The sequence below is a fragment of the Hippocampus comes genome, unplaced genomic scaffold (genome assembly GCF_001891065.2).
Source record: "Hippocampus comes isolate QL1 unplaced genomic scaffold, H_comes_QL1_v1.1 scaffold112, whole genome shotgun sequence".
NCBI classification, from domain to species: domain Eukaryota; kingdom Metazoa; phylum Chordata; class Actinopteri; order Syngnathiformes; family Syngnathidae; genus Hippocampus; species Hippocampus comes.
In genome coordinates this window covers 1,130,610-1,367,840 of record NW_017805841.1, presented here as the reverse complement: position 1 = coordinate 1,367,840, position 237,231 = coordinate 1,130,610, and the positions used below count along the sequence as shown (strand labels likewise).

Below are 237,231 nucleotides of genomic sequence, written 5' to 3'. Positions count from 1 at the left end.
TGTGTGTGTGTGTGTGTGTGTCTGTGCGTGTGTGTAAAAGAATGAAAGTCGTTTGTTATAAAATTGAAATTATTATCTCTTTTGTATCCATAATTACTTTTTAACCATGCAAAAGTGTACTTCATCTGAATGTTTGATTATTCAATAGATTTTGAAAATAGGGTACTCAAATATTAAAATATTCAACAGCTGCCCTGGGATTAACATGAAAAAGATTGCTTCTCAAAATTACACTGTTGTTCCTCAAATGAAGTCGTTGATTATCAAAGAAAAAAAAAAGTAATTTCGAGCCGTGTACAGTATATATTTTCTCTCCTCTAGATTTAGATTCAGTGATATCGATCTCAGACAGGTTTACGAATTAGTTTCCCATCTGAGTGTAATTTAAGACAATTTACTGGAAGAGCATTGTTATTAAGAAAGTAATTCTTTTTGTTGGTTGTTTAGTTTTCCAGTACTGCGGTGTCATTTCATTCAACAGCTTAAAGCACGCTCGGGGACGACAGAATCACGTTCGCTACACGCTTGCCTCATGAGCAATATGGTGCATTCAGTGTGCTTTAAGTTTCGTTGGGAACTTGTAAAAGCGAAGCGCCGTTCTGCACATTCGTAGTTTTTAATTTGATTATGACGCTTTAAAGATCGAGAGAATCCCAAATCAAAATCATGATTAAAATTTCTATTTATCGTCCAGCCCTAATGATCGGTACATGTTTCAGGACAGCATTCGCACCTTGTCAAATTCAACTGACTTCATTAAGGCGAGACTTCACTGCCGACGAATAAAGATTAAAAAAAATAATAATAAAATAAATAAATAAAATAAAATAAAAAAAGAGACTTCACTGCCGAACTGTCCCGTAAGGAACTCGTCTTCGTCCATTTAGTCATGATGGATCCTTTCTGACCAAGGGACATGTCACGGCATGGTCTGTTTCAACTTTTAAGTTGCTTGTCCAGACCACAAAAGACACTTTTTATTAAAACAAAAAAAAAATCATCTCATCGGGTTTCTTTGTCTGTTTTCTTTTAAAAAAATACGGCTGTGCAGTAATTACAAACACTGTATTTTTTAGTTTTTTGGGGGGGGGTTTTTGGACAAAATTTCACGGTCATCATAGGGGATTTTGCCAAATTGCCAATTAGCACACCCAATCCGCACTTGTGGGTATGCACCACACGTACGTCTCAAAATACGAATATCTGGCCATTTTCAAACGATGCGCTACTCATCAGAGCCTAAAGGTGTTATCTAATGATAATCTGTGCTACCGTTACTGCACTGCTTAGCTTTTGGCTTTGACATGATCATGCTCCCGTGTAGTACGACTGTCACTTGAAAACTGTGGATATTTGCTCAGCTTAGCTGCCAAGTCATAGGTGGAGACAGGGTGGGGCTGGTATTTTGTAAATTAACTGTTGTGCCGCGATCCGGCAAAATTCCGAATTCCACGCTCACAGACAACATTTTCGGGAATGCAAAGTTCGCAGAAGAAAAAAAAAAAATCCTGCTGGTTTCTTTTCACGTTTGATGGGTAGGTAGGCACCCTTGAGACCGAACTATTTGTGTAGCAGCAATTACAAAGTAAATTCTTCAGAACAGTGTATGACATAACAATCCTGCTATTACCACAACTGATTAAAATAACACAATACAATACACACCAAACAACGTTGACAATTTTCCAATTTCCAGTTAACCGTGGGCCACCTTCTTCCTCTGGTGCCCTTATGCAGCCTTTCTCCCCTCTTCCCGTTTTTGCACTGTGGTTTCGCCTCGTCCCGTCACCCCACGTTTATCTCAATGTCTTTCTATTTTTCCCCTTCATCGATTTGTCTGGCAGCGTTGCTAAGAGACAACAGCAGTCCGTCATAGAGCAGTGAAGGATAGAGTGGATGGTGCAGAAGCTTCTGAGACTTTTTGCTTCTTCTCTTACTAGGGTCACTAAACAAATATTAAACAAACTGAAAGGTCAGAAAGTGTGTGCGCTCGAGGAAAGAAAGTGGCATCAAAATCATGCAGTGTGCACGTTCCTGTGTCACGCCAAAGAATGACTGCACAGTCCTACACAATTTTTCCTGTGTGCTCTCTTTGTTCTGAAAGTCAATGGGGTGATTGTGCAGCTAAGAAGATTCAAACAGTGTCTTTTTTTTCATATCATGGGCAAAAATGACTACTTGGTCAAACATAAACATTGTTTTAGTCTTTTCTTCTCATATTTTAATGAATACGGACAAGTTACAATGCTTATACTAACGTACAACAATATTGTTCACATGGCACACTGCTAAGTTCAAGGTTTGATGATGGCAACAGTTTGGAGTTTGGAAAAAATGATTCAGAATTTCAAATTGAAATTGACAAACTGACCAGCATTACAGAATGGGTACTACTACTACTACTACTACTACTACTTCTCCTACATGTGCAATGCTAGTTTCAGGTTGAGCAAAACTGATGTCCATCGTGTGAAAATTCTTCATTTTGTATTACGGAAGATTGAATTATATGAACAAAATCCATGTTCATGGATTGTTTTTTTATATGTTGAATTCATCAGCAAATAACAGGCTGACTGTCTTTCATGATGTCACACAATTTTTTTTTTCCAGAATTTCCAATTGTCCTCCATTTAGTCCACTTTGTCATGTATAAAAAAAACCATCATAGTTTCCAAATGATGTCCTTGATGTTGTCAACAGACCTTGCTAAACCCTGCAGTGGTCTGCAGGACAGGGGGACCTCTGCTAATAAGTCACACAACTAATTGGTCACTAATAGGATTCTTACCTTTAAACCATATGTAAACACACACACACACACACACACACACACACACACACACACGCACGCACACACACACACACACACACACACACACACAGCTCATTAGACCATTGAACATTCTTGGAATCCTGAGAACAGATTTGAAATGTAAATCCCTTCTGTTAAAAGTTCTGCTCAGTCCGCTTTTGCTAAACCAAGCCGCGAACAGCCATCACACATCTCACAACACACTAACACTCACGTCTGTGGAAATTGTAAGTTGAAGTTGGGAGTTCACAGGCGAAAGGATTGTTGTGGGCCTCATTCAGGATGACAATGAACTGGCCTACAGGGATGAGGTGAAAAACCCCGGTGGATCGGTTAATAACGTTAACAATCGGATCTAAAATGTGGACATGATAGAGGAGATGATTATTGTTTTTCGTAAATCTTGGCCCAATCGTGCACCATTCTTCATCGGTGACACTGCAGGAGCCTGATGACCAGCTGCAGCTTTGTCTGGTGTGACGCCTGCAAGACATCCGGGCCATTAGGCATTTGCGCTGCTTGATCAGATCCCAGTGCATCTCCTCTGAACCGATCCACCCCTCCTCCTGTTTTCCATGTGGACCTCTGGCACGAGGGTCTGCAGCAGCTGCAGCAGGAAGTCCAGATTCAGAGACCATTTCTTTCCCCTGGACGTAAGACGATTGAACAACCGCATACAACAATAATATATCATCTATTGACTGTAACAGTAATTTAAAGATCACAATGGAAAAGTACATTTGAGACCTATTTACCTAACTGGAAATATAGATATTAAAGTTGAACAGAGTTGTTTTGATCTTATGGTTGATATTCCAAATCACTCTGCAGCAATATGCCTTGAAAATTAGACTCAACTTTTTCTTTTCAAAATCAATCATTGATGTGAAAAATTGATGTGTGTACGCTAAAAGCATAAATCAAATGCAGCGGAATCTTTAAAGTATCAAGCCCCCAGGGATTGCAAAAGTCATTGTACAACAGATGTTCATGCTTTGCTCTTCACAATGGTTGACGTTAATTTTTTTACCAACACATATGTGCGGAAGCCATAAAATGAGAATGCCCTACCCATTACGCCTTTGTTTTATTGTTTATATATTTTACCGTTAGTGGTTAATATATGTACAATTGTGTAACAGCCTCTAATGAAATTTAAAGAACGAACAGCTGCAGAGTCAACATTTATTTTCAATCCTGTCTAATGAACTCATCTAGAAAACGTCTCCTCAACTAATTTAATATCTGGGCAGCACACCGTTTGAATAAAGTTGCAGAGGCAAAACGAGAGTAGATTGTCGTTTTTTTTTTTTTTTCTTCCTCAGAGAAAACTGGAGGTTGTTTGTTGTGAAGGAAAAGGCAAAATGGTTGCTGTGGTGACTGTGGGAGGCTGGCAGCAGCAGCTGATCGAAGGCATGCAGCATGGATGATGTCGAGCTAACTAGTTGGCTGCAAGACAGAGTGCAGGTTGGCGAAAATGTTCAGATGAAAAGTGATCCAGAACAACAGAACTTTTACAAAGTGACGTCACACTTTTGATCTCCGGCGAGTAGGATAATTAGCGCAACTCACACGCATCAAGCACACACCTGCTTGTCTCTCTTCGTGTCCCGCGTGGTGTGTGTTGTTGCGCGACACACACACACACACACACACACACACACACACACACACACACACACACACACGTATCCTATTGATCCTTCTTTGGCAGCTTTTATCCCTCGACAATTTAGGCATCGAAATTTAGCACCAACATTTTAGAAATCTGAACAATTGAAAGAGAGCCAAAATGTCAGTCCCGGTTCCACTATATTTTCATTGTCCAACCTGATCAATGCTGTCAGAATCTGGGATGCTCTCCTGGCCCATGCTTAGTAGTGCACCCGATTTAGCCAGTAACTGCTAGATGCACCTGACTTCAAATCAGAGGCGAGATTGGCAAAATTCATCACAATAACTCAAATGGATTTTGGACCCAAGCCGGTCCAGTGGTTAGCGCGTCGACCTCACAGTGCAGAGGTACCGGGTTCAATTCCAGCACCGGGCTCCCTGTGTGGAGTTTGCATGTTCTACCCGGGCCTGCATGGGTTTTCTCCGGGTACTCTGGTTTCCTCCCATATTCCAAAAACATGCATGTCAGGCTGATTGAACACTCTAAATTGTCCCTAAGGCATAGGGGGGAGCGGGGATGTTTGTCCGTCTCTGTGTGTGCCCTGCGATTGGCTGGCAACCGGTTCGGGTTGCCCCCGCCTACTGCCCGAAGACGGCTGCGATAGGCTCCAGCACCCCTGTGACCCTTGTGAGGATAAGCGGATCAGAAAATGGATGGATGGATTTTGAACCCATCCCTCATTCAAATGCATGTCACAATTTTGGTTCAAGGTCTTGTCATTCAAGTGCGTGTGCGTGTGTGGTAGGGGTTGCACAACTAAGGTTTTTGTAGTTCACGCTAATGTGACAAAAGTCAGGTCAGGTCGTGAATGAGGAAGAACTTCTCTCCCAAAAGCGTCTACCTGCAGTGCTCCATCTCTTATGCTGTCACTAATTAACATTGCACAGCACCAATTGGATGTGGTTATAGTGGAATGGAGGGATCCCTCCAGCTGTGGTCCCTTCTCAAGATTTCTTGTTGTTTTTACCCTGAAATTGGCTTTGGAGTGAGGGTAAGTGTTTGAGAGAATGAATAAACGAATGGGGGGGTTTGAATTATACCTTTCTTGGTCAGGGTGGTGTAGCTCAGGAGGTGTCGCCGATCTTTGTCACCTATGAGCCTGTGAAGCCCTCTTCGACTCTTTAGTGAGTAATGGCTATACAAATAAACGAGAATTGTTGAGCCATCAGCCTTGAAATGGCACCACCTCGCTTTCAAGCAGTTGATGTCCCGCTGCTGTTTCTGTGGCAGCTTGACAGTTTCAGTCAATTTTTTGCACAGTGTATCTGAAGGAGTCTCGGTACATCACTCATAAGCAAGGAGAGAAATGTTTGTGTGACTGATTTTCACGCTTCCCTCGACATGATCTTCTCCTTAATCCCAGGCATAAAGCATAATCCCCTGGATGTGTTCCTCAAATTTAAAGAGAGAGACTTAATTTTCCTTGCGGAAAGAGTCAACTTCGACTTATCCGTCTTGCAGAAATCTTCCTCTGAATGAAATACCACAGTGCACTCAAGGGAGCAAAGACACACTGCCTTCTCCCCTTTCCAGAATGGGGGTTGATCTTAAGCCTTCATCACAAACCTCCTCGCCTAACCGAGAAAAACTTCTCGGTTTATTGAATCTATTTCAAACATCGCACAGAACCCAACAACAGAATATCGCTTGAGAATGTGTCGTAATGTGTTAAATCATGGGTGTACTAGTCATATTTGGAGTCTTTTGTTTACAGATGGGCCCTCCCTGTAATTCTGGTGTTAATTTTAGATTTTATCAGCTAAATTATTGTGAATTATTGCTGAGGCGAAAAACAAAAATCTGCAATGTTTTGACAGCGTTCCAGCTTGGCAAAGAAAGAGGAAAAAAAACGCCTTTCGTGGTTTAGGTGTCAGATATGAGATGATCAAATCTAACCTTGTGACAATATTCCGACATCAAGGAGAGTGTACTCCTTACATTTTGATTCCGGGAAGTTAAAAAATAGATATTATGTTTATATAATATAATTGGACTTTTTAATGAACAGATTACGAACACACATTACTAGCTTTCGGTTTACAGTACGTACTTTAGTCCCATTGACGGGATTGGCTTTGTTTTAATGAGAGGCTAATGACTTATCATTTTTTTAGCTGCTCTACAGTGTAGGCACTCAAGACTTACACCAGACACAACAGAAATGAAAATATCTTCCATGCACAATGTAGCCAGTAGGCCCGTATTATTGCCTCACTCTGTATAAGTTTTTTTTTCAATAGGCGATGACCACACGACGATTGCAAAGGCTTTCGTTTACGGTCCCCGTAGCACCAAACATGGCCGCCACAGCCTGCACTGCGCAACTGTTCTCAAGCCTTATTGCAAAAATGAATTTTCTCCTTCTTTGTCATACTCGTTAAAGCCTTTGTTACGTGTATCTATTAGAGGTATAACAAAAAAAACCTCATTGCCGTAGCAACAGTCACAAAGTCACATATATTCACATACTAAGCCAACATTTAATGTTGTTTACAAACTGTTCAAGTCATTTATACTGGTAACAAACACTTTATATGGCTGTCCTTTTAAGCGATTTGAGCTGAGAAAATGTGATATTTAGAAGATAAATCCTATGCTTTGGTAAAGTATGTTTGGATGGATAGTCTGTGTGTCAGTGAGCAGCTGACATTGGCCCTCAGCATCAAAGACCCTCCTCCCTTCTTTCCCCTCAGTATTCCTCTCACCTCGACATCAGAGTAATCGGGAGAAAGGGGCAGAGAGAGGAAAATGTCTAAACACAGCACAAGCACGGCTTGCAGGAGGAGCAGGAGAGAAAGTTTTGGCTTCATTCATCCAAGAACACCGAAAGAAGGCAGACGCGTACTGTGTCAGTCCTGATTTGGACCTTTGTGACAAAGATGCGGTGCTGGAGATCCAAATATAAAACACGACACATCTATCAGTAAGCCACTTCTGAGGCTGATTTTACATAAGTGTCCCCAAACCTACCAAATCAAATATGTCATACAATGTAATTGAGGTCAAATACAATCTGTGTTGTTCAAATTAAAGAAATAAATAAATAATCAGAGTGAATACAAACAATCGATTCTTTGTTAAATTTATTAGCCGTTGCGATGGGTCGTGAGGTCCACTGAGACCGAAGCCATGACTGTGGTCCATGAACGTGGCATTAAACAGCTGTCATAAGCCAAAGAAAAAGCTAACCCCCCCAACACACACACACACACACACACACACACACACACACACACACACACACACACACACACAGATAATATTCCATTGATGCACTGAACTGTGGTCTGAAATTTGCTGACATAATTCAAAGCCTCATGCATGAACATATTTCAACAGTTATAATTGTGACAACACAGCTAATTTATAATTAAACGGATGTATTTTGGCATTCTGCTTCAACGCCTTTTAAGCACTTTTGTTTTCTAAAAGCCTTACTTAAGACTTCATTCTTTCAAGATGTAAGAGAGTACCAAGACCTTGAGAGCTTGATGGGCCTTTCGCGTCTGATTTTGGATACTAAACTGTGATTGGTCGATCATTGAAAGAGAGCGAAAGGAGGATCAACAAAAAGTCTTATTGGTCTATTTTTTTTTTTTTAACTCAGTCAGTCCTGGGGGGATGCACTGCTGTCTTTTCAATCGTATTTTTGTTACATGCCATTTTGGTCATCTCCCTGGTGCTTGACTGTCACATAATATCACAAAATTGGATTTGACTCTCCTGCAAGCGAAATGCACCCTCTGTCATGGTAGCACTGTGAAAAGGTCAGTTGGAAAGGGAGCGTGACCTCCAATTAGATTGCAAGCTTTGCCCAGGTTACGCATCGCTCACCGAAGTGCAAAATGGAGAAAGAATTCCAGCTCAGGAGATAAAAAGGTGTGATGAGAGGGAGATGAACTCGATCTGTGGATTTGAATAAAAAAGTGAGGTGAGAGATGCTGAGGTCTTTAAAGTGTGCATGCAAGAGAATTGAGTTGCAAAGAACCCTCATGGGAATGGGAACAGTTTGGTTCAAATAAAATAAGTGAGACTTGCAGGAATGTAACTTATAAAGAGTTTTTTTGCCATGCCCTTTCAAATATTTTTTGGTCCAATATCCACATCTTCAGTGCAGATTCTAATTTTGCTATGACGACTACACATGAAGAGCTCTGCATGGTACACTTTATTTATTTTGAAATCATGACGCTGCCTATACCTTCATTTATCTGAATGAAGCTGTTTCACTTGCGGGTAAAAAGCAATCTTGGATATGGAATAGCATATTGGTTCTAGCTAGGACCAGTCAAATCTCTTGAAGGATTCGGTTTTTTTACACTGGCCTGGGCAGTACAGTTGACTGGAGGTTGGCGTGACTTCTTTCTCACAACAGGCTTTGGGTATGAATGTGTGTTTGCAGTCCTCAATAAAGTAGCAATATTTCAACAACTTAGAATCTTGTCATATCGATGACCGCGTGGCATCTCGTGAAGTGATAACTGACTGGGGAAAGCGCATCAATTGTATTCATGCTGTGAAATCTTTCAAACTGAAGTGGACTGTGACAAATAGACATAAAAAAAAAAATACCGTATTTTCCACACTATAAGGCGCTTCGGAGTATAAGGTGCACCTTCAATGAAGGGCCTATTTTAAAATAGTTTTCATATATAGGGCGCACGGCATTATGAGCCTATAGAAGCTATAATAGTGGCTGAGGTTGCGGATTATAAGGCGCACCGTCAGTTTTTGAGAAAATGGAATTTTAGTTGTGCCTTATAATACGGAAACTACGGTATCTTAAAAAATGTGCTATCTTAGAGAAGCATCGACTCATGGTCAGTGGATTTTGAAAATTTTATTAGTAAAGCACTGAAAATAGAACAGTTGTTTTGTAACATTTAACATTCCTAATACTGCAAGAAGTGGCCAAGTATCACGTTTTAATTGGGGGGGGGGGCATGGGGGGGTTGTTGTTTTTGTTTTGTTTTTGGTGCCCAGAACTATTTTAAATCAAGGTATGTTCAAGATTAAGATTTCAGCTGAATCCCTTGAAAATCAACTGGTAGACATTTGTCTGTTGAATATCCGTTGTCGTTTGCATCTAACAGACTGCACATGGCGAGAACAAGGAAGCAGATAGCTGAAACCCAGAGACGTAATGGTTTTTCAGTGACACCTTTTATCTCCGTGTCAGGTGGAAATATTGTAAGTGCTCTTTAAAAGCTCTTATCAGTTTACTCGGAGGGAAATCACCACATTTTTCTTCTTCAGATGTTTCTGTGGTCAATTATGTAATACTGAGAAATGTAGGCTGGGGAAAATAGACAGGAATCAAAGGACAAATGTTAAGCGCATGCACACACTCAGGCGCACACACATTCATTTCCACAAAGTATTTCAAGGCCGGTGCACACAAATAGACACACATAGCTGATTGGCATTCCACCAACGGAGGGATGTGTGATGGGTTTAATTAGACACAGGGGAACTGTGTGAGGGATGAGATGCATAGGCTGTGCCCCCCACAACGCCCCCTCCACCACCACCATCACCACTTTATCTCTCCCTGTCCCCCGTCCATCTGTTTGACTTTCCATCACAATGAAAAAAAAAATGTTTTGAACTAAGGAGAGGCAGTCAAACAAATTCCCTTCATTTATAAAATAGATTTTTTTTAAATCCAATTCATTTTTAGAACAGTGAAAAAAAGGAAGCATGTTTTGTAACAGGAAAAAAATAGACATCGCATTAGAATGACATGTTGGTACTCACTTTTTTGTTTTCCACCCAAGTGTTAATTGCTTCTGCCCTCTGTTGTCTGCTGCCAAGTAGTTCACCCCATTCTGTTTCACCGGCATCAAGGCATAAATAATCCACAATCATTTCAACACAATTGTAAATATCACGAATACCATCCATCCATCCATTCATCCATTTTCTGATTCGCTTATCTTCCACAAGGGTCACGGGGCACCCCGTCTACTGCCCAAAGACATCTGGGATAGGCGCCTGCACGCCCGCGACTCTCGTGTTGATAAAGTAGTTCAGATAGTTGATGGATGGATGGATCTATGAAAAATGTTTAGCAGGGTTGACAGCTAAACAAATGCAGCAGGCCGACTGGTTGATATGATTGTGTGTTGTCAGGGTAGCAGTCGTAGAGACACGTATTGACAACATGGAAATGCAAGTACACAAGGCATCTACTCTACATTTGATTGTTCTCATGATGGAATCAGATGTTTCTGTGGTCAATTATGTAATACTGAGAAATGTAGGCTGGGGAAAATAGACAGGAATCAAAGGACAAATGTTAAGCGCATGCACACACTCAGGCGCACACACATTCATTTCCACAAAGTATTTCAAGGCCGGTGCACACAAATAGACACACATAGCTGATTGGCATTCCACCAACGGAGGGATGTGTGATGGGTTTAATTAGACACAGGGGAACTGTGTGAGGGATGAGATGCATAGGCTGTGCCCCCCACAACGCCCCCTCCACCACCACCATCACCACTTTATCTCTCCCTGTCCCCCGTCCATCTGTTTGACTTTCCATCACAATGAAAAAAAAAATGTTTTGAACTAAGGAGAGGCAGTCAAACAAATTCCCTTCATTTATAAAATAGATTTTTTTTAAATCCAATTCATTTTTAGAACAGTGAAAAAAAGGAAGCATGTTTTGTAACAGGAAAAAAATAGACATCGCATTAGAATGACATGTTGGTACTCACTTTTTTGTTTTCCACCCAAGTGTTAATTGCTTCTGCCCTCTGTTGTCTGCTGCCAAGTAGTTCACCCCATTCTGTTTCACCGGCATCAAGGCATAAATAATCCACAATCATTTCAACACAATTGTAAATATCACGAATACCATCCATCCATCCATTCATCCATTTTCTGATTCGCTTATCTTCCACAAGGGTCACGGGGCACCCCGTCTACTGCCCAAAGACATCTGGGATAGGCGCCTGCACGCCCGCGACTCTCGTGTTGATAAAGTAGTTCAGATAGTTGATGGATGGATGGATCTATGAAAAATGTTTAGCAGGGTTGACAGCTAAACAAATGCAGCAGGCCGACTGGTTGATATGATTGTGTGTTGTCAGGGTAGCAGTCGTAGAGACACGTATTGACAACATGGAAATGCAAGTACACAAGGCATCTACTCTACATTTGATTGTTCTCATGATGGAAATGATGCACAATTGGTGGAAAAACAAAATGCAAAATGAAATTAGTGTGGGACAATTAAAAAACACTTTGCAGTAATTTTGTGCCATTGGCGCGATACAACTTAATTACATGAAAGCGAAAATCAGAACAATCTCACCGGAGGGTACCGATATTTGGTTTCCAAGGTTACAGCCTAGTTTAAACGCAGAGCCGAGACAGTTTTGATTTGTCATCAAATCAAATGGAATGCTTTCACCCAGAATTTTTTTCCTGATCTCGATGCAGTTCATATGATTGAAGTGTCTCCTGTTGATGTGCGCCACGGTTTTGCCCACTGAAAACAGAAGCAAAGTCTGCGGTGTTTTTCCTCAAAGCCACTGGAGCAAAAACAAAAGGTGATTCATTCATCAAATTGATCTGGAACCTGCAGTTCTGTTTTCATAAAGGAGCGTTGCCAATTTCCTTATATTCAAGGCTGTAAACCCAGTGACAGAAGTCCATGTGAAACCCACGGTGTCAAACATTTTCTATTCTGTGGCTACGAAAGGTGGAATAGCTGTTGGGAAATGTAATGACAAAGCGAAAAGAGAAAGGCTGAAGTCTGGTCTTGTAGCGCGATGCCAATGATTGATATCGAATGAGATTGAGGAGACAATAGAAGGGGAACGGAGCAAAAAAATGATTAACGGTGTGAGAGTGAAAACAATAAAAATGACGGGAGAAGGAAATGGGTCGACGATGTAGTGGTAGGGACCTGTTTGAAAATCAGTAACACTTCTGCGACCGAAAAAAAGCATCCACTTCAAGAACAAACATCGATAAAGACTTAAAGGATTGAGCGATGGTGATCATTCGAAGTGTAATCATTTTTGTGCATGAAGAAAGAAAGAAAATGGATGGGTATTACAGTCAGTTTGCCTTGTTGGCCCTGACCACCCACAATTGCCAAAAAGACAAGACAAAAACTCCGCCAGAGTTGATCATTTGATACTAACTGAACTGTGATCTGCCTTGGGTTTTCTCTGACTATATGATCTGTTTTATTTCTCCTCACAATATGGGTGAATTCTGAATTGGACTACGGGAGCCTTCCACTTCAGCGGTTAAACTATAAGAAGACCCAAGATGAGCTCAGTTATTTCCAATTGAAGCACAAATAATTATAAAGTCAGCTGATGAGATCTGAAAGAAATACAGGTCGCTCCACATGTAAAAAAAAAAAAAAAAAAAGACAGCTTTTTGGTTCTGCTTCTATACATCTGTGGCATTTTTAAATGGTGGAGCACCAACCACTTACTGTAAGAAGACTCCAGGAAAATATAGTGCGGCACTTTTTCTGCAATGGCAGTGTTAGGGCACAGATAATAGAAATTCATGAGAAAACTTTGCAATTTAATTAAAACTGTTCAGTAAACTCAGTATTGGAAGGTGACCAGATGTACTCAAATTATTATTATAAGGCCATAATTCTGGTCAAATTAATCAACATTTTAGAGACAAAATAGCCATCAAAACCTTTGTTGAAAGTCATAATCTCCTTGCAGTGTTTAATTAAAATGCATCCAGTCTTACCGATCTGCAATATAGCATTTGGCCAATAGTGGTGATAGTAGTTTACAAACTGGGATTTATTTCAAACCAAGTCCAATGTAATTACCTTATATTCCCTGAAAGATTTTGGGCCTACTAAGAATTAAAAAAGGCTGTGATTAAGTGAGCCAGATTTGCATTCAAAATCAGGTCAGCAACAGTGTGCAAAATGCTTGTATTCAGGACGCGTGTAGCCTTCATTTGTACCGAAGGTTAGGGAGAGGAGATGCATCGTCTATCGTCAGTCGGTGCTTCTGTGAAGGTCAAGTTAATGTCTGTTGTGTAAAATCTCAATTTCTGTCTCGTTGCATTTCAGCAAGCAGTTAAATACTGTGGAGCTGTGGCGAGGTTTCAGATAAGGTCATTGCGATTCCAAACATGGATGCACCTTTTTTTTTATATGAGAATATACTGAGAGCAAGTTCTTTTTAACAATAAACGTTTGTTGAACTGATCCTTGGTGGTAAAATGTTAAAATCAGTGTGAAGCGACCCTGTGATATATCCTGTGAAAAGCTGATATGTTCCCATCAACGTAATTACTTGACCTGTATGAATCTGCGTGGAGGGAATTAAGGGGAATTTTCATTAGCAAAATGAGGAAATAAAAATGTGTGTCGCCTCATTTAGAAGCAGAAAGCATTTTTCTGTCAGGGCAGTCCTACGTTTTATGCCTAATGCAATCCGGCGTCTAAATTGACATCGTTATAAAAACATTTTCTGCACTGCATTGTTTTTCGGAACACTTTAACATTCAAACGTGCTGTAGGAGAATATTACTTTTTGTATACTTTATGAATATTACTAGGATGTAAGAAGTCCGGATGTGCTTTTGACTTTTACCTTCATTGACTAATTGAGATGAACAAGAAATTAATTTTCTTTAAAAAGGGTTAGGGAAGATGAGTGATGGTAAGTGACTGATGTCATCATTATACAAGCCAGTTTCCTCAAGGTTCAAATTGGCGTGTTTGGCTTTTTCTTTGACTGTTATTAGCTCACTAGCTCACCCTCACATAACGCTTTCATTTAACAGTAAAGTTTAGACTGTTTTTGTTTTTTTTAAACAGTGAATATCTTTACAGTTAAGAATGTAAAAATGTTTTTTTAATTGCCTATTCAGTATTATGATGTCTTTTTTTTTCTTTTTGCCTTTATTATTTCTGATGGAAATGTGTTTCCAAATCAGATTAAACTAGAGGTCTATGTGCATCCTGGAACAGATTGTGGAAAACTTTCGGGGCTCCACTGTACTACTTTGCATATTGTAGCCAATATGTGCAATTTAGCTTGTGGGTCCAAATGAGAGCACTCAACGTGAGACTGAACAAGATTTTCGACTGACATTTGTAGCACTGGATAAGAGCCATTGTTACATAAATGGAATACAGAGAGGTAATTAGTGAGTCCTCATTACTAGCTGTAGACATGAGATGGCATCATAAAAATAATGTATACTGTGCTATAGGAAATGGAGTAGGTATAGAGAAAAACAATGTCCTTGAAGCTAAATTACAGATTCCAGCGGAAAGCTTCTGTTAAAGCTACAATATACTGAAACCAAATAAGCTAAATGTACTCAACTGAAGAAAAAAAAAAAAACACACACAAAGTTCATGTTCACCCACCGCGAGCTGCTTCAGAGATGTATAAATGTATAAGACCGAGAAGCATGGAAAACGTGCGATGTGTGCTTTGCGTCTTTCTATGACGCATGCAACGCATAGTAATGAGTTGCAGCCACTGTGCAGAAAGGTGCATTGGTTTAGTGAAAACCTGGCATAATACACATCACAGCCATATACTGCGTGGGATTTTACAGGACACCGCGGAGATAGATTGAAAATATAAAAGAGATGCTTTCAGTAACAGCACCGCTAGCCTACACTTTTCTGTGTTGGTTTTGCCGCTGCCCTGCAAATGAATAATAAATGTACTTGCAACCAGATCTTTCCTTAATAAATCGAAAGTGGTTGAGGCAAGTTTCATGCTCAACTTCATCGTGTCCCAGGGCGTCGACGATAAAGGAGAGGAACACTAACAAGCCACTACACAAAATGTGTAACTTGTAGAAAAAAAACGACATCATTGATGTGCAAATGTAAAAACATTCCACCTCTGTTCAAATTTCTGCTCATTTGTTTTTATAGGTGTTGATCTGTCTGTCTGTTACCAGGATTATGTCAGTTTCCACTGAACTAGTTTTATGGGCATCGAGACAAGTCTTGCTGTAGGTAGAGCACATGGGCAGCCGCAGTCTGGACCATCGTCACTTTTTTCCCCCCCTCTCACACATTCGGTGTTTATGTGAATGAGCAGATGGTTGCACAATTGCCCAAACAGATGATGCGGTTCCACAAGTCCACATTCGAAAATGACTTTAATGAAATGAGGCGGTTCAACCGGTTCACATTATAAAATGATTTTAATGGTTTAACCCTGTGTCAATGCGGCCATGGTATGGAAGTCAAATGGCTTGTCCTCCTCACAACCTAGTCTTTGAGTCGAAACAAATGAATGGAATTCAACGTACAGAGAACTGCTACAAACTTAAGTTACACTAAATGGTGGTCAATGAGCTTAATGGCAATCACTGACTTTCTACCCCTTTGCCTGTTTCACTTTCACTTTTCAGGTTGTCAAGGGAACAGCAAGCTTGTCTTCTATCAGATGTGGATGGATTCCAAAACACTAAAAGGCTTGGAAATGGAATGAACAATTTTAACTTCACTTGAAATCTGTGCGCTGTGCCTTTGAGGTCCAGGTTGGACACAATCGTGTTTTCCATCAAAACACCCACCACTCGCTTGGTGAGCGGCAGTCTTTAAAGGGCATCTACTGAATGAAATGCAGCTAACAGTGTGGATAAAGGTACCACCGCAGTGTTGCTGCTTTTAGATGGTAGCTTAGCAGATAAGCATCAACAGACATCACTGTGAGTGTTGCCCTCTCAGTCACACACTCACACAATTAAAAATTAAGGCAATTGGCAGATAGTGTGCTAACTCTAGCTGGTATATTAGCTCAAAGGCACAACGTGGCACATATACACGTGGACTGTCTGTGGGCAGCAGGACAGATGCTGCCCGCACCCTCCCTCCTATTGTCATCTCAAAGCCAGCTGGAGAGAAGATGAGATTTGGGATTGATGGGTTCGGCCGTCTTTTTTTTTTTTTTTCCCCCTTTCCCCATCGCACCCTTTCCGCATCACTCCACCCGACCTGGCCTGTCATACCGCAGCCAAGTCCCTGCTTGAAATATCATCATAGGGATTGCCTTTCGTAAAAATACCACACAATCTTCAAAGATTTGAGCCTTTAAGAAGTTGTTTCTTGATTCTGTCATCAGAACAGCAATTATATCACATTATGTCAAAATGGTGTTCACAGCACAACCAAGAACCTTTATGACTGAAGACCTGTAGCAGAAGCACCTCAAATGACAATTCCCCAAGCAGAAATGCTTGCACGTAGCTTTGAAAGAAAAGAGTAAATGAGGAAGATAGGCATAGATACTGAGTACAATGAAAGCAGAGCAGGAGTAATTTTTTTTTTAAAAAAAGGACAAGGGGCAAGACCACACCAAGGAAATATTTGTCTAAAATGGCCTGAGATGTGACGGAATACCCTTCAGGCCGGACATTCTCCTTTCTACTGCCCCTCCTCCTGCGTTCATCCCTCCCTCTCTCCGCTGCGCTCAACTACTCAAATAGAGCGCAAGCTTTCCTGAGCTCTGACTACAGTGCAACGAAAGACACTGAGAAAGAGAGAGCAGAGTGCTCGGGCCGAGCTTGATCACTTACACAGATGGTAGAGAGGAGAAGGACGACGACCTGCTGCATCTGCGCTCGCTCATCGCTGGACACCCATTGAAGGCAAGAAAGAGGGAAAGAAATGAGAGGGATGGACATAAAGGCAACAGAGGACCTGAGGGGGAAGTCGGGATATCGATGAGGATACAAAAGCTGATGTAGCGCGTGTTTTGATTGCAAAGAAAGGACTTCCGAATATCTCAGACTGCTACTGCGTGTAATTCAACGGCAACTTCAGTGTGGGAGTCAAGCACATATTTGTGGAGGGAAAAAAAGAGCTGACAGAAAGAGCGAGAGAGAGAGAGAGACAGAGAGAGAGAGCAAGCGTCGGAAGATCGCCAAGTGCACAGCCTGTGTGGGACAAACAGACTGTGACACATTGCCTCGTGTGTATTTACTTAAATGATAGTGTGTGTGACCTCGTAGTCCACCGTGCTAACCGGGAGTTTGGCCCATTCACGCTCGCCGGGCCTTGGTGGCTGGTCCTCGCAGGAAGCACAGGAAGAGGAGGGCTGGGTACAGTGGCAGGCCCAGCAGTGGGGGCATGGCCATGGGGGGGCCGCATCTCTTCCTCCACCTTGCACCGGGACAGGAACTGGGGGTTTTGGGGTGGGGCTCCTTTCAGAGGTGCACCAAGACTCCCGGAGCTGAGGCCTTGGCTGAGCAGAGCAGCACCTGGTGTCGGGGGCTCGGGTAGTCATAAGGAAGGGAGCGCAGCGGAGAAAGCAAGACGGGGAAGATGTTCTCCAAGAGTCTGGCTCGTACTCGGCTCGCTGGTTCTGGTCTTTCTCACCTCGCTCTTCTTCTCCGTCTCGCTCCGGAGCGGCGTTGGCTTCAACTACCTGGAGCCGCCGGGGTGGGAGGTTTCTCGGCGGGTGAAACTGGTGCCCAGCTATGCGGGCTCACACAAGCAGAACCCCCGTGACTCTCAGCAACAGAAAACGTGCGCCTGCTCTCGCTGTGTTGGAGACCCCGGTGTCTCGGACTGGTTCGATGAGAACTATGATCCAGATATCTCACCTGTTTGGACCAGAGACAACATCGAGCTGCCCTCTGATGTCTACTACTGGTGGGTGGTAAGTAACAACCCCCTTTTACAATAGAATCTTCGAAGTTTAAAACCCCACAGGCCGTATAATAATAATAATAAAACTGCTGTCATGGATGACACCACACAAAAGAGCAGCATTAATTTCACACCGGAGTTTTGCTTTTTCGAGGCTTTTGGTCCAGACAACTGTCAATGATGCAAGGAGAATGTTTCATGATAGATAACCAGACTCAGAAGTGGAACTTATATGAGACACACATTTTTTTCTTGGCTGTAGAGAATATTATGGTACATTTATTCTTAACCCATTTAAAAATTGAATGTCAGCATCCCGTAGAGATGCATTCAAATCATGAATTGACCCGTGACATTTGTAATCTTGCACACTCAAGTTTAAAAGCAGACGCAGAAAGCAGTGTTTTTATGATTATATGACCCTCTCTTTGTTGCTGTGACTATTCAATATCTATTTCCCAAAAACACAAGATAAGCGATGCACTGTAAACTTTGCAGTCAGAATATATTTGAATGCAAGAAACCACCAGAATGAAAGAAAAACACAATCTGACAGTTTCTACTTTACCAAATGTTTTCCCATATACAGTATGTGTATATTTTACAGAGGGAAAATTTAAAAAATTTAAACATAGGCGTCTTAAACACTAATCCCAAATCTATTTCCTCCTCTGTTTTCCACTGCTTTGAGTACATCTTTCCATGTTTCTCACATGTTAAGATTCTGGAAGAGCAAAAGGACTTCAGAACAAAAATACAGTGGGCCTACATCCTTTGACAACGTTCAAATTATCGGTCTGAACCTTGGTTTTAAATCTACTTATGAAGGGTTCATGTAGGAGCATGTGCGGCTTCAAGCCGGAAGTCTCCCTCCAGCACGTACGGCATAATATTGCAAACCCGGACTAACAGCTGCCAAGTCATTAGGTCACGTTGCAACAGGGAGATGATGAACGAGGAAGGAGCAGAGTCGAGAAGAAGTAAAGGGGGAAAATTGCATTAGGGGTGGATGGGAGGGTGGGGGGGGGGTCGCTCCTGCAGACGTGAGACAAATCGGAGGATTCACTGACGTAGCCTATAATCCTTGAATGCGCGATGACCTGTTTTGGAACCTGCTACGCAATGTTTGTATGACCCACCCTCTTTCTCGTCATCAGTGGTGATGTTAAGTGCCGTTACTGGTTTGCTTTTGGCAGATTTCTACTTCCTTTTTTTTTTTTTTGCTCCCAGTGCACTTTGCTTAGAAGAACGCTGAGCTAGAGCTGGTTTTAGTCGGCTTTTTGTGAACCAAGACTTGGATTTGACTATTCTTTGACTGAGGTTGTGCATTCGAGACTCATCTTTTTGTAATGCTTGGCCAAAAGGAGCACAGAGGAAAGGTGTAGATGTGCCATGTGATCGGCCGGAGACCACTCTTGGGTGAACCTGGCCTCTTGCCAAATTCAGCTTCGGGCACGTAACTCTTCACCTTTGACCCTAATGAGGGGCATAGAATATGGGAAACGTGGTTTTGAAAGTTGACCGAACTTAAGTTCTGCCACCTGTCTTGTGTCCTGTTAAATGATTTGTCAGTATAAGCTTGAGTGTGAACTATTGCTGGTGGATCCTGCAATAGTATTTAATGCATAATGTGTGTCTCTTGACTGGCCGCCCTGAAAAATAAAATAAAACACCCATGCGTTAGAAGTGGCTGCCAGTATCTTGTACTTTAGTAGTCATCTTACAGGGAGATTAAGGGTCCCAGAACAACAGAGGCGCAATGTGGCAAGCTGGATTTGGCATCTCACGGGGGGCATCGGAGACAGAAAAGCCAAAGGATGGAGGGATGAAGAAAGCTTGGGAAGAAGAAACGACGACAAAGCAATGCACCAGCTGGAGAGTGAGAGAGGTAATGGGGGAGTAAAAGATAGATTTAGTGCTGTGTGATTGGCACTGATGAGCCGCGTGCCGTTCGGGTGTCCCAGAGAGACTAAGGAAGACGAGAGAAGGAGGAGAAACAAAGAGGGAGCAGGGGAAATTAAAGAGAAGGAATTAGACATGACGGCACGCAGGCTGCTGGCGAAGATGTGTGGATAGAAATATAAAGCAAGACGTGTGTCAGGAGAAGGAAATCTAGGCTGACTGCGACTGAGAGTGTGTGAAAACGATGACAAGGCAGGACTTTTGTTTAGTTGCTTGAATTTACTCCAGACGTATGAATGAATATTTGCCCCTGTGGTATGCTGATGTTGATGCTACGGAGAGACTCCAGGTTTGATGCTTTCAGCTCCATCCATTCGTAAAATCTAAAGTCAAGCTATGCCATCATCTTCCTGCTGCAACAAGCTCTTTCTTTTATGGAGTCGCCGAGGAGCAGTGTGAGAATCATGGCGGGAGAAAGCCGCAGCAGACAAGCGTCTGACGGTGTGGCCTACCTAACTGACGACCGCAGTACGTGAGGACGCATGATGTTGTGTCCGATACGGTAGTCTGCGCCACAGGGCCCCTCGAGCGACACGATCGCTGATTCTATTCCCCCTCTACGGCTTAGACTTCAGCTATAATTCTATTTTTTGTCACCTGCGATAAATCTGCCCTTGTCAGGTGGATGAGCAGGAGTGCAGGACTTTGTGGACTTGTGTGACCCGAAACCATGAGTGCACGGAACAATTTTGGACTTGTTCTCAAAGGAGCATCTCATGCAGGGGCATGCGGGGTTGATGCCCGGCGCAATCAGCCGCTTTCGATGCCCCCCAAATTTTTGGGTGGGGTCAACGGTGGGAGGAGATGTGGGTGGCATTAGTTTTGTGTAACTATTTTCACTCTTGCGGCGAGTAGGGAGAGTCAGGTGGAGTCGTGTATAGTTAACCGAGAGTGCATTCGAACCAGTAGCGATGGAGAAATCAAAACAATTAACCCATGAGGATTGCTTTCGGGGAAGAAAATATTCCACCATGACAAGGGATATGGAGTTGCTGAAAGCAGCAGGAAGCTTTCGTCCGCCCAAAAGTAAGCATCCATCAAAAGAGGCTCCGTGTGCACGAATATCGTCACCCTCATGCAAAAGCGACACCGCAGCGAAGAGGCCAGCGCAATTTATCTAACCCTTGTCAATCCAAAATTAATAACAACTATAGCCATGGAATACTTAATTTTACAATACAAAACAGAACTGATGCAATCCCCTAATTTCTAATTTATAATCTATAATTTCTGATGCTACATAGCAGTATCAAATATATATTTTTTTTAATCACTGCCCTTTCACACATTTCTTGAAAATACAAAAGGACTGAGATGGTTTATTTTTGACAAGATTGTTCCACAAATTGAGTCAAACATAACTCCAAAAAATGAATTAGTCCTTTCAATCCCTGTTCCCTGCACACTCAATCTCTGTTGCCTCCACATCAATACTCCTGCAACTAAAAATCATATACTGTATTTAGCTTTGCAGTAATTTAAAGACAATCTGTTTGTGTTTCTGTTTTATACTGTAAATTCATCCATCTAGCCAATATAGAATAGACACGCTCACACACGTGCGTGCGCATGTGTTCACACGCTCGCAAAAATGACCACATTTCCATTATGTTGTCACATTCCACTGCAGGGCCTCCTAACCATATTTTCCTCTCCCTGTAGATGTTGCAGCCCCAGTTTAAACCCCACAGCATCCAGCAGGTGCTCCTTCGGTTGTTCCAGGTATCTGATTAAACTTATCATTATTACTTTGCTACTTTTAAATAAGCAAAGCGTAAACTCTAAAGTGGCCTCATGGGATTATTTTTTTTCCACGTTTTAATTTTTGTGGGGTACTTTGCTTATCTACGTTCGAATTATTATTTTTATTATTATTTTATCAACTGCTCCTAGAGGTGGAGTCCTACTTCACTCCCTCTGATATGTCATCATGACAGGTTATCCCTGGACGATCTCCATATGGCTCATGGGATCCCGGACGATGCCTTCGGTGCGCTGTAGTGGGGAACTCTGGCAACCTGCGCGGGGCTGGATATGGAGCGACCATAGATGGACACAACTACATCATGAGGTGAGAGGTGTGAATAGTGTGGATATGTGAGACCATACAAACATAAAAGTGCGGAAGCAGATGGCTGAAGGATATCGTCACTCAGCCCAGCATGTGTCATTCAAGTTACATCATGGGTAAAAGGAGGTAAAGCAAGCAGATGTGCAAATAATGAAATATTTAATCTTAGCGTTCTGTATGTTCCCGCTGGTTGGCGCCAGGTCACCGGCTTCTTGGGAGATCAAGAATCTTAAGAAGTTGAATATTATCACTTGTATTTGTCCCACACGCATGCCGAGTAAATCCTTTGGTTTCAATCTCGTCCCTCTGTTGTGCTGTGCCAAATGCAAATCCCTGAAATAAAACGTCACGTTTGTAGTCAGATGGTTTCATGATCGGGAATCAATTCCCACAAATAATATATAATATATCCCTCGCTGCCCCTCATCGTGGTGTGGAAGAATTTATGATTGTTGCTAGCACAGGGGTCGTGTGAGGTCTATCTCCGCCAACTAATTCCTGTTTACACTTATTAAGTTACACATTTTGGAATGGGTAGGTGAAGGATAGCACTCGCGTCGATTTTGATTTTGTAAAGAATATTGTTTCATTTCATTCTGTCATTTCCATGAAGGATCCCAGGAAGAAGAGTCGTCACTAGGGCGAAAACTAATTGGGATCCCATTTTAAACAAACAGTAAACTGACATTTCCATTGTCTGTAAAATTAAATGGTGTGTGACACCAATGTCACAAACGAGCGTGATGTGGCTTGTCGCCTGTCTTCTGACAATGACTTGCTTCCTCAATGCCAAACATTATTTTTACCCGAAATAATCCAAAAGCTAAAAAATGGATTGATGCGAGAGACCTATGCTCTCTCTGTACTCGTTAGGGGACGCAAATATTCAAGTTGCCACTGGCAACAGACATGTTTAGAATTGTTCAGCTGAGGTTGGCACGTCTGCACTCTGCAGTACTAGCAACTCCCATTTTTTTTTGTGGTGTCTCAATGCGAAAGAAGTAGAAAAATATATCAGCATTGCATTCCAAGTAGACATGTGTGGGCAGCTTCCCTCGTAGCATGTTCCACGTTCTCATTTCTGCAGTTCGACTCTAATTTGTATTTAAAATGAGCTTTGGCACACCACTACTGCCGCCCACCTTCTGCCTGTCTGGACAAACTGCTTTATTCACTGTGGCTAGAGACTTTCTTGAGTATATAAAGTCAACTCACCGGTATGTATCTGCAATGCATTGTCTTCATTTAACATACGAGTAAGATGGTCATTACTGATTCGGGTCACTGTCTCAAGATCAGTGCATCAGTGTTCCATTATGGCCTTCATCATTATTCAATATATTTTACAGTCATTGGACTTAGCCGTAGTCTGACTATGACAAATTGATTTTGTACAGGGAAGAACAAGAGAGCGCGTCTGTATTATAGCGAGGTTCATCATCTGAGTGTGCAAATCACATTTAAGGAGGACATATTCTTTGCTTGGCAAAAATTGTACTTTTAGTGGCGATCTGAAGAGGAGTGTGTCACTGATCGTCAATTTTTTAAACCACAAAAGACAGCGGCCATTGCTTTTCCTTCACTTCCATCTGCAAAACTGGAAGGGAACATTAGTGACTGCTCTTTTTTGAAATTTGTCAACTAGCCTCAGCAGGTTATTGTCATTTTTACTTTTATATTAACAGCAAAACAATTTAACTTGACCATTTTTCGCATAATCAATTGCTGAATACATTATTTATATGCCAGAATTTCAAAGCTAATAGTGGAAAACAATCAACAGTAGCCTCTGTGGCCTTGGTCCAAGTCTACCATCTGAGGAAGCCATAAAGAATCACTCCGAGAGGCTGCGGCCCCATGTGTCTTTTTAGTACGGTATTTAATATTGAACAGCACGTCATGTTTCTAAATGAGCAAAACAGGTGGCGCCATTCTTTCCTAGCCATCACAGTGCGAAGATCTCTCATATTGCTCCCCTCTCGCACTGTTAGGATCAACTTGGCCCCCACAGTGGGCTACGAGGAAGATGCCGGTAGCCAAACCACTCACCACTTCATGTATCCAGAGAGCGCCAAGAACCTGGCGGCCAACGTCAGCTTTGTCCTGGTTCCTTTTAAAACACTGGATCTCGTTTGGATCACCAGCGCGCTGTCTACCGGCCAGATCCGATTGTAAGCGCACGATTGACGATTGTTGCGGGAGTATCCGTCAATGTCAATCAATCCAACAGATAGAATGGTAATTCAAAACGTCTCTCCTCTAGCACCTACGCTCCGGTGAAGCAATTTCTCCGTGTGGATAAAGACAAGGTGAGTTGTAATATATACAGTAGGTGTTGGCTCACGTATTCCAACAACACACACACTCATGCAGACACCGACTGCTTTCCTACAATTATGTCCCTTTTGTTGATGAGGGATTAGTTAGGCTAGAAACCATCTCTTTGTTTTAACTAATCTTCCGCTCGTTCTTTAATCCATGAAAATAGATAAAGTCCGCATAATCCCTTCCATGTGGAGACTTTATGTGGACTCTTCGTCTGAGCACCAACACAGTTTTACAGCCTGTTTTGGAGTGCAACCAAAACTATGGATTTGTAAGATTTCCTGAGAGCAGCCTAAAGCCTTATTTGCTGGCACTGAATGTTACCTGTAGATTAGACAAGTGGAATTTCTCATCAAATCATTAATCTTGAAAATACATTTTAAAGTATGGAAATCCTCAGGGAGTGTTTAACCAAATTCTTAAATGTTCAGTCATACAATCCAAGTAAACGTCGTCTTCTTCCCATGTGGGTATGCTGACTTCATTCTTTCCAGCAATTCCATATGTTTTCTTTTCATTGTCTATGTCCAGGTCCAAATCTTCAACCCGGCATTCTTTAAATACATTCACGATCACTGGACCAGGCATCATGGCCGCTACCCATCCACAGGCATGCTAGTGCTCTTCTTCGCCCTACACGTCTGCGATGAGGTCAGTGAAGTACAATCATTTCATCAACAGCATTGTTCTCATATTCAGAATGCCGCATGTGCTTCCAATGCCGGCTTTTCCAGGTGAATGTATTTGGCTTTGGGGCGGACGGCCGTGGAAACTGGCACCACTACTGGGAGCAGAACCGTTATGCTGGAGAGTTCCGAAAGACGGGGGTCCACGATGCAGACTTCGAAGCTCAGATCATTCAACGACTGGCTGAGGCTGGAAAAATCACCGTTTATCCTGGCAAATAAGTCACTAGCCAGCCAAGCTAAGGGAAACGGGTTCAGCCAGAGATGGTGTGTTAAACCTTTTTCAGCCAACGGCGAAGTCCTTCTAAAGGGGTTGCGAAAAGGTCACTGATGTGTAACACCATATCAGATTCAAGCCCTCTAGCTAGTAACTAAATGTTTGGATGTGGACCACCGCTCAAGATATCAATCTGAGTGAGGCTCTGCTCAGACCGTGATGGGGAGAGTCAAGCCTCCGGGTTTCACCTCTTGTGATCAGCGCTGAGACTGAAAGACACAGGCTGCATTTTGGAATCGCAAACTTCAACTCGAGAGTGAAAAACAAAGCTGTCAAAGAAACAATGACACTGAGTGGCCCTGAGATTGGCACTGAAAGAGCTCAAAAGGGATTCATCACATGCTGTCTTGCTCTCTAATCCGACACCATTTCTATAGATACGGATTGCCTTGAGCAGAAAACGGCGCCATCAAACTACTCCTGTGGACTATTATTCTCTAGACAGTGTTTCCAATAGCAACAAAACGACTGAGCTGTGGATGTTGACCAACACGCAATGCAACACTGAAGGTGTGCAGACAGACAGGCAGACAGTAATGACTCACCACACATTATGTGCCAGCGACTGACGCACACAGTGAGATTTTCCATTTTAGAGGCATTACCTAGTTTGGAAAGGAAAACACTTCACTTCTTTACAAGAATGACGACCGTGTTATATTAAAGTTTTTGTTCAAATGAATAGGTTACATTCGGTGATTACTTGGAGTTGAGAGAAAGATTCTCCTGGAATCCTGTTTCAGTGAAAGTTCCAAGAGGACATTGTTTTGACTGCGTGTTTGGACGCTTGCACGCTGGTCTCGGATCAGACTTTTAATAATCCCCATGTGGTGTGTCACGGTCTAATTTAAGAGCCGAAGCACGACAAAGCCAGCGGGGCACAGCATCATTTGGTCCGAGTTTGTGGTGTTTCGCAAGTTCTTAAGGCTCTCGGCAAACTGTGCTGCATTTCATCTTTTAAAGGACTGCAAACAGTCCAAACTGACTTTTGCATCCCGGTGGATTTAGCTCATTCTTGATTAGTGGCCATTTGATGGATGGAAGACCATCGGAAACCACTTGGATGTGAAATCGTTGAACATGTTAGTTTCATCTTCTGCTAGTCCTGCCTGGTACCTGCCAATTAAACCTTCAGCTGTCTCTTCAAGAGGAGTACAGTGTCACCACACGCCTTAGCTATCACCATTTACCTGCAATTCCCGTTTCGTTTTTTTTTTCTTTCTTCATATTCTCTTTGGCACAATGTTTGATTTCCATTGTTTCATTTTGACTGCATTCTGTGGTTTCTAACTGTTGCTGCGCTCTCCAGTGATGTTACTTTATCGCTCGCTGGGTGATCCTTGAAACATTTTTATTTGGTCAAAACAAGTATCCCATTTAAGGGTGCATTTGGGGAAATGCTTCATTTTTGTCGAGGAGCTACATAAAAAGGATTAATCGTACTCCCATAACAGCCTGTTAAATTAATAAACCGAATCCAAAGAATGTTTTCTACCAAATTGAAGTTACCAGCCCATAGCATTCAAATGATTATGATGATTTTGGCTTGAGATTTGGAGTTGGAATACAGACAAAGGCATAAGAATGATATTAATCACATACCTGCTGACTGGCGAGCAGTTTAGGGTGTATCCCACCTCTCCCCCAAAGTCAGCTGGGATTCTAGTGAGGATAAGCGGTACAGAAAATGAATGGATACACAGCAGGCACTTTATTAGGAACACTATCACAACCAAGTGCAAAACAATACAGAAGCTCCATTCAAATTCTGACTCCATGACGTGAGTCAGAAAGAGCTTCCAACAACCACAATAGAAACATATTGTAGAATTAAAGCAGCTTTCATATCAGAACTCATTAAATGGTCTCCCGAACGTCATGACTGGTGAGTGTAAATATTCAACACATTACGGACATTAGCCGCATTTCAACAAAGAACAAAGAAACCATGATGAACATCATGCCTAAAAAAGAAAGTAACGCTGGCCAACAAAAGATGATTACCATGAAGCAGTTAAATGTTAACAGGTACACAGGCTAAAATAACTCAATAACTCAGCAAGTCCATCTTAATTTGATTGTTTTTCAGTCAGCCTATACCAGTTACCAGGTGGACCTTAAAAGCTGCTTTTGTCGCGCTTTTCTGTTGCCATGACAAGGTTCTACTTTAGGCTGCCGAAAGCACCTGCAAGGACAGGATTTAAATCATTCGAGGCTAGAGCCGATGAGAAAAGACCATTTCCATGTGATTTGGCAGATTAAAAAAAAAAAAGATATTTTTCTACAGGAGAAAACAACACATCAGAAGACTTAAGGAAAAATACTTCATACGCCTTTTCAGATAAAAATGAATAATACTAATTTCAATAAAAGAATATAGCTCATGTTACTGAGGTTGAGGCTCCATCTGTAACACAAGCACATTTTAAAGGTCGGTAGAAGCTACAAAATGTATCATTCAAGTTTAACTTCCAGCATGTCCATGTTGACTCACAATTCAACTTTATTTTTCAAGGAGGGGGGGTCTCATAGACAGGGTTTGAGACACGGCCTGCTTTACTTTTCAATCCAGCCCAGCCATCGTTTGCATATTTGATATCATTAAGAGTTTCAGGGGGTCATTAAAATCGGCATATTCCTTCATTTGTTTTTAGTTTTGTATTCATTCTTCTAATTAAATAATTGGTTAGCATATTTACAATATTCTAAACAATAACATTTCAAAGATAGTAAAACTTTACATTATTCGATTTTTTTTAACATCCATTACTTGCATAATTTACTACAATTAAATTATAAATAATGTCATTTTAAAATGAGAATTAATAATCTCATATTGTGTACACACAATGTACATTTTTTAACCTAATCTGCAAATGGTCTTGATTAAAAGTCAAATGTGCCCCTCGCATACAAAAGTTTGCCCATCCATTTTAGGCTGCCCCTACCTGGTGATGAAAAGAATTCCTCCTTCTGTGCTAATATCAGCCTTATTTACATATCAATGTCTTTTATTTTTGGATGCTTCAATCCTGTCTTTGATCAATTCTTATCATCTCTCTTTGCACACGACAGCTCTTAAAAGGAGATTTTAGTTTGTTTTGCAGAGACAAGAGTGGCTGAATAAGGACATACAGTACAGTAGTTGCGACTCCTTGCCCACACGCAACATTCAAGCTTCAGTGGATTGGCTGCCACTGCCGGACATATCAACCCTCGAGCCACTCGCTCACGACAACCATCTGCTAAGCTTTGCATCTTTTTGCTTTGCACTGACTGACACACACCTGCTGTAGGTCTGCTGGCTGCGAGCTGTGCCTTCTGCGCTGTACACACTACAGTACATACACAAACATATTCCGCCTTCCTGTGGTACATGCTTTCACCCTTGCCGTCTTCCTTTTTTATAAAGATGGCCACAGGTTGCAGTAGGTGATGTGTGTGATTCATTGCTAATTTTTGAATAAATTGCTCGCATTTACCGTCTGTCAAGAACCATACTTTGGTATTGCATCTTATACTGTAGTTGTCCAGTACTCACTCAATAAACAAGAAGACATATTCAAAGATGAGTTATACAGTATCTCTAGTCATAAATTGGTTCCTGGTTCCAATTTTTCTTGGTAGTATCCTTATATATACAATGAGGATGTCAAAAGTCAACACTCCCCTCCTATGTACTATGTCAAAAATGAGAGCAAAACTAAGCAAGGGAAAAAATATATACCGGTAATAAAATTGAAAGCCTAAATATATTTAGTTGCCAAACTATTTTTGAATTACACATGATTCATTTTCACAACTGTCATCTTTTGGGTATCTATAAGGCACAAACTTGGTTGTATTTGATCATTCTTTTACTGGAAAGGTGCTCCATATAAATCGCATGCATGTATGCGATGGCATCCCTTGGGCTCAGTCATTCCCACAGGTTTTTTTATTTTAATGAGGTCTCAACTCTGGCAAAACGAGCCCATTAAGTCATAAAAGGCTTCATACTTGCTCTTATTCTGTGAAGAAAATCAGAGATTGTTTTCATAGGTATTTTGGGCTTCCAGCACGCCCGACATTTTAAACAAATTTCATCTTGTATGTAGGTTGAGAGGGCCTCTGCCTTGATACATGTAAATGTGGTAAAGCTCTTAATAACTCACATTTTAATTTTGTCCTTTAATTAATTTAGTTAATTTAATTAAGAGCCACTTTAATTAATATGACTAGCTATTCGAATCACCCACCCTCCCGAAAAAGTAATTTCAAAACATAACTTTAAAAGAGATTGTTTTAATCTTAACACTGATAATTCCCACCAACACGATTGTAATGGTTTGGGTCCAATACAATTTTTTTTTTCAAACTGAATCATTGAGGCATTTTTCATATTATCTTCTATATTTTCCATTTTTATTGTCATTGACTCAGCACACATTTTTCCAGGGATGGCAATTTTTATATCCACTGTATGACACTGTGTTATTAATATTAATATTCATCATTTGTTTCCCATGATGCAACTTCTAGCTTCGAAGATTATTTATGTGTCTCAAGCACCAGACTAACATTTCTATGACATTGTTGCTCTTTGTATGGAATTGATTTTCTTTGTTTCCCATGATGAAAAAGGTCGGGACAGGCTGTTACGAGCAAAAACAGCCAACTATTATTATGATAATCATGATTGTGATTATTATTATTATTATTGTTGTTGTTGCTTTTAAAATATGGCAACAAGTAGATAGGACATCTAATGTAGGGCTCTGTGGAAGTCTGAGCAAGACTATGTTTTGACTAACTAGTTTTGTTATTTCACTTTGGTGATTATGTTAAGGTTAGAACAAAACACACGAGTTGTTTGAGTAAAAATGGACAGTTCCGATACAGTATGTCCTCGTGTATTATTGGGTTTTTCAAAAACAAAACAAAACACGTTTCAAGCTTATGTTTGCATTCGCTTTGGCTGCAACCGAATCATTCAGTGTACTGTATTGCGGGCAATGTTAAAGAGGTGTCTCATTCATGACTGACAGAAGAAATAAAGAAGTAGAAAATGTTAGCTCAATCTAAATCGATCCTAACGTTCCATCCAGTCGTGGGATTGTGTCATCATCGGCTCGTGACGGATTGGCGTTCATGTGACATCTTTCATCAGCCTGTGTTTATATTTCGTCCCTTGTGTACAGTATTTACAGCGGCAGAACACTCAGTCTTGTACTTGTTGTCATTCCACTTTGTATCTTAGGTTGTAAAAATAAACGCTTGAAATGATATGTGTTGTGTTTTGTATATCAACAACACCTCGTCACTTTATCATTGAGCAATTTCAAATGAGATTTATATTCAGTGAGAATTATCTGTTTCAAATTGAATCAAGTCACCTAAAATAGTTGTAACTCGGTTTTACTCACACAGAGAAGGACGACTTGTAATGGTGGCATTGTGGTACTTCAATTTAAGGAAGTCAACCTCCTCAATTCACCTACATGAGGGTAGTGCTAAGCGTTACTGAGCCAATTAGCTAAACAGCGCTAACAGGCGATACGCACAAATTGACGGTAAGTAGTTTACATACCAGCGAACTTGTGGTCACGAATGCACCATAGCGATAATAATTTATAAAATACGAAAACGTTTCATTCCCGGTTTTTAATTCTTTGACTTCGTAAATGCAGTCACTGCTGTTACTGAATATTTTTGTTCACTTGAATTGTCACCGTTAGCCTACTTCGGGAAAAATAACAATATAGCCATTCAAAATAAATCAGGATGTTGAAGCTTTTATATACTTGTTGTGATATTAAAATTTACACTAATAATTCCAAAACTATTTGTACAAGTGGAGGAAATAAGAACAGGGCACAACAGTTTGACCCTGAAAGATTTGAGTTTTAAAATTTAAAAGAAGATGAAAATGATAAATAACCAACTGTGCTTTATTGGACTGACGTTCATGTGTGGAAGAGTAGTTTACAGACAGTGAAAGTCAGAGCATTGGGGGCCAATCAAAATCACCTATGCAGGATGCAAATGAACACCTCATGTTACCTACGTGTGACTGGACTTCATACACTAGTTCACTACTTGTTAAAGTATTGCTTATTGTGAATTCAGTTTTGAGTTATCCGCCATCATACAGCGCTTAGTCTGCGCTCGTTAGGTCAAAACAGCAAAAAAAAAAAAGGTAAAACAGCTCATCTTCCAAAAAACTAGTCACTTCTATCTCAGAGTACCACTTACATCCCATAGGTCAGATTTTCACTTCCCTTCAACAATTTAACCAAAATGCAGATGCTGAGGATTGCGTGCAGAGTCTCATACACTGTATCACTGAGCTAAATACAGTACTGACATAAAGACACTATACGTACAGTATATAAGGGATGAAAATGAACTGTGTTGGTAAATTCACTTAGGATCAAAGTGTGCTTTTCTAGCATTGTTTACTAAAACTAATCTCCCGTGGCTGAACAAAGCTTTGCACATTTGTTTTAAAAGTATGTGTAATTCTTTTTAGTGGATTTGATGTAATTGTAAATTTTCTTCATCTGTAGGAGAGAAATTGTTCCCCAATAAAATTATGCTCAGTAATCCACATCTCATTTCAAGTGTGATCAATCAAAACTGAAATTGGCCATTATGTGAAAGTTCAGTGCAGACCCACTTGACTTGATCAACATAAAATTGATTTGTGAAAAAACAAAGAAAAGTTACACGCCTAGCAAGAGGGAACAATTTATTCCAATCTCATAATGTCTCTTCCATGGAACAGCTTTGATGATACAACAAATTAAACATTGTGTATTGAGGTGAAAAAAGAAATGAAGTAGAACATACTGAATGGAGAACATAATCATTTACACAGGACAGACAAATATATTAATTTACTAGCTCAGACCGTTAGAATCTGTAACATGATGGCTTCTTAATTTTACAAGCAATGATGCAGCAACAGTTTATCCAAACAGCTCTGGTTCACATGTGATGGACGGTAGACCCATGCACCCCCGAGTCTAGACAGGGGACACAGTTCAACGGTTGGTCAATTTGGAGTGGGAATTAGCCCTGATCATATCAGGAAGGCAAAGTGCTTTTGGTTGTTTTTCAACATCTGTAAGAGTACATCGAGATGAGCAGGACAGGAGCAGTACAGACTCACTAGAAGTTAATGCTCCAAACAGTGAAGTCAAGTGCAAAACTGTCACTATTCTGCATGACCCAGAGACAAACTCCGGGATCCTAAATTACCATTCATGTCCTCTGTAAGCAAGCAAGCAAATTAAATCACAGGCCTTCTCTACTGCCTGTTATGTCCCGTCAGTGTAAATTGTGAGATGTCATGAATTTATTTCAAATTAGTGTAATTTCCACAGAGATACATTTTGAGTGAGGTTTAGGTGAACAAACCCACTCTCAATAGTGGTCACAGGCCAGCAAAGTAAGAGCGAGAAACCAAAAAAGGTGCTGCTCCGTTCTGGATCAGCCTGACAGGAGCAGATTAGATGATGCTCCCATCTTCCACCCTATTTAGAGCGTGACACTTCACTGGCTCCTCTTCCTGACTCCGAGCCCACATCTTAATTCTCCCCCAGCTTGAGAGTTGCAAACTGCTTGGCCATCTGTAGCGCCTCCTGGAGACACTCTGTGTTGCGACCAGCGGCCTGTGCAGACATGTCCTTGCCGCCTCCTTTGCCGTCCATCAGGGGGCACAACTTCTGGACCCACTCGTTAGCCTTCAGTCCACGGTTGGCTTTCTCCTGCGGGGTCAACACAGGTTCCCATTAGCATCAGCAATGCTGAGTTGGAATTCACAATGCATGACCAAAATACATTAAACATGCGCCTGCGTATGTGTGTGAGACAGATGAAAAGGAAGGAAAGCTGTGAAACGGCATTAATGACACACACCTGAGGGACTTCACACAAGCAGATGACCTTGCCGGCATCGGGGTCCACAGCGAAGAGCATGGCGGCGGTCTGAGGGGAGCTGGCCTTCAGCACCTTCAGGCACTCGTTGAGGGCCTGAGAGAACGGGAGGGGTGAGTGGGGATTAAAAAAAAAAAATCTGCTCATCGACATAGCTGACATCTCAAGGTCACAACTAATGAGCTGATTTCATCCCATGATGAAAACAATGAGATACGAAAGAGAATATACTAAATTTTTAAATAGTTTGGACTTTCTTCCTGGGTGACAATTTCTTTTAGCTTCACAAAATCTCAGTCTCAAGACTTTCATTAAGAAATGAAATTGACCTTGGCTGAAGCCCCGGTTTCCATGGCCATGACCAGCAGTGCTTGATTGGGGCTGCTCTCGATCACCTCCTTGGTCTTCTCCAGGACTCTCTTCTGGATGTCCGCCTTGTAGGAGCGGTCCAGGTCATCCATGGTCTTCTTCAGGGCCTTCAGGGTGTCCCTCATCTCATCCTTCCGCCACTGGGAGATCACTGCGGTGCCGATGGACTGCGCACAAGGCGACACAGTCAATCAAGTTGTAGTTCACAGAGATCTTACCAACTCAAGGAAGTGGCCATCGCACCCCCCTCCCCCCAACAATAGAGCTTTCATATAGTCAAGGTGCCACTTCAATGTACTTCCAGCATCACAATGAAGGAAATTTAGACAATAAGAAGGCAAAACATGTTACATGATGCATGAACATACCTCTGACATATCGGCAATCTCTTTCTGTATGTCTTTGTTGGGAACTGTTTGCTGCTTTACTTTGTCTGCCAGGGCGGTCAGAGCTTGGTTGAGCGTGTCTGCTTTCCTCTGAGCCTGGCGAGCAACATGAGCAAAAGCAACTGTATTTGTAAAATGATAAGACGTGACTGGTTTATTGCTACTAGTGTTGAAATATTTGTCAGTTTAGTCTGTGTAGAGCAAGCACACAATGCACCCCAATTTCAGTGAGTAAGCAGGGACGTAAGCGCCCTTAGTGTGCTGGTAGGGCCATAAACTCAATGAAGGGTCAGTCACTTGATTTGTTTTATCTCACCATATAAATTTTGGCTAGTCTGTCGTGTGTAACCAGCTAAAAGCCATCATATGTTGCCTTACAAAATCGATGTTCAGCAGCAAAAACTGAGGGGATAGATGGGGAAGGGAGAAATCCATCTATAATTAAATGCACATCCACCTGAGCCATCACAGACTGCTGAGAAGACAGAATGTGTCCTTTGCACACACATCCAAAACAGACATCATTAAGTTTCAATGGTCAATAAGGTTGTCCTTTTAATGCACTTACAAAGCCCTGCGTGTGCTATGGCGCGAAAGGTGGGCCTTGGTTCAAGTCCATTTTTGGGGGTATGTTGTGGCCTCATGTATTTTGTGCCATCACTATATTTCATTTCATTTTATTGAGTTTTATCTTCACAGTTGTCGTGATCCTTCTCAGTTTCTGCTCCGAGCGCAGCCACGTCTACTTTTGTGTAATTTTAATTTACTCCTTAGTTTTGTAAAACTGTACTCTGAAATGCAATCTTGCGATTACGATGTGGCTTCTCAATGGCTATTTCCTAAGAATAAATTTGCTTGGTTTGCCTTCTATGAAATTGGTTTTGCATCTTAATGACCATGGGAAACCGCGTCGGCCAGTTGAAAATCCCAGCTCTACAGCAAAAGCAATTTTAATTCAGTCAGGATGTCAGCAGAAAGCAAATCCCATCGATAAGCTGACTATAAACAACCATGACGAGTAATCGCTGAATATTTAGCCCACTCGTGTGTGCAAGTCCCGACCTTCTGGGCCTCGTTTCCTGTCACGGCAACAATCCGACGGATGCCCTTAGCGATGGCCTCCTCTGAGACAATAACAAAGGGCGCAGCATGAGCTGAGTTCTGCAGATGCCTTTAGATAAAAAAATGGAAAAGGACAGTTGTTAGCAAGGTGCAGAAGGAGGACAAAGAGGAAAAGAGTAAGAAGTTAAGTATTCTGAAGTGACTTGTGTTAGTCACATAATTGTTCATGCTTTGTGGCTTACCCACGACACAAGACAATGAAAACACTCACGTTCCACCACAAAACTCAATGGAGGTGAGGGAACCAGCAGCACTGTTGGGGTCGTCCAGCAGGTCCTGAACGGGGATGCCGATGGACACAACCCTCACAGGGTCAGGGTATGTCTCATCGAACACAGCGCGCAGACCCTGAATGGCCTTGGCTTCTGCTAGGGAGGCCTCCATGGCGTACACAGGCTGAAGCAAAGTACAGAGGAGAGTCAGAATAAAATACAAAACTTGTACTTCTATTTTGCCTTTAGAGCCACTGACTAGCATCACTGACCTTGGCATCCCTTATCATAGCACAGGCGATCTCCTCAGTCCGACGGACCTCCCCTGTGCTCAGGGCACCTTTAGCAGTGAAGTCAAAGCGAAGTCTGTCCGACGCCACCAAAGAGCCCCTCTGGTCTGCCTCGCCCAAAACTCCCCTGAGAGCAAAGTTGAGTATGTGTGTAGCAGTGTGGTTGCTCATGATGGGCCTACGGCGGGCCTAGAGATAGAAAAAGAGTAAAAGAGATGGTCAGGAGCATCTGGTATCTTTCCTGTGCATGACTTTTCAATCACTGATGAGCTCACCTCATCCACATGTAAGGTGACACGGTCTCCAACCTTCAATGTTCCATAAATGGTGCCCACATGTAGAACATAACCTCCTCTAACTTGCGTGTTCTTCACTGAGAACTCCATTCGCTACAAAACACAGACCCTGGTCACATTTTTGTCCACTGGAAATTCATTCCAACACAAAGCATGACATTGTATTAACATTTCTGTCAACATTATTAAAAGAGAGCTAAGTGGTAAGGGATCAAAGACAAGGAAAATTATGAGTGACAAAAATTAACATTGATGTCTGACAGCATGTAAACCTAAACTTTCCAATGAACACATAAGCATTATACTACACTTACATCCTCGGAGTTATCATCCTCTCGAAGCAGGTAGCCTTCGTCAAACGTCTGTCCACCCTGCTCAGCGTAGAAGGAGGTCTGATCCAGCAGAACACCACATTTCTGACCCGTGGTCACTTCGTCGCAGAAGTCGCGGTCGCGCCGCAGGGCCAACACCGTGGCAGAGGTCTGTTGGAACTCTGACCACATCAACAGAATGAAGGCAAGGGCTTAAAAGAGCACAAAATTGTGGTTTGCGTTTTGCATTTTACTGGTTTAATACCATAGATGCCATTTTCATTCGAGGTGTATTTGTATTTGGGAGAATCATCTGTGGGGGGGATATTCTTGTTCCTCAGCTCTTCAATGGCATAGATGTCCAACATGATGTGGTCCACGTCTCCTGCACCCTTACCCTGGGACTTCAACTACACACACAGCCACATAAAAAGTTTTATTCCGCCATCCGACCAAAAAAAAAAAAAAAAAAAACTCTCTAAAATTGTTATAATGGAAGGGCAAATGTGCATAAATCTCACATACCGAAACTGGTTCAACTAATCTTATCAATATTGCATGGGTAGCACTTACTCGTCTGAAGTTGCCAAAACACATGAATGTAAGAATGTCGCTCCTCAAGGGCAATCGGTTTGTAATACATGTATATTAGATGCGTGAGAAGCAAGCCCAATGCATATTAATTTTTAACTTCTACTGTCTCGCCGAGTTCAACTTCTTAGTTGAGGTTGGAATGAGGTTGATCACTGAGGATGAATTTGCTTTTAAAGTCACATCGGCATGAATGGGTATACACAGCCAGAGCATCAGTGAAATTGCTCGGAAGACCTCAACTTTGACCTATTTAGTGAATTTCGTCCACTGGGATGCTGCACCCAACTTACAATCATCACTGTGTTGTACCCAAAATTGTGGTGCACAAGCCAAAAGGTACAGTCAGAGGGCTCGCTCCTTCATTTCCCTCACCTGTGCAGCCTTCTTCTCCTCCTCAAAGGAAGCCAAGTCCACCACCATGCCTTTCTCCTCCGCGATGAGGGAGGTCAAGTCCAGAGGGAAGCCATAAGTGTCATACAAGAGCCATGCGGTGTCACCTGGATGCAGATGGAGAAATGTGCTGTTCAACATTCTCCGTGAGCACAAACACACGCAGCTGTATGAAGTCATACAAATGGAGATGCTTTTCGTCTTTCTCACCTGGGAGCGTTTTACTGTCTCCCATACTCATGATCTTCCTATCAAGGATGCGTCGCCCCCTGGTGAGAGTTTTGAGGAACTGCGCCTCCTCTTCATTTATAATGTCCTTCACAATTTCTGGGTCTTTCTTCAATTCGGGAAATGCGTCGCCCTGAATCATAGACAAAAGGTTGCAGAGAACAGTGCACAAGAAGAAGCGGAAAGATAAATGTGGCATGGGGTAAATAGATAAAAGAGAATAATATCCCCAATCTGGCACAAAGAAGAAGAAAGCAGTTTTTGTTGAGCCGTATTATGCACTCACTTCCCACTGCCTGAAAGAGGATTCTGTCTGACTGGGTGGAGCTGAAAAGCATCCCCAATCTATGGATCAAATTCGGACTATCTACATTTGTATCATTTTGTCATTTGAGAGCTTGGAAGAAGAGGCAATTAGGCCATCTTTACAGAATGTTTTGTGTTAGCTACTTGGGAAAAACTTGTCGTCTCACCCGAATGCACACACATCTATCTACTATACAACTGTGTTGAGGCAGGAAACAAAAGCCTCACCAGGGAATTGACCACCACGTCCACAAGAGAAGCAAAAAAGCCTTTCTGAGCGCCCAACTTTTCATGGGAATAGCGCACGGCGCGACGCAAGATTCGCCGCAAAACATACCTGAATGGAAGAGAAAACACAAATGACATCTTTAGCACACCATGCATCCCGTCAATTAAGTTTCAAGACTTCAAGTGTAACGCACACCCATAAATTCGTACCCTCTTCCCGTGTTGTCAGGCCGCCCACCATCCGAAAGGGCGATGGTGATGGTGCGAGCGTGATCAGCCAGCACACGGTAGGCCATGTCAACACCATCAACATCCTCGGCCCCTACTTTACCAGTGTATGGCCGAGCACCAGTGCCCTGAAACAAACACAATATTATGTTTTTCAGCCCATGAACCTGGATGTTGTTTTTTTTTTTTTTTAATCAACTCTGGAGAATATATTAAGTATCTTCACCCAAGAGTTGAATTTGTTGTATGAATGTTATGATGATGAGAATGTAAGAAATAACTGTGAGCATCTGGGCAACGGTTTTGGCTAGAGCTGATCGATTTTTGAAAAATAATCTAATTGCAGTTTTTTCCTTTCACTATTGTGGTTGCTATTTAATATTTGAATATGTTTTCATGATTGTCTTCCCGTATATTTTTTAACAAACACAAGCAATGAATTCATCTTTACTACGATCAACAATGTCAGATTAATCAAGAGATAAATGTTTTGGTTAGATATGTTAGTCTGACTCAAAAATAAAGGCAAATTAAACATTAATTAATATGAAAGACGACTTTATTCAACCACCTCATTAAGAGCTGTGAACTTACTTTGTCTTTTAAGCGTTTTCTATCACACCTTCATACGTAAAACATAAGTCAGCAAGTCGTACGTCAGATTACAACATAATGCAAATCTTGGGCTTTCTCATGTCAAATTTTCGGGTTTCATGAAACAGTATGGAAACATGTGGACCACGCTTCTAAAGCACTGAACATATCTATACTATATATAGATATTTCCATCCTCCCTGAAAAAATGCGCATCATCATAGGAAAGGAACACCATGCTGGACTTTGCGTACCTTCTGAATAGCTTCAAAATATGGGATGAAGAGGTCAGTGTCATAGTTGGACATCTTGTTCTGCAGCACAGACACCAAGCGCTCCAGACCCATTCCTGTGTCGATGCTCTTCTTTGGTAGCGGTTTCAGCACCGTCTCAGACTCCCTGAGAGGAACAACAAGAAACTCCCAGATGTGCCTCTGAGTCAAAGTTGCAACTCAAGTTGCTCTCACTCGGTTTGCACACTACCTGTTGAATTGGATGAACACAAGGTTCCAGACTTCCAGGACGTTGGGGTCATCCATGTTCACCAGGTGGGAGGCATCTCGCCCTCCAATGCGGTCGTAGTGGATCTCACTGCAAGGACCACAGGGGCCAGTATCTCCCATCTCCCAGAAGTTGTCCTTCATGCTGCCTGGCAAGATGCGCGATTCCTCCATGCTGACGGTGAGAGATTACCTCATGAGTGATTTTATTTCTCCAGTCAGTGCTATTCATTTGCTACAACACAAAGAAAATAGATGTGTTGCTGTCTTACGCACTCCCTGTGAATACAAAACAATTCAATCCATCTTTATTCATATAGCACTTTCACAACATATACTTTTACAGAACATTTAATGTGAAATAACAAAAATAATACAACAGAACACATACCATAAAACATGGACAATAATAGAATTATAACAACAGTTCCTGCATACGGCTTGTTTTTTTTAATCAGTTATAGATGAAAGAGGAGAGACTGAAAGTCTCCTTTTCACCCGTGGATCAGAGACGTCATGATCACAGCGTGCATGATGTCACACACGTCTACAACAAGCTAAGTCTGAAAGTGAACGAGAAACGGCGGTGTCCACTGACCAATACAGAGATTGATTCAATTCTCCTGTCCCATTTAGATCCACTTCAACTTGGTTAAAAATACACCACCACGCTTCAACAGTCCACAACGTATAACAACAAACCCCATAAGACAAAACAAATGACAAAAACAACAAGAAAGCAGAACTCTTGCAGACAACTGCCAACCACGGCACCGTAATTTATGTGTTACAGATTTTAATACCATGTTTGAATCGACTCTGCCGGAATGCTAAAATACATCACTCACCCAAGAGACATCCAGATTTCTTTGCACTCCAAGTCGGCCTCCAGGCCTGCGTCATCATTGCCACCGAAATAGGTGACATAGAGGCGGTCAATGGAAATGCCAAACTCCTCGGTCAGGAGCTCCAGGGCCATCTTACAAGCCAGATGCTGCAGCACGCAGTGGTAGGGAAACAAAAAGACCAGGTGAAATGACAAAAAAAATAAAAATAAAATAGACGCATTTAAATTTCGTGTTTCTCCAGAAATGAATTGCCAGCAAGCTGTGAAAGGCAATAAAGATTCATTCAGTGAAAATGCGAACAATGGCGCAAGGTTTTTGCCGCCGAGCTAACTCAAGGACAAGGTCCTGCTGTGTTACGACTGCTATTGTCATTGAATATTTAATGCCAAAGTGGTTGCCTCACATATTGACAGCATCCTACCTTAAAGTAGTCGCCAAAAGACCAGGATCCCAACATCTCGAAGAATGTGTGGTGGTAAACGTCTTTACCCACATCGTCCAGGTCGTTGTGTTTTCCTCCTGCACGGATACACTTTTGGGTGTTGGCTGCGCGACGTAGCCTTGCCATGGGGTGGGATGGATCAATAGTGTTGAGGAAGATGGGCTTGAACTAATAGAAAGAGAGAAATGTTTAAGGCCGTCAATGAAAACATCTTTTGGCAGAGTGAGGTACATGTGGCCGAGACATGGGCAGTTCACCTGGTTCATGCCCGCATTGGCGAACAGCAGCGTGGGGTCATCCAGCGGGATGGTGGATGAAGAGTGCACGTACTGGTGCTCATAGCGATTGAAGAAGTCTATAAACTTCTGGCGGATTTGAGCGGCACTCAAAGAAGAATCCATTCCGAATCTTCTTTCTAGAACAAAGAAGAATTGATCCTGATGACAACATGAAAATAGTTTTCTAGATAGCATTTGATATCATTTTTCCTCACAGCAGTGATTACTTAAACCCCTTTGATTAATCATTAAAAATGTTAAGACAGAACATTAATTGAACTCCTTTTCCATGAAATATTTAAAGATTCCCGCCGGCCGTCAAGTAGGTGTGTGTTCAGGCAAGCCTCTTGCAATGCTTTCTTTCTGCTTATTTCAGGCCTACAAATTAGCCTTGGGCACTTTTTGACAATTGGTTGCTCTGGAATCTAGTAAAGCAGATGAGGCCTAGATGCCGCAGCACTCTGCTCTCTAATTTCATATAATTAACATCAAAGGAAACGTCAAAAATAATAAAATACCCTTCTTCTGGCCTGAACATACCCATAAGGGCGACAAAGAATGTTTTTCAAGGGAAAGCATTATTAAGACTAAAATAAGACTAGCCTCAACAGTTGCAGTAAGAAATAAACGGCATGTCCCCACAACTACTAAATGGAACGTTAAGAACCATAACCACGTAAGATTTGCAGTGATCAGTGTGCTCTTTGTTAAAACTTTTAAGTTAAAAGCCATTACGAGTAATGTCCCTGGGATGTTATTTATTCATACGCTGGGGCGCAAAGGAAAGCAAGCAACTGAAGCCTGGAGATCTCTTGGGCCCGCGGGGGAAAAGGGGCCCGCTCCTGACAACTAAACCACGCCAAGGCTGACAACCACTGCATGAGTAAATTCACAGTTAATGGGAGGGAAACTACTGCGTCGGGGAACAACAGGGCAATCATAAGCAAAGTGCAGCAAAATGCTCATAGTGATGATGCAGTCTGAAGTGTGCACCTTAATGCTTAGTAAGTACCGCCAGTACGTTTTGAAACACAGTAAGGTAAGAGATTAACAGTGTTGCTCTTGTTTCGGATTTAAGTATCTCGGCGGGAATGTGTAGTACGGAAACGTAACACAAATCGGCAGTTGGATGGCTCACAACGCCAAGTGCTCGTGCGAACCGGTGTACCGCACTGGAAGCCGCTCAGCAGCTGGCTGCTCCTACTGCTGGACAGCGGCACCAACTTCACAATCTCACGTCAGCCAGCTAATTGTTAGCTACGCCGGCTAGCTCACTGCAGTCCACCGCCGATATTTCACAAAACTTCAATTCGGCGGACCTCGCGAGTTCAGACTGCATGTTTATGATTTCAAAAGCCGCAAGGGCATACGTTGGTACTCACAGAAGCAGCTAATGTCGCAGAATGCCTTGTTTATCGGATCCCAAACACACCACCGTGTGAGTGCCCACGCTGCTGGTCCAGAATGCAGTGGAACTACTGGAACACGCCCGAACTGAACGCCGATTGGCCCACGCGCTCCACGTGTCATCAAATCTCGATTCTCATTGGTGAGATTGACATTCAATCTTAGCCGTCTACCATTCCACTGAAACCAAAATCTTGTTCGGCTGATGCAACTGAAAACTCAAATGAGTGAATGCTGAAAGTACGTTGTTAGTTATGGTGTATATGTATATAAAATACATGTAGAAAATTAATTGGAAGACTAATGTTTGACTTTAAATCACAGAATGTGAAACATCACAACAGCATCAAGTTTCATTAATTAGACACATTCGCTTAGAGTCCGAACTTTGTATTCTGTTGCATCACTTTTTAATGTAGACTAGTACTGCAACTTCAATAGGAGAGAACTACAATTTAATACCATGAATGTCACTTATATTTCATCCAATGGGTTTTCTCATAATTCATTGCTGTGTCTATGTTCAAGACTGGTTGAATTGTTTGTCGTATTTAGTAATAAGTATGCCTCAAATTAGTAATGCTTCGGAGATGTGTTAATTGTGCACAAATGTGAAATGGGGTGTGGGTAATTAATTGATTCAGCGTCATTTTGACATTTCAAATATTGGATAAGTTACTTGTTCATAAAATCTGTTGTACATAATTGATCAACAGATTTGTTTAAACATAGCCTTCTGAGGCTAATTGTGCAAGACCTCCTGAAATTCTGTTCCACAATAGCTGTTCCCGATTTCTGAAAAGTGAGAGCTGGCCTGGAGAAAAATTACAAAATTACAACGATCAAACTCAGTAAACTAAGTCCATATGTTGGAAGGTTAGCAGTAACAGGTCGGTCCGGTTTTACATTAGATTTGGGTGACAACACAAACATCTCTGTTCATATGATGAAATATTTTGAGGGAGTTATTAAAAACTGGATCACCATACAGATTTAACCCACCTCTCGGTGAAGTCTCCTGCCCTTTGAGATTGATGCCACCTGCAGAACATTCATCCTTATGCATTTCACCCAAGCAAAGAGCATTGTAGAGGTGATGCTACCTACTACTTTCAAAGCAGGGATGTCGGCAGATTGCTCTCGCCGGTGCCTTCCGCACAGAAAGAGGGACTTTAACAGACAGTGTGAACAAACACAAATGCAGCATTTTTATTTTTCATTGTGGGTAACAACTCAGCCTCAATGGAGGCCTGCACTCTGCTGCTCGAATCAAAATGAAATGACATTCATCCATGTATTCATTTTTTTTCATGCCTCTTAAGCTGGAGTCTTTGGGTGAGAGGCAGTCTGGACTGGTTGCCAATTGCAGGGCACATTCAAACAAACAAAAACAAAATCTTCATTGAATTTTACATGCATGTTTTTGTAACCGAAGAGGAGACCAGTGTACTGGAAGAAAATCCACACAAGCACAGAAAAACAAGCAAATGCCAAAGAAGATGCCTTCAGCCGAGTCAAATCTCAGAATTATGAGGCAAACACGTTAACCACTAGGCTTACCATGTTGTGCTCGCCTGCTATTGGAGTTCAAATCAACATGAAGTGATTACAAGAGAGAATAGAGTACTTGAAAAGAAACATAATTCCTATACCTGCTATATATCTTATCAAATTTGGTTTTGGTATTAAAAGCAAGTATAATAATTTTGTAGAAGGTCCAATGTCCTCGTAAGGTACCATTTCATCTCCCCCAAAATGTTGCGAATTAACTTTATGTTCACTGAATTGAGTGTTAAGTCGAACAGCAAAATATGTGAGCTTGCTGACAGGGTGGACTTTTTTGGGGCTAATGTTGGCAATTATGAGCACATGGTGGACATTTAGTAAACATGATTCATTGGTAACCTGTTTATCAAGTATATTTCTAATCATATATATTTATCTATTAATTACATCAATTGATAACCTACTATGACAGAGTGGCCATGTTAAGATTCACAACATGCAACTCCACTCATAATCTGAACAAAAATTACAAAGCATTCCGATAAGTGTCAAGATTTATTCTGCGATTGTACACTGTTTCAGACTCACTTGAAGAAAGACGAAATGGTGGTCACAATGTGAATGAAAACATGAGAAGGTTTCTTTAAGGGACAGTTACCCCTTGATGACAGCTGCACAGACACATGCAAAATTTTATCCAAATTTATTTATTCAAATTGATAGTAGGACTTCAGAGTTTCATTATACAAATTCATATACATGATGACTGTGATTTTGAGGAGGAGACAAAGGCATTTTAGAGTGATATTGGCCCATAAAACGATAAACTTCAGTCAACTCTCCGATGGCGGGGGCGCCGCCCTTCGCACTGCCTTCGCCAGAGCTTGTTGGATGACTGGATATATCTTATAGCACCCCTCTATGCAGGTGCGTACTCCAGCAGAGAGACTCTCTTCAGTCATTTCTCCATCAGACTGCAGCCCAGAAACCTGGTTCAAGCTAGGGAGGAACGCCAGAGTCAATCTTCCCTGATTGTCGCTACTGTCTGAGCCATTTCCGTTTTCCTCCGCGTATGTCGGGTCGACCACATAAGAGGCCCCATCCTGGCGGATTGCGCAGCCAAGCACCAGGTCGTACATTTCGATTCCCGCATCAGCTAGTGCGAGCGATGCGCAGGTGACAGCGTGCGCTAGAACTGAGCCGCTGTTTTCAAGAACCATCACATTGACCTCTATCTGAGAGCGGGGGTATTTGTGGAGGCACAAGGCGGGCTGCAGACTTTCGTGCAGCATCAAGGAGAAGTCCTTGTCCTGACTCCCTTGAATCCAGGAACCTCTCTCCGGGCAAGAGAATGGAGCAAACCGCATATCTGTTGTCAACCTGGTTACACAAAAAACAAGTTTTTGATGTGTCACTTTGCTCTATCATTTCAATAATCAATTATAATAATCTCAGAAGTAAAATAATTGTCAAGATGTTTCTGTACATCATAAAGATATTTATTAATTACCATAAAAGTGCATTGTTGTTGACAACCACAAAATATTCCATTAGGCATTTGCCAAATTTTATGAGGAGCGTATATTTATCCATTCCTGTGCAAAGAACATCCATGGAGCTGAAACTTGGACCTCAGACATCAGAACTGTGAGGCAGACATGACAACCCGCGATTCTAAAGTGCTGCGAGTATTGTTGTCAACCTGGTTACACAAAAAACAAGTTTTTGATGTGTCACTTTGCTCTATCATTTCAATAATCAATTATAATAATCTCAGAAGTAAAATAATTGTCAAGATGTTTCTGTACATCATAAAGATATTTATTAATTACCATAAAAGTGCATTGTTGTTGACAACCACAAAATATTCCATTAGGCATTTGCCAAATTTTATGAGGAGCGTATATTTATCCATTCCTGTGCAAAGAACATCCATGGAGCTGAAACTTGGACCTCAGACATCAGAACTGTGAGGCAGACATGACAACCCGCGATTCTAAAGTGCTGCGATTATTTTCATCATAAAAGTTGTTCAATGAACAATGATTTGTTTAACAATGATTTTGTTTAACAATGATTGTTAAACAAAACAATCATGTTTAAATGATAAGAAAGTAATCGCAAATGAAAAAGCTTGAATTGAATCTAAGAGGAAAGCATAACTGAATCAAATTTGACATCTCACGTAGGGCCTACAATGACAAACAAGCATTTTGAACATACCCCCCCCTAGAAATGACAGCACCCAAAACCTTTTACAAGGACTAAAGGACAACAATGACTCCCGTTAAAGAAAACTATTATCGCGATAAATTAAATTCAAATGTATTGAAGTGAGCCAACAGAAATCAACCTGGTTACAAATTTTTGTTTTTTGGGTTGATTGTTTTTTAACCACAATGATTTCATGAGCGACAGATCGTCGTCGGGGTTAAAAAATGTTTTAAACTACAGAAAATGAAAATAATTACCTCCCACACTTCATATCGGTGTCATCTTTACGTTCCGTTTCTCTGGGACCGTACACGCAGCACATCAACTTGGTGTCTCCAGCCTCCATGTACGCGGAGCCCTTCGCCTGGCTCACGAGCCCACACCTGACAAAAACAGGCCGGACGTCCACCTGGTCCCGCTGCCGACCGTCTGCTCGGGGGCCATGTGAGGAGAAGACTGCCGCCGGCTTGCACGCGAACAATAACGGACTTTGGGAGACCTCTGGGCCGCGAACTCTTCTGGTGTCAACAGGCATGGTGGTACGGATGCAGTCGGTTTAAAGTCCACCACATATAAATGTCCTCCTGGAACACAAAAAACAGATATCTGGTTCCGGCAAGTGACGCTATTTCTCTAAAATCATTATGTTGAAACGGAAACGCACAAATTCAACTTACGTTACTTTGTATTGTCACGTATACTAGATACTTTTTGCACTTAGTATTGTATTATTGCAGCTTGTTTAAAAATACACATGGGCGAAATTGTGTATGTCACGTGTGCTGTGTTTAAACTCCAACTTTGATCAACTTTCGTCAACTCAGGCTGACGAAATCCTCATCAAGATTTGTCAACTGATGAAGCCTTCTTTGATGAGAGGCGAAATATCTTCGAAGACAACCAGAACAGTCCAGTTGTGATGGGTTCAGCGCCCTGAGAATGTATTGACCTGAATGAATGATAATATCCAGGCTTTATAACAATCGGGGGTTACGAGGTCATTACTTCACCATCGTTGGTCTGAAAAAGGGTGATAGCGTTTTTTTTTTTTTGCTTCATACACAAGGGGTGAGCATGAGAGGGGGGGCCTTAAAAAGTGTGACCTGCTCCAGTACTTTGCTTTGATGATTTGTCAAAGGCAAATTAGTCAAATACCTGCAGTGACGTCCTGTGTGACACGAAGTGATCCTCACTGATTGGCTGGGTGAGAATGTTTTTGTTTTTTTTTAATCTTTTTAATAATCTCTTAGGCGCCAGTTTTGCACAACTGATCAAGTGTGGCAAATCGCCAATTTCGTCTTTGGTTAAGTGAAGACTCTAATTGCTCTTTGATATGAATACTGTAGTTGTTTTCTCTTGTGCGCTGCTGCGATATGCTGGTCTTGTCCATGGTCCGCCCCGCTTCTTGCCCAATCAACTGGGATAGGCTCAGCTCAAGCCACTTAAAAATACGCACGCGCAAAACTTGACTTGCCTGCAGGGAGCGGAGACACCAGGAAGACCGCTCACAACTAGCCGTTACCTAGCGACCATCGACATGGACTTGATGCCGGAGAGTATTAGACTGCAGATCTTCAAGATTGGACTCGTGGACGCTTTCATCTCCCCTCCAAAGACTGTCGTTCAAGAATCCACGGCCCCGCAGCTGCAGGAGATGGAACTTCGTTCTGATAACAGCGACATGGATGAAGGCGCCCAGCCGCTGCCGGAGCTCCAAACCCCTCCCGGCCAAGGGATCTTGGACAGCGACACAAGGCGACTCATCAGCCGCTTCCTCAGTGACTTTACCGGGCTGTCCACTGCTGCTTGGATCCAAAGCAAAGCCCAGTCTACAATGAAGAGGGTCGTGATGAGACTGGTGGACAAGCACAGAATCTTATTCAATAGTAAGCTGAAATGCTTTCTTTACTGTTCTTCGATTCACTTTTTACGAACGCGTTGCTCTTTGATGTTCTTTGATCCGATTCAACCGTTAGGCTACCAATATGTCTTTTTTTAAACAGTTTTTGCTTGCCTATTCAATCTAAAAAAGTAGAATATTGTTCTTTTACTGCATACACGAATATGAGTTGTTACCATTAATATAAAATCTGAATTAATTTGTATTTTATAACACCTGACATTCTAAACGGACAATCTACAAAAAGTAGACTACCACATTGATATATTTAAAGAGCTGATGTGTGAAATAAAATAGGGTTTATAAATACTGGAGGTAATCAAATAAATAGGATTCTGAATATGTGTGTTTTACAATTTGAATTTCCTTTTGTCTTCAAGACAGCATCAACGAACTGTCACTGGACGAAATAGGGCTCGACATTGTCAGCCAGGTGCCCCAAACGGAATTCGCCAATGGGAACATTAACTGGGGTCGCATCGCCAGCCTGTTGGCCTTCTGTGCCGTGCTGTCTCAAGCCTTGAAGGAAAATCAGCAGGAGAGCTGCGTGGAACTGGTGGCCCAGGAGGTCTCGACCTACTTGCTGTCACACCAGCGCACCTGGCTAGTGCAGCACAACGGTTGGGTGAGTAACATGCCAAAAGTGCCCCATTTGATTTCTGAAGTGCACACACTCATCAACTCATCGTCCTATTCTATCTTTTTGTCTGATAACAGCGACATGGATGAAGGCGCCCAGCCGCTGCCGGAGCTCCAAACCCCTCCCGGCCAAGGGATCTTGGACAGCGACACAAGGCGACTCATCAGCCGCTTCCTCAGTGACTTTACCGGGCTGTCCACTGCTGCTTGGATCCAAAGCAAAGCCCAGTCTACAATGAAGAGGGTCGTGATGAGACTGGTGGACAAGCACAGAATCTTATTCAATAGTAAGCTGAAATGCTTTCTTTACTGTTCTTCGATTCACTTTTTACGAACGCGTTGCTCTTTGATGTTCTTTGATCCGATTCAACCGTTAGGCTACCAATATGTCTTTTTTTAAACAGTTTTTTCTTGCCTATTCAATCTAAAAAAGTAGAATATTGTTCTTTTACTGCATACACGAATATGAGTTGTTACCATTAATATAAAATCTGAATTAATTTGTATTTTATAACACCTGACATTCTAAACGGACAATCTACAAAAAGTAGACTACCACATTGATATATTTAAAGAGCTGATGTTTGAAATAAAATAGGGTTTATAAATACTGGAGGGAATCAAATAAATAGGATTCTGAATATGTGTGTTTTACAATTTGAATTTCCTTTTGTCTTCAAGACAGCATCAACGAACTGTCACTGGACGAAATAGGGCTCGACATGTCCTTCGTCAGCCAGGTGGCCAGAACGGAATTCGCCAATGGGAACATTAACTGGGGTCGCATCGCCAGCCTGTTGGCCTTCTGTGCCGTGCTGTCTCAAGCCTTGAAAGAAAATCAGCAGGAGAGGTGCGTGGAACTGGTGGCCCAGGAGGTCTCGACCTACTTGCTGTCACACCAGCGCACCTGGCTAGTGCAGCACAACGGTTGGGTGAGTAACATGCCAAAAGTGCCCCATTTGATTTCTGAAGTGCACACACTCATCAACTCATCGTCCTATTCTATCTTTTTGCTCATCAGGATGGATTTGCAGAATTCTTCAAGGAAGATGACCTGGAGTCTTCAGTGAGGAATGTCCTCTTAGGCTTTGTCGGTTTGGTCAGCATCACTGCAGCGCTACGCTGTCTGATTAGATGAACACCGTGGACATTTGAGATGCGACGTTTCACTCTTGTTTACTTGGTCAAGCACACATTTCGGTTTGTTATGACTTTATTAAGTGCACTTTTTTTTCTCAGTAAAATGTAAAAATGTTAAAAAATGACTGAGAAACATCTTGTTCATGCTTCTGTTTTTTATTTAAATAGGCTAAGGTTCCATTACGTATTTATTGTTCAGTCCAATTTATTGCTTCTGTATGAGTATCATTTCTTTAGTGTCAAATAATTAGCTTCAAGTCAGCATATTCAAAAATGACTCGTTTTGGTGGAGAAAATCTTAAGATTGAGTGCGTCCACTGATTCACTGTTTATTCCGAAATGTGTTTTTAAAAATTGTTTTAAATTTTTTTAAAACCCCATTTTTTAATGTTCAAACACATTTGTACTTAAACAAACTTGAGATGTCATTTGCCTTTTGTTTTTGATTCACTAAATATTTTCTAAACATATATGAAACATGCAACTTGAAATTTTTACTACTGTATTTTTGTACCCTTATTATTTTTGTAAAATAAACCATTTACTTGAAATGACCTTGCTTTGTGTTATACATTTTTACATCGTTTGTGTTCGCTTCTGTACTTCGTTGCTTGACCCCATACTTGCTACTGTTGACCAGAGGTGGTGGATCCAGGAGGACACATGACCATTTTTTGCTCTCCTTTGATGTGTCTCTTTGTATTTGGGAGATTATTCAAACGGATTCAATTGTTGACTCTATAGCGCCCTCCTCTCCTGCGGTCGCCATGATTACTGTATTTGTGCCGTTAGTTCGCCTGCATCACTCAGTGATGATCACTGCTGATTTTGGGGACGTTTTCAACGCACTTGCGATTGGCTAACTAGCCACCATGCTAATTAATTATAATTGTTCTCTATAGTGTGCTAATCAGGACCCAGTTGTAGGGTAGAGCGTGATAATATGCGAATTGGGTGTAAATTCTTCTCATCTCTTTACGTGGACCATCGTTTTTTAATAATTTTACCTGTTGGTGGGAATCCAAAGAACTGAATTTGGGTAAACTGATGTCATAATTTGACTGAGGATAGACCGATTGTCGGCACCAATATTTCAATGTTAAGCATATCGGCATGGCCCTTTAAAAATGTGCCTCGGGTAATTCCCTTCACTTACTGTGTTTGCTTGAACTTAGTAAGTGAAACATTCAGTCATACTGACATTTTGTAAAAACTTCTTTTGTAGGGAGATCTTTTTTTTTTAAGTTTTCAATGTACATTCTGAGACTGCTGTGCCTGGGAGCTCCCTGCACTTTTTGTAGGAGTTTTAAAACAAATATATCTATTGTCTAAAAAAAACACACAACAACAACAACTTTAACATGTTGCAAATCTGATAAGCTGATGAATAAACATGCTTAGATGCACTTAAATCAGGGGTCTCAAACTCAGGTCCTGGAGGGCCGCTGTCCTGCATGTTTTCCAAGTCTCCCTGTTGCAACACACCTGATTCAAATGAACAGGTTCAATGTCAGGCTTCTGCAGAGCTTGCTGATGATCTGATCATTTGAATCAGCTGTGTTGCAACAGGGAGACTTGGAAAACATGCAGGACAGCGGCCCTCCAGGACCTGAGTTTGAGACCCCTGACTTAAATGAAGTGTTGGCATTTACCCTTTTTAAAATTTCAACCTAAATATTTTCCTTTTACCATGAACAAATATCGGCTCCAAATAATCCAAAGAAATAACTCCAAAACTACTAAATTGGACCAGGGTGGCATGTATGGCCGCCAATAGTACGGTATTTTTTCATTTTAAATCACCCTTGGACTCATTAGTCATTTTGATCCATATGTGTAAACTTGATATTTTAATAAGAAAACACTTTTTATCTTCGAAAGTATGACAAAAAAATGTAAATACAGTATTGAGCTGCTGTCATAAAAAAAAAAAAAACAAATTTAAAGGAGAAAACAATGGGATAAGACGTTGACGTTTTGAACACCTCACCCAAATGTATATTATACTGTATATTTACAATACTCAATCCCTTTTACTCTGTGGACTTCCCATGACTAAGTTGGAAAACTCATCCATTTATATGCCTGCCAAGGACAACAATGCACTTCCTATCCGTGTGTGTGTGTGTGTGTGTGTGTGTGTGTGTGTGTGGGTGTGTGTGTGTGTGTGTGTGTTTCAACAGAATGATGAGTAATTACACATGTCATTACACAGTAATTACACAAGTCTATTGACTCTTTATTTATGTATTACTGGCACTCTTTAGGTGATTTAATGGGAGAGAGAGAGAGAGAGAGAGAGAGAGTATGTGTGTGTCACTTCCTCACCAGAGTGCGACTCTGTTAGCACGTTAATGTGATCAATAAGCTGAGGTCAGTAAAAGTGCATTCTTGTTTCACTGACACATGACTGTGTCACGATTCCAAAGTAGGGTTTAGGGACAGTTCCAGTGAAGTTACTGTCAATGTGAATCTTTGTTTGGAAAGCAAGCAAACCTGCAGTGTTGGGAAAGATGAGAAAAATTGTTATCGATGTTAGCTACTATTACTGTACTTGATTTTTCAGGAAAGTTGTAAACACACTCACACACACACACACACACACACACACACACACACACACACACACACACACACACACACACACACTAGAGTGTGTCTCCTTTATGATTGGTTGGTGGTCATTGTCCCAGAAGCAGGCCTTCATGTTGCTAATGCATGACTTACTGGATCATTTGTGATTTTTTTTTTTTTTTTAAGGAAATACTATGTTAAAATTAGATTTTGTTTTAATGTTTACACTGACATTTACATTTAATTTGTCAACTAATCCTTTAGATGCTTTTTGTGGGATGATTGAGTGAAGTTCGAATATTTTTTGGTGGTACACTTTGTGTCTCATTAGAAGATATTTGAAGAAATAAATCTAATTTATAATAATCTGAATTATTAACGTGCATAAAGACTGAGGGATGCATGGGCATGGAATTGGGCATAGGCTATGATACTGCATCTCACTGACAGCAATGTGTCAAATAATTTGCTTACCTCAGTTAGTTACATGAGAATCCAGTCTCGTTATGATTGATGCATTACTCTTGCCCACCACTGCAAACTGCGCCTACAATAATGAATATACAGTATTATTCAATTAATATGTTACTGACAATGCCAGGCAAACATGCACATCATTATCTTTTAAAGGCAAACTATTTAATATATCTCTCACAGTAGATTGTGCAGTGAACCGTACCTAATGTTGTAGCTCGCCTGCGTGTGTGTGTGTGTGTGTGTGTGTGTGTGTGTGTGTGTGTGTGTGTGTGTGTGTGTGTGCGTGCATACGTGTGTGTAAACAGGCGTTTCCATTGACATTTCCAGCAAAGGTGGGATGCAATCTACTGCACATTCAGTATGAAATATATGAGTTGCCGGGCGTAACAGACTGTGAAGGGTGTTGGTTTTCAGTCTAGGAATTTCACAATCTATTTCTGGTCCATGAGTAAAGATTTGAGTGGGAGATTTTAGATGTTGGCTTGTTTTTGTTTTTTACCTGACCTACCCAAACAAGGAATAAAGTTAATATCAAACAGTCAAAGTCATTGGTTTCATTTAATTTTTCCCCAAACCACACATCCGACTGCTGGAAAACACTGTTTTTCCTCTTCCACAAAGAGGCGGAGTCATGTCAAGTTTGAGATGAACAATCAAGAATGTAGTAAAAAGAAACGGAAATCCGGAGGTTAGATTATTACACTATTGTATCACAGAATAAAATTCATACGAAGGGAACTAACCCCGACCAATTCTCGAATCACCATTTGTGAACCGAATTACTTGTGAATTTTTTTCTGTAAAACATAAACAGTTCCCTAAAAAGTGTCTATCTGCCCACTATTTCTGTAACACCCAAACGAAAGAGCCATGTTAGCGAAGGGGTAACTGGCTTCCATCACACTGCGAACAGCAAGGTGGTGAACTCCTCAAGGTGTTGAATAGAAAGGTTCGGAGCACTATTGCCAGTAGAGGAATGTAAGAGCTGATCAGCTGCTACCAGCTAACTGCTCAACATGAGGTAGACAAAGTGCCCAACTCAACATGATTTTGTTTGGGAAATAGGCGCCATCCACCCCAACACATCCATCCGTAAAATGAGATTGAAATCATATCTGAATGTTTTTGGTACGTAGTTTGAGGTACATGTCTACATATTTAGGTCTGAAAATTGCAATTGACAGTGAGAATAGTGAGGGATCCCTGTATTGTGAGCCTGATGGTAGTGCATGCAGGCACTAGTGACGAATGGGTTCCGGATGATTCAAACATCATGAAACACTCTGTCAGTAACTTTCATGAATATAGCACAGTAGCGAGAAATCTGCACTACACTGACAGTCTTGAGTTATGGACCGACTGTTGATCATTTGTGATATGTCATCAAGCTGCCTTATCTTACAGAGAGGAAAATACATTTTGGTCTGGCAGTGGGATGAAGGCGGTAATGAGGAGGTCTGCGCTCTCTCTCCTTTGTTGCTGACATGTGGTATGCACTAAATACAGTTTGCTATGCGCTCCATAAGGCAATGAAAAAAGTTGTTTTGTGTTTCATGAGTTCAAAATACAAATGAGTCAGATACATGAAGGATATTTGCAATGAAATGATGACCCAAAAGTTTAAAGTTAAAAAGAAAATAAACTCATTGCAATGCAACACTTTTGACTCATTCCAGAGTAAATATTGAGAAATTCTTCCGAGAAGTGGTCCGACAGGCCCAGTGATCATAGATATCAGAGTTATAGGTCAAAGTGAAGCTGAAAAGTGTCAACATTAATTATTGATATGGATACTACATGCAAACATTGACACAACAAAGAGACCTGTACATAGATTTTTTCCTCAAAGTATAAATTACTTATTAAATATGTACTGTATGCATATTACTGAATAAAACGTCATAAATGAAAAAAATGTGAGTTGAGGGATTTAATTGATGACATGCATAGTATTATAATAATAATAATAATAATAATAATAATAATAATAATGATTAAAAAAACTCACAAAAAATACTTTGCCACAGAGAGATGGTCAGTATTCTGTTTAAACAGCAGACGTGATATTGGAAACAATTGACATCTCGATTCATTCAAGTGCAACGTGACTATTGTGACCACTAACCCCATAAAGACTGAAGAAGCTTTTCCGAGAAAACCACTTTTCAAAGTGGAAATTCAACATCTGTCGCCTCCACCTTTTCAAAAAAATAAGCATTAAATAAGACCACCCTTGAAAAGCGTGTGTCGACCAAGAGCCCAGTGTGTGTCCAGGAACAGGCCAGCAAGAGATGGTCAGTGCAAATACATGAGAACGTGCAGATACCAGAAGAGGAGTCGTTTTGGGAAGTGATGTTGGAGGTCATTCAGGGGGGGATTAGGGTGGAGTGTTCTTCAGGGGTGAGTGTCACACAGTGGGAGGGTTGGCCTTGGGCTGTATAAATACAAGACAGAGATGCTCACTGAGACAAGTGTGTGAAGATTCTTCAAGACACAGACTCTTGATAGGAAAACCTAAGATGCCGCATTACAGGGGTGAGTCTATCTATCTATCTATCTATCTATCTATCTATCTATCTATCTATCTATCTATCTATCTATCTATCTATCTATCTATCTATCTATCTATCTATCTATCTATCGCTCTTTACATCTGTCGTGATGTAAAGTAATCCGAGCTTTGTATGTCGTTAGGTGAGATTTTGGATGTGGACCTGAGATGTCGTGACAACAACTTGGCTCACCACACCGGGGAGATCGATCGTGAGCGCTTGATTGTGCGAAGGGGTCAGCCCTTCGTCATCTCAGTGCCGTGGTCAGAGTCTGCGCTCCATGAAAACTCCCTGGCTTTGGTCCTGCACCTTGGTGAGTAAAGTTGCGGTCCTGAACTCAATTGACTGGTGGGTTTGAAGTTCAGCCATTTGTAGAGGTCATGGCCATTAGCTGTAATGCGACTATTTAAAGAGGAATTTAAAAAAAAGAGTGAATCATAGCTTGTTATATCAGATCAATAACTCTGATGTTCGCTATCACAATACTGTATTCAAATAGTCGCGAAGCATAAAATGTATCCCGCTGACAACGATGTCTGAAGTGGGATCTTGGTGGATGCTTTGGTTTCACGGTCAGTCATGCCAATAGAAAATCCATTTCATTACTGTGACAACAGTGTTAGAGTTTAGATGAGGCACTTCTGATGTATTTACATTATTTCTCATTTGTTGTTCGTTCAGGCAAGCGAGATGAGGTGGTGATCAGGGTTGAGAAGGGCGGACACAACAAAGATGGTTGGTGGTTTAAGCAGGAGGGAAGACATGGAGAAGTGCTGCTGACTCTCCACAGCCCAGCGGACGCCATCATCGGCCATTACCGCCTGGACGTGTTGATGACATCACCCAGTGGACATGTGCTTGAGAAGAAAGAGAACATTAACTTCCATCTGCTTTACAACCCATGGTGCAAAGGTAAAAAAAATATATATATACATACATATACACACACACACACACACACACACACACACACACACACACACACACACACACACACACACACTGGCAGTGTACCTGGCTGAAAATGCTTATTTTGCTCTTGATAAATCTCATGAGGATATTTTGATATTTTGTCCATGTGTGCCGTAGATGATGCTGTGTACATTCCCGATGAGAAGCTCGTTCAGGAATATATCATGAATGAGAATGGGATCATTTATGTTGGCACCTCGGACTACATCCATAGCCGCCATTGGCACTTTGGACAGGTACGTGCATATGTGTGAATTGTCGCAGTTGTGTAACAGCACAGGCTGTCAGCGTCATTATAAATTGTGCTTGTCGGATAGAGTAAGCTCCTCGAGTGAGGGTGTCAGAATGTAACCAGACCACACAAACAAAAGTGTCACCCTTTTGCAGTTTGATGGGAAAGCTATTAATCTGTCATGTCAATTATTCTCTCCTATTTGCATCTTTTTTTGGTCACAGTTCGAAGATAATGTGATGGACATCTGTTTTGAAATCCTGGACAACTCCAATGATGCCTTGAGAAACTCAGAGAAGGACTTGAAACAAAGGTGGGACCCGGTCTACGTTGGCAGGATCATCTCTGCCATGGTGAGGACAACATCAACGACACACTTTTCTCTTGATGTCCCTGCAACTAAAGTCATATGGGATAGTCTCCAGCTCACCCATTATTCAATATTAGGAGAGTGCAGACTTTGATATTCTGTACACGTGTCCAGGTAAACTCCAACGGTGATCGGGGCGTGTTGGTGGGCCGCTGGCAGGAGCCGTACAGTGATGGAGTCTCGCCTTCCAAATGGACCAGCAGTGTTCCGATCCTCCAAAAGTGGAGCAATGGCAGAGCCAGGCCGGTCAAATACGGCCAGTGTTGGGTCTATGCTGCTGTGGCCTGCACGGGTGAGCCTGTGAAACATCTCCAAAAAATTGGCTTGCAAAGAATTGAGAGCTGGAACTAGTGCCTTAGTCACAGAGCGTTATGATTACCGGTATTTGGCTTTCGGGGGAAATCTTAGGATGAACCTAAAATGTACAAAGTTCTATTACTTTTACAGGTCAACGTAGTTTGATTGCATTAACGATTAATAAACGATTACATTTCTAAGGAAGCCCACTTCTTGGCCCTACTGTGACACTTCCTTTTGTATCTCTGTGGAAAGTGCTTTGAGAACATCCTGTTTAAAACCTGAGTTTGTTGTGTGTTCTCGACAGTACTGCGTTGCCTGGGAATCCCAACACGTCACATTACCAACTTTGCTTCAGCTCATGACACTGATGGAAACCTTTCTGTGGACTTCCTGTTCAATGAAAAAATGGAGAGTCTTGATTCAAGAGGAAGGTCCGACAGCAGCTGGTAGGAAAGCAATCACAAGTTCACTTCAACAGATCGAGTCTTCCATCATGGCATTATTCGTCATGCACATTTCTTTCGACCTGCCGTGTTAGGAACTTCCACTGTTGGGTGGAGTCTTGGATGAAGAGACAGGATCTTCCACAGGGAAATGATGGCTGGCAGGTTTTGGACCCAACTCCTCAAGAATTAAGTGATGGTACAAATCTTTTTCATCTTGTCAACTTTGTTTGATTCAGGAGATTTTGACATCCAAACTGAAAATAAAATTATAAGACATTTTACTTCTCAGGGGAGTTCTGCTGTGGTCCATGTCCCGTGACAGCCATCAAGGAGGGCAATCTGGGTGTCAAGTATGATGCTCCGTTTATATTTGCTGAGGTGAACGCTGACATCATACACTGGATTGTCCGAAGAGATGGCCAACGTCAGAAGGTCAGCATATATTTATCCTTATCTATCTGTGAAAGTCTTTTATGGATTTTATTTAAAACAAATGATGATGCTTAATGTTCCAGATCAGAGTGTCTCAGGACAGTATTGGCGTAAACATAAGCACCAAAAGTGTTTTCAGCAACAGCAGAGAAGATGTCACTTCACATTACAAATATCCGGAAGGTTAGTGAACATTGTTGTCGCAGTTGCCTCGAAAAATTAATGGAGTTACCTTACTGATCACTTGATTTTAAAATGAACTAGATTAGAATGAATTACTGTACTTTTTTAGTTACATTTAACAAATGCCAACAACCCGCTTAACACAAAATCGACAACCGGTTCTGCCAGTATTTCATTGTAAGTGAATTTTTAACAGGGATGTTTGAGAATATATCTGTGATTTTTTTTCAATTACAAATAATTTTTTTTTAACTTTTTTGATTTAACAGAAATAAAAATTTTTATTTATAAAATGAGTCTATGGATTTCACTCACAGGCTGCATGTTTTTATTTTTAAAAAATCACTTACCCTAATTATTTTTTTAAAGGAAGTCCGTTTTGGCCTGACATATTAAACTGGCAAAGCTTAATGTTTATAATGTATATATGTATATAGTATATGGAGGTTAAGGATAGATTTCATGGGGCTAATCCAGAGCACTGTCAATAACAAAAATACTGCATACCGCAGAGAACAGGATTTCACCTCTGGGAAATGAACACAATTATCAAAGGCAAATTCACATCTTCTTCTTTTCCTCAGGCTCCAAGAAAGAGAGAGAGGTGTACGAGAAGGCGGGACGTCGAGGCAGAGAGCCGTCCACTGACAGGACAAAACCAGGCAAAATGCAGATGACCATCAAACATGCCAAACCTGTATTCGGATCAGACTTTGACGTCATTGTTGAGGTATGAGGAGCTTAGACAGTGATAAATGAATATTCCAGTGACACACTAGCAGCACTGTGCAAAAAAAGCCTCCAGTCACTTTGACATGACATCACAGTAAATATAGGCCTCATTAATGTCATGAATTGGGGTTCAATTGGAAATTGATGTGTAAAGTTAGTCATGCAGTCTTAGGAATGGTTCCACGGTCCATTTCACTCCATTCTGTGCTATAATTAGGTATCTGATTCAAATGTGTTTAGTATATTAGGGGAAGTCGCTGCCATTATTTCAAATGGTGACGAAGTCTAACGATAACCTATGTTGCTTGCACAGCACTGTCGATAACATAAATTTAGGGTTAGTGTTGTTTCTCATGAAACCATAGCAACATAATCATACATCCAAATGGACCGGTTCAATTTGCAGTTGAAGAATGACGGAGGAGTCCAAGCTGAAGCTCGTCTGACCATGCTGGCCAAGGCAGTAACATACAACTGTTTAAACCGAGGAGAGTTTGAGAGACAAACCAAGAATGTCTCTGTGCCACCCCACAAAGGTTGGTAATTTAAAAAACATGCAAGTGGTACCTTGACTTGCATGCGTGTCGAGAGGGGACGTTGCAGAGTAGGCAAAATCTTTACAATGTACCATCACTTTAATGTGTGTGTTCAGTTCACAAGGAGGTGCTGCGCGTGCGGTACGCTGACTATGCCAAGTGTGTCTCTGAGCACCATGTGGTCAAGGTGATGGCGCTCCTGGAGACCCAGGGAGAGAATGAACCGGATATGGCCGTGGCCAAAATCCCACTCAGCTTGCCTGAGTTGCTTGTAGAGGTGCGTGAAGGCTAACAGCATGCACGTTGGCCAGGTGTGACTTTCTCTCTCTTACAAATTGCGGATCCCTTAGGATCAGTACTGGTCTGTGCACGGTTGGTTGTGGACGTCTGGTTTAGAGACTGAAGAAACGTATCCATCAAAGCATCACACGACTTTGTTCAATTGTTGTTATGCAGGTTCCTAGTAAGGCAGTTGTACATCAAGCGGTGACAGGCTCCATCTCCTTTACCAACCCTCTACCGGTGCCACTGAGGCGGGGAGTTTTCACCGTGGAAGGGGCAGGCTTGGTGTCCCCGACTGAGGTCAAGATGAAGTGAGTACAGACTTGGAAAAAATACGAACCCGTGACTTCATTACCTTAGCACCTTTCCAAACATCTAAAATTTTATTTTATCTTCTTCTCTTTCAGCGGTGAAATTGGCCCAGGTCAGAAAGTGTGCGTCAAGCTCACCTTTACCCCCGCGCGGGCTGGCATGAGGAAACTGCTGGTGGACTTTGACTCAGACCATCTCCAAGACGTGAAGGGAGCCGCTACACTGATTGTTGGCCAATATTTCTAGCCACTGGTTTCGCTGTAAAACATTGTGACAGTTATATTTTCTGCTAAGTATCTGAAGTAGAAGCATCACCAAAAAAGGTTTTATGCTCCTACTTCGTTTGCCTTATAAAGGCATCTAATTTCGTCCATGACCTGTATTGCAAAATTTAAAAGACGCACAAATGACCACTGGTAAAATAATCAAAATTCTCCAAGCTGCAGCAGCATTATGTATCACAAATCAAATCAAATGTATTTTTGTATGCTTGGTTGAACTGATTCATGCGCACTATTCCATGATGATGAGTGTGCAAAGCTAAAATGCATGATTTACTCAGGATTCTTTTAATAAAGATTGTTTCTTGCACTGATTACATTGAGTGTTTTATATTTTGACTCTTACTGAGACATCAGAGAGGTTAATGTATTTTGCAAAGCATTTCAAGGAGACATGCACCCATCCATTTTTGTTGCGCTTGTACTCAAAGTGAATTTTAATTATACATCCTGAATGATGCCAGAGAGAATTTTCAAATGCTGTTTTGCCATTCTCTAACCTCTTTAATTAAGACCTCGTGTCTCTCAAGTGCATAAACAGTCAAGAGGTCTTCAAGGCCTGAAGCGTTGCAATTTTGTATCTTTTTTTTCATCCTGTTAATGTAAATGGAGAGAATCCTTAATTTATTTTTTAATTTACTCCACTGCTAATCACACACAAAAACTAAGGTGGACCTTAAGCACAGGTGGCAAACTCCGGTCCTTGAGTACCACTATCCTGCACGTTTAAGATATTTTCCTCCTCCAGCCAACCTGATTCAAATGATCATCTTATCAGCAAGCGCTACAGGAGCCTGATAGCGAGGGTAAAATCCCAAAGTAGAAGCACTTGAGGCCCACAGGTTAGCAAGCGTAAACACTTGAGTCGTCCCGAGTGCTGACATTTGTGTCATCCATGTGGCAAATGCCTCATTACAAAGTGAAGACGTGCTTTTGGATGCTTGAGTGAAGGGAACATTTTCAACTTTGCACCAGCCAGCCGCTCAAGACTATCATCTTTTAAATTCATTCAGGCTCATTTAGTCAATATAAGAACAAATAGGAAGGGTTGGTTTATGCGACACCTTCTTCAAGTGCTGTTTATTGTCCCATCTTTAGAAATTGATATAAAAACAACTGTTGTGTGGTTGATGGTGAAAGGATGCCATCCATGGAAATCATGCTTCTTTTTTTTTCACACCTTCAACATGACTTTTATGACGCCCACCACTTGTCATTTAATTTCGGAGTGATTTATTGTTTTAACTTAAAAGTGGTTACCTAATTTTAAATGAGTACGCTTCTTGATTTTTAAAAATATTTATTATATAAAATATATGATACATTACTGTACTATGTAATTGAGTTGCCTTGATATTTTATATTATTCGTACAATGTATGGTTGCTTTCGTTTCTCTTTCTGTACAGTATTTTTATAGTTCTGCGATAACCACGTGATCTCGGTTGTGTAGCACGTCTGACGTCTTACGTTATTTGTATTGCGTCTGATGTAATTTCCTTTTAGTCACGGCGCGAGCTTCGCATTTGTGTTACCCTACTACTGGAATAATTCAGAAGGGAACCGGCCATGTTATTATTCGTATTCCATTTGTTTGCCAATATCAAGGGAGTTGATGGTGAAGTACCTTAGAATTCAGCTTGAAGAACTTCCAACGACTACAATAGTCGGGACAGTACGGTAGCAAGCGTCGCAGCCTGAGCTCCCTTGAAACTTCGAACAAATCCACTTATACTAAACATCCTATCGACTTTTGCATGGACTATGCGCATACGCAGGACTCTCAATCCGCAGGGGGGGGGGGGGTCTTGGAATTATGAATTTGTCTGTATAAACAATCTATTATTATAAATAGTTTAATGAGGTAATACTTACATTTTGCATCATAAATCTGTGTCTGTGCTTTAAAAAAATTCCGACTTCCGCCCTGAGCTGAACCTGAGACTTCTGAGCATATGTATTAGAAATATATACATGAACTGAGCATATGTATTAGAAATATATACATGAACGGAGTACATTTCATTTCCTTTAATTATTATAGTATCTGTACACTAAGTATAGTGGCTACACACTCAAGAACGATTAGTGTTACTTAAAACACTGCCTGTACAGCTAAACCAGATTGTAGTTGAATTAAACTTGTAACAGTGATCAAAATTCTAAGGTTTAGGAATTTAAAACTATTTTTCAAACCGAACAAGACTATTAAAGTTCCACTGCATTACCATGGGTCAGTCTTTGAGTCAAGTTCCCTTTTTTAAAAAATACATATTTTGCATTGACATTTTAGGTCCACTGTGCACGGACTCGAATGACCTAATTTAAAGCTTCATAATACTTCTGCATGTTTAGTACGTTTCTTCCATATTTAGGGAATTGTTTTATTTTATTCGTGGGACATGTTTGTGGGCATTATTTATTCAGAATCATCTTTATTGGCCAAGTATGTAAAACACACAAGGATTTTGATTTAACTCCAGCACATTGTCTGAGACCAAATAGGGGCTTTCATGTAGCTGTTTTCTGTGGGGCGCATTAGTTGTATCCCAGCAGTTTTAAACATTCTCCACTAGAGGGAGACAGACGTCCGCCTTTGGTAAAGATGGTTTCGTCTGCACCGTGCAACTGTCACCTCATTGTGAAGTCGTTCGAGGCCGACTTTTGAGAAATATGATCTTACATTTTGTTTTACTATGCGACCACATCAAACACGCTGTTCTGGCAATGACTAAGATATTGAAAGGAGTTTATCGGTAATTGTCTTGTATGTCAGGATGGCCGAGCGGTCTAAGGCGCTGCGTTCAGGTCGCAGTCTCCACTGGAGGCGTGGGTTCGAATCCCACTTCTGACAGATTTTTTTTTTTTTTACTCGGTTGACGCGAATTTTTGGATTCCAAAAATCATTATTACATTGGCTTCAAACGCGTTGAGGTCTGAACTGGGAATATTCGAGTGGGACCAGGTATTCCGATTTCCTATCTTCTTCGAATGCAGCATCTACCCCGTGGTTGGCCAATTTCGAAAGGGCTGCACGTCTTAACATTGACACGGGAGGAAGTGAATAGGAATTCATGTTAAGAAATATTTTTGGGGGCGTAAATAACAAATAATATTATATAATGTGTTAATACATTATTGCTTATACTTTCATTATATGTGTTTCAAATAGTGGGGAAAAGTTGAAAATGAAAAGTACATGTATTTCAGTGCGTGCCAAATAAACTAAATTTAAGAAATCACTTTTTGAAAGACAAAGAGATCAAATATCATTTGCTTTGGAAATATATTTGTTTGAGTAAAACATGAGCAGCAGCAATAAAGAAGTACAGTCGGAGGAATAAATGATGTTAAAAGTGAAAAATATATTTGTGCAAAGTAAGTCTCTGATACGATAATTAGATGAGTGGTTTAAAACCATACGCCACTAGGATGTTAGCTACAGACCAAGGCCAAAGAGAAAATCATGGAGGTGTGTACTGCACCTTTATGGATCAAACTTGAATAGGTTCATCATTAGTCTTGTGCCAGCCAACCCCATCTACAAACTTTCAGGGAATCAGTTAGGCCATGTGTGCCTTAGAAAAGTGTCTTAACACTCGCATGACCAAGAGGTGATGCTCTGTTTCCTTTTGGCCTGCCCTCCTCCCACTTTTCAAACATTAACAGGTGGAGAGGCCTCGGTGAATCATATGGGAGGAGTCATAGGGAATTAGCAGCCAGCGGCAAACAGCAGGAGGATGGCACTCTATATGCAACTGTGTGTGTGAGAGACAGACAGACAATATTTGAACCTGTAAGTTTCATTGAATACCCTGATTTTTTTTTTTTTGTCTGTGTATTTGTCTTTTAGCTTGTTGGGCTTCTTTTTAATTTTTCCAGTGGAGACTTCTCTTTCCATTTTTTATTGTTTTGTTTTTTTAAATTGATTTAGCCGAATATGACAGACTTCCCTTCCAAGGTTACCACAGAGACCGGGTCCCCCAACTCCCAGAACACTCAGCAGGGGGGCAACAGCCTCAGAGGGCTGGCATCTAATGTGACCACTAGCATGGACATGTCTTTCATCAGGAGCATCCCATCTATCCTCATGATGGCTCAAATAGTGAGTGATTCGGATGGTTCACATCATCCTTTGTTTTCCCATTTGAGGTGGTAAAAAAATTGGAATCGTGGGTTTAAATTACAAAGTATGTGTGACAAACAGCAACATTTGAGGGTCCTCTTTGGTTCTTGTCAATTTGTGGTACTCGAGGCTTATCAAGAATAAATAACACCACTCACTACTTACATCAATGTTCGATTGTAAGTTTTCAAATGAGTTTGATCAATTAAAAGGGATGATGCTTATGTTTATGTTTGGATTGCATATATCAGCGTAGCGTATCAATGTACTGCACAGTGGAACCTCTCGGGTCAAAAACACTCTGTTCCTTGACACGGGAAGAGGAAATAGAATGAATCTGTATAAATGGTATATTCTTTCTCTCTTTACTCCCCAATACTGTCTTTGTTTGGGAAAGTTGTTGCCAAGAACAGTTACACAAATCCAAAGAAAAAGCAGAAAAGTCAACCCTTTGAAGCCTTCTCAACTAAGATGTCATGAGACAGGCTGATGTTTCGCGTGGCTTCACCTCTGATGGAAGTCTATCGTTTGGGATTAAGTGAAAAAAAACAGATTGAAAGTAAAACAGAGGTGCGTAAACCTATGAGATTCACAGAACTGAGCTCTGGTGAGTTATGCTGAGGTCCTGTGTGGCATAAACGTTGGACTTCTGCAGCATTCGAATTTTACAGCTCCACTGTAGATTCATTGTTTGACCGAGTTAATGGAAAAGCCACATAATGTGACAACAGCAAAAGATGATAAGATAACCGAGGAACAGTATTGATTAAGAGTGTTTTCTAATGGAATTGGAATGTGGAATCAACAAAGATAAGGAAATCCCAGCAACATAATTAAGGTGGAAAGTTTGTTCTTTTCGATTGCAGAATGCAGTGGTGGCGCATAATTACTGTGTATATTTTGCACCAAGTACCACCTAAGAAAATATGATCAAATGATCGACTTTAAAATACAGCAGCAAATTAGGCCTTAGTGACCATCAATAACTACAGATGTTTTATTACTAAAAAGAATATTTATAAGCCAATGGAACATTTTGCAGAATTTGAATACTAAAATGCTCCTGAGTTAAATAAGCACCGCACACCAAAATTGAATAAATATGATGCCTAAATAATGAAAACATACTGTACTGTACTTGTAAACAAAAAAAAATGTACTGCACATAAAAAGTAAAACATGTACAGTACTACGGATGAAAAGTGAAAAAGTTCAAAGACGCTGAATGCATAGCTACATGCTCTACATGTATGTTAGTTTTGTCAAAATGTGAATTTTATTTGTTTTGACTGATTTTTTTTTCCTTTTTTGCTTCGCACTAGACGGAGCCCATGTCCTGCTAGTGGTGGTCGTACCACATTTTAACAATCACTGGCTAGGTCAGTGTTTCGCAACCTTTGGTGACCGAAGGCATACATTTTACATTAGAAATATCTCACGGCACACCACCCACCCAACAAAAATGTCTGCTTAAATATGAAGACTTTCAACACAAAAGCAGACATCTCAATTGTTTAAATTGTTGTTTTTATTTCTGGTTTCACTTTAAAGTTGATCATTTTTAATGAGGCTATTCTAAGTGAATACAAATGAAGTAATTATGCAACATAAAGGATTTTGTGATTGTCAGACTGCGAGTAGGCGCAGCTTTATTTTTGCACAAATGGTGCTAGTTGGCCTTTGGGCTGTAACTATTCACCCCCCCACTAAAAAAAAAAAAAGAAAGATGATGTGAGCTGTTGGTGGAAGAGCATTTACATTTTCTGCCGGTCACTTAATGTCCATGGCACAAATAGATGAAAATAGATACATTACTTGTTGTAAATAAAAAATAATTTTCAGTCCAATTAAATGAAATTGAATCATTTCCTGATGATCTCTAATGAAACACAAACGTTTTGCGAATGTGATTGGGTCATTTTGGTTGCGTTATACGGTGCATGTGACTCATTGCTCAACCCGCGTTGTTTGCTTGGATTATCTCTTTATCAAACTGGACCTGGGCGTGTGGGGCCATGTTTCAAGTGTGGCTGTTCTACATTTGTCATTTGTCCATGCTTTACGAGCATCCACCTTTATGAGTTCTGGCTGAATACAAGTCGGAGTCATTTGGCCACTTTGTGGCTTTTAGAACTTTCTGTGATATGTAACCCAGCGCCCTGATGAAGCGCATGACCATTTACACGCTTGCAGCATAAATCATTAACTTGTCCTGGTGTTTTATGAGCTCATATGTGGAACTAAATACCCTCAGATGCAAAATGGACTACACTTGAACATTGTAAATGTAGTGTAATACGGAACATTCTGCCTTTCATTTAGATCAGTGTTTCCCAACCAGGGGTGGGTGGAAACTTTAATAACTGACTTACCAGATCAATAACCTGTGGCACAGCTGCGCCCAAAATCGGCCCAAAAAATAGCTACGAGTCAACTCAAGTGTTTTATGAAAGCTCAGATGACCGAAGAAATGAATGGAAAGAAAGTAAAACTGCAACAGCAGGTCTGAATGTGAATCATGTTCAGTGTTTTGTTCCTTATATTTTAAATTTAAATGCTTGTTTAAAGGGGACTTATTCAAAGGGGCTCCATTTTTGGGTGGTAAACGTTCTAAGCCTATATTCTGCAAAACAAAGGCAGGTTTATGGATGTATGTTTTTTTATTTGTATTACTTATCTATTTTCAAGGCAATTTGTTTATGTTTGGGTTAAAGAGACGACAACATGTAAGAATTAAATGCTCAAATTAAGGAAAGAAAATAACATTGATTTTGATTTAGTAATAAGCTGTGTTACGTTTTACTTTTGGAGAATCATCAACACGTATGAGTTGGGGGGAACTCATGGAATGACAAAAAGGTTTGAGGGTACACAAGCCCAAAAATGTTGGGAACCACTGATTTAGACAATAGTACTCCATTTTGCTTGAGACAGATTAATGTTCTATCCTGGCCACACATGAAAGAAAAAAAGATATAACTGGGCCGATTTGCTCACTTTGTCTTCATGTGTGCTACTGGGAGAGTACGTAATAGGTTGATTTGCGGTTGTCTGCTCTCTTGAATGACCCCTCTCAATTTTAATGGGCATTTAGTAATATATTAAAAAAAAAAAAAACATGCTTGCATGACATTTTCTTGGCAAACGGCCTGTTGAGTCATGTGTTCTGCAATAACCCTTTAAGGGGCAGCGGTTACTACAGTGGACAGCTTATCGTGTTATCAGGTTAGAGGATGCATGAAAGGGTTTATTTCTAGAGATATATCGGAGAAGTAGTTCATGCATGCTGATTTTTTGACACTACTGTATATACAATTCCAAATAATGACAAAATCTCATGTCATTTGTGTTTTGCTAAAAATAGACACTTGGGACCACATACAAGACAATGTTATGATAGGTTGTTGCATCACCTGATGTCTTGTGTGTGCTTTATCTGTGTAGCTTTTGGGGCTGCTCCACTGGACGCTGATCGCCAGCTCGCATTACATGTGGGCGCCGGCCAATGGCTGGGTGCTGTTTGTGGCCATCACCTTCTGGCTTCTCACCAGCATCCTCTTCATCATGATCCTCTTCGGTGCCCAAAGGAGACTCACTGGTGTACCGTGGCCACTGACGGTACGTAGGAGGCAATGGGTGGAGAGAAACAAGCAGTTAAAATTAGGAAAGCTGCCACAAACTACACATGGTGAAAAAGAATGGGTTAATTCCAACAGTTTGTCATCATTGAGTTCATATAGCACCTACATAATTCAGCACGAGCTGTTTTAAAATAATCTGCCTTTAAAAAAAGAAAAATCTGTTATAGAGAGGCCGACCCGGTGGTCCAGTGGTTAGCACGTCGACCTCACAATGCAGAGCTACTCCCTATGTGGAGTTTGCATGTTCTCCCCGGGCCTGCGTGGGTTTTCTCCGGGTACTCTGATTTCCTCTCACATTCCAAAAACATGCATGGCAGGCTGATTGAACGCTATAAATTGTCCCTAGGTGTGAGGGTGAGCGTGGATGTTTATTTGTCTCAGTGTGCCCTGCGATTGGCTAGCAACCGGTTCAGGGTGTCCACCACCTACTGCCCGAAGACGGCTGGGATAGGCTCCAGCACCCCCGGCAACCCTTGTGAGGATAAGCGGATCGGAAAATGGATGGATGGGTGTTTTAGAGAATACTTGTCAATACAATATGAACAATACTAACAGTGCAACAACGATGAATATTATATTAACAAGGAAGACATTTATTTTAATACCTCTGTGACTATGTCAATTAAAAGGCAACATCATTATCATTGGCAGGACAGAACATTTTATTATTTTGAGTCTTGTATTGCAACTCATAAAATTCAATATGTGATGTGATTTTTAAAAAATGGTGACCAGAAGATTTTGAAAATGTTACAATATGTTTTGCGACGGTTCTTTCACTAGGTAATGGTGTACCATGGAGTAGCCACGTTCCTCTATCTGACCGCCTTCCTGGCCAACGCCGCATCTGTTCAGCCCTTCTACTACAGCTACTTCTTTGGACATATGGCTGCTGCTGCTGTGAGTGTATTGTGACACCGGACACCTTTCACACTCAATACGCAATGATAGAAGGAATTCGGATGAATGCTCGGTCAAAGGTATTAAGATACATCATCAAAGTCTGCTTTCAGTTCATTTACAAAACAAAAAATGCGGGAGCTTGACCAATATGCATTTCTAAAATCTTAACATCTACTTCAAACAAATAGGATTAAGTTGAACGAAAAATCTGATATTTGTTTTGGTGAAATGGGAATGTCTTGATGGCACCTTATTGACTCGCTGGTGTTTTATTGCTTTCAATTGCTCCAGGTTTAAACTGTCACCACCATAAACCCTTTGCTAGATGGACAGATTGGGTTTTAGCTAACATGTTTAACATTCTCAACCACCAACAAGTAGCCTATAAAGTTTATCACTGTAAAATAAAACGAAAACTACTCACCCTTTTGAAACCTGACGAAGATGTTTGTAAAGTGCTAGTGTTATGTTGTGTACATAAGTACATTTGTTTTGTTGACCGGTACCACAGAAGAGATTATGCAACATCTATAATGTAACACTTTTCTTATTATTTAGCATGCTAAACACACCTGGAATTCGAAAAAAAAAAATCGAGAGAAAAGAGATGAGGAACAGGTGTGTTTTTTATACAAAATGGTTACTTGCTCCTCAAATATAGTCAAGGTGTGTCAATACAAACTATGTGCTGTTGTTTAGCTTGAAGCTAAAGTCCACAATGCTTCTCTTACACACACACCCAGCCTTGGCCTCTGTATTCTAACAAAGTGTTATCACTGGCATGTGTCCAGTTAAAGGCCCATTCGTGTGAAGTTTAATCTTACGACCCGATACAACAAAGGCGTGAACACAAAATTGAGCCTGACAACCTTTTTCTAAGTGGTCATAAGAGCTAAGGTTACTTCAGTGTCACTTCGGGTTGATGTCCTTCAGCCATCTTGTTTCTCTGCCTGTCCAGTTCTTTGGCGCAGTGGTGACGGTGACGTACGGCATCAGTGCTTTCTTCTCCTATTTGGACTGGAAAGGAGACGGAGGAAATGCTGCCACCAGCACAGTGCCCACCTAGGAGTTGAAGAAAAGCCTCTCAAAGACTGTTTTATTTATGCTAGGTCTTGTTTGTCTCTTAAGCAATCAACAAGGGGTTGTGTGATTACTGTTGTTGCCCAACGGACAGAGATTACACTCCACTGGATGACACTTATTACGTATTGTCTATTCACAATGTTTGTAAATCCCGCTTTATTTTGAATTTCTTTGACATAGGCCAAAAGCAATTTCGTTACATGCCCAGGTTTCCTGCCAGCATCTTTTCTATCCTGACCCCCTTGTTTCCATCAGTTGCTTTTTATTCTTGTATTCTTATTTCAATCCTTCCATTGCTAAAACCTGTCCTGCCTTCCTTCTCCCAAGACACTTTTTTTTCAGACATCCTTACACCCTTCCTTTAGTTGCTTCAAGCTGTTTTTCTGACTTCCTCCCTTAACTTTTCTTGCTCCCAATTCCTTTACCTTATACCAAACCCTTTCTTCCCCTGCTTAAATCTAACACGCTGCCTTCCATCGGTACCTGTCCAATGCTGCTTCAGAATTCACTTTTTTCCTGACTCAAAATATTTGCTCGTCACAGTACGAGTTCGACTGGTGAGCACCTCCACCTCACAGTGCAGAGGTGCTGGGTTCCATCCCGGCTACAACCTTTCTGTGTGGAGTTTGCATGTTTAAATATTTAAGAGAGTCGAGCAATCCTTTGGTGAACACAGCTCAATTATGCGAACACAGCTCAATTATGCACATGTTCAATAAAAACACATTAATTAAAGCAACGGGAGATATGAGGCTTTCTGTTCTTTATTAGAAAATGTGTCACAAGCATTTCATCATAGACAAGTGTACTATACAAATCTCTATTTACAGTTAATCACTTTCACAGGCACAACATTCAATCCTAACAATATTGTAAAAATGTGAGTTTTTATATTGTCACCAACTCAAAACATGTAATGCAAACTTTATACTTTTTTTTGTTTTTGCTTATGATCAGTCTGTGCATGTCTCATATTTACTAAACAATCTTAAGGATTATTACCAACAGTAATATTTATGAAAACCCTCCTGATATTGTTTATAAATAAAAATGAGTGCAATGTCTCTGTGTCATGCATTTTCCATTTTAGAATAGGACTGCAGGAACATATAAGCAATTAGCTTTTAGGGTTGTTTTGCACACAACTATACTTTTCAGGCATCGACCTGCGGTAGCGCACTGGTTCATGAGATAGCACCTTGGCCAGAACAGAAAGGCGGGCTCGAGCTGGGATGCGTCTTTCAATCTGTGTGGGGTTTCCATGTTCTCCCTGTGCTTTTGTGGGTTCCCTGACAACTTCCTCCCAAGGTGCAAGAACGTGCATGTAAGGTTCACGCAAGACTACATTGTCCATAGGTGTGAGTGGTTGTCTGCTTCTGTGTCAGACTTGAGGTTTATGGGTGATCACAAGCTAACAATGCGTTTGAGGCTCAATGAACACTACGGCATACGTACATGCTCTTATCGTGTGTGTATGTGTGCATGTGTCACTTCAGCTGATTGGATCCAGAGTGGCTAGAGGCTGCAGGGGTTAAAGGCGTGACTACAAGTCCTTGGCTCAGGTCCAGACTGCGTCCCTCCTTTTCCTAGAAAATATTAAATGCATTAAAATATGCCATAATAGCTGATAAAGGCATTCTTTAAGCATATCAGTTGGCGTACTCACCACTTTGTACTGCAGAACCATCTCCTTGAAGGCCACAAAGTCAATAAAGGACAGCAGGATGTCAACAATGTCACCTGACACCTCATCTTTGTGCTTCCTAGATGGAAGGGAGAGAGAGGGGCATGATGGGAATCTGTCTTAAATGCCGTCCTGTGGCCAGTTGTGTTTCAAGAATTGCTTACACAACAATAGATTATTAAACATTGAGTACATTGAGTGAATCCATGTCTAGCCGGAGTCAACTAGACACATATTTGTGGAAAGTAGTAATTGGTGTAAGCATGTTGAAATGATACAGCTCAACTGAGGAACTAAAATCTTTGTCAGGGTGGAGCTAAATTTAGCCTGGTTTTTAGCGGAAGTTATGGAGAGACTTCACCACATGTGCATGCAACTGCGCACTTGCAGTGTTTCTTTAAAATCAAATCATCTGTAATCTATTTTGAAGGGTACTGCTGTAAATGCATTTCAAATGATATTAGAGTTTCTATTAAATAAAAATAAATGCCTACCACAGAGAAGAGTGTTGATAACAATGCTGCCAAATTTGAATGGCTAAACAAGACTGCATCATTTATAAAATAAGGCTTCAAAATTGTGAAAAATTATCCTGCGTTCAGCCACTTTGGGCATGTCCACTGAAGGTGTTGAAACCACGCCATGACTCAACCCATCCCAGAAAAATGTCACTTCATCTCAGGTCTTTCTTATGCCTACACATAAGCATGTTTGAGCCACAAAAATATATTCAGTTAAAGCCTCCGGTGGCAATTCCACCTTTTCTCTGTGCGACATGTGTCACGGCCAACAACGAGGTGCTCTAAAGCAGCCGCGCCAGTGGACTATCTGAAGAGAAGAGGCATTTTCGAAGTGGAGGCTTAGCTAGCTCAGCAACTGCCCGTCATAATTGTATAAGACAAACACTGATGTGAATGAAAACGCTCAAGTTTTCGTAAGGCTGGGGAAGGGAAGACTCAAAATCATTGTTTCCAGGTTTTTTTGGGACATTTTCAGCGATGATCATCAAACATCTATCCACCCATTTTCTAATTCGCTTATCCTCACGAGGGTCGCGGGCGTGCTGGAGCCTATCCCAGCTGTTATCGGGCAGTAGGTGGGTTACACCCTGAACTGCTTGCCAGCCAATTGCAAGGCACACAGAGTGTTAGAGGAATCTACGAACAGAAGGATACCATGTTTAAAGTTCCATTTAATTTGGGCCTGTCTAGACGTGTTGTGTATTTAGCGTCCCCAAATGTCTGTGCGCTAGGGTGTCGGCCGTCTCGGGAGGAGGCTCTTTGAATCCACATTACCGCAAGAGTGCGAACAGATAGAAGGAGGCTAGACTGAGTCAACAGTTTAGGAACGAAATGTTTTAGAACATCAAAGGACGGTCTGGGAACTGGTCGCGGCCCAGGCGACCATTTGTCATCTGCGAAGTCAGCGACTTGTTTATTCGTGGGAGACGGTGTTAAAGTATCTGTGGTTCAAAGCTTGACAAAAGCTAATCACATCGGCGACCGAGGGGCCGGACTGGGGGCGTGGTATGCAAATATCAGGGGCAGTGTCTTTCTTATATTTTGCATATGTAAACAATAAAAGACCGATGAGGAGCACGATGTACTTTGAGTGTAATCGCGTAGCAACTGCCCGCCGTTCGCTCTGAAAGATCCGCTGCCGTCGGACTGCACCAGCAACCTTCCCTGAGTCGAGTTCTTCTATTTAAATTTGTCCGGGTATAACTCTGACACATAGACATACAACCATTCGCGTTCACACTCACACCTCGGGATAATTTAGAGTGTTCCATTAACCTGCCATGCATGTTTTTGGAATGTGGGAGGAAACTGGAGTTCTCTTGAGAAAACCCACACAGGCATGGGTAGAACATGCAAACTCCACACAGGAAGGCCCTGCACCTCTGCACTGTTAGGCGGACGTGTTAACCAGTCGACCACCGTGCCGCCTCATCATCAAACATGTGTAATGTAGTTTGAAACAAAAATCGGAATTCTCTTAACATGGTCGTCAAAGAGTTTTGGGGTAAATGGACACCAAAAGTGATTTCTATGCTTACATGAGATGATCAATGAAGGTGGACATAATGAAGCCAGGGATCCTCTTCATCAGCTGGTGTTCTACATATTTCTCCAACAGCTCCACCTACACACAAACAACAAATGGAAGCACACATGAAAGCTACAGGCTGTCATGCTATTAAGTGGTATTTAAGACCAGTGGAACCCTCAGCACCGTTCAGGGTGGCACAGATATATGTAAAAACAGATTCAATGCAATTAACCTATCATGCATGTTTTGAAGATATGGGAGTTAGGGAAAACCAACACAAGAACAGGGGAAAATATGCAAACTCCACGGAGGAGGGCCAGAGTCGAAATCCAAACCCCGAACCTCAAAACTGTGAGACGGATATGCTAACCATGACTCACATATTCATTGAAAATGGGTGTGTAGCTGAGCTTGTTCTCTTCGGTGCTGTCAAACTCTTGATAGTGTTTCTCCATGAAGGTCCGCTGTAATACCTGGAAATCCTCCTCTAAAAAAAAAAACGGCATCGCAAATTTTCATTCTCACATAAAGCCTGCGCATCACGACTGAAGAGGGAGAGTGATTTGAATTGAAATTATCTCACCCATAATGATGTCTTCTATGCAGCCAATGACAGAGTCGAATGCAGTGTCTGCAGCTGAGGAACTGAATGCAGAAGGAAAGATATCGGTTCACAACACGAGAGACCAACATATGCTTCTTGGATAATCAGTGTGCTTTTCAACCAACCTGGAAATTGCAAAGGTTTCGTCCTCCATGTCAACCATGTCCACAATGTTCTCGCCGCAGCTCTGCACACCTGTGGCAGGGGAGAGGGTGTAAGGCGACGTTTGCTTTAAAATGTAAACCTCTTTAGTTCGTCAGAGCTGTGTATTATCGCACACCTTATAAGTTTAGCTCTATACTCAACGACAACGTCAGCTAGCACCCTAGCGTGGCTCCGGCTAGCTAAACACGTGAGCGAAGATATAATAAATATAAATACTGTAATCATGTTTTGGCGGATTACTATACTACGAACGTTAATTTCAAGATCAACTAAGTACATTTTCCCACTTACCTCGTCCACGAACATCCATGTTTTAATGTTAATCTGGAATCGTAAATTAGTGAAGTAGTGGTGTTACCTAGGAAACGACCACCTGGTGCTATTTGAGGTCGGGTCCGACAGACTACAGGCGAGCAAAATAAGTTCCGAGAAGATACGTCACAATGTTGCATTCGCGGATGGATCGGTAAAAGAAACTCCCTGGTTACCCGAACGCCTGCTGACTTCAGACATTTGGCTCAAAATGTTGGTCCTTCCTTGTAATGCTTTTGCAAGATTCATTGTGAGTGCTAAATGTATGGAAAATTTAAGAAGATGTGGTTGCATCTTTTAATATAACCGTTTACGAGTGTCATTAAAGCAGACGCAAAAAGGTACTCAAAAGTAATGCGTTTATCATCAGGTTTAAATAGTTTTGAGTTTTCATTGTAGATAATTAGTAATTTTTTTTGTTTATTTTTACAAAAATGCTTAGTTTTAGTTTAGGTTTATTTAAAAATATATGTATTTGTCGAATGCAAAGAAATTCTGTAATAAATAAACTTATAACTCAAACAACGGTTTGACCTTCCTTCTTCCATATGAATGTGCCGCAATAATGAAATAATTAGATTCAAAATGGATCCGCAAAGCTCATTAACAAAAACGAAAACCAAGGACTTTTTCAATATTAGTTTTATAAATGGTTAGGTCGGGTGTCGCCAATCTTATTGAAACTAAAAACGACTCATTGACGAATACAAAAGGCTCCCAGTTTTACACACACTTCTGAAATAAATTTGCTCACTGTACCTTCAATCATGATATTGATTACATGTTGAAACAGACAAAAGCTTTTTTGTATCGCGATATACTTTTTTTTTAGTAACTCGTCTGAAAAATTGCCTGTACTTTCATCTCTTTAACATCTATCTACTTTTGGAGTACTTTATGCTTCGCTCGTGGCAGGCATAATCCTCGTACCTGCAAAACCTTCACTTTCTAAGAAATCAAAAATCTTAAATTTGTGAAGCAAAACTAACGATGAACAAATGATCTAGCAGGATGTAAAGACACACAAACATCACATGAACATTTATTACAAATAGCACAATCAAGGATACAACAATTCTTTGATAAATCGCATCTTTGGGAATTCTGTGGGGGAAATTCCTCAATTCATTTTTCTCAACAATATTTCACAATTTTATCCTGAATTACATCCCCAGCCATCCAACTCATTATTTCCCTCAGCTACTCTTTTAAGGTGCTCCAAATTAGCAAACAGTAACTAGACAAGCACTTACTTGTCTCACTGACCAATTCAAGTCATCTTCAGAAATCCTCCCAGTATACTTTAGACGTTTTTTATAGACTGAGCTCATGCATATGTTGAATACATTTCGGCTGTGATTTTATTAACAATTAAAACACGTCTTTAGATAAGCCACAAAAAGAATCTTCCTCAAAAAACAAGTCAAGCCGGAGATGCTTCAAATAAAGCTGGGCAGTAAACATGGTATCCATTGTAAAGGGTCAGTCTGAAGCGGTCACGACTGCTTGTATCCAAGATGATAGAGCAAATTTGAGGAAGTTTTGTAAACAAGCAGACTTACTAAAGGAGTGCAATGATTTGTAGCAAAATGCATAAAAAAAAAGATGGTTACAAACAGATGCCACAACATCTTCTGGAGAAACACTTGGGGTATTTAACATAGCTATTAATGATTAAAATCAATAGCTGAGTTATCTGACAGCCCAGTCCAAATAATATTTATCATGTATTACTGTGATGTCACAGTGATAATGACAAAATAAGTTGTTTTTTTAAGGGGGGTGGGTTGGTTGCACTCTTCTAGAAAGTAACAATGTAGCGATGCCACATTTATGTGTCAACCTAAGCAAACTAAAGACTCACTCGGGTGGTTCGACTTAAGTTTATTATCGCTGTTATCCACATCTTTGCTGGGAGCATCTTTAGTATGTACTTGTGGTCCTTACTGACATACACCACTGCACGCAAAGGTCAATCTAAGACTTCAAAATAAAACGCAACAAGCAAGCAGAGATTGTTTCAAATCATTACAGTACCGAATTGAAGGTTGCTTACTGTATGGGCAGTAGTCTAAGTCATTCCTCTGGCGAGACTGGACATTGAACATTCATCTTTGTAAATTAAGTGAGGCCTACATGTTTTTGGTCTGTTGACATTACTGCATCAGATCGTCCCTATTTGTGAAAAGTCCACATAATGGGTCATGGTTCAGCATCAGGAAGGGACATTAACTGAGGGGCATCGGTATGACATGGAGCAAAGACAAGGAGAATGCTACCTTCGAAACACAATAAATTGCAGATTTACACCCAGTAATATAAAAGTGAAATACCTCACATTTGTCTGTACCTTAGAGTTAACACTGTATTCATGACTGAATTGATTACTACTACCCTGCTCTTTCAGAACCCAAAACAGTGGCCTCTAAACGGGCTGTATCTTCATTTGTAAAAAAAGGTCCGGTCCGCTAACGATCTTGCAGATGAGACATTTGATGTAATCTTCATTACTTTTTACACTAAAGGAGCGTTTTGACCCGCTCCTTTAGTGTATCCACACAGTTCAAGAGGATTCTAGTCTTGCTTCTGCTTGGAAGAACACGAGAGGAGGTGTCGTTAAATAAGGGTTAGCTCACGGGAATTCTGCTGTGGGTGGTTTCCAATCTGCTCATCTCCTTCGTTTCCTATCATCACCCTTCCACCAAGGCCTCTTCTGACCAGAACGTGCAGTTCTGCTACGTTCACTGCGGCACCGTCCCCCAAGCCCGCTGGGCCAGAGGGGCTTGGAGGGGGAGGTGGCAGTAGGGCTTGTGCATCTATCCTCACAGGAAGAGTGTCAGGAGACATGTGCAATGAGTCTGACGCGAGTCTGGATGTCTTGGCGACAGAGGGGACACGTTTCTAATTGTAAGGCACACTGCATACACATACCCCTGAAAAAAAGAACAAGCACAGATAACGATGGGGAAAAAGGGACATCTGCAATTATTCGATCAATGTTAGGTCAATTTTGAGGTTAGGTCAAACCTTTTTTTCCAATAGCAAATAATGGAAAGAGAATTGTACCTGTTCAGGCATTTTTTTCCTCATTATTTTCACACAAATAAAAAAGATAAATGGTAAAAATAACAAAGCCAAAGGAAAAAAAAAACTACACATTCTTTTCTACCAGCTGAACAGAGTCACGCAAGGTATGCTGTGGTCTCATGTAATGATATGCACGATGGAGGTTTGAATTCTCAAAAGTATGGTGGAGTTTAGAAAAATGCATATGCGTACCCATGTCCACAGGGCCTCAACTCTGTGTCAGCCATGATGTCGCAGCACAGTGTGCAGCAGTTGTCACGGATGCTAACTTGTTTCAGTAAAGCCAGACGCCGATGTCTAGATAAAACACAAGCACAGAAAATGCTGTTTGTGCCAACTGACGATTGCTCACACCAATACAACTGCAGCAGATTGGTGTAATGAACAACCACACTCCAAAAGGTATTTATTTATTTACATTAAAACATTTTGGGAAGGTGTGTGGTGTTCACAGATTGTGCAAAAGTGCATGGAAATGCTTTTTCACTGTCTCACTGATATCCAGGTGGCAGCATGGTTTTAAAACAAAATTCATCACTGAATAGGGATGAGAATAAATACACTCCGGGCAAAATGTTAGGGATATTTGGCTTTCAGGTAAAATTTCAGGTCGAGGCTAAAATGCATTCAAACCTTTACAGGTGAACTTGATGTGACCTTTTAAGCTTTTGAATGCACATGTGCACCTGTTAAATGTTTCAGTACGTTTTGCACAAGTTGTTGGGGAGGAGCTATGCATCAACCACTGTTGTCACCAGATGAGGTTTTGGTGATGGCGGTGTTAAAGTGTAGGCAGTCAGTACAGAACTGCCCTACACTGTGAATGGTACGGTGACAAACCCACAGTACCTGAATAACATTATTAATTCAGTGATTGTGCCCCTAGATGAACAACACGGGCCTAATATCATCTTGAGGACAACGGTGCAGCTCATCGAGGTTGCATCCTCAGGGAACGGCTCTTGGAGACTGGTGTACCTCAAATGGAATGGCCTGCACTTTCTCCAGACTTGAATCCGATTGAAAACCAGCTGAGTTGACGTGTAAAGGCTCGAAACTCTGCACCCTAGAACCACAATGATCTGAGGGCTGCCCTTCAAGAAGAGTGGGATGCCATTCCTCAGCAGTCAATAAGTCGACTTGTGAACAGCATGAGACCTCATTCTCAAGCTGTAATTGGTGCTCAAGGGCACATGATGAGTTGTTGAGACATTGACACATTTTGTTGTGGTGTACCCACCATAGTTGTACCTTTTTTTTTCATTGAATTGTTTTGAGATGAGGCATCCTTCTACTTAAATCTCCTACTTATGTGTGTGTGAACTTCTTTACATTTTCCATATATATCACCTGGAAGCCAAATATCCCAAACTTTTTGTGAGCAGTGTATATTGTGTTTGTGTTACAACCCTGTATTTCTATCATGTTTATGTTGTTACTTTGTGGGGGGAAAAAAAAAATACAGCCGGCTTCAAGTTACCTCGGTAGGATAATCTTTTCACTTGGTAGCAGCGAAGCAAAGTCGTTAAAGGTGCTGAACTTGACTGAGGGCGGGTGGCGGAAAGGTTTGGCACCAAAGTTAAATTCACACTGCTGGTATGACATGAAACTGGCTGCCGCAAAGAAGCCGGACCTGAGATTTAAGAAAACAAACAAAAGAAAAAAAACAGAGGAAATGTCACTTGTGAGAACTAAGAAAACGGGAAAAAGAAATGAAATATAAACTCACGTGGCGGAGGAGAAGACCTGTTTCTCTGGTGGCAGCTGATGCCCATTCAGATAGAAGATCATCTGCTTTTTGCTGAGGTCCAGCAGGAAGCCGATTGCATCTCCTACAAAAAGAGACCATCATCAGAGCACTATCGGGTCGAAGAAAACCTAGTCTAACTAATCTTGATGTTTTAGCAGAATGTGCGTGCCGACTTACACAACAACAAAAATCTCAAAACATGTTGTTGTCAGTCATTTCAAAATGCATACCCTCCTTCCAGCAGGGGTGAGCGTGAGGTTTACTGCGAGCATTGTACCAGATGAGCTGCCTGCAGCCATCATATGCGCACGAGTATTCATCATCGCCAATCCCGTAACCCTCCTGCAACACACGATGGCACATGTAAAAACATTTGCGGAAACAGATAGAATGAGAAAATGGTGGGATAGCCGGGAAACAGAAGGATTACATGGTTGAGGAACTTGCTGTCCTTGGTGGCCCATCCGATCTGCATCACACCTGATGTAATGACGATCACCTCATAGTACCACACACCTGAATCCACGCAAAACGTACAGCGCACACTCTCGAAGGAGGACGCATCACACCGGGCCTGTGGTCGGGGTGTGGGGGTGTGTGTGGTGGAGGGGGGAGAAAAAAAATAATGTGAGACTTGTGCCGAATTTATTTTAAGACGTGGAATTTCATAATCAATTACACATCGGATGTGGAAAGATCTCCAATTTTTGTAAAAATTATTATTTATTAGGGCACAACTGATATGGATTTTTTTTAGGCTGATGCCAAGTCAGATATGAGGCAGAATAAAATTCTGATAACCAATTAAACAGCCTTTTAAATAAACAAAAAATGTAAAGAATAATTTTTTTCGTCCATTACTGCTGACAAAAGAGATATGAATTAAAGGCAGAACATTTGACTGTTTTACAATACTACCTACAGCAGTTCTTTAATTTTGCAACAGTGGAAAAGAATCAGCAAAAAAAAGGGGGGTTCAATATCATTATCTTTGTCTTATGCCGTAATGTGTTTTAAAAAATCACAGATAGCTAGATCTCACTCTCTCTCTCTTTCAAATTAGATTTCATTTTATTTTTTCAAAAGCGCTAACACTGATTAATGAGCGAGGCCCGAACATTTAGCTGTATGAAACACCTATTGGTGGAAATTTAATTTTGTGTTTCCTTTAGCATGTATTTGGCATCTACATGATTATACACAATTGAGGCTAATTTCAGACCGGCTGACCTCTAATCCACTCGGGGAGATCTTGAGGTACTCGCTGACGTCATTGCTGTTGAGCATGGCGTTGATATGGGTGAGATTGACCTTCTCGTAAGTGAACTGACGCCCTTCTTTCAGGACTGGATGGGGAAAAGCAGCAGCATCCTCTTTAGTGAGTCACTCACACACAATCAACGGAATAGCTTGTCGAACACGCAGGCCAACTCACACAGGTTGTCTAAGCTCCACTGCGAGCAGAATCCAACCTGCCTCTTTAGATAGTTGGTGTGCTCAGCCCACAATTCCAACACAGCCAGTCTCTTGCTAATACAAGACTCGGATACTGTCAGCTTGTTCTCACCTGAGGGTGACAAAGACTTTTTTTTTTTTTTTTTTTTTTTTAAAGAACATCACTGCCTCATCAGTTTAACGAGTGAACTTACTGGTCTGAGAGAACTTCTCCAAGGCAATCAGAGCAAACAGCATGACAGTGGGGTGCGCCTCAGAGCTCTTGGGGTAAGAAACACATAAAATAAGTCGTTGTTCAATTGCATATTTCTATATTACCTCACCAAACTGCACATGAGCAATCTCAGTCACAACTTGATGTAAAGTGTGTTTTTCTCTCTTTATGGTTTTTTTAAAAACACGGCGACTTTCAAAACACTTCCATCAACTGAAAAAAATCTTTTTTTTGGTCTCAACTATGCTCACCATGCTCTCTAGAAGGTATTCGAGAGTTCCGGGGCTCAAGAGTCCAATACTGGCTGGTCCTTCGAAAGAAGGCACAAGATTAGTAAGAGGATTGGGTCAGTGTGACAAGACAAAACAAACATTCTAGGGTGTCAATTTACCAGCCAGTTTCTCAGCCAAACATCCGAGGACAGCTGTGGTGTTTCTGTGTTTGGCGGGAGTTAGAGCATCCTGTTGGGCCACGGCTGCACTCAGACTCAGCATGTCCGACAGTTTCTGGAGTGCGTCCTAAAGACAACAAGAGTTGCTTACTAAAAGATGGTGACTTGCCATAGGAAGGCCAAGTTAAATATGGCGTTTGGAAATTCTGCTTTAGTGATGTTTTGGCCCTTTTTTCATAGCAGTCATTCTGACATTGGAAACTGTACATAGTAGGCAGATATTGAGAACATGGATCGGCAAAGCCGAAAATTGGGCTTCATTTGTTTAGCTTTTCGAGAGGCAAAGTTGTAATTTTACATTGTTGTGTAAATGTATTATTCAGTTTTTTTTTGCCTCCTAAATTATTTGTAGTATTAAATGATAATTCACATTCAATTAGGACAGGGGAATGATTCTTCATGCGATAAAGGTATTGGATAATTATCCGTGTGACAAATAAGTGTATGTTATGGGAGTTTACAATAAAGCCTTTCGTGAATCTCTGGTTTCTGATTTATTAAAGAGATTGATGATGTATATTAGATGGACATAGAAATCTATTTAGAATCTTTACTAATTTAGTGAACCCAAATGTAATGGAAATTGATTTTTAAGCACTGAGCATTAATAGATTCCAGCATAGGGGTTGGGAACTCCGGTTCCTCGAGAGCCATATCCAGCCTGTTTTTCATGTCTCCCTCCTACAACACACCTGGTTCAATTGATCGTGATTGTTACAGGTCTCTATAGCCTCCTGACTACCAGGAAAAAAAAATGTTGTCCAATCACATTTATTTTGACATTCCCCAATCTATGTGAAGTAATTGGACTCCTCCAAAGAAATTTTTGAAATCCCACTACATTTTTTAAACAGGCTCAAATACACTTAAAACAACTCAAACAACACTTTAACGTGTTCATAAGAGTCTTATAATTAAAATGCCAACAGCATTTCAAGACAAAATGTGGTCGAGAAAAAGTATTACTTTTCCTCTTCCCATAAAAAGTGCTTGCACTGAGGGAAGCCATTTTCTTACTTTTTCTAAACCCTACAAATTTGGTATCATTGGAAAGCACTGAATGTCCTCTTTAGAGTAACAAAAGGAGTTAATGCGATTGGAGGCACTGGGTGGGAGATATTTAGGTTCACAAATGTCCTCCACAGAGGACAAATTTGAACTACTGGTAGTCAGGAGGATAGAGTTTGCTGATGAGCTCATCGTTTGCATTAGGTGTGGTGAAGGAGAGAGAGCGATCTAAAACGGGCAGGATATGGCTCACGAGGAACCGGAGTTCCCTCTCCCTGTTTTAGCAGCCAAACGAAGCACACCGCACCCAGTATATGAAATGTCTTCATTCGAAGGGACACGCTGTCAATGAGCTGGATGAACATAATCCCATCCAAGGGCAACAATCACAATCATACAGGCAGGCCTTGAGACAGGATAAAATGTTAGGACCAGGAATAATCCCAATCTTAATGACGCATCAATTTCTTGAATCGGCTACTTTTGTGCCACAGCATTCAGGTGTCGTATTTGTCCTTAAGACAACTAACCTAATATTAACGTGTTCCCTTCAGTAGCTCGACCAAATAACATTTGAAAAGTAAATTAACTGTGGTTGAAACAAGTTTTACTTGGAGCCAACACAAGTATTAAAATGACGGCAGCTAGAGCTATTTCCCATTAACTGTTTAAGCAGGGGCAGTATAGGGAAGCTGATCGCATCTTACAACGTCATTTCCTCAGTGAATGTATGTCTTTTTGAAATCGTAAGCAAAAGGAAACGTACCAGTTTAATTTTCCCTTTAAGGGTAAACGCTTAGAATAAATTTACGACACGTTTCACCTTAGTGGGCAAGGGGCACTCATCCAATAGCAAGGTGATGACTGCAGGGCCAAGTGGGTCGTCTAATGGTATCACTCGAATCAGAGACTGGACAACTTCTAGCCAGCCGTCATCTAAGAGAGAAGAAAGACAAGATGCAGGTTCAGCTTCTCCTCCGATGCATCTTAGTTAACGTGCTCCTAATGGTGTAGTAGATAACGGTCTGCTTTACTGAAGGTTTGCACATCCCAAAACAGGTTGTCCTCTCCTCCACTTTCCATGGGGAAAACCTACAGAGCTACCCTGTACCTATACGGCAGTCTCCACCCCTTGGGTTTTATATACTTATTTAACCGTGTAAGGCAATTGACCAGTTTCTCATTTACAATGCCGACCCAACTGCAGACAACAGAACAATGTAAAATATAAAACGCAGCACAAAAAAGTACAACTAAAGTACATAGAACAAAGTGTACTACAGTGTTCCCTGACTTTTCACCGGTGATACGTTACAAGAGCCGCGCAGTGAATTTCTGCAAAGAACAGGTCGACTTTTAAATGTTTATTCAAAGCACTTATTACATTTTATAAATGTTACATTTAAAATGCAAAATGTAGTATAAAAGGCGAGCTGCAGGCTGCATTTAATAATTAACTCGAGCGGAGCATACACTGCACCCAGCACCGGACGAGAACAGTGGAATGTTGGTCAATAACTAGGTGAAATGTTTTCTTTTGATCCATAATTGGCTTAACCAAATGATTGATTTGAGTCTGTGTGCGTGTCATTAATATTATATAGTTTGGTGTTAGTGCACAGTGCACCCTACTCATCCTATGAGTTTTGCTTTCACAAAAAAAAAATAAAATAAAATAAAAAAATTCAATAAATAAAAATAAAAAGCGGGTCACCTTTAACCTACGTTAGCGCATGACCTGCATTACCGGGAGTTGTTCTCGGTCACCAGTCTGCATTTGGAGCTTTCGATCTGAGCTGTTGCTATATATCTTTTTCTTATGATTATTCTCAATCAAAATTCGTTTCATTTGGAATTCAGCTATGGCACTGGCAAAGAATGGGAAACTGGAGCGCCAGGAGAAGCATTTTAAATCGGTACACGTACATACGATAGTTTCTGCACTGAACATGCTGCAAAAGTGTGTCCCATGCCTTCGCGTCATGTCTCTTCTAAGGTAGGCAGTGATTTCCTTTTTCATAAAGTCTTGTATCTACTTTATTTTTCTGTTTTGTTCATGTTAGGGGCCACTATGGCAGTTGCTCATCATGGCATGCGTGTGTACGTGCGTGTGCATGGGTGCACGCGTGGGTGTGCGCATGCATGTGCTGTAACGGGTCGAACGCAGGAGGTCGGTTGCTTGAATAATAGTTTTCAGTCAAAAAAGGTTGGGCATCCTTGCTCTAGGCGCTCCATCTTGGGGCACAGTGCGCCAGCCAGTACAGATATAAACAGGTCAAGCACCAGGTGCTGACTGGTTTATAACAAAGGCTGCACTTGAAAATGAATGAGGGGAGCGTGCTGTGCCTCTCCAAACACACAAACTCTCAGGGGACTGCACACGAGTCAGTGAATTTCCGAACGACCCTAATGTAAATGGTCTCGGTTTTGAAACAAATCAAATAAAAAACAAATATCCGCTTAGAAAAAAAAAAGATTTTAAAATAAATGAAAATTATGGTTGAGTGCCGTTGGCAGATGTCTGCATGCTGCTGAGTGCCACTCCCTTGCATTACTGCAGACAGAAACAATAAGTCGACAGGCTTTGAAGGAAAACAATTAACATCCTTGGTTTCAAAATAAAACTGAAGTGCATTGCCAAGTGGTCTATGAATATTGCAACACATCACGTTAGACAGGCAGTAGACCATAAGGACATGACAGTAAACCAGAGGCGTGTCGAGCCCATTTTAGGGGTGCTGAATCTGTTACAGCGTCCTGATCCCTCAGTTTTCAGCAAAGATCCCTTCGTTTTTTTCAAACTAGTAAATCGTATCTCACAATGTACATCAGTAATCATGCCCAAACATTACAAAATGAACCTACAGCCGTTGCTTTCTGTAGACACACAAGTCAATATGACATTCAATAATCAACAAAACTAGGAACCTAGGTTGAAATGTGTTCTGCTTTCACTTCTACTTTCAAATTTAGTGTCAATTTAGGGTATAAAAGGTGTCAGTGACATCTTAACTCACAAAACGTGCGTTACAAGAAAAATCTTCATTCTTTCTCTTTGTATGATTTATTGAAGACCAATAACTGTTTTTGACACATGTATGGAAAAAAAAGTCCAAATGTAGATTGTCTTACCCGTCTCTGCCATCTCGTGTAAAGTGATCATGGAATACGGTGGTTCTTGATCACTGGTGGAAACAAAAGAAAAATCAGTTTCATGAACGTGAAAGTAGTCTAGTCTAATATGTGGATTCCTAGAGGTGAACGACACGAAAATCATTTGGTTTAATTACATGGGAAAACAGTTTTCCGACAAATGCTTAAAAATGTTACCTATTTAATGGCAGAAAGACAGCAATTGCTTGTCTCTGACTGTTGCACTTGAGAATGGTCTGCAAATTCTGACTGCCACTTGTTCAAGTTATAACTTTTCTTTGAATTTTCAAACTGCGTCCATGTAAAAATGGAAAAGATAAAATCATCTCGAGGTGCAACGATTTATCGACATATCTTTAGAATTTCAGTCTCTCAACAGTAAACATTCTTAGATTTCTATGGTGCTCCATCTAAGCAGACTTTGTGATCTTTGTGTTGAGTCAAGATAAAACATTTGCAAACATCTGCCTTGCTTGTGGAGGCTCTCAGTCGTACAGGAAAGTTCCATCGTAGAAAGGGTTCTGTCAGTCGTCATCTGTACCTGTGGGGTTTTTTTTGTTGTCGTTTTTTACCCACAGGTACAGATGACGACTGACGGAACCCTTTCTACGAAACATCTGCCCTCACATTGGAAAACATAGATCAACATTTTTGCATATTTTCTGGCATGTTAAGGGCAAACCATGAACTGAATCACATTTTCTGTTTTGTCAATTTGAAGTTAGTCCTGTTTTTGATAATAAAGGGATGGAAATGAAATTGTTTTAATTTTAAAAATCAACTTGATTAAATAATTTGTAACATAATCGACAGATTAATCGATTATTAGAATAATCTGTAGTTGCAGCTCTAAACTCTAAGCATGCTTTTATGGGCCTCGTTTGTCACACTAGAACACTAAATAGTTGTAATAAAATTGGAAGCATAAAATTACAAATATAAGATTACTGGCCATATAGTGTGGCTAATGGCTTGCGGGATAAGAATAACTCCCTTTGACAAGGAAGACAACAAGTACATGAGACTGTTGTAATCTATGTTGGAACTCTCACAGTTCAAACCTGCCACAATAGCGATGATACTAATCAGTTACAACTTAACAAAATGGTGAGACCTTTATCTCCGGCGATAGCGAATCACAAGGGAAGTCAGCTACCTGTGTGCAGTGTACACACTTAGTCATATCAAAACCTTTACAAACCTTTGTGAAATCACAAATTTAGATTTATCTAGTTCAAATAAATGCATGGTGAAGATTTTTTTTCTTGGAGAAAACGCTGACCACAGATTATGCTCTCACATTATAGGCCCATTTTAGTCTACGCTTCTTCAAATGTAATGTCTTTAATTAAATATTGTCAATAAGGGCATGACACAACTTACTTACTTGTCTACAAGGGTCCTGATGACAGCCAGCGTGTCCAGCACCAGGCTATCCACGTTTTGCTTCTTCCGCCGTGGCTCGTGGGGGCCGCGCCCCCTGCGTGGGGGTCTGACCGGGTCCCTTGGGCGACTACTACGAGACTCTCCCGCTTCGACAGCTACGCCCGTACCATGGTCCACGCGCCTGGCTTGTCCTCGGGATCCTCTCGATGTCCCGTGGTGATGGTCCTCTACATCGCTATCCTCCCGACACACACAGCTATTACCCATGGTTCCAGGACCAGCAAGCACAAAGGCGAGGGTCTCCCACGGGGAAGAAAAGGTGTTTGTGGAGAAAAGGAATAGCAGAACCTGTGCAAGGCTCCTGCAGGCACAGTAACTGATCCAGGTAGCTACTATCATATCATTTGATGAGCTGGGTTATGGGGGGTTCTTGTCCCAAAGGGCAGGTTTGGGTTGGACCGAATGATCATCGTGACTCTCGGCGGGGAAGTGGAGAGATGTTTAACAACACACAACTGGGTTAGTAGACCAAGAGGGGACAGGTGATGTGATGAAGTCTTTAATCATCATAACCATCACAAGGTTCTGTACTAGAGGTCCTCCTGATTTCACCCAACTTTGGAAAGCTAAGACAGGGGAAAAAACATTAGGGCATGACCTACAAAAATGTAATACAGGTGTTGTACGCACTCAATGTCACTCTGTAAAAATCTACAGTGAAAACCACAACGCCATTTATTTTCTCCTGATTCACACAAGTCTACTCAATTTTCAACAGGGCATTAGTTCCAGTGACTCGGACAGAATAATAATTATGGAACTAAAATGCTATCGGCGTTGTTGACAAAACATCCCAAAACTGTTAGCGTGCTAGCTTGTTAGCCAACTAGTAAGCAACAGTTATAAGCAATGGCAGCTCTAAATAAAACCACGAGTCTAAAAAGTCGTAACTATATCGTCGCTTGTGACTTGAATTTCATTCACGTACACACTTACATCTCAGTCAATTTCTAAATACTGCAGCATCTGAAGAGAGCCACGCCAGAAAGTAGCCAAATAGGATTCTAGCGACAATTTAGGCTGTCGCTAACCAGCTGCTAAGACGATAGCTTGGCTCACCATGACTTTCAAACTGATCAAGTTAGGAAACACGACTTGCAATGAACTAGGCGTAGTGCATCTGCAGTCAAGGTAATATAAGAGTAGATTTACCCAACGAGCGCGTATTCCGCAACACACCTTTGTCGATGGCCAATAGCTTAATGTGTCGTGCACATTGAGAAGAGGCTACACGGAATCGCTGCCTGCAAGATCCGTGCTAAATTCCGTAGCGCAGGCAGCTAGCAGCAGACCGAAATCTCACCGTCATCAACCGGGATGCAGACGAGGATTCCGTAGCTTTCTCTATAATAAATACAAACACAACGTAAAATGACAAAACTTAAAAATTGTGAAAAATACATCCCATTTCTCTGCTCAATATCTGCAGTATTTTGTTGACTATAAAGGGAAATTATGTATTATATATTGAAAGTATTATATCCTAAATCAATATACTATGCAATATAATTAGAGAAATGTGACGGACCCTATCAGAAAGTGACGGACCAGGAGGGAACCTTAAGGCAGACCGCGGGCTGCACCGTAATGTGATTTTGAAATTCAGCAGCCCCGTCCCCCTACAATTCATAACAGATACAATGAAACGTGAGAAAACAGCAAGACTTGAATAAACATGGGGAAATGGAGAAGATCCCACCGCCCACTACATTTCGGCTGGACAGGGCTGCCGTGGCCACCAGGAATTGAACAACATGAGGAACCTGCTGCAGTGGGTGATTGGTCGGATGTACACTAACCTCCCTCAGTGACACATTCAGTGGCAGGCTACTGCGTAAAGCCAATGGAATCAAGACCCTGACCCCTTTGTTCTGGAAAACGTCATTAAAGTGTAGAACCACAAGACTCAAAAATAGCTTCTACCAACAAGCTATGAAATGCATCTGCCCCCCCAACACGCATACATTTTTTTTTTTAACCACACTCATCTTCATGGTCACATCAGTGCTGTAGCCTATTCCAACAGAGGTCAGGTCGTCATTGGGAACAGACAACCCGTCCCACTACCATTCACATAATTGAGGGGGAAATGACCCAAATCAAGACCGTGTGAAACAAACTTATGTATTTTATCACATCTCAGACTTTGATCACACACCGTATTTTTATTTTATTCCAAACATTTGTACTTGTTCACAAGCTCAATGTTTCAAGGAAATTAATAGCTATAATTAATCAACAGAATGTGATACATGTATTTGCAAGCATTGGACTCTGATCAGATCACATATAAATTTCCAGAAAGAGGTGCTGCCACATAATGTTCCCCTCACTTCTAATAGGATCAAGAATTTCACAGTGAATTAAGTATTTAGAACCACAATTATCACATCAGTATTCAGATAGTGTGTTGTAAATTGGGACAGTCATACACTCTGCTGCGGTCAAGGGTCGTGTTGAAGCAATTGTCACGGTACATCCCACTCTTGGCAAGGTGTTTGGTGAATTTCTGTGATTTTGGGTGGAATGTACAGGGTGTAGTTTCAACAGTGGGAGGATACAGGCCATAGTCACCAGAAGTATCAAGACCCTGACCCCTTTGTTCTGGAAAACGTCATTAAAGTGTAGAACCACAAGACTCAAAAATAGCTTCTACCAACAAGCTATGAAATGCATCTGCCCCCCCAACACGCATACATTTTTTTTTTTAACCACACTCATCTTCATGGTCACATCAGTGCTGTAGCCTATTCCAACAGAGGTCAGGTCGTCATTGGGAACAGACAACCCGTCCCACTACCATTCACATAATTGAGGGGGAAATGACCCAAATCAAGACCGTGTGAAACAAACTTATGTATTTTATCACATCTCAGACTTTGATCACACACCGTATTTTTATTTTATTCCAAACATTTGTACTTGTTCACAAGCTCAATGTTTCAAGGAAATTAATAGCTATAATTAATCAACAGAATGTGATACATGTATTTGCAAGCATTGGACTCTGATCAGATCACATATAAATTTCCAGAAAGAGGTGCTGCCACATAATGTTCCCCTCACTTCTAATAGGATCAAGAATTTCACAGTGAATTAAGTATTTAGAACCACAATTATCACATCAGTATTCAGATAGTGTGTTGTAAATTGGGACAGTCATACACTCTGCTGCGGTCAAGGGTCGTGTTGAAGCAATTGTCACGGTACATCCCACTCTTGGCAAGGTGTTTGGTGAATTTCTGTGATTTTGGGTGGAATGTACAGGGTGTAGTTTCAACAGTGGGAGGATACAGGCCATAGTCACCAGAAGTGGTCCTGTATAGGGGGTTCTGAGCTTTGGACCATCGCGATTGACTTGCACCTCTGAAAGATGGTGTGGCAGTGCAGGTGAAAACTGGATTTCCAAGGTTGATGCATGTTTGTGTGTTTTCTGCCTGCTCTTCAACTGGGGTTGACATCACTGAAGCGCCTGCTGAGGAAAAAAAAAAACAACTTTTGTTAAAATTTAATAATCACACACAATTTTGACAATTTGATGTAGTTCTGCTCATACCTCGCTGTTGGTAAAATTATGTCAATATGGAATACGAACCACAGAAATGTTTACTGTCACGTGAAAGAAATATCATGTTTTTATTTGGACATTGTATGTATTATTTGGCTTTAATATGCTTATTTACTTTAGCCAACAAACCACAATCCAAAAATATTTGTGAGGCTACTTGCTTTTTGCTACACCTCTTGTGTACATGGACGATTTCTTCAAGCTCTTTAGTGTTATCAATTGTCTTGTCTTTGAATATATTAAAATGTTGACACTGAGATAGCTGTATGTTCTCTTAAACGTAGCTACGTACTTCAAAAATACTTACAATACAATAATACTTAAATAATTGTAATGTTAATAATAGTAAATTAATCTAAAATGCGATTACAATATTCCGATATTTGAACAGTAGTAATCAAGTGAAACATTATTGGGGAGTTAGTCGGTTTAGTTGCTACCATAATCAACGAAAAAAAACATGGTGAACGTTACCCAAACGTACCGTCAAAGAGCGATTTGTCCAAATAAGACTTTTCTTTCTTTGGTTGTTCGCAATCTTCTTTAGTTTCCATGGCGACCATTAAACACCGGCGTTGCCTTTAGGTGGGGCAAATTGAGGGCTCGGAGATGTTTAAGATAATACAGTTGCATTAACCAAACTTTCGAATGTGTTTGTAATATTGGAAACGTTTCAGCGTTTTAATCAACATTTGTTCTTAAACGATATTTACGTCATTTTCGTCATCCCTAAGCGTCGGGGTATGACGTTTAATAAATGCGCCATTCGCAAAACTCGGACAACTAATACACGTTTCAATTTCGAACTTTTGTATTTATTCTCTACGTGACACACAAGAATATATAATACAGATTTTTCGTAGGTGCGGTTTTGTGACGTGGAAAGAAAGTCTTGTCTTGAGTATGGACAGTGAAATTCAACGAGACGGTAGAGTTTTGGATCTTACCGATGACGCTTGGAGAGAAGACAAATTGCCCTATGAAGACGTCACAATCCCGCTGGTAAATCGGCGTTTGCATTATGACACCAATGTGTTAGGCAGTGTCTGTTAAGTATCCAATTTTCCCAAACAGATATTTCATTTTTAAGCATTAGATGGGTCTTATCGGAAAAAACACCTCCAGTATTACGATACGTTGTGTTACAATAAAATGATTGCAACAATGCAGATTATCATCCATGAAGTCAGTCACAGTGCAGCAGTAAACTTGCTGTGTTAAATTGTGTCCTTTCACTGAATGTGGACCTTTACTTGATGTAACCTAATGTTACAGTCCAGCAACAGAGTACCCAAACCTGTCAGTCTGACACAGAGACAACCCATCTTTTGTCGGTTTAAAATCTTGCATCATGCATGTGTTGGGATTGTGAAAAGAACGACTAGCCCGGAGGGAGCCCACACAATCGCCAACAGTAATTTGATTAGAATAATCTCATCATGTTGTATTTGCTGCATTTCAGAGTGAACTCCCTGAGGCTGAACAGGACAATGGTGGATCCACAGAGTCCGTGAAGGAACAAGAAATGAAGTGGACAGACCTTTCCCTGCAGAGCCTTCATGAAAACACTCCAAACACTGGGAGTTGAATCACTGCTGGCATAGCACTGTAGAACACCTGCTACGTTCACAGATTTGCTTTGTTGGGCTGTTAGTCCACTATCTTGTGGCTTCATGAATATTATCCCATGATTACCTGCTGCAGGTTTCTAGCGTTCCTACTAAAGAGCAGTCCTTCAAAAACTTTGCGTCAGCACTTACATTGTCACATTCTGCTTTAATTAACTTGTTAAAAATCTGCTCTGAATCCTTTTACAATGTTTTAGACCAGCTCCATGCATTGTCACATTCTGCTTTAATTGACTTGTTCAAATCTGCATGCAATCTTTTCACAATGTTTTAGACCAGCTCCATGCAATTCAAGAGTATAGATAAGCATGTAAACAAATGTTATATGTTTATGTGTCCATGTGTCGTGTCTTTGAAATTATTAAAACCTTACACGTCCATTGCAATCGTGTTTGTATTCTGACTACTGCTCCATTGTCACTGAATCAATGCCTTGTCTGCTGCAAGCTTGCCAATGTGGTCAGTTGGTCCCCTCCCTTGGAGAACTGAAGGGTATTTGTAGGAGCCTCCAAGACGATCCCAGAGAGTAAAGTACTGTCCATAGTTATAGTTGAAATAGAGGTGATGATCCACGTGGTGGGCAGCACCATTGATAATGCTTATTAAGGGGCCGGGAATGCGGTAGTCGCCGTCGTGAATGGAGATGGTCCAGATATTAACGAAGATGAAGAGAGATAAGTAGACAACCTGTAATACCCCACATACCAAAAATATTGTATACCTTAATCGAGCCATTATGGAATGCAATACATTAAATGTGGATTATCATTGTAGATGATCACCTTGTGAAGTGGGAAGATGAAAGGGTAGACATGATAGGGTAAGCTCTGCAGGAAGCCGTCAAGTGGGTGGAAGGCGTGGCTTGCAAATGGTGTGGGGATCTTGAATAAATGATGCTGCTTATGTAAGTACTGAGGGGAGTAGAAAAGACTAGTACATATTAGGAAAATGTTGTATGGTCCGAATTACCAAGGTGGAACGTTTTGACCATACTGATTCTCTCAAGCTTTGCCAAAGTTCACTCACTTTGTAACTTCATGTAACCAAAGAACAAGTCAACAAAACCAAATGTCATATTTCGCTACATTAAATTATGCTTGTGGATTTGGTCATTGGTCCAGATCATTTCATTCTCAGGGCTTTGATTTTATTGCAGCTGGAATGCTCTGTCTTAGAAACATCTACCTTAGGTTACAACCATGGAGATTAAAACTATGCAACTAAAACAATTGTTATTCAAATTTGTTAGAATATGGATGAATATTTTTAATTTATTGACAAGTTATTCGTTTGTCCAATTATCAACCAATCATGTTACTCTTGACACCTAAAACAAAAATAATGCATTGAAGTGCTTGAACTCACCTTATAGATGCTCTTGTGATGCATGGAGCGGTGTATCCAGTAGATACACATGTCCGTGAAGAACAAGAATCCAGCAACGCTCAGGAACACCCCCGGCCAGCCTAACCAAACAAAGTACTAAAGTTTGTCTTATCTTGCATTTTAATGGTATTAGAATGATTGCACCTCTTTAGTAAAACGGCCCTCACCCCGAGAAGACTGGTTGATGTCATCAAAGAGTTTGCTGTGTCCTCTGATCTCCAAGAAGAAAATTAGCACTGTGGGAAAACTCATCCAGAAGAGGGAGGTGATTGCGAGTTGAATCTCTTGGCTTACTTGGTTCTATCATTGAATACAAATTAAAATACTGTACATAACTTTAACAAAGAAGATCTAACAGTACAAGAGTATCAAAACTGCATTTACAAAGATAATGCTCATTTTGATTGACATTTATTGGGATTGTTGTGGTGTAGAAGTGCACTTAATTGTTCTGAAATATCTTTAGAATATTTCAAAATAGCTCACAGTGAGGCGATGCAATTTTACCAAGTATATTGCGGTTTACAGTCTTTATATAGCCCAAACTGGCCTTGTAATTTAGTTATTAAAAAACAACAACAACAAAAAACAACAACTTAGGAAGCAATTCTGAATTTCTTCAGCATGCAGCAATGAGTTTCGATGTGTAGGTCCATCATGACATTCTTGCTGAAAGGATTCAATAACCCACCTCAATGAACAATGGATGTTTCATGAGCCTGTGGTCAAAGACGCAGTAGAAATTTAGTGCGCCAAAGATTATGTAAACCGTTTGGGCTCCGAGGTTGGTCAACAGGCTCAGGCTGATGAGTTGGCGCAGAGCCCCGTCCTCGGGCCATGACGCTGGGTAAACATACGGAGTCAGGAAATAACGGTCTGCAATTTTTAGCACGTGATCCATGCCACTGTCTCTCTGTGGAGAAGTAATAATACTATTATCTTGTATGACAAAGCTAATTAGATCATGCAAACATGGTTAGCATACACAGCACTTATGCACAACAATCTAGTGCAAGGTTATTTCTGAGGTTGCAGTTTGCATTGGTGGACAATTTATGAGACTTATATTCTTTAACATTTTAACTACACCGACTCAACATTTAAATCCAAAGCCTTTCGAGACAGACATGCAAACCACTAATACACAATGCTGCCCAAGTTCAATGAATGACACAAAATATTAGCAACAGCTGTTATTCAATGAAACTGGACAATCTTGTACATAAATTGCAGGGCTGAATATTTGACACCGTGGAAATCATTATAATGCAAAATAGTTTTACTTAATGCACAGGTGTGCCATTTTCAGCTTTAGATACAGACTCATAAATCCATATCAACACATTCGCTGAACTAACCTGCTTTGGGAGTGAGGCCGGTTCTGAAAAGATTCCTCAAAAACTGACAAGTCCTTCCCCACCTTTTAACACAAGCTAAACAGCTACAATTCCTATTCTAAAATAACAGCGGCTGTATGAAGTAAAATGAGCCACACACTGTTGACAGTAAATGTCATTTCATGAATATCTATTTTGCTCACGTACGAAACTTCTAGCGAGACGAGCTAGCACTCTTGTTGCTTTATTTTCCCGCAGACATGTGGCACAAGAATGTTGGAAGCATTCACAGACGAGCTGAAAGAAGATCCCAACATCCTCAGCAAATAAATACATCTGCTCAGATGCATCTTTTAATATGTCTGATCTGACTGGCTCATATCTTCATGTAAATAATGGTTTAAAAAAGTGTTTTGTCCTAAAACAACTTACTCCAATTTCTTAACATTAGACCATTTGAAATACCTATGATGGCAGACTGTACAGTATGTTCCCATTCTGGAGCTGCAGGATCCTGTTTCATGAGAACCATTTGGCCTTTCACATAGACACACACTACGACAATTGTGGTGTGGTTTCGCTGGAAGTTATGATCCTACATATGGGGTAAGCATCATTGCTACTTGCAAATGTGACTAATCAAAGAAATGACTCGATTGATTGATGCCAGGTTGTTATCAGCGACTAAACTGCCAAATTTTACGTTGGCAGTCTGTGCAGAAGTTCTCATTTTCATGCTTTCCACTTGATCACTTGAGTGCTACTTGTTCAAATGATTCAACAGGGATCTTGTATTGCCTTGTTTTTGTCGACATACCATTCACAACAACTTCCTCCTCTACGTCGCTCTGGAGATACCGCTGGGGGAGGAACTTCTTTTGTCAAAATAGCTTCATCCTTGAAAGTCATTGCTGCCCATCAGCTGCACATTTACCTGTACGTTTGGTCAATTTGTTACTATTACTTTCTGTTTATTGCTTCTTCTTTCATTTATTGGCGGATTCTGTTTATTTCAAGGGCAAACCAATATTAGAAGGGGGACTTGGATTGGCTAGGGTTGCGCACATTTCCGCCACACACAGCTTGTAGGTCTCTCTCTGTGCGTCCCGGTCCTAAATGGGTCATGGTGTGGGACTGGTCCGTGAACCGGTGGTTGGGGACTGTTGTGGGAAAGGCGGCCTCCTCTTCCCCACGTGTTCGTTGAATTTCGGATGATGAGGATGTTGGTTAACCAAATAAAGGCTGGAGGCGATGAACAGTTCCTTCGAAGGGTTTTAATTTATTTTCTGCAGTTTACAAATCGATTCGGGCTCCTGAAGGGTCCAGATTTGAATCAGGAAGCATAGAAGAAACACATTCATGAGATTATATAGAGACAATATGATAATGAGAGGCGGTTAGGTACGCCTCTCATGCAAATCCCGGAAACAAAGAAAGTAACATGACATCTGACCCGGTGTGGCTGGAAGAAGGTGGGAGTGGTGAGGTGAGACCAAACGACCACTACCCACCATTTGGTGTGATGGCAAGTTCCAGAACCCCCGCTGTGCATACATCCTGAGATAAGAGGTCTTCCCAGGGGGGCTTAACAGCGATCAGGGACCGACCCAAGGTGCGGGGGGACAACAGAAGACACTTGGGGGCCATTAATCAACCAAGGAGGAAGAAGATAAACTTTAACACCACATACGTTGTTTTAAGTGTGCAAATAAATGTTCAGGAAAGAGACTGAGATCAATAGTACTCATAGCAAAGCGCAGTCCCTCAATAGCTGCAACACAGATACTTGAGATAACAGTTCCTCTTTTGATGTTGACATGTCCTCTGGAGGGGTCATAAAAGTAGTGGGGGTGAGGGGTTACCAAAGGTGATTGTAATCACAGTAAGCAGGAAATACCTTCAACAGCATTCTACATTGTTTCTTTCAAATCCAGCTAACAGAGAGGAATCATATCTTAACAGGACCTATGCTAGATGACTGGATGTCACCCTCTAGAGGCAGCATTCCACTATGACAGACATGCAGGCAGTGCAGTAGAGGGCGGTTTGTATGATTGATCTATGTTTCTGATTTTTGTGCTTTTCACACAGATATTTGAGCTTGCATGGGTTTTCTCTGAGTATTTTGGCTGCCCCAACTGAAAAAACATACATGATAGATCCATACGGGGTGAATGTGAATGGTCGTTAACTCGTTACTTGTTGGTTGGTTCACTGATTTTGTAATAAATCTCAAATCTGCATGGCAGAGCAGGTCGAGTTTAGCTAGGGCAGTGGAACAAGCGGATCTATGTGCTATGTCGTCTCTAATTGTGACAGAGAGAGGACTATAAGGTAGGAGTTTTAAGGGAAAAAGGGGAAAAGCACGATTTTGCCTGATCAAAGAAACCAATGATGGGTATATTAAAATATACTGCATTAACTCAACTCTGAACCAAACTCAACTGTGTTTATAGAGCACTTTTAGACAACCACCGCTGTATACAAAGTGCTGTACATGGAGCAAATATCATATATACAACAATAAACAATAAACTAATAACGAAGACAGTAGAAAGCACGAAAACAGTAGAAAGCAACATCTCAAGACAACTCTTACATATTCTAAGCAGGGCGTAACTCACAATGGATAGTTCCCTTTCGGTTTCCGGATGACTGTTCTAATGCTTTTGTTTTTTGCCAAAGTTGTTCCAGTTCCTTTCACTAAAAATTTAACTGAAGCATGCACAGCGTTGTCTGGTCTTAGTCTGGAAAACATTATTTTCGTCTGGAAAACATTATTTTCGTCGCTAAGGGAGTTCAAGTCAAGGTCATACCATAAGGTTCAAGTCGAGGTCACATCATAAGTTTCAAAGCGAGGTCACATTATAAGTTTCAAAGCGAGGTCACACTATAGTCAAAGCATATCTGTCCGCAATGTGTCGTGAAGCTAATAATGCAAATAGCTAAATAATGGCTTCAAAATATATTTGCATCGAGATTAGATTATCATCCGAATGTTTTGATTGATTCAATTGATTCAATTGGGCATTGCTTGTGTTTCATATGGACTTGATGGAGAGATGTTTTTACTACCACAACCTTTTTTTCGCTTGCCTAGGTAGCTGGCAAATGCCACCAGTTTCTAATTTTAATCTCCAAACCAGTGACTCATCAAAGCATTTTAGGGCCAGGAACGTTATTATTATTTTCATTATTATATAATCAAAAACTGTCAAAATGGTCTAAAAGCATGAGCTTGTAAGATTGTGCATATTTTAGATAAGTCGATCTGCCTATTGCCAGGAAGAATGGGTGCGTCAATCTTTAACGTTTCCCCGCATGATCATGGTCACTTCACGATGAGATGACGAAGCATGATTTGACAATACTGGCAAGAAGCGAGAAGCAAATCTGTGGCGAGTGCAAAACGGAAGGAAAGTTCTCGTCACAAGGGACAAAACACTGAAAAAACATTGTCTTTCGCGTTTCATCCGAAATGAAACAATTTCAAAGACTCCATTTCAAACGCAAGTAGAAAAATAATTCAAGGAGAATCATTTAGGATTCATTTTGGATGGGGCTTGAACGTTACGCGATTGATGCTGATTTGAAGTTGTGTCTGGGAAACAATTAGTCATGCTCCTCTTGATAAATCCCTCCCTTCTGTCGACATGTGAATGATTGCGTTATTTTCACACTGCACACCGTCCTAGAAGGCAGCGCCTCTGACTAAAGCAGCCTATTGATGTTTTGCTCACGTGCCCCTTGAGGCAGCTGTGTGCAAACTTGTAAGACCAAGTGCCGTGTGCAGCTCGGTGTTACTGTGCAATAAAAACATCATGAATCGTCGTTTGAAATACCCCTAATTAGAAAATATCGTTCTTTTTAACGCGATAAACAGATCTATCAGAATCAATATACTTAACGATATTACAAATACAAATTATAATATGAGTATGATCCTGGAAAACTGAATAAACCGTATGGCCATTCTCATTCCACATCAATTAATCAGACTTCATACAGTCATTCCCTTAATTGTTGATTTATCCCCCTACCCACGCTAATAATGAGTGGTTCTCTTTACAAATTAACAAATTATAATTTGAATGACCCCCAGGGAATAAATTATGTGATTACGTAATATTGTGGTCGCCTGAGTTGAATCTGTGCTCCCACTTCTGGCTGCACGTCGTAAAAAGAAAAAAAAGAGGTCGTGCGCACAAACTCTTTGTCGTCGTTTGTCACGAAAACATTTGCACACGGCCCGGCCGCTCACTGGAATCCTATAAAAGAGCAGCTTCTTCGTTTCTTCCCACAACGACTACTCAGACGAGCACCTGCCAGCTTCTCTTCAAGGACGCAAAAAGCAATCTACCAGCATTCAGCATGGACCCTTGTGACTGCTCCAAGAGTGAGTATAAAACAGCAATTGGGGGCACATTTCTAGTTTGTGAATCGCGACTCTGACCTTGTTAAGATTTCTTTTTTTGTGTGTGTATGTGCAGCTGGAACCTGCAAATGCGCTGGATCCTGTGCTTGTACCAACTGCTCTTGCACCACTTGCAAGAAGAGTGCGTGAAATCTTAACTTGAACTACCTTGAGGAAATGCTTAGTGGTTATATTTTAATGTCTGTCTTTCAATCTGAGTCTGTTATTGCTTTTACACGTGGTATTTTATTGTAACGGATAGCAATACAAAAGTTGAGAACACTAATGGATGTGATTACGAAGTCTGATGTAATTTTTATTTTATTTTCCTGTGATTTTATTCAGGCTGCTGCCCATGCTGCCCGTCCGGATGCACCAAATGTGCGTCAGGCTGCGTGTGCAAAGAGAAGACGTGTGACACAAGCTGTTGTCAGTGAGGCGCTTCTGACATCATCGGTCCTTTGATCGAGGGATGTAACCTTCATTTGATTCACTTAATTGCACCTGCAATGTCTATGCAGTCATGTACTTTGTATATGTTGTTCATTAATGAAATAAATGTTTTCTTTAATATGAATTCAGTTGGTGTACATCCTTTTGTACTGATACCGCCCCCCCACAATAAATAAATAAAATTACCTGTAGTTCTATAAATTGCATTAGCTGGTATTTTAGTTTGTGCCAAACATGACCTTAAAAGTACTTTAACAGAAGTGCATAGGCTTGGAAATAAAGTAGTTCAGCATTTGTTGTGCAAAGTCCTAATTTTTAGTTCCCTTTGAGGCGAAACAAAGTCATCAACATTGAAGTGATTTAATTTGTTAAAGTTAATCTATCAAGGTGATCATTTAGATTGAATCATACAATATTTATATAGCGCTTTCACAACAGCTTCAGATGTAACAGTGCTTTACAGAACAGTTAACATAAAATAAAACATAATCACACATAAGACAGTCATGCAATCTTAACCACTTTTCCTGCATACACTTTGTTGTTTGAAGCAGTTATAGATGAAAGATGAGAGAATCAAAGTGTCCTTACACCAGTGGATCATAACCAGTGTGGAGTAAGAAATGATCCAATTTCCCTTAATTGATCCAAACATTTACAAACGTATCTTTGTCCATTTATGGTAGGCAAGTACAGTGGCAGAATAAAAATGAAATGCTTTTCTATGTAATGGCAGAAGATATATGAATAATTAAATGACATTTTTGCAGCTGTGGTTAAAACACCCACCTAAAACTTCTGAGGCTGGTATTCAGATGTGGGCTCTTGCACTTCTGTGTGAAGTTTGCGTGTTCTCCCTGTGCTTTTCTGGGCATTTACCCCCGCATTCCAGGAAATAAATTGTTCTCAAACCTGAATGTGAGTGTGAGCACATTTGACAATAAAGTTGTATCCAATCCAATAATTATATTTTTAGAAAGTTTAAACATTTAACTTCAAAAGTCAAACCATGAACATAAAACTCAATTTCCTTCAGGGGATTTTTAATTGTTTTTAAACGCTAGTAATTAACATGTGTCTCCACTTTTTGTGACGTTTTTGTTTAGTGTAGTTTTTTTCCCTCAGGTATGTGTACCTTGGCTCATTAAAGATTGGGAAACTGCTGTACGGGCATCTGGAATGTAATGACTTCGATCGGAAGACTGAAAATGCTTGAATTAGGCCTGAAAACGATATGTGTGTAGGGCACTTAAAATCATCCAAACTTTATTAAAATGTAGCAAATGCAACGGAAACATTCAAATATCCGGAAATTGGCTAACTCCGGAACGTTTAGAATGTAAAAACTTTGGTTCCCCATAGGAAACATTACAGTGCCGCACACCGGAAGTGAAATAATACGTTATCTTTGTGTACCTTTGCTTTTGACAAAACGCCATCGCCTTGGCGCTTAGTCAATAGCGCATGATTTGCACAAAATATTTTATTTGGAAAGTAAACCAACATGCCGAAGGTGGTCTCGAGAAGTGTTGTGTGCTCGGACACGCGAGATCGAGAGGAATACGACGACGGGGAGAAGCCCCTCCATGTCTACTACTGCCTGTGCGGCCAGATGGTGCTGGTTCTGGACTGCCAGCTGGAGAAGCTCCCCATGAGGCCCCGAGACCGCGCCCGGGTGATCGACGTCGTCAAACACGCGCACAAATTCTGCAACGTGGAAGAGGACGAGAACGCGTACATCAAGAGAGACAAGGGCATCGAGAGGCAATACCGCAAAAAGTGCGGCAAGTGCGGCCTGCTGCTCTTCTACCAGCACCAGGAGAAGAACACCCAGGCCACTTTCGTCGTGGAAGGAGCGGTGGTCAAATTTGGACAGGGGATCGGTAACACCAGCGTGTACAGTCAAAAGCAGCCCGAGGCTCCCAAAAAGGTCCGCGTGATGATGACGAAGCGAACGAAAGATATGGGCAAGTTTAGCTCCGTCACCGTGTCCACCATCGACGAAGAGGAGGAGGAGATCGAGGCCAGAGAGGTGGCCGACTCCTATGCTCAAAACGCGAAAGTGATCGAAAAGCAGCTCGAGAGGAAGGGCATGAGCAAGAGGAGGCTGCAGGAGCTGGCCGAGCTCGAGGCTAAGAGGGCCAAAATGAAAGGAACTCTCATTGACAATCAATTCAAGTAGACGAGGCTTGATAAACGACGCGAACTTTCTGAAGTCATCCTTCATACAAAAGGACTTCTGCTGGACATTTTGTTGAAAGTGTTATTTTGTAGGGCTGCACAATGTGCATTAGTGTATACTGTGCATGGGTTTTCTATGTGTTGTTTTGTACTTTGACCAAATAAACTGTTTGGTGGTGTGAAGAAAATGCATTTGGGTGATAAAATGAGTTCAAATGGCACCCACACTGATGTTTTGCAATGAGTGTTTCAACCACAAATTGAAACTACATGCCTTCACACAGGATGGGAAAGCAGGGGTTTTCCACTTGATTTAAATATGAAACTCTTGATTGTAATTATGACTTTACTCCCTTGTTAGCGTAGGTGTTGATGACTATGACTGTCATAAACCGAGGATGCCAGTAGATAAATGTTAAGCACTTGACCGGATACAGTCTTCTAATAAAAATGAAGGTGGGGTTGGGCAATTTGCAAAGTGGCTTATGTTGAAACCATCAGTGACAGTTTGTCACACTGACCCTCAAGCATTGATGTGAATTTTGGAGCGTGACAATAGATATTGAATCAGAATACTGATTCAATATCTATATTTAACTGCAGCATACATGTTAAATATGAATTCAAAATGTTGTGCAAGTACCGAAATTGATAGCTCACTGAGGTCAGGAGTGTTTTTATACAGTCAAATAAAAACAGCTTATCTGGGTATATGGACTCTTGGACATGTTACAGTGATAATAAATACCTCAAATGGAAAAACACATTTGGAGAGATTTGATTTGACGAGTACTCAATTCAATTCCGAGTTTTATGAAAGTTGAGGGACCTTTGACCTGTAGTCCCTCCAGTCAGCCACAAGGAGGCCCACTTTGATGTGTCATTCCATGAAGACCATAATAGATCAGTTTGCTTGCATGGTTGTTAAATGTTTAGTTTCACTCAAAACATTTAGATTGAATATTTAGGACTTTTTATGAGAAATCGACACATAAAAGATGATGTGGTTTAATTTTACACTTGAAGGGTCAGCAGGGATTTGAGACCCAACGACTAAATTAGTCAAAAAATGTAACCTTTTTTTTCAAAGCAGAGATACAAGCAAACTTTTCTAGATTAATTTTTGCACTGATTCCGAATCCCCCTCCGTTTTTCTGCAGCACATTAGCTTTTCATAACAACAAAAATAATAATATGACAATAATATTAGATGTAATATATGAGATGCAAGTCAAGCTTTCCACATTTCTATGGGTGCTGGAGGTTGGGTACATCCTGTATTAAGTCTCAGATGATGATGGTGGTTATTAGTTGTCTCTTGTATCTTATTCTTATCTCACACAGGTGCAAGATAGTGTTTCCCACTATCGATATTGGAAAGTAAAAACAACAAATGTTTTAAATATACAGTATTTGGCGTTTTATCCTTGCAACATGGGTAGTTTTCTAGGTCAGATATTATTTTAAGAATACTGTATAAAGTGCAAAGAGCAGCCAGTTATATCTGGTCACAGACTGGCTACGATACATGTGGCCCCCATGTCTCATCAGAAATGTGACTTATTAGAGTGTTCTTCGGACCACACTTACATTATTTGATTTGTTCGGGTACATTGAATATTTCACAACGGATTGAAAAGACCAGTGATGAAACGACACTTTAGTAAAGGTGCAAGTTTGTATTGCGATTCTTGAACGGTATGAAATAATTTGTGCTATCATTTTGATCATTGTTTCTCAAACCCTGTTGGGCGGTTCTGTGCAGTACTGTTGGAAACCAGCTGGTGGAGTGTCAAGCTTGTCTATTACGAAAGGCCAGTAAGTGCGATATCCGGTACGGGTATTCTGCCTCGTCCAATCAGCTTCGCCCACTGTAGTGCCGGCGCAAAAACATACATCACGAAAGGCTGCATAGTATTCTGCTGAATATACGAGTGATTTTTCAACAATACCTCCCGAAGAGTCCAGACTGTAATTCGTCTCAGGTAAAGAAATAGTCGTCCTCCTGCTACTATGTGCAAGAAAAAAAAGTTCATTCAGTATTTGGAACTTGAGCCATACCGTCTCCATGTGAGTTAGCATTAGCCCGCAAGCTAACAGCGATTTGCCTATGACAGTATAGCAGACCTAACTCGCTTGAAGTCGCCGACCCATCGAAGTGAGACCAAAGTATCGTCAGGGTTTGTTAGTTTCACTGTTTTACGCATACCGCCTTTGTCTTTCGACACACAAGGCAGAAATTGCTGGTCTTGATCATGTTACAATACATTCGTATTGTGCGAGCTAGTGCCAATTTAATGTGACAGCAATACGCTTGAGTTGCCAGAGTGTTGACATTTGCAAATGTCAAATTTTCCCACAATTGTTTTTAATAGGAAGTGCCAAAATTTTAACATACAGTTCCCATCATGTCCATGGTAGTTCCCTTGCGTTTGTTTACATAAATAGGATTACTCTCATCAAATACCAATTGGATTGAACGTGTTGAGGCCTTTTACCGTGATAAGTGAGCCGCATATCTCATCGAATGTCAGGACTTCAAATTGCTTAAATTATTCCTAATATTTGGTCACCTAAATGATGACGTCACACTGTATGTGTTTCCCTCCTATTGGTATCGAGCTCAGCCGAATGCATGTTTTTGTTGGCATAACATCCATCCATTTGCTTTAGCTCTTCGTCCTCTTTAGTGTTACGGGTGAGCTGGAGCCTATTCCAGATGACGTCCAATCAGCCGGGTTACCTGGACTGGTTGTCTGACAACTGCATGGCACATACAGACAAGTCCTACCATTCACAGCTATACTGTAGCGTAGACGATTGGTGAACCACGGTCAATAATACTGTGATTGTCTGGCAACCAATACAGGATGTGCCCCACCTCCTGCACCTAATCAGCAGGAATAGGCTCCAGCTACGTTACCCTAATGAGGATGAGCATGATTTAAAAAAATGGATTTATGGGCATTCCTAAAATACCAACATTGTCGTCAAACCTAGTTGTTATTTTCCATGTAGATGGTTTATAATGTCTTTTTGCATTCATTCCACTCTACAGAGGCATGGATGCCGAGGGCTTTGGGGAGCTGCTGCAGCAGGCCGAGCAGCTGGCTGCTGAAACAGAGGCTGTGTCAGAGCTGCCACATGTTGAGAGGAACCTTCAGGAGATCCAACAGGCAGGGGAGAGACTTCGGTCACGCACACTCACCCGAACATCGCAGGATGCTGCCGATGTAAAAGCGTAAGGAATTTGACTGCCTATTAACTTAAACGTAGCTACAGGTAAATTACCTTTTGACATTGTTTCATGTGATGCATTCATTCGTTTTCCCAACATATTTTTCTGCATAACTTCTTTACTTACTAAATGTTTCGGTCTAATATGATAAGTAAACATGTTAATTTTAACTTAGCTGACTGACACCACAGTCACAAATTTAACGGAGATGTCCAACAAAGTCTGTTACACCTTCTCCTAGAAATCAGGCTAAGACATAGTAATCTTGGTTGAATCCCACTATCATATTCATTCATGGGGAATTTCCTCAATCCACATTTCAGGTCGATCCTCCTCGGTTCCAGAGGTTTGGACATATTCCATATTTCTCAGCGACTGGAGAGTTTAAGTGCGGCTACTACCTTTGAGCCCTTGGAGCCAGTTAAAGACACTGACATACAGGTAGGATTCAATTAAGAGTCTGTTTCACCACTTCACATAATTAATCATTCATATGATTTACCGTATATTTTGGGCTATAAATCACAAGTTTGTAGCTGTGAAGTAAAAGTAAATGTTTTATTTTAATTCAACCCAAGTCTGCTTTCATGAAGAACTCCAGGAATTGGAGAATATTTACTGTTTAGAAGCTGAAATTCTGAGGGTTTGGACAATTTTACATTGAAAAAGGGATCTAAACGACTAATCAAAAATCCCAAATTATTTTCTATTAATCTGATTATTGATTACCGGTAGTTGCTGACTAATTCATTAATTGTTGCACCTCGAGTACCCTTACATCCGGGGTGTCCAAACTCGGTCCTCAAGGGCCTCTGTCGTGCCTGTTTTCCAATTCTCCCAGGAGCAACGCACCTGATTCAAATAATCAGGATCGTTCGAATGCTGCTTCAGAGCTGGCTGATGAGCTGATCATCTGAATCAGGTGTGTTGCAGCCGGGAGAGATGGCAAACGGGCAGGACAGTGGCCCTCCAGGCACGGAGCTGGACATGCCTGCCTTAAATGCAAACAAAAAGGTACAGAAATTGTCCCTTTGTCCATTTGGACTATTTGTGTACCTTTTCTAAGCATAAACAGTACTTATTTGTACCTGTTGTTTCACTTGTGCACTTTACAAAGCACGACACAAACATTTGTGCCTTGGAGAACAAAAATGGACCCCTTCAGTACCCACCCCTTCAAACTCGTTTCTTTTGAGATTGTACTTGAGAGACATAGCGCACCATACAATATCTGCATTGGTAAATTGGGAGTCATTTCAGATATCTGTCCGAGTGCCCATGAAAGGCAGCACGATGCCACGTGGTACCCAGACGGGAAAATCTGATAGTCCTGGTAATTACAGTCCAGTATATTGCTGTTGGAAACTCTTCTCATTGTCACAACTCCTATTATGAATGACTCAACATATTCCTACACAGACACTGAACACAACCAGTTGCTCCTCAGAGCTTGTTTCTTTATTTCGCTCCAATTACTTTTCATAAAATGGTTGTAGTCTGTTGTTTTTTTCCCCCTTCTGCTTCCCTCTTCACCTCTCAGATATCGGGAGTGAGCCAAACGCCAGGCTTCCTGTTTTGTCTCCCGCTGTTGGTCACTGTTTTGTTTATGTTCCTCTGGATGGGTTGTAACTGGGAAAGTAAATCCCTTGTGTATTTTTTACTAACTTGGCCAGTAAATATGATTCTAATTCTGATAATCCATTTGTCACAACTTCAAATGTTCGTGTCAGACTGTATTTACTTTTGTTTGTCCTTCTCAGAAACCTCTGATCCAATTTCATTCTTTTCCTACAGTGATTTTTGTTTTCCTCTCCCCAGTTCAGTCTTTCGCTCCTCTTGGCACACCGGATGTAAATTAGCCCGGGTGCTTTTGACCAGCAGATTGACTGCTAGTGCACTTAGCTTTTACCAGCATGGGGGTATATTTGTACACACACACACACACACACACACACACACACAATCAAATTGACTGGAATATTTTCCTCTTTATGTGGAGGCAAACCACGACTTCACTTTAGCAAGCAGTTTACAGGAAGATGGTTAGCAAAACCGTTACCGTCACATAACAATGTCCACTAAAGTCATTGGATGATAATTTATGAAGCATAGAAATGATGCAGGCAGGAGTGTGGTTGATAGCAGGTTGTGTACGCCCAACCAGAATTTTTTTTTTTTTTTTTTTTTACATTTTTTTTATTTGGAAACAAAAATCAGTTTTGGACAGAAAAAAAGTACAGATTGCTGATTAAGTTAAAAATTGGCGGGCCAGACTGGTCCCTATTCCCCGGGAATAGCAGGGTCGACTGCAAATATATTATTGAAAACATGTCTTTCTCGGTTCCTAGAATGCATTGCGTGCCACAATGGATTTGCCTATTTATCACACACAAAGATTCAATTCATCAAACCAATTTAGGAATCACACAGAGACAACCCAAGTAAATACAAAAATGTAGTTTCTAAATGCCAGTTTACTTTATTTAGACCCCAAAAAATCCAAACCTGTGTGTCCCTATGTGAAAAATTAATTGCCCCCTGAATTTAATAATGGACTGTGCCACTCTTGGCAGCAATAACTGAAATCAAGCATTTGTGCTAATTGGTGATGAGTCTTTCACATCGCTGTGGAGGAATTTTGGCCGACTCTTCTTTGCAGAATTTCTTCAACTTCGCCATATTGGAGGGCTTTCTAGCATGAAGGTCACATGACAGCATCTCAATTGGATTCAAATCTGGACTTTGAATGGCCACTCCAAAACCTTTACTTCTTCTTTTTCACATAGGACGTGGAGTTTTGGATTTTTTATTGGGCCTTAATAAATTCAATTGGGATTTAGAAACTGCATTTTGTATTTCATTGGGTAATCGCTGTATGTCATTAAAATTGGTTAGATGGACTGAAACCTTTGTATGCAATAAATATGCAAAGAACACAGAAATCAGGAAGGGAGCAAATACTATTTCACAGCCCGATATAAGTGCTTTAAGATGTAGATTTATGATTCTTCAATAATGCTTCCTGAATTGTTAGCAGCCTGCTTTGGCAAGAATCGCCCTCCTGCTAGTTACTGCTCATGAAATCTATGACGCCTCAAGAAGTAGCAACTACACATAATAGTTTTGTTGATATTCATGTATGAATGGCAAAAAAAAAAAAAAAATCCAGACCATCTCTTGCTTTGTCAGATGGTATGGATGGTTTAGATATACAATTCATCAAAGTACCGGTAAATGTGAACGTTGCATGTCTCTGCAGGTGTTTGTACATGCTCGACCCAGTATGTCAGGCTTGAGTGACCTCATACATACTGCTGTGGTTCCTGTGAAACACACATAAATACACCAAGAGAACTGCTGTGTAAATGGTGTTTCCGTTTGAGTGAACACAAATTAAAAAGGATGTTACTGAAGGAAGCCGTGCCATTTCAGAGTCCCAGATTACGGATTTAAAGTGTTAGCTACTTATTTGCATGTTTCTGTCAAGACTATGTTTCGATGAAAAAGTTCAGGTTCAACGGGAACATTTGATTTAGTTAATTTCTCCTTGATTGTGTTATATACAGCACAACCTCCGAAGTTGTACAGTTGGAATTCAACCCCGAATTTTAAAAAACAAAGAGAGAAAAAAAAATGTCAGTACAATTATATCATGTCTACCTCACAGTTGAAAGACTCTGGCAGGGTACAACATTACGCCTTTTTAGGGTGGTCGCCGTGTTGGGCCTAGTTGTGGTGGCCCTGCCAGAACCGGCACTGGCCCTGATTTCAAACAATACTTAACAAAATTCATAATGACATGAATTGGCCTACCAGTGGATGAAATAGTAAAATGGGTAGTCTCAGCAGCCAAAATGCACATACATATGGACGATCAAGACAGCCGCTTAGTCACTTCATAAAATAGCTATACTCTCCACTCCCTAGTATATGTGTAGCGATTTAAAACAAAAGTCATCATTATATGTGTATGCCTATTTGTGAATTAAATAATGAAGCGTGCCATGTCAGTGGCGAAAATCCGTCTTGTTAGGGTTAAATGAAGACAATAAATTGTATGTGGGTTCTTTGTCTCGTTGCGCCCTGTGATTCGGACTGGCTGATGTATTTTCTCCCTTCAAATGACATTCTTCAAATTCAGTTTTGTTTTTTGGATTACCACTCTGCGTAGTTCTCTGTGCCATCAAATCGTATACTAGCGGCAAGTAAAGACGAGAGAGGAATTAAGAAAAACGAGGAAATGTGGCACACCCGATAAATGAATAGAATAGTGAAACATAAGGCGTGGAAAGCTGAGAGCCTTGCTGGTGCGGAAAAATGGCGTCCCACCGCAATTCATTGCATCTCTGTGTCCTCATCTCACTTATCCCTGGCCCATATTTGCCCCTCACCATTTTCTTGTTTGCTGACTCGCCTTTTTTCTGTAACCTCGTTCCATTTCTTGATTTTTTTTTCTCTCTTTTTATTCCATTTGCATCCTTTCCCGTCCTGTGCCCTCACCATCTCCACCCCCACCGGCTTTTTACATACACACTCATCCTTCAGCAGTGATGGCAGCGAATCCAGTTGGCTGAGCACGGAGTGTCTGCGGCGCTCTATGAACATAGCGACACTGTGTGTGCGTGCGTGTGTGTGTGTGTGTGTGTGTGTGTGTGTGTGTGTGTGTGTGTGTGTGTGTGTGCGTGCGTGTGCGTGCGTGCTTCGTGTGTGTCAGATGCATTGCATGTGTGTATATGTGTCAGGGACGGTCGGTTACACTCGCTCCTCCACTCTTCCCGGGATTATGAATGAATGTGCATGTGTGGCACGTGCAGTTTGTGCTGGCTTGCACATACGACTACAGCTATGCCATATGCCGCTGTGGATGAGTGTGACTTCAAGTGGTGTGGAGAGTAACATGTTGGCTTTGTGTGCCCCCATGTAACTCAGAAGCCCTTCATTAACTAAACATGACCCTTAAGAGCACGATTAGCCTCATTTCGAGGCAGGATGTCGGAAGCCATCAAACAAGGGGGGGAAATCCATTACTGTAATTGCATTGAGAAAAGGGAGGAAGGAGAGGGGATGGGAAGAAAGGAAACGTAGATGGATAAAAAAGGAAGAAAATGAGTGGGATGGACGAAAGTAGGAGGCAGAGGGCTGTCAGCGACGCTTAGATGAAGTGAGGGAGTGTGAACGAGAGCAAGGATATGTGGCTGAGGGAGGGGGGAGTCAGCTGACGGTATGAACAGATACCCTGTATGAATCCATAGTTCCTTCCCATACATCCCCCCTCTGTCTGCCGTTACAATTGGTATGGCCCTCTGACAATAAAACCACCTCCAGTGAGTCTCGATGTGCCACTTGCACGCGCTTCTCTGAGGTTCATCGTCAGTGCCCTACTTTTAGGCAGGAAAGGGCTGTAGGCGCACTGCCATGCCGGCCAGACAGGGCATGGGGAAAACGCCCCAGAATGGCGGACACTGTCGCCGCCATGGCCCTTCCTGACATGGAGCGACTCAGGGATGAAGAAACCGAAGGGCGACGCTGGTCTTTCCTGTGTTGTCAAAGCCCAGAAACCCTGGCAGAGACAAAGAAAAGAAACATTTTTTTGTATTCTTCTACGTTCAAACATGTCCTGTTTTCTGCCAGGCAGCCACTGAGCATGAGTGAGTATTGCCCACACATGAATCTACGCACACACTATGAGACAGGTATCTGCTTTGTCTCTCACTCACTCACACACACACACACACACACACACACACACACACATCTCTTCTGTTTGTCTTCCTTGCTCTTTCCTTTGCAAATATTACATTATTGATCATTGACAAATGCAATATAACGTCAAGGTAATTAAAATGTCAGTGACAGAAAATGTTGGATGACAATAAAATCAACTTATGTACTTGCATATGCTATCTGCAAATGTAGGTGGATGATTATCCAACCGGAAAGTCGTGTGTGGTTTGTTCCTTGCACACTGAGGGCACTGGTCAGCTCTTTGTGTCATGGCAAGTAAGCGCAGAAAACCTCATGCTCTCACTGTCATGATGCCACACACAGGGACTGCGGTGCCCTCCCTTCTTTTAACTCTTCAATGCTGTTCTCATATCGTACTCATATCATGAATATCCTTGTAACGCATTTTGTCTTGAATTTCCCTTCAAAGTGCCAATAGGCCGCTTTTAGGTGCAGACTGTACTATCTATGAATGAAGAAGGCCTGTATGAGCTGGCGCATTGAACACGCCAATGTGTCTGTTAACAAATGTGAGAACGCACCACTTTTTGCCTACAATTAAGAAAAAGTGTTGATGTCTATCACCGATTCACAAACTTTGCGGTAAATGAAGAGAATGTCCAAAACTTCCATCTGTTGTATTTTTTTATTGATTTAAATAGCATCCAACCGCATAATGTCCTTACACACCAAAGCTTTTTTTTTTCTCCTGTGGTTGTGCTAGTAAACCTTCTGGGCTTTTATTGTCCATAGGCTGTGTCTGTTCTCCGTGGTTAGCAGGTCTCCGAGGATGCACAATCTAAGGGTGGGGCATCCGAAAAGCATACATCTTTAACCACCCTAAATAACATGTTGCCCATTTGACAATTGTCAAATATGTTTCTTCATATGTTTTCCTTCTTTTCTACAATTTGACTTGATCTATATATTGGTTTGATTTGACAGTTTGAGCCTGAACATGTGGTAGAATTGAAGCATCAGCAGTCTCTCAACTGCTCAGTCTCGGACTGACTGAGGCTGACTGGCATGTCACTCTCAGCCATCATGTACTGACCAAATCATACATGATATAAATGCCTTGTAACTGTTTGTTGGATTATTTTAAAACCAATTTCTCACGTTCCGTGCATGAAACACAAACCCTCATGGAAATTATCAGTTCTTATTGTCTTTTGTTGAACTGTTTTCAACTAGGACAATGCATTCATATCAGAGCAATGGTGCTTTTGGTCGTTGCTAAAGGCTATGTTGTCAGTATGCATTTGGCACCAAAAATGTCTTGTCGGTGGAGTCTTTGGTAGCGCGAAATGAGCTGGCGTCAAAACTACCGCACGGAAAAATGGTTCTGCTTCTTATTGCAGTTCATTTGAGGTAGGAATGCAGCAGAGATACCACTCTGTTTCTCAATGTGTCACTGCTGTTTAAGATTCTGGCCGAATGAGCAGCTCTTCTCACACTGCCTGTTTCTGTAAGAGATGTATAATTTTCTCTTTCAACAATTCCAGGAATAATAATTAGATAGCTCCCAGACAGAAAGACGATGATAAAACTAGAGTGGTTTTTAAATACTGTCTCGCCAAAGTGTATCTCATTTTTTTATCAGGACATTACATGGACAGGCTCCTTTTTTAAAGCAAGTTAAAATTGTCTCGATTCTGTTACGATTTAGCCATGGTTGGGTTCACGAAAAATTGGAAATACATAGCACACTGTCAATGAATTGTAAAAATCTCAACGATCAGTCAAAGGCATTGGGATGCAAGGACTCCATAAAATCCAACAATCAGCTGAGGTTGCTTACTTATTGGAAAACAAATTATGTTAAAAACATAATTGCATCGGAAGAACTGTTTGTAAATTATGAGTCATGAATAAAAATCTTAATTGTAAAATTAGCAATGTAAAGGTGAAGTTGCTGACCTGCATTATAAGGATTACATTTATTTTTTGACAATCCAGTCATTGACTGTAAAATTGCTTGTATTCTGAGTTTTATGAGGTAGAGGGGAGTCTGAGGAATGCACTGGCATGAGCGCGAGATACAGGACAAAGAAGCGATGTCACGAATGGTCGGAAAATTAACCAGCAGGTGGCTTTTATATGGTACACAAGAGAGGTGATGAGAGAGGAAATGGGAGGCCACGAGTGCTTATTTGCCTGTAAGCGGCCATCCTCTCTTCTTCAAGCTTCAAGAATAGCTGTCGTATCCTTCTTGGCAACCAAGATGATACAGTCTGTCATAGACTGTAGAGCAAATAGCACCCAAAATGGCATCATTATTAAATAGATAAGCTATGATGTGACAGCAGTCACATGATGGGCTCTTCCATCAGGCTTCAAGGCGTTCGGTTATAGTACATAAATTAAAAAGAAAACTACAGCTGTCCTCCGGGCATTTGAGGAGAAGGAGCAATTTATATCCCTGATGCAGACCTATTGATTTCAGTGGCTGAAAAACAGTGACAAAATAAAGGCGAAGCCAATAAAAAATCGCCCAGACGTCTGTCTTTTTTCTCTTCAGTTTGGTTCAGCCAACGTTGACACGTTTGTTAATTTGACTAGCACTTTTTTTTTTAATGATTCATTGTATTTATGTAACAAAGCAAGAGTGGGGTTCATTCGGTGTGTTACCACTGGTTACCTTTATAAGTAAAGCAGTTTGTTCTAGATGAAGAATCATAACATTTGAAACGCGGTGAATCTGAGTTCTTATATTGACCAATGACTAATAGCAAATATTTGTGTTTATGGCTTCCGAGCAAGGTCTTTGGTGAGAATGACATCCATTGTACTATAGCCGTCTGATGCAGAATATACATGAATCATTCCTTCAAATACCAGTACGCCGTGATCGGAAAGGAGTTAGCTCACTTTCAAGTGAGTCATCAGGCTGATGGTCTCATTGTGTTACGTCCAGTAATTGTGATCCGAGGCAGTCAGTACCGGGAAAATTTTCATACAATCGCTTGTCATTTCAAAATATTTTAAGTGGATGGGTAAAGTGTTTTCTGAATTTTCTGAATGCCTGTTTCCAAGATAATGTAATGTACTATAATGAGCTGAACAATGCTGCAAAAATCAATTCCACACATACGACAGAATTCTTATTAGTGAATTAATTATACACCTCCCCAAAGTTATTTCTTGTGTGCTTGGTAAAATAACATGATACTTTTCATTGGTGTGGTTTACAAGGTCCATATTAGAAAAAAAAAAACATTCAGCTTAGATTTACCTGCCAAGATGTTTTTCATAGTGAACCCCAGCCAGTGGCTCACAGTTCTGCTCACTTTCCGAGGACAAAGCACATCAGCTACCTGCCATTTTGATGCTTTCTCAAAATGGCCGCTCCATATGCTCGGCTGTGGTCACTGACTTTCTTTCCTTTCGCTTTTTCCGAGTGCTGCCTGATACGCATCTGCATGCAGCATTTGTTACATAAGGGCAACTTGCAAACGAACACTCTTGTGATTGCTAAGTTTGTCTTTAAAACACGTCAAGTTGATGCAGGTACAGGTTTCTGAGGGAGAGCCGCGGGAGAGGGAGAGATGTCTTGCAGCGGAATCCATTTTGTGAAGATGTCAAAATGGAGTCTATGCTGATTGCTGTCTCATTGCAAAATGGCGTGTGGAGAATTAGCACAGCTCGGAGTGCAAACGCTTGCCGTTTCATCTGTATGAAATGGCAACTGTAGGTTTCACTAATCCCACCACATGCTTGATAAGCAGCGACTTGTCTCCTGCAGAGTAAAATGTCTGCTAAATTTCTCCCTGTAGAAGTATTCATATATTCCCTGTACAGGCACTCACATTTTTTTGTTTTGTCTCATTATTTTGTCCAGCCATGCTAAGATGTAATTCTCCCTGTTTTTCCTTCTCTCTCCGACTCACTTGGCTTGCTTGGCCTTCTACCGCTGCCTTCCCATCTCTGCACAGGGCTTCTTGAAGAACGAGAGGGACAACGCCCTGCTGTCCGCCATCGAGGAATCTCGCCGCAGGGTCAGTGCCTGCGTTCAAGTGTTTCTGATTTCTGCTCGGGTCAAGAAAAGAGCTTGAGATATGTGACAGGCCAAAGTGGGAATTCAGATAAAGCACCTTGGAAATTAGCAGGGTTAAGTGATCTTAGATTATGAGATGTTGTCATGACAAAATAGTTTCGGAAATTAGAAATAACATCAGCTTTAATTCTGCCGTTTTATTACTGTCATGCCTGGATTGACAAATCCGTTTGTTTGTTTGTTTGTTTGTTTGTTTTTTATTGAACATCGAGTTAAACTCTGATGCGTTCTGACCACAAGAACACTCAGAAAAACACTCTTTTTCTCATGTCTGCTGGCTGTGATCGAAACGTCCTTCTGGTGCAACTCTGCAGGGAATGGTTTTCAAATGGCTTCCCTGATGAGCAGATCTAATAGGCCCAGCCTTTAATTAGTTATCGTTCCCATTATTTCCCCGTGAGAGCAGGAAAAACTTATGTGAAGGGTTGAAACAAAATGCTCTATAAATGCATAAAAGAAAGCTTGCATTACATTCCCCTACAGATGTCTACATCCCAAACCCCACTGTTAAAGAAAGTCTCTCACAGGATTTATGACAAAATCTAATGCTTACACCTGGACGGCACGTCCGTCTCACAGTCCAGAGGTTCAGGTTTCCATTCCGGCCTTCCTGTGTGGAGTTTGCATGTTCTCCCCGTGCCTGCGTGGGTTTTTTCCGGGTACTCCTGTTTCCTCCCACATTCCAAAAACATGCATGGCAGGTTAATGGAACACTCAAAATTGTCCCTCAGTGTGATTGCGAGTGTGAATGGTTATTTGTCTGTGTGCGCTGCGATTGGCAGGCAACCAGTTCAGGGTGAACCCCCCTCCCCCCCCCCCCTCCAAAAAAAAAAATGCCTGAAGACAGTAGGGATAGGCTAGAGCATGCGGTTCGGATAATGGATGGCTATAATGCTTAACGCTCCTTTCACTGCCTAGCCAATTTAAATAATCAGTTAATCAAAACCGTTTTTAAAAAAATCTGCATTTGCTATTGGTAATGTTCAACATGCCGCCAGGTTTGAAGCTCCCTTGATATGATCGTATCATATCAGTACTGTAGCTGAAAAGTGTTATCTGGTGGACAATTTACATACATGATGGAGACCTTCACACTAAATTAGCATTGAGTTCATGTGTTAACGTTTGCATGTTGGTGCAGCCTTGTGCTGAAATGTGTAAAAGAAAAGCTGAGAGATTCAGGTGGTGACCAATTTAACTCGGTAAATGGGGGCTCCAGTCCAGATTGGTATCTCCCTGGGCTGGAGATAGGAAGGATTTAATTATCTAATGTTCCCATTATCTCACCTCGCGTCTCTGTGGAGGGTTAAAATAGACGAGTCCTGATGGGCTTTCACAAGCTCTACTTGAGTCTCGAGCTAGCTTTTACTGAGCATATGCATGATGGTCTGCATGTGTAGCCAAGTTGACTTCTTGTACAGGAATATTAATGTTGCATTCAAGACTTGGCCATGTAAGATATACGCACAAATTGTACCAGGAAAATGATAAGTAATAAACACAGGTTCGTTGTTTCCTTCCATTCCAGCACGCTCATGTGTGATTTGACACATTTAACTCTATAACTAAAGTGAGGGGATGCATGTTTCAGACATTCCTCCTGGCTGAAGAGTACCATCGTGAGTCCATGCTGGTCCAGTGGGAGCAGGTGAAGCAGAGAGTGTTGCACACTCTCCTTGGAGCAGGAGAGGACGCCCTCGACTTCAGTCAAGATGTGGAGGTACAAGACTTGAACTCCAAAGCCTCAGCAGGCTTCACATTTGTAATAAAAATGAAATGTGTGTCCTTACTGCTCACATCCTGTGAAGGCAATTATTGTTGCTGTTTTGCAGAGCACAAGGCTGCTAAAACATGACAGATTGAAGTCATTGTCTTTTGTATGAAGACCCGTTTTTTTTTTTTAAACTTGTGTCTATCATGAAAAAAGAGCTTTTCCCAAAATAGAATGCCACGTCCACCTCCTACTTATAAATAATGAAGACAAAAGGAATTGTGTCTATTTTTGGTGTATTTCACACGTTTGAATACCGGTTTCTCAACGGTTTAATATAGCAGGTTCAAAAAACATCTTTTGTTTTTTGTTCTCAATACGTCATATCAGTGAGAGCATTTCTTAGCTTCACCCTAGCTTTGTTTGACCTATTTCTGACAAACTGTTTGCACCAGTATTAAGTTTAGAACCTTTTAATTTTTTTATTTACAATTTTAATTCATTGTTGTTAAGAAATTGTGTCCGGTAATCAGTCTTAACAGGAAAAAGATATGCATTACTGTACAGCAGCAGGATCATTGAACAACAGAATTACAACTGTTGCCGAAAACTTGCCAACCGGCTGAAGACTTTTCGACTTTTATCAATTAAAAACAACAGTAACACCACCAAAAGGTGTGTATAGATATATACAATACAATACATCCTGATTTATATAACGCTTTCACAACAGCTGCAGCTATAACAAAGCGCTTAACATAACAGTTAACATAAAGTAAAATAATAAACACAACACATAACAGAGTAATATATACATATATCTATATATATCTATTTTTATCTATCTATCTATCTATCTCTCTCTCTCTCTCTCTCTCTCTCTCTCTCTCTCTCTCTCTCTCTCTATATATATATATATATATATACTGTATCTATATCTATATCTATAGCTGCTATACCTTCACCCCTTGCATGCGAGAATAGCAACAGAAAATGTACATATGGCATACATCAAAAAGATTCTGTACATCTGTGGAGCGTATTCAGTTGGTTGTCACTGTTTTTGTTGTAGCCCAGCTTTGTGAGTGAAGTAACAGCACCAGGAAGGAGTGCTTTGGACAGCGTGGAGGTGGCCTACGGGCGTCAGGTGAGTCAACTTAGTGGAAATCATGGGACGACCTGGTTTTGTTAGAACAAGCAATTTCATTCTTCTTTGGGTCACAATGGCAAACTCAAATTCACATGATTCACATTTAGATTCTCGATTTCTCATTTTAAAAATTAACAAAATGATATATATGTGTGTGTGTGTGTGTGTGTGTGTGTATATATATATATATATATATATATAAAATTTAGATATTACAACCATTTTATGCAGAGTACCTCTTTTTCAATAGTCTTTGGATAAAGTGACATAATTTAAAATATAATCATATACAGTAGACCCCCCCCGTACTCATGGTTCGGCACCTGCAGATTCACCTATTAGTGAATGTTTACCCCTTTTTGAGAGCCAGCTCTCGTTTTTTTTTGTTGAACACGCTTATTGGCGGTATATCCCTACGTATTGAGATTATGTGGGCTGTTAATATCAAGAGGAATTTGTTGTATCCATTCCATCATCTACTGATTTTGTAATAAATATGTCAATCTGAATTCAAACATAATGTGGATTACATTTAAATGCACCCATGCCTGATCATTAAATAGAAATGAGGTCACAGGAAGACAGATCAAATATTATCGATTGATGAGGGAGCAGAGGAGCATTGTGGGTAAATTCTCTCTCTCCTGTTGACTATCTTTCTTTGCTATCCACTCTGACCTTCTCCTGTTCTGTTTGTTCTGCATCTCACACTATGTGCCGACACATTGCATGCAGCATCATTTGTCTAGTTTTCGTCATCTTTTTTGAAGACCTTGTCAGCATTGTAATTGTCTTCTTGTTGTTTTTTGTTGTCAACCATTTCACTCAATGGTCATAATGTTTGCCTTTAGTCTGGAAGCTGAAGATGGAATGGTAGGCTTTTTAAAAAATATTTACGGCATGATTTCAAATGTGGCAATAATTTTTTATGACTGAGCATTTTCCTGTCTGCTCGGTATGTAATCTGTTTTTATTTGTTTATTTGTAACTGTCACGTCCTGTTTTAGATCTACATTTTCAACGAGAAGATTGTGAATGGTCATATTCAGCCGAATCTGGGAGATTTATGTGCATCTGTAGCAGAAAGCTTGGACGACAAGGTAATATCATGTAACTGCAAATTAAATGTTACTCTTTGCAATTTTGGATGCAAGCATTTCTCATTAGCTGCCATCTTCCTTCTAGAATGTGTCAGACCTGTGGCTCATGGTGAAACAGATGACCGATGTTTTGCTGGTTCCTGCCAAAGATACGCTGAAGAGTCGCACTTCAATTGAGATGCAAATGGAATTTGTGCGGCAGGCGCTCGGCTTCCTAGAGAATAGGCGAGCTTCCGTATTCACTTCTCCCTCTAATTAAGAAAGTTTTAATGACGATGTCGTCGCTAAATTCAGTGTGAATATGCAGCTGGCTAAGGTTATTGTAGCTTTACTGTGGCTTGTGTCTCCTATCTTACAGTTATAAAAATTATACCATGGTGACTGTGTTCGGAAACCTTCATCAGGCCCACCTGGGAGGGGTACCGGGAACGTACCAGCTTGTACGCAGTTTTCTTAACATCAAGCTACCCGGTCCCCTGCCTGGCATGCAGGTAATTCACACTTTGAATGTGCAACATCTAGTCCTAGAATTCCTGTAACTCGTTTTGCTATGTGTGTACTGTAATCCCCCCTTCCCCCATTTGGGGACTACATTCTGGAACCCCACCGCAAATCGCCATAATAAGTGAAAATCTTCAACATAGAAATACCATATTTTAATACAGCCCTTGCCATCTTTTTATAGATTTCCTGCACATAATTTTAAGGTCTTCAGAAAGACTTTTAAAACAATAGTACACATTTACAGCACATAACGTAAATTGAGAGAGAGCACGAGCAGTGGATAACAAAAATATTGTATAAACAGCATTGAAAAATTGAGTAACGTTAAACTATAGCCGCTACTGCCTAGACAGCACACATGCAAGAAATCCTCTGTCGTGCTCACTGTCAAGTATATACGGACGGTACACACACATTGTCTCTTCGAACATTATGTGACCATATTTATAAGTTCAAAATTACCAGTGGATAAAATACCAGAGCTTGTTGTAAAAATGTACGAGCAGCCCACACCTTGCCGGTCTGTTCAGTTGAATGGCCCGGTGTGGCGCGGTCTGCATCCTATTTCCATCGCAACCTGCGTCTTAGTTGACTGCCACCATCTTTTTGTGGATTAATAAAAAGTCATACAATATAACATATTGTATGGGGACCCTCAAAACACGATCCAGGCATAGTTCATAACACCTGGAAGTCCACACAATCACGTCGCCATGTACTGCATCAGTGCATACACAGACATCTCCTTGTGCGGGGGTGAGTAGTTAACTTTTTTCCTCAAGCCACACCTAACATCCATCCACATTCTGAACTGCTCATCTGTCCTACGGCCATGCCTGGACAAATTGATACAGAACAACACACATGTTGATGCAGTTAATACACACACGCACGCACGCAAACAGAACAAACACTTCTGTTGTAGCATAAAATTGCTATTTATCGTTAAAGCACAGTTGCAGTGCAATGTGAATTTAATTATATGTAATATATTGCTGACTTTGTTGATAGTTGTCAATAAGTTAAAAAAAACTACACTTTCCGCATCCTTTTGGATTGATAAATTGTTTTTTAAAAAAAATGCTTAGTTTTCCACTGAACCCCTAGTAATATGGTTATCGCATCGTTATCGAGACATCTGGAAAAAATACAGAGACATTCAATTTTAGCCCTATCACACAGCCTAGTAGTGAGTATTAATGCAAAGGGTTACCAGTTTGATATGCACTTAAGAAATTTACTCAAATTATTTGGTGGTAAATCCTCTCCTCGTTGTTGTTTCGCCTGCTGTCGCTTCTCCATGAAGATTTGGTCATACGCAATGATGGCCTTTGACAAAGACTGGTTTTTTTTCCTGTTTTGTTCTTTTTTTAATTGTCCTCATTGCCAAAATCTACACCAATGCAAGTGTCGTTTACAAAAAAAAAGCCACAACAAGATTTGATATGCAGCTGACTGGAAAGTGGAGCTTTCTTTCTGTTTGTTGCATTGCATTAACCCTCACGTCTGCTCATACAACAGGATGGTGAGATAGAAGGCCACCCATTGTGGGCTGTGATCTACTACTGTCTACGTTGTGGAGACTTGAATGCAGCCATGCACGTAATCAATCGAGTCCAACACCAGCTGGGAGACTTCAAGACCTGGTTTCAGGAGTACGCAAACAGCCCAGACAGACGGTGAGAATTTTTTTTTTTTCATTTTTACACACACACACACACACACACGCACACACACACACAAAGACGCACACTTTTCATTGGAGTTTTACCTGTAATAGAATACTCAAGGTGTTCCATCTGTTCTTTCTTTGTCGTTTAGCCTTTCCCCAACTTCAGAGAACAAGCTTCGTCTCCACTACCGCAGAGTACTGAGGAACAGCGCCGATCCCTACAAGCGAGCTGTTTACTGCCTCATTGGGAAATGTGACGTCAGCGATAACCATGGGGAGGTGGCGGACAAGACGGAAGACTATCTATGGCTAAAGGTAAAGTATGTCTGTTTCAAATCTGGGCGGCCCGGTGATCCAGTGGTTAGCGCGTCAACCTCACAGTGCAGAGGCACCGGGTTCAATTCCAGCTCTGGCCTCCCTGTGTGGAGTTTGCATGTTCTCCCCGGGCCTGCGTGGGTTTTCTCGGGGTACTCGGGTTTCCTTCCACATTCCAAAAACATGCATGGCAGGCTGATTGAACACTCTAAATTGCCCCTAGGTGTGAGTGTGGATGGTTGTTTGTCTCTGTGTGCCCTGCGATTGGCTGGCAACCGGTTCAGGGTGTCCCTCGTCTACTGCCCGAAGACGGCTGGGATAGGCTTCAGCACCCCTCGCGACCCTTGTGAGGATAAGCAGATCGGAAAATGAATGAATGTTTCAAATCTTTTTTGGTGAAATTGTTCTCAGCGTACCCGTAAACAGAAGCTTGCTCCCAATGTAAAGACTTATAATGCACGTGTTCTTCTGTTTCTCGAGTCGCTATCTCCTCTCATCTGAATGACTGTTGCATCATTCTTTCTCCTTGCAGCTGAATCAGGTCTGTTTCGATGATGATGGCAGCAGCTCACCTCAGGACAGACTGACCTTGCCACAGCTACAGAAACAACTACTGGAGGACTATGGTACGCAGTCTTTCACAGAACTGCGGATCAACTGTGAAGCTGTATTTTTTGTAATTTTTATTTTGCACTATTGTAGAAAAAGGCAGTAAACTACGTGATTACAGAATCTATTTGCTTTTGCTTGACCTCGCTAATGACCAGATCGATATTGTGTAAAATCAAAGGTCAGTACCCAATCTAAAACTGAATCCGAATCCACAGGCTTCACAAGAAGACATGTTGGGATTCCTGCCAGGTGCCTTTTAATATGTCAAATAAAATATAAGCTTACAGTTAAAATCTGTCAAGCTTATTTGTGTTAAAATAATAATTAAGAAACAAATGTATTTGTTTATTAATTAATTAAAGCCTTTCAAATAGATTGGTAAAACATTCTTAAATAATATTGAGTTAACTTCCCAGACTCTTGCATTGTTAGTCGCTGGATGTAGCCAGCTATTTAGATCTTTTGAGCATAAATTGTATTCCATCAGTGATGATGAGAAAGACACATTTCAACCGTACTGAGCTGCTCTTAAAGTCTTTCAGCAAGTTCACAAGTGACAGACAACTTCAACTGTCAGGAAACTTTCTCATCAAACATTCCTAAACAAGTTGTCGAAAAGGAACTAACCATGTGTCTGTGACCCCCCCCCCCCTACACAAAAAAATAAATGACATCACAGTTTTCCCCCTTGGCTGTCTGCACAATGATCGTGCTGCATTCTGATAAGATTGAGGGCTGTGCTCAATAGCCATCACCCTCTCTCTCTCTCTCTCTCTCTCTCTCTCTTCGCCTCTTGCGCCCTCTCTGCTCAGCAGGAACTGCAGCTTCAAGCCCCATTCCGTTTTCCCTCGGTGCCTCGGCTCCCTCAGTTGCCTGGCACCATGTTCCCCGTTGTCCTCCATCTTGCTTAACAGCGGGACATGGAGCCCAGAGCTTTCTCTTTCGCTCCGTTTCTGCCAGAACTCACCCGCCTCGCTTGGCCTCTGCTGTCTTTCTTTCTCCGTATCCTGTGCTCTGTCCTTCTCTTCTCTCTGGTTATCCTTCATTTTCATTCAGTCATTTTGTTTCTCCACCATCCAGTCCTTCTTTTTTGACACCCTCCATTTGTACGTTTGCTCCTTCTAAAACATCCGCCTACTTTATCTTTCCTCTCTCATCCTTTTTCCCTCTCGCCCTCTCTCTCTTTTCTCTCTCTCATATGCACGGTGCTTTTTGAACCAAAGCGCTGCCAGTCTGAGATAAGCCTATGAAATGGCTGACATAGTCCACCCTGTTCTACTCCTCAAACTTGGAGGCAGCAAGAGGATTAGGCCTTATAATTAAAAAGTAAACTTGATGACTAAGTACCTGTGCATTCGAGAATGTTTTCTGAAGTCTTGTACTTACATGTTAGTTGCCATAGTCAGACTGTCAGAATATGAACTATTAGATCTCTAAAGTATAGCTCGTACTGTTTATGTGGAACAAATTAGACGTTCTTTTGTGTTTGAGTAAATTTAAAGCCTTGGCACATTTAATTGCGTTTCTATTGTTCCCAATGTTGGAGTTTGGCTGTGCAGCTAATGGGTCCATCTGCAGAGTTTGACGGAAGCAGGCTGTTTTCACCCTCATTTGCTGAGCGTGGGTGTTTCTCTGCGCTCATTACAAGTGATGTGGAACCAGCATGCTACTTACTTTATTGTAACGTATGAAAACTGAAGCCTGCGCTGCAGTTACAATACCACCATTTCTGTATCGTATTTCCTTCCTTCCACTTTGTTCTGTTACAATCAAGCATCCGCTCGTTGTTAAAGGTACCGTGTGTAGAATTTAGTGCCATCTAGTGGCGAATTAATAGAATACAATGGTTTAAGGTCGAAGTGTGGTCATTTTGAAGCACGCGCACTGTGATGCCTCAGAGAATCTAAATTAAAACGAATTATCACTTGAAATCTATCAGTCTCTATTGAATGAGTGTATGCATTACAAAAGTTTTACTTTTAGTCTAATTACTACAAGAAATCTACTTGTTCATGATATTCTAACTGATTATATTTGAATTTATTTTGGAACATGAAATATGCAAGTATTTCAAGACTATTCGGTGGTTTTAAGAATGGCAGAGGTTTGTATTTAATTTTGATGTTCTTTTCTTTCATCCAACAGGAGAATCCCATTTCTCTGCAAGCCAGCAGCCTTTCCTGTATTTCCAGGTCCTATTCCTGACCGCTCAGTTTGAGGCCGCCGTGGCATTTTTGTTTCGTGTTGAGAGACTTCGGAGTCATGCCGTACACGTGGCATTGGTGCTGTATGAGCTACGGCTGTTGCTGAAGTCCTCTGGCCAAAGCGCTCAGCTGTGTGAGTATAAGAACATACTATCGGATGAGGGAAAGACAACGTGGTTTTTCAATTGGCATCTATGTGCAGTGAGTCAAGAGCCCGGCGACCCCCCGACTGTGCGCCGCCTCAACTTTATCCGCCTGCTCATGCTCTACACTCGCAAATTTGAGTCCACGGATCCAAGGGAAGCCCTGCAGTACTTTTACTTCTTACGGTAATTTGACTCAGTTGTGGGTTTTCCCTTCAAATATTAAGAAAAAAAAAAGTAAAAAAATGTGTTCGAACACATGCAACACCTATTTGCAGAAATGAGAAGGACAGCCAGGGGGAGAACATGTTCATGCGGTGTGTCAGTGAACTTGTTATTGAGAGTCGTGAGGTAAGTTGCAATTTCCTCCAACACGTTTTTTGGTCAATTAACTACAAATAGATCACAAGGCAACCGATTGACTTGTTTGATATTGCAGTAAACGTACCCGAGCAAGCCTAAAAATGAGTTTTCATCTGCAGTACCTGTCTTGGATAATCAAAATAAATGGGAGAAATTTCATGAAAATATAAAATTAGTTCTGGTGGCATCACTGAGTTCATCAAAGTCCTCTTCAGAATCATGTTGCAGTGGGTGTGGCTTTAATTACCGTGCACCTTTAGGCAGATTGAATTGACAGCTTTGGAAAGCATTCGCAAATCATTTCCAATTACCAGACTTGTTTAGACATTCACCAAAATATGTATTCAGAGCAACATCTTAATTTGATGGGAATGTTTTGTCTTTGTCTTTTGCAGTTTGATATGTTACTCGGAAGATTGGAAAAGGACGGGAGTAGGAGAGTAAGAACATTTCCTATAATCAGAATTTTTCCTCAGCTTGAGTAACTTCAGTCCAATTGACCTTTTCAAGTGTACCAGTTTGTTTTTGGTTTTGAAAAAAGTGTGCGTGCAACTGCGTGCTATTTAATTTTATTTTGTATGATGAACCAGTGTTAATTATCTACTAAGGTACACGTAAACAGCTCAGAATTTTTTCTTGCAATTTTAAATGTCCTTAATTTGACTGTCGAACAGTTCAGATGAACATACAGAACAGGACACATGCTTCTCAATAAATATAATTAGGATCGAAATTTTCATTTATTGCAGGGGTTCAATTCAAAAAGTGAAACTTGCATTGTATAGATTCATTAAATCTTTTCCTACGTAACACTAGAATTTCTTGCAATGGTGAATTTTGGTTTTTAGTTAGCTGTAAGATCTGTGTGCAGTGAATCTGTATAGTATGAATTTCACTTTTTAAAGTGAACTGCTGAAATGAAAGAAGTTTTCCACAATATTATAATTTATTATGCATCCTTTCTGGAAGGCGACATATTTCAAAGGTCCTCAGCTACAATCAATACTCCTGGCATGAGTCACTTTCCTTGTAGCGTATCGAATCAAGATGTCCCCATTCTAACATCACCTGATTTTACTTCCGTCTTTCTCCAGCTCGGGGTCATTGATAAGTTCGCTGGAGACACCAGGGCTATCATTAGTAAAGTGGCCTTGGAAGCTGAAAACAAGGGTTTGTTTGAGGAAGCCGTCAAACTCTATGAGCTGGCCAAGGTGAGGACACCTTCGTCTTTGTCGCACTTTCTTCCAGAGCAGAGCTAATTTAAACCCTCCTATTGTTTCCTTTTGCTTGTGTTCTCTGCGTCATCACACCTTGGCCCTGGGAAGAATCCAGACAAGGTTTTGGAGCTGATGAACAGGTTGTTGAGCCCTGTCATTGCTCAGGTCAGCGCTCCTCAGTCTAATAAGGAGAGGCTAAAAAACACTGCAGTGGCCATTGCGGAAAGGTGAGAACACAGCGAAACTTATATTATGCATGATTTGAGATCCTTTCAAGTTCATAGAAAGGATTAAAGCAGATGATTTTTCTTCTCCACTTACAGGTACCGCTCGCAAGGGATAGCAGGTGACAAGTTTGTCGACAGCACTTTCTACCTGCTTCTGGATCTGATGACCTTCTTTGATGAGTACCATGCAGGGCATGTCGATCGCGCATATAATGTGAGTGCTTCGGAACTCATTGTTTTTGCCACTTATTTGCGAGGAGAAAGAAGATAATCACCGCATTTGTTATGTTGAAGTGTCATAGCTCTGATAAGGAGCGAGATGAAGTGAGCTTCATGGCCTTAATGTTATCCCTGCCTGTTAGGTGATGGAGCGTCTGAAGCTTCTGCCCCTCAGCCAGGACAGTGTGGAGGAGAGAGTGGCTGCCTTCAGGAACTTTAGCGATGAGGTGATGATGAGCTCTTGAATAAAAATAGAAACATTGTGATTCAGAGATGCGACACATATATGGTCTTCATCCTCTGTAGGTGCGTCATAACCTATCAGAGGTGCTGCTAGCCTCCATGAACATCCTGTTCACGCAGTACAAGCGTCTGAAGGGGGCGCCGGCTGGCACACAGGGACGAGCCCAGAGGACGTTGGATGACAGAGACACGGTGAGGTTGTGAGCTGTTTAGGAAGCACATCAGTAACGTTCTACCTGCAACTTCACAATGTCATTCTTTTAATATTTTGTTGACTATGAGGTACAGCTAAAAAAAAAAAAACTCATAATCTCAGAACATTGCATAAAAGCAATCCAAAATGATTTTCAAGATGGAAATTAGGCAGGAATTGGGCTGTCTGGAAGGCATTTTTCCAATTGGTTAGTGAATATGTAAAATATGATTCTCACTTTTGGCATTGAACTACTGAACTACATGAACTTTTATAATGAGATGCACTTGTATATATCTTCCAAGACTACATATTTCACATATTTTTCCCCATTTGCAACCACTTAAAATTGGTATAGTAAGTTAACTAAACGAATAATCCATATTTGAGAAATAAATCATCAATCATTCAGACATTTCCTCAAGTACCCATATGAAGTTTTTGGTATTTTTTTAATCTGCTTATCAACAGATGCAAAACAGTATTTTTTTTTATATATATATCTATATATATATATAGATAGATATATATATATATATATATATATATATATAGATAGATTTTACACATCCCATCTGAAGCTCTGGTTGTACGGTAATCTTCACTTGATGTCTTATGATCACAGCAGCTGCGCGGTCAAGCTCGAGCCCTGATCACCTTCGCTGGAATGATTCCCTACAACATGGCTGGAGACACCAATGCCAGACTGGTGCAGATGGAATTGCTGATGAACTGAGATATCACTACACACAGAATCAAAAACAACCAGGGGATGTTTTGGTGACACCCACCAATTACCCACACTCTCATTTTCATTATTTTATTTTAATGAGGCAAACATGCATTGTTTGTGTTTGCATGCGTATCTTGTGTTTCTATCATTAGTTTATATCTTTTGATCCTTTCCCCATTGTACTGTTTCATATTTGTACTGCCAGTTGTTTGGAATTAAAAAAGGACTTTTCAGTTATTGTTCTGTTCCGTTCACATTTTTATTTTGCTTGATTTATTCACTGCTTTATTTGATTGCATGCATTTTGGGTTTCTAGAAAAAGAGATTCTGACATCCTTCTGTGAAATCTCTGGTCAATTTACATTTTTACCATAGCACTGTTTTTTTTTTCTGCACACGCCCCCCAGGCTCAAACATGTTTTACATGCACTCAGTGAGCGAAGCAACATGGTCTATGTTGTTAGCCTCATGTTGTATTCTCATGAATAAGTTTTCAAACCGAAGAACTGTTTTTGAAAAACACAGTGAATTCGTTTGGAATTATTCATACTCTTGTCAAGAAGGAAATCTGCGAGTAAAATTGTAAGATATGAAGAATTCGCTATTTTCATTTGTATAAATCTTACAAACATTTGTTGAGAAGGCATAATGCATGTTATCAGGTCATGCTCTTTGTGTATGAGTGATGGTGACATACTGACAGTTATTCTTGATCTATTGTAGGACACAGCCATCTTTTTTTTAAATTAATTCTGACCGCTAGATGTGTATTATATATATATATATATATATATATATATATATATATATATATACACACACACACACACACATATACATACATACACACAACAGTATTTTGACAGTGTTGAGAGTTATGTGTAATTTGCTGACAGCCTTCATTTTGGGAAGCAGTACCGCGCCTGCTATGTGCTCTAATATTCTGTGTGTTCCATACTCTGTGTCCTTCAGTCTGGCCTGAGAGAACACAGATGGAGGCTCATTCTGTCAGTGCTGCTCCACATATTATACACACGTGAGGTTCACTCGGGGCCACAGACCGACTGAGCCAATAGCCTCAATTATATTCATACTCATGTATTTTTTTCACATCAGCCTGGGTTTAGTTTCATCACTTGATTGGCGCCATCCAGCTTGTTCCGCTCGACTGATGCAAGCATCATGCAGCAGCAACTGCAGAAGACGTGTCCCTCAGGTGTGTGTGCCCCAGCTGGTGTTGTGAATCAGGCCGATGACAGAGACCGCCTACAAGCCGGCTATTTCACAACACCAGGGTGGCACTGCACCACTGCCAACGAGGACCGACTGCAAAAAAAAACGACAGGATCCACAATTTTGGAATGGCCTATATTTTCCTTTTGGATGTCATATAAAGATTTCAAAAAAGGACAAACTTATTTCTTTTAATGTGTGGGTACTACAAATTTTTCATGGGAGTCAATAAAATGTCACCGACTACTTATTTGACTTTTTTTTTGTCCTGTCTTACTGGATTTTCCATGTCATTTAAAATCCATCCATTTTCTAATCCGTTTATCCTCACGAGGGTTGCAGGTGTGCTAGAGTATATCCCAACTGTCATCGGGCAGTAGGCGGAGTACACCCTGAACTGGTTGCCAGCCAATCACAGGGCACACAAACAATCATTCGCACTTTCGATTACACGGAGGGACGAGTGCCCAATTAACCTGCGATGCATGTTTTTGGAATGTGGGAGGAAACTGGAGTACGCGGAGAAAACCCACACAGGCACAGGGAGAACATGCAAACTCTATACAGGAAGGCTGGAGTCGGAATCGAAACCCCACATCTCTGCACTGTGATTTGGACGTGCTAACCAGTCGACCACTGTGCCATTTCAAATGATTAAAAATATTTCACTAACATCAGCCTGCAATCCATCCATCATGCTACCTACCTACAAGCCCCTCCTAATACACACACTACATATATCAGTTTGCATAATTCAGAATAGAACAGATTAGTTCTGTTTGTAATAATTAAAAAGTACAATTTTAATGAAAAATTAAGTGTTAGCAAAACATTAACAGAACTGTTTAATCTGTTATTTATCAATGTTCTGTAATATAGTTCATGCAAATGGAGAAAAATCCAAAGTTTTTTTATTTTTATTTTTTTATATTTAAGGCACACAAGCACATGATAGTGGAAGATGATGCTTGAGTGTTTCACACTTGTTCTTTGGCTATTGATGACCTGCAAAGCTGCCTCGTCACTCACTAGCGGTCTATTAATCACAACCTCTTCTGCTCCTGTCACAAACAGATGGAAGACAAGCAATAATGGTGTCTGGGAAAATGGCCCCAAGAGCCTCTGGGCATGTGACACAAAATGTGGCATACTTATTCTGTGCCCTTGGAATGCTGTCTTTTCCAACCAGAGACATATGGCGACATGTCTACTTGTGATACATTCAAAATGCTTCTGTTCAATCTGACAAAAGTGCATCCCGTATCTGGTTACCGGCTTAAAAGATTCTCACCTCTTGGTAGTTCTTCTTTGGGCCCCAAAAAGGTCAGCCATAATCATGACGAATTCTTCCGTCTAGAACAAGGGGTGTCAAACTCATTTCACATTTTGGGCCGTAGATGTCAAGTGGGCCGGACCATTAAAATTATACTCTATTCTGCTATAAATAACCAAAATATCATGTCTTTCTTTTGTTTTTGGTATAGTGAAGCACAAGAACATTAGGAAAATGTTACAAAACATGTCATGAAACACCTGAGATTTCCTTAGACAAATGTGCAATTTACTTTTATCATTCACATATATACATTGCAACTGATCCCACTGATTGTACAAAGGCATAAAACTTTAACAAGTAATTGGTATTGAAAAATATAGTAATTTTAAAATTAAGATTAAACGAGAATTATAAAGAAAGGAATTTACACGTGCATATCAAATCTAAATGTAATCCCTGCCTACACTTTACAAACTAAAGAGAAAACAGTGTGCCCCTAGCGGATAATTCGTGAATTGCATTTTATTAAAAACATGAATTCTGTGTCTTTTATGCATTTTTTCACTTTTAAATTATCTTGCGGGCTTGATCGAACCTTCTTGGGGGCCGGTTCCGGCCTGAGGGCCGTATGTTTGACACGCATGGTCTTGGACATTCGGCCAAGTACAGTGGAGGAACGTTAGTTGACTTCCTACTTTTAACCAATCACAGCGAGGCAATGGTGAAGCATGTGGTATGGAGACATTAGTGGCGACCAAATAGACAGGTACAGTATTTTATGTTTCATTAAGTGGTAAAGTGTGCCTTGCTATTGACTGGCAACCAGATTAGGGTGTACCCCGCCTATTACCCGAAGACAGCTGAGATAGGCTCCAGCATGCAACGCGACCCTCATGAGGATAAACTGATCAGAAAATGGATGGATGGATGGATGGATCAAGTGATATAGGTTGTATGAAAATGGCATGAAAAAGTTGCTGTCTCATGCCTCGGGTGAGTTTGACTTGACCCCCGGTGGTTAGCACGTCGACCTGCAGAGGTACCGGGTTCAATCCCGGCTCCGGCCTGCCTGTGTGAAGTTTGCATGTTCTCCCTGGGCATGTGTGGGTTTTCTCCGGGTACTCCGGTTTCCTCCCACATTCCAAAAACATGCATGGCAGGTTGATTGGACACTCCAAATTGTGCCGAGGTGTCAGTGTGAGCGGGGATGGTTATTCGTCTCTGTGTGCGCTGCGATTGGCTAACCGGGTCAGGGTGTCCCCCGCCTACTGCCCGAAGACGGCTGGGATAGGCTCCAGCACCCACCACGACCCTTGTGAGGATAAAGCGGATCGGAAAATGGATGGATGGATGGATGGATGTTAATGGGGTATTTATAATATTTCAAAGGGAATATGCCTCATTGATTAAGCTTTAACACGAACCACGTATAAAAAATGCCAGTTTGAATTTAAAATCACTATCAATCACATTTTCTCCAGTTTGGTTACATCGTTGAGCGTGATAGTATGGCGACATCTAACGGACTAAATTCTAATCACCCACGGGGCAGATCGTCCTTGATTATTTATATGTGTTTAAATAAATAAAAAACGACTACAACATCTTTACTGTGAGTACAACTTGAGCAAAAACAATTTTCATAACTTTAACTTAAATGGTTACACAAAACAATGAAAGGATATAAAAGTCAAAATGAGCTTAATACCGCTACGACAGACCACAGGTGTTTTTAATTGCAGGACGTCCAGTAATGAAGAGCGTGACAACATAACTAAACGGCCCCGTTTGACCGTGAATAAGAGCTTTGAAATTAAGCTTTATATGTTTTTTACGGAAAAATAGCACAAAAATGACTTTAAACGACTGTCAGGTAGGTGTCAATTTGTCTTTTGTGGTACTTTTTTGGGATGTTAGCTAGCTAGCTAGTTCACCTGGAATGCTAACTAGAATGAGTAAAAACATACGACAGTTTTTGAAGTTTAAAATAGAAATATTTCATTTTCACGGCAGTTGGCTGTTATCCTCTTGCTGCTTCTTGGCTTCACGCACCACCAAGTAACAGGTAATTCTAAACAAACGCAAAGTAAGATGTGAAATGAGCACGTTAGCTTGTGCCAATGTGCTATGTATAAGCAGGAATCTGCGACGTGGAGATTTGCGCCACCAACCCAGAAAGGTGCGTCCTGTCTAAAGACGAGAGCACCTGCAAGTGTGTGGAAGGATTTTATGATGACAATTGTGGCAAAGGTAGGCTTGTTTGCGCCTCTCGCCTTTATTTTTGCACGATATCATCATTTGGGCTATAGAAATATATATACTACTGGACATTTGATGTCTCATTAAGAAAATCGGCCTGTTGCTACGGTACATGAGCTCTTCCTTGGTTCTGGCAGATCTGCCGAGTAAACAGGGGTTTCCGTCTATCTAACAGAAATATGACGTGGGTCTGTTAACTCGAACAGGGTGATATTGTGTAGAAGGCATGTGGCCCATTTTTATATTGCATTAAGACATGTAATGCATTAAAAAAACGTCAGTATTCATTTTTAATCTCCGAAAAACTGTTTTGGACTGTTAAAATGGTTGACGCTTCTCCAAGCAGAAAATGAATGGCTGTCACATTCAATATGGCCGAGACATCAGCATCCTATTCACTGCCCAGTGTCAACTGTACTGTGTATGTCTGTGATGATGTTGAGGCGACTGTTGTGACATCAATATAAGATTGAAACATGTCGTGACAAATGTACTAATGTTCAGTTTCAATGGACCCTGAGAGGTATTGATCATGATTACCAGAGGAAATTTTGATTCATCTCTAGTATTGAATTTTTAGTACATATTCCATTTGTTCAATTCCTCCTGAGAAAAAAACAACCCCTTTGCTTTGAAACAGATGCACACATCAAAGTCTTGTGCACTAAGACGTACATGGGAGTCAGAGCACGCGAAGAATTCTTCATGTATTACAACACGCCGGTCACGTCTTTGCACCTGCCCAATAGGTCATGCAAAGCATACAGGGAGGTAATCAACAAAGTTCCGTACTACATGGTCAAGGTAGCAAAAAATGAATACATCGGATGTGGAGGCAAATCGCTTGAGGTGCGTCAGCGCTCCAAAGTGTAATACTGACTGCTATTCAATACGACAGTTGCTCACTTGATCATTTTCATATTTCTTTTCATAGAAAAACTTCACTCATGTCACATACACCCTGAGTCTTCAATCAGAGCCTCAGGCCATTGGAAACATCATCAGAGATCCTGTCATCAAACTGGATTTCACATGCATCTTTCCATTCATCAGAACAGTCAGCCTGCCTTTTCCAGTTGAACCCATTTCCAGGTTAAGTCGCTTTCATTTTCGTTTCCCATTCTTATTCATAGAGCCGTGTGTTACCAAAACGTCCTGGGTTAGCAAATATATGAAAACTAACACACTTCTTTCAATGTGTAATTTGATTTGAGCAATCCTTAAAACTATAGAATCCTGGCCTTTTTATCGGGCTGTGATTTGTTGCCAGTTGTGCTCGCTCATGACGTGAATGAAGATGTGTGCAAGAGAAAATGGATGGTTAGGTATAACCCACCTGACAACAATGATGCCTATAGTACCACTGTGGCCCAATTTAGTCTGTAGTCAAGGTCATCTGAATCATTTAATTCACTCTAATCTTCATAAATTTCTACCACTTCTTTGTCATATTCAGTGGATGGAGCAGGTTTAGTTGTCATGGCGACAGTTTAATCACCATTGTGGATATTCTATATATCTCATAGCCACTGCTGGCAGTGGCTATGAGGTTATTCATCAATATACAGTTGGAGACACTTGTGAGCAGAAAGACTGCACATGTTCTAACAGTTTCTAACTGGGTGAGCAATTAATTACCTGACTGAGTTGTGCTTGGCTCACACAAACAGTGAGGCGATGGTGCGTGTCGATGAGCTAGATGCGACCATACAGATGATGTTGTACACGGATCATAGCTACACTACAGCTTTCAGCAGTGCCCCCACTGTTGAGCTAGGGGATCAGGTAGTCTCCAGCTTCACTCTTAATTCTGCCCGTATCACTCTGCATTTTGTTTTGAATATCCTTTGCCATGCGCTCAGGTGTATGTTGAGATCACCGTGACGGAGCCTGCAGACTTTTTCCTCCTTCGCATCAATGACTGCTGGGCCACACAGAGTCAGCAAGCCAATGCCTCGGAGGGATTGGTTCACAGCCTGCTTTTGAATGGGTTAAAACATCTCTGCATTGAAATAATCACGCTTGACTTGTCTCTTCAAAAGTGAACTCGTGTCAATGTGATTGTGACTCCTCTTTCCCGGTGTCTGTGTCAAGGTGTGCGACCGATGACACAGTTGCCTTCCACAGCCTGAGCGAGGGAGAGTCTGGCCTTAATGGGCAGAGCTCCACCATTCACTACAGCTTCGCCATGTTCCGCTTCACAGTAGAGCCACACTTGTTCTATCTGCATTGCACCGTGCAGCTCTGTGACCCAGATGACAGAATATCCTGCACACCTGTGAGCTCCTAACTGTCATCCTTGTGTGTGTGTGTGTGTGTGTGTGCGTGTGTGCGTGTGTGTGCGCGTGCGTGCGTGCGTGTAGGGAGGCTGGGAGTTATAGTGAGGAAAAATGCAATGAGAGGATGTCTTTTTTTTTTTTTTTTTTAAGCTAAAGATGGAGCTTTTGTCTTATAGAACTGCAAATCCATCACGAAGCGAGAAGCAGTGCGAGTAGACACTGCCCAAGGGCTGTTGTCATACGGACCCATCAGAATTGAAACACCAAATAAACCTGTGTCTAGTAAGTCACCATTACATTATCACTGCCTACTCCGGTTTTTATTAATTGTTAAGGAGAAAACCCAAGATGCATGTGTCCCCCCCCCACAGATGTAGTGACGACGGTGGTGCTCCCTGTAGCAGGTGTCTGGGCTGTGGGCTTCATCCTCACCCTCCTCATCGCAGTGGCAAGAGCTGGCAGTAGGAAGATTGTACAAACTGAGCAGCTCTGATGATTTCAATAAAATGTAAAAACATTGTTGGATCCTATTTATTGTCATCACAAGCAGGGCTAAAAATGTCATTTTACACAGGCAAGCACACAACTTGAGATTCTTTTAATTACACTTTTGGATTATTGCCTTCCCCCTTAAAGGTTTCTACTGTTAACCAATGGCAAGATCAGGTTTTGATAACATGCATCAGTGTATACTCTGTAAATATGGACGTTGGCTTCTTTGCATCCATGTCTTGTGAGATGATGGATCTTCTACGATACTTGGAAAACCTACGTGTGTTATTGCGGAAGGGGATGACGATATCCTTTATACAATTTGTGCCCCCTGAGGGGTGGTCTTTCTAAATGTCAGTAAAGAAATGAGACCAGAGCCTCACACTCTATTTTAGCTAAACTCTTTTGTCAGTCATTTTCCCTTTGAAGTTTATCTATCATTGCACCACTGCCGCTGACTGGCAACCAGTACATGGTGTGTCCTGCCTGTTGCCCAAAATTGGTTCGAACAGGTTTAGGCTCCGAGCTCACCAGCAATTCTAATGAGGACAAGCACTATAGACAATGGGATGGGTGGCTTGAGCAATTAGTTACAAGTACTATTTAAAACAGTTGAGGAAAAGGTTCACTTTGTTAACCATTATGATAAAAAACCTGTAAAGTCGAGTCGTGAACAAGTCTTAGGAAAATAATTCGGGGTGGGGCTTTTTTTTTCACGTACAGTGTACCACCGCATAATCACGGTTCGGCACCAGAGGATTTGCATCCCATGGTTTTAACGTGCCAGCAGTCTCGCTTCATATTGACTTGTATTTTCTTCAGAAGCCAGCAGAGGACGATGTAGGATATCATAGCCTTTTGCTCTCCTCCACAGTTATGCCTTGTTTTTGAGCGGGTGGGCTTCTCAACCTCGGAATTATTTGATCGCATATTCCTCTCTGTTTTATAGCGACCTCGTCTTTGTTTACGAGTATGCTCCACGCGTGAAAGATATTGCCAGGTTTATTTTTACTTCGGCGTTTTTTTTTTTTTTGCGGCTGCATTATTTTCGTCACAATGAAAGTCAGAGTTCAAGTTGACCTCCCATTTTTGCTTGCAAGTGTGCTGCAGAGACCAAAGGGAGATCATTGTCAGTTTTGCTCTGTTGGGCAACATAAGGGCGAAGTGCCATCTTAATTTGGACCACACACACCTCTGGAGTTCTACCAATTTGCTCCAGTTTCACTGTGAAGGTAATCTTTTCTTGAAGTTTTTCAGGTGACACTGCTTGTCTCAATGTGAGGGGACGTGGAAACTAGCCGCTGTTTTTCCTCAATCCCTTCCTTGCTGGCAGAAGAGTTCCTTTGTTACAGTACCTCCATCACTCCACAGTGGATCTTCAAAATGATCTCAGCTCAAGAACCCCGATTTCAGATTCTGATCACTTCGGTTTACTTACTTTCTCTGTTCATTGGCAATGCAACGGCGGACGTGCCGGAGCAGGACGACTTCAATGCAGAGGTTAGTTGTGGTCCAATTTCGTCAATTCTAAGTTTTGTTTTCAACTTGCGTCACTACATTCCAAGCATGCACGCCATTTGACTTTCATACCATTCAACAATTCACTTAGGGTTTGCTTGTGGAAAGTGCTGTTCTGGGAGAAAAGCGTAATTCCGTCTACCTGTAAATAAATATTTAGGCTACTCTACCAGACTGTACCTCACAGTCGGAGATCAGTTTGGAAAAATCACAAGCTATATTAATCCGTAAAGGATGAATCAAGGAAATTTCACCGTTATACTATGGATGACTATCTACAAAGTAATATGCATATTATTTGTTACATATATGTATATAATGGATTTTAAAGAAATACATTTGTTCTCAAGTAAACTATGCAATATCAATTTAGGGCAAGGCAGCTTTATATAGCTCATTTCACACACAAGGTAACTCACTGTGCTTCACAACATACATTTAAAAGCATTTACAATAAACAGAAGTAAAGAAAAGAAAAAAAAATCAAGAATGCGATGCAAAGAAATAGAAGTTATCTTGCTAAAATTACAAAAAGACCATAGAGTCAGATTAAGACGAATGGAGGTTACCCTTTAATATTACCGGTACTATAACACCCAACAATGCTTGCATAATTGTACACATGTCCACTCATGAAGATGAGGTGTGTTTGACTCTTCACATTTAACAATTCACAGTCACATCAGACAACCGCTTTGCCTTAGAGTAAGGCCAAAAAAAGGGTCCTAAACTAAACTTAATTGTTCATCTGTGCTCATATTGGTGGATAAATAGTCACCCCAGTCTCGAGGTAAACCTGCACTATCATGCCGTCTATGCATAATATTTAAGGTCCATGTGCTCAGATTAGTTTGTGTGTGCTGTATATGTGCTGCTGCCTCCATGCTGTGCGGTGTGCATTAGATTTTGAGTCCAGTGACTCTGCCATGCCAAGGAAACGCTTGCTGTGCTGCTTTTAAGCCCCATGGAGGTTGTTTTTAAAAAGGCACGTCTAAAAAGACAGGAGCAGTCGACCTGCTTCCTTAACTACGTGGCTTCACGTGCTGCAGCGGACTGTCAGTGAACTCCTGGTCCTCGATGAGCATGATCACAGAGGTGCCCAAGCACAATTGAGGAATGTTTTCATTTGTTTGCTTAACATCTGTGTACATCCTTTTTTTTGGCAGTCACTGCAGAGAAGGCGCAGGAATGCGTTGATATTATTAGAGGCCATCTGGTTTCTATCTGTTTTCTTTTTCCCCTTCGGATTGTCAAGTTATGAAGTAATGGCTGCTTTCCCAGATTAACATTGTTGCTGATGGCTTGCTTTTATCACCTTGCAGGCGTGGCTTCGTCAGTTTGGCTACCTGTCCCAAGCCAGCAGGCAAATGTCCACTATGCAGTCAGCCCAGATCCTGTCCCAAGCAATTAGTGACATGCAGCGTTTCTACGGCTTGGAGGTGACCGGCAAGTCAGATGCCGCCACTGTCACGTAAGATCCCTATTTGTGCCTGTATCGGATGGCTGTCTTCTCAAAGACTTTCATTCCAAACAGTGGCCACAAACTAATTCCAGACATCTCGTGGCACCCACTTTTATACTAGTCTTGTAATGGAGAGGTTTTACAGTGAAATGCCACATTTGAATTGTATTTTGTGCAACACTGATTGGCAGTGTACCCAGATCATGGATTTGTTGCCATTGTTTTTCCATCAACTGCAGTTGATGTTACATAAAGGCAATTACACATATAGTGCTTAGGTGAGTGTGAAAGTAGTATTTCAATCACCTCCATTCTGATAAATAAGTCAGTCATTAAAAAGAAATACGAAGCAGAATCATGGATTACATGACTACTATTATTCCATCCATTTTATATCCTGCTTCTCTTCTTCAGAGTCGCGGTGGGGGGGGGGGGGTTGCTGGAGCCCATCCAAACTGACTTCGGGCCAAAGGCAGACTACACCCTGGATTGGTTGCCCATTTAATCAGAGGGCACATTGAGACTGACAACCATTCACATTTACATTGTCACTGAACCCAGGCTGCCAGCATGGAAATCAGGCGAATGTACTCATTTGATATGCATTGATTAATTTTTATTGACATCAACTTTAATTTTTATTTACATCAACTAGTAATGGCCCATCATGTATTGATGCAAGCTAAATATAAACAATAACATGAAATTTTGTGGCAGATAAAGTACGGAACATAGCCAGGTTTATGTCCTCTTTTGCTATTTTTTATTTATTTCAAGTCAAGTAAAATATATTTGTTTAGCCCTTGATCACAAAGGAGTCTCAAAGGGCCTCACAAGCCCACAAGCTTAACTCCACAGGAGGGCAAGGATTAAAAAACAAACATCTGGGGAAAAATAACAAACCTTGAGAAGGACCTGCAGAATGGGGCAATCCCCCTTCCAGGATGACCAGGCTGCAAAGGATGCAGTAATAATAATAATAATAATAATAATAATAATAATAATAATAATACATTACATTTATAAGCGCCTTTCAAAACACTCAAGGACACTTTACAATCAAAACAAGCAGTGGGCATCATGTTTGTTAGAAGAGTGTGAGTCCATTTAATAAGATAAAACATTGCAGGAAGACTCCTTCACGTTAACGGGTCCTCCTCAAAACCCGGCCAGGTTGGTCAATGCGGACATTTCCATAGTAGCACCTCGGAGGAGGTGGTCCACCTCAGATCATGTCTAAATTTGTCTGTGCAGAATCTGTACAGCGACATCCAATTCGGTCATCGTCACCTTGCCAGTCATAATGCTGTTTTCCCATTCAGTCGTTATTTAACAGGGCAGCACGTCAAATTAATGGTTAGCACATCTGACGTACAGTCGAGAAAGGTCTCTAGTTCGAATCTTGAATGTGTGCAATTTGCATATGCTTCCCGTGCTTATGTGGATTTTCTCCAGGGTACTCCGACTTCCTCCCACATTCGAAAAAATGTATGTTAAGTTCAATGAAGATTCAAAATTGTCCATATGTGTGAATGTGAATGGTTGTTTAAGAATCCCTGTGATTGAGTCGCAGTGCCACTTGGGTCCTGTGTATAAACTGATTCCTTCAGAGTCGTTTGTAAAGTCTCATTTTTGTTCGAGTGCTGTTCTCATTTTCACAGGTTAAAATGATGCATTCATGTCCAGCTAAAATCAGTTCATGTCATGTATGTGTGTGCTACCTGTGCCTTTGTAGGGCCATGCGTCGACCTCGATGTGGTCTGCCAGACAAAAAAGCCGAACTGGATGATGGCACGAGAAGGAGACGCTACGCTGTTACTGGACAACGGTGGGACAAGGACCACATCTCCTACAGGTATATTGCACTAACACACATACCTATTAAGTGCAATGTATCTACCATGAAATACATTTCTATGTGTCAGTATATTGGACCAGCACATCCCGCACTCCCTGGGAGCGCAGAAGACCTATGATGCGATCCGCAGAGCTTTTAATGTGTGGCAAAGGACCACGCCGCTGACCTTCCAAGAACTACCGGCTCAGCATGGCAACAGCAGCCAGGCTCAGCTCGCGGACATCCTGTTGTTGTTTGCCTCTGGTTTCCATGGCGACATGTCCTTGTTTGATGGCGAGGGGGGCTCACTGGCCCATGCCTTCTACCCCGGGCCTGCAATGGGCGGGGATACACACTTTGATGCAGATGAGCCTTGGACTTTGGACAGTCCAAACCACCAAGGTTAGCGGGTTGCTTTTATTTTGTTTTTTTCAAACCAGTAGAGCAAGCTAATGGTATGCATGGTGTTTAGCATGTCTGCCTCCCAATTCTCCCTCACAGGGTTTTGGTCTCTGAAATTACTAAATTTTTATTTTATTTTTTTATTTTAGCGTTTGTGCAAATCCGCACCCCATTATTCATTTACTTTGTGTGTAATTCAACTCCTCGCTCCTCTTTCATCTTGTGGCACATTTCATATGCATCATCTCAACAAAATAATTGTTAACTGTGACATCCTGTGAATTCAATAAATCCCTACGCATTTACACATAATTTTGATCCTTTGATCCTCCTTCATGCTACAGGTATTGACCTCTTCCTTGTTGCGGTGCACGAGCTTGGTCATGCTTTAGGTCTGGAGCACTCTGACAACCCCAACGCCATTATGGCTCCTTTCTACCAGTGGATTCACACGCACAACTTCACACTGCATGAGGATGACATCCAGGGAATACAGCACATATATGGTGAGAGGCTCATGCTTTAATTTTGTCTTCAGTGTCCAAAAAACATGTTGAAATGACTACTTAGAGTACTCTTCACTTAAATATTTGGAACATGGAGCGTATACTGTTTTGCGAAGGTCCATTTAGATATTTCATCATTTGCATTATTATCCCTTTATATGGTTATTCAATGAATAAATCAGGATGTCATTTCACTGATATGTACAATCACGTTTTTGTTGCTTAAATTACTCATCATTGGCTGACACTGCAAGAGGGTGCAGTTTTATGTGCCACCGGTGACATTTAAGCGATGGTTTCCTGTTATAAAACTTTGTCATCTACAAGGTCATATGGGTTTTGTGAAAGAAGAATATGTCAAGTATTTTCAGCCCCCAAAAAACGGATAAGGTAAAGAGAATGCCAAGCCGTATTGATTCGATATAACAAGTAGAGGCAACACGTGTTTGCATACTAACGAACAAAGTATGTAAGAACATCAATTGTTTGTACTCATTATATAACAGTGTTTTCCTCTCCTAGCAACCAGTGTGGCAGCTTTTTCCTCAAAGTAGTCACAGTCAATTAAGTTGTGGAAAAGTGTTTGTTCAGTCTTTCAGTGTGTGAGGACTTTTTTACTCTTCTAGGTCCCCCTCGCATTATTGAGGCTCCTTCCACCGCTGGTGGTGATCCGGAACATGCATTACCCACCTCCCCTTCTCCCCCGGAAGACGAACCCACCAATCCTCCCCCGACTGATGCCAAACCGAAGATCCCAAGCACAACTGAAGGAAGCCCACATGTCACGCACAAACCCGAACCAACCTTTGCCCCGACCACGCATGCCGTAATCCCCACCACCTCCCATCCTGATCCCGAATTCACGCCACCCTTCAGAAAAGACGTGCCCCGTCCTCCACCTACTCGCCGCCCTCCCAAGCAGCCGGATAACAAGGCCCCTGATATCTGTGATGGGGACTTTGACACTGTGACCCTTCTCAGGGGGGAGATGTTTGTGTTCAAGGTAAGACAAATAAAAGGTTTGGATTGGTAAAATCTGTATACAATGATCAAAATATAACTTTTTACCTCATCTGAGAGAAAGAATAATTTTCCTTCAATTCACACAACTCAACCGACATGCCAGGCAGGTACAAGCGAAAATCTGGTAAGCAGTGACATCAAGTATTGTTTGGTCATATGTGCAGGGTCGCTGGTTTTGGCGTGTGCGTAGGAACCGGGTCCTGGACAACTATCCCATGCCGATATCTGTCTTTTGGGCTGGTCTTCCCGACAACATTGATGCAGCTTATGAACGCCATGATGGCAAATTTGTCTTCTTTAAAGGTACATTCTCTGTCGTATCATCGTCTTAGTTTACGCCGTGTGCACTTAACTCTTTTATGAGCATATTCTGTCCTTTAGCAATTTACTAAAAGCACTCGACCAATGTTTTCCTTCTGCAAAATCTTGTCCGGCAGGGCAAAGCCAGCAAGGAGCTGTTTAATTAAATGCGTCTCGATAAAGACAACTTTGGCAGTGATATTCAAATTTGTGCTTGGATTTAAAGGAAATAGTGCAAACTCAGCATTTTTTTCTTGCCAAGCCTTAATTCAAAAGAGATTACAGTAATTCAATGTTGCCAGTCATTGATGCAATACTTACTGTATTTCAATTCCATACATTTACAATAAGTTACTGTAACCAACAATAAGCACTGAGCTGTCAATGTGTGTTTTTCTACCACACCGCTTCATGGCATATCTGACACTTGGTCACATGTAGCTACGACCGCATTGCCGACACTATATGTGTATGTTGGTGTGTTACAAGTTTAGTAGATGTCATTAATGACGTCGACGCCACGGCTTGGCAGCTGTTGCTGGCTCGGTCCAGACTCCCAAACAGCCTCCTGAGAGAGAACAGATTTCATCAGCCCTTGGTCCATTGCAGCACATGTGCACAGTGTTCACCGTTATAATCAGGCTTTGTAAGAAAGAGTTTTCAGATTTTTCAATATTTTTCTCTGTTTGTAAGCACAATGAGAGAGTCTTGCTCTTCCTTCTTTATGAAACTTGTTACAGCATCTCCCCAAAATGCAAGTGAAAGCTGTCTCTCAAACTGGATACGATATAGACTACCAGGGCAATAGTATTGGGCCACACCTCCAAATCAATCGTTTGATCAATCAGGGAATCATTTTGGGGCTCTTGGAACCGGGATTAATTGCACAAATGCATTTGGAGATTTTGGAAAAGAAGTATTCAGAGAAAGAAGCACCAGGTGACCCCTCTTTTTAAATTTGATGTGACGTATTTTGCCCCCCTGCAGATGATCAATACTGGGTGTTCAGGGAAGCGGATGTATTGCCAGGATACCCGCAGCCCATTCGGGAATATGGTCAAGGAGTTCCGGCTCACGGCATCGACACGGCAGTTTGGTGGGAGCCAAACGGATACACCTACTTTTTCTCTGATGACCGGTATTTGACACACAGTCCCGTTTAAGACTTCCGCATGCAAATGAGCCAGTTTACCAGTATTAATCTGCATAAATATTTGTCCGTGTAGATACTGGAGATTCAATGAGGAGACCCGTAAAGCGGACAGAGACTTCCCGAAACCAATCAGTAGATGGGGAAAGATCCCTCCCTCACCCAAAGGAGCCTTCCTCAGTGATGATGGCGGTAAATGATTAACTGAAGGGGATTTAAAAGAGGAACGACAGCTTCAATCCATAACAAATACAGACAAGTCCAAAAGTAGTTAGGGCAACAAGAGGCGTTGTCAGGGAGGGAATCAAAAGTGCAACTGCGTAGTGTTGAATGTTAATGGAGATTGGTTAGGCTGGTGCAAGTGGAGCAAGGAAAAGGGCAAGACGGGGGAAGAATGAGCTCTCTGGTTTGAGGGCTTGCCAGTGCTTCACTTTGGAAATTAGATTTCCGGCAGCACTGCTGTAAATGCACCGAGCGGATCTGGAGCCCATTTGAAGGATTCAAGTGGTTAAGAGCGCATTTAAACCAACACATCACATGTAATTATTTTAATACTGATATCAAATATTACTGCTTGAATTCAACCTATTGATTATTTTAGATGTATGAGATAGTCATGGAAAATGATTCCTGTTCATTGACATGTTTCACGTTTGCCTTCTTCTCATCGATGAAGGTTAATTCCAAATTAGATTGATTGATTACATGAAATTATTTTTGGCATTATATATTTTAAAATTAATCGGCCAGTTAATTGACAATAAGTCCTTTTTGCCACAAAAAGACAGGCTCGGACTCCAAAAATTTTGGTGGGCCCTAGTTTTTGCTTAGCATGGTTGTACTCCAGCTTCCTCCTGCATTTAAAAAAAAGCTTGTTAGTTTAACTGAAGACTGTGTGTATATCCATACTGTATGTCGGAATCTGCGTGTGACTGTGAAACCATTTTAATGATTAATCCCCTCCTCACATTCTTACACATACATTCCTCAACTAATTAATGGATAATTACTTTTGAAATCAGAGAGATTAGCTTTTGTTCAACTGTTGTTCAAGTTACTGTAAAATGGGATTTTGGTACAAATTTTTCATGCAAGTTGACAGACTTGATTTGCTTTCGCGGGCCCATAAAATGATGTGGCAAGCCAGATTTGGTCCCTGTGCCTTGAGTTTGAGAACCGTGGTATTCAGTATATTTGCCTTGTGATTGTCTGGGGACAAGTCCAGGCTGAGATATTAAATCAGATTCGAGTCCTTTTATTATTCACATCAACTTTGTAACAGAAGCACACGGGCCTGATAAATAGTCACACAAACACAAAATGCCGTTTGTGTCTCTTGCAGCATACACCTATTTCTACAAAGGCACCAATTACTGGCGGTTTGACAACCACAAGACAGTAGCAGACAAAGGCTACCCGCGCTCCATCCTCAAGGATTTCATGGGCTGTGTGGGCATCCCGGAGCCTCCGCCAGACCCAGACATCCAGCCCAAAGCTGAAGATAAACCCGCAAAGCCTTCAGACAGAGGAGATGAGGAACGCAAAGATGTGGACCGTGGGAAAGATGACGAAACTGCACCCGAAAAAGATGACGATGGCCCAGAAGTAGATGAGGATGACAAAGACGTGAACGTGGTGGTGACGGTGGCAGACAACGGATCCAAGGTCATGACCTTGATCATGGTGGTGGTGCCTCTGATGCTCATCCTGTGTATCCTGGTCCTTATCTTTGCCATCCTCAGGACTCTGCAGAACAAAGAGACCCCCAGGGCTCTGGTGCACTGCAAGCGTTCACTGCAGGACTGGGTGTGAGACACACAACTTTTTTTCTGCACTATTTTGGTAGAAGATTGTTTTATGCAGGGCTATTTTCCCATGCATAATAACGAATAACCTGTGAGGTGGTGACAATAGTGCCTGTGGAGCTAGTTCACAATTTTTCTCGTGCCTTTGTACTCTTCATTAGATCCCTTTTTTTCAGCTGCCATAGCCTTAGTGTGAAAGACACATGGCGCAATAGCAATTGACTGTTTTCAATCATTTGTTGCGATACAGAGATTCGGTCGGTGTTGTCAGATGCTTTTCTCAATGAGTCAGCAATGATCACAGATCTTCTTAAGGCCAGACATTTGCACTTGTTGTTTCCCTACTTTGTTGTTGTTTTGCTGCTGTTGCTTCCTTGCAGATGTCTTTGTGTGCGTGAGCATGCATGCAAAAGCATTCCCAAGTGTACGCACACGAGCCGGGGTCGTCCTCCAAGCAGCGCAGGAATGTCAGACAACACATGCCCAAACATCACATGATCTCAAATGCCCCTGAAGAGAAAAGACACGTTTAGAGACCACTTACACAGGCACATAATACAGTACACGTTTTTTTGCACACAGACTCCCGGGCTCCAGCCTCCACTCCTCCCACCAAGATCACTATTTAGACTCCACCACTAAATGAACAATTTCAGCTGAGTTCTACTGTGGCATAGTATGTGCCGAGGCTGCATTGAGAATCACTTTGTGGTATAAATCACTCCTTTATTCTAACTTAAAGCAAAAGTGAATTCTGCAGCCATTACAATTCAGTGTTCAGTGTGTGACGAATAAAGAAGAACAGGCTTTGGTTTCCATTTGGCCCACATGCTGCAGATTTAGTAGTGTCGAGGCATGAAGAAGGGAGAGAGAAATGTAAAAGAAGAAATAAAAAATGTTGAGGAGGAAATGAGAGAGAATGAGATGAGGGTGAAGTGAAGGGTGGGCCAGATTCTTTTTTCCTTGGAATAGGAGGCGTGAGGGAAGGAAAGAAAGAAAGAGGGAGGAGCAGCGCTGGCGTTGTGCCTCTTGACCTACATGATTCAAATCCCACTCCTCTTTTTTCCAGTTTGTTGCCATTAGCAGGAGATGACTTCCTCTCCCAACTCCTCCCTTCCTATTCTATCTTTCTGACCACTTTTCTGCAAATTCTCAGTCTCACGCTACTTTTTTTTGTCCCACATGTATTCATTTTCAGATTTTGTTCTTCCCTGTGAAAAGCCAAAAATCACTGACTCCACTCATTCACATTTGCTTTCCGTGGATTCTTCCTTGTGCATTGATTTTTTCTTTCTTTTTTTTTTTTTTAACTAAAAATTTGTAGTGTTGTACGTATGACCAGTCGTATATTCCAAAAGTGTTCATGCATGCAGAGCATGTTGTGTGTTGGGGCCTGCACGCTCCTGTGTGGACTTTGTTCGAAAATTGACAATAAAATTCACCGGTAAAAACAGAAGGATGCCATCAGTTTTTTTTTCACCCCTTTCCTCGCATATGTTTGTTATTAACTGGAAGGGTTTCTTTTCTTGCCAGGGTTTCTTCAGCCTGCATTATATTTTTCCACCACAAGAGGAAGCCCTTTCTCAAAAGTGACTTAATCCATATGGCAATAAACTACACGGTTTTTTGTACCAGATTAAATGACTACAGTACAAATTCATTTTTTATTTATTTATTTTTCAGATGGACTATCAAAGTAACCTGAAACCTGTAAACAATTTAAGGTAAGTTTCTTTGATGTCTTCTACTGTGTGTCATATGCACATTGAGCAATTTTATGGTGCTTGACGTCTATCCCAGTTAAAAGTGAAGATTTATTCATCTATTCAAACTTTTGGGAAATATTTATCCTTTTTATTTATTGATTCATTTTAAATGAGATGGTTTTATACTGCAGGTGGCTGGAGACCAGTCCAGGGTGTACACCACTCCACCTGCGACAAATCAGAGAGGATAGGATGAAGTTCACTTGCAAAGCTAAAGAATGAAGAAGTTTAGGAGATTTTGTGTCCACCATACAGTATGCTGTCTGTTTTGATGCAGTGAGTGCCCCTTCCTGTATGCCTTTGTGTCGCAGTTAATCAGGATGAGCTCTGATCACAGATCAGCCATTGCAGCTTTGACGGCCTTCTTTCTTCTGCTTTCTGTTTTTCTTCTCCGCACTGTTGTCAAAACCACACTTGGTGTGTTTGACTCCCTTTCTTCTACTACTTCTGTGATAGCATGCCCTTACATGCAGTCTGTCCCTCCGTTTTATCCACATGTTGAGTTAAGATTGAGGCCAGTGATGGTGCCATCTTCCTGTTCTCGCAGCTTATCCCCTGTTGAGCGCATAATGGGATCTGCAACCTGCAACCTCCCCAACCTTATACTGCCCTTTCTCCTGCAAAGCACTGGAAGCTTTAGAAGGTGACCTGCTGGACTTGATTAAGGTCTTTCGACCTGACACACACACTTTTTTTTGCAAAAGGTGTCAAAAAAATGTCCATCTAAAATTTTTTTAAAAAGTATTGTGAACACATGTATTACTGTATAGTCAATTCAAAATGTGAAAGGGCATATATTACTGTGTATAGATTGACTACATGGAGAGTAAAATATTTCATGATTAAAGAGCTAACAAATACAAATTCATCTTTTGAAGAAATTGGAATATTATTTAAACAAAGTATTTTGATCTAGAAATGAGAAATTTGGCTTTTTTATCCATAGCTCCTACATTTGTGTCAAATGAATATTTACTATAATTACGAGTGTAATACAGGGCAGAATATACTGTGTTAGCATAGGTTACTGGTAGACTATAGTAAAAATTCAGTTCACATCAGCACCGTAGGAGCTGTCAAATATTTAAGGTGCCTCCCCAGGTTGCCTTTTGTTTGGTGATGTAATAATTAATACTAAAGTAATAATGAATTAATAGGAAATGTCTCTAGCATAAATAATGGCATTGGTGTTTTTATAGCATTAGAATCTATACTGCTAAGGTTGATCTGGTCTCCATCCTGCATTTCCTCAAAACCTGAGCCTGTAAGCATGCATAATTAAGATACTGTATAGCATCATATGTTTTCAAAGGCTGTTTACATTATTTATTATTCAAAACTTTCATTAAAGTAGGTTGCTACTTTGCATCACGGGGAAATGTGTACTCGTGCTGAAACATCCTGTCAGACATGTCTGAATCATACATCCAGTAGGCATCGGAAATCTTGTTTCCAAAACAAATCTGAATAAGATGTAAACATTACAATACATCAGGTATTTTCCACAAAAGGCAATATATTCAAAATAAGATTCTATCTAAGTCAGGTAAAGACTGAACTGGATGCCCACGTTTACAGCTGCAGCTTCCGACAGTTTGCATTGCTTTGATCGGATGAGGTCGTCGTCATGCCTTACTCATCCCAATCTGGCTTCGAGTCGAGGATTGGGCCTTAACCTACAGGTGGTGCTCCTTAATCCAGTTAGAGTCGGGCAGCCGTTGTGGAAAATCCTTGCAGGTCTGTGTCGCACTGTGGATCTCGTCGTCACCAGCGGCATGCTGGGCTACCTGTAGACCCTCAGGTAGGAAACTACAGTGTTTACTTGTTTTTCTACTGTTGATGTTGATTATATGGATGCTATTTAGTGCACAAACTACCAGACTCGTGCAATTCAATCGCCTGATGCCCTTTTGCAGAAGTGGATTATTCCAATCAGGCTGATAAATTTTGACAGTGGACACAATACTCAGCACAAGTGCAAATCTCCAACCTTGAACCTTATTCTTTCTCGGCCTTTACACTGCTTGACTTGCATGGAAGACAAGATGGTCCCTTTTTACCACTTAGTCGCCTATACGTGAAGCATTCGTAGGATGCAAATGCTTTGGTAGATGAAATATGAAAGTAAATGCGAGAGCAAACATTGGATTAAAAACATGTGCTTCATCACATCTCCTCAACTGCACTGAAGGGCTCTTTATCACTCAGCTGAATTATCATCATTATCATGAACATTATTGAATCTTGACAGAGGACGTCTGTGTGTGTGTGTGTGTGTGTGTGTGTGTGTGTGTGTGTGTGTGTTTGCGTGCATTTCAATAGGATGTTCAACTGGGTGGTGAAAGTGGTACCCCATCCACCGGGATCTCCTCAAACAGATGCAGTTAGCAAGAATCCTGCTGGGGTAAACATACACACAAACACACACACGCACACACCAGGGGGGCTTTCTCCCACGCGCGTGCACACACACACACACACACACACACACACACACACACACTTGACCGTGGATGACATCAACGTTTTCCGTCCTCTAATTGTTTGGTCAGAGCAAGCCATGTTTGACGAGCCAAGCGTGGCTGTTTTGATCTAAATAAATGAATATATTTATAAACGTTTTCATGTTTTTGTCAAGCTATTTCGTAAATATACTCCAGATGTTGTAGGTGGTTCAGTTACATGCTAATATACAGTTGTCCCTCGCACATCGTAAGGTGTCTTTCATTTAGTGCAGGTTTCAGGATTTTATGTGCAGTACAGTTTCTTCTTTTTTGTACATCTCCATTATTTATTTTATTTATTTATTTATTTATTTATAATGAAGTAGTTATTTTGGTGTGTCTTGACCTCCACAGTGGCACCTCCTGCCAGTAGCCTCAACTGACACCGTCACTGTCAACCAAATTGGCTATTGCTATAGCTAGGAAATAGCCAGCCTACAGTACATACTCATATGTTCACTTGCACATCTCTCAACAAAGCAGACTTGCCTTTTAAATGCAAACACACATTCACAGTCATAGATTTAGTTCACACTGCAGCTGAATTCCGATGTTTTTTTTTTTGCCCGTATGTGACATGTATCAGATTTTTTTTTCATGCACTGTGGACTCTGCAATACAGACTTTTTCAAATGTAACCTGGGCCTCTTTCTTATGTGGGAATAAATCGGATATGTATGCGATGCGTCTGCAGGATATCCCCAAAATATTTCTACCTCCTCCCACCTCGCTACTCTGGTGATATGAGATAAGATGAGCCTCTACATGCAAAAACAAATACCTGTACCTCACATGTACTGCATGTAATGTATCGGTTGATGGTGGTAAAGTGTATGCATGACATTTTAAAATATGATTGAATAATACCTGGATTCTACTTTATGCATTTTGTCTGTTGCGGGGATTTCTCTTCCAAACACTTCTCTCTGCACGCCAGATTAAACAGGAATGCCCCAAAAGCAGAGCTGGTGAGGATTCTAACATGCCATATCATGTTTAATTTCTTGTGTGCTTTATGATTATTCTAATACCAATTATGCAACACAGCCAAGAGTCCTCCACTGAAGGGTACAGGAGATGCCTCAGAGGACAGGTAAACTTATTTTTTTAGGTCTTTCAATAATTATGAATATGTGTGTGTTTGTGTGCGTATATACAAATAGAGTATTTTATGCTCTCTTCACACCTGCTCCACAGTCAGTCCCAGGCGGGAGTCTTAGGTTGGCTGTCTAATGGCTTTGCAAGCACCCTGCCTCAGCCTGCTGGCTCCCCTCACCTCGACAGCAAGGTGCGGTGTTCAAATGCTCTTGTCGTCTATGAATGAATACAATTAGCATGACCTGATGGATTTTTCATTCCGTTTCATTCAGTTGCAATGTTTTTGATAAGTGTAAACCATACCATGTAATGTGTCTAAACTGGACTACTTTTCAACTTATTATACAGACACACACACACACACACACACAAAATGGGAGGGGGGTTATTCATTCATTCATTTACAACAAAAACAAAATGGGGGTAAAACAAAAACAAAAGACAAGACTAAAACATTACTGACAAATGTGGCATTACATACATAATACAATCTGTTGCCTCAAAGAGGTTAAGATTTTCTGCCTGTTAATAATTTTGTTTTCATTTTCTCTCCACCAGTCTGTTGGGGATGGAGAAAGGTAAAGTTTTAACCAGCAAAGTGCCCATTCTTTGGATGTTTTTAGAAAGTCAATTTCTTGATGCTTGTGTCTCAGGTCAGGAGTGATGGGATGGGTCACTCAGAGTCTTACAAAGGTGCTGCCACAACCCGACGACAAGTACAGAGAAGTCAACGATGGCTACCAAGAGGAGGTTACAGAGGTGAGATGCAAATCTGCACTTGAGCTATTTAACATCGTCTCACAGGCTTCCAAAACCAACACCAGCTATCTGGGTCTTTGTAAATTCCAAAAGAATTGAAGAATATGTATACAGTACAATAAAATAAATGTCCTCGATAATAGCATGCGAATGAAAACACTATATTTGATTGTATTTGTTTTTTTTCACACCTCTTTTTTTGCGGGGTATGGGGGGGACGTGGGTGAAGGTGGGATTTTCGAACTTTAAAGTGGATCAGTCTGAGCTGCAACCTAAATGGTGGGTTCAGGGAATTTAGCGGGGCTTTACCCAATTAGGCAATTAACCTACAATTTACATTGTGTCTAGGGGCTCCGTATGTCTGCAATGTGTGTGTGTGTGTGTACTTGTCCTCTTTGGTGTAACCACAGAGGAAAATTTAATGAATAGCAACAACGGAAGTTACACCATGTAAAAACGAACATTCACATTCCCTTAATGTCCGCCGAGTAATCATTTTCTTCCACTTTGTTTCCCTTTGAAATGATACATTCCGCCTAAAAAGTCTGTTATAAAATTACTTTGAAAACTGTAAGATTATTTTTATCATCCTAACTCATATAATTAGTCTGTTTTTTAAGATTCTGTCTTTGACTAAACATTTTTGGGTCATTTTAGAGAACGTAAAGATTGTACAGGCGCTTTTAGCACATTGGAATGCTAACGCTAGCATTGACGAAAAGATTGGCCATGTGAGTGATTTTCAAGATGCTATTATGATTACCAATTAGGCTTTACATCTGTGTTGTTTTACTCTGTGTGTCTGTCACAGGTGTATGAAGTTGCAACAATGCCAGGTAAGTGTCAGTATGATAAATAGACACAGATACAAATATTTATTTCAGGTAATTATGACTTTACTCCTGCTAATGCTAGATTACAGCATGTTCAGATTCATGTACAAAGTTTTACTAAAATTAATAACATTGAGCTGGTCACCCCCTGTAGATATACACTGTAAATATTTTCTTTCACATTCAATTTTAAGAAACATTGTTCTTTAATGTTTAATTTTTAAAGTAATTCTTCAGCATCCATGTGTCCAGATTATGATCCGCTCCCACACATCCCAGTGGTGGAAATGCTATCAGAAGATGAGGAAGAGGAGAAGGACAGTCAATTCGCATTCCCCCCAAAGTGAGTGTTATTCAGCTCTTTCTTGCCGTCCCTATTTGGACCTTCACAACAACAACAGTAGATGTGACTACATTTGTCTTTTTCTGCTGCAGCGTGGTGACGTGGATAAAGCAGAAGATCCCTCAACCGGTTCTAATCCCCGCAAGTTCCGTCCCCATTGAGCCGAAACCCCAAAACACTTCCCGCTCATCTTTGGACAAAAGTACATACTTTACGTTCCTTGGTGGGAAGATTCACATCTTTTCTTGGATATCACAGCTGATTTTATATTTTGGTCACTCATTTGCTTTTTTCTCCCATTTCATGTACTTTGTGCTGCAGTTCTCTCTCCACCGCCCGAATCTCTCAGTGGAATCTCACTGGACACTGATAGCAAGGCCTCAGCGTAGGTTTCCCTCCCTTAGTTTTCCTCTCACATCCTTCATTTTGACATTTCCATTTTTCTTTTGTTTTTTTACTTGAATTCCTCACTTTATTCGATTTCCTCTCATGTTCTCATTCTTTACATCCTTTCTTTTCACCTATTCGTTCTTTTTATTCTTTTTTTTCCCCCTTTGCGGACTTTGTTTTCAACATCGCAGACTTTTTCTGCTTCCAACATTTCATACTTTGTATTCTTCTCCACATTTTTCATTTTCAACTTTTTACATAATTTCTTTTTTATTTGACATACTTTGTTTTGGAAAGGTTAAGCATGGTCTCATTTTTATAATGCACAAACCTTGCATTTTTTTTAGGGGTATGTCCACTTATTATATTCAGTGTAAAAGATATGAATTCAGACGCAGAGGTTCATTTGAGTGTCTCTCTACAGGGTGGTGGGCTGGTTTGTTTCAGGGCTTGGCTTAAAACTCCCTCAGCCTGTTCTTCCACCCCAAAATGACATTGAGGTAAGTTTTGGCCTTCTCTTTTTCTTGTTGACCTGCAGTCATGCATCTCTTTGTTCCTTCTCTGCACATTGATTCTAACATTATGTGCTCTGTTCACAGGCCACGGCAGACATTCTAAAGAAAGGTGAGCTGCGCTTTGTACAAAGTACTCAGTAGAAGACAATCCCCTCTGTTAGCTAATTGCTTTCCTCAAATGCCACAATTCACAGTTCAGGACAATCAAGTGCAAGTGCACCAACAGTAGTTGTACTGTATACCTTTTTTTTTCTTCTTCTTCACAGTCAGGACGTTCGGAGGCTAACTCAGTACCTCTTCTCCTTCTGTTTCAGGGGGGAAGGCGCTGCGAGCCCCTTGAACAGCAGGAGGAGACGGCTGGGGGACGCTACCGTTCTCACGCCTACATATAGACACTTATCAACACTTAGCACTAAGCATTGTGGCACTACTGCAGCTTCTTAAGACGCACGCAATCATACACCCAACACAAGGCAGCTGGAAAACAAATCAAGAATTTTCAGCTCACCATACTGTACTCAATACAGTTCAATATGAATGTATAGAATTTGTTTGAAAGTCGTATTATGTTCATCAGTAACATGTTCTCCACTATTCACGCCCACTTTCTCCCACATTTCAAAATCATGTTTCTCAGGTTAATTGAAGACTTTTAATTGTCCATAGGTCTGAATGTGAGTGAGAAAGGTTGTTTGTCCGGATGTGCTCTGCAACTGGCTGGCAACCAGTTCAGGGTGTACCCCACTTCTTGCCCAAAGTCAGGTGGGGTGGGCTCCATCTCATCAGTGAGGTGTGAGGAAGAGTGGGACAGAAAATGGACATTCCCCGTCATGGTTTTGGAGGATTTTATCTCTCATTCTCTTTTAGTCCATAATATTAAACTCTATACACATTCATGCCTGTAACTCACATCTAAAGGAGAAATAGCCAATAAAAAATAAATGATGACACACTACATATCGTAAAGCTCGTGATTGAAAAAAAAAAACTATAATTACCTGAGTACATTTTGCACATTTCTGACAAAATAAAGAACATGAATGTATGCTTAATATGATTAAATGGCAGCTATGCATACATTTTTTTAGTGTTATTAGTTGGACTACATGAAAAGTATATTTTATTGAAACCATGTTCTCTTCATTAACCCTATTTCTGCTGATTGTTAAAAAAGATGTGACATATTTATGTTATCTGTTATTCACCGATAGCCGAGTTCCATTAGACAGTTTTGTGGCTGTCCGTTAATTTATACAAATAAATGAATTGTAATAAAATATTGCATACTAAATAAGGTCTCTTTTGATGCACTTGATCTGTCTCTTTGGCCTTGAACTGTGAAATGTGGCATGTGGGTGGGTGTTGTGTTGTTCGAGGGGATGTGAATCATTCATTCTCAAATTGAGACAAATACAGGTTGTTGAACAAGCTGTCATAAAGACATGCTGGAATGATTAAAAACTCACTGTGTGAGATGAGCGTGAGTTTTCTTGTGTGACTCACCTTATCTCACTGCCCGTGTCTGTTAGAACACTGAAAAATTGTAAAAATTTCACTTTCCACTATGTTCTCTCTCTACACAAAATGACCCTGCCGTCCTTTCTTAGCCTCTACCCAACTCAATGTTGACATGGTGTTAGAAGATGTGGATTCAGACAATGAGGGCCACAACACCTCAGCCCCCACACAGCAGACCACAGCACAGAGGAGACGCTCCAGTTCCTCCATGCACCTCCAAGGGGCTGGTGAGACAAACCAAGTACTGCAAGCATCCCATCCGGCTTTTGCTCAAATTCTTCAGGAGGATGCTGAGACCCAGACAGGCCGCTGGACACCGTTCATGGAAAGCATCAGACGGGAGGCCGAGGACATGGCTTTAGCCACCATGGAGGAACGGTTGGTTATCTATCATAAGGGTCTTTATTACACTTTTTATTTCGACTTGCAATTGGGATTTTGTGTGAAATCTGTAATCAAATCTACAAGGGACAGTTAAAATAATTTTAAAAATCTAAATGGAATAGCATAGTAAGAAGCACTATCCAGACTAATCGGATTTTTTGATTGATTGTTTTCAAAATCGAGGCCATATGCTACATGTCATGGATGGGCAACATGACATGTAGCATATGTCACAATTTATAAACCTCATACTACTTTCCATTTGAAGCCCAAATCTAAGTTTGTATAAGAGTGGCTCACACCCATGACATTCAGCGGAAAGTGTTTTCTTAGTTTGCTGCAGGAGCGTGTGGAAATGGCCCTCATGGCCGCAGAAGTGGCAAGACAGACAGCCGAGATGGCCGTACGACAGATGGCCAGCGAGGGTCAGTCGATCAAACTCTCGCTGGGGAGCCAAGAGCTGCTGGAAGAGCCTGATGCAGAGTATGTACTCCTTTTCTTCAGTTTGTGTGTGCGCACATAGTTGACACATGACTCGGTGCACTGTTTTCAGACTGCAAGTTTTACAAGAAGAGACACGAGTGAATCATCAAGTCATCGCGTAAGTTAAAGAAGGCTGAAAGGAAAGTCACTGTCGGACCCTTGGGGGCACTTTTGCTCTTTGTGGCAGATCCCTTGTTGTTGTACCATTAATTTGTTGCACAAAATGAAGGCGATTCACAACACAGTCAATATGTGGATGAAATACAAAGTTTGATCAAATTTAAAATGAGAGCAATTTAATTCCCTCTGTTGCCAGTCTATTCCAAATCCCACGGGTGTCTTGTTATGTGACCTGGGCATTCGCTGCCTCAGTATCACAGCATCATCCTCTAGCGACCGCAGCTTCCCTTGGCAACAGCAGAGTCCGCCCTCCCCCTCTTTCACGCACCAGCCTTCCCTTCCTCTGTCCCCACGGTTCCCACAGTAACCTGAACACCTGCTGCTGCTGTTGTGTATGTCCTGTCACGCAAAAGGGAAAAGAGAGACATACAATGGAATATTTAGCTCATAGGTTTGCTAGATTTTAAGGAAATCTCTCTATTTTTTTTTAAAAGAACCTGCAATCCTAGTTTTTATGAATCAGACGCCCGATGGGTTTGTTTGTCAAAACCAACGCATCATGAACATTGGCGGATAAAGTGAGTATTACGTAAAACGTGACCATAGCCTTATGTCATCAGTTGATGCCTTCTATTGAATCCTAGTCTTACTTTGCCACTTTGATTACGTCACTATTCTGAATATTCTATCGTAATTTTTTTTTGCTAAATATGACGGCTCAATCACCTGTTGCCACTGCTAATATTGCATAAAATTAATCCTGGCTAAAAGTAGGGGAAGTCCATGTCCACACACACTGCCATATGGAATTTACTAATTTTGATTTATTCATGATCAAGACAGAGGGAGTAATTGTATCATCGTGGTTGCTATCGGTCTGGAACCTACGGATAATTACTGTACAATTCATTCATTCATTCATTTTCCGATCCGCTTTATCCTCACAAGGATCGCGGGGGGTGCTGGAGCCTATCTCAGCTGTCTTCGGACAGTAGGTGGGGGACACCCTGAACCGGTTGCCAGCCAATCGCAGGGCACACAGAGATGAACATCCGCGCTGACACTCACACCTAGGGACAACTTAGTGTTCAATCAGCCTGCCTTGCATGTTTTTGGAATGTGGGAGGAAACCGGAGTACCCATGCAGGGCCGGAGAGAACATGCAAACTCCACACAGGTAGCGCGGAGCTGGAATTGAACCTGGTACCTCTGCACTGTGAGGTCGACACGCCAACCACTGGATCACCGGGCCGGGTAAAGTCTAGTTTACCGTGTTTGCGAATTTGGCAGCCCGTGCAGCGCCTCGCTAGGCAATCCAGTGGATCGAGGGCGTGGCGCAACTGACAATTTGGTGACGGAAAGTTAGATTTCACTTTAGACGAGGTGGAACCAGGAACAAGTTGTGGCACAGTTGGTGTAACGAGACTTTGGTGGATTGGATCCAGGTGCATGCAGACAGACTCTGCTGATATGTATGGTGACATCTGCATGCATCGAACCCTGTGACTCATTGTAGAAATCAATTCGTTGAATGCATTATTATTATTATTATTATTATTATTATTATTATTATCATCTTTAATATATTTTTAAAAGCACCTCACTGACCGCAGCACAACTGCTGTGCGTGCGTGTGACGCACGATCGGGGGTAGAACGCGGTCTTTCAAGTGTCCACTTCACAATGACCAACTTTACATAATCTGCAAGTGTAACTCTTCTTGCAATAGTTCCTTATAAACGAACTTTGCACATGCCGATGTCCTGCATAGATTCCAGAAAATCCATTATACCTCTGACATGTAGATTGCTCGCCTTTCCTGAGGCTGAATTTAAAAGGAATTAGGGGAGCCACAACGATTGGCCAGGAATCAAGTTGGCTCTATTCACTCCAACAACGGTGAAAACGCCCAGTTCTAACTGTGCCTCTCTACCATCTAATACCAAAAGAAAGAGAATAACTCCACCCATGCGCACAATTAGACTTTGCGCTAGACTGGGCATGAAAATTGGGCCCCATGTCTCTATCATAGGACGAAGACATATTGGGGGTTTATTTTTAAAAAGTCAAAATAAAAAATAATGCTTTCTACCTGCAGAGAAGAGGAGCTTCTTGCTGTTGAGGAGCAGGAGGAAAGCAGAACCGAGGAGGAAACCATAATCGAAGAAGGTATTCAGTTGCAGTAATTTGCCTAAATTGCCTAAAAAGGACATCTCCTCATAATATTTACAGTGTATGACAAATACATTTCTTTTTTCCACGTAATCCAAAATTAAAGACAAAGGAGGGCTCGAGCAGGAGGCCAAGCCACGAGTGATTTCCCCCTCTCCCCCTCCGAGACCTGAACCAGTGAAGGCCCCTGAGCCGGAGTGTGTTCAACAAGCAGTGGTCCAGAGCAAAGAAGCGGTTTTACAAGCTGAGCCTGTAACCCAGCAGCCACAGAAGGCTGACAAAGACATTCAAGATGCCAAGACTGATGAAAACGTAATGAACACACATGCAATGAACATAACATAATTACCGGTACTTAACTGTTTTCGCCATATGACACACATAAAGTTACAGCAGTGCCTTGGGGTATGAGTGACTCGGCTGTTTTTCAAAATACAAGGCATAGTTCGTCCGAGTTTTTGCTTAGACTTGTGAGGGCAATTTTAAGATATGATCATGATTCTGCAATTCCACTCACTTCACAATCAGCTTACGCATGATGTAACTCCCGGCGCTCCTTGACCGCACGCCGGTGTCCAAATTCACACGGCCTTTGAATCTCGCCTTCAAATCTGGACTTCATTTCCATGGAGAAGGGCAATGAGCGAAGGCTCTCTGGGGCAGGCTACATGAGAAGCCTTCGTAGGACCCCGACCGCAAAGGGTATTGAGAGGACGTAGCCTACAAATTTGGACAGAGCAAATGGTGGAATATGTTTCATTTGAACAGATAATATAACAATAATTACAGGCATATATTCTTTATCCTCTGTGAAAAAGTGCGAGTGTTAGAACATTATACTGAGTCAGAGTAGTAGTAAAAAAAACTCTTCTTCGCATGCGTCTGCACAACTGTATTTTACTACATCCCGGTGGCTAACGCATGGAAGGACTTTGCACCTGCAGAATAGTACCGGTAATCGAAATAGTCTTCTGGGTTTTCTTCTAGTTTAACTTCCTGTGGGTATAAAAAGATGAAGCATCATATCGCGGGATTGATTTGTATGTTTCGTCTCCTGCAGGAGGATGCCACTGAAGACGATTGTGGGGGTAAGTGTTTTTGGATGTGGCTCACTTTTACACAGTGTGTGCGTGCCTTCTCTTGGCTGCTGTTGCACTAGCTGACAGCAATTCCACGACATTAACAGAATAGGAACGTATTGAATGATGTCGTGAGCTCCTCTTGATAAGGAGCCCGACCTTAAATTGCTCACAGTATATGTGCTATCCACTTGTCTCCTCTGTAGTGCCAGTAAGCTGCGATGCATTTAAGAGCTGCCTGATGCGTATCCCCCACACCTCAGAGTGCCTGGGCAATATCAACGCCTTCTTCAAAGAGAACGGCATCTCCCGTACCAAGATCCCTCCCATGCCTAAACTACCCACCGAGCTGTCCGACATCACCAAGCATTTACCCTCTCTGCCGCCTGAGCTGCGCCAAGAGCTCTCTCAGATCCGCCTGACACAGGTTCCTCGAGACATTGCCCGCAGTCTGAGCGAGCTCTTGCCCGCAGCCTCGGCCGCCACCTCTTCAGTCGGTTCCGGTCTGACCGCGGTCTACCAGAGCTTGGCAAACATTCCTCAGAAGTTCTCCCAGTTTCCCAGCAGAACGCAGGAGTACCTCGGCAACATCCGGAGCCGTCTCAACAGCCTTATGCCTCACGATGCCTAAGAAACGACAACAGCAAAAACAAAAGCAGGACCTGGAACTCAACCCTTTTGCTAGACAAGGCCCCCTCCCTCCTCCGCACCATCAGCTCCGCTCTCGCTCCCCGTCTCCGTCCTCGCCCAACGGCAGTGCTCTTGACTTGCCAAATGTCCCCGCCTACCCTCGCCTGCCGCCGATTGTCAGCCCCCCGTCAAAGCAACTCAACTCGCTGCCCCGCCAACTTTCGGGTCTCTCTAACCCGGCCTTCTTCATCGAAGATGACTCAAACATTTCACCAGTAAGACGCACAGGTGAATCAGTGGACCCCAAAATTCATCTTTGTAAAGTTACTAATCGACTAGGTTATTGTATAATAGAGTTTCATTGAAGTATCTAAATCACAGGTGTCAAAGTCAAGGCCGGGGGGCCAGATCTGGCCCACCACATTATTTTATGTGGCCCGCGAAAGCAAATCAAGCATGTCGAGTTCCATGATGCTTGCTACAGTCTGAACCAAAATTTCAAACTGTCATATGTAATCCACAATAACAGTCATTATTCGTGACTCCAGATTTTAAAACTAGTTATTCATCAATTTGTTGTGTGCTGTGTATGTGATATATGGGGAGGTGATTAAACATTTATATGGTTTCCCAAATTTCATAATGGCCCTCTAAGGCAAACTGTAACTACAATGTGGCCCGCAACAAAAATGAGTTTGACACCCCTGCTCTAAATTGTCCCTAGCTGTCATTGTGAGCGTAAATGATTGTTCGTCTCTATATACCCGATGATTGACTGGCAACCATTTTGAAGAGTTCATCTCAAAAATTGCTACTATTACCTAATGAATGGTTAATGTTATTGTGAAACAAAAAAACAATGCTCCATCTATTCCAGATAGGTTTTTAGGACAGTTCAGAAACATAGCAACTCTGAAATACAGGCACCATATTTATTGACAGAAAATCGTCTGGGATCCATCCCTGTACTGCACACAGTGTCTGGGGGTTGCTATAAATGCTGTGGCATTATAATTGTGTTGACACCTGTGGTTATTTCTTTCTGGCTTCATGACAGCAATTCTCAGCATTATATCTATATCAGGATGTCTATATTTAGAATGTTTTGAGCTAGCTTTAGTTCCCTTACATTGGTTCAAGAGGACACATTTTGTATTTAGTGAGGGTGGCAGAGCTGAGCCAGATGATCCAGATTTATTAGTTTATTCGATGAGCTATCACAATACAATTAGAGCTGGCCTAATTCAGAGGTCCTCAAGCATTGCAGCATGTTCTTTCATAAATCTTCCCTGCCCCATCAACTCCGCTTTGTGTATATGTGTGCTGATCTACTTCGTGGCTCTATTTTAACACCCTCCCCTATCATTTTTCTCTCTAAACTTCCACAGATAGTTCTCTCCTCAATCTCCGTCCAGCAGTCAACGTTGAGGATGTTGACTCACACCGCGAGAAAGTCTGGGGGGAAAAAGTGGAGGTACTCCTCACCCCGCAGGATCCTAGACTAACAACACTCACTGTCCCCGTGACCCCAGCAGGAGGTCGACAGAGGTGAGAGTTAAAGACAACAAAAAACTGTATTTATGTAATCCTGACAGTATTTGAGAGGATAGGCAGAGATTAGAGACACATGCATTTTTATTATAATATCATGAAAGTATTTTTGTATTTTTATCCTTTTGCCGGAAAATAGTTACATGGTGCAACTATTTGAAGAATTACAGCATAAAAACAAGATGTATCAAGTGTTTTGTCTTCAATGTTAACCATTTCTCATAACTGCAATGAATATGTCTCCCTATTTCGCATCCGCAGCAAAGGAGATAAAGAGTAAGGCGGCCTCATGAATTCTTTGAATTGTAGTCGTTTTCTGTTCAGCATCCGTTTGATGACTTTACTGGGGCCTGCAGTGAGCTCTAGACGTAGTTGTACAGCTTCACTGCATTCCTGCAGTAAGACATAGTTTCATCTGGATACATCACTGCTTGCTTATCCAAGTGAAATATTTCTGTCCACAGTCCAATGATAACCACTTCATTTGGAATTTCATTTTTAAACTTGATCAGCGTGATTGAAATGAAGTGGTTTACAGTTTCCTGTGTTCAAGTTGTCTCTTCTGCCCTCTGTTCAAAGTGTCCTGCAGATGCCATGTGTGTGTACACTGTATAGTATGTTTAAAGTACCATTGAAAAAGGACAATGTAAGACCCTAAAATCAAAACAACGCACACGCTCTTTGCAGAACACAGTTTGTCGTCATGTTTTGTGATGTTAAAATGAGTTGGAACGCTTCTTGTGCTGTTGTTGTTGTTGTTTGTCGTCATTGTGACCAATATGATTTTAGCTACTGTTGGTTAGTATAAAGAGGCAACAGTCAATAAACTGATGCATTAGCATCAATGTGTCAACCGCGTCATCCTTTTAACTTCTTTTGATTTTTGTCTCTGGGTTTTTTCATACTCTCATTACTGTTTATTAAATATTGCTCTAATCATGCACAACAATAGTGGAGGAAATCGTAGGACTATCTAGACAAAGATGTAAGACCTTTAATGAACGATCTATCTCCTCCAGGGTCCATTTGTCATGACATATTACATTCACTTTCTGCAGCTCCCTATCGTGTCCATCCATCACAGTGTGTGACAGGAGACACTGTATGAAACAATGACAAAACTATCTCAAACTATTCTTACTTAGTAGGAGGCTGCAATCTCAAAGTGAGGATGATGATGAGGAAGCAAGCATCCCGGTCAGAGCCTGGGCCAGCCAGTCCAGCATTCACAGCTCCGATGACCCGTGAGTGCCATACAGCAAGACACATACATGGCAAATAGGAGGCTTCCTTATGATGACATGCGTCTTATTTTTGAAGCTTGCGAGAACGTCCGTCATCGTCCGCCAGTCAGACCAGCACAGCGGTCAATGAGCGTCTTCAGGAACTGGTCCGTATGTTTAAGGAGAGGACGGAGAAGGCGAAAGAAAAACTCATAGACGCTGACAGCTCTGACGACGAAAGTATCATCCTCTGTGAGTAACATTTTAATCTGTCACTGATGGCACCTATAAGGTATCAGATGTATGTATCCGTGTCTCTATGCATCTATGCATGCATATGGTAGAAGCAATGTGTTTTTGGTCAGGCTGTGGAATGGTGGACATGCTCTATAACCTTGGCAGGGTCCACAAGGGTGCATGGGAAATCGCCAAACCATTCTACATGTCTTTTGTGGACTTGGAGACGCCGTTCGACCATGTCCCTTGGGTAGTTCTATGGGGTGTGCTTGGGGGATATGCGGTACGACCTTCCCACTGATGTCAGAGTTTCATCCTCGTTGCCAACAGTAAATCCGATTATTTTCCAGTGAGGGTTGGAAGGTGTCAATTTACCAGCAGCCAGTTTATTCCACGGGGTGTCCGGACTCTCCCTTTGAGAGAGAATGAGAAGCGCTGTCATCCGGGAGGGACCCAGAGTCGGGCCGATGCTCCTCCGCATCAAGAGGAGCCAAATGACATGGCTCGGACATCTGGTTAGGATGTCTTCTGAATGCCTCACTAGTGAGGTGTTCGGGGCACATCCCACCGGGAGGAAGTCCCGGAGATGACCTAAGACACGCTGGAGAGAGTATATCTCCTGGCTGGCCTGGGAATGTCTTGGGATAAAGAGCTGGACGAAGTGGTTTGGGAGAGGGAAGTATGGGCTTCCCTGCCAAAGTTGCTGACCCTTCCAACCTGAAAAAAAATGCATGAATGGATGGGTTTCATTCTACTGTACTGAATTATTGCCATAACACTCCAAATGTAACTGCATAAAAAGTAGACTTTTATGTCACAAACACTCTTCCCCCATGACCTGTGTCCTGTCACCAGCTCCTCCAAAGGCCCAAGGGCTGCAGCCTGCTCCTGCTATACAGACTGTGGACAGGGAAAATACTGAGAATCTCCCTGGTCCATCAGGAGGAAGCGCCAACAGTGAAGCAGAGGAAGAGCAATCCGACCGTCAGGTGAAATCCCCTCAACGGACACGAGCCTATGTGCGCTACTGCTTCCCCGCCAGCATCGACCCTTTCACTAGTGAGAAAGCCGCCCTTTCCCTCCTCTGTCACCATCAGCAATGCTCCTCAATGCAGTATTAGCATGCTCTAGCTTAGCAGTGGAGAAATTTTCAAACAAGATGCTACTTCTTTGTAATGTCATCATTGTTTCAATCTCCTCTCCTCCATCCTCTCTATGTGTGTTTCTTCCCACAGATTTAATGTATGTCCTGTGGATGTTCTTGGTGTCTCTGGCGTGGAACTGGAATGTGTGGTTCATCCCAGTACGTTGGGCTTTCCCCTACCAGACACCAGGCAATATTTACTACTGGCTACTGACTGACTACCTTTGTGACCTTATTTACATCCTGGACATCACCGTCTTCCAGCCACGTCTGCAGTTTGTCCGTGGAGGCGACATAGTTGTGAGTGCCAGTATATTCCGTAATTGCTATCTATAATTCTTTTGTTTTTTTGTCTTATGTTCTTAGCCAGCTTTTTAAGATCTACTGAGAATATTTTTATAATTGCACATGTTGTCATTTCTCATCAGTGTGACACAAAAGAAATGAGAAAGAATTACATGAAAACCAAACGTTTCAAGGTAAGACTTTATATGTTTCGGCACTTGGAATAATGGGTTTTTTTTTGGTGGGGGGGTTGAACAAATTGTAAAAACAAACAGTATTTCACAGCTTTCAGTTGTTTGTTCTACATGTGCCCTTGTGATTGATTGCAGACCAGTCCAGTAGTGAGCTGTGATAGATTCCAGCTTCCTGGCTCCTCAAACATGATAAACTGTTTCGAGAATGGATAAATGGATTGGCATTCTTAACTTCACATTTTTACATCTTGTTTCCAAATTTGAAATTTAATGATCTCAATCCTAATCGAGAAACAACTCAGCAGAGAGCCTTTACTATACGTGTGTTTCAGTTTGATGTGGCCAGTCTTGTTCCGCTGGAGCTCTTCTATTTCAAAACTGGCATCAATCCTCTTCTGCGCTTGCCCCGGTTACTCAAGGTGAGCATTTTCATCAAAAATAAATAAATAAAAATCTTATGTACATCATTAGCACTGAAAATAATAGTGTTTTCCGTCAACGTTCACTAGATCAACTCTTTCTTTGAATTCAATGAGCGTTTAGAGGCCATCTTGACCAAAGCCTATGTCTACAGGTATGCTATCTTGATCTTAACGGTTAATCCTGTTCTTCTCTTCAGCAGTACATACCCCTCCCGGAATGTTTCATCAGTTGTACATAAGAAAAAAAAAAACACAAAAAGTAACTCACCACTGTATATTATAACAACAACTTTGCCACTCATACAGATATCGTCACAATATGTACCGCAATTCTGCGAAATATCAATGGGAACTTTTGGAATCAGTCTTCCTGCACATTAAGGATTACAAATGAATGAAATAAAGGTCATAAATTGAGTGTCTGCATATACTTGGAAGTTGGATAATATTGGTAGCTGAGGCTGTTGCATCAATACTCAACCACCACACAGAAAATTGGATACACTATATGCACTGTGCCTTCTGCCATGTATTTTGTCGTAGAAGAGCATTTGATTGTTCCGACTGTCATCGTACATCATTGGCATACATAAATTAACAAATATAAATTATTTATAGTACATCATTTATACTTTTCGGACCAATAAAGTGTACAGTGATTGGGAATCACTGCCACCGCAATGATACAACACAACTCAATTTTAATATTTTGTCCCACAACAGTTCTTTATCCTTACCTTTGGTGTCCTCATAAATATCAGCGTGATAGTTTCTGATCTGTCTGGGTTTTTTTAGGTTGATCCGGACCACCACATATCTTCTCTACTGTCTCCACTGCAACGCCTGCCTCTACTACTGGGGCTCCGCCTACAAAGGACTGGGCTCCACTCAGTGGGTGTACGACGGCAAAGGCAACAGGTTGGTGAAACAGACGTTACAATGTTTCTGATTCAGGCATGAAAGACAACAATCAAACACTTAGTACATTAAGTAATGCTAAGTTCATGCAACCCTGCTTCTTGTCAATGTCTTCTTGCCACAGTTACATTCGTTGTTACTACTTTGCGGTCAAGACCCTCATCACCATCGGGGGGTTGCCAGATCCCACAACGCTGTTTGAGATCGTCTTTCAGCTTATCAACTACTTTGTGGGAGTCTTTGTCTTTTCTATCATGATTGGGCAGGTAGGTTTTAGAATAAAATAAAATAAAATCACAAAGTTGTAACACAGTTATATAATGAGTGCATTTTTTTCTCAGATGCGTGATGTAGTTGGTGCGGCCACAGCTAGTCAGACATACTACCGTACCTGTATGGACAACACCATTAAATACATGTCCTCATATCGCATCCCCAAAGATGTCCAGAACAGAGTCAAAACCTGGTACAATTACACCTGGCAATCACAAGGCATGCTGGGTAAGGAAATGAGACCTTCGAGTAACATAAAAGTAAACAGCAACACGTTACAGCTTTAACTTTTCACCAATGTCTGCCTCTACTAAAGCTGTGTGAGTTCCACGTTAGCTGTCGCATTACTTGTACTTCATCCAGAGAGCCACAAGAAAGACATGATACTGAGAAATATGTCTAATATTTTGACCCTCTCCTGTAGGCTCATGATGAAGCCAAAATATTCCAAATAGTTTTCAGTATGATGTAGTGTAGTTCAACACCGCTACGCAACAATAATGAACATGTCGATAAATGAATATCTTTCTGACGGTGCCATTCAAAACTGAACATTATGACATTTGTAAAGGCAGAATTTAAATTCTCTTTAGATCATGTAGGTATAGCTAATTATGTGGCTCCATTGATGCATATTGGGTATGCAACAACATACAATATGCAGATACTAATAGATGTCCCAACACTGTTCACCATCCAGACGAGCAGGAGCTGCTGACTCAGTTGCCAGATAAAATGCGTCTGGACATCGCCATAGATGTCAATTACTCCATCGTCAGCAAGGTCCCTCTCTTTCAGGTAGAAGCCTTTCAGTTTTATAATATTGATGATCGCATGATGTCTTCGCAAAAAAAAAAAATACAACACAACAGACTAACCGAAGTCCCAGTTGAATGTGATTGTTCTTCTTTTTGACAGGGCTGTGATCAGCAGATGATCTTTGACATGTTAAAGAGCCTGCGCTCAGTTGTTTACCTGCCAGGGGATTATGTCTGCAAAAAGGTGAGTTTTACTGAGGTTACCAAAGTCTGGAAAAACAAAACAAAACAACCCCAACCCCCTCACATACACACACACACACACACACACACACACACACACACACACACACACACACACACACACACACACACGCACACACACACATACACACACACAACCTTCAAGAAATTGTATATTGTTGAATAATTAGAATATTAATAATGTCGGCAGCCCGGTGGTCCAGTGGTTAGCGCGTCGACCTCACAGTGCAGAGGTTGTGGGTTCGATCTTGGCCTTCCTGTGTGTAGTTTGCATGTTCTCCCAGTGTGATGTCCTACTAATAGTGTCAATTGCGAATTGTTGTCTGCCTCTACGTGTCAGTCCTGTGGATTGGCAAGAGATCAGTCCAGGTTATAACTTATCTCTCTGGTCATCCTGGTTGAGGCTCCAACTGTCACTTAATACTTCTCATCATTTTCATTTTCCTCAGGGCGAGGTCGGTCGGGAGATGTACATCATCAAGGCAGGGGAGGTGCAGGTGGTTGGAGGACCAGATGGGAAGACAGTTTTTGTCACGCTCAGTGCCGGCTCCGTCTTTGGCGAAATTAGGTTGTTTTTGTAAAATTAGGTTGAATTATAAGTTGTTTTAAATGTGCTTGAAAAGATCCAAGTGTCTATTTATTCCTTCTGCCTCACTTTGATTGGCAGTTTGCTCGCAGTGGGCGGGGGCAACAGGCGCACCGCCAACGTGATCTCTCATGGCTTTGCCAATCTCTTCATCTTGGACAAGAAAGACCTGAATGAGATTTTGGTTCACTATCCTGAATCCAAAAAACTGCTGCGTAAGAAAGCCAGGTACGCAAAAGATGGCTCTTCTCATGACCAAAAGGTTGAAAGAAATTAAACTTAAAGGAAGTTACAATGGCTACAATAGGGAGTTGGTCCCCAAAGAACAGAAAATAGCTTCTTGCAAGGTCCCTTCTCATTCTTTCCTCACAGGAAGATGCTCACCAAAGGGAAGAAACCTGAGCCCAAAGAAGAAGCCAAGCAACCTGCCCAGGTCCAACCCACCCCTGCCAGGCCCGAGACTCCCAAGTTGCTGAGAGCGGCCCTAGAGATGACGGAGAAATCCGCCGGACTCAAAGGAGCCATGGCTCAAGTCAAAGAGAAGACCAGCAAGTCTAGCGTCTCGCTGCAGGTCAACACATATAGGCATTTGGTTAGGATGGCAGCTTTACACACAGATGCATAGTCGTGGGTACACGGCGGTCTCCAATTGCCCATGTCACATGTGCGACCACCGACATCATCTGCAAGGGGAGGTCTTGCAGTTTACCTGTCAATGTCATGCACCAACCTCAGTCAGTCTATTTGAGTTTTCGCAATGTCAAGCACGCTTTGCACTAAACTGACGCTGGGAACGAAAATAGGGCCCGTGATGTATTTATTCAAGTGTAACCACACTAGTGGAGTCGAGTATTTGAGAAGCTTTCTCTGCTCTCTTCCAGGCATCCATCTCGTCTCCGCTTCCATCCCTTGTCTCCACGCCCTCAGCCACTCCCGCCAGTTCCACCACGTTTCTCTCCACCTTCGCCTGCTTCAACGACAACTCGGACTTGTCGTCGCTCACCCTTATGGAGGATGCGCTGCCGATGGATCACAGGCAGGAGGATATGAGTGAGGAGGAGGAGGGTGGGCAGAACGTGTGACAGAAATAAGAACAGTTGGTCACATCAATGTATGGGAAGAAGCAAATGACATGCCGGTGCAACCAAAGGTCAACTTTGAAGGGTTTATGATTCACAGCAGATGGCAAGCTGAAGGGGGGAAGATTAAGGGCTTACAGCAGGAATGAAAGTAAAGTGTGTCATATCCTATTTACAATATAGCAGTGATTCCCAACCAGTGTGCTGGGGCACGTTAGTGTGCCGTGAGAGTTCTAACAGTGTGCCGTGGGAACTTATCAGATTTCATTTAATCGGTGAGAAAATTATTTCTTAATAACAAATAATGTAACTTTGTCCCTCTATCTATGCCAGCAATTTATAGGGACAGAAAGAACAAATAAATGATCTATTAGATGGCAAAAAGTATGAAATTGACATATGTATCATCTTTTTGTGACAATTCTGTTTATTGGTGTGCCGTGCAATTTTTTTTTTTTTTTAACTTAAAATATGTGCCTTAGCTCAATTTAAGGTTGGGAATCACTGCAATATAGCATATTGATGTTGAAGCTTGTGTTGGCAGATGACTCACAATACTTTGACAACTTTGATTTAAATCTGCTTTGAGTCCGATTCACTGAGCTGAATCATTGTTTGGTCAATCCATGAACAAAACCAAATGTCTTTACACACCCTCCAATATGGTATTTGTTTTTGCTGTTGTTGAAAAATGTTTCCTTTTTTTTTTTTTTTGGTAAATTCAAGTTTGCCTTACTTTCATTTTGTGTTTATGTCAATAGCGTACACTGCTGATTTTTTTATTTACGTAATTGATATACAAAAACAAGTGTCAGTATGTGTGTACTGTATATGAACATACATTTACCATATAAAACCAGGCTGTGAGATAGTCGTACTATTGATTTGTTTCATTTGTAAAATAATGTCTTATATAATGTCTGATATCGACTTGTTAATGGATACATAATGTGAAAATTAATTCTATTGATGGTTTAATAATTAATACAGCCACAAATCAGTTTAAAAAGCAATTTACAATCCAAGTAGATTGTTTCTCATTGGGGTGTGTGTTTGTGTGCATGCATGTTTAAGTATGTTTATGTAGGCTGCATGAAATGTTCATCATCATCATCATCATCATATTATTCATATGTTGTGTGTGTATCATAATGATGTCTGTCAATTGTCCTTCGGCAGTCATTCCAACAATTGGCATGTGAATTAAACTTCAAGCAACAATTGTTTTAATTTACTTCTCCTTTTTTAAAATATCTATTTTTTTCTTCCATCCATTTTCTAAATCACTTCAATTGTGTTAATTAGGCCAGGTTGATGCAGGTTTTCCATTTCCTGTGTGTGCTTGTGGTGACAGCAGACAGCAGAAATTCCAGGTAAGGGGGGAAATACAGTTTCCAGTAACTAAATTGTGCAGAGTATAGCCTGTTTGTGTGGTTAGCAGTGTGGTTTCATTGGTTTGACTGTCTTTTAAGGAGCCCCATAAATTGAGCATTCATTTTTTCCCCCGGAAACGCGTCAGAGTACATCCTCAAAATCACCTCACCACATTAAGGTAAAGTTGACTTGACAAAACAGTTTCAACTTTTCGCATCACAAAAAGTAGGCACTACCACTGATGGCTACACGACACAAATTTCACTTGGTTGTAAAAGCTAAAATATAAAAACCTGGTAAGAATCACTACAGGCAATTGTGGGATTTTTTTTTAAACATTGGTGAACAACCAGCGCTTTAAGTGGGAAAAAAGTGCAACTAAACCACTTATTTAATTGTTAAGCGTGTATATAAGTGTGTGTGAATGTGAAATTGTGGTTTACATATCCTTGAAAACAAATTTAACCTTTTCCAAGAGAGATGAAACAAGGAACCAGAGCAATATAATACAGACGCGTATTCTCTAAAGCTGATTTCCAATTAAAACTTGCAAACCAGATTTTTTTTTAAAATTAGACAAATATAGAAATGAGTTATGGTACAACATGTAACGGGCATAAAAGTTTATTTAAACGCCTTATTTTTTATTATAAAACCCGATTTTTTTCAGTATCACTGGTACGCGTTATCGACCCCGTGACGTCACCGTCTACACTCAGCTGATCCTCCTGACCGACACAATGACGAGCTGGTGTCAGCGGCAACTGCGTGGAACAGCTAGTAACTTCTTTTTATTTTAACCTGGCATTTCAAAGCTTGCCATTGCCACGACTCTGGTTAGGCCATTAATTCTCGTGCAGACGAGCGTGCTTGCCAGCAGCCAAGCTTGGTCGTTTAAGCTAGTTAGCTAGGAAGCAGTTATGTTAGCTCCGCCGTGATGCGTTTATGAGCCTCTTCCATTGCGCTTCCGTGTCGAATGCTTGACGTCTGACTGAGAGCAAACTGCGAGATGGAAGACTACGATGAAGCGGACTCTCTGGAAACACCCGAGCTACCTCTGGAGGTCAGACATCTTCATTTAACTTTACATTGTAGCTCGTTGACTGAAATTAATTTGTCCAGACTACGTAGTCTGAAAAGAATTACAGTCAGAAAGGACGTCATTGTAACAGTACATTTAAAATTTCCGACATGAACCGAAACGCCACACTCCTAGGTCAACACAAGATAAACCACCTGGCATGTGTACTTAGGCAACATAACTTGAGTCTCATAAAATTAATATTTTCACGTTCTTAATAGTTTTTTTCTTATAAATGAGAGTTCAATTCTTGTAAAATTACAAATAGATTCTGCATTTTTATAATAATTTGACGTCTAAATGCAGCTTTTTGTTTTGCAATGTTATTAGTCCCTTTTTAGTCTTTTAAAAATTACACTGTACATTGTACAGTAGTTGCCATGGGGAGCTAATGTGAAGCTAGCTCTAATATTGAAATGTTTTCATGTGGAAAGTGGAGACAATATAACAGCACTTGTAATGTGTGCAACTTGAGCATTTTGCGTACCGGAAATAGAGCTGGATTTAACACAGTTAATTTATTACACCGCCTGAAAAACAGATGCCCCCCCCCCAAAAAAAAAAAGATTTAATGTTTTCCTTGGTTTAAACCACTGCTCCACAAGCCATATAAAAGGTGTCATGTTGGTATAGTTTTGTCCCCCCGCCCCCTCAAAAAAATCCTCCAAAATTGCAACAGTTTGGATGCGCTCTTTTTCTCCTAAATACATTACCAAGGGATTGGGATCTGTGTATTCTCAGAGCTTCAAATTCAGGTGTGCCTAATTCTTATACCCCTTTGATTTCATTCTTGTAGAATAACTTCTCTATGATATTTTTTCCCACTATGGCTCTCATAATCCAGATAACAGTCATTGATTATGCGTAGAACGTCGTTTAACATTACATATGTAATGTCCTTGTCTTTCTTTCTAGATTGTAGTCTACATCCTGAGTTTCCTCCAGACTTCAGACAGAAAGGAAGCATCACTGGTCTGCCGCAGCTGGTACATTGCCAGCCAGGACTTGTGTTTTCAGGTCATTTTTGCCACATCACTTATACCGAATTCTACAAATCTGCAATAACATTCGATTTGTCAAGTGAAGGCCGTGCACGTGCAAAGCAAACCTTTTGTCTGTCTCTCTTTTTGCCTGTAGAAAAATGTCATATTTTGCTTTCCGGCTTCAGCCTCATCCTTGGAGCTGGTCAGGAGTCTGGGACGAAGGTCTCGCTGCAGCTTGATCATCAGACAGCTGGATGGCTTCAGCTTGTCCAGATCTCTGCTACTGGAGGTCAGACGGGTGGGGGTTGGCAGTGGGATGATTGTCATCAGAAAACCTTAAATATAACTTTATTCAAGTCTTAAATAGAAGAATCAAAATCTAACTATACCTTGCCACACAACAGAAGCTTTATTTCTTTACATTTTCTTTTAAGATTTTTTAGCATGTTTTTGTTGTTATATTGTTCATGTTTCTTCATTAAACACCTAAAAAAAGGTTGTTGATTTTTAGGGAGCTGAAACAGACTAATCACTTGACTTTTTTGTGGAAAATAAATTTGACAAACGAGTGAATTGTGTTTAGCGCGTCTTCGGGCAACACATTCAGTTTGTAAGTTACGGCACCACTGTATGCCTAACTTGACAGAAAAAAAGCATGGATCTTGTCAGCACTTCTGAGGTCAGAACTTCACTGACAATAGTTGAGAGATGTTAAAGCTGCTGTCTTTATCTAAGACTTTTCATGGTCATTTAGCAGGAAGAGGTACTTCAGTATTAACTACATGCCACCTGTATTATCGTATTGGCCCAAATATGAGACGGCCCTGATTCTAATACGACACCCTCTTTTTCAAGACTCAAGTTTGAAAAAAGACTTTTTGAACACCAAATTAATTTTTATACAGAAAATAATTACAGTACAGTACATCTGAAACAAATGATTATAACAATATATTTGAGAGAAAAAGCATGTTATTTTGCCTCATTCAAATCTTAATATCTGAACATTTAAATATGTAAACTAAAGTGCAATCACATTCGTAAATGAATGGCTTCTGCTTTTGAAATGTAAATTACATCATAACTTATCCTCAGCTGCCGGTTAACCTGGCCGATCCTCGACCCACTTTTCTGCAGATTGTCGCTACGTTTCTCCATTTTCTGTTATCTCTTCTATTATTGTCTTCTCTTTTCTTTCTTACCGCTATTTTTTTATTTTTCTTCTTTGTGCTACCGCTATTTTTATTTTTATTCTTCGTGACAGGGTTTCACTTTGGCCTGGGGAGTCAAGTTCAGCATTCGCTTCAATGATATCTGGCGCCATCTAGCGTCGTGAATGGGTATAATGACTAGACTCCGAATATAAGATGACCCCCCACTTTTTCAGTCTTATTTCAATGCAAAAAACACCGTCTTATATTCGGGCCAATACGGTACTACATGCCACTGTATTAACACAAGCATGAAGATACAATCCATCTCTTAATCAACTATTCCTGTTTTGGGGTTGACCCCGAAATTCCCAGTTCATATCCATGTATGACGTTTTGTACTATTTTATGTTTCCGGCTTTGTGTAAAAGCCCCTTCCATGTTCCCAGTGTATAAAGCAAAGTCCACAGATGAAGGCCTGGATAATGTATGATCAGGAAGAACTTGTTTCGAACCCCGACCTCAACCCCACCAAACACAGAGAGCTATATATCTTTGGAAATGTCACTTACCGTATGTGTCCCAGTGTGACTTCAGTCTCTCACGTGTCCCCTTGCCTCTCTGCCATCAGGTGGGCCGAAGTGTCGGCTCCAAGTTGGACAGCTTAGCACTGCCTGGCAGCAGTGTCACTGAAGCCTCCTTGTTGGCTCTCCTCCCTCGCCTCACTTCCCTCCGCAGGCTCGACCTAAGAGGCCTGGACAGCCTCTTCATGTCTGGAGCCTTCCTCTCCAGGAAGGAACACAGACAGCAGGTAATAAATCCAACATCACTCGGAGACATTGTCTTGGAAATTAATTTTCCATCTTGTGCATCATCTTTATATTCAACACAGAACAGCAATGTGCCTGTCAATTTCAGCCTTGAAACTGTAAATATTCTCAGATTTCTGTCGACTTCCAAAGCTGACTGATGACACTTCGTCACTCCACAGTTTTATTTACAAACTACTATATATTATTGTTTTTCTTTTTTTTTTTTTTTGGTCTTTGGGTTATGTAAAATTGTTGATAGAAGACAAAATTTGGAATAAGCACATCAGTGAATAGGAAAGTTGTCCTAATATGAATCCTGGTTAAGTTAGTAGTCGTTCCACCATTTAGTTTTCCTGTTCAAACTCCCCAATGTTTTCTTTCCACTGTGATCCAGGTTAAGTCGGCTATCTCTGGCCTTGAGGAACTGGACCTGTCCGACCTGCGCTACCTCTCTGACCTCACCTTCAACCGCCTGACGGGCTGCACACCTCGCCTCCGCCGCCTCGCGCTGGCTGGCTGCCACATTGCTTTTGAGTTTGACCCCTACAGTGGCTGCCCGGTGGGAACCGTCAAGGTTTCCTCTGCGCTACTCTCACTGAGGAACCTGCGGAAGTTGCTCACGGAGCAGAGCGCCACCCTTGTTGCTCTGGACCTCAGCAGAACCTCCATCACTCCCGAATCCCTTCGCACTATTGCCCAGGTTAGGAAACGTTGCTTCTCCACATAGATCAGAACCGCAATATATGCACTAATCAATGTGCAATCTTCACTTGAGTGCAAAGGTTTTCCCACCATTTGGGTTATATGACGTGTGTTACAGGTTCAAGGTTTGGCCTTGGAGGATCTGTTTCTGCAAAGTTGCAAGGAGCTGACAGACTACTCGGTGGAGGTTCTGGTGAAGCACCAGCCGGGCCTCCAGAAACTGGACATCAGCGGCTGCACCGAGTTGACCAGCAGGGCCGTGGTGGCCGTAGCGCGAGGCCTGAGCTCCCTTACGGACCTCTCGTTGTCACGTGACTGGAAGATCACTGAAACAGGTATCCTGTTGGTCAGAGGAGGCCAGCACGGGAGATTTTCATTTTTAAGACTCGATTGTTCGTAGAGTGGACGTGAAAACCTTGATTTTGAAGGGTTTGCTGCGTTAGGAATAATTTTTAGACCTTTTCGGGCTATGTCACCCATTATTGATTATTTTTCAACTATCCGCAATGCCACATGTTCCGGCTGAAACAAGGTTGAGTTCAGAGATTTGCATGACAACATTCGGACAATCTGGAATAGTTGTTCAATGACCTGCAGGCATCTCCATCAAGTCCTTAGTTCTTCATATATCTGGATGGGGCAAGACAAAGAAGAAAAATCAAGAATGTCTGGCTAAATTTTGCTAACGAAACATGACGTGCCATTGTGGTCCACTTTTTTGACTTTATCTATATTTAGACTGCATCCAGGAAAAGTATATCTGGCATAGATGCCAAACGGTAACCACAGCAAAGTGTGTAAACGGTTCCTCATGGTGTCATTTATTTCCATCTCGGAGACTTTGCATTTTCCCAGAAGCGTGTGGACTTTCTAACGTGTGCCTGCTGTTGAAGTCAAGTGATGGTAGTCATGTGGTGTGCAGGCCTAGCTGACCTGGTGTCAGTCCCATCCCTGCGGAGTCTGGATCTATCCGAGTGTCTTCACGTCGGTGGGGCAGAGATGGTGAAAGGTTTGTCGCGATGCCTTGCTGAGCGAGCGCAGCTGGAGAAGCTCAATCTCCGGAGCTGTACTTACATGCGGGTCAGTCCTGTCCGGCGTCCGTCGTGGTCTTAATGAGGACACAGTTTACAAAGTAGACGGACAATATAATGGTCTCCCTTTGGCTCTCCTCAGGATGAGGCCGTATTCTCACTTACGCAGGTTCTAGGCGGCAGTCTACGTGAGCTGGACCTAACCTCGTGCGTCAACGTGACCGACCTGTCGGTGCGCGCCATTGCCACCTACCTGCAGGGCCTGGTGGTCCTGCGACTCGGCTGGTGTAAAGAGGTGACGGATTGGGGTCTGCTGGGGATGGTGGAGACGAGCACGTGCGTGCTGGACGAGGAGAAGGTGAGCGTTGCAGACGGAGAGTGCTGTCGTTGCTGGTATCACGTGTATATATTGTTTCATCAAACATGAAAAGTTGACGTGATGACATGATAAAGCCGGATTGGTTTGCATTATTATGCTCATACGTTTCCTGACTTCATTCACGCCACGCCACGCAGTTCATTTGCCTTTATTTTAGGGTAAGCATGAGTTATAAGACAAATGCTTTTGGGCTATTATACATCTGATATTGTCGATTGTGGTACAGGATAAATTCAACGCTTGTTTGTTACAAAAATACTTGGAGGAGCACCTTGAAAAAATAATCATGTCTTAAATCGGTTGTTAAGGGGAGAAGAAAAATAAATCTCAGTTTGATTATTTCCCAACATTATTCAGCCCGGCGGTCGACTGGTTAGCGCGTCGGCCTCACAGTGCGGAGGTGGAGGGTTCGATTCCAGTTCCGGGCTTCCTGTGTGGAGTTTGCATGTTCTCCCCTTGCCTGCGTGGATTTTCTCCGGGCACTCCGCTTTCCTCCCACATTCCGAAAACATGCATGGCAGGCTGATTGAACACTCTAAATTGTCCCTAGGTATGAGTGTGAGCGCAGATGGTTGTCCGTCACTGTGTGCCCTGCGATTGGCGGGCAACCAGTTTAGGGTGGACCCCGCCTACTGCCTGGAGACAGCTGGGATGGGCTCCAGCATGCCCGCGACCCTTGTGAGGATAAGCGGATTCGAAAATGGATGAATGAATTATTCAGACCTAATTGGAGGTGGGGGAGGGGGGCTGTTATTGAAATTACCCTCACTGTTACACAACAGTATCAGAATTTTCCCCATTGAAGTCATATGTCCGCATTCCCCTCGACAGGAAGACAGGGGCCCCAGGTTCACACGCACCTTCGGCAACATGGGCTTCTTCAAGCCTCCGCGATTGCCCTTCGAGGAGCGACCCAAGCTGGTGACGCCGGACGACTTGAAGCAGTTCAAATTGCAGGCGGGGGCGTCGCTGTTAGCGCTCCGCAGGCTGCGTGAACTCAACTTGTCCGCCTGCTGCAAGCTCACCGACAGCAGCATCACGCAGGTTTTCTCGATTCCTTGCTTTTGCACCTGAAAAGAAAAATCATAAGACTGATAGGCAGTCAAAGTGTGAGTCCATTTTTGAGGGAGAGCCTGTACTCAAAAGATGAAGTCATTGTTTGCGTCTTCCATGCGTAGGTGGTGCGCTTCGCAGACCTCCAGTGTCTCTTTTTGTCCTCGCTGCCCGACATCACCGATGCCAGTTTGTTGGCTGTGGCCCGGCACTGCCGGGCGCTCACCAGCCTGGAGCTCAGCCGCTGTGCGCACATAAGCGACCGCGGCGTGGCGCAGGCGGCGCCGTTCCTCCACAGGTTGCAGCATCTCTCCCTCTCGGCTTGCAATCACATTACAGATCAGTAAGTCAGTGCTCTGCCATGTTATTTAAAACAGCAAATCCCCAATCATCGGTTTCTTCAAAATACTGCATCACGTGAAATCGGTTCTGTTGCACAACAAGACCGTAAGGTGTTCTTGTGGTGTCATCGTGTTTGACTTATGGATATTTCCAGATCTTTGCTCCTGCTGGCTCAGCACTGTCAGCGACTGAAGACACTTGACGTGTCCAAGTGCAACAAGATCTCAGGAACCACCGTGGACCACCTTCAATCACAGCTGCCCTTTTTGGAAAACCTCCACTGCAAAATATCCGGTGGGACTGACTTTTCACTCTGATTTAAATGTTCTTCGTGACTTTTCATCAAGCAAATGTGTTGACCAAACCTGGGAAGAAGTGTTGAGGTTCTTAACATTGTCCACAAATGAACAGTTGAGAGGTTTCAAACTTAACGGACAGATTGCCCCACCCAAACAGTGTTTTTTTTTTTGTTTTTTTTTACTTAGGTCTTCTAGTAGCATTTAGAATTCATTTCACGTTATCCCTAATTGGGAAGAAATCAGTTAGGCTTCTGGCATGTAGCGCTCTAAACCAAGTTCAAATGGACAGCACTCTCTGCACTATACCAGTAGCACAATTTTTCTCAGCCAGTCAGTGACTGAAAGCAACGCTAACGGTTATTCGTGAAGCTTCATTTGTCCGTCACTAGTTATAATGAAAGACGTGTGGAACAAACCTGTATAGAGTCTCGTTTTTTGTTTTTTTTTATAAACAAGCAACTTGTGAAAACTGTCACACAATAGTTTAAAATACATGTTGAGTGTCCAATAAATGCCCTTTCGCTAATACATTTTAGGAATGCGCATTTAAAATACATCCAAACACAAAATATTGTCCGTGTAGATGCGTATTTAAATGGTGTGGCGATGTTGCCGCATCACTACCGAAAGTGCAGAATGAACATTTCAAGGTGCCACTGAAATGAAGCCAAATGGCATTAAAAAGCTTCTATGAGTAAAAACAGCTAGAGTGGAATGTTGATATTTCATTGTATTTATTGATGTTCTTAAGAGATTTTTTTTTTTTTTGTGAAGTACAAATACACAGATTAAGTCCAAAGGTAATGTCAGAGTCTTTGTCAGGACAATGTTGGCATTCATCAGTGGGGCAAAGTGGCCTAAACATTCATGCTCCTACTGTTTTATTTTTTTTTAAAATAATTTCAAATAAAACGTATTTTTATTTTGTATAAATCAGTCTCTGTGGGACTTCCTGCTACAATTGCCTAATTAAAGCCCATCTGTTTTGTTGGTTTTGCTGGCCATTGCAGTGCTTTAAAATTGTACAATGCACCAGAACTGATTGTATATGCTTATATAAAATGTTTTATAAATAAAGCACTGGAACAAAGAAAATTGCATCTGTTCAAACTTTGTGAACCAAAACATTCATAACCTGTTACCAAAAAAAAAAAAAAAAAATTCCAGGCGTTTGCATAGTGACAGAGATAATTTTGGTAATCTTCTACATCCGTGTGCTTGTTTCTTGAAAATATCTAAAGTACCTATTTTTTTTCTTTATGCAGAGAATTGGCCAAGACTCGGTTGCGATTGTGTAGATGAAATGTACCGTAAATTGGATGAAAAAGGGCTAATTCAATTTACATCTAGTAAAGATTAAGCAGAGAAAGATATTTGGTTTTCTTCAAGGGACAGCATGTGCAAAGCCTCAATATGATGACTTGCATGCAGGACAATTCCATACAAGGGGCCCGAAATTATCATGGAAAGATAAGACAAAACTGTATTTATTTAACAAATTTAAAGTACAGCTGTATTGTATAAAAAGAGTAAGGGCTTAATTTTCACTTTTCCACAAAACAAGGTAGATTTTCATTCATTTCATTGAGTCCTGTGAAACTTTGGAACAGATTGGTTAAAAAAGTGAAATTGCACTTCAAATTGTGAGGTTCAGTCAAGCAAGTGGATGTTAAAGTGGACGTCAACCCCAAAACTTTCTTTACAATATATTCGATGCACCTCCCCAAGTCGAAACACTGCATTCTAATTAAGATTGTGGTGTTTGTGGAATAGGAGCCCACCCGTTTTGTCCAATCATAGCTTAACAGTTTTCTGAAAACTGGCTTGTGATTGGTTGGTACCTGAACAACTGTGATATCATTTTCTGTTGATGGCTAGCAGCAAAATGGCCGCCCGTTGAGGTGGCCTAAAACGGGTGGATTGTAACTCATATTCCACAAACGCAAGATTAATCAGAATGCCATGTTTAGACTAGTGGGGGCACATACAACATATTATTGTCATGAAATTTGGGGGTTGACCTTCCCCTTTAAAGATGAGCACAGCAGCAGTTGAAGCTCGTGAACATTTGCAACAAACGTGTACGTCAGAGCCTCACACACAAACAAAAGATCCCCTTCTATCTCTCTCTCTCTCTCACACACACACACACACACACACACACACACACACACACACACACACACACACACACTAGATATTTACACAGGCGCTCATTTGTGACGTGCCCTCTATTGTTCAGTTTGACTAAAGTCGTAGCAGAAGTTGTAGTTGCTCGGTGGTTTGGGTACGACGGGCGCATTCTCTGGGATGGGGATGTTTTCCAAATCCAGGAGGCGAAGCTTAATCTCCATGGAGAGGAGGATGTCCAGCTCGCTGCGCATGGATTCGCTGCTCATTTCCCGACCCAGGAGGACGCTCAGTCCGTCTGTCCACAGGCAGAACTAACACGCACGCACACAAACAAAGTCTATAAGTGGACAGCTTGCCTATGTTGATGTTAACTCATTCAGTACCAGCCAATTCTGGACCAAGTGTGAAAAGACGTTTAAAAACGTCTTTGGGAGTGAATGAGTTAATGAGCTGCACTCACGTCAGTCCTTGAGGGTGCGATGAAGTTGAGGCTGTACTCCTCCACGTCATAGGTGATGCTAAACGCCAGGTCCAACACCTCCTACATGCAACACACGCACGGCAGTGAGGTCTCATGCACACTACATCCGTGTTTCCCCAACACAACTGACATTGGAAAAATCTCATAGCACACTATCAAACTACAATGTCAGACACGGTATTCTATAGTACATACTGTATCTGTAATATTACTCTCAAAAGTTACAAATGATTAGTGGGGGGTGTTCCTGTCCTCAGTTAGTCACTGAAAAACTTTCCAATGTGCTGTTTTTGTGCATTGAGAGGAGCATCATTTTGCTTTTACTTCCCCTCTCTAAAATATTTCCTCCCCCACACCAATTGAGTTGTACAGGTTACAGATCACATTAAATGGTGGAAAAAGTATTGAAACTGTTCATTTTGTTCTTATTTTGTCATATCCCAATAACCCGGAATTTGAACAGGGGTGTTAGACTTTTTATTTCCGCTGTGAATAACAACGAGCGGCTCACCTTGTTCTGTTTGCCTTTGTTCTCCTTCATGTGAGGACACTCTTTGCCCACCAGCAGATTCTTGATGTCTGCCACCGGGACTACACAACGAGTGCAAGTCATCAGTAATGCTCTGAAGTATGTTCCTCAATCACCCACACTACACTCACTCTTTTCTTGCAGTGTTTCAATGGGTGGGGTGTCTGAGTCCTCCTCGAGGTCGCCGTAATGCAGCATTTTGTGATTGGGCGACAGACGACAGTACCACAGTTTGTCTAAGGGGGCAACAGTCAACAGCATGAACATATGCAGAAAAGGAAAGAGGACAAAAAAAGTCTTCCTTCTTGAGTGTTTGTGTGTGCGCGCGTGTGCTTGTCAGCCACCTTGTCTACGTCGGCTGCTGATCTTTCTGAACATAGTCCCCTGACAAAGCCTGTTGAGTCTTTGCTGGCGGATTAACTCAAGCAGCTCCGGCTTCAGACGTTCTTTCAGTTCACTGCAAAGACACAAGCAGCATTTTTACATTAAATTATTATTATTATTTTTCTCCTCAGTTGAGCATGTCGGCAGCGCTCGTCCTTCAACTCACAGCACGGGCGGGGCCAGCGTCTCTTCCTGGTGTAGTCGCTCGGTCTGCCGCAGTTTGAGGATTTCGCTGTAGTTGAGAGCGTTCACTTTGTTCTTGAAGAGCTCCAGGGACGTCGGCTTGGTGGACAGAGTGCGCGTGATCTGCTCCCTCACCACCTGCATCACCTGCACCACACCGACCACGTTGATTTACACTCCCAGTCACAATTAGGAGCTCACATCATTCCTTCCAAATAATGTATTTTTGAACTTGAAGGCTTTTCTACTCCGAGCAAGGTTGCATTTTAAAAGTGTAACAAATAAACAAACCCATTCAGTGCTCGACTTTTGATATAAGGTCACAAGCTGACAGCCAGCTGTTAATTCCCCCCACAGCATTTTCCCCAAACGGCTGCCAATCAATGAAGCGTGCCTCTTTTTATTAACCTACTTCACACTCATTGGCCACACATAATTAGAATGATCAATGAGTGATGGAATTCATATTTTATTCAATAAGGTTTAGTCGCCAAAGCTAACAGATAGGGTTGGTCGATTAAAAAAAATAGAATGACGTCAAACACTAAAATTGACAACAGAGCAAGATCAAGTTAACTCTGTTTGTGGCCCTGACCGATTTATTTCGTACTTTGCATTTAATACAGAGCAGTGATTCAATACAAAACGAACTTCTTCAAGTCATCATCCGCCATTTACCAAGAAAATGCTTTTTTTTTTTAAATAGTCATTTCATTATTTCCGGCAGCATCTAGTTTACAGTATAAACACACAGCCCCGTGGGCGTGACCAGCATACCAACTTTTTATTGTTTTGATTTAACTCTTTGAATTCCGCCTAGCAACAACACGAAAAACAAAACTGAGCAATTCTGTTCTGATCCAATCCACGTCATTCTCGCAACTAGCTTTGATTTCAGTTTTAGTGCGAATCAGAAACGCCATTTTTTTGGTTTCTGCCCCACCAATGTGCCACTGACAAGCCGTGAGGTGTACAGGTGTCGGCTGCAAATCGAGACGGGTAGATATTTTGTCCACATTCGAGCCGGCCAACTTCACTCTGCTGACCTGCATCATTCCTGTTCACGCCCAAACTGGATCGATTGTGAACGATCCTTGACGAAAGCACAACGTGACAACCGGATGCCCGCACAATTCATTTACATTGCACACACAAAGCAGAAGCTTTCCAATCGGCACAGGTTAAAGTGTGTCCATCTGACATCAGTGAATTCTATACACAGTGACCAAAATAACCCCGTAATACAATAACAGAGCACCATGTCACATTGAACAAAATGAATGCACGTTTTAAGCTTACATAAACTATCACAAAAGCATCTGTTTAGTTTATGAAAACAACACACAGATTTGCCTTACCTCCATTGCGACTCCTCACAGGGCTACTTAACAGTTTAGCAAATATTCCAATTCCAAACTTCAATGTGTGCGGAAAGAGGCCGTTCGTGATCATCTACATGACAGCAGCAGAGGTGCAAGCCTGCTTGGGTGGCTATTTTGTAAACACACATACACACACCACACACACACACCCTGATATTGTCACACACATGCAAGCCGCCACCCCCCTCACAATTATCTAACCATGTCGGCCAATAAGAGCAAATGACTGGCAGTTGTCTCTCTTTCTGAGACGTGTGTGATGAATGTTACGGCAGAGGAAGGATAGAAGTTTGTAAGCAACAGCTTTTTTTTCCAGACAATATCACTGCTTAGTTTTGCTGCTTTTTGTTCCTGCATGTATAGTTGTCACTCCACTGCATACCGGTTATTTTTCCTAGTTTCTGTACGAAGGATGTAACAATATCCATCACAGTACGATATCATCGCAATGTTAACCCTGCGATCTGATAATGATCACAATGTTGCTGTTACTGTATAAAAAGTCATGATAATGGAAAAATAAAAAGCCATGATATGGGGAGGGGGCACAATATTGTTTTTGTGCATGTTCACAGCGGTGACAGAGAAAACGTCATTTTATTCGCATGTGCTGGCTCAGCAGTACAAAGTATCACGGCATATGTAGTTCACAAAGCCGAGTTTGGCTGAAGCGAGCAAAAAGTAATGTTTCTGGGGTTTTTTTGACGGAGATGTGCTGCTTTTAATATCATAACATGACGACAATGAAATCGTGGCAATTTAAATATCGTGATATCGCCGTTCTCGTCGCATCCCGACCGTGCACATAATCAGCTGAACTGTGAGGTGCAGTATTTATTGACACATTGGATGTTTATTCTACATGCAATACTGCTGCTTCTTCTACCTGCATTTTTTTTTCTGTCACATTCACATTTCCATAGAGCGTAATATTCGGCATGTACCTTAGTTGAGTAATTTTGCTGGTGTTTATGGACAGTACAAGGAGTTCAGAATGAAAGACTACAGAGTTGTATGCAGGTACTTTTTTTCTACATGCAATGCTGCTGTCGTTCAAATTCACTCTTGACGAAATTATTTAGTCATGCACAGTGAGCCATGCGCATCTGCGTACATGGTACTTATCGTCCAGTTCCGACATAGACTCATGTTGCTCAATCTCATTGCAAGCATGATGGTGGATTCTTTCATGGGGTCCAATTAACTGCAATAAATCCAGTTTCCCCATTGCGGGACAAATAAACACATCGCACTTTGTCATCTAAATCATGAGAAGAAAATTGGAGCGTTCCCCACTAATTTGTGTCCCGCCCTCTCGTATGTTTCCAGTGGTTTGACATTCCCTCTCTTGTTGTGTTGTTACTGCTGATGCTCGTCGAGCTTTGTTTCCCTCATTTCCTTCTCCCTCTGTTGCTGCCGCCCCTCCACGCTTCCCTTTGTCCACTTAATGCCCCTTTGTATTTGCCCCAGAGCACCGTGGATTGGGAGCTGTGGGCAAAAACAAAAGGCCACTCCCGCTCCTAAAAAAGGTGAAAAGGTCACTGAGTTTTGTGGCCGTCTGGGGAGCGCTTGGTGGGAACAGCGCAGCTGCGGGGGATGTGGAAAATGCAGATGAGGACAAAAGCGGAGCCGCTTTGCCACGGATGATGATTCGAACGGACAGATTATCAATATCTCCTGTAGACAAGCCCCCGCTGCTTAAAACTTGGCTACCGCCTCCGCCATTGTACAAGCATGACAATGCACTTGAAAGGTCACCGTCCTTCCATGCATGAAGGCGAGCATAAAGAGAGGGCTGCGCATATGCATCGAGGTCCTAATTGCCAAATAAAAAGACATCTTAAACCTATTTGAGTGCTTTTTTTTTTCATTTTTGCGAGAATGATGTCAAATGTGCCACAAATTTGAAATATCAAAACAGAGAGACGTGCCCTCACTTACAAACAGGACAACGTGCATCCGATTCTTTTGTATCAAGCCCTCCCTGAGCAAAATACATTCTTAATGTCAAAGTTAAAGATTCTGGGGAATCAAAAGTTTGCCCAGATTAGGGTCACAGGTTGAAGCGGACTTTGGCCAAGAGGCGGGGTACTTCCTGGACTGGTTGCCAGCCAGTCACAGGGCCATGTAAATGGTCACAGTGCCATCTCAATTCACGAACGCACCTTGTCAAAGTCTTCCTGTGTGGCTCTCATCTCCTTCCACGTCTTGTTGAGCAGCTGGATGCACACACAGAAAAGCTCCTCCAGCAGTCGGTCCTGACTGAAGAAAATGGGGTGGTAGTCCGAGCCTGTCTCGGAGGCTGCAACGACAAGAACACAGATGGATCGTCGGTCACTTTACGGGATTTCTTTACGGTGAGGGCGAAGCAGAACTGCCGGCAGACTCACGAGCTTCCCCGATACGAAGGATTTCACACAAAATGAGCGTGAGTTGGATGCTGCTGCGAGCAAAAGGACACTCGTGCTTGTCCTCCCTGCTGCTGTTCTCCAAGACAAACTGACAGAGGGATGGATGATTTGATGTCAGGTCACAAATTGTTTCAGCCGTCGTCATGATATAAAACAAACAAACAAACAAACAAAAAAAAAAACCACACACAAACAGGATGGGAAAGTATTGTGGGGCCAACTGGAAGTGGAAATGGAAGAAAATATGGAGCTGGATTTTACCATTCATCGAGAACAAGTGTGTTCAAAGTCCGACCCTGGAAAATTGCAACTCGTGGCTGGAAGGATGCTAGTCTGCTAGCTGGCTACTGCCAGGGTGCCCTTGAGCAAGGCACTGTTTTACATGCCCACTTTGGAGAGCTCTGACGCTTCTCACCGTGGACAATTTGGGGGAGCACCATAAACATAAAACGAAGTTTGAAGTGATGGAATGGACTCGATGCATGCAGCACTTGGGTCGAAGTCACATTTTGACTTCTGGTTGGCATTGAATTGCATGTGCTCGTTTTTGCACATGCAATTCTTAAGTAATCATTGTACAGAATGTGTTAGGCAAGATGACAAATAAAGGTTTCGGAGGATGGATTGAGACAGGTAGCTATTTCCTTTGATAACAATTATATGTGATGGCAAAATCACACTCACCCTGCTGTAAGCATCAGGATTGCGTGCAGCAAAATAAAACATGGTGTCCAAAGCTAGAAGGCCGGGGGGCGTTCGCACCAAGTCCTGACCAGGATTACTATTGTTCTGGAGGTGTGGTGCATACAAATTATTAGAATGACTTGGACGAGACCACTTCCATATTTCAGCGCTGACACTTACAGAGAAGCCCAACTTCTTGAACTCTTTGGCGCAGAGAGAACGACGTCTCTCGTGACTCAGACTGTTCTCGCTCTCCGTTTCGAAGGCTGCCTGCCGCAGACCGTGAAGGATGTCTCGCTGTTCCTAAATAACAAATCACACCTGCACGTTTACTACATGCCCACATTTTGAGTGGACTGGCATGCAAGCTCAAGCAACGCCTTACAATGCTTTCAACTTGGAACATGTGAAGAAGACAACTGATTTCGAGCAAACTGAATTCGTGTATTATATCAGACAAATGAGTGATGTTTCGTCCTGATGGATGGTTGCGTTCATGGTCAGTCATGTGCTTTGTGGAATCAGAGTGACCTCAAACAATCACAATCTAATCACCATATACTGTAAGTTCAACCCTTTCATGCACCTGGGAACCCGATAACACGATAAGCCGTCCACTGTAGTAACCGCTGTCCCTGAAAAGGTTAAACTACGGCACTCATGACATTATTTTTTTTTTAAAGTTACACACAATCAAAACTTAGGTTAAGCGAGTATATGGATAGTTAAACTCGGACGGATTTATGTTCGAGCCTCTAATATGAACATTTTCTGCATAGAAGGACTTTGATGGGATACATTTTGGTGAAACTTCTTAAATTCAAGACGGAACGTCTCCACTTAAGCCAAATTTACATTGAAAATCATATTCCTAATACTTTTTGGCTTATTGGTACATGGTGTCCATGGGACTCGCCTGGCTGTAACAGTCCAGTGGCGTCCTCATTCGCGGCTCCAGATGATTCAAAGTCACTGATTGGAGGACATACAGGTAGTGGGCCATCTCATCCTGGACTGAACCTGAACTGTGGATGATATTCTGGAACGACAAGTCATTTTCACCTTCATTTTTTTATAATTTAGTTGGAAGACAAGATTTTGAAACTCATCCAATACATATCCTACTGTGTTCATGTGTGTGTGTGTGTATGTGTGTGTGTATACACACACACACACACACACACACACACCCACACACACACACACACACACACACACCCACACACACACACACACACACACACACAGTACAATCGTGAAGGGTATTCATGCCACCCCGAAGAAAAATTCAATCAAATACAAACATACATACATACATGTAAGCACACTTCTATTTCTATATTTCAAGAAGAAATTGTAATCTTACGAGTCGTATATTTGAGAAATAATCCTCTGACAATTATTTTTTTCAATGTTAAATTTTGTTAGAGTACATGAAAAAAGATATATTTTACTTGCGAAGGAAAGGTGTGGCATGGGAATAAAGTTGTAACTGTATAAGGAGTGAAGATCAGAGGCAAGTCTTTTTGTAACTATCTTACGGCTGAATGCCGCTCTTATGACTATGAACTAATTTGTACGTTGAATCACCAACCTACGCTAACCCAATAGTAAAGTCATAATTATCCTAACAACCATCACAATGCCATAATTACTTACAGGCTATAACTACAAATACTGTACAGTAGAAAAGTCACATGGAAAAACAGTATGTACAATTTACCTTGTAAATGTACTGACGGAGATTCTTCTTATTCAGGTATGCAAACATTTCCTGGAAACAAAAAGACAAAAAGAAAACATTTTTTTCATGGTTTTAATAACAGGTTTCCAACACTGGAGGGCAACAGTGAGCTAGTAACAAAAAAAAAAAAAAAGTGCTGGACTTGATCAAACTATGACCTGTGTGATGAAATCATCCCTTGCTGGAATATGAAGGGTGGATTTGTATGCGCGTGTGAGTGTGTGTCACAAAGCAAGTGGGAGAGAATAGGAGACAGGCAGTTGAATGAAGAAAGTGTTACTGCGCAAGGAGAAAGAAGCAGAGTCCGAGCAGAGGCAGTGAATGACTTGTCTGTTTACAGGAAGTGTAAGATGACTGTCACAATAAGATCTGCTGCCCGCTGAATACAGTGCCGGCTCGATTGTGACTCTGGGGCACAATCACGGTCCGACTGGTGAAAATTCCGCACTTATTACTGTTGGACTTGAAGAGAAGAACCAAATCAGCACCTGTCTGTCAGCATCCCCGGCTGTCTGCAACAGAGCCATAAGTAGAGCCATAGCTTTGGTCTGAATCTGCTGATTAGTCCTGCGGGAAGAAACACACAAAGTGACGGTCCACATTTAGAACATGAAAGAGCAATAATGACAAGAGACAAAAAGTCTTTGGCCTCACATACAGTGACATCACTGGGAGTGCAAGAGTCAAGTCGGTCGATGGTTACTCACATCTGGAGGTGAGCAATGAGCCTCTCCATGGTCACCACTTGTTTGACCTGCAGGAAGAGGCTGTGGCTGCTGAGGACCATGCTCTCTAGGATGTCTAAACACACCTGCTGGATCGATGCGTCGCCCACTTTGGCATTGACGAAGCAAGCGATCTGGATTGGAGTGGGAGAATGGCAAAGATTACGCAAGTGTTAAAAAAAAAAAAAAAAAAAACAGGACTAAATGGAACGCATAAAGAAAGTAGACTACGGCACCTTCTCAATGAAGATTGACGAGAGGTTTTCCCAGGACACTATGCCGTGATCCATCAGCTCCATGAAGGCGGTCAGTGTGTGGGTCATGATCAGAGCACTCCTGAATCATGCATGCAAACAAAACCAGACATACACGCAGATGTCGGACAAAATAAACAAACAAAAAAATAAATAACTGGCTGGCCATCTTCGAGAACAATAATTTGTTGATCCATCATGGGAAAGGCAACACAGTGGGAAGCATGGCCGTCTCACAGCCCCGAGGTTCGGGTTTGAACCTCAGTTCCGGTTTTCCTGTGTGGAGTTTACATGCTCTCTGTGTGCTTAGATGGATTCTCACTCTAACTCTGGATTGCTCCCTCATTCCCAAAACATGCATGTTAGGTTAACTGACAACACTAAATTGTCAGTCCGGGAGAATGTGAGTGTGAATGGTTGTTTGTTGACTTTTAGTGTTGCCCTGCAGGGCACATAGACAAACAATTGTCGATGGACAATTTTGAGAAAAAAAAAATAAAAGCCTTCTATAAAACTACAATGAAGGAAACACATGCTGTATGTATGTAGGAGACTGGACTGTCTCAGAATTGTTCATGTTATTCATTCCTTTGTTGTGTGTTCACAAACGCCCCCATCGAATTTATTTTGTGATTTCCTCGCTTGATTTTTTTTTTTTTGTTGTTGTTTTGGTGCATTATTTTCACTTTTCTTAGTGTCAGTGAAGTGATCATGAATTTCCGTTTTTCGGAGGCTGTCTTTGAACGCCTCTCGAGTTGAGCGAGAGGAGAGAAGGCACGGAGTCGGACGCAGATGTGTCTGTGTTTGTCGAGACTGTTAAAAGCATAAATAAAGTGTATGTTTTAAAAAAAACAACACCACAGCTCTCCTTTTTCGGAGCTGCAACATGTATCTATATCTATTTGAGCTATATTAGCCTACTATCAAAATCTTTTTCCATTTTCAAACATTTTTTTATAAAGCTCCAAGGAGCCACTAGATGTCGCTAAAGAGCCGCATGCGGCTCGGGAGCCGCGTGTTGCCGACCCCTGCCCTAACTTAACAGTTAGGACTTAGCATGTTTTTGCCATGTGGAAAGCCTGGGCACAGCGAGTACATGCTAACTCCAGGCGGAAGGGCCAGAGAAGAGAACAAATCCAGAACCTCAGAACTGTGAAACATATCAAACATAACACCCGTTTACAAGCATTTTAGCTGCATGATAAGAAGTTGTCTAGTTCAGTCTGGGAAAATGCACATGTGAACACAAAACAGAGAAAACTAACTCGCTTGAGTCTTCCACTATCTTGACCAGTAAGAGGTGTCCGTCTCGGCTGATGAACTCCTGCGCGAAGGTCACGTCCGTGGAAACGCAGGCGAGTTGTTTCAACGAATCGCAGCGCACTCCAAGGTCCATGCTTTGGATGCCCTTAAACAAATCCTCAGCACAGCGACCCTACATTCCCAGAATAAAAACAAAAGAAAACAAAAACTCACTGAATACAATTTTCAGGCTTGTGCAATGTGTGGAGTAGGAAGACAGAGGTTGGAGACAGCGGGCCAAAGAATGTGGGACGTGAAGGAGGAGCGTGACTTAGAGGCTACTGGATGCAGACTCACCGGGGCCTTGGTTAGACGCAGAATGCAGCCGTTCTTAATGTCTAGACGGTTCTAAAAAAACAAAAACAAAACAAAACAAAACAAAAAAAAAACACTTGTGAAACACGAAAGCACGCTTTGACTACCATAAGTGCCTTCAACATAAAATCCCTCGCAAAGTCGCTTCGGCCCGGAATGTTGTTGCTGTTGACTCACCTCGATGAAGGAGCAACAAAGTGTTTGACCATTTAGCCAAAAATATTCAGGCGCTTTACTAGGAACGACATGACATATACTGCTTTCCACAAGACTTGGAGTTGTGGAGTGTGGATTTTTAATTTTTTTAATTCAGGAGAATTTTGTCTCAAACGTGTTTGATGGGGCCAGTCCATTTATTCAACAACATACTTAGAAAAGCGCACACTTATGGAAGTTAGCTGAAACAAAAGCGACTTCCCCCAAAATGCTTCCAGTCAGATCCTGAAACCTTTCCAAAATGCCTTCAAATGAAGGATTAAGATTGAGGGTCGAAACCAACACCTAATCAAGTAAAATGATTATAATGTCTCTCAATACTAGCTCATTTAGGGGTACGCAGCATTTTTGTGGGAAGAAGGAAAGCGGCATAATGAGAATTTTTATTTTATTTTATTTTTTTGCAAGATGAACTGGATTGTGTGGTGTGGATATTTGTGTGAAAAAAAGCTAGTGTGTGTGTGTGTGTGTGTGTGTGTGTGTGTGTGTGTGTGTGTGTGTGTGTGTGTGTGTGTGTGAGAGAGTTACAGTGGTAGAAATGGAGCCGATTGTATTTGTAGCTCTTTATTTCCTTCTTGCCGCTGTCTTACTTCTGATATGGACACCACTTAGTTTCAGCAGTATTGTCAAAACACAATCGCAAACAAAGTTCGGATGAAGTCGCCTGAAACATCTTAAGCGTCATGCATCTCATCGCAAATCTCATGAATGCCTAAGGAATGACTCTGAGTCCATCATTGATAACATTTAGTTCACTATTCACTCACCGATTCGGTGATGTATGTTTGCACTCCGTCGGCATACTGAAGCGCGTAGTTTTCATGACCTGGGAGATTCCAGCTACACATGCAGAACACACACACAAAAACGTAAGAATAGAATGTATGTCAAAACGAGGGCAAAATATATGAAAAGAGATGGAACACGGACAGACTTACCCATCACAGACCTCCTTTATAACAGCAGATAGAGGCTTCTTCTGCTCACAGACAAGAAAACGGCACACAGTCACATACTGTACAGTAGGTCGCAAATATACTAAACGACGATAAACGCACGTCACAGTAAATGCATGCTGTTCATACAGTAGTAGTACAGCTTTGTGAACAATTACGCCCTCCGTGACTTGTGTGCATGTAAATACAAGTCAGACTTCTACCATGTCTGACACTCAGCTATCCTGCTATTAGTGGTCAGCCCTGTGGTCAAGCCGTCAAAACGTTGTGAGAGTGTGCGGTGCGCCTCGTGGCTGCTCTGTTATTAGTGGCCGAGACCATGCGGTGACCAGTCACATACAGTATGGATGGAGAAACACAGCTGCGCCCTTAGGATGAATTTGACTGATTGTGTCCTGATCACTAAGTGAAACAATGAACACCCATAATGTAAATTAACTAGGGATTACGCGATCACGCTTTTTTGGGGTCGGAGTCTTTGGTTTTATGTTCCTGCTGATACCGAGTCCCAATCCATTGCTTTGCATTTGAGCGTGCATTTGATTTTTCTGAAATTAACCCTTTCATGCACCCTGTAACCTGATAACTGGATAAGCTGTCCACTATAATAGCCGCTGACCCTTAAACGGCGAAAATAGAAATGTAGAAATCAGCAAATCAGTGCAAATTGCTTTTTGTAAAACTCTCAAAATAAAGTTATCGAATTATCTAGAAAATAATACAACCAATCATTTCCCGACACCGGATCAGTTGAAAATCATGTGATCGGGTCAGAATATCCCGAAAATTAACACTTATCAATGCGCCTATAAAATGATGTCTAATAGATAATCCCCTAAATCTAACATGTTCAATTATGCACAGTTGACCAAAACCTATTAAGCCCATCCCTAAGTAACTCAGACCCCCTGCATTTGTCTTAATGTGCACATAAAATCTCTTTAAAACACACCATCAGTTGAAAATTAAATGAAACGTTGTACCGTTTGTTTTAAATGACAGTATTCAACTGTGTAGAGTATTACCTGGTCCAGTCGTATGAGCTGGGGGTAGGCCCCTGGCATCTGGATGGCAATCTTCACAATGTCTTTTTGCTGCGGCATTTTGGCACCTGTGGACTCCAACACGCCGGCTGTTTCAAAAAAGGAGAATGAGTCAATGTGCAGGGAGGTACATCTGCACAGCTTATGAGAATCTTCTTCGAGTTCTATCACAAGCTTCTACTATTGCGATTGTAGTTTACAGTGGTATAGAACTGCACTGCACCTTACTGAAAACTGTTGTTCATCGTTTGCCAATTTAAAGGAGCCTAATATAATCCATCCATTCATGATCCGAATCGCCCAGCCTCACGGGCGAGCTGGAGGCTATCCCAGGTATCTTCGGGCTGTAGGTGGGCTACACCCTGAACTGGTTGTCCCTCCGATCTTGTGGCAGACATAGACAAACAACAACCATTCACACTCACTATCACACCGAGGGAAAATTTAGAGTGTTCAATGAACCTTCCATGCATTCTTTTGGAATGTGGAAGGAAAGCGGCGTACCCGGAAAAAAACCCACGCAAACACAGCGAGAACATGCAAGCTCCACAAAGGAACGCCGGAGCCCGGAGCCTGTGCCTCTGTACTGTGAAGCCATCCCAGCTGACTTCTGGCGGTAGGTGGGGTACCCCCTGAATTGGCTGCCAACCAATCGTAGTGTCTTGTACATGAAATGTGCTATACGAATAACCTTGCCTTGCCTAATTGTGCGGTAGACATTTCTATATTGCACTACGATATACGATATATATTGGTACATCACGCAGCTCTACCAACGGACTAAAGCATTGAGCATTGTTAGATCCTTCAATGGTCCCGAGTCTTCATTTTTCATCTTACCAAATAGTTGGACAATCTATGTTATCTCAGTAAAACAAAACAAGGTCCATAACGGCATGTTTGCGTGTGTGTGTGTGGGGGGGGGGGCATGAACTTTACTGACGGTAAGATGAAGTAGAACAGACGTTATGAATCAGGCCCACACTCAACATCAATGCCCTCTTGGGCTCTGACATGGAATAATGAAAACTGGTTCAAGAGAGGAACTAACTTCATCATTTCTGCTTTCTAAATGTGTGAGTACTGTATTCCAAAGACTGATACATGGTGAACAGTAAGAGTAAGCATGAAGCTGATTCCTCACTGTGACACGGTGCCGCTGCATTCTTAGGCCAATAACATGGAAGAGCAAGCGTAAACTAATAGGCTTTCTGAATGACCCGCAACCAGTCACCACTTATATGCAAAAGACTGCATTGCTTACAGTACATCTCGTACATGGGTAAATAAACATTGTTGAGCCCGACACTAAAGGACAACGCACGCCAAACCGTTTGAAGCAAGCAATACGTGGTTTGTACCAGAACTAGAAAAACACAATATTTCATTTAATTACCGTATTTTCCGCACTATAAGGCACCCCTAAAAGCATTCAATTTTCTCTAAAGCCGACAGTGTGTCTCATAATCCGATGCCCATTATATATGGATCAATATTCTTGGATTTCTTGGGACGTAATATTTTAAATGTTTTGTAAAGCGCTTTGTTGCAGCTGCAGCTGTGAAAGCTCTATATAAGTCAATGAAAACAACACACGCCAGTGAAATTATAACGTGGTTTCTTGCATAGATTAAATCTGGATAATTTTACTCCCGAGTGGTTTGCTGCAGCAGGCTTGTCAGTGAAATTTATTTACATAATAAATGTAGCGGTGTATGCTTGTTCTGGTAAATGATTGTTAACCTGATACGCACAAAAAAAACCCCGCTATGCAGTAAAACAATTTGATTGGTTTAAGTTGACACAAAACATTTGGGTGAAAAAGCAAAAACGTGTTGCTTTTATCAAATTTATTTGTGAAATATGTACATACAGCACCAATAAGGTACTGTATGTGATAGCACGGCAAGGTACGATTGGGCCACCATTAATGCTGGACTCAAACGGGCTCAACTGAAAGCAGCCATGTTCAGCGAGTTTCTCTTAAAGAAGAAGCTGGTTACTTCTCAAATGACTCACAGCGCCGCATGAAACCATCCTTTTCGGTACAAAGCAGTGGCATGTTCCTCTTTCGTCATACATTTATGGTGCACAGCGTAAAAGTAACGAAAGCTTTCAACTGTTCGCGCATACGCCGTGCGGACTTAGTCACACACACTCACGCTAATGTTACACACTTCCTCCTCAACCTTCAGACAGCACTCCCCGAGGGGACAGAAGAAGCAGTTGTTCCCGCTGACTCTCCCCCTCCTACTCCCTTATCCTTCACTCTCAGCACATAGATAGGGCAATCCAAATTCTTCTACGTGCTCATGAGGTCATGAAGACACAGAGGAGTTCAAACTTGTGCCTGCTTGTGTTCAGAGCGATGAATGGACCCCGCCCTGTGCACGATCTCTGGGATAGTTCACATACCACGACTCCCCTCTGGAAAAGAAAGCTCCTTCTCCGTTTATTGCAGCTCCTGTCAAAACAAGCCAAACCTCGCCTCTTTACGGCTTCACTTCGCTCATCCTGAGGCAATGTCTTTAATAGACAGCTTCTCCTTATTTTAATCAAGTGCAGCATGTTTGTTTTGAATCATTCACATTGACTGCGTAGGAAGGACATCCTTGGGGTGTTTAGAAACTTCAATGTGCAGTGGCAACAAAGGTCAACTCACAGCAATAAAACATTTGCCTTAATCCAGAAGAGATTTTAGAAGAATGTGAGAATGTTCCGGAGCAATTCATGAATGAGATTCATTTCAAAAAGAGGAAAACTGGAGGTTGGAGCACACCAGGTCTGTCATGCCTCAAGAAGTTTATAGGGGCGGACTCCTGGTGACGTGTGCTGATATAGTACTGTGTTAAAGTTGCAACATGAAGAGTGGCCACTATCTTGGTGGAATTTAGGGGAAAAAAACCATGGGATTTGTACTTCAAATGCCTCGAAAATCCCACACAACTAACAAATTCACACACACAAAAAACACAAAACAATGACCCATTCTACTGCTCACACTGCTTTTCTCACCCATAATCTGCCATCCGCACTAGTTAAATCGAGTTTTTAGTTCAGTTTTCAGCATTTGAAACATGAGGCTAATTTTGACCCCGTGATGTCGCAATTTTGGCCTGCCCGGGAAATAAGTGGATATTTTTAACTGAAACTTGTCAGCCAATTAGAGAAGAGGATTTATTCCCTGGGTAGAAGACAAAATGAAAGACTCGAGGAGAACGATGAGAAATAATAGATATCCAGTTTTAGTCCAATTTCAAGGTGTTTTTGACCAGATTTTCTTAAAACGGTATCAAAAAAAAAAGTCAATTTCTCCTGAACACTTCATCCAATTTTCAAAATTCTTGCAGCATTGACCTAATGTGTTTTTTCCAACCAGACTTTGCCTTTTTACAGATTTTCATTTCTGGGAAATCAAATTCTGTCACTTTGATAGTTAAAAGAAAAAAAACTGCTGCATGTTAGGGTTGCATTCCATTTTTTCTGAATTAATGCAAACTCCAGGAGCGCGTGAAAGTGATAAATGGATATTCCTGCAGCAGTTGAATAAAAGTTCCTGGAGCTGAATAAAACGTCCCTCCATCCAATGATGAAGCACACTTGGCCTGCTTGTCTTTACTCGCTCATGCAAGAGCCTGCCAGGGCAAAAAAGGCCCAGGATAAACTTAAACCAATCCTTGACTGCAAATATAAATAAGTTTGGTGAACGTTCTAACCTACTTTCTGACTTACCAGATGTTTGCCATTTCTTTATTCTGGTGGTATATGAATGCTGTTAAAAGTAACATATAGACAGCATTCATCATTAGAAAAAAAAAACTAAACATCATAATAAATCAGAGCTTTTATCAACCATTTCAATGTACTGCAAACAAAGTTTGTGGATTTATTAAGGAATACTTTCGTCACTTCACCCATCTAATGTTTGAATATTGAAAGTGTTGTCATCTCAAGGGACATATTATTTAGGTCACCATGGGATTATACGGGTCCTTTGGCTAATTGTAGCAGCATCAGTAAACAATAAGACTTCAGGACGTCTCTCCGGTGCAACCTACTCTGGGGTCCATTAAATGTAAAATGACATGTTCAGCATCTCTCAGTGGGTGTGCATTCTGTCACGGCCAGTTGGCTTTGTTAGACATAATGTCAGAAGTAATTCTTTCTTAGACCTTTTGTTTGATCTTGGACAAGTGTGTCTCAACGGCCCCCAAGCCATCCCCTCCCGTGCATGTGTGTACTGTGTCGGGAGAGGGGCTCTCAGCTGCCCAATATTAATCTGACAGTCTACCAACACGCGCGCGCACATGCACGCACGCGCGCGCACACACACACACACACACACACACACACACACACACACACACACACACACACACACACACACACACACACACACACACAGGCGCGAGAACGCACGCACAACTACAGTACTACACTTGAATGCAAAATAATGCCCTAATTTGGAGTAAACGGACACTTAACAGTTAACGCAAAACGGTTGTAGTGTTTATATGAGTTATTTCCCCAACCGTAGAAGCCCACCTCAAGTCGAGAAAAAAAGTTTATCTTTACGTATGTCGTTAACTTTTTTTTTTAAAGACGAAAATCGAAAAGAAAACGTCACTAAAGAGGTGGCGGTGAGTCATACGCGTCTAAAATGATTCCGATCATTGCTTTGTTGGAAAGAGTGTGTGAAGAAGAGGATCATGCGTCCTACCTGATTAGAAAATGTAAGTCGAGGGTTTCTCTCCCGTAGGAACCGTTGACTTCGGACCGAGGGACATTTGCAGCGGTCTGTTCTCCACGCAGAAGGCGCAAAGTCAGCCTTGAAAAAGTCCCCACTCAAAGCCTACTGTCTGAACTTGGTACAAAACAGGTCCAAAACTGTGTGATGTGCTTTCTTGGATAGTTTGTTTAATTCAAAGTTCCGGGTCAGTTAAGTACCCAGGGTAAAAATTTTCCTTTAGCAAAGGTAACTGATTTTTGACATACCAATTCCGGTTAGAGCATTTCAAAATAAAGCTAAACCAAAAGCCATTTGGGAATATAGATGAATTGGACGCAATTCCCAGTTTGGACCATGGTTTTTAATATAAACTATGCAATTTGGATATATTTGGACTCATACTGTTAAAAACACACGGGGTTAAAATGGCGATTGACAAAAAAATGTTAGTGTTTTGGAAAAGAAAGACAGGAACGTCTATGGAAAACCAATTTCTGCACTGGTGTGACTGTCCATTTCTTTCCTTAAATCCGACGGACACTAAAGGCTAGAGTAAAATGTTTTAGATTCCATTAACTTAGAATGTTGTTTGTGTGTTAAATGATGAAATGCATGAGAGGATGTGACCCAGCTACCCCCTGAGATGTTCCTGTAAAAATATTTAACGTCAGGAAGAATCATGCCAGATAACAAAGTGATAATAATTCACTTCACAGCTTTTCTTATTTGAAATAAAGACAGTTAATTGATGGTTGCAATTAGACATGATCTTATCCTCTCTTCAAAATAATACAATCCCTCGATCTAATTCACACAAATACTTAGTGTCACTGTGTATTACATTTTACATCTCCAATTTTGAAAACCTCATTCAACACTGAGCAGCAAAACATTACAACAGAAAATCTACAATTAGGTACGAGTCTCATCAACTATTCAGAAATGTAGTAAGTATAACAGCAACGGGACACTGTAAAAAAGGTCAGAAAACCCCAAGATTTCAGTGTTAATTTATTTACATAATACGCAATACAGCTCATGCAGATATCCAAGGCCCAGGGGCCAGAGCTGGTCCGCCACATCATTTTAATGTGGCCCGCGAAGGTAAATTATGTACCTTGATTTCTTATGTCAATCACACTTCTAAAATAAATCGAACAAAAGTTGAACACATATTTTGTTACTGGCTTCTGGTTTTAAAAAAATAGTGATCCATCAATTTGTGGTGTACTGTATATGTAATAATACATGGCAATCATACATTTATACAGACGGACAACATTGTTGGTACAGTTACATAAAATTATTTGATTGCAGTGGTAACCTCAAAGGGTTGTGCGACAAAATACAAAAGGCTCATCATTTTGTAAGCTGGCCTGTTTCATGAGTTTTCCTTTTTAAATTAATTCTCTGGAACCACAATGCTTTTGCATTGCAATGTGTGATTTTCAATGGTTACATCTTTATATATTACTTTTTTCAGATTCAAGTTATTTATATGATCACTGTTTTTTTTTCTTTCATTAAAAGAGGGGTACCAACAATTTTGGCCATGTCTGTATATGGGTTCACAGTCATAACGGCCCTCCCATGGGAACCATAACCATGATGTAAAAATGAGTCAGACACCTCTGCAAATACAGCTTGCCATGTGTCCATCTATTCTAAACTAAAAGCTATGGGAACGTACAATTTCGACTCCATCACACAAACTTTACTCATCCAGGCGTGCTCTCCTCACCTCTAAAATTCAAAGTGATCCTGGTCTATTTGAAGGAGTACTCACAAAACAATGGCTGGTGATCAAGGACTGAATAAGTACAGCCCATTTGGCCACAGTGATGTAAAGTGCATCGCGAGAAGATGCTTTGATGGTCTAGCAAGTAGTGGCGATAAATTCCATATATTCTAATTGTAGAGCTGCAAATTACTCACAATAATCCTTTAATATAACAAGCAGGCCAAAAAAAAAAAAAAAAAAAGCTATACTATTTCGCGTATGTACAGTGTGTCTGGGGAAATAAAAAATACACAAGGGATTTTACAGAACACTTGTAGAATGATGAAATTTGTGTTAAACAGTAACAATTGACTTCTTCTATGTATGTATACAAAGGTGAAAAAAGCCAAAGGGAGCATTTCAGAAAGACTCAAAAACAAATATGTATCCACTGTATGCTGAGCATAAATGAACGGAAAGATGTATCTCACCGCCTTTTTTTTTTTTTATAAATTCATGATTTTTACATCCAACTGAACAAAATACATGGCAATTACTGGACAAAGCTGCAAGGCAAATCACATTTTTTTTGTTCAGCAGAGGGGAGTACGTTGGTATTTGCTAAATATCTTATGGTTCATATAAATACAGTCAAACCTCGGTTGTCGAACGTCTCGGTTCTCGACCAATTCGGTTTTCGACCAAAAATTTCAAGTTTTTTATGCCTCGGATGACGAACAAATTTCGGTTCTTGAACAAACTGAGCGCACTTGAATGCACCACTTGACTCCTCTCGCTTTCCTTACACGAGGAAATGACGCTTCCTCGTGTCGCTTTCCATTGTGAGCAGACGTGTTCGATAAACATTCTTTTTTTTTAAAAAGAGCGTGGTTTCAGTTTACGAACAATTTCGGTTTTCGAACAGCCTTCTGGAACGTATTATGGACGAAAACCGTGGTTTGACTGTAGCATTAAAACTTTCAAGGCCTCAAAGGACTATGAAAATAAAGCACATCAAGTTCAAGTACGTTAACTTGAGCTGGATAGTTTAAGACAAAAAAAAAAAAAAAAAAAAAACCAACAACATCCCAATTCTTTAAAAACACACTGCAATGTTCAACTATCAAAATGGAAAAACAAATGTTCAAAGAATAAAATTTGTCAAACTTCAACATTTCACTTATGATTATTTTTGGTCCTTTGCACTTCTTTAGAGATTTTTGCACTTTTTGCACTGTCCTGCTTTCGAGACTAGGGAAACACTGAGAGGGAAAAAAAACACTACTCAATGTTTTTATATATTTGTATGACTTAAGATGTTTACGTTGAGTTTGATGTGTGTATTTGCTAACTATTTCTATGCCTGCACTACAAATGTAGATGGTTCGACAATGGGCTGCTAAGACAAAATATATACTTTATGTACACAAAGATAGTGCATATATAACCAGCTGTGTTTGGACTGATGCAAGCCATGTGTGAGCAGCTGGTGGTTGATAAAGGCTGCGCTCCGTTACGTTGTCATGACTGGACCTGATAGGAAGATGTTTTTTTTTTCTTTCCTGAAGACACCGGACTTGTACAAATCCCACATAATATGCACATAGGCAAAAGCCTTCACACATTCATTTGCAAGAACATACATAGATGTAACATTTACATACATATAAACAACAATCCAAAAATATATATATTTTTTTCTGTTGTGTTATGATTCTTGGAAAAGCTGAAAATAAAAATTTGGGATCTCGCCGGTGGTTTCCATCCCGTGGCTGAAGTGGCGCGACTGAGGTCAGGTTGAGCTCCCCGCTCAAAAGGAGTCTGTCAACACTGATCCAGTTTGTATTGTTTCATGCTCACCTTCACAGTCAACGAAGGGAGTTAGGGCGGCATTAACCTCGAGGGGTTCCCCTCTGTGATGGTTGTCTTTGGGTCAGAGGTTTAAAATGGGAACATCAAAGAGGTCACACAGGCCTTCCGTCTCGTCCAGGTTGTATATGTAGTCGTGGTCACTAGGTGGGGGCGACAGACGCAGGAGGGGCGAGAACACTAAAAGCAGATCAGGAAGAGAAATGTATAAGGCCAAGCCATACAAGCAAATAATAATAATAATTAAAAAAATTGACTTCAACGTGGTAACACCAATAAATCGGGCCAATGTGCAGCATTTCGAACAAAAGTTAGCATCAACCATATTATCAGATATTCTGTTGGATTATCCTGTGGGGCGAGTTATTATAAGAGTGATTTTTCCTCTGTTCATAAAAAGGTCGGGGCCGTCCGTCAATGTTGAACTGTGTTCAATATTCATGATCATTCGATGTGTGGCCAACATCTAGTCCAGTGAACCATGGACTCTGTGATTGTGACATGAAACAGAATGCTAGGCAATCACGAAGCGATCAGACGCTTGTGCTGTTATAGGCCACAAGTCGTGAGCAAATGGTTGTGAGTCTAGTCGTATTCATATACCGTGGTTCCAAAGTCATTTCATCTCAACCACAATGTAGATACCAGATAAACAACAGTTAGCCTAGTTTCTTCTACTACTAATTCTCCTGCCCTTCCTCTTCTTTGTATTTGAGCGTAGTACGGACATCTATCTTATGAGGAGAATCACAAATGTAGTTGGAGATGTCATGTGATGTGTCTCAAGTTGACAGCGATGTAAGAGCAGTAACAACACATGACACCCCCCCCCTCAAAATATGTGACGTCTCACATAAACCCCCAAAAATACTGAAAATTAAAATAAAATGGTATCAGTGTGTGTATCCCGCTTCAGACAATTGTAGTTTGACCAACACATTATGGCAAAAAGAGAGATAGAGAGAGAGAGAGAGAGAGAGAGAGAGAGAGAGAGAGAGAGAGAGAGAGAGAGAGAGAGAAATAAATTTATGTTTCACACCTTCTGATGACATCAGGTCCTCCAACAAATCTCCGCTCATGATCTCTGCAAAATAAAGATACCGTATGTAAGTGCATTTTTTCCTAAAGGCTCCCTTCGCATTACAACAATTTGTCAGTCATTTATTTCACCTTTTGTCGGATCAAACATTTCCGAAAGCTCTTTGGGAAAGTCCAGCACTGTAGAAATCAACACAAATAAAGCAACAATTTTGTCTACATAGCACACAAGTAAAATGGACATTGTTATTCTCGACACGAAGGAATTGAATGTAACACTGAGTATATGCATGATACATACTGTCCACACACGACACTGTTTTCAAGAAACAGTGAACAAGAAAGTAGAATCTTCTTAAGCCTGAGTAACCTCAAATTGATCTTGGCTTGGCAATACTTGCCAACTCTTCAGAAGCACTTTGGATGTGCGAGATTATGAGAGCATCTGTGCTCAGCCCTCTTCAGATCAACCCAAATTCACGTCTTCTGGGTTATGACCAGGCCAATAAAACCTTTCATTGATTTGGATGCTTGCGTGAGGTCACTGTCATTCCGAAAACTGTCTTGGCTTTTCAACTTAAGCTTCATGTTTCGGAAGAAAATTGACTACTGTACTAACTGAAAGTGATCCTATGTCCCTGGAATATGATTAAAACAAGTCCAAAGATGCTGCAATGTGCTTTTTGCGCATTTAAAAAAAAAAGTATTTTAAGTATCCACCGATTTTCTCCTTTTTTAACTGAATTGGCAGTTTATAGTTCACACTGACTTGTTGTATTTCAGTTGCGCATCGTAACTCTGCTGACTACGACGTGACTAGATAGGCGTGCTCACGTTCAGATGGGTCTGACTTCATTGGTTCAAACACTGCAGACGCAGATGATGATGTAGATCCATCCAAGGAGGCAGAGGATTGAAGTTGCTGAGGAACGGCAGTGGGAGCATCTGTGGTTGGCTTGAGCGGCGTGGTGCTCGTGACTTCTGAAACAGAGCGGGTCATGTAAGATGACGTGGCAAATAACCGATAATAGTGGCTCTGTGCACCACTCTCAATAAAATGTACTGGCCGCAAGTGACCACAAAGTTCCAGTCGTTTGGGCATCCTTCACTTGTTTATGCAACTGTAGATGTATAATAAATACAGTATTAGAACTGGTATCTTAAACTGTGAAATGTCACTCAATATATGGGGAAAATATCATAAATGGATCAAAATTGAATAGAAATAGACTCTTTGGCCTCTGTAACAAGTACGGTACAGTTACTCGCACATAGTATGGATGTGATACAAACAATATGATCCACACACCCAACAAATAAATCATCAGTTGACAGAATCTCATGTATTAAAAAAATACATTAGACAAATTAGTGACTTTGTTCCAGACCTGTAACTGAGGTTGGCTGGCTAACGGATGATGTTGTGGAACAACCACTTTTCACAGGTTCTGGAGCTGCTTTTGGAGCCTAGGCGGAGCAATTGAGAAGGGTGAAAAAGGAAGTCACGTCGAGGCATATGATTTGCATTCGATTAAAAACACGAGAGAGTTTTTGTATGCTTTTCTCCACAGTTAATGGACCAAACCAAATGAGACTAATAGTAAAGCTGACATCTGGACCTGGGAGGAGGGCGACGGCGCTGGGAGGCTCTGAAGTACGTCATCGGGAGGAGGGACAGGCAAAACAACTGGAGAGGCACTGGACGGGTCCTTGTTGACTAGTAAAACCTCAATGGGGCCAGAAGAACTTTTCAAACGGATCTGATATTTCTTTTGTCCATTCAAAACCTGTATTTACACATGCGCGGTCAGAAAAAAAAAATACACAACAGCAGAAGGTGGCCATCTGAAAATGTGATACGCACAGTACTTACAGATTCTGGTCTGGGCACCTCTAGCTGAGTGCCAATGGGGGCACGTATCGCTAGAAGCGTATCACCTGCGGAAGGACACATCATCGGCGATGGCTCATGAAACATTTGAAATCATAAGGCTGAGGTGACAGAACAGAATAAATGAGACTGAGTTTCACAGAGGACTCACCTTTGAAAGCTCCACAGAGGTCCTCATGTTTCACATATGCCATAGTATAAATGCGTTAAGGGCCAATTGGTCAGAAACAAACATTGTCCGAGTCCGATATTCTTCAGAAAGCCATTTTCCAAAAAGCGGAATAGTTCAGGATGAATCCTCACCAACCCATTGGAAACAAGTCAGACCTGTGTTTAGTGCTGCAAACCATGCCACGGCGAGCTGAGCCGTACCACTTGCTGTAAACCTGAGAGTGTGTGTACAAGTTGCAACACATTTTTTTTTTTTTTTTTACAGATTAATAGTAACTAAAAAAGGATATGGACTGTTGTTGGAGTCGTCTGTGACATTTTTGATGCTCTGCTGCACCCAGACTCTCTGCTGGTCCAGCTCATGTTCTCTGACGGCCAGATCATCAAGTTCTGCCTTCAGGTCAATCAGCTTGTCCGCTATCTCTCTTGTATTACAACCTGGGCCAACACCCCTGAAACACAAACACAAATAAATGATCAAAAACAGACAAGCACATTTGTCACTCAATCTTAAAGATGTTTATTTTTAAGTATTTATTCTTTTATTTATGATTACTTACTTTACTTTTTTTGGGCCCCTTCATGTTGCTTGGATTTGAATCAAATTTATACTCATTCCTCCTCAATGCTGCTTTTTACTTTTTTTCTTTATTCACGTATGCAAGTGTCAATGTTGCTGCTGTGAGAATTTCAACTACCTAACTAACCTACCGAGCTAACTACTTAATTGTTTAAATAAAAACAGTTGTGTCTCTGGGGTGCCTGCCCATCCATCAAGTGTGAAATTAAAATCCAAATAAATATTTGGATATCTGCTTATTAAAAAAAATGTATATGCGAGTGAGATGTTGGTTTCGCCACATTTTGACATCAAAATTTGATTCATACAGGTGTTTATTGGAATTCAAGAGGTTGTTGATGAACTGTTGCATTCAATCGTGAAAAGGCAATCAAATTGGTATGGGCACTTGCTTTGAGTTGTTTTAAATCACTATATGTTGCTTATCATCACACTAGGAAGTGGCCAAATAGCTGCTAAATTGGTAAGACTGAATAGCCATTTGCATCATTATACGCAATACATCTTTATTTATAATGGCTTCCACATGATAATAAATGCAATATTCAGTATCATTTGCATGAGACAGTACCGCGTCCCTCCTCCAAAATTGTGTGATTTGAAACAGAATGGGACAAGTTCGTGTGTGCTGAGCCTGTAATTCTTCACCCTTTGTGGTTCACACATACATAAGGATGCACAGAAAGATGTAATCTGAGTGGGCATCAGTTATCTTTTAAAACAGCAAACCTTGGAGGGTACAGCTAAAGAGTGAGTGGACTTACTTCCATTGGATACTGTTCTTTGACTTTTTCTCTATCAGGCCAATTCCCTCCAACACATTAGTGATGTCATAGATCCGCCGCTTCTGCCGTACTGCCAATGTGTCCGCTGCCTGACTCACAGAACGGCACATAAAAAGAAAGTGTATTTAAAAACTGTGTGAAATTTAAAATAATTAATACCCGAGAGCTGGCATACTGTTCAAACCAACACGAAGAACTGATGTTGATCAACTTCCTTCTGAACCAAAGTGTTGTGCCAAGTTTAGTGCAAAATAAAACCACGATAACCACAGTGTGTACAGGCATGTGTGCTGATAAGTCGATACTTGCTCTCCTGGCTGCAGGTGCATGCTCATACTGCTCAACCAGCATTTTTGTGTGGTTTGACTGAAAAACTAGAGGAAGTGGATAATATCTTGTAACTGATTAAGCACGTAATGTTACTCGAGTCAAATTTAACTCGTAGGGATACAAGGTTATAGTAAAAAGTCTATGCATTTTTGAGACAAAACCAAAATCACTTGAATTGAATACGAATGTCGTTTTATGAATCGATCATGCTGCATTGTCCATGTGTAAAGATACACTAGCTCAGAAAACAGCGACAAAGGCTGACCCACTTAGTGCACTTAGAAATCTGCAGGGGGCAGCCTGGAAAAGTTGAAAAGGTAATACTCCCAAACTTTGAATTGGGGTGCTTTCGGAAAAGTAAACACATTGGCGTTTGCGTTGAAAAGTAACCCGGATGTTTCCACTTCCGATGCAGCTATCGGGGATTCAAATCAAGACTGTCAGAAAGCTAGGCTATGCTAACAGACAGGCTAGCAAAAAGAGCATGAAACCTAACGACATCAAGCAGCTCCAGATGACATGTGCTAGCTAACAACAAAGACTGCTTTGCATGCTCACAGCTTTCAGATCCAGCACCCCGTCCTTGGCCTCCTGCAGCAAAGTTACAAACTTAGCGGTGAGTAGTCCCAGACTCTTTTCATGCCTGCTCGGTGTCTGTGGCTGCAGCGGGTCCCCCACAGCTCCCAGTTCAACCCGGCTACTGGCCATCTCTAGCTCCATCATCTCTCGGGACCAGCGCCGAAGTCCCCCAGCCTCCCCGACCAAAACCTCAGAAGCGAGCCCAGGAACGCACGCTCCGCCAACCTAGTCAACTACACTGAAGGACAGTGGTGCCCGCGGCATAGGAGTGTTTCACAGTTCTTTCCTGGCCGGGCTTTCTTCAAAAGATTTCAGGAAATCTACCAGTGTAAATTGAGGACGGCAATTCATTGAACGAGCTTTCGGTTGGGAGAGCCGTTGGCCACGCGATGTATGACGGGACTGTTCAACCAGTAGAGGGAGCGTGTATAAATGTCGAATTATTTTAAACGCGCACAAAAGCATAATAGCGGTAACATAAGCAAAATAAAAATGAATTTATAGTTTAAGAATTTCAGTAGAATACTAACATTTTTTGATGCTTCGGTTTTTTTGGTTAAAAGATCAATTTAAAAACGATATGTACAGCGCTATTTGTAGATGGACCTTAACTGGCCCAAACTTGAAGAAAACACTTCTGCGCCGGCGCCGGATGCATTGAATCTAGATTTTTTTATTATTTTAATTTATATGTCATATGTTTTTATTTTTCATTATTCTTTCAGTTTTTAAGAAAACCGCAACATAATGGAGATGACTGAAACTTAATTACTGTACATGTATGTTGTACTCCTCCAGTGTTTGGACTTTATTGCATTCGAACTATCTTCAAACAAAAATGTCACAACAAATATGAAAACAGAAAAAACTGATGGCCTAGGTTCAATTTACATAAAAGTTTAAATCTGGACCTGTTTAACTGAGCAGAAAGGCGATGTACATATTTATAAGCAATTATTCTGTTGCATGAATGGCAACAGGTGGGTGGATACAGTTTTTTGTACGTTCTTCAGTCCAGTGGAATAGCATGTAATTGTTCTGTCTGTCACAATAAGTCGCTTGCATGATAGATGTACAAGGTATATTTGTAATTAATATATGGCAGCTTTAGGACAAATCAAGTGCAGTTGTATAATTTACCCCGCAGCACCCCCGTGGTTGGCCGATACTACTCTGCTCTACTCTACTCAACTCAGCTCAACTGACCTGTATTTATAGAGTACTTTAAAACAACCACCGCTGTTTATAAAGTGCTGCACAGGGAGCAAAAATAATTCATGCAACAAACAATAAAACAAAAAATTAATAACGAATACAGTAGAAAGCACAAAAACAGTAAAACTAAAAAATCAAGGCTCATGTTGAGTCAAAAGCCACAGAATAAAAAATTGTTTTAGTTCCCTTTGGCACATTGTCATGGTCATAAATACAGTCCTGCACAGTCTAGCACAGGTTTTCAGTTTGTAGGAGAGGAGGATGAACTACGGTTGCATTACAACGCGATCTGCAAAAACTAAATTGAATAGAAATGTACATGATTCACTGGAGACACTGGAATAAAATGATAGATGTCAGTTTGTATTCGACGTTTAAAAAAAAAGGCATTTATGGCCACTAGAGGGCAGTCGTGCCCGTCGAAATTAAAGTCCAGGGTCATTTTATTTAAAAGAAAATCATGTATTTAATTAAACCATGTATCAGAATATAATGCACCCGAATAGATACAAGTAATAAATAAAACACACATTACTTGTCAAATAGGCAGTCGAAATGTAAAACACAAGCTTCACTAAATGACGAAAGTGCGTTTCCTGCTTGACGCTCGTCTCGAAGCTGTCAGCTGACTGGCTCACCAGGAAGCAAAATTTACACGGGTAAATATATGCGGTCTTATTGTTTTGTATGTTCACAGAAAAAAAGAAAACAAGTAAAAACAAAACAAAACAAAAAAAACAACGTTGATGCGTATGCCAACTGGCAATGTGAAAGCTAATCGCTTTTCTTTCGCCATTCGTTGTACTGTATCAAAAAAGAGCTAAATTAATAGCTAACGTGGAGCTTCTTGTATGAACAAACAGGACAGATCGCATCACTGAAATCGAACTCCATGCAGAACAAATGCAAAACACAAATTTAATTAAAACCGGTATTAACAAATGCCATTATATTTTTATTCATCGTGTTGTTGTGTTGATGTGTTGCAATGGTCACTCTTGACAGATTATTTATGGAGAAGTCAATGGCTATTTAGGATCAAGTTAATGCTGTTTATGATATTATTTAGCACGTCTTTGCCTTTCTTTCGATAAGCTAATATTGTGTGTGTGAAATGAATGATGATACAGGAGCCCACATTGTATACGTCATATTGAGCGTAATTGCAAGCTAAAAACAACAATCCATTATCAACGCTACTAGATTCGAATTGACACCACATTCATTACATTCATGTGCTGCTGTCCATTTTTTGTTTTCAGTTGAGATCATGAAGAAAATCAAGGGCAAAGCAAGTAACACGACTGAGAAGGAGTTTGTGTTTGAATTCAAGGCAGGGAAACACAACTGCGTTCTCAAGGTACCTTTGCTGTTTCCTGTTCAGGAGAACATCAGCGACCTTCATGGACGTCTGATGCTGCTCCATAAAATACCATGCTATGTAGAAAACGGTAAGTTAGCTAGAAACCAGTTGTGCAGCATTGGTAGAGTCCACATTTGTTTTTATAGCCACCTGCTCAAGTTATCTATGATGTATGGGTACTGTCCACCCCACGGCTTGCTTCAGTGCTGGCAGAGTCGGTTCAGGCCAGTGACGTTATGTACCTGAACGGTTGTCTGACTGGATATGTGCCCTGTGATTTCCTGGCGACCAGTCTGATTAATAGTCTGATTTTTACACAAAAGCAGGTGGGATAATTCCGTGTTCCCACCACCCTGAACACAATAGAATAAGGTGTATAGAAAATGGTTCTTGTTCAATCACCCCAGTGCAATTGATATTGATAAATTGCACTGAACAAATACATTAGCACTTTTACCATGTTCATTGTTACATGTAAAAGCCTGAGCAAGAATAATTTAAGGATTTGGTTTCTTCCATGCTGAAAGCAACCAAGCAAGAATAATTTAAGGATTTGCTTTCTTCCATGCTGAAAGCAACCAAACAGGCAACACCGATATAATCTGTCTTTAACCTGACGTTAATGTCCGTAACAGAAATTGGTAACTGATAACACATGCTACTATTTGATGTCAGTCATGAATCGACCTGAATGAGGGCAAGCACGATAGAAAACGCATGGATGGGTGTTGCTAGAGTATTGACAAGCTTACAACTTGTCAACGTTTTACAAAACACAATTTGACATGATTTGTTTTAGTACTCAATGCTTCAAATGCTTCTTTGGTAGAACTGAAAGTGTCACTGTCCAACTTCATTGAGAAAGAGACCATTTTGGACTACGACAGAGAGGCAGAACTGGCCCTGCAAAGACTCACAATGGGACATGTAGATGTGAATCAGCTTGCCAATGCGTGGACCAGTGCCTATGTAGAGGTGAGGACACAGATCACACCATATACGTTCAGCCTAAACCACCTGGATGTCAAATACAAACCCAATTCCAATGAAGGTGGGATATAAGGGTGTTGTGCCACTGCCTTGTCTGATTTCTGCCCCTTCATGAACCTGTAGTCAGAGGGTTTTGTCAACTCGCACATCATTAAAATCATGGGAACAGATGCAGTGTTGTAAAGCGCTTTAGCAAACTAATTATTGATGAGGCCTCTTTGTTGCATTTTGTGTCTCCCTGCTTGATTACGCTTTAGTGTGTCTATTCTCAGCGACATGTCAGTATTTAGAATTAGCACATTGTTTCATAGCATATATTACAAAAAAATGTTCAGGGGTATAAATAGTTTTGACACCTTGTCAGGCTGCCTCAACTTGAACTTTCAGGCTTCTTGCCTCCTGCACTTAAACATTTAAGACTAGCTTTTACGGCAGTCATTCAAAAATAACCATGGAGGCCTTCCAGTGGCCATCGTGATTCCTGAGCAAGTAAAAATAGAGGACTTCTGATTCTTTTCTATTCATGGATGCGGTATTTCCGTTGCTTGGGTTTTCTTAGTAGATCATTAGGTAAAGCCAAACACTTTTCATGCTTTCCTTTATTTTTGTCCGTCATTTCAAAGTTGGTACTGCAGAAACAGCTCACCCTCATCCAGTTTAATGACATATTTATTCCCAAGAAGAACAATAAAAATGCCTTTGTTTTCCTTTTGCTGTAACCATTTTAGACCACGCTAGAGCATGCTCGACCCGAGGAGCCCAGCTGGGATGAGGACTTTGCGGATGTTTACCACGAGTTGATCCATTCGCCTGCCTCGGATACGCTTCTCAACCTGGAGCACAATTACTTTGTCCGTATCTCCGAGCTTATCAGCGAGAGAGATATGGAGCTCAAGAAGATACAAGAGAGGTCAGTGTTTAAGAGGATGGAGTGCCCCACTCCGCCCCGTGGACTGTACATTTAAAAATGAAATTTGCTACATTTAGTTGCATGTTTTTTGAAAAGCTAAAAACATTATACAAATTCCTTAAGACTGTTAACACTTGTATTAAACACTAAACATTTTTTAGATGAAACACATAAAGGTTGACCTATTTTACTTTTACATCAGTTGCCGACGCAGAATAGTATTTTGTCATTTAAACACAAAAGGCTCTATTTTTTGGTGCCCGCTGCAATGGGTGAAATTTTCTTGTGGTGTTTTGCTGGACTAGTGCATGTTGAAGAGGGCGTTTGAGCTGTTCTGCACCCTTGTGGGAGGGAACTCAGCCAACCCCCGGCCAATCAAAGCAGCTCCCATCATTCCCTTTAAATTCAGCACATTGAGAGCCACACGGTCTAAATGGCACGTAGGTGCAGGAGATCGCTGCACGCAAAGTACCGTTAAGGAACTGCAAGATCACCTCCACTTGCGAATGATGTGAAGTTGGCCACTGTGGATGGGCGCAGTCAACATTTTTTGCTTTTTAACCTGTTGATTGGAACATTATTACAACAGTAGACCATTGAACAAATCAGTCACTTGAATACAGTGGGGGGGGGGGGACCACACACACAAAACATCTATTTACTAGGTAAAAGCTTTTTTTTGTTTGGATTAAAGTGAGAATTTTCAAAAATTGCACATCCACCCATCTGATTTTATGTTTATTGTTTTTGAAATAGTGCTTATCTTCATTAGTGTCGTGGGTGAACTGGGGCTTATCTCAGCTGAATTTGGGCAAGAGGCATGGTACGCCCTGGACTGTTCAACAGTCACTCGCTGGGTACATAGAGACAAACAACCATTCCCAGACAGGAAGGCCGAAGAGAAGAAATTTTGACCCAGAACTTAAGAACTGTGAGGCCGTCATTCTGCCACTTGGGGTGTGCAACTCCACACAAGACGATTCAATGCGGTTTTCGATACATGTGGTGCAAAATGATTCATGGACGATTCGATTAGAAAGTTTAACGATTCGGTTCGACTCAGTGGATTACGATTCGATATGGTACGGCTCAGTTCGAGTTGGGGATGATGCAATTACTTTTTTGTTGTCATTTTACATACATTAGAATGAACCTGCCAGTACTGTAAATGTGCCATTTCCTTCATAGATGTCTCCCTTTAATAAAAGATGATTCAATATTGATCTCAATATTCTTCAAAATGGAGCGATTCTTTTCGATTCGATACACTTGCAAATCAAAAAACAATTTTCTGGTTGAAATCGGTATTTGTTACACCTGTATAGGGCACCATTGATCTTCCCATTAAAATGCAATGTTTTTCTGGATAAGGTCACATACAAATGAGCCAGCTTTGTGTTTTGTTTGTTTTTTTATGCTCTGGGGCCGGCCACATAGGCAGCCTTTCCATCTGCATACACTCAATACTGAAGTTCCAGGGCTGCTATTGAGTTTAATGAATACATAATTATGGTCTCCATCTCAAAAAAGAGAGAGCAGCAGGTAATGTTTTCCATGTACTCTCATCATTTAGTCAAATGCTTTCATTCCCCCCAGACAAGCTGCAGAAATGGATAAAGTGATGCATGAGTTGGGGAATACACTAAGTGACCATGATGTGAATGCAGTAGCGTCCCAACACTTTGATGCACAGCAGGTAACAAAAAAACACTATACAGGAGCATACATAGTACTAATAGTAATTTTGTAATCATGCAATATTAGCCCAAGCCTTTTTAATTCCTCAGTTGCTGTCTCAACAGGTCCTGGAGAACAAGTGGGTCACTGAACTGGAGCAAGTGACATGTATTCAAAAGCAAGAATATCAAGAGTGGGTCATTAAACTACACCAGGACCTGCAGAAATCCAACAACAGCAGCCAAATTAAGTATGTTTGTATGTATTTGCGTACAATAGGACAAATTTCTTAGACATAATAGACTGCATGTATTTGCACTTGCGCGTCATGTTCCCATTTCTAAACTGAGCTGACAAAATTCCTGGGCTGATGCAATTTACAATAAAAAAAAAAAAAAAAATACCATATATACCGGTACATATTACTGTGTATGTGTCTATAAACTATATACCTCCTCATCTTTTATAAATACTATTGTCGTTAATTTGTATGGTTACCATCCAGTGAGGAGATTAAGGTACAGTCTAGCCAGCTGTCAGAACCTTCAGATTCTGGAGACCGGATGTTTGAGGAGCAGCCTCAAATGGAAGAAAGCTTCACTATTCATCTCGGTAAGCGCTTGACTTTGAGAAAACATCAACAGGATTTTAATTGGAATTTTGTATAGATTTAAATTTTAATGTGTCATACTCATTATAATCCCCCAGGGGGAATTTTTTTTTTGCAAAACTGTTTTGCAAACTACGCTGAGAATGAGATTTCACACATCCAGGCATGGAAGAAGCGATGTCAGAGTAAATGAGGTGCGCAATTAGTGTCGCAATTCTTGAACCGGTGCCTTGTTCAAGGGCAGTTGAACAGTCGTCAGATATCTAACTTCTATGATGTGGTGTTGCCACTCGATGGCTGTTACCTTTCACTCTGACCTGCACCACTGATATGTCATGATGGATGTCATAACCAAAAGCATCAAACCAGACATGGCACCTGTGTCACTGAACGCTAAAGGAGAAGGTTGGCGGTGTAAGAACATTAGCAAATTGAACATGAAATGTATCACAGAATAAAGGGTGTCCCCCCAAAAATGACATCATTTCGCAGGCTAATCATTTCGGCAACTCTTGTTGAAATAAACGTTTTGGTTTTTTTTTTGTATTTACTGAACGTTTGGAAACAGATCCAAATTTTCTACTTAATGTTTTCTTTGAACTGGTCTATGTGCCTCCTCGGCCTGCTAACATTGATAACCTTAGGCAGAGAATCACTTCCACACTGAATAATCTTACCAGAGACATGCTACAGCATGTTTGGCAAGTGCTGAACTAGCAACTTGACGTCTGCCCTGTCACAGGCGGTGCGTTTATTCAACACTTTTGGAATCTTTTCCAGAATAAACATGCAATGTTTAAATATGTAAACTCTTGAATTTCATTGAGCTAGACTTTCAAGATATTTTGTACCCTATTTGCTGGAATTGTTTTCATTAGGAGCACAACTGAAGACGATGCATAACCTGCGACTGGTTCGGGCAGATGTGTTGGACTTTTGTAAGCACCGACGTCATGGCAGCAGCGGAGCAAAGCTGCGACGCCTCCAAACGGCACTTTCGCTCTATTCGTCTTCACTCTGTGGTCTGGTACTGTTGGTCGACAACAGGGTCAACTCCTACAGTGGCATCAAGAGAGGTTAGATTACACTAGTCATTAGTTACCTCTGATATACAGTCTGTTGTGTACCGTATTTCAGCTCTCCTTCATGTTGGTGCATTATTTATTCGACCCTCTCTAGTTCAGTAATTTTTTCAGCTCAAGAACTCAACTCTCAAGCTGCTTGTGCTGTATTTAGCCAAAAATAATAGTCCAACTCGTTTGCCTTTCAATAACACATTAAAAGGCTCCTCTCTTTAAATTTAAGACGATTGAGTCGTGTGGGCATGCGTTTATGGAAACCATTTCAGAAATAATCCTGGTATAATTTTTTTAAAGCAAAAGTATCATTTAGGCATCATGTAATGATTATTGACCTAGATTTTGCAACGGTGGCCAAGGAGTGCACGGACTTCCACTTTCTCAGCCTGGAGGAGCAGCTGGAAGAGGTGCAGCAGGTGGTGCTCTATGCCAGAGCCCAGCGGAGTAGCAAGCAAAAAGATCAACCCGGTGAGACCTTTCACTGCTCTTTTTGTGAAGCCAGTACACGTGTAATCCACCAGATGAATTTAGTATGCTTGGCGAATGACTCGTGCAAAGAATTTGTTTGCGAAAATTGATGGATCTACAAAGCAAGACATTATTTAAATTCTTGACTGACAATAACTTCATCTGGCCTTATGAAGTAATCTCAACAATAAGCGCAGGTACATCCCAACAAGTGAGAATATCGAGGACACCGTAGTGCCACTTTGGCGTTGAATGCTACATTACTTCCAACTGAAGTTACATGGAAGGTTACATTTAGCCAATGGAAATTACATGACAAGCTTATTGTTTGACATCAGCGATCCATTGCCAACTCTTTCAAATTGTGTCAGTCATCCTGAGAGACCATTCATAGTTTTAATAACAACCTGTCTTTTCAACATCCTGATTGTTGAAATCTATGTCTTGCAGAGCTCCCCAGGAATGGAAGTGATGATAAAAGTAAAAACGTTGAAAGAAATCCATCGAATATCTTGCCAGGTGAAGGTTATTTGACATTATACAGCAATGTAAATTTCCAATCAAATGTACAGATTTCATATGTCTCTTCTTTGCCAAGGTGAATTCTATGTCTCGCGGCACTCCAACCTGTCCGACGTTCATGTCGTCTTCCACCTGTGTGTGGACGACAACGTGCGCTCAGGGAACATCACGGCCAGGGACCCGGCCATCATGGGCCTGAGGAACATTCTGAAGGTCTGCTGCACACATGATGTAACCACCATCACCGTCCCGCTACTGCTGGTGCATGACATGTCGGAGGTAAATGCAGTTGCATGGACTGAAACCTGAAGACATAACAGTATATGATTACCGTAACTGACTATTAATGGCTTCTGCCAACCTGTATAGTACAAAATAAAACATAGCAATTATGAAATCATGTTAAAAAGCAAAGTTTTAACTAGCCTCTGGCTGATGTGATGTCATGCCTCAACATGCCCTGTATAATTTCTCCAACTTCATTTTGATTCCAATTTTTTTTTTTTGTTTGTCATAACTAAGTCCTTATAACAACGTAAAGTCCCACAAACCAGTGGAGTTATAATTGATGGCTTCTGGTTCCACATCAAATTAGTGCAGTTCAGCAACGATTGCTGCAGATGGTACAGGCCTTCTCTTGTTTGTTGACTTTAACTGAAGTGGTGCGTTTCAATTCCAGAGTGTAACAAATATTTTGACACTAAAGTGCCTCACCTTTTCTGTTTTGGTTTTAACTTTGACCACACTTGAGGAAAAATAACACATAACAGAGAAATGTAGACGAGTGGAAAACGACCCTGCTACTTTTGAAGAGTGTTTTTTTAGTGAGCTACCTTTATAAACAAAACAACATCAATGTGCTACAATATTTGCATTCTGCTTGCTTGCCTTGTCTATGTGGCCCCTGTGATTGGCTGGTAACCAGTCCAGGTTGTACCTTAGCTCTTATCCAAAGTCAGCTGCGATAGCCTCCAGAATGGCTGGAAGGGTTTATTGGGTAATGGGGTTGGTAACACTTTAATTTTCCCCAATAAATAGCTTATCTGTATTTCAGCAAGTGTACATCGGATAGATATTGTTGTTGTGTTTCATTTATTTTTATTCATCACGGTGTGGGCTCAAACTATGCTGAAAACGCAACAAAAGTATCTTTCTTGCCGTAACCATTGAGTCAGTTTGAGGAAGTGTCACAAACAGACACGCAGCTTTTAGGTTTCGCTCATACTTTCTCATTTTTCTCAAGCAATTGTTTGTCTTGCTCTCTGCCGACAGGAAATGACCATTCCATGGTGTTTGAAGAGAGCAGAGCTGGTCTTCAAGTGTGTGAAAGGTACAGTTCTTAAAAATCTGATTGCATCTGTAACATCAACACAGATGAGTCATTACATGTACGTATTCATTGTTTTTTGTTTCACATTGATCATACTTTTGTGGGAGCCGTGTCCTGAAACATAGAGAATGTCGCTTTTCCACTCTACAATCCGGTGCATCATTGAGAACCAGACAGGCAATCGAAAACAACAATGGAGGAGAATGATTTGTATTTACTTCTTGCATTGTGGCTCTTGGCCCTGGTAAGGAGACAATTTTTATTCAAGAGCAGGACAAGGGTAGCGAGAAAATGGGACCTTGCATTTAAGATGAGCAAACCACTACAGCAACAGGATAAACCAGTGTTACCTTGTATGGTTATTGCTGTCACTTCTACTAGTTTATCCTCAAAAATTACCGGTACCTCAACTCATGTTGTTGACCCAGCACTTGACAGCTCATGGAGACCAATGACAGTGAATTGACACCACCAATAACTGAGCATGATGACAGGAAAATAGTACCTCATATTACCCGGTTTTGTCAGTGGAAAAGCAAAACAGATTCTTCTTTTTGTGGGTCGGGCACCTTCTCATTGTAATTTTATTGGCAGGTTTCATGATGGAGATGGCCTCATGGGATGGAGGTGTATCACGCACGGTACAGTTCCTGGTGCCAAGGGTGAGATGCGTGTACATTGTCTTATTCCACAGTTGTGCAGCCTTGTTCTCTGCACTCAATGTGAAAGCATCTGATCACATCATTAGAGTCAACATGGCTATTGCCAGCTTTCACAGAAAACGCCCGTGCCAGCATTTTGTCTCCCAGTCTTCTAATACTGTCTTGCTGAAGATGTTTGGTTATAATGACTGACAGGTCCCAAAATCAAGGTTGAGTGGTGTAAACACAGGAATAATCAGATGACTTGAAATAACACGACCCAAGTGAAAATACAGGCTGGCTTTTAATTATTGGCTGCCAGAAAAGCTCTCGCTCTCTGTTAGTTCAACCAAAGTGTATACTGAAGGTGTACACGAGATCACAACAGGCACACCTGGCTTTGCAGCACCTAACTTTTGAGTGTTTAAAATGCTCGCCATAAATCATAGATGAGAGAGCCTTACTTTGCCTTGACCCGTGTTTACTCTGTGTGCTAAATGTAAGCTTAGACACTCATCCACATACATGCGTGATAAGCATCGGGATTTACATGCAGCTGTCATGATTGACATAAATTTACCTTGAAATCCGCACCCCGTTGTTATGTCTTAACAACTGAAGAATGTCGCCACAAGGTTCAGATGCTTCGGCATGATGTGGCTTCACATTCTCAAAAATTCATCTGGACGTGGCCGCCTTGTGACACATGACATTTTATTTTCGGCTTTGCAGAATGTTTATACCTATGGGCTGTGTGGTTTGAGAGACAGCTGAGCCTATAGCATGGAGCCGTGTTGACACCGTAAGACTATAAAACCAGCGGCATCAAAAGCTCCGACTAAATCAGCTTCCTGTCAGCTCCATGCTCAGACAGGATTGGAAATAGCCCCCGCGAAACAACGTTGTGCCTTCAAAGAGACTAAATATATGCTGGGAGTTGTGTGTTGATATGTGTACCGATCAATACTTAACATTCTCGTTTGACGGGTGCCTTCCAGTTCTGAACATTCCCCCCCCCCCCCCCCCAACAAAAAAAATACTTCGCACACTTCCTATCACCTCAGTGCACATGATGCATTTTGTCTCATGGCTAATTTTCCATCTTTTTCGCGCTACTACGGAATACCCGTCCCTCATTTCTCATTGGCTGTGTATGTCTTTATGTTGACAGAGTATTTCAGAGGAAATGTTCTTCCAGTTAAGCAACATGCTGCCTCAGATCTTCCGTGTCTCCTCCACTTTAACGCTCACGTCAAAGCCCTGATGGGAACAGATGCACGACACCCTCAGCACCAGGGATCATCTCCTTAGCCTTTTTGAAGTTACTGTTTATTTTCTTTTTTTATTTTTTTTATTCTTAAATTCTGTGGGGAAGGGGGTGTGTGAACTTGAGAAAGCCCTTTTCTCTCCACATGGCGACCTTAAAGCGCTTACAGAGAGGCGAGGATCCTTTAGCAGTTTATTAAGCCCTGTTTATTTGTATTCTCTTTAAAGCTGCATATCTTAGTGAAAGACGACTGGGTCCCGCAGCTCGCAAAGCAGCTGCTGCAATTATCATTTCAACCCTCCAGGGTGCAGTGCCGCTGACAGACTTTTATGACATCAGCAACAAACCGGGTGCTCATGTCATGTCTTCAGAGCTGCTATCTGGAGCTTACACCTTTTGTTGGAGCCGCTGCAGAATGCTGCATCGAATGACATGTGAAGTATTATTGTTTCACCTTGCTGGTAGGCACTGTAAATAGCGTTGCATGAGCCATTAAAAAAAAAAAAAAAAAAATCTAATCAACTCAAACACTGATATTTGCTATGAGTAGAGGAAGGCTTGCTGAAGGCAGCTGTTATGCATGTATGTACTTGTAAATAGGTTAAAACCGCTACTCAATGATACTAAACAAACAACTGATGGTGTCCTGGCTGCTACAATATGACTAAAGCGACAATAAGTTGTCGCCTAGAGAAGAAGAAAGGAATGTACGCCGCCAAACTGAAGTTTAGTCTTCAGATGAAGAGACTCGCAGGATTTAACCTCCTTCTGCATCATCACATTGTTACTACACAATTTCTTGTTTTAATGTTGTTTGATGAACAGCAGTGACATTTCTTTTTAAACTTGTTGACACTGTCCAATATATTTGCAAGGCTGCCAGGTCTCATAAGAGCCGACAATAGTTTTTTTGGTTTCATTGTGCAGCAGTCAACCTCTGTTATGCACTTATTTGCCATTTAAGTGTACTGCACTGGTAAAGGTTTTCTGATGGCCGTGGTTTCATGCGACATCATTAAGAGTTAAGGTTGCATATGCACACTCAGGAGCAGAGTTTTACATGTTTACATGGTGTATTGTGTCTCTTCTCACCTTGGAATGACCACACAAGTCTGCCAGTTGGATTTGTCAAATCAAACAGATCTCATGGTGTTGTGGTTTGTTTCATTCACATCCCGAGGAAGGTTTCCTGCAGAGACAAGTGACGCCAACTCTTTGAATTCCCAAAAGATCATTTGCACTGGTGCAAAGATGAGCAGTATGCAGCTCTTTCATGCTGCATTGCAGTGAGCTTCAGTGAGTTTCACTCTGCTTAAGTGTGTTTGGTCCCTCCTCTCCACTTCCATGACAGCAGATGGCACTCTTTTTGAATACAAATAGTAAGTTAAAAAGGTTTCCAGTACTGCATTCGTTTTTTCTTATACTGGAGTGGCATTCAAACAGATGCCAGTGTTATTGTTTCTATATGTTAAAATACCTGTTGTATTATGTAATACTTTCCTGTACATATGCTTTTCACAAAATAATAACATACTTAAAGACTAAACTCTTCTAAATTTCTCAAGCTAACCCTATTACAGTTTCACCTTGTAGATGATTATGATTTATTGTTGTCATGCTCAGCGTGTCAATCGATGTTGATGAGTTAGCCAAAGGCACGTCACCTCTCCAGTCGTATTAATCCATATCAATCATTGAAATTTCCTTCATGCATTTTTAAATGGGTTTATGAACCCTTTGAGTTTGACTAAAACGTATTCAGTCGGGCAAAACGTTGGCGATCAGTATGTTGGGTGCGTCGATTAAGATAATTTATCGTCACCGGAAGACAATTCAAGCAAACGCTGCATCACATCGTTCATGATTACCACGCTCGGCAGGATGTGCGGAGGAAATGTCCTCACCTCACGTTACAAGTGTGTACAGTTTATCACGCTGCCATGTTGAAAACCGATTAAATTGTATGTTTTGCAGAGAGTTCTGCATTCTTAGAATTGGTCTCAGTGGTCTGCAGTGTTGGGTTTCCTTAAACAGAGCATCGAGAGTCTGTTCTATACACTTGACTTGTCCACGTCTCCCTCTTCTTTCAATGCTGTTTATGTGCACGAAAAACGAGGACTGAAATGTTTATTTTCCACAAACAGAAACCTATGTAATTAAAGCAGCTACAGAAGATTATGTGTTGACAATCAAAAATAACCATGATGCAATTGATATAAACCCCTTTGAAACAAGTCTTTATTCCCCTTTAGTAAACCCAGGATTAGAGTGAAGTTGTTCTTCATGGAGAGTAAGATCATCATCATCGTCGTCATCATCTCTCTCTCTCGCTCGCTCGCTCTCTCTCTCTTAAATATTAGGTTACACTGGAAATCACAGTCACTTACGGAAAGAAATTGGACCCAGGCAAAGATGACTGCAACCTGTCCATATATTTAACTATAGTAAATCTGAAATGTTAATATAAATGTTCATCGGTAGCTAGGCCACAATTAGAACCCACCCTGTACCATTACATAAAATTGTATTTAGATCGGCAGAGAATGATCTTTAAAAAAATGCCCCCCCCCATCAACAGAAAAATAAAATCCAACGGCAGGGATTGCTGACTTGAGCGAAAGAGGGAATGCATTAATTATTTTTAGTCAAAGTTCATCAACTTTTTAAAGTTGTATAGCACTGAAAATGAGACAAATTCCAAAACGTTTTTAAAAAAAATATTGAATCAATATTTCAAATAAGGCAAAAACCTTAAACCATATTTTAAAATAACTTTACCGAGAGCAAAACTACGAGGGTACATATACTACAATTCTAGAGCTTCTGCCTGGATGGTCACGAGGTCGATGTATGTTGGATGTTCATTTAGTGATTGAGGTATCCTCATGGTACTTTGAGACCCTATTCATAGCTGTAGTCAACAAATATAGTAACAAAAAAATCCGTAAGTATTTGGACAGCAGGATTATTGGGATTTTACCTTCATACAACACCAGAATAGATTTTTAATCAACAATCAAACTGGGATCAAAGTATATAGTTTCAGTTTAAAAGAGGTTTCACTGGAAGAGTTTCATCCATTTTTTTTTTCTGATTACATCCATTTTCTATCGACCCAGTTTTCATAAGATTATCCTGTTCAGGGTCATGGGGTAGCTGGAGCCAGTTGATGTCAGGTGAAAGGCAGACCAGGGGTGCAGTTGGCGGGGCATATGTCTCCCAACTTTCTGAGCCTGTGCCCTTTGCTGAACTCGTATTGTGGTTAGAACATCTGTTTGGGGGCCGGGAATGGGGAATTATTGGCCCTAGTATCACTTGTTGAGGTTTAGTTGAACTTCACAGGAGTTTCGGATGAGATTTCAAATCTGAGTTAGACACTCTTAATTTTGGGAATGACTGGTGTTGTGTTTGATTCAAAACATGTCAGGAGATAAGCAAAAACGTTGAACAGATTTCCCAAGTCCAAACTAATGATCGGCACAAACTATTTGTCTGTTTTTTTGGAGACGAAGGACTAAATCGGGAAGTATTCACATTAGAGTGGCTGAAATCAGAGGATTTGGACTTGTCAAAATAATATTTAAAAATGCTACCATATGCTTGCTGGCAAGTGTGATGTTTTGCTGAATTTTGTGTTCATTGCCACCACTGGGCATTTAATTATTTGGCTTTGCGACGCATTTAGTTCTTGGGACAGTTGCAATAAATGTCAGTAATGCCTATCGTTTTATTTATTGCATCACTCACGGCTCTTAATGGTTTCAATATAAAATTAAGGAGAACCACGACCCACTGGAGCAACAATTGTTTACATATTGAATATTTATTAATATTTAATGAGAAAACGGCTTGTTCAAACTCACAGCCATTTCTGACCAATAAAAATCGTTTAAAAATCACCCTCCTCATTTCAAACTAAATTATCATGAAACCCCCCCCAAAAAGGACATCAAAGATTTGTTTTAATGTGGGATGGGACCTTTAATAAGACAATGGTTTGGATTATTTTGTTTCTCTGAATCTGTTGCGTGATTGCCACTGCTCCCTGATTCGGATCCTCTGTGTTGCTTTTGTCCCTGACTTCAGTGAATCCATTAATCAATCAATGAAAGATGAATCAATCAACCTCAATTGACTTTGTTGTACATCTTTTTTATGTCACATAGGCATCGTTCGAAAGTGAAAAAAGAGTGACGAGTAGAATGTTGTTTTCAAACGTAGGGAGTACAATTAAAATGTCGTGAGAGAAATAATGCTTTCGAGTAAAGTACAGTACAGATACCTTGGGAAAAAAATACTCACACAGCCCAAGGTACTGTAGTTTAGGCCTAAATTCTGGTCGGTTCCTCCACGTCACAAAGCCATACGTTATTTTCGAGATGTAAACTTCAAGTATCCTTGCTAGAGAATCACATTATAATCGTACTGATACCATAATCTCGGCATGATGTCATGTTGGATTACCTGTAATATAATCAGATAAAGTGCTGGGGAAAATGAAAGCGTTTTCGTTTTCGTGACTTTCCAGCTCATTGACTTTGATTTATTTTGAAAGCAAAGAGCGGAAGTTGTACCTTTCTCCCTCTCTTCGCTTTGAATGTGGTTGTCAGTCACAGCTGGCTAGTTGGCTGTCCTGGAGTTAAGCAACATCGGTGTGTGAGCTGGGAAAGAGCAAGTCGCTGCAGGGATTTCTCGGAGCCGATCCGAGCGTCAGTAAAGGTGAGTGTTACGTTTTCTAACCTTCCCTCATTCATTTTACCTTTGATTCGCAACCGCTGTGATTGTTTTCGCTTTTTATTGTACGCTGCGCCCTTCTCACAATTGACGCTCGTATAAACGAAGCGCTGCTAAGTTGGATGAAACTTATTCATTGTACGCGGCTGTCGGACGACGTCTAACCGCGATGAAACCTGGCAAAAGTGCGAGTTGAAATTTCTAATTTGGCATCAACTCACGCTACGTTGTACGCGCCCGAAAACGACGCCACGAGATTTGATGAGCGTTGGTGTGTTTTTACCGCGTAGTAAATAGAGGGGACGTTTTTCGGTTTGAAGCTACGGAAGAAAGGTGTCATGCATCGGTTAGCTTCGGTCCAGCGGCGTGGTGCTTTTTTGCCCCCCCCCCCCTCCCCAACAGCCTGCGTCAGTGCGACTGGCGCTCATCCACGCACTATTTTGATCACGCTAAGTGTATTATAATGCCATTATATCTGCCCACTGACTTAAAAAAAGTGCTTATGTGACGGCAAGCCCTTTGTTTAAGTTGTGCGTAACATTTGACGCCGTGTTAATCAGAGCTCTGCTGTTGTGAATGAAAACAAGAGTGGAGGAAGGGACGGATGGAGTTTTGGTCCCTGACTGGAAAGTTGCTCCTGTTTTTGCAACATGTGATGCTCACAATCGCAATGTTTTATCCATAGGAAAGGCGATTGCTCAACCAACGCTCTTGCAACATTTCCAAGAAGTTGTGATTTAGACCCGTTTTCGTCACTTACGAAAGATGAATTAGGGTGGTGCATCCCTGTGTTGTGGCCGATATGCATTCACCAACGATTCGATACATGAGTTACTTGAGCAGCTATTGTAATGCCCCCCGCCCCCCATCAAGATGCGATGTGGTTCTGCTGAATTTGATCCAACACAACGAAATACGATTCAATTCCATTTGATACTACAATGCAAAGAAATGATGCGATGCGATTCAATGAGGTTTTTTTTCAACCACAAAATAACTTTTCTCCCAAAATATTTTTTCAGTTAACTGTACTTTTGTAAACATCTGACTCACCATTGCGATATTGATTTCAGCTTTTTACAACTGCTTGAAAAATTGATAACATGTGTCTCATTGGTGTTTCTGGAAACAAACACTGCCCGCTGTCATAATAATAACAGTAATAATAGTCAAGTAAGTGATACAACTTGGCTATGGTGAGAAACTGAAAACAGAAAAAAGATGAAAATAGAGAGGAAGTTACAAACTTAATCGGTTACATGAGGCAGTTTTTCACCTGACATGTTTATAAATTGAGGTAATGGTTCTGATTGAAATGAATGGAAATGCAATTAATCCATTCCAGCCCCAAAACTATAATTATACTTTTTTAAAACCGGTGTGTGTTTATAAATACAAATGATGCAATGTAGAAATAAGTGAAAACACCATTATAAAGAAACAAAAAAACTTAAAAAAAAACGCATGCTATTATTGTTTTTAAACTTTACCAGAGGAGGGGTAAAAAGGGAAAACATTCTTAAAGTGAGATATCACGTTATAATTTGAAAGAATATTTGGCTACAAATTTGTTTTGACCATTTTCACAATTTTCCTTCTTCTTTGGAGCCATTCTGACTGTTTAGCACTTTATTTTTTTGTTTGGCGAAAGTTCAACCTGTTGACATGGGACCAACTTCCGCATTCAATCATAAAACACCGCTATTTCTGACTTCGACAACTGGGTGAATTTGTTGTACGTAGCTGGAACTCCTGCCTCATGACACAGACAGCTATTGTGGCGTGATTACACCAACATGTCTTAATTACAGAGTCAGTACTATTCAAGAAATGGCATGCACACTAAATAGTGTGTGTGTGTGTGTGTGTGTGTGTGTGTGTGTGTGTGTGTAATCTATATATAAAAGTGGTTTTGAGACTTCTTTTACCATGTCACAAACGCAATTACCCCCACATTTGGATGATCATGGATGCGGAGGTGGAACATCAGCCTACTTATACAATGGCTTTCTGCAATGTAATGCAACGTTAAGTACACAGGGTTATACTCAACAAATACTTCAGTGTTTGCAACCGAGAGTCCTGCGTATTTTTCAAATTGAATCGACAATTTTTTTGTATTTATTTTTTTTAATGTGGGATTGTGTAATGTGGCAAAAGATGCCCTATTTTTGGTTCATAAACTGTTTCAGCATGAATGTGTTTGGCTCAGCACTTCATCATTGGTTTAACTCCATCTTTTTCATTGGTTTAAAAGTGTCTTGTTTGTGTTTGGAGGCAGCTGCGCACTATCAACAACACACATGATGCTGATGCTGGGGTCAATGTTTGTGTTCTGTTTTTTTAAATCAAACATTTTATCAAAGGCATTTGTTATTGATTATGTGTCTATTGCAATACTGTACATATTGTCGTAATAATATAATACTGGAAACATTTTTTGTAGCGCTTTTCTAAAAACCGAAAGATCCAATTAGGTTAAGATTTACTAGTTATTTCTTCATAAGTGTGTTTTCCCATATGTAGTAAATGTACTCTTTTTGTAACTACTCACAGATTAAAGCAAGGTAAATTCACTTTGTTCTCAGGCCAAATTAGGATATATTAACTGCATTTCCATTCATTTCAATGGCAAATGTTACCTCAGTTCACAAACAGTCATGAACACCAAGCTTCCACTGTGCCAGTCAGGTGTAAGACGTTAGTCACCATACAGCAACTTAAAAATACTTTGACATAAAATTTTGTTTGCAGAAGAGGGAAGACTGCTGAAGGCATTCTGACCTAATCAGTCAAACTATTGACTTTCTTAATTGTCATTCAGGTGTTTTAAAAAAGAAACCAACGAAAAAATTTAAATCACGCCTACTGTTCTCCACGCCTGCTTTACATGCTCCCTGCAAAAGTCACACAAGATAAATTGAAAACACCTTTGCTGCAATTTTAATTGTCTTTCTGTCTGAGAAATGAGGTTGCCAATATCAATATACTGTAGAGCCATGTGATGACCTGTGATCAAGTATTAACTGTAGAGTGACGTATTTGAATGTATTTTGTCAGTATTGGTTCGACAAATTTCCTGTTCGTCTTGTATACTAATCAGAGTGTTTATTTTTTTTCTTTACAGTAATCACTAAAAAAAGGGTGAGTTATTCTTTTGCTGATTTAACACCCAGGTTGAAAGTTTGCAATTACACACACATTTACAGGGATTCATCTCACTGTATAGAATTACCTCCCTAAAGCCAACATTCATAAAGAAACATTTTCCTTAAATTAAACCTTAAACCAGTCTTGCATTGGCACCTTTCCATTTAGAAACAGCACTACCTTGAGAAGCAAAAAGGTTCAAATGTGGTAACCTGTGACAAAGGGACATTTATTGTTTTCGTGATTTGCACTGCCATTAACAAAGACCTCTTCCCACTCTTTTCCACTCTCCATGGGCCACTCAAGCGGGTTATTTTACTTGAGCCGGCAATATGAACTCTTCTCTATTGTCCTCTTTGGCCCATATGGTGAACTCGCATCAGCCTCCTACTATTTCTGAATAGTAAATACCTTTTGTGGAGCGATCAGAGCCAACTCTGATCGCTTCACAAAATCAAACTGAGCTCTCTGGTGGTAATGGCAGAACCATCACGAAACATAAACAAACCGTGCACGCAATTCTGTAACATTTTTAACCACCGTACAAATAGATAAGATTTATAACAAAAAGCTGCCTATACAATAAAACAGCTCACAACTTGATGCTTGGTTGCTAAAGGCAATCTGGTTTGGGGGGGTTTCGTCTTTTTAAATTTTTTTTTTTTTTTTAAATTTAACATTATTTACCGTCGTACAAGTGGAAGAAGAATTTTGCTGCTTCATTCAAAACATCAATATTAATAGCATGACTGTGTGGTGGACATTCTATTCTTACTTTTGATCTATTGTCCCATACTGAGGAGCATGTATACCATATTTGTCAGTTGTCTGGTGGTGTCACAAAAAATAAATAAATAAACAAATAATACGCAAAACACACCTGTGGAGTTAATACGAGAAATGCTAATGCTCGACCAGCTGGCTGTATTCTCTTAGGGCTCAAATATAACCCCTCCCCCGAGCCCAAAGCAAGTACTGGGATAATCTCACTCTGTAGAGGACACCAAGCTACTTAAGCAGACTGAAGGTTTAGCAGTTCTAATCACTTCTAGGTTCTTAACCAAATTGCGAGGAGGAGGGCTTGTTGTGCTTTCCACGTGGAACTGTATTCTCTGTATTCTCCCTTTGCAAATGGTTTAAAAAAAATCAGGAAGAACCTTTACTGAAGTATCATTTCATATTGGGCCTCTTCAGCATGATTTTTTTTTTTAGGGATGTTCAAATAAAACACTCTTTCTGAATATAGGACTCATTTGTAATAAGTTAACAAAAGTGCAAAATTAAATTAAGACTTCTGCGAGTTTTAGTATTAGTTCAAAATAAATTGAATTGCAAAATAAACAGGTTCAACTGATACTATGACACTATGAAGTTTGAAAACAGGGCTGGACGATATGAAAAAATGATCGCTATATAAGTATTTCATATCAGCTGATATTGTTTGTTATAGAATTTTTTTTTTTTACCTATTCCAAAAAAGAAAAAAAAATGGATTAACGATAACGATATTCAGAGGAACAATACCATTCAAATTCTATTGTAGTAAAACTTGTTTTAAAGGAATGTGTACAACGTGCAATAGGGCCCAACGATTGATCATTTTGGCGGCCAAATCACAATTCCAGACAACAAGATCATGTGATGGTCAAAGCTTTGTTTTTTGGGAGCCCTCCTGACTGACCAACGTTGTATCAACATCTCACACACAAACGGCGTCTCCTTCCCACCATTCTCACCAATCAGAAACGGCATGCTACTCGCGACAGGACATGCACACCAATTAGCTCCGAGGTGCTGTTCGCGAACTGGGGGGGGGGAATACTACATGCGGCACAGAGGCTACAAGCTGCATTTGCTAGCTGGCGCGACTCTGCTAAACATTATCCTTCTGTGTGCAGGTCCTCTTCTCTAAGTACATAACTAAGGTAAGGTAATATTGTGTCGCCAACCACCAGCAAAAGTGCTTCCGTGTACAGTTCACATTTCACAAAGGTCTGGCTGGAGCCCTGTTCAAACGGAGTGCAACCAGCTGTGAACTGCAAATTAACAGGTTCATCATTCAATGTCTACAGTGAGAATAATCGTGTAGCGAACAGCAACGCAGTAAGTGCATACCCCCCAAACCCGGAAATATATCGGTTTAAGTAACCAGGATGGGGCTCTCATAAGGTTAAAAGTATATTATTTAATATATTAAATATTTAATCAATATACTTCATTTGAATTTTTTACAGTTACATTTGTATCGCGATAGGTACAATTACTGCGAAGGCATACAATTTACCCCATGATATGAATGTTAGGCCATATTGTTCAACCCTCAGTCTCATTTTGAAGCAAACATATGAAAAAAACAATTTACGTATGATGATACATCAATGTACAACGAGCATGTAAATTAGTGTCAATGTTTTTGAATTAAAAACAAAATCTATTTTAGATATAGTATTGCTCGTAATTACATTTTCATACTATAAAAAAGTATGACAGAGAACGGTAGGTTCTTGCTATTGGAACAGGTAAAAGGAAGGATTTTTCAACTTGCTGCATTGTGACTAATGTGCAATGTTAAGGAGGTAGCATGTCACTGAAAGGGAATCTAAACTATGTACCCACCGAGGTGTTTCATCAGTCATGCAGCCTCCTTTGCAAAGTACAATCTTTTAACTGTTTTACTGAGATAACTGCCTGTTTATTTTAACAAGGCAAAGCCACACCTTAGATGGGCGCACATACCGCATGGCACATGCACTCCTCCACTCATCCATCGTGTGTGCGCGCAATCCTTCTCCATGGTGTTTGGCGTGATTAAAACACACTTTTGTACTCCAAATTACATGGTTGAATTGTGGGGAGCAGAACTTATTCAACATCAGATTTTCTTGGCCTTCAGAGATCGGCGGTCGGTAATCGGCAGCCACTATTCAGGACGTTGAAATAAGGCTGGCATCGGTCCAAATCCAATACCGCGTTTCATTACTCGCTCATCCCTGAGTATTTATGCATGCTTTTGCTCAAGTGGAAGGAGGGTGGAGGTGTGAATCCTTTTGAATCCTTGGCTTTTTGAGCTCATCAAACCATCATGAAATTGGAAATGTGGTTTCCTGTTGCTGGCTTAGAAGTTCATCAAAGTTATGTCCGACCGGCAAGAAGGTAAAGTACAGGAGGAGGCCATCATGAGCTCTGTCTCGGTCAAAAGTTTTGTCTGCTGCAGTTGCTCTGGCATCACGGGTAGCCATGAACATTTACAGGCATGTGATCTCTCCAAGGCTTTTTAGTTCACACGGTAGATACCAGAGATACTTGTTTTTGTGGGAATGCACTCTTCCCCCCTACCCCAGAATGTAATGACAAATCAAGCCGCAATGCTGCACATGTTCAGATATTCTAGTAATGTTGTCGACTAATTGGTTGACATGTTTTTCCCTCGTTTGCTGCGTTCAGTTGTACCTTGTTATAAAGAAGAATTCTTTGCTCAAAGTACCGTTGCCATTATAAAGCCCTTGCCAACTGTGCTGTGCGGTTTTAAGTCACGAATGATGATGCGTTTGGTTAAACAGTTAATTCTTTCAGGTTTGATATGAAAGCGTTTTTGTGACTTGCGAGATATTGTTCTTCTCAGGTGTCAGATGAATTCCATATTGTACGACCGTGGGGGAGCTGCGCTCAAAACGTTCCCCTGTTCTACTTCTACAAAATCAATGTTGGCTTTCTCAGTTATCTCACTGTCAAATTTAACTGATCTAATTGCGCAAAGCTGCTTGTTGTCTTCTGTCATAAGCTCTTTAAATGGGCAAATCAATGTGATCAATTTGATTGCTCATGAAGCAAATCAAATTGAGCTGAGCTAATAATTGCACGAGTTGTGAGATCATTTGTTTCAACTGGAGGGGGAGTAGTAACCATGAATCAAAAGCAAAACACCACCTGGAAAATTTGCTCTCATGCACATATTATGAGGCCACCCACCAAACTCTCGACCAGCATGGAGAGGGGATGAATATTTAGCAGTTTCTTTTGTCCTCAATCTTTCTTTGACGAGAAGCAGAGGAGCACAAATGGTGTCTCCTTCCAAGCTGCAAGGTCAAAGTCCAAACAGCCTCCCTGTAATAGTGCTCTACAGCCCAGCTGGACCAAAGAGAAATACCTCGTACATATTTCGCTAATGGGCCGAAGCGCAAAGAATTAATGTCAGCAACCTCACCAAGAAGGAATGTCACCTTTGTGAAATTGTTGCTCAGCTTTTTCCTTGTTTTTGACATGGTGACCATTTCCTCACCGTTGCACATAACTGTAGCCTTTCGCACCCAATAGCAAAATAAATGCTACTTGTATGAGTTACTTTTTAAATTATGAATAAAACTTGTTTTCTTTGTGGAGGTGTGATTTGCTTTAAATAACTGAGACTTTCTCCTTGGACTGCAGCCAAGTGAAATTGGTGCGAGAGTGAGGAGACATCCACTTTGAATGTCTAGACCAGTGGTTCATAACCTTTTTCGAGGTACCGAACCCAACCAGTTAATATGGACATTCACTGAACCCTTGATGAGTGAAAAATAAATATATATATATTTTTTTTACAAATTCAAGATATAAAAAAACACATTTATTAAAAACAGAAAAAAGTAAATAAAATTTCAAGAGATAACTATACTTTTTTTTCTTTTTAATTGTATGACATACTATCACGCTAGTCACACGTGATTACTAAGCGAACTAACGACCAACACCAGGATGGCAGTCTACAGGGCCTGTGTTCTCAGCACCCTACTGTATGGCAGCGAGTCCTGGACCCTGTATGCATGCCAAGAAAAGAGGCTCAACACCTTCCACATGCGAAACCTCAGGCGAATCCTTGGTATCAAGTGGTCCGACTACATCACCAACAAAGACGTCTTGGAACGTGCCAACATCCCCAGCATGTACACCCTCCTCCGTCAGCGTCGCCTTCGGTGGCTCGGCCACGTCCACAGGATGGAGGACGGCAGGATCCCCAAAGATCTGCTCTATGGAGAACTCGCAGTTGGAAAGAGAACACAGGGCCGCCCACAGCTTCGTTTTAAAGACGTTTGCAAGAGGGACTTGAAGGCTGTTGAGATAGATGTGAAGGGATGGGAGTCACTGGCCCAGAACCGCCCAAACTGGAAACAAGAACTGGCAAGTGGTCTGTGCCGTGGGGAGGAGAAGATGAGAGCATCGGCAGAAGACAAGAGAGCCAGGAGAAAGAACAGCCAGGACAAACAAGCGCCTCCCTCCAACTGTGTGTTCAGGTGCATCCACTGCAACAGGGACTGTCACTCCCGGATCGGCCTCTTTAGCCATACCAGACGGTGCTCCCAATCAGGCACAAACAGATAATCACACTGTGATTGAAATGCCAATGATGAATGTGCTTGGCTTCACTCCTACCCTGCTCTCCTTCACTAATTCCATTCCCTCACAGCACTTACTTGAGCCCACATGGTTGAAGTGTAGAAGAAGCTGCATGGTATTGAAAGAAAAACAGCCTCCGGTCCAGCTCTCTTCATGTGAAAGGTGTCGAACAGATGGCCGATGAACCTATCACTTTTCTGTAATCCCTCATCAATGAGAAGCGCTGCTTGAACGCACCCGGCGCAGTTTAGGTCCAGATGAGGAAGTATAGGCCCTGGAGTAGGGATAACACTGGCTTGCCCCGAGGCATTTTTCCATAGTGATAAGGACTCGGCCAGATGCCTGCACACTGCACAGCATAATCACTCTCCTGGTCTGTTGCTGCCGGATACACAAGTTTGTGTGGAAGTGCATCCAAAAGGGAGGTGCCTCTTTTTGCAACTAAAAACTTGGAGGAAAGTACCAGTAAAAGGGGACAGCGGGGACGTTTCAAACTTTTTGTGGTCTTGTTTTAAAGAGTGGTTCTGTGGGGAATGCTGCATATTGCAAGGGTTCTTTTTCATGTCGCGGCCTGAAAATGGATGCTATTGAATGTAAGAGGGGAGAACTATGGTATGTGAGCTGTCTTTTGAACTGTGAAAGGATCAAGCTCAGGATCTCAGTAAGTGTGTATGAGGCTACTTTGAAGCTTGGTGCTGTTGTAGAATCATAGTATTTTATGTGTGGAAAACTGAGGGGTGCGTACACACGGCCACAATCAAATTAGTGTTGCACGATTGTCATGTTTTTTTCTGCAGCCGTTTTGGCAGCGCGATGTGTCATACACGCCTAATTCAGGGTACGTAATTAAAATGGAAGGAAGATTTGAATTGATTGCGTTTTTTTTGTTTTCTGGCAGGCGCTTTTTGTTTGGTCGAATTGATGCTTGATATTTCCTGTTCTCCCCGAAGGCTGAGCTTGGCACTCCGCTTTTTGTATTGATCAAATAGGCAGATTAAAATGTATTTGTCCTTCCTAGCGTAATTATGAAATTAGCAAATTAAGAAGAAAAGAATAGGGACAAAATGAATCATCCAACATTACAGAATTTACAGTCACAAAGCCCTGTTGATAATATATGGCTTTTTTTTTTTGCCAGGTTGTTGTGTTGAATCCTGAAGTAACATGAGATCATTCCTGCCACGTGTTACAGTTTATATCGACGTGTACAACAACGACCCTGCGCTTGTCGCATTATGTCATATTTGATCATGTGACTTTTCTGCAGACCTTAGAATTGCTACTTAACATGATACAAGCTTATGGCAATGTATGCTCGCTGTATTTTTTAAGCATCTGTGTCACGTGTTTACTTAAACGTTAGTTTGTTGTGGAAGCACATGATGAGTGATTGATTCCTCCAATGCAGTCATTGTTGTTTAGTATAATGCGGTTGACATTTCAGCTTAAAATGGCTATTTGCTGTCATGCTTTAAGAAGCCGCCCTTTTGCTCTATTTCTGGCCCACACCAGAGTTTCTTGGTTTTTATCAAAACAGAGAGCAGTGTGTCATAGCTTATAGTGGGTAGTGTTGCGTTTGGCAGTTTCTGGAGAACACATGTTTGTGGAACCATGGAATTTAAACTTGTTTTTTTGGAATGCGGAATGTGCATGTGTTTAAGCCGGAACATGTAATTAAAATTCAGAAGTATGATAACAATAGAAACCTCACCACGCAAGGGAAAACAAACTCAAATCCATATGTCTTACTGGTTCTTGGTGACACATATGATGTTAACATGAACTAGAGACAGTCCCAATACAAAAACGGTAGAATAATAGAGAGAAACACATTGTGCTAACTTCATTAGCCTGTGTGCCAATCTGGCTATTTTAACACTTCAATTCACGAAAGAGAGATGAGGCTGTCCTTTCGTAAATGTTCTTAACTCTTGTTTCCATCTGTTGTATTCGGCAGTGCTGCCGTGACAAATTGTGCCGTAGTGAGGATGGGACCCAACTTCGGATGTTAGATGGATTCCTTGTTCTCCTTCAGGCCACAAACTAGTTGAGACTCATTTGACTCAGTTGCTGAAAGATGATTCAGCAGTCGGTTGCAGCCAAATGTTAGAATCCTCAACAATCAATTACCCCTGTAATTGGTTACGTCCATCTGTTCTCAGAGCATTGAATGGCTTGCCAGGCTCGTGCTCTCCCTCCTAGGCTTGCATGAACTGATGACGACTCCGCTGATGTGAGGCGAAACATCGAAGACATCCAGAACAGTTCAGTTTGGCGAGCGATTCAATGCCTTGAGAATGGCTGACAATATTCACAGGCATTTTCGGTTATTGTTGGAATCTCTTATTCATTGCAGGTCGAAATGGTTTCACACTATACGTATAACCCAAACTAGCAAAAATGTAATTGTTTTCTCTTCCTAGTTCACTGCGCCATGACATTAGCATATGTTCAAGACAAATATTTCTCCTTGGGTCCGGTAATCCTCCAGTGATGAGAAAATCAGCTTTTTGTAATTTTTTTTCCCTAACCAAGGACATTTGTCGGTATGCCCTTGTTACAAATTTGACATTTATCAGCCAGTGTTTGTCTTGCAAGGCAAAGAGGTGATGATCAACCTTTATCTAAAGTGGGATTTTCTGAATTCCTTCAATTCTAAGGAAGCCACCCCCGCTGCAGTTCCTCACCCGCACTCCGTCTTCATATTGATCGGCCACTTGACTCCATTAATGGAGATTCCTTAAAGCTGATCTTATTGTAACAATATTATTCCCACCCCGCCTCCTCCCTTTCAGAGTTCCCTGTGCTCCACATTTTCCTTCCTTGTTCATTTTATAAAATTAGAAGCCTTTCTAGAAGGGGCTAGCTACTCTTTGCTAATGGTTACTGGCATGGGGTAGACCCAAGGTAAGAGGGATAGCAATGTGTTCGAGGGGGAGTTTTTGTGTGCTTTGTATATATGCATATCGACCTGTCTCCTCAAATATGCTTAGTGCTAGTGAACCAGGAAGTAGATTAGGTAAGGTGAGATAGGTTTTCCACAGAAAAGTGATCATTCAAGAGTATGACCTTATCCAAGACTCAGTTGGAAAGGGACGTAGTGAGAGAGTTGAGGAGATATACTCATGCCATGGCTGGTGGTTTAGCATTATACTTAGTCAGCTAGCACCTTATAAAACTAATAGAGCATGCAAGCTAGTGAAAAGAGTAGTGTGAGGTATGGCCTTTGGGTGGGGTTGTTATAGTATACTTCTTTGTCATGGGCTCTTTTCACAAAACGCAGGTGACTCCGGTGTCTCACTTTCACTTGAGTTGCAAGTGTGGTTTTGTATTTGCACACCAAATGTCAGGGTTGGGCATTGGGGAACGATAGTTTTTGCTGCAAATAAAAACAGAAAGGATTGTTCTTTTGAGATTTTTGCAATTCCCACCTTGCAGGCTTAGGGAGGGAAGGAGTGAGGAAGAGTGACTAATGGGAGGGATGGAGAAAAAGGAGGTGATTCAGTAGAGGAGGAACAGTCGATGTAGACCGAAGCAGGATAAAGAAAGATCGTCAGACAGTGGAACCAGAAGCTAAACAGCTTGGCCAGGACTGCTCTCTGATTCTCTATGGAGAGGATTATCCAGTGACAGCGGTATGTATCATTTCTTCCTTGAGCCCATGAGTGATGAGTATCATTTTTCACAATAGTTCATTACATTATGGTTTACAATCTGTTTACATAAAATCTCCTGTAATTCAAACATGTATTTCATGGCTGCTTTGCTTTGAAAGGATATCCTCATACATATCCATATAAAACAAAACAATTGTTATACCATGTAAAACCCTTCTCATATTAATAAACTTTTTTAAAAAACGTTGTACCCGAAAAGTATTAACTACCAACTATTCACATTGTTGATCTAACCAAATTAGATTATGGACTTCATTTATCCGTTGAGGAAAAATAAACGACCGTAACTGCTTTATTGACCACATGTAAATGGACCTGATCGTGATTGAATGAAAACTCATTAACTCATTAATCAACTCCCAGCAGTCCTCTCCATTCACAACAACCCTCGTATGCAACATTATGCAGGGAGCCAGGTTAACAGCCTGATTGATTCACAATAGGGTCCATGGCTCAGCTGTGTGGCGCATTGTTGTATTATTTGCATGGGCCAGCACAATAACTGACAACTCCCTAAAATGTTGCTGGCCTCAGTCAAAGGTGAGCAAGCTCACAGATATTAGATCATCACAAGTTGGTGAAGTTTTGCTTTAAGGTGGTTTTCTCCAAGCTTGAAGGGGGACTCTAAAAAATCTATTTTGATACGCTACCTGTTTAAAAAAATTGTGATTAGTAATGTAATCCAAGTAGCATAGTATTCAAGTAATGTAAATTGATTACTTTTACTTACTTTTTGGATTACTCCAATGCCATGTATTCCCCCCCAAAAAAGACAGATGCATGTAAGACACTTTTGCTACAAGCTTCGCTATTTTATCCACTGGTAATTGTGAAATTGTAAATATAGCAACGTAATGTTCTAAAATGCAATATATGTGTAGCATATCTACTTGACAGCACATGGCTGTGTCTTGTAACCTTGTTCGCATCTCTAGCTAACACGGAAGTGGATTTCCCGTGTGTGTGCTGTCCACTGTCCAAGCCAGCCAATGGCAGTCATTTTGCCGATGGAGTGAGGGAGAGATTGAGGGAGCAAGCGAGCGTGTGACACGCAGCCTCAGCGAGACAGCATTATGGTCTTGTATATGAATGGACTATCAATAGACCCTTTGCCCCGGAAGCCAGAGGCCAGCCATCTTGCGTTGCCACTGGGGCTGACAACTTGTTACTCTATTTTTTTCCATTGAAAACACTGGCTGTGTCCGAATATCCTCTTATCACTATCTAGTCCCACACTACAGAGGTTAACAAAATTAACCCGCTATTGGAGAAATCTGTGAAGTAAGAAAATTGTTTTTAATATATATATATATATA

General features: G+C 41.3%; 21 protein-coding genes and 1 non-coding gene across 35 annotated transcripts in view; 15 read left to right on the top strand and 7 right to left on the bottom strand.

Annotated features, from left to right (window-relative positions):
• Positions 1 to 17,278: 17,278 nt before the first annotated feature.
• Positions 17,279 to 30,370, top strand: st3gal2 (ST3 beta-galactoside alpha-2,3-sialyltransferase 2; the record flags this gene model as incomplete). The annotated part of the gene is made up of 7 exons (XM_019888376.1): positions 17,279 to 18,133; positions 21,748 to 21,807; positions 22,023 to 22,156; positions 24,148 to 24,327; positions 24,420 to 24,465; positions 25,013 to 25,132; positions 25,216 to 30,370. Coding segments are annotated over 7 exons (1,569 nt in total), but the record flags the coding sequence as incomplete, so codon positions are not given.
• A 1,789-nt stretch (positions 30,371 to 32,159) lies between these two features.
• Positions 32,160 to 42,486, bottom strand: aars1 (alanyl-tRNA synthetase 1). 2 transcript variants are annotated; one of them, XM_019888363.1, is made up of 20 exons: positions 42,369 to 42,486; positions 40,966 to 41,123; positions 40,688 to 40,876; positions 40,267 to 40,412; positions 39,402 to 39,593; positions 39,173 to 39,317; positions 38,307 to 38,452; positions 38,097 to 38,205; positions 37,545 to 37,695; positions 37,317 to 37,441; positions 36,616 to 36,760; positions 36,354 to 36,532; positions 36,019 to 36,132; positions 35,726 to 35,932; positions 35,453 to 35,637; positions 35,182 to 35,290; positions 34,102 to 34,215; positions 33,694 to 33,900; positions 33,347 to 33,460; positions 32,160 to 33,195 (listed from the first exon to the last, which is right to left on the bottom strand). In XM_019888363.1, the coding sequence occupies exons 2-20, from the start codon at positions 41,107 to 41,109 to the stop codon at positions 33,016 to 33,018; spliced, it is 2,901 nt and encodes a 966-aa protein (XP_019743922.1). In that variant the 5' UTR covers positions 41,110 to 41,123; positions 42,369 to 42,486; the 3' UTR covers positions 32,160 to 33,015. The 2 variants fall into 2 exon arrangements, with proteins under 2 accessions (XP_019743922.1, XP_019743923.1); XM_019888364.1 differs by having other exon boundaries at positions 40,966 to 41,145; positions 42,369 to 42,471.
• Positions 42,487 to 44,437: 1,951 nt separating this feature from the next.
• exosc6 (exosome component 6) lies at positions 44,438 to 46,741 on the bottom strand. The gene is made up of 2 exons (XM_019888421.1): positions 46,371 to 46,741; positions 44,438 to 45,279 (listed from the first exon to the last, which is right to left on the bottom strand). The coding sequence occupies exons 1-2, from the start codon at positions 46,646 to 46,648 to the stop codon at positions 44,733 to 44,735; spliced, it is 825 nt and encodes a 274-aa protein (XP_019743980.1). The 5' UTR covers positions 46,649 to 46,741; the 3' UTR covers positions 44,438 to 44,732.
• Positions 46,742 to 47,475: 734 nt separating this feature from the next.
• On the top strand, positions 47,476 to 50,265 carry LOC109526726 (induced myeloid leukemia cell differentiation protein Mcl-1-like). Of its 2 annotated transcripts, XM_019888182.1 has the most exons (4): positions 47,476 to 47,794; positions 48,735 to 48,939; positions 49,334 to 49,584; positions 49,674 to 50,265. In XM_019888182.1, exons 1-4 carry the CDS (start codon positions 47,651 to 47,653, stop codon positions 49,788 to 49,790), a joined length of 717 nt encoding a protein of 238 aa, XP_019743741.1. In that variant the 5' UTR covers positions 47,476 to 47,650; the 3' UTR covers positions 49,791 to 50,265. The 2 variants fall into 2 exon arrangements, with proteins under 2 accessions (XP_019743741.1, XP_019743740.1); XM_019888181.1 differs by lacking the exon at positions 48,735 to 48,939 and having other exon boundaries at positions 47,477 to 47,999; positions 49,674 to 50,264.
• A 5,011-nt stretch (positions 50,266 to 55,276) lies between these two features.
• On the top strand, positions 55,277 to 60,790 carry LOC109526720 (protein-glutamine gamma-glutamyltransferase 2-like). Its single transcript, XM_019888176.1, has 15 exons — positions 55,277 to 55,378; positions 55,538 to 55,708; positions 56,077 to 56,307; positions 56,485 to 56,603; positions 56,824 to 56,952; positions 57,084 to 57,261; positions 57,574 to 57,715; positions 57,808 to 57,911; positions 58,005 to 58,147; positions 58,231 to 58,330; positions 58,915 to 59,060; positions 59,469 to 59,598; positions 59,715 to 59,875; positions 60,055 to 60,191; positions 60,288 to 60,790. Exons 1-15 carry the CDS (start codon positions 55,363 to 55,365, stop codon positions 60,436 to 60,438), a joined length of 2,058 nt encoding a protein of 685 aa, XP_019743735.1. The 5' UTR covers positions 55,277 to 55,362; the 3' UTR covers positions 60,439 to 60,790.
• A 2,453-nt stretch (positions 60,791 to 63,243) lies between these two features.
• Positions 63,244 to 63,326, top strand: trnal-cag (transfer RNA leucine (anticodon CAG)). The gene has a single exon. It is a non-coding gene; the product is annotated as a tRNA-Leu (tRNA).
• Positions 63,327 to 64,135: 809 nt separating this feature from the next.
• Positions 64,136 to 71,060, top strand: pllp (plasmolipin). 2 transcript variants are annotated; one of them, XM_019888408.1, is made up of 5 exons: positions 64,151 to 64,232; positions 64,326 to 64,577; positions 68,043 to 68,216; positions 69,023 to 69,139; positions 70,101 to 71,060. In XM_019888408.1, exons 2-5 carry the CDS (start codon positions 64,413 to 64,415, stop codon positions 70,206 to 70,208), a joined length of 564 nt encoding a protein of 187 aa, XP_019743967.1. In that variant the 5' UTR covers positions 64,151 to 64,232; positions 64,326 to 64,412; the 3' UTR covers positions 70,209 to 71,060. The 2 variants fall into 2 exon arrangements, with proteins under 2 accessions (XP_019743966.1, XP_019743967.1); XM_019888407.1 differs by having other exon boundaries at positions 64,136 to 64,577.
• Positions 70,974 to 75,224, bottom strand: arl2bp (ADP-ribosylation factor-like 2 binding protein). Of its 2 annotated transcripts, none has more exons than XM_019888410.1 (7): positions 75,022 to 75,224; positions 74,691 to 74,760; positions 74,545 to 74,606; positions 74,342 to 74,448; positions 73,969 to 74,054; positions 71,892 to 71,988; positions 70,974 to 71,821 (listed from the first exon to the last, which is right to left on the bottom strand). In XM_019888410.1, the coding sequence occupies exons 1-7, from the start codon at positions 75,038 to 75,040 to the stop codon at positions 71,741 to 71,743; spliced, it is 522 nt and encodes a 173-aa protein (XP_019743969.1). In that variant the 5' UTR covers positions 75,041 to 75,224; the 3' UTR covers positions 70,974 to 71,740. The 2 variants fall into 2 exon arrangements, with proteins under 2 accessions (XP_019743969.1, XP_019743968.1); XM_019888409.1 differs by having other exon boundaries at positions 70,974 to 71,811; positions 75,022 to 75,200.
• An 832-nt stretch (positions 75,225 to 76,056) lies between these two features.
• On the bottom strand, positions 76,057 to 89,504 carry rspry1 (ring finger and SPRY domain containing 1). Of its 3 annotated transcripts, none has more exons than XM_019888263.1 (16): positions 89,135 to 89,504; positions 88,759 to 88,950; positions 87,548 to 88,172; positions 86,140 to 86,192; positions 83,831 to 83,943; positions 81,940 to 82,066; positions 81,800 to 81,858; positions 81,529 to 81,595; positions 81,315 to 81,446; positions 81,110 to 81,225; positions 80,310 to 80,453; positions 80,110 to 80,221; positions 79,859 to 79,961; positions 79,610 to 79,762; positions 78,322 to 78,426; positions 76,057 to 77,975 (listed from the first exon to the last, which is right to left on the bottom strand). In XM_019888263.1, exons 3-16 carry the CDS (start codon positions 87,943 to 87,945, stop codon positions 77,879 to 77,881), a joined length of 1,779 nt encoding a protein of 592 aa, XP_019743822.1. In that variant the 5' UTR covers positions 87,946 to 88,172; positions 88,759 to 88,950; positions 89,135 to 89,504; the 3' UTR covers positions 76,057 to 77,878. The 3 variants fall into 3 exon arrangements, with proteins under 3 accessions (XP_019743822.1, XP_019743823.1, XP_019743824.1); XM_019888264.1 differs by having other exon boundaries at positions 88,786 to 88,950; XM_019888265.1 differs by lacking the exons at positions 88,759 to 88,950; positions 89,135 to 89,504 and adding an exon at positions 88,543 to 88,750.
• A 2,550-nt stretch (positions 89,505 to 92,054) lies between these two features.
• anapc13 (anaphase promoting complex subunit 13) lies at positions 92,055 to 93,188 on the top strand. The gene is made up of 2 exons (XM_019888270.1): positions 92,055 to 92,176; positions 92,637 to 93,188. Exons 1-2 carry the CDS (start codon positions 92,078 to 92,080, stop codon positions 92,760 to 92,762), a joined length of 225 nt encoding a protein of 74 aa, XP_019743829.1. The 5' UTR covers positions 92,055 to 92,077; the 3' UTR covers positions 92,763 to 93,188.
• LOC109526775 (lathosterol oxidase-like) lies at positions 93,187 to 96,145 on the bottom strand. Of its 2 annotated transcripts, none has more exons than XM_019888267.1 (6): positions 95,547 to 96,145; positions 94,880 to 95,101; positions 94,356 to 94,488; positions 94,168 to 94,268; positions 93,585 to 93,683; positions 93,187 to 93,489 (listed from the first exon to the last, which is right to left on the bottom strand). In XM_019888267.1, the coding sequence occupies exons 2-6, from the start codon at positions 95,087 to 95,089 to the stop codon at positions 93,220 to 93,222; spliced, it is 813 nt and encodes a 270-aa protein (XP_019743826.1). In that variant the 5' UTR covers positions 95,090 to 95,101; positions 95,547 to 96,145; the 3' UTR covers positions 93,187 to 93,219. The 2 variants fall into 2 exon arrangements, with proteins under 2 accessions (XP_019743826.1, XP_019743825.1); XM_019888266.1 differs by having other exon boundaries at positions 93,585 to 93,713; positions 95,547 to 96,144.
• Positions 96,146 to 99,802: 3,657 nt separating this feature from the next.
• Positions 99,803 to 100,516, top strand: mt2 (metallothionein 2). Its single transcript, XM_019888271.1, has 3 exons — positions 99,803 to 99,921; positions 100,016 to 100,081; positions 100,285 to 100,516. The coding sequence occupies exons 1-3, from the start codon at positions 99,897 to 99,899 to the stop codon at positions 100,374 to 100,376; spliced, it is 183 nt and encodes a 60-aa protein (XP_019743830.1). The 5' UTR covers positions 99,803 to 99,896; the 3' UTR covers positions 100,377 to 100,516.
• A 1,231-nt stretch (positions 100,517 to 101,747) lies between these two features.
• On the top strand, positions 101,748 to 102,761 carry steep1 (STING1 ER exit protein 1). The gene has a single exon (XM_019888269.1). The coding sequence runs from the start codon at positions 101,897 to 101,899 to the stop codon at positions 102,572 to 102,574; it is 678 nt and encodes a 225-aa protein (XP_019743828.1). The 5' UTR covers positions 101,748 to 101,896; the 3' UTR covers positions 102,575 to 102,761.
• Positions 102,762 to 104,424: 1,663 nt separating this feature from the next.
• nup93 (nucleoporin 93) lies at positions 104,425 to 128,431 on the top strand. Of its 3 annotated transcripts, none has more exons than XM_019888387.1 (22): positions 104,425 to 104,558; positions 105,632 to 105,814; positions 106,135 to 106,252; positions 115,471 to 115,533; positions 117,184 to 117,312; positions 118,376 to 118,450; positions 119,461 to 119,553; positions 119,639 to 119,778; positions 119,912 to 120,044; positions 121,579 to 121,736; positions 121,879 to 122,044; positions 122,577 to 122,670; positions 124,802 to 124,993; positions 125,063 to 125,189; positions 125,282 to 125,354; positions 125,762 to 125,806; positions 126,461 to 126,577; positions 126,692 to 126,810; positions 126,907 to 127,024; positions 127,173 to 127,256; positions 127,336 to 127,464; positions 128,094 to 128,431. In XM_019888387.1, exons 2-22 carry the CDS (start codon positions 105,636 to 105,638, stop codon positions 128,199 to 128,201), a joined length of 2,460 nt encoding a protein of 819 aa, XP_019743946.1. In that variant the 5' UTR covers positions 104,425 to 104,558; positions 105,632 to 105,635; the 3' UTR covers positions 128,202 to 128,431. The 3 variants fall into 3 exon arrangements, with proteins under 3 accessions (XP_019743946.1, XP_019743945.1, XP_019743947.1); XM_019888386.1 differs by having other exon boundaries at positions 104,426 to 104,558; positions 128,091 to 128,431; XM_019888388.1 differs by lacking the exons at positions 104,425 to 104,558; positions 105,632 to 105,814; positions 106,135 to 106,252 and adding an exon at positions 110,521 to 111,459 and having other exon boundaries at positions 128,091 to 128,431.
• Positions 128,432 to 132,418: 3,987 nt separating this feature from the next.
• zpd (zona pellucida glycoprotein d) lies at positions 132,419 to 135,764 on the top strand. The gene is made up of 10 exons (XM_019888180.1): positions 132,419 to 132,580; positions 132,721 to 132,772; positions 132,847 to 132,957; positions 133,607 to 133,815; positions 133,901 to 134,058; positions 134,637 to 134,751; positions 134,829 to 134,956; positions 135,061 to 135,244; positions 135,422 to 135,527; positions 135,617 to 135,764. Exons 1-10 carry the CDS (start codon positions 132,560 to 132,562, stop codon positions 135,736 to 135,738), a joined length of 1,206 nt encoding a protein of 401 aa, XP_019743739.1. The 5' UTR covers positions 132,419 to 132,559; the 3' UTR covers positions 135,739 to 135,764.
• Positions 135,765 to 136,595: 831 nt separating this feature from the next.
• mmp15a (matrix metallopeptidase 15a) lies at positions 136,596 to 146,724 on the top strand. 2 transcript variants are annotated; one of them, XM_019888315.1, is made up of 11 exons: positions 136,596 to 136,969; positions 137,109 to 137,237; positions 138,578 to 138,726; positions 140,453 to 140,572; positions 140,643 to 140,956; positions 141,301 to 141,462; positions 142,089 to 142,465; positions 142,650 to 142,788; positions 143,773 to 143,923; positions 144,012 to 144,127; positions 145,278 to 146,724. In XM_019888315.1, exons 2-11 carry the CDS (start codon positions 137,121 to 137,123, stop codon positions 145,745 to 145,747), a joined length of 2,115 nt encoding a protein of 704 aa, XP_019743874.1. In that variant the 5' UTR covers positions 136,596 to 136,969; positions 137,109 to 137,120; the 3' UTR covers positions 145,748 to 146,724. The 2 variants fall into 2 exon arrangements, with proteins under 2 accessions (XP_019743874.1, XP_019743873.1); XM_019888314.1 differs by having other exon boundaries at positions 137,071 to 137,237.
• Positions 146,725 to 147,294: 570 nt separating this feature from the next.
• On the top strand, positions 147,295 to 169,602 carry LOC109526799 (cyclic nucleotide-gated cation channel beta-1-like). Its single transcript, XM_019888313.1, has 39 exons — positions 147,295 to 147,464; positions 148,054 to 148,149; positions 149,169 to 149,307; positions 149,829 to 149,910; positions 150,948 to 150,978; positions 151,058 to 151,103; positions 151,208 to 151,298; positions 151,667 to 151,686; positions 151,762 to 151,867; positions 152,679 to 152,703; positions 152,953 to 153,043; positions 153,136 to 153,245; positions 153,365 to 153,428; positions 153,858 to 153,933; positions 154,033 to 154,057; positions 155,556 to 155,844; positions 156,184 to 156,333; positions 156,404 to 156,451; positions 158,552 to 158,622; positions 158,732 to 158,937; positions 159,686 to 159,713; positions 161,723 to 161,882; positions 162,147 to 162,161; positions 163,031 to 163,129; positions 163,206 to 163,360; positions 164,201 to 164,404; positions 164,581 to 164,789; positions 164,918 to 164,968; positions 165,301 to 165,387; positions 165,478 to 165,542; positions 166,186 to 166,308; positions 166,433 to 166,574; positions 166,650 to 166,809; positions 167,282 to 167,379; positions 167,500 to 167,583; positions 168,053 to 168,171; positions 168,271 to 168,417; positions 168,562 to 168,760; positions 169,071 to 169,602. Exons 4-39 carry the CDS (start codon positions 149,830 to 149,832, stop codon positions 169,269 to 169,271), a joined length of 3,876 nt encoding a protein of 1,291 aa, XP_019743872.1. The 5' UTR covers positions 147,295 to 147,464; positions 148,054 to 148,149; positions 149,169 to 149,307; position 149,829; the 3' UTR covers positions 169,272 to 169,602.
• Positions 169,603 to 171,218: 1,616 nt separating this feature from the next.
• fbxl9 (F-box and leucine rich repeat protein) lies at positions 171,219 to 178,814 on the top strand. 2 transcript variants are annotated; one of them, XM_019888331.1, is made up of 11 exons: positions 171,219 to 171,422; positions 172,639 to 172,740; positions 172,892 to 172,995; positions 174,489 to 174,668; positions 175,064 to 175,369; positions 175,490 to 175,706; positions 176,294 to 176,451; positions 176,545 to 176,760; positions 177,613 to 177,825; positions 177,960 to 178,177; positions 178,331 to 178,814. In XM_019888331.1, exons 1-11 carry the CDS (start codon positions 171,383 to 171,385, stop codon positions 178,491 to 178,493), a joined length of 1,917 nt encoding a protein of 638 aa, XP_019743890.1. In that variant the 5' UTR covers positions 171,219 to 171,382; the 3' UTR covers positions 178,494 to 178,814. The 2 variants fall into 2 exon arrangements, with proteins under 2 accessions (XP_019743890.1, XP_019743889.1); XM_019888330.1 differs by having other exon boundaries at positions 171,222 to 171,705; positions 172,861 to 172,995.
• A 381-nt stretch (positions 178,815 to 179,195) lies between these two features.
• elmo3 (engulfment and cell motility 3) lies at positions 179,196 to 198,212 on the bottom strand. The gene is made up of 22 exons (XM_019888329.1): positions 197,938 to 198,212; positions 193,200 to 193,306; positions 192,157 to 192,197; positions 191,986 to 192,058; positions 190,985 to 191,035; positions 190,651 to 190,820; positions 189,368 to 189,467; positions 189,114 to 189,265; positions 188,895 to 188,973; positions 188,386 to 188,436; positions 187,579 to 187,701; positions 186,843 to 186,965; positions 186,663 to 186,767; positions 185,958 to 186,066; positions 185,733 to 185,869; positions 182,169 to 182,332; positions 181,963 to 182,075; positions 181,750 to 181,854; positions 181,601 to 181,680; positions 181,069 to 181,149; positions 180,645 to 180,919; positions 179,196 to 180,606 (listed from the first exon to the last, which is right to left on the bottom strand). The coding sequence occupies exons 2-21, from the start codon at positions 193,275 to 193,277 to the stop codon at positions 180,707 to 180,709; spliced, it is 2,148 nt and encodes a 715-aa protein (XP_019743888.1). The 5' UTR covers positions 193,278 to 193,306; positions 197,938 to 198,212; the 3' UTR covers positions 179,196 to 180,606; positions 180,645 to 180,706.
• Positions 198,213 to 201,190: 2,978 nt separating this feature from the next.
• e2f4 (E2F transcription factor 4) lies at positions 201,191 to 209,710 on the bottom strand. Of its 3 annotated transcripts, XM_019888309.1 has the most exons (13): positions 209,638 to 209,710; positions 209,489 to 209,561; positions 206,889 to 207,142; positions 205,980 to 206,089; positions 204,926 to 205,087; positions 204,616 to 204,659; positions 204,438 to 204,511; positions 204,193 to 204,360; positions 203,962 to 204,040; positions 203,408 to 203,554; positions 202,706 to 202,753; positions 202,575 to 202,619; positions 201,191 to 201,715 (listed from the first exon to the last, which is right to left on the bottom strand). In XM_019888309.1, the coding sequence occupies exons 3-13, from the start codon at positions 207,051 to 207,053 to the stop codon at positions 201,600 to 201,602; spliced, it is 1,158 nt and encodes a 385-aa protein (XP_019743868.1). In that variant the 5' UTR covers positions 207,054 to 207,142; positions 209,489 to 209,561; positions 209,638 to 209,710; the 3' UTR covers positions 201,191 to 201,599. The 3 variants fall into 3 exon arrangements, with proteins under 3 accessions (XP_019743868.1, XP_019743867.1, XP_019743869.1); XM_019888308.1 differs by lacking the exons at positions 209,489 to 209,561; positions 209,638 to 209,710 and having other exon boundaries at positions 206,889 to 207,356; XM_019888310.1 differs by lacking the exons at positions 209,489 to 209,561; positions 209,638 to 209,710 and having other exon boundaries at positions 204,447 to 204,511; positions 206,889 to 207,353.
• ferry3 (FERRY endosomal RAB5 effector complex subunit 3) lies at positions 208,698 to 219,981 on the top strand. Its single transcript, XM_019888306.1, has 14 exons — positions 208,698 to 208,783; positions 209,387 to 209,575; positions 210,317 to 210,462; positions 211,206 to 211,387; positions 212,984 to 213,083; positions 213,190 to 213,314; positions 213,570 to 213,676; positions 214,553 to 214,750; positions 215,093 to 215,221; positions 215,672 to 215,740; positions 215,820 to 216,022; positions 217,016 to 217,073; positions 217,668 to 217,735; positions 218,886 to 219,981. Exons 2-14 carry the CDS (start codon positions 209,395 to 209,397, stop codon positions 218,976 to 218,978), a joined length of 1,659 nt encoding a protein of 552 aa, XP_019743865.1. The 5' UTR covers positions 208,698 to 208,783; positions 209,387 to 209,394; the 3' UTR covers positions 218,979 to 219,981.
• A 3,568-nt stretch (positions 219,982 to 223,549) lies between these two features.
• Positions 223,550 to 237,231, top strand: part of LOC109526826 (solute carrier family 45 member 3) — a 45,780-nt gene continuing 32,098 nt past the window's right edge. The window contains exon 1 of the mRNA XM_019888373.1: positions 223,550 to 223,700. The gene's annotated coding sequence lies outside the window, so the exon portion shown is untranslated. The remainder of the gene's footprint in view (positions 223,701 to 237,231) is intronic.

Bases quoted from the DNA above. Each gene is read 5' to 3' on its own strand.
- pllp (XM_019888407.1), top strand. From the start codon at position 64,413: ATGACAGACTTCCCTTCCAAGGTTACCACAGAGACCGGGTCCCCCAAC. The intron at 68,217-69,022 runs GTACGTAGGAGG...TTCTTTCACTAG, and splicing joins GTGTACCGTGGCCACTGACG to GTAATGGTGTACCATGGAGT. The intron at 69,140-70,100 runs GTGAGTGTATTG...CTGCCTGTCCAG, and splicing joins GACATATGGCTGCTGCTGCT to TTCTTTGGCGCAGTGGTGAC.
- exosc6 (XM_019888421.1), bottom strand. From the start codon at position 46,648: ATGCCTGTTGACACCAGAAGAGTTCGCGGCCCAGAGGTCTCCCAAAGT. The intron at 45,280-46,370 runs GTAATTATTTTC...TTGTGTAACCAG, and splicing joins ACCGATATGAAGTGTGGGAG to GTTGACAACAGATATGCGGT.
- nup93 (XM_019888386.1), top strand. From the start codon at position 105,636: ATGGATGCCGAGGGCTTTGGGGAGCTGCTGCAGCAGGCCGAGCAGCTG. The intron at 120,045-121,578 runs GTAATTCACACT...CTCATACAACAG, and splicing joins GTCCCCTGCCTGGCATGCAG to GATGGTGAGATAGAAGGCCA. The intron at 125,807-126,460 runs GTAAGAACATTT...GTCTTTCTCCAG, and splicing joins AAAAGGACGGGAGTAGGAGA to CTCGGGGTCATTGATAAGTT.
- elmo3 (XM_019888329.1), bottom strand. From the start codon at position 193,277: ATGCCGCAGCAAAAAGACATTGTGAAGATTGCCATCCAGATGCCAGGG. The intron at 191,036-191,985 runs GTGAGTGAATAG...TTGTTTTTTTAG, and splicing joins AAACATACATCACCGAATCG to AACCGTCTAGACATTAAGAA. The intron at 186,966-187,578 runs GCGAGTCCCATG...TTTGTTATTTAG, and splicing joins CACTGGACTGTTACAGCCAG to GAACAGCGAGACATCCTTCA.
- ferry3 (XM_019888306.1), top strand. From the start codon at position 209,395: ATGAAGAAAATCAAGGGCAAAGCAAGTAACACGACTGAGAAGGAGTTT. The intron at 211,388-212,983 runs GTCAGTGTTTAA...CATTCCCCCCAG, and splicing joins CTCAAGAAGATACAAGAGAG to ACAAGCTGCAGAAATGGATA. The intron at 214,751-215,092 runs GTTAGATTACAC...TTATTGACCTAG, and splicing joins CTACAGTGGCATCAAGAGAG to ATTTTGCAACGGTGGCCAAG.
- e2f4 (XM_019888309.1), bottom strand. From the start codon at position 207,053: ATGATGGAGCTAGAGATGGCCAGTAGCCGGGTTGAACTGGGAGCTGTG. The intron at 205,088-205,979 runs GTAAGTCCACTC...TTTGTGTTTCAG, and splicing joins AAGAACAGTATCCAATGGAA to GGGTGTTGGCCCAGGTTGTA. The intron at 202,620-202,705 runs GTGAAATAAATG...TTTATTTTGCAG, and splicing joins AATGTTTGATCCGACAAAAG to AGATCATGAGCGGAGATTTG.
- arl2bp (XM_019888409.1), bottom strand. The intron at 74,607-74,690 runs GTTGGTTGAAAA...TTCTGCATTCAG, and splicing joins GAAACCTTTGCAATTTCCAG to TTCCTCAGCTGCAGACACTG. The intron at 71,812-71,891 runs GTGAGTACGCCA...AATATTTTCTAG, and splicing joins TGGTTCTGCAGTACAAAGTG to GAAAAGGAGGGACGCAGTCT.
- rspry1 (XM_019888263.1), bottom strand. From the start codon at position 87,945: ATGATAGTAGCTACCTGGATCAGTTACTGTGCCTGCAGGAGCCTTGCA. The intron at 82,067-83,830 runs GTGAAACGTGTC...TGTTGTCTTTAG, and splicing joins AGTGCCCCTTGCCCACTAAG to GACGCACTCCAGAAACTGTC. The intron at 80,454-81,109 runs GTCAGCCGGTCT...CCCCGACCACAG, and splicing joins TCTCCCCGAGTGGATTAGAG to GCCCGGTGTGATGCGTCCTC.
- mmp15a (XM_019888315.1), top strand. From the start codon at position 137,121: ATGATCTCAGCTCAAGAACCCCGATTTCAGATTCTGATCACTTCGGTT. The intron at 137,238-138,577 runs GTTAGTTGTGGT...ATCACCTTGCAG, and splicing joins AGGACGACTTCAATGCAGAG to GCGTGGCTTCGTCAGTTTGG. The intron at 141,463-142,088 runs GTGAGAGGCTCA...TTACTCTTCTAG, and splicing joins GGGAATACAGCACATATATG to GTCCCCCTCGCATTATTGAG.
- LOC109526799 (XM_019888313.1), top strand. From the start codon at position 149,830: ATGTTCAACTGGGTGGTGAAAGTGGTACCCCATCCACCGGGATCTCCT. The intron at 156,452-158,551 runs GTAAGTTAAAGA...TTCTACCTGCAG, and splicing joins GTGAATCATCAAGTCATCGC to AGAAGAGGAGCTTCTTGCTG. The intron at 158,623-158,731 runs GTATTCAGTTGC...CCAAAATTAAAG, and splicing joins GGAAACCATAATCGAAGAAG to ACAAAGGAGGGCTCGAGCAG.
- LOC109526775 (XM_019888266.1), bottom strand. From the start codon at position 95,089: ATGGATCACGTGCTAAAAATTGCAGACCGTTATTTCCTGACTCCGTAT. The intron at 94,269-94,355 runs GTGAGGGCCGTT...TTGTTTGGTTAG, and splicing joins CATCAACCAGTCTTCTCGGG to GCTGGCCGGGGGTGTTCCTG. The intron at 93,490-93,584 runs GTGATCATCTAC...GGGGTATTACAG, and splicing joins TCATCTTCCCACTTCACAAG to GTTGTCTACTTATCTCTCTT.
- zpd (XM_019888180.1), top strand. From the start codon at position 132,560: ATGACTTTAAACGACTGTCAG. The intron at 132,958-133,606 runs GTAGGCTTGTTT...GCTTTGAAACAG, and splicing joins TGATGACAATTGTGGCAAAG to ATGCACACATCAAAGTCTTG. The intron at 133,816-133,900 runs GTGCGTCAGCGC...TTCTTTTCATAG, and splicing joins GTGGAGGCAAATCGCTTGAG to AAAAACTTCACTCATGTCAC.
- LOC109526726 (XM_019888182.1), top strand. From the start codon at position 47,651: ATGGACTTGATGCCGGAGAGTATTAGACTGCAGATCTTCAAGATTGGA. The intron at 47,795-48,734 runs ATGGATGAAGGC...GATAACAGCGAC, and splicing joins TTCGTTCTGATAACAGCGAC to ATGGATGAAGGCGCCCAGCC. The intron at 48,940-49,333 runs GTAAGCTGAAAT...TTTGTCTTCAAG, and splicing joins GCACAGAATCTTATTCAATA to ACAGCATCAACGAACTGTCA.
- steep1 (XM_019888269.1), top strand. From the start codon at position 101,897: ATGCCGAAGGTGGTCTCGAGAAGTGTTGTGTGCTCGGACACGCGAGAT.
- mt2 (XM_019888271.1), top strand. From the start codon at position 99,897: ATGGACCCTTGTGACTGCTCCAAGA. The intron at 99,922-100,015 runs GTGAGTATAAAA...GTGTATGTGCAG, and splicing joins CCCTTGTGACTGCTCCAAGA to CTGGAACCTGCAAATGCGCT. The intron at 100,082-100,284 runs GTGCGTGAAATC...GATTTTATTCAG, and splicing joins TTGCACCACTTGCAAGAAGA to GCTGCTGCCCATGCTGCCCG.
- aars1 (XM_019888363.1), bottom strand. From the start codon at position 41,109: ATGGATTCTTCTTTGAGTGCCGCTCAAATCCGCCAGAAGTTTATAGAC. The intron at 39,318-39,401 runs GTAGTGTGCAAA...TGTTCCTCTCAG, and splicing joins GTGTTCATCCAATTCAACAG to GGAGTCTGAGACGGTGCTGA. The intron at 35,291-35,452 runs GTGAGTGTTTTC...TTTTATCTAAAG, and splicing joins ATTGAGTTTTGTGGTGGAAC to GCATCTGCAGAACTCAGCTC.
- anapc13 (XM_019888270.1), top strand. From the start codon at position 92,078: ATGGACAGTGAAATTCAACGAGACGGTAGAGTTTTGGATCTTACCGAT. The intron at 92,177-92,636 runs GTAAATCGGCGT...GCTGCATTTCAG, and splicing joins AAGACGTCACAATCCCGCTG to AGTGAACTCCCTGAGGCTGA.
- fbxl9 (XM_019888330.1), top strand. From the start codon at position 171,652: ATGGAAGACTACGATGAAGCGGACTCTCTGGAAACACCCGAGCTACCT. The intron at 175,370-175,489 runs GTTAGGAAACGT...CGTGTGTTACAG, and splicing joins CCCTTCGCACTATTGCCCAG to GTTCAAGGTTTGGCCTTGGA. The intron at 176,452-176,544 runs GTCAGTCCTGTC...GGCTCTCCTCAG, and splicing joins GGAGCTGTACTTACATGCGG to GATGAGGCCGTATTCTCACT.
- LOC109526720 (XM_019888176.1), top strand. The intron at 55,709-56,076 runs GTGAGTAAAGTT...TTGTTCGTTCAG, and splicing joins GGCTTTGGTCCTGCACCTTG to GCAAGCGAGATGAGGTGGTG. The intron at 60,192-60,287 runs GTGAGTACAGAC...CTTCTCTTTCAG, and splicing joins CCGACTGAGGTCAAGATGAA to CGGTGAAATTGGCCCAGGTC.